The 263232-nt window shown below is 48.0% G+C and overlaps 12 protein-coding genes and 1 long non-coding RNA gene across 37 annotated transcripts; 7 read left to right on the top strand and 6 right to left on the bottom strand.

Moving 5' to 3' along the window:
* The first annotated feature begins 8888 nt into the window (after positions 1-8888).
* Positions 8889-11705, top strand: LOC142604037 (uncharacterized). Its single transcript, XR_012837932.1, has 3 exons — positions 8889-9019; positions 10378-10508; positions 11475-11705. It is a non-coding gene; the product is annotated as an uncharacterized LOC142604037 (long non-coding RNA).
* Positions 11706-13598: 1893 nt separating this feature from the next.
* LOC104635486 (uncharacterized) lies at positions 13599-28120 on the top strand. Of its 2 annotated transcripts, none has more exons than XM_075767475.1 (20): positions 13599-13722; positions 14106-14435; positions 14858-14987; positions 15157-15250; positions 15993-16143; positions 16530-16692; positions 17203-17328; positions 18535-18597; positions 20005-20127; positions 20491-20646; positions 21300-21353; positions 21628-21845; positions 22666-22742; positions 22915-23025; positions 23652-23738; positions 24583-24690; positions 24889-25010; positions 25232-25354; positions 26780-26822; positions 27011-28120. In XM_075767475.1, exons 2-20 carry the CDS (start codon positions 14330-14332, stop codon positions 27086-27088), a joined length of 2133 nt encoding a protein of 710 aa, XP_075623590.1. In that variant the 5' UTR covers positions 13599-13722; positions 14106-14329; the 3' UTR covers positions 27089-28120. The 2 variants fall into 2 exon arrangements, with proteins under 2 accessions (XP_075623590.1, XP_075623589.1); XM_075767474.1 differs by having other exon boundaries at positions 13599-13736; positions 27011-27519.
* Positions 28121-32545: 4425 nt separating this feature from the next.
* On the top strand, positions 32546-35157 carry GNG13 (G protein subunit gamma 13). Its single transcript, XM_075767554.1, has 3 exons — positions 32546-32752; positions 33911-34033; positions 35040-35157. Exons 2-3 carry the CDS (start codon positions 33936-33938, stop codon positions 35143-35145), a joined length of 204 nt encoding a protein of 67 aa, XP_075623669.1. The 5' UTR covers positions 32546-32752; positions 33911-33935; the 3' UTR covers positions 35146-35157.
* A 399-nt stretch (positions 35158-35556) lies between these two features.
* CHTF18 (chromosome transmission fidelity factor 18) lies at positions 35557-47815 on the bottom strand. The gene is made up of 22 exons (XM_075767553.1): positions 47670-47815; positions 47326-47505; positions 47027-47168; positions 46731-46905; positions 46508-46597; positions 46323-46375; positions 45966-46107; positions 45012-45224; positions 44174-44271; positions 43968-44091; positions 43679-43812; positions 43189-43282; positions 43016-43114; positions 42606-42736; positions 42152-42314; positions 41681-41905; positions 41432-41581; positions 40733-40863; positions 38332-38476; positions 37246-37362; positions 36305-36362; positions 35557-35865 (listed from the first exon to the last, which is right to left on the bottom strand). The coding sequence occupies exons 1-22, from the start codon at positions 47749-47751 to the stop codon at positions 35729-35731; spliced, it is 2883 nt and encodes a 960-aa protein (XP_075623668.1). The 5' UTR covers positions 47752-47815; the 3' UTR covers positions 35557-35728.
* A 170-nt stretch (positions 47816-47985) lies between these two features.
* On the top strand, positions 47986-52938 carry RPUSD1 (RNA pseudouridine synthase domain containing 1). Of its 2 annotated transcripts, none has more exons than XM_075767434.1 (6): positions 47986-48083; positions 48791-48982; positions 49093-49216; positions 49353-49455; positions 49544-49645; positions 49961-52938. In XM_075767434.1, exons 2-6 carry the CDS (start codon positions 48801-48803, stop codon positions 50359-50361), a joined length of 912 nt encoding a protein of 303 aa, XP_075623549.1. In that variant the 5' UTR covers positions 47986-48083; positions 48791-48800; the 3' UTR covers positions 50362-52938. The 2 variants fall into 2 exon arrangements, with proteins under 2 accessions (XP_075623549.1, XP_075623548.1); XM_075767433.1 differs by lacking the exon at positions 47986-48083 and adding an exon at positions 48513-48647.
* Positions 52939-55502: 2564 nt separating this feature from the next.
* On the top strand, positions 55503-63429 carry LOC142604064 (mesothelin-like protein). Its single transcript, XM_075768194.1, has 16 exons — positions 55503-55542; positions 56009-56040; positions 56539-56585; positions 57154-57274; positions 57396-57481; positions 57926-58052; positions 58139-58329; positions 58428-58518; positions 58609-58753; positions 59386-59570; positions 59770-59925; positions 60118-60251; positions 60528-60661; positions 60832-60932; positions 61166-62210; positions 62945-63429. The coding sequence occupies exons 1-16, from the start codon at positions 55503-55505 to the stop codon at positions 63025-63027; spliced, it is 2718 nt and encodes a 905-aa protein (XP_075624309.1). The 3' UTR covers positions 63028-63429.
* A 930-nt stretch (positions 63430-64359) lies between these two features.
* Positions 64360-142149, bottom strand: MSLN (mesothelin). Of its 13 annotated transcripts, XM_075768177.1 has the most exons (37): positions 142041-142149; positions 139505-139618; positions 126257-126413; positions 97763-98011; positions 96865-96970; positions 95366-95445; positions 88693-88924; positions 86591-86764; positions 86122-86227; positions 85714-85799; positions 81619-81659; positions 81004-81025; positions 80865-80892; positions 79997-80081; positions 78755-78916; positions 78110-78312; positions 77591-77682; positions 76769-76899; positions 76012-76133; positions 75421-75592; positions 74886-75101; positions 74607-74777; positions 73443-73589; positions 73240-73289; positions 72267-72387; positions 71846-71931; positions 71111-71240; positions 70807-70997; positions 69949-70039; positions 69344-69455; positions 68927-69111; positions 68208-68354; positions 67842-67975; positions 67153-67280; positions 66458-66552; positions 65658-65847; positions 64360-64924 (listed from the first exon to the last, which is right to left on the bottom strand). In XM_075768177.1, the coding sequence occupies exons 10-37, from the start codon at positions 85754-85756 to the stop codon at positions 64830-64832; spliced, it is 3390 nt and encodes a 1129-aa protein (XP_075624292.1). In that variant the 5' UTR covers positions 85757-85799; positions 86122-86227; positions 86591-86764; positions 88693-88924; positions 95366-95445; positions 96865-96970; positions 97763-98011; positions 126257-126413; positions 139505-139618; positions 142041-142149; the 3' UTR covers positions 64360-64829. The 13 variants fall into 13 exon arrangements, with proteins under 13 accessions (XP_075624292.1, XP_075624294.1, XP_075624288.1 ...); XM_075768179.1 differs by lacking the exon at positions 96865-96970 and having other exon boundaries at positions 86122-86264; positions 95366-95448; XM_075768173.1 differs by lacking the exon at positions 96865-96970 and having other exon boundaries at positions 95366-95448.
* Positions 142150-142252: 103 nt separating this feature from the next.
* Positions 142253-157282, top strand: CIAO3 (cytosolic iron-sulfur assembly component 3). Of its 5 annotated transcripts, none has more exons than XR_012837961.1 (12): positions 142253-142421; positions 144038-144133; positions 145701-145844; positions 146178-146310; positions 146715-146849; positions 147197-147315; positions 148452-148581; positions 148827-148899; positions 152110-152247; positions 153312-153469; positions 154508-154887; positions 156136-157282. XR_012837961.1 is itself a non-coding variant. In XM_075768195.1 (11 exons), exons 1-11 carry the CDS (start codon positions 142269-142271, stop codon positions 154744-154746), a joined length of 1518 nt encoding a protein of 505 aa, XP_075624310.1. In that variant the 5' UTR covers positions 142253-142268; the 3' UTR covers positions 154747-157282. The 5 variants fall into 5 exon arrangements, 2 of the variants coding, with proteins under 2 accessions (XP_075624310.1, XP_010309986.1); XR_012837960.1 differs by having other exon boundaries at positions 155593-157282; XR_012837959.1 differs by having other exon boundaries at positions 154508-155742.
* Positions 157283-157902: 620 nt separating this feature from the next.
* Positions 157903-163482, bottom strand: LOC104631091 (hydroxyacylglutathione hydrolase like). 3 transcript variants are annotated; one of them, XM_075768204.1, is made up of 8 exons: positions 162214-163482; positions 161044-161108; positions 160840-160957; positions 160250-160358; positions 159951-160054; positions 159661-159762; positions 159496-159575; positions 157903-159114 (listed from the first exon to the last, which is right to left on the bottom strand). In XM_075768204.1, the coding sequence occupies exons 1-8, from the start codon at positions 162316-162318 to the stop codon at positions 158949-158951; spliced, it is 849 nt and encodes a 282-aa protein (XP_075624319.1). In that variant the 5' UTR covers positions 162319-163482; the 3' UTR covers positions 157903-158948. The 3 variants fall into 3 exon arrangements, with proteins under 3 accessions (XP_075624319.1, XP_075624320.1, XP_075624321.1); XM_075768205.1 differs by having other exon boundaries at positions 159496-159572; XM_075768206.1 differs by having other exon boundaries at positions 160864-160957.
* Positions 163483-163621: 139 nt separating this feature from the next.
* HAGH (hydroxyacylglutathione hydrolase) lies at positions 163622-175064 on the bottom strand. Of its 5 annotated transcripts, XM_075768201.1 has the most exons (11): positions 174939-175059; positions 174398-174439; positions 171375-171456; positions 170902-171083; positions 170358-170422; positions 169358-169475; positions 168162-168270; positions 167104-167207; positions 166536-166637; positions 165997-166076; positions 163622-165470 (listed from the first exon to the last, which is right to left on the bottom strand). In XM_075768201.1, the coding sequence occupies exons 4-11, from the start codon at positions 171004-171006 to the stop codon at positions 165371-165373; spliced, it is 783 nt and encodes a 260-aa protein (XP_075624316.1). In that variant the 5' UTR covers positions 171007-171083; positions 171375-171456; positions 174398-174439; positions 174939-175059; the 3' UTR covers positions 163622-165370. The 5 variants fall into 5 exon arrangements, with proteins under 5 accessions (XP_075624316.1, XP_075624314.1, XP_075624315.1 ...); XM_075768199.1 differs by lacking the exon at positions 171375-171456 and having other exon boundaries at positions 174939-175063; XM_075768200.1 differs by lacking the exons at positions 171375-171456; positions 174939-175059 and adding an exon at positions 174823-174924.
* Positions 175065-175069: 5 nt separating this feature from the next.
* Positions 175070-176495, top strand: FAHD1 (fumarylacetoacetate hydrolase domain containing 1). Its single transcript, XM_010312848.2, has one exon. The coding sequence runs from the start codon at positions 175268-175270 to the stop codon at positions 175937-175939; it is 672 nt and encodes a 223-aa protein (XP_010311150.1). The 5' UTR covers positions 175070-175267; the 3' UTR covers positions 175940-176495.
* A 2433-nt stretch (positions 176496-178928) lies between these two features.
* On the bottom strand, positions 178929-192096 carry MEIOB (meiosis specific with OB-fold). The gene is made up of 13 exons (XM_010312849.2): positions 192028-192096; positions 188610-188667; positions 187086-187217; positions 186296-186368; positions 184734-184929; positions 184130-184230; positions 182355-182407; positions 182171-182266; positions 181696-181797; positions 181038-181191; positions 180480-180663; positions 179904-179990; positions 178929-179063 (listed from the first exon to the last, which is right to left on the bottom strand). Exons 1-13 carry the CDS (start codon positions 192094-192096, stop codon positions 178929-178931), a joined length of 1440 nt encoding a protein of 479 aa, XP_010311151.2.
* A 21603-nt stretch (positions 192097-213699) lies between these two features.
* HS3ST6 (heparan sulfate-glucosamine 3-sulfotransferase 6) lies at positions 213700-254549 on the bottom strand. Its single transcript, XM_075767432.1, has 2 exons — positions 254182-254549; positions 213700-214501 (listed from the first exon to the last, which is right to left on the bottom strand). The coding sequence occupies exons 1-2, from the start codon at positions 254547-254549 to the stop codon at positions 213883-213885; spliced, it is 987 nt and encodes a 328-aa protein (XP_075623547.1). The 3' UTR covers positions 213700-213882.
* Positions 254550-263232: the final 8683 nt, after the last annotated feature.

Below are 263232 nucleotides of genomic sequence, written 5' to 3'. Positions count from 1 at the left end.
AATCTCTCCTCTCTAATCCTTTCCTTTCTTCTATTTGCAAACTGGGGGAGGAGGGGGTGGACTGGATTAGGCAGGCCAAAGCTTTAACCCTTTGTGCTTTGGGGGATCTTCTTCTGAGCAGAAGAAGATGGTGCATGGAAGGAGGGCCATTTCACGGCAGCCTTTTAGAAGCAGGTAGTTATATTCGGCAATTAAACCCCAAATGACAGCTTAAAGAGCTCCTTTGGAAGTTTAATAAGTCCACTACTGTATATAAGAAATAAATCTGCCTGCACTACAATCACTTCAAACTACTTAAGCAATAAATGCAGAACTCTGCTCTTATTCATCCCTTACGTGGGTAATGTTGCTTCACTCCTTGCTTGGTTTCCAGGGCTGGGACACCAGAGGAGGACCCAGCCCAGCATTTGGAGCCAAATCAACACTGTGGAGATCACAGATCCATGGTAGGGAGGTGGGGTGCTCCAGTGCTTCCGTTTGGGGCCACCTTGAGTCTGAGGCCAAAACTAAACACTTGTGGGCTCTGTGGAGGTGAAGAAACCACCTGAGTCCAATGCCAAAATCTCCTTTTGCTCTGTGGCTGGTGATGTGTCAGGCTCTTGAAAGAGGTGGCTGGCTGCCCGAAGGCTGATCTCAGATGCAGAGGTGATGGGGGAACGAGGTCAAGAACAAGAGGCAAGATGGTGATTTTGGTCTTCAGGTGTTTGTGCAAACACCTTTGTCAAAGCCAGGTTTTGATAGACCAGACTGATGCTGTCCATGTTGTGACACCAAACCATTTCTCGGTTGTGAGTGTATGTTTATCCTCCCAGTGCCCGCTGGAGGTCTGGAACAGGTATGAGGTCTCCACCAGTGGTCACCTGAGGTTCACACAGAGAATCTGGGAGCAGACTTTGTGTGGCATTCAATGTGCTAAACCCCTCCTGGCTCCATTACCCTAAACCTGCCCACTCTGGGATACCTCCATGCCAAAGAGAGACAGGAGCAAGCCCAGGGTGGGATCTGGCCGGCAATGGGCTGCCTCCTTCCCCCTCCGCCTGCACACATCTCCATTTTTTCAGCATTGCAATGGTTGAAAAATGAACTTTGTGTCCATTTTATCATAAAAGATCCCGGGCTTTTTAAGCTCAGCTTTATAAACAGTGATGAAAGGTCCTGCAACGGGCAGAGGTCTGCTTTTGAAATTGAACAAATTGTCGTTTTATGGTTCCCGTGTGTGGGGGGTGCTGTAAATCTCCGAGCATTTAGCGCATCTGTTCTTTTCCAACCACGCTACCAGCATCTCAAGGAGGAGAGGGAGAAATATCTGACATTTCCTGACATCGGCTGCTCTCGCGGCCCCCGGGAGTTCCTCAGGAAAGTTTTTAAAGTAATATTTATGGATGATCATGGTGAATCAGGCCCTAAAAGGTACAGAGGAAGGACTGTTGTTCATTAACATTTGGAAACTGTGCACTGAGGATTTCCCTGTGGAGGGGCAAAAGAAATGGAGTGAAAGTGAAATAGCTTTCGAGTTAATCCAGATCTTTTTTAACATTATTGTTGTTGGTAAAAATCAGAACCTTATTTTGGATGAAAGAAAAAAAAATTAGAAGTACATTTTTGGGATGGTTTTCCTCAAAATGGTTTTCTTTCCAAAATTCCATAGCGAGTTCCCTAGCAAAGATATTTGTTCTTACTGATATATGGATAAGTGGTTCAGTTTTGGTCTTTGTTCATACGCATCTCCGTACTAAAACAACAATATATCTGCTCTAGCTAATAACCTAGGAATAACTTCAATTTGGTGTTTTTTCCTGAAGATATCTTCCTTATTGCCACAAACCATTTAGTTTCAATTTGATAAAAATGTTCTTAAAGCTTTGCACTCACAACAGCTTTCACGTGATGTTCTCCAAGTTAAACTTCCCCATTCAGTAAATAACAGATCTTTCACTGAGACTTGTAAAATCCCTCAGCAGTTACTCAGTATTAATTACTCGAGTTTTATGAATAGAAAAACTGAGCACAGGAGGAGGGATGGTTTGGTAGAGTGCGAGCGGAACAGCATCCTGGGGTTTCGACTTTCGGTGCCCTTGTGAGTCAGTTAAAAGCTTCCTATAGACTTCATTGATAACATAAACTCCCTAGAGGTGAGCCAGGGTTTGTCCTTCAACGTGTTTATGTAAAGTACCTTTGGAACAGATTTATTCAAATGAATGCAGGGAGAAGATAAAGCCACACGTGTGCTTTGAGCTGGCTGTTTCTTTCAGTGTAATGTCTTGAGGCTTATCTGAGTGTGCCTGAGGTTAGAATTAGCCAGAGAAAGAGAAGATTAGGGTATATTGGCAAAACAACATACAGATCCCACCATAATCCCCAGGGTTTGAATTTCTTGGGACTTTTGCTGTGACTCTTACGTCCTGCTCCCAGGAGGGACCAGCAGTCTCCTGCGGCTCCCAGAACCTCCCCATGTAGGGACTGCATTTCTTTGGGGTCTTCTAGCCGTGCTGTTGTGTGGGTGGGCCCAAGATGATGATGAATGGGATGCACGGGGTACACAGAGCCTCTGGGTCCAGCGCTGCAACAACAGGGTCAACAGCAGCCACAGCTTATTGATGTTGGTGAACCTACACCATGCTGGGCTGCCATCCTGATGGTCCAGGTGTTAGGATCAGTGGACAGAGCTTGCTTCCAAAACTGTTGGTCTCTTTCCATAAGCATCCATCAGTTTCAGAGTGAGCCTCTGCATGAGGCAGTTTTGAAGTGCAGGGCCACCTGGATGCACAGGTATGCATACCCACACGGACTCCAGTAATGATTTCCAGGGAGCAGCAGCTAGTGCACTCCTCTTTTTAAGAGGTGATGTGCCTAATAAATGCAAAACGCCGGGAACAACCAGAGAGTAAAAAGAAAGTGCTTTCTTCTTATCGTAAGACATACCATCTTCACAGTGCACACCAGAGCTGTGGTACCTCTGGATTTCCTACGTGGGGGTGATCAGCAGCCAGAAGAACCCGTTTGCACACATTCATCCACAAGCAAAATCCTCCAGCGAGGAACCGCTCTCGACTCGGCTCCTCTGCTCAACTCTGTGTGTACTTGGCACAAGGCAAGAGGTGACGAGCTCAGCCTGGGCAGAGCAAACCTCTCTGAACGCCTGCGATATCAGGGCTCCAGAGAGGCCGCAGGCAAGAAGACAATGATTTTCTGCCTGATGCGCTAAGCTACAGCTGCTCTACCCCATCCTCTCGGGAGCGGGACAAGGAGGGAGGCACAAAGCCACGATGACTTCACCAGCAGCGCGAGGGTAGGATGGCGTCCAGCTGATCCTTGTGAAACACCCTGCCGAGCGTGCTGGCCGGCGGGCACGCTTCCCAGCTCTGAGCGTGCCCTGCCATCGCACGGTCCTCGCTTGAGTCACTTATAACCCAATACTGGATTGTTACCACAGGCATCGAAAAACGGGTTTGTTTTTTTGCTTTTCAGTGACTTCATGAATCCAAGATACCGCCAATTTTCTATCATTCATGGCATTTAAAATGTCAACACCTCCCTCCCAAATGAAAATGGAGTTAAAGGTCCTGTGCTTCCCTGTGCCCCTTGCTCTCCCCCATCCCAAGCAGGGCCATAGAGATCGGCCTTTTAGGAAGTGGCCAAAGCAATCCTGCCTCTTTCTCTGCTCAGCTAAATTATATTTGCAGTTTAGGACCATGGTCTTGTGATCCTGCACCCAGCACGTGCAGTGGGAACCAGGGCAGGACCTTGGGACATGTCTGGTGTGGAGCCTGGTTTAGCTGTTCCTCAGATTTCTCACTGCAGCTCAGGAGCTACTGGGGGACAGTTGTGTTTGGTCTGTCCCTGGTCTGTCCAGCCCAGAGGTATTCACCCCCAGAGTAGGTGCTCTAACTCTTTGCTCATGACTCCTATGTCCTCCCAACATCTCTGTTAAAAAGAAACCTCCATCTCTCCCCCTCGCTTCCTTTTCGCTGAGACTCTGCTTGGAACTTGCATAAATCTTGCCCAAAAATAACACTGGCCGCTCTCCCAGCTGTGGGCGTCGTGACTTCTGCGCAGGGAAGGGAAGGCTGCGATCTGATTCGTTTCATGGCAGATTTCGGTCAGCTTTGGCACCCCTCCATCCTTGCTGGTACCAAATTTACAAGGTTCCTCTTTCCAGCTTTTCACTCTTCTCCTGGGCTTACCTCTGCCTCTCCAAGGCCTCGTCTCTGGAAAGCCGCGGTGTTTTCTTGGCACAGCCGACTGCGAAACGTGGCACAGACAAGCCAATAAAAGTAGCCAATAAACTCGGCGAGTTTTCTTTCCTTTGCTGCAAGTGGCCAAGGCAGCGCTGCTTCCTTTGGGATGACATTAAAACGCAGCAGAGAGGATGAGACTCGGATCCTTTGCTGTTTGTTTCCCAGCCATGTATGATTTTTCCACCGGTGTGAGAAGAGTTCTGAGATTTTTTTTTTAGAAAGGAAAATAGATATAGAGACAACTGCCACGGGATGCCAGCAGGCTCAGCCTGGGTCTCGTCTCTGTTAGCCAGCCCTCAGGTCAGTGGTGGCTAATCAAAACTGGAGTGAAAACCAAGGGCCTGATGCCCACCTGGTGCAAATTAGTCAAACTCTTATGATTTTAATGAGCTTGACATCCACAGATCACCTGTGCTGATAGCTCCCTTGCATGCTCCTGGCAGGAGGCATTATAAGGAGAAGAAGGGCAAGTTGTTCCCCTTGGAAATCCTTCCACCTTCTCCGTGCAGAGAGGAAGGACATCAAGGGAGCTGAGCCCTGGCTGATCCATGTGGGTTGGAGGACCTTTGAGACAAGGAACTGGCTTGGCTCTCAGGTAGTGTGGATCATCTTCCTATCCAAGCAGGGTAAATCAGGAAGAAAATGTACTGAAATGGTGGGAACGATCCATCATCCCATCAAAACAGCCTGTGCCATAGTTTTATGTCAGCAGAGAAACTGCTTTTCTCTCTCCCCTGGGTATGGCTGTTGATGCCCTGTGCTCATGGTTGGAAGTCGGGACCTTTGCCTCCATTTGGGAGCCCCGAAAGCTCCTCTCTCGGCCATCCCTTTGTCCTGGTACAGTCCTGGCCTTTCTGCACTGCATTAATTTAAGATGCTGTGAAGTGAGAGGTGTGGGGGTGGGGGATGCTGTCTAAAACTTGTTCAGAGCCTTTGCTGGATAAATCCCCATGGAATTTAATTTAAACGAGCTGACACCAGTATGAATCATGCCAGCATTACCAGCTCTTCAACATTTCCTACCAACTGTCTGCAGGGTTCTTGCTTTCCTTAAAGTGAAGACTAAAAGCATCTAAAACTTTTTAGGACCTCTGTCCTAAAAGAATACTTTTTATTTTATTTCTCCTTTTCACTGTAGGAAGAAACAACATCTGCTATAAAAATCTGCTGGCCGGGGGCAGTGGGAGCGGATACCACTTATCACGGTTTGGCTTTTGGAGGCAGCGGCTGGTTCCCAGCAGAAAGTGCCTCAGCCAGGGCCCCGTGATCGCAGCACCGAGCGGTGTCTCCTCTGTCTGCAAGCTGGACAGATTAGTTGTATGCAGAGAGGACGGAGAACTAGGGAAAAAAGAAAGGGCAGAGGGAGTTGGATGGGAAGGAGGAAGGATATGAAAGAAAGACTTCCAGGAAAGGGAAGGAGACAACACTGTATTTACAAATATGTACCTGGCCTTAAGCGAAGTCTACGTGCTGTTGGGACAGAAAGTCAGGCTGCTTTATAGTAAAGCAAAGTCTGTGAGGTAGCATGTCTGTTCCCGGGCTTTAACTGAAGAGTGACATCTCTGAAGAGGCCGGAAAGTGGTCAGGAGTAAGCATGAAACATGTAAGATTGCAGAATTCAAAAGGATAAACATTATTTGATACCTTATTTATAGGGCACCACAGGGGAAAGGTAAAGGTTTCAGAAAAGAAAGAAGCACTTTAATTTTATCTGGAGATTTTCCAACAATAAAATCTAATCCATCATTCTCTCTGTGTGACTGCTCTTAATGAAAATTTAGAGGCTGTGACTGAAATTTAGAATTCACAAGGGATACTATTAGGAAGATGTCTAGCAGCTATGCAAAACCTGTTATATCATAGCCCCTGCCAAAGGCCGGGGAAGAGTGGAGTGTGAAACGGACAGCTTTTAATTTGGCGTGCCGAGGCTCCGCAGCGCCGAGCCTTCCTCTCCTGGGTGGCGGCGGTGGGACTCCTCGGGACTCGCGATGGCCGTTCATCCAGTGGGCTCCCACCAGGGATCAGCTCACCGGGTGACAGCCGGGCTCCGGCAATGGCAGCTGTGGCGCTGACTTTAAAAGAGATGGGATTTGGCCCATTTACATTTACTTTTTACCCAAAGCACCTTGTTTACCCTATGTTAGTCCCTCAGTGGTGATGAGAGCCGTAGATCTCCTCTAATGCAATCTCTACATTTCTTGCCCAGATTTATTGATCACAGTTAAGAGCTTTCCAAAAAGAAAAGAACAAAACTATTTTCTGCATGGTGTTTTCTTCCAAGACTGAGTGGAGACCCTGCAGCGAGCCCAGGGCTGTCAGGCACCATCACGGGAAGGACACCCTGGCTACGTGACGGGCCTGGCAAAGGGACCAGCACCCATGCAGCTCTGCTGCACGCCGTCCGTGCGCCTTGCTCCCGCACCAACACCAGGACTGCACCACTCGGCCAGCAAAAAGGTATTGCCAGTGCTTGGTGGGGCGACAGGCGTATTTTCCTGTTGATCACTGTTGTGGTTACTTGGACAGAGACCGTCCAAATCCCTTGCACAGGGGCCATGCAGTCTGTTATTGCTGCTATTGAATGCGCACTTTGTCCGGGAACACCAGGAGCATCAGCCGGTGCTTGGTGCTGCACAGAGCCAAGTAGTGCCTTTCAGCTGAGGGTGACCTGGAGGGGAAGGCTGACCATCTCTAATCATTACCAATCCTCTGCACTTTATTTTTAATCAAAGCAGATCACTAGACTATTTCCAATGCTTTTTAATGGGCAAAGAGGGGCTTCAAATATAAAGACAATAATGTTAAATTATTTAAGGGCCTAGATGTACATCATGAATCAGTTTAATACCAAAGTCACTGCCAATTATTCAACTGATTCAAAATGAGACTCCATCACAAAATGTTAAATCACAGGATAAATCTGTCCTGGGAAGGGCTTTAGTAATCAAAATTCTCTCAAAGCAGAAAAAGCTTTTCTAAAAGCAGGAGGGGAAAAAAAGGTTACAGCTTAAGCCAGACATTATATAGTAATGCCAGATGTTAAACAGTTGACTTAAATTATTGGCAACTATCAAATGCAAGATACTAATACTACTGGTTGCAGAGCTATGCCACCAAGTTTGTAATCTGTGGAATGGGCTTAAATATTCCTTTAATTTTCTGCCTATGGATAACAGGCAATTTGGATTAGCTTCCGCAGAATAATAACCTCCTAATTCTGAGCAGATGAGTATAAGCCTTCTGCAACATCAAAAAACCAAGACCATACTTAATATGTAACCTTTAATGGCATATGTTTTTAAATTATATGACTCCATTGGACCTGTGTAATTAAGCTCAAGAAATGCTTGAAACCACTTTGCCTGCCTTGCGGACAGCAGAAGGCACCTAGAGAGTTTCCTGCTCCCAAATGCAGAACAAAACAAAAAAGTGTTCACAGATTTGCACATCAATCTTCTCTACCCCAAAATTTGCCTTTTAAAAATGTTGCCATGAATCCCCGTGGTTGGAGAATGCCGTCGTCACTTGGAGCTGGGGCTCAGCCCGTACCCATCTGCCCATTTGGATTTTCAGTTTCTCGCAACGGCTCTGCCTTTTTCCCCCTCCTCCATGTACTCCTCCTATCCTGCATCACCCATCATGTCAGTTTGCCCAGCAGGATTTGGGGGCCAGGACTGACACCTATTTATTTATTTGTGCAGCACCCAGCCTGGCATGTGTAATCCTTTATAACTCCAGCCAGGTGTCCTGCAACAACCCTCCTGCATGGCGTCAGTGACTGCTTACCATTCAGGGCTAAAGAAAATGGGATCTGGGCACCTCCTGACTCAGCCCAGGGCACTCGACCATCTCTAATCGTTACCAGTCCTCCTCCCCAAGCCCCTTATAAGCTCCTCCTCCCCCAAGCGCAATGTCATATGGTATGGAATATCCCTTTGGCCATTGGGGTCAGCTGTCCTGTCTGTGTCCCCTCCCAACTCCTTGCGCACCCCCAGCCATCCCACTGGTGGGGTGGGGTGAGAAGCAGAAAAGGCCTTGACTCTGCGTAAGCACTGCTGGACAACAACAAAAACATCTCTATAGAACAAAAAATCTCTATCATCAACACTGTTCTCAGCACAAATCCAAAACACAGCCCTGTGGTAGCTACTATGAAGAAAATTAACTCTATCTCAGCTGAAACCAGGACATCTTTCCTGCTGGCCTTGCAGCATGACCACAAGACCCAGCACCTTGTGCCTTGCAGGATGAGATCTGTTTTCTCTGTGCTGAGCTTGGGACAGGGCAGAGTCACAGCTTGGCCTGTTCTCCAGCTGACTGCTCGTCAGCATGTGTGCTGGGGTGGTTTATCATTTGCACAGCACAGCCGCAAACCTAGAGGGCCTGTGAGTTCCCCGGAGGCACAAGGACAGCCCCCAGCCTGTCCCACTTGCTGCAAACTGTAATAAAATGTCCTGCAAGTCTGGGCTCAGGCTGAAGTAACAAAACTCAGCTGTTCAGATGAGCCAAAGCCCACATTTGCTTTTGTTTTTAATTTCCCCCCCCTTCCCTTGATACAGAGCTGCAAGCGTTTGAGAGCGTGGACAGCAGGGCTGGGTTTGTTCCTGCCTCTGCATTGGGGGAGGATGTCCTTGCTCAAGGGCTGCAAGATGGGTGAAACGGCGGTGAGGAAAGGGTCAAAACACATCCCCCCGACTGCGAGCAAAAGAAAAATGTTGGCAGAGCAAACCTTGCCACAGGAATAAAAGGTTGTCCTGACTGTTCATATTACTCCACATGGGGTGAGTAAAACTGTCGGTTGGACTGAAGCGTCTGATATACAAAGGGGAATAAAAACTCATTAAAGGTCTAAAAGGAAACCCTATTAAAATACCAAATATAAAATGGAGGAGACTTGATCAGCCTAGTGCTAGAGAAGTGTCAGGGTTTGAATGAACCTGACTTTTTTTTTTTTTTTTCCCCTGAAAGCAGAGGAAATGTGTTTTGTGGAAAGCCAGGTGGGATGAAGGGCAGGTAGAGTGTCAAAGAGCACTGATAATATTTCAGGGTCTCACTAGGAGCCTGAAATACGAAGGGGATTTATTCGGCTTTCGGCAGGGAGGAGAGTGCTAGCAGATTTTTGAAGGCATTCCAACGAGGTTCATATTCATCTGTTTCTTAAATTGAGAGCTCTTGGCTGCCGCTGTGCCGAGGTAGGGAGCATCTCCACTTCTCTTCTCTCCCGCCCGGGACGCAGGCTGGCTCATAGCCGAAGGCGAATTAGCGCTGGTGGGTCCTTATGATTCGCCTGGCCTGGCCTGGCTGTTGTCCCCCTGAAAAGCCAACAAACCAGACCACTTTTACAGGGCCTGAAATACCCTGAGAACAGTCTTTCTCACGGCATCTCATTTCTACTTTATTTGGTCTAGGGGAAGGAAAGAAATTACGAGGGGAAAGAGCTAAGCAAACCATTTTCTTTCAAGCATTAAGAAACCACGTTGTCCTGTAAGCACTGGAAGTAATGAAGCCTGGTTTCCAATGGATTCGTGCCTCGTGGCTGATGGACTTTTAACCAAATTGTACTGGGGCTGCAGCAGGCTTTCACCCTTTCTTAGACACCAGAGAAGCCATGTGGGAAAAAAGACATGATGAACACCTCACCCAGAGCAATTCCTGCCTGATCAGGTACCCCACAGTCCCCCCCTTAGGCATTTTGTCCTGTGTGGACTCTCTGGTGTCTCAGAGGCATGAATGCTGCCAAGACTTTTCCATGGCATGGGAATTTTTGTCCCATTCTCTTCCTGGATTTGTAGTTTTCTGATCGTGGTTGAACTCAGAGAAGACAGAAATGGAGGGTTTCTCTCTCTCACGTAAACACACATGCACGTCTTATCACAACACTTTTAGGAACTTGTTACCTTTGGGACTTCTACCTGCAGTCCATTTGGTCGAAATTGGCACCAGAATTCAGTAATTACCAAGGGCTGGTGCTGTGGGGGAAACATGCACTCATACATGGGCTATCACCACATAAATCTCATTTCCTCACAAAACCAGGGTTCAAGTAAAAGCTTGTTTCTTATTTAGACAGAGGTAGAGAGGCAGGCCCTGAGCTAACCCATTTTCCTTGCTCTGCTACCATTTTTTTCTCTTCCCGCAGTGAAGCATGTGTTTTTTTCTCAACCGCTCTTGGATCCTGGATTTTGGAGAACAAGGATGGTTTCCTCCCATCTCAGCAACATCAGGATATAAACAGGGCCCATCATTGACTCATATGCATGTTGTAATCACGTAAGTCCTGTTTCCTGATGAAACCTGAGCAGAGCTGATTCCATACAGCAGACACCACTTCATCAGCCCACTGCAATGCACTAGGAGGCACTTCAAAGATTAAAGAGGGGGGGAACTGCCTTCATGTCGCCATGGAAAGTCTGCCCCTCAAGAGAGGCAATGAATCTGCGGAGATGCTGAAGGTAGCTAGAAAAGACCACAACTCTTTTCCCAGAAGCTCAGTTATAAGAATCTCCTTTACAGTTCCAGCACTGAACATCCTTTTCTGGGCCAAAAAAAGTACAAAAGCCAGGAGAGAAGTCAGCTCCGAGTGTCTGGAAAGACCTGCGGCACCTTGCTTGGACTCAGCAGACTGATGGATTAGCACTTGTCTGTGTGGAATTGTAGATTTCAATCCTCAGAGCCTTTTCCAGCCAATTGATCTATCCCAAGCCTTTCATCAGGTACAAATAGGCCTTTGACTTTCAACAGAATGAAGCAGCAGTAAATATAAATGGGACGTGAAAATTTTTTTGAACGGACATTTTAATGGTCTGTTCGCTCTACAGCTCTGCTGCTGCGGTCAGAGAGACATTCCACTTGTGGAGAGAAACCCATTCCTCCAGCCCTCGGCTGTTCATTCCCAGGGAGTAGAAGTCTTCTGCATCTTCAGTTAGTGCCCTGACCTGGTCCAGGCTGCTCCTTGTCAGGCCTCCTGGAAGCCCCGATGTGGGTCTAGTCTGGGACCCTTCCACACCTCCTCTGTAAAATAAACCGAGCGCAGCAGGGCTCTGTGGGGAAGTGACGGGCACAGCCCCAACGCCCAGTAGCAGCTTTACTGATGCATGGCATTGCATGTTCCTTCCTTAATGTTTCACTTTCCAGCCTGCAGCTAATTATTATCTATATTGCATTATTTCAAGCTAACTAGATATCCCCAAATATACCCTCATCATCTTTATTCCCAAATCTCTACTCCCGTTTCAGGCAGCTGACAAAAACAACCCTATGCTGGGTCAAGCCCCAAGCAGCGCAAAGCTCCCGCTTCCTTTGCACAGTGATGGGAAAGCTGTTGCTCTGAAACAGTAGGAGAAGAATCTGTTTGCATTCCCAGGTGTGTTTTGAGACATTTCTAGCACTTTATGGACTGGCTCTTGCTGGCCATTGAAATGGATTGATCGCCAGCCTAATCACTGGTCCTCTCACTGTGACCGTGCAGGTTCACTGGAAGCTGTTTCCTCTCTTTTATTTACTTCACGGAGCTTGTGGCTCAGGATGGGGCGTTGCATTTGACTTCTGGGCTCAAGGAGCAGGAGAGCTCTCTCTTCACCCCAAGTGCAAATGATGCTGTCCTACAAGACAAAGACCATGAAGCACGAGCCTATGATGTCAGTCCCAGACCTTGAGCTTTGTTAGGTCTAGGCACAAAACCCGACATGGCAGAGCAGACTGAGCTCAGGCGATGTGAAATTTAACCAACATATTTTACACCCACATCACTAAAAATAGGATGCCGACGCCGACTCTTCATCTGGAAAGAGAGGAAACACCACTGTTGCTGTGTTTTGGATGAGGCGCAGCACTGAAGTCCTGACCATATTTAGCCATAAGATCATCTTGTAGGACTTCTGCATGAGTGGAGTTTTAGAAAAATTATTCTGGCCAAGTGCCAGTTCTGCTTTTATTATTTCTCCCTGCTATCTCAATACTTCATTTCATCACCTAAATTGCTGCGTTGAGTTACTCTAGGCTGTTAAAATGCTGTCACGCTACAGAGGCAACTATGTGAAGGAAATGATGTCTCTGCTGAAAGTGCTCCATACAGCTGAAACCAGGCCACCTATTTAGGTGTCAGGTTTAGATTTTTCATTGTAAGCGCAGAAACTTGAAACATTTTGCCCAAATGTGTTGAAAGCTACAAAGACATTAAAGATTATTCATGGAATAAATATTCATTTGCAGGAAGACTTTTTTTTTTTAACACATGAATATTTCAGGCAGCACGTTGCAATGTGTGCAGGCGCTTACAGAAAATGGTGATCACATTCTGAGTGCTGTTTCAATAGTTTGTAATACTAATGATGCCCAGAACCTACCTCATTTTTATGATTTAATGGCAGTTTCTGCTTAAGTTAAAATACTTCCTAGATTTTCCTTAACTATTAGCTAATTACTAGTAATGAAAAATTCCCTGAAAATCAGTCTTCAAACGCTTCCCTATCAAGTACTGTTAATACCTTCACTTTGCTCATAATTTTTAACTGCAAATACTATGTTACACTTGTTGCCCTGAACACCAGAAAAATGTCCTTGTTTTATTTGCAACTCCCCTGTCCGCTTTTTCCCATAGAAAAAGCAAATCCTTTGCCAACATCATATTAACATATTGCAGCTTTACATCTCCAGCTTTCCATGTTTCAGAATTTCCATTTTCAAGGTACTTTCTGTCCGGCTGGGTCCTGTCTGAGCCTGTGTGGAGCTCTGGTACCATCTAGTGTTACTGGGGAAATTCTCAGCTGCTGGACGTGGCCTTTTCCTCACTGATCTCCTGCTGGGTTTGCAGCAGGGAAAGCCTGTCGTGACAGAACGTGGCGATTAGGGATGACCGCATGCAATGAAAACACCTCCTCCCCCAGCAGCTGCTGTCCCGGCCATGGTGGCTCGGCACGGGCACGTCCCAGACTGACTGGAAGAGAAGCAACTCCCCCGGCTGTGGGGAGGCGTCTGGGGCCGCACAGCCAGGAGTGCGTCACCTGTGGGGCCACCAAGACGCCCCCCAAAAGGCTACAGGAGACTCAATGGGGCTCCACCGCCTCCTTCTTCCCCTCCTGCAGGTCCTCTTGATGTGTGAGGCCCTGAACTGATGCCGATCTCCGTCTCCTATAGCCTGTGGAGGATGAAGGGTGCATTTAATCACTGCGGCAGCCCCGCCACTCAGGGAGCGTGGCCCGCTCCAGGCCCTGCGCCCCGCAGGCGTGAGGCGCACCGCCCCCGCCCTCACCAAATATGGCAGCCGCACCGCAGCTCTCCCACTCCCCTGCCAGGGCGGAAGTAGCGGGGGGTAGCGTCACCGCGCGGACGCTTTCCGGGGTCGCCACCTCGGAAGCACTTATTTGTTCAAAGAGTGGCGGGGTTGAGCAGGTCGGCGGTGGCGGGAGCGGCTGGGGCCCACCGGGGCGGTGGCGGGGCTGGGGGCCCTGCGGTGAGGGGAGCGCCCGGCGAGGATGGGCAGGTCGTGATGGGAGGGGGGTGCGGGGCAAGGGGGAGCGGGGGGAGCGGAGTTGGTTGGGGAGGGGGTTGGGGCGGCCTGGGAGGCGGTTGGGGGGGGAGGGAAGGGAGCTACGTGGGGCTTGGAGTGGGGAGGGGGCAGGAAGGTGCTGTTGAGGGGCGGGGGGGGAGGTGGGTTTGCTTGAGGTTGGGGAACCGGGAGTGAGGGGAGGGAGCGGGCAGGTCTGTGCTGGGCCTCGCTGGTGCCTCCGCTCTACACGCGATAGCTAAGCTGTTGTGAACACTAGTTGTTATCGTTAGGTGGTTCTTTCAAAGGTGGTGCCACCAAACCCACCGAAGGAATAGCAGATCTCATTTATTTTTTCTTTCCTCTCGCCTTCTTGTTTTTAGGGTTCTCTCGGCTCTGAATGGACACTGCAATGTTTTTTGAGCTGCTGACTGCAGTAAGGGTTGAATGTTTCTGTCCCTAGTGTAACTTAATCAACATAGATGAAGAGTCTGGGTCTTAGAGAAGTCTTTTTCTTCCCTTCTTGAGGAAAGGACCTTCAAAGTGTGAACTATCTTTGTGTCCTATTTGCTGCCAAATAGTTTCTTTCCTTTGGAGTTCAGTAACCATGGGGCCATCAAAAAGAGAAGAGGAAGAGCCGAGTATAATCCTGATCAGTGATGATGAAGCTGAGAGCACGCTTGGGAATTCAGTTCTCCTAGTAGACCCATTGGGTAAGTACTGTACTCTTGTTGTCAATGAAGTTCTGTCAAGAATTTTTGAAATAACCAAGGTAAATTATTGCCATATGCTTGAAATGTCTCTTTCTGCTACTAGGAAGACAAAGTACTTCAAAAATAAATAAAACCAGGAGGAACTGCCATTATTTCATAACTTCTGGGGTTTCTTTCATGGCGCTCCTTAATCTAAAGGATACTGCTTTGTAGTCTCAAAATATTACAAACTTAGCTGAGACCAAGCCTTTTCAATTTCAATTGGATCCTTTTTAATTACGTTTCCTCTGTTTTGATAGTGTGTGGAAGCTATTTGTGCCTTAAAGTGTTTTTAAAAAGTAAATGTCAGTAGCTGTTTGAATCTGTAATGAAGTTGTAGTTACCTTTATACTGAATTACACTGCATATTCTCTTTTCTACAGAGAAGTCTGTCCTGGAAGAGGAGAAATCTGAAGAAGTTGTGGATGAGGAATGTGAACTAATGGTTACTTTCTGTAAACAAGCAAATGTGATGCCTCATGCAAGATATGACTGTACAACACACCCATTTGAGTATGTTCAGTGATATGGAGGTTAATATGGGGGGGGGGGCGTTCATTTTCCACATTTAGTCTATCTTGTCAAGTAACCTTGTTAGCTTTTTAACAGCTGAAAGCAGAAGTAGAGTTGGAGAAACATGTAATGTGTTCTGTAAATAACATTCTGTTTTTCAACTCTGTAGGCGAATGGAATGCGATACGTGCTCACCCCTTGGACAAAATGCTGATATTTGTAATCAGTGCTACTGCTACATATGTGATAAACTAGCTTCTGAGGTAAGCAGAGCTGTAATCCAGAAATGCACAACTTGAGTAAACTAAATTACTCAACAGTCTTTTTAAAAGAAATCGCTCTTAAGCACACTAAAAGAATAAATGATAGATGAAACACTATTATTTCAACAGTTCCTCTCCTAAATGTTGATATCTGTCTGCTTCACAATCCTACTAAAATGTGATTGCTGTCTGGGTTTCTTTCTAGTCGTCCAGCAACTAGCTGCTCCAGCTGGACTACTGGATTGATAAATCGGACTGCTTCTCGCTGCACTGGAAAAATGTCAAACTTTTAGATTGTCCTAACCTAAAGTGAGGGAGTGGATGAGTCAGGGGAATTGGGTGGGGGGGGTTTGTTTGGGTTTTTACTAGAATTCAGAAAACTTTGAACTGTGAACAAAGTTGGGGTGAATGTGCAATGGCAGTGCTCTGGTACCGGTTTACAGCAGGGAGGGTGTCTACCCTAAGTGTCTCTGTAAGGTATTCAGGAATGATTGTAAACTATTATGGGCACTTTTTTAAGTTAGCTATGATATTGAGTTATTGCCATATTGGTTTCTTGCCCTGACTGTCAAAAGGCTTCACTGTGGCTTTGCCTAGATGTGTAAAGGATGAAATAAACTGTAGTCCTTAACTCAGAGAAAATAACTTCTGATTTGCTCAACTGGAGGGGGGGGGGGAGGAACCAAAACAGACCAAAAAAACCCTCCAAACTTTTCTCTGTTTTTCACATTTTATGAAATAGTGCCAGAATTGGACAACCCCTTCCCTCTGTCACTGCAATGCCCACAACAAAAGCAAATTCTGGAAGGACCAGCGTGACTTTGCCTTGGCTGGTGTTCTTGTAATGTTCAATTTGGAGATGACAGATATAGATGCAGACCTTCGGCATGGTGGTAAGCATTATGCACTCACACTGTCCTGGGAGAGCTGTGGCTCACTGGGGTTACTCAGTCTGTGGCTTGATGACATTTGTAATCTACAAGGACACCTTGTCTAGTCTCCTTGAGAAGGATTGCTGATTCTTTTCTTTTTTTAAGGTAGCAGCTTACTGTTGCTACTCTCTGGGCACAGTCAGACCAGACACAGGTCTGCAGGTCCAGGGTTTTTTTGCTTCCCTGTTTTCCTTCCCCTGGAAGAAACAACAAAGCTTTGCTGGCCAATAAGATTGAGTGTGAGTAACTTGCTGAATATTTTACATGGGGTACTTGTGATTGTCTCTCTGTTACTTTTAGTGTTGAAAAAAATGCATTAACAGTTTCACATCTGTTTGCTCTCTTAGGAAGTCTTTTAATAAAATTTATCCAGGAACTTTCTGTGGAATATAATAAGTATCTGATTGGAGAAAGAATGCCTCCCACACAACATGAGTGCTTTTGCCTCCCAAAATTGCCTCCTGGGCAATGCAATATCTGCAGATCACGCAACATGGAGGTTGTATACAAGTAAGTGACAACAGAACTCAACTACTAGCAGTACATACTGGTCAGTGCAGGTTTGCTTTCCTTTAGTCAAGTGATAATTAGAATCATGGCACCTGATATAGAAGAAACATAGTTGAGAGAGCTTACTTGGCCAGTGAGCTATTAAATTGCACTTGGATGTAGTTTAAACAGCCCCTTGAATGCATCTTTAAATCTTAAATACAACTTTAAATGCATCTCTTGTGCTATACTAAGACACTTGATAATATCCCTCATTATTATAAACTGGGAAAGCATGAAAGCAAAGTCTGTATCTTTACAAATTTGTTTTTTAGGATGGGGTTCAGCTTTTACTTGATGATATATGCCTTTAAAATGCTTGAAGTAACAGTTGTGTCACTATCTTACAGATGCTTTTCAAGGAAAGGCAAGTCAATTTGCTCTCAAACTGTAGAATGGTCATAATTGCAATTTGTTTACGAAGTACATTATTGCAGACGCTTTATCTTATGGACTACTTCACTTTCTTAGGTATTCTGGAGTTTTTGCGCTGGTAACAAGATTTTTAAATCAGGCAGAAAGAGAGAGTCCTAGAGCTGCTGCTGTCATGTTTCTGGGAGCAGCTAAAGAGATAGCACTTCATAAAGACCCTGCTTTGTAAGTATCCAGTTCGACATCTGGTGTGTAATCCTCATTTGCCTCTCAAAAGGAGGAGACTAAGTGAGAGAGTTCCGCTTTTCCATTTATTAAGCATAAGGACAGTGTAAGCATCACAGTCCTGCCGGCAGCGCAAGGAGAGGGAAAGGAGTATACCTGAGGGAGAACTGAGACTGGTTATGGGAGGAGTTTGGGGGAAAAGAGAAAGTTAAAGTTCGGATGTGAGAGGAAGAAGTTAAGTGGGATTGAGTTATGAGGAGGGGAGATAATCTCCAAGGAGGGGAAGGAATTTGATATGGGAACTGAGAGGAGGGAGGGTGACAGACAGCAGATAATGGCGGGTGGAGTCAATTCCCCAAGAGAAGGTTCAGGGCAAGGGAGCGTTCCTGAGTGGAGAATGCACAAGATGCATTGTGTGAAGAAACATCTACTTCTGAACTGGAAGTAAGGGAAGGTGTGATGTTCCTTGGGTAGTAAGTTTTAGGTGCCTCCCTTAAGTCTGGAGACTGACCTATCAGCTGGGAGGACTGCATGATAAATAAAACCAGACTTTAAATACTTCAGTCTTTACTACTTGTGCTGGTTATTTTCTTGTCTATATCATGGCTGTTTCATGCTTGATTACAGTCTAGCTTGAGCTTTGCTTTGCAAAACCTAAATATTTGGGGGCTTAAATTCAAGGCTTTTTACAAAGGAGAAGTAAATGTGATCTGGGTTCAACAGGCCAGAAACAATTCTGAGGAACTGTCAAGATTCGCAAAGAGCGGGATGGATACGTTATTTGTGAGGTTTTTCTTCGTGTGCTTATTATGAGTCCCACAGCATTCACTGCAGTTACATGGGGTGTGGTTGGCCCTCTCATGGGATGGCGAGGTACAGCCCTTCAGAGGCCCTGCAAGAGCAAAGATGTGCCCACAATGGTCTAATGTGGCAGGTTAAAAGATTTGGTACTGCTTTACTCTGTTTGGGTCAGTGCAGGGAACATGTGCTTCAGTAGGTTAGGTACTGCTGTAAAACAGTGTTAATTCTAGAACATGTTTTATACTTTGACCACTTGTTTTCTTCTGTTTGGAATAACTTATTAGCATGATAGTTCCCAATGTTTTTTAAGAAAAAAGTGTTTTCTGAAACAGTTGAGTGTAGAGAAGGCGTAACAGCAGGAAAACCAGCCACACATTAATTACTGCTTTTTTCCTCCCCTCATAGAAGCTGGCAGAACCTTGGTCATACTGCTTCATTAAAGATTGCTGTCCCTTGTCTGTTTCAAAGGTAAGACTTGTCTTATCATATGATGTTGAGACAGCAATGAAATGTTTGCTAGCTGCAAATGCTGCTGGACATTTAAAATGACTTCTGTTAAAAGACATGAAGGAAAAAAAGTGAATGCTTTAGCTCTTAAAAGCCAAAAGTCAACTTGTACAGGTGTACAATCTTATGGTTTTGTAGCGTCAGGAAGCCCTTATCAGGGAACACAACCCCACTGTACTGTCTTAGACACTGTGTGAGCAGAGCAAGAATGGCATGCTGCTCTCTGCACGCAGACCGCAGATGGGTAGCGACGGGCAGAAGAATATAAACAACAACATGCACTGGTCAGCCTAATGAGCAGGGACTTCAGCATGCTATCAGGTTCTACAGTTGTACCTACAAATCAGGATTTTTAGAAGCTCTCTTTAATATTAGTCCCTTTCTGTGAGGGACAAGGGTAATACCTGCCTTACTTAGAGCCACATAAACACTCAAACCCTTCTTTGTTTCCTCAGAAGAGAATAACTCAATGGGGAGCTCAAAGCCAAGAAGATAGATTACTTTTTGACTGTAGTCTAGGGAGTGCTCTGTAAGGCCAGACCGGAAGGTGGTGTCAGGTAGCTACTTGTGGTTGTTAAGCCAAAGAGTAAATAGTGTCTGTTAAAGATCAAAACAGCAGCCTTGTAGTAATCCACTGGGATGGAGTAGCCAGGGATGTAACATAGTAAAGTTCCCCCAGAGGCCCATGAATGAGGACATCTAGCTCCCTTGGCATAATTCATTTCTCATTTTAGCTTTGTATTTCACCTTTAACCCCAAATTCACTTGCAATGGAAGGTTAATGAATTAAGAATTAACTTTTTTCAGGAGCACTCAAAAACAATTATATATTCTCACTTCTTATTTGAAACTAATGACAGGTATAACCTAAATCCTATATCAGTTTTCATTTTAAATTGCTATTCTTGAATTTTTTAATTTCTTACTTGAAAAGGAATTTTTTTGCGTCCCTCCCCCAATTTTAAGAGTAAACTCTGTGTCAGTATTATCTCCAAGTTTCAGTTAAGATAAGGGTAATTTCACTAGCTTTGAAGCTGCCAGGAACTCAGATTGATCAGATTGCTTATCAGGCTCATCATATATTTCTGCAGTGTTTCTCACATATACTCACTGGGGATCTTTGTTTTAAAACTTAAGACCACAGAACCTTAGTTTCACTGGTGTTTAGTAACAAAGCAATACCGTTATTCACTACAAATCTTAAAGCACAAATGTAAATATAGATCCAAACTGTGTACCTGACATCTAACAAAAAAACCCCAAACTCCTGTAGAATAATTTCCCGTAGGATTAAAAAAACCCCCAACTTAATAGTAATTCATCTGATTTTAAGAGATTTTGATTTTTTTTTTTCTTTTCAAAACATAGGATCACAACACAACTTCAGAGGATGCTGGTGTTGTGTGACTTCCCAAAAAGTCTGTATGAAAAATTTGTTAATTTTTTTCAGTCCATCTCACTTCCATGTCACTGTTTTGGCTTCTCAAACAGGTATGTTCTTTGGTTTTTGTCTACAGGATATACTTTTTTTATACAGTTGCTTGATCAGTTTCACTGATAGTATTAGGTGTGAGCATTTTATAGGAAGATTTCCGTATTAGCTGCTTTGTATTTGTCCTGTCCTTACAGGAAAAGTTGTTGTTGTTGTTTGATGCTATGCTTAAATTGTCTATGTAGCTTTTTTCTTTCTTCTCCCCCTATTCGCGCCCCCCCCCCCCCCCCCCCCCCCCCCCCCAAAGTGAGCTGTAAACCTCAAAATGCTTTATTGGTAAATCTTCACGTTACTTAAAGGGAAATAAATTGTAGTGCGCAAACAAAATGTGGTTAAGAATGACTTTATTTTTGTACTTCCAGCTTGAATGTTGTGCCATGGGACCATGTATTACTGACCACTGTTTTAAAAGGCCAGAACATCACTGGTCAAAGAACACAGAAAGGAAGAAAAGTATTTCTGTGGGAAGCGCTCCCTGTTATAGAGGCTCGAGTGGAGAAATTGGTAGACAAAATGAAGTAAGGTTTGGTTTGATCTTGTTTTGGATTTTTCATTTTATGAACTTGACTTTTACATTTTTGCATGGTATTTACTGAAGACGTTAGGAAAACACTATACTGCAGGAGTTTTGTGTGATGGAGAGACATACAAAACAAAGATATGTTTGAAGCTGTTTGTGCCCATTGCTTCTTATCAACAAGGCTAGTAGCTTTTTGAAGTTTTTCAAAGCAGAATTGAGCCCTTTGAACACTTCAAGACCAGAAACTAATGTTAAAGTAGATAATTTCTTTGTTTCCATAACCTCAGTAGGTTTCAGATGTAGATGTTTAAAACAAATTCTGGTTGTCAAAGGCTAAATAGGTGAAAGATAGCAAAAGATGTGTTCTGGTCTCTGAGTCTTCAGATGTCTGCATTCAAAAGAATACAGTCCACTTAAAGACTTAAATTGAAAGGCAACCTCCTGTTTTACTTTGCCAGAGATGGTCTGAATAGCTTTTTGGAACTTATTTCCAACTATCTCTTTCTACCAGTTGTGTTTTCTATCCTATTGTGTAATGGCTCTTCTGTGGGAAGATCTACTGTTTTGCTGCTTTAATTGTAGTAAATATTTGATCGACCTGTATATAACTGTGCTTCCTTCCTCTTCCTACTCTCTCTTTTTTCTCTCCAGCTATAAAGAAGTTGTTCGCTACCTGAGAGCTGTGAAATGCAACGATACCAAAGGGTAAATGGTTTTTTCCTTTTTTAATCCCAGTTATGTCTTTGCCTTAAGATTGTGTCCCAGTGTGTGTGTTTTTTAATGTGTAATAAACTGGCAGAATGAAAAGCAGTAGGATTTTGGCAGCTGTTTGCTAAATGAAAGCAATGCCGCATTGCAACTAACTTCTGCCTTATCGGATGTAACTTACTAGTGGTCAAGCATAATCAGATCAATACATACATATTGTAAAACTTTCATATTAATGAAAATCAAATATTCATTTCTTTCTTCTTTCCAGGTTAAGAGACCTTCGAGATAAAATCCCATTCTATTTGTGTAAAACCGGAGACTTCCTTGATGCTGCACATTCGCTGTTGTTTCCTGTCAACAGCCTTGCGTGCTGTACTGCCTGCCGGATAACACCGTTCCAGTTTGAGGTCTACCTGAAGATGTTCAGAACAGGCAGTGTGCCCACTGGAAAGGATATGCTAGACTCTGGGCCCTGGATTACAGTTGGCAAGTGTGATTTCTTGCTTACATATGTTTAGAACCTTAATTACAGCTTTTACTTTTTCATTAAATCCAGTAACGTTCTGAGGGGCTCTGAACCCAACTATAAATTGACTGGACAAAAGCATAGTACATAACACTAGGCAGGAAGAATGTCTTTATATTTGAGCTTGAATTTGTTTAGCATTCTGTGTGGAGTGTACTTGTTTTGTCAGCTGTGAAGTTGTTTTGCTGAAAGCAACCTATTAAAAGAAAATACAAAGCGGTCTATTACATCATGGCATTACCCATGGCAGTGTGTAACTTAGCATTATGGTATGTCTCAGCCTTGACCTTGAGAGTAAAAGCTTCCTGATGGAAAGGGTTTCACAATATATGTATTACATTCTGTCATTAATTTAGCCACTGATAACTGTGATCACCTGTCTTGGTGCATACTACTTGTCAAGGTATATTCTGAAATCAAAGATTTATTTTGGAGATGTTCAGCTGCAAGTAGAATTCTTAGACATATGAGACACTGGCAGCGTGTATCGCACTGTACTGTGGTGTGATGTACATAATGAGGACTTTGTTCTGTGATGGTTTAGTCAAAATTGTATTCTGTTCTCTGCAGCTTTCCAGAATAGTATTTTACAGTTGATGTTTTTTTTTTTCTATACAGAACCTACAAAATATTGATAAAATAGCTGTAGACACTCATTTGTTTCTTTTTGTTAGGTTTCTGTAGAAATATGTCTGTAACTATGTCAATATCTTGTTTGTGCTCACACCCTATAGTTATTCAGGGAATATAAGATAAGCTTTGGATTTTTTCTTCTTGCAGGGTCTCCCTTGAAAGATGGTGTTCTAATTAAGCAGGCGCTCAAACTCCTTTACAGCAATGTGTCACTATACAGGAATGTGAGTCTATTAAAACTGCGTTTCTGCAGCCCATCGAGTGTTTCTGTGTTACCTGTTTTGTCCAGTTGCTTCTCTAATGCAAGGATTTACTATCAGAACCCTTTTCTCTCTGAATAGTTCACACCTCTGAACGGATTTGACTTTCTAAAACAGATCTTCTGCTGTGTTTCAGCCTAAATGCTGGAGTTCCCTCATCATGATTTTGGGTAGTAGCAGTTTGCTGGAAAAAAGTGGGCACCTACATCCCCTATCCCTGAAAGAGCCACCACTTGACTTCCAAAAGGTAACTGAAATGGTACTGTGAAATGGGAGAATCTGTTGTCTTGGTTTTATACAAGACTTCACTTGATGTGGGCATTGGCTCGTTCTAAATACTAAGGTTAACTTTACGGTGCCTCATCAAATACCGTTGTGGTATGTGCCAAATATAACGCTTTGCAAAATGTTGTGATTCAGGAGTGTTAAATGCAACAGTAAATGGATTAACTCTGCTTGCAGCTCAATGCCTAATGCTGATTCTATATATTTTAATGTTGAGATGAATCAGATAACAAAATGGATAGGAAAGCGGTTTAAGAAAAATGTGTTCAGGTAGTCCTAAAGCATCGGTATCTGGGTATTTCCTTCCCAGGAACAGAAATAGCTGTCTGCTCAGCATAGTAGGCTCAAATGAAGAGATTACATGATATAGTTTGGTTAGTGCTGTAGACCCTCAACTTTCTTTGAGTACGATGTTGAACAGTCAACCTCATCTGTAAAAAAAAAAAAAAAAAAAAAAAAAAAAAAAAAAAAACCAACCTGAAAAAATAAGTACAAGTGCATGAAAGACCCATCTTGGGCACTGTTTGATGTTTATAGGGTCTCTGGACATCCTTTCCATTTACTAGTGACTCATTACTTTTATTCCAGGGGGTGCTCGCTGCCAGTGGTGGCCTTTTGGAGGAACTGAAGGCAAAAATTAATGTTTCTTTACCATCTGCTATTTTCTCTCCTCATGTAAGTGTGCACACGGCAATCGGGAAATTTATCATTTGTCTTGTGCTCGAAGACACAGCAGTATTGAAAACAGTTGGATTACTATGAAAAGCTTTTAAGAGGGGGCTTGAAGATTTTTGGGGGGAATCAGCGTAAGACTGTGTTTAGCACAGTCTGAAGTCTAGAGCAGATATCTGAAGGTAAGAAAACTATTGGGATCTGTTCTGGTCTGATACCATCTTCAACCTAAGACAAGTCTTACTTCATCACTGTTCAAATTTATGCATTTATAAAGTGGGAAGGTTGGTAATAATTGATTCTGTCTAAACTTCTCACAGAGTGATCTTGTGGTGTTTGACTCAAACTGAAGACTATCCTTTAAGACTTGACAATGTGTTTGTCTCAAAAAAATTTGAAGACCCCAGAATTTCTAAACTTGTTCTGAATGATGGCTTCAAGTGTAGTGGAACGTGTTTGATACAGAATACATTTCAAGCCATCTTTAAAGACAGTCAACACATCTAAGGAGCTATCTTATTCTTTTTTTACTTCTTTTGAGGAAATTACATTTAGCTTACTCTCTGAATATGTGACTCCTGGGCCAGAAATTTTTTCCCCTTAATTCTACTTCTGTGATGGTGTGAGACTTCATGTCTATGCGAGGACTTTGAGAGCACCAGGTGAAACATGCTATATAAATAGAAGTATCTGTTCTATTCCCACTCTTTTGGTCTTCATAAGATTCTTGTGGATGTCATGCCTGGAATGGTAGTAACTTAGTGCTGATTTGACTGGATGCAATATTCAAGTAGTGAGAAAGTGGACTTTTAAATATATGTCGTCTTGTTGATATTTCTTCCCATAGTTGCACCATGAGGCTTGTCTTATTCTCGCAGTGCAAGCAATACAGCAGATGCTTTTTTGTGATCTTCCATACTTGACTTCCTTCTTAGAGATAGCGCTGGCTTTTGGGGTGAGTCCTAGATACTGATTTCTGTTCTAAGAGATTAAAGCAAATTATATTTAAAATCTTTGTAATACCAACTTGGTGATTTTAGACACATCTAACTTGGCTTTGTTCCCCTTTAGCTTTGACTTTTAATTTATTCTGTTCTTTAAGATATGATTTGCAATTAGATTAAATCACTGGTCTTATTTTGTTTCTTCCCAGAATAACTTCTGGGCTCTGAGACTGTTATTGGACCATCTTTCCTATGAAGAACATGTTCTCCACGGCACCGTCAACCTGATTTTGAGAGATCTAAATCGTCAGAAAGCAACAATGCTAAAATTGTGAGTAACCGCTTGCTCCCTGAAGTCTGTCTGTTTGCTTATGGAAGCAGTAAGAGCAGTCCTGCAGCAGTAATGTTTAGCAGAGATGTAATCCGTAGCTCTTTGAAACCAGCCAGCCCAGTGCTTTGGGTAAGTCAAGAATGCAAATAAGATGCTAGGAATCAATAGGAAAGTTCTCTGTTGAACAGCTGTGTTGTGTTTCCTGGTTTTATATTGCTTAGGTGGCAAAACCTTGGTCCCCAGTACGTGGGTGAATTCCTTTGCCTGTTCCTGACATGCAGACATAAGAAGATGCAATCCATTGGCCTGTTCACTCTGAATATTATTACAGAGAACCTGCATATGTAAGTGTGACTCTTCATCATAGCCAAATAGAACATCATTATGTGTTTTAACACTGATGGTAGCTTTCTCCCAATTAACAGTCTTAACTCACAATTCATTCTTGGTTTTTATTCTTCCCTGTTATTAGCAGTGGTAAAGATACCGAATGTGGTGTTTTGGGTAGATTTGAAGTTGTTGTATGTTACCTTTTGCAACCAAATGGCCTTCTTGCTTCCCAGTGCCCGTTGTTATGAAAAACATGTTACCTGCTCTTGGCAACCCTGACCTGTCATCAAGATTACATATAGTACAGTCTAGTTCTATTACTTAAATATCACTGTCATCACAACCACCAAAAAACCTTAATCAGGACTTACCGCAAATTAGTTATTGGACTCTAAGGAGGCATAATACTGTGTAAAACTTTAGAGAAAATAGATGAAAGTAGCTCAAAATGTAAATTATTGTGTATCCACAAGAATACAGTGGGTGTACAGATGCCAACATTTCTTTTAAACTTTAAGAAATACTTCACATAGTGATGAGGGAGTGGATCCCTGCCAAAAACTAAGGATTTTAGGAACATCTGTGGACTGTCAGGCAAACTGAGGACAGCATTAGGTTTGTGCCTGTCATTCCTATTCTCTTTTAAAAGAAGAGGAGAGACCATTTGCTCTGCAGCAGCACAAAGCTTCAGCGGGTGGGGAAAATAGAGTTCTGAAAAAGTCCAAGTTCTTTATTCAGATTACAAATGACAATAAAACATTGCTGTGTTACTTTTGAAACCCCTGTATGTTTACAAGTGTAATCCTAGCTCTCCTGTGTTACGCAGTAAAGCATTACAGCCTTTAGAGTGATAGTCTCTAATCTATTGACGTAATAGTTTTAAAATGAATTGACTCTGTGGTTGTATACCAGAAGGCAGAGTGATTGCTTGCTCTGGCACTTTTAATTCACACGTAGCTGGTGGCAGCAGAGCAATGTTAAGAATTCACCTCTTAGTAACTGTCTTAAGTGGAAATCATGGGCATGTAAGCTGACCTCCTTTGTGAAATGCTTCTGACTGTTTCTTCTCTCCAGCCTTTGCTCTGTGTAGCTGAGAAAATAAAATACCTAACTTCACTCAGTTGTGTATGAGCTAAGCTGTATTTAACAAATTTGAGATTCCATTAACTGTCATCTTTTGATTTTTTTTGAGACTTTGCAGTGTGCTCTAACAGTGATCCAAGAGAATCTGATGAAATCATGTTTCTTATGCTCTATCCTTTGTTTTAATGATTTTACTGTACATCTGATGCTGAAATCATCTCCATTTGGAAATTGAAATGAATTTTGGATTAGCCTTTTTATAAAGCTTTGAGTAGTGCAAAAGGCAGAGTGGCTGAGACTGGGGGTGGGTCTGTCCCTGTGAGAAAATGGATTAAGAATCTATATCTGTTTTTCAGGTGTCCGTGGGCAAAGCATCTTTGTAACTTTTTTCACAATGTCGTAAGTATCTCTCTATTTTAGAATTTGACAACAAAGCCTATCAATGACAAATACATCACTTACCAAAATATATAAATATATAACTGGTATATCATGCATCAAATATACTTCAGTAATTTTTATATTAATGTCATTTTTATAATAAGTGCCATTGACATATATTAACCAATTTTTTTTATTCTGCCCAGGGATTAAGGCACCTGCCCCTTGGCACCACAGCTCATCATGAAGTCTCGAAGTTCATAAACATTTTTGAAAAACTTTAATTTAGTAAAATCTTCAAGAACATTTTCCAATTTGTCTTAATCTGAGAACTCTTTTCCTGGAGTCCCTTGTATTCTGCTTTGGTTGTCACCTCATAAACATTCAGCTAAAAACTGACTTCAGACAAAATCCAAAAATGAAATCCTAGATTAAGTTGGTGAACAGTGGCTGTATTTCAGCAGATGTGTTTTGAAATTTTCCTTTCTTGCAGGTCCACATATTACACAGTTGTTTAAAGAGGTAGCAGGTTTAAGTTTGTAAAAAAAAAAAAAAAAAGTCAGTCTACAGAGCGCTGCTGATCAAGGGGGAATGAGGGGAAACACAGACGAAGTAGAAAGCACCACAAGTCTTTACTTCTGTTGTGTCGCACAGATGTGCTGTGGGTGAGATGTCTGCAGCAGAATGACTGCTGAGAAAGCAAAAGTTTAAAAAAGGAAAACTGCCTCTCCACAGGTGTATGACGGTATGCATTAAAATGCTGTTTGCACACCTCTTTTGTTTAGTGTATAATTATAACAAATAAACCACTCCATGCTGAAGGACATTAACTGAAGCTTTCTCACGTGCTTCAGGCAACCAAATTCAGGAAGGCCCAATGCAGTAAATAGCTTGTTTTGTTTGTAAATAAATAAAATAATTTCCAGCGTTTTCCAATTGTGGGGCTTTGTTTTTATTTTCTACAATAGGTGACTGCTAGACTGGTGCTGATGGCTCTCTGGGTTTTTCAAATCCTTATTATAGTGGTAAGTTTAAGTGTTAACTCTTGAACTGTGGAGGTAGAAATAGAGACGTATTTCTAGCCTGGTTTATATTCTTCTTTTGCCCCACTATGATACCTGTCTGCATTGGTTTGCCAGTCAGGGGGGGAAAAAAAATCTTTAATATGTGATGAACTGTATTTTGCACATCTAAGGCTTCCAGTGACTTTTGCAGCTTTTGTTACCCTAAGTAAGCTACGCTATTATTTGAATTTTCTCCAAAAATGAACATGTATCTAAATCAACACAATGTTAAGTAAAACTCTTTAGAAATTCTGTTATGTTGTCAGTTCTCTTTTGGGGTTTTTGTGGAGGGGGGTTTTCTTAATGGTTGCTCTACCTTTATCTCATGCTGTCCAAGTTCAGCCAGGAGAAGCAGAGGTCAGTGAAGTCCCCCGATACTGGGAATCTGGTTCTGCTGGCTGGCAGCAGGGCTGGCCACGTGGTGTCTCGTTCTGGTCTGTGCTCCTAGAGATGTGCTGTGGCGTTTCATCCCAGATTCCAAGAGAGGGGTTTCTTGCATGTTCCTAATAATGTGATCTTTCTCGCCTCATCTGCCTGAACAGTAGAAGGTCCCTGTTCCTGTTATGGCTGAGGGGGGAAAAAATAGAGGAGGAAGGAGGCTGCAAACATTAACCTTCTTGGTAGGTGCTGGATCTGTGTTCTCTGCTTTGCCTTGATGTCAGAGCTTTCCTTTCTCGACCTGCAGTCTGGCCGGTAACGTGCTGTGGGTGCTGTCCCAGCCCTGCAGAGAGATTGGGCACCTGGCTGCCCTGAAGGCTCATGCTCTGAGCTCTCCAGCCTTTGTTAGTCTGTGGGCACGCTAACACTAGGGTGTTGAATCGTGCTTTGTCATTTCCCTGGGGTGTAAAAAGACAACAGCCGTAATATCAGACTGAACTTGAACTGGGCAAACTGCCCTGTTTGGTGCTGTGAGAGGGAGCAAGTGAGGGCAGGTGTTTTGTTTGAGCCTGCATTTAGCATCACAAAGAAAGGCTAAAATAATAAATTATATCAGCCCCTATAGTAAGGATTATACTATAGATAATGATATAATCTTTTATATGTGAGAAAAAGATTTTTCTCTGAAGATCTGCACTTCACTTGGGGAAGGGTTTGGATAGGCAGGTATAGTCATTGCAATCAACTACAGTGGAAAACATCTTCCCCCTACCCTGAGACTCTGACGGGTATAACCCCCATGGTAAATTGAAGGCTGATGTCATCTGCTTTGCTCCAGGTATAATTGAGAGGAACAGAGCTCATTAAAAATTGAAATGCATAGTTTGGAGAGGAAAATGGGCACCTAGAGCTCTCTCATCCAAATACTCTATTTTAGCAAACAGCACTCTGCTGTTTTAGCAAGTGTGTGTGTACAGCTGATATTGCCAAACAATAAATAGAACATTTGCAAATAAGTGTCCATATTGAAAATAAAAATTTATCTGAAAAGAGTGAAATTGTCCTCTGTTCTTAAACTGTGGGATGGGAATGCCATCACCTACCCCAGGAGTGTAATGTACCTGTGCACCTAGGAGCTGTGTGGTTGTGGTCAGCAGTTAGCGGACCCGTTCTGAGGGTGTGCAGTGCCATTGATTATGGATAAGGTTTCTGAACTACATTGCTAATAAACAAATTGTTTACAAGCCAGAGCTGGGAGTTCTCAGTATAATATTTAAGAACAAATAAATTCCGCCCCCCGGCTCTAGTGCTACCAGTAAACCTGCATGATTCTTCCAGCTCTGCTCTAAGGGGCGAAGGGTGATGCACATCCCAACAGGGTAAGCTTGGACCGTGAGCCTGAGGTCTTTCCTGATCCAAACAGAGACAGCGAAGGGGGCAGCTTGGGTGGATTTGTGCAATAAAAGTGTCTAGGGGCTGAGCTTGTAGCCACAGTGCCAGTGGAGCTGGGGGCAATGCACAGGGCCATCCCCAAACACGCTGCCTCTGCCTGTGTTACGCTTTCCACCCTCATCTGCCAAGTGGGCGGGAGAGTGCTGATACTGTTCCTACCAAGGACACTAATTAACCTGCTAAATGAGTTTATCCCTTTGGAGTGTGCACCAGAGAACTGAGTTATCTAAAATACCATCCCAAAGAGAGCCATAATTAGCAGCTGGCACTGAGGGCAGACCCCATACTTCCCAGGGATGGCTTTGCGAGGTGGTGGGGGCTGTTGGCTGGTTGTTGGTGCAGTCCCTCACCCCTAGACACCATCCCTGGGGCGTGCACAGCGTAGCACCAGGCTGTGTTTGTCGCACACAGCATCCATTTCCCTGCCCGTGGGCCAGCTCTTGCCCGGGGAGCTCCTGTCCCCCTGCTCGTGGACCCGCTCCCATGCTGCACCTAAATACCACAGGGACAGCAATAAGGAACGGGATGCAAGTCATCGCACAGCTACCCTGGGACATAAAGGAGTCGTGCTCCTCCAGCTGCTGCCAAGCAAAAATACTCAGTTTTAATAACTAGACTGAGCAAAGTAAAAACCAGCTCGTTGCTGGCTGCCAGATTAACAGATGGCTACAATCATTAATATTGCAAAACTTCAGGAGTTCATAATTCTTTAATCTACAAAGCTGGTGGGGGTAGCTAATACGAGCCCTGCAATCTGCCGTGCTGGGGGCTGCCGTCTGCCCACCCACCGCGGCTGGGTCCCTCCCAGACCCCCCGAGGGCTGGGCAGACATTGCCTTGGTCCTGCCTGCCTGCATCGGGGGAGCCTGCTGCTGGGCAGCTGCTGCCTGCAGGAGGGATGAATTTGATGAACCCCCTGGACTCAGGGCTGGTGTCGATGGCGGCTCCTAAATTCGCTGGATGCTGCCCTGCACCCGCGCAGCTCTGCCGGCCCCGCTCAGCCCTCGCTGCTGTCAGATTGCAGAAAATCCACGGAAAGCCAATAACCCATCTCCAGTGTCATTTTATCGTTAAACCCAAGCCTTTCCCATAATTGTTTGGAGGCAGCGCAGGGAGATTACGGTTGATGTCAACAGCCAGATAATCTGCAGTTCAGCATTTGGTATCGCTGACCTCGTTAATAGGCACTGGTGGCGTTTGGAGCGTGGGGAGCGTGCCCTGAGCCACGGCCGCCCCAAAGGAGCCCCGCTCCACGCAGCTGTTTGCAACGAAGAAAAGCCCAGCATTGGTGTTGCAATAAAAGTACATATTTATTATTTCCTTTGGGTGAAAGACCTCATGCTGCGGCTGCAGTGGGCTCAGGGTTTGGCCCCAAACAGCTCCATCGATCCCTGGCCGAGCCCCAGACTCCAGCATCCTCTCAGCGAAGGTCCAGCGGCTCCATGAGGCTACCGGGGAGGCTCTTACGGCTATCGATCGCCCGCGGAGGCTGAGGGCTGCCGGGGAGCCTGGCTCGGCCCTGGCCCCACATCCTCATTGCTGGCCTCGTGGCGTGTTCACCGTGCAGAGGCTGGTGTGGCTGCTTCGCCCAAGCTGGGGTTGCAGGGCATCGGCCTCCTGCTTGGTAGAAATTGCTCTGGTGGTTTAATGCTAAAAAGGCTTCTGCCTACTGGAAGAGGCAGCTTAGGTATAGGTATATATACACACACACCCCCTGTATGTATTTACATATTATATGTGTATATATGTGTTATATTTATGTATGTTAGATAATAAATTGATATGATATAATATGGTATGATAGGATAGGATATAATATAGATACACACATATATATACTATGAATACATATCTATTCAGCTTCCATATATACGAGAGATATATATATGCGTGTGTGTATATGTGTAAACATACATGTGTATATACACTTTTTTTTTTTAATGTATGTGTATATTGGACATTTGTATTTGTTCATATAATTGGACATATCTGGCCCAGGTGTGTTACAGAGAGGACACACAGTCACTCGCACGGACACAGGCCCTGCATCCCTACAGATGGGTGTGAAGGAGTGGTTTGTGGGGCAGGATTTGGGCAGTTTTTTTCCTTTGTAGAAAACTTGGGGTTTGTTTTGTTTTGGTTTGGTTTTTAGTGTAAAGCTGCTATCACCATAATTACCTGAAGGTTTTTAATTGCTTGTTTAATGAAGGATAAGGGTGGGATTTTTTTTTTTCTTCTCTTCCCTCACTTCATGTTTTTTGCTTTTGCATCAACTACATATTGTCTTTAATCAGCTAACAACTCTTAGTGGGCTTTTTCCCCTTCCTGTAAGTAAGTCACACTGTTTTTTTTTTTTAAAGAAGTGTTGCACTTTTCTGCTTGTGCTGAGCCTGCCCTTTCACCCACCTTATGTTTGGTCTCCAACTGCTCACTTTTTGCTTTGTTTTGGTTTTTTTTTTTTTTTTCCCCTTTTTTTTAACTAACCCTTCCCCAGCTGCACCCCTGGTGCTCCCTGCCCCCCCCCCCCCCCCCCCCCCCCCCGCTCTGCCAGCACCAGGGAAGCGGGAGGAAACAGGGAAGCCGGGGGGGGGGGGGGGGGGGGGAGGGCTGGCTTTCTCAGGGATGCAGGCAGGGATGCAGGCAGGGATGCAGGCAGGAGCAGGCCCTCCCTGGGGTGCAGCTGTGTCCCATCACACGTTAAACCCCCCCTTTCCTTGGGGCCCTTCTGTCCCTTAGCGCTGCGGGGGAGGCTGGGGTAACCCCGTTTCGGGTACCAGGACGGTGCCTCCATCCCGGCGCTTCACGTTCGGCGGAGCCAAATCCCCCGGGAGCAGCGGGAGGGGGGGTGGGGGGGTGGGGGGGGGAGGACGCTCCCATTATCCGGCTCCCGCCGTGCCGGACCGGCCGTGCATTAATAGATTCCACGGAGGATTTGGGCTCGCCGGCAGCGAGGGCAGCGCTCACGGGAGGCAGCGCGGGCAAGGCCGGGGCGGCTCGGCCAGCCGGCGGGGACGGACGCAGCCCCCGCTCCCCACTGACACCTTTTCCAGCCGAGGTAGGTGGAGGGATCGGCCGCGGATGCTGTTGGAACGGGGATGGGGCTGCTGATCCCCGTCTGCCTCCGGGAGAGCCGCCGGCGGGGACCGGGAGCCCCGGGGAGGCCGGACCGCGGGTGCGGGGGGGGGGGTGGGGGGGTGCTGGGCTCCGGGCGCTCACCGTCCTCCCGTGCCTGGCTGGATTTTCCGGGGGATGCTCCGTGGAGGAGCCGGGCTGGGGCAGCCTGTGCAGCTGCTGGGCTGTGCCTCTGCGTGGCTGGATTTCGTGCCCCAGCGTGCAGCGTCCCCCCAGCCCTTGCCTGCCCTTGCACTGGGGGCTGCAGCCCGGGCTGGGGTGCGTGGGCAGCCCTGGGGTTCAGGTTCTGCACTGCTGGGTGCTGCCCTGTGCCTCTGCGTGCTGGAGAGTCTGGGGTCACGGCAGGCCACGGGCAGGGGGGGAGATCCCCTTGTGCCACTGATTCTTGGGGTGGCACAGGGAGCCAGGTGCTTGCAGAAGGTCTCATGCAACTATGGGCACAACTCGTGCCCCATCAGCTGTCATGCCTCAGTTTCCCCATCATGCACGTCCCCACCACCAGCCAGCACTCAGGGCCACTGCTGCGGCGGGGGTGGAAGGGGGCTGGGGGTGGACTTACTCCCCAAATCAGCTCTGACTCTCCATGTGAGCTGTTTCCCGGGCTGTGTACACAGCCATGCAGATACCCAAAAAATCCCTCCAGGCCCTGCTCGGGGCTGTGGCTGGGCAAGAGACGGGGCAGACCACCCCCACCTCCCCAAACAGCAGCTGTTTGCTATTTGCTGCTCTCCACCCCACATAATGCTACCATCCAAATTGCAGTCAAATCTGGCCAGGTCCTTGGGTTTTGCATGTGCCCGTGGGCACGGTGCAGCTAGAAGAGGGCAGTGCCAGGCACCCCCCCATGCTGTGCTGGCCGCGTGCCCCGGCAGGTAAGTGCAGCCTCTGCCTTTTGAGAACAACCCTGAAGGCTCCCAGACCCACAGGCTGCTCCGCCATGGGGTTGGAAACCTCCCCCGGAGCATGGCGGTATGCTGTCCCCATCCTGGGGGGGGGGGGCTGCCTTTTTGGGGGTGCAGAGCTGTGGGAGGCTGGGACAGGCTGCGGCCGTGGGAAACGGCACCAACGTCGTCGTTTGCAGCCCCACAGAGCCCCCGGCTGCCACCATGGACGAGTGGGACCTCCCGCAGTGGAAGAAGGAGGTGGAAAGCCTGAAGTACCAGCTGGCCTACAAGAGGGAGATGTCCTCCAAGACAATACCTGAGTGAGTGGGTGCACACCCTCCCCTCCCATCCCTCCCCACGCCCCCAGCCCAGCCCAGCAGCCAGACACGGCTTTGCACAGCTGGGAGCAGAGTCCAGCTCTTTTCCACCTGCATGGCCAGCACCAACACCCCCCCCCCCCCCCCCCCCCGCCAAATCACTGGGGGCTCCCAAACCATATCTTTAGTCCCTCTTCAAAGAGACTTTTAGCCCCCACCTCAAGCCCTCCAAGCCCCAGTGGCAGAAACCACGCCAGCCCCAGCACCAGCTCCTGCAACCCGTCCATCCCCCCACTCCCCCGTGCTCCTTTCTGCAAATCCGCCCTGTGCCAGCTCCTTCTTTCCAGCTGCCCAGGCTCTGGTGGTGGCCGGGATGTGGCAGCAGCCTTGGGACCCCCTGACCATCCAGGTGCCCCCTGTGATCCCCCAGTGCTCCGGGCTTAGCCAGGTGAGCGTGCAGATCCCCTCCTGCAGAGCTCAAAAGGCTTTTAAACCTGTAAAACAAAGTCACGGAAAGGTATTTCCCCTCCCTGGGTTGTACCTCACTCCACAGTGAAGAGTTGCGGAGTGCCACCGGTTAACCCAGCCCGCAGCTCCCCTCGCTCACTGTCCTCTTAGAAGGAGGGGACAGAAAAAGAGCAACTTTAGCAAGTAAGTTTTAAAACATAACGCAAAGATGCTGGGGACAACATGCTTTTATTAAACTTGTCTTGCACTTAGTTTCCCCATTTTAGAAACAGCCGTGTGCACAGGTGCTCGTGCCCTGTGTGCTGTCACGAGAGCAGGGTGCACCCCAGCATCACTCCCCACCAGAGCAGGATTTACCCCGGGTACTGCAGCTCCCTCCCCCAGCTCCCCCCACTTTGCTGCTGCACAGACACTGCCGCACAGCCCCTGCCCCGATTCCAGCATCCCCCACAGAGGGTGACAGGTTCGCAAAATGCTTCGGTGCGACGCAAACCTGCTCCGGGCAGGGTCTGTGCCCACCCCTCCGCTCCCCTCTCCGCAGGTTTGTGAAGTGGATCGAGGACGGCATTCCAGAAGATCCCTTCCTCAACCCGGAGCTGATGAAAAACAACCCCTGGGTGGAGAAAGGCAAATGCACCGTCCTCTGAGAGGGCAGCCCCGCTGCCCCTCGCTTCCCCACACTGAATGTACACTTTTTTATTAGCTAGCATCCTAATATGACTGCCTGAACAAAAACCCTACCCTCATTGTGTCTTGTTATTTTTAGTAGTAAGTGTTGTTGGTTTTTTTTTTTAAACAGGGGAGACAGGGAAAGCGCAGGGGGGTGGGCAGCGTGGGGGGAAAGGAGCAGCAAAGGTTTCTCTGGGTTCACTCTGCACTTTCCAGTCGCATTGACATCAAGCTGGCAGCTTTTTCAACTTACGAAGGAACAAAATTTTTAAAACACATTTTCAGTGATTTTAAATATTCTTGTGTATATTGTAGGATATAATTTTGCAGAGCAAAACAGGCAAAATATGACAACTAAGGGTTTATAAATGAAATAAACAGAACAATACTTCATGATTAATTTTTATATATATTTTTATTTTTTTTAAACAAAACAAGTAAGTACTAAAAAAACCAAATCAGGATCATCTACACACGCCCCATCCATGGGTTAGAAAGTCAAAAGCCAGCTTTTCCCTTCAGTTCCATCCAAATAATTTCCTGGGTTTCGCCTCTGCCCTGCTAGAGCAGGTCCTTGATGTAGATATTCCTCCTGACGGCGTTGGAAACCCCTTCGTTAAACCGGAACCAGACGTCGCTCTTCCCCACGGCCTTTCCCATCTGGCTCTCGATTGACTCTTCCTCAGAGGCCTGAGGGGCTGCGGGGGGGGAAGACCGATGTCAAGAACTCACAGAAACTCTTAAGCTGTGATGGTAGAGCCTGCGCCCAGGCTGCACGGGGCGGGGGGGGGCCCCGAGGGCCGGGGAGCTGCGCCCAGGCACGGGGTAGGGGGTTTGCAAGGGCAGAGCTGATGCTCCCATGTCCCGGATCCTGCGAACCCTTACAGCACCCACAGCCCTGCCCCCCCGCTCAGTGTATTTGCCGGCCCTTTGGACGCTGCCAGAATCCATCCACCTGCCCGCGGGCAACCCCTGCCTGCTGCGTCGGGGGCAGTTCTCTCTGTACCCCCGCCCCACTGCTGTCACCCAGGGCATGGAGCAGGGCTTAGGGACAGAGCCCTTGTTTGGGATCCAGGCATCGCAAATGCAGGGAGCCCCCGGCAGCACCCATAGCCACCCCGTCCCTGTGCCACCCACCTGGGGCCGCAGTCACTTGCCGCCGACGGAGCGGTCGCCCGAAGAAATCGGTCTCAGGCTGTGAAAAGCAAAAAGCAGGTGAGTTTGGCTCTATCAGCGCCTGCATTTACTGCTCACATCTGGAGACAGCCAAAAGCAAACCGGGTTTCCCTCCAGCAGCTCGGTGCAAGGCTGGAGCCCCGTGACACCACTCAGCTCTACTCAGTTTTAAGCTAAGTCAGGCCTAGATAGCTTCTAAGGCAGTTCAGAGGAGCCCCTCGCTGGGGGTCTTGCACGGGGCCATCACCCCACGCTCAGGGCTGCGCCAGCCCCTTCCCCCTTCAAGCACCCAGCGCAGGAGGAAGCCCCCGGAGCAAGAGCCAGATGCAAATTCTGCAAAAAGGGCCAGCAGCCTCAGTAAAATGCAAACAGCATTCAAAATCGGGTTGGGAAGACAAACTTTAAGGCTCTTCATGCTAAAGCAGGGGTTTAGGGACAGCCAAGGTCTCAAAGCTGAGCCCATGGAGAGGGGCGGTGGCAGGGGACAACCTCCTGCTCCTCTTGGTTGCTATCGGGATGCCTGGGGTCGGACCAGCCCAGCTCACCTGCTGACATCCCCAAAGCCCCCCAAGCTGTGTGCGTACCTCCCCACCCTGCGAGCAGCTCTCCCACAGACCCCTTGGTTTCCACTTAGCCAAAATTCAGCTATTTGAGCTCAAACACCCACATCTCTTTCTTTCCCCACCCCTGAAAGCTTTGCAGGGCACGTCCATAATTGTCACCCAGATCTAATTCATCCCCACGCTATAAACCCAGCGATGCATTTACGGGACACGTGATGTCAAAGTATTCTATTAAAAGAAACTGTACTAAAAATAAATAAATACCAATGGAGACAGCCAGTCTCTAGCAGCTAAGGTACACGTAGACAGAAAATGAGGTAGAAATGGCAGCCCCCTCACCTTGTCCTCCACCGCCGCCCTCCGGATGATGTGCTCCAGGCGCTGCTGGTGGTTGGGGGGCACCGCCGGCCCCGTGTCCTCTCGCTCCTCTGCCTCGCCGAGGCCGTTCCTGGGCTCCTGTGGGGAAGAGAGCTCTGAGCGAGGGTCCCCTAGGAGCCAGCTGAGCTCAAGGTTTGGGCAGCCCCCCCGTGTGATGCACAGCCTGAGGGCAGGACAGTGCCAGGTCACCTGTCCCACACACCCCCTCTACTTGCTGCTGGGTTTGGTTACAATATCCAGACGACCTGGCAAGTACGTTTTCATCCTTTTCTGCCTCACAGCAGCAGGCAGGATCAGCCCCAGCAGCGCTTCGGGCACGGGGGTGTTTGCGGCCCCTTTCCCTGGGACTTCACGGTCAGCACTGTGTAAACAAGGGGCCTTCGGAGATGTTTTTGCAGATTCTCTTTGCCTCACACGTCTGCCGACAAAGCCCTTCTGCTGCAAGAAGGGGCTCTCAGGGATTAATTATCCCTGTGGCATCAGGGCAGAGCAGGCACCAACTACACCCAAGCCGTTTCTCAGTCTCCACATTTGCCCATTTCCACCTTCTCCTGCCTCCTGCCCGCTGCTCCACCGAGGGTATCGGTGGCGGGCAGAGTAACTCTGCTCCTCCCAGGGGCTCTGGGACCTTTGGGAGGATCAAAGTGAAGCAGCAAGGGAACGTGCAGGCAGGAGAGAGCAGGTCAGCTCCCCCATGGACACGTACAAATCACAGCCAGATGAACTAAAATTCCCATCTTGCCGCAACCTTCATTAGACAGCTGAAAGCTTTAAAGCTTTAAATCACAGTGAGCGTTTCTTTCCAGAATTCCTGCAAAAAGATGAGCCCTTTGGGCACATCAGCCCAGCACGGATGTGCTATCCCGAAGGCAGATGTGCAGGCAGACAGCTGCGACTGGGGGAGTTTAATCCTGGATTTTCATTTGCAGAGCGAAAGCCACTGGCTGCTTTGGAAAGACCACGTCCCCACACCAGCCCTAAGGACTTTATCCCTGTCGACAGACCCACCACCCCCTGAAACCACAGGACACCGTGAGCCCTTCCTACCTTGCCCAGGTTTCGTGCCTGCAGCAAAGCCTCTGTCCTCCTCATCTTCTCCAGCTCGATCTCCCTGGCGATGAGCTGCTTGGCCTGGTAGGTCAGCTGCCTGCGAGCCGGCAGGTCCGGGAACCGGCAGACATCCTCCACGTTCCTGCATCACAGAGCAGGGGAAGCAGAAAAAATAAATCAGTACTGAAAATAAAAAAGCATTATGCAAACTGCAGCCTGACACAGGCACAGGGAGACCCACCAGACTCCCAGCCCCGTCCCCCCCAGCCTCTCAGTATGATCCTGGCCACGGTGCCTCAGTTTCCCCATCGCTGCCCTCTCCGAGTCTGCGTGTGCGACGGCAGTGCTAGGAGATGCCCAGCGAGCAGTGCTGGCCGTGCGGAGCCAGGTTGCTGCAGGACATCTCAGCTGAATGGGAACTCAGGAGAGATTACGTGTTTTTTAATCTCGGTTTTAATGCAAGAAGAGGAAATTGCAGGTGGGTCTGTGCCGAACAGATTGCCCTGAAAGAAACACAGTCACATCACAGCCCAGGCACAAGCAGCACCACGACCCTTTGCATGAACCTTGATGTGCCTGCAGGGAGTCGTTTAATTAAGATATGGCCATGAACAGTAATTTTAGCTAATCAGAGCAGTTTTATTCTTAACAGAGTTGGTGCACCAGATCTGGAGTTAGGCCTGTTTCAGTACAGCAAAAGTGCAGTCCCAGCACCAAGAAGCCAGCTGGGCTGGTTCCCCTGCCAACTGTAAGTATTTCACTTGTAATTCACATTCGATATTATTCCCCTTAAAATAAAGGGAACAAAGTAATCTGTCCAATGGCTTTGCAGTCATTTAGAAATTAGCTGTCAAATCTGTGATTTAAAAAGTCTTAAAGAAAAAACACAGGTTTCAACTGTTGACTCTCTTTGCCAGAGAGATGCTGGGACGTGACTCACAGGTGCCACTGGGACGTGACACCCCCACAGTCCCCATCATCACTGCACATGGCCCAGAAATAGGCTCAGAATTCACAAAAAAAGCAAAGCAACACAACAACACGCCTGCTTGCACCACATGGCTCCCAACATCCCATGGTTTCCCCACGGCCACGTTTAGGCGGCACAGCCCGGCGTGGGGAGGGCAGGGGAGGACGGCTCCCTACAGCCGCTGCAGCTCCCGCAGGCCTTTCCTCAGGAAAAAAAAAAAAAAAAATATAAACCACTTCACTGTAATTAGATACAGCTGCTTGATTTAACAGAGGCTAATTTTTGTAATTAACTTTGCACCAGGAAGACATTAGCATTGCTCCTAGCTGTGGTCGGGTCTGTATTACTTCACCAAAGCCTCGAGAGCATTTAGGGCTCTGTATATACTTAAAGCACAGTGAGATTCAAGTCCAGCAATGCTGGCTAGTAATACACAAATTCAGCAATTAAAACCAAGAGAGATCACTCATTATCTCATCCTGATGCACTCTCATCCAGCATGGGTGGTTGGGTACACTGGGCAAGTGTACGGGAACAAGGACATTGCTCACAGCACACCAGCAGCCCCTCCACAAGCTTTTCAACAAGAAGAACGTCTCCACACGTCGCTCTGCTTCACCACGGCAGGAGGCACCGGCCATAGCTCCAGCCTTGGCACGTGCCGGCCATGCCGCGCTGTGACCACCCCGCTCTGCCCTGGCCGGGTGAGCGGCAGTGCACGGAGGGGAGATGCTGCATCGCTCGTTGTTAACACGTGAGCCCGCAAAAACCCCTTGTGTCTGCAGTCCTGACTGCCCTGTCACTAACTGAAACCAGCCCTAAGGTTGGACAGATCCCCAGCATCTAACGCGCTACAGAAAGCCGACAGCAGAAGTCCTTGGAGAGCTTCTCGCTTTGCAAAGAGGGGCAACACAGCCCGGCTGCTCCCTTCCTCCCCTTCCTGCTTTCTCCTGACGAGGCACAAACCTGCCTCAGACAACATGCTCCAACTGTGGCTACAAACACTCCTGTGGTCACCTCCTGCGTGCAACACACCCGGACAGACCTGCTGCCCCTGCTGCTGCCACCAGCCCCCAGCAGCTTCAGTCCCTCCTCTGCTGTCTCTGCTAACAGGGAAAAGCCAGCCGCTTCCTTTCATTAATCCCATTAAAACAAAACCAGCCCTGCTTCAGGCTCCCAGGCTCCTCCTCTAAAAAAAAAAAAAGGTAAATAAGCAGATAATACCCACAGAGCCGTCCTCGGAGAAAGTGGGCTCCCTGCAACCGTCCCAGCAGCACACAGCTCGCACCAACCCAGCTGCATCACCAGAGAAACCTCTGGCTGCAAGAAACCAACTCAACACCACGATGCCTTCAGGCTCAAACTCCTTCCTGAACTCTCTACAGTTATTTTGGATCTGTACATCTCCTCCCCGCCCTCAGGACTTACGGATCGAGCTTGTAGACGTACTGGCCCTCGGGCAGGCGCTCCTGGTGGTAGGTGAGGTTGTAGGCCAGCATGGTGCTGATGAGGTCTGCCAGCTGCTGCTTCTCCTTCACGCTGTAGAGCTGCGTGTTCACCTGGGGAGGAGAGCGGAGCCCAGCAAGGGGAGAGCATCACTAATCCACAACGACTTCTAAACATAAAACCAACCTGAAGCACGAGGTTTGTCTCTATATGAGAACGGACAGTTAATACCCGCGAGGTTCAGACCAAGTTTAGTTTCCGATTAGGGAGACACGTACTTCGCAGAGAAGGGACAGACCGCTCTGATGGCCCGAAGGGTAAATGCACCCAACGCAACCGTGCGTGCAGGTGAACCAGCTGCTGGAAGGAGACTGCAACAGCCCCCCAAAACCGCTGCTCAGGCCAAGCCCACCCCCCGGTGCAGGGGTCCTGGAGGTGCAGGACACCCCCTGCACACCCAGCGTTGGGGATCTCAGCGCTGCATCCCCGGCTTCCCTCCGGCCTCTGCATCAGCTGCAATGTCAAACTGACCCTGAATTTGGGATGGAGGTCTGGGATAGCTCAGCCTGGGTGATGCAGTGTAGGGGACGTGTCCCAGCACTCACGGGGGGTTGCAGAGGGGACATGTCACCCGGGCAGGACTCTGGCCACCGCAGTGAGAGGGGGCTGGTGGGCACTCACCGGTCGGAGCTTCGGGGAGATGATGTCCAGCAGCAGACACAGCACCTCCAAGACAAGAGACTGCAGCCCCGCACGGCTGCGGGCGCTGGGCGTTATCCCTGACACCATGGACATGACGAGGTTCTGCATGTGGTTCAGCTTGGCCAGGGCCTGGGTGGAGAGGGCAGGGACGGCTCAGCCACGGCTGCAACCACAGGTGTCCCCACGGGGCTGGAGCCACGTGGCCACCATGCCCTCCTTGGTACTTGCCTCATGCTGGCTGCTGGGATAAGCAAGCCGGGGGATGCTGGTGGCCGCGAAGAGCAGGTGGAAAGCCACGGGCAGGAAGGGCAGGTACCGCATCAGCTGGAAGCTCTGCCCGTGCAGGACAGCCCGGCTCAGCAAGTCAGAGAAGCCCAGCCACTCCAGGGCCAAGCACACCGAGCTGAAACTGGAGTCCCGCAGCTTCATGTTCAGGAAATTGTCGTACAGACCCTGGAAGCGGACGCAGGATTAGAGATGGCATGAGGCTGGGCAGACGGTCCCATCAGAGCATCCCCGTGAGCTCAGCTCCAGCACAACATCCTAACGCTCCATCCAAAACTAGCACAATCCTACTGCAGGGAGGAATTTCCCGAGGCACCCACCAGCCACGACACCCCAGATCAGGAGCTGCCCTTGCTCCAGCCGGCGTGGCAGAGGAAGGGGCCCAGCTCTTCTCCCCCACCTCGGCTGCTCTACCTGGGCCAGCTTCTCCTGCTCCCCCGAGGAGATGGCGAGGTGCAGGATGTAGTGGAAGCGGTGGGAGGATGCGTTGAAGCCAGCCGTCCCCCCGAGGTGTGACAGGTCCTCATCACCCACCAGGAGCTGGGTTGGCAAAGCGGGGTCCATTCCTATCCTGTGCCTGGGGGGAGCCCAAAGGGAAGAGCTCAGGGTGCCCCTGAGCTGAACAGACCAGCAAGGAATATTTGGACCCTTGCAAACTGGACTGAAGACAATAGTGATGCCAATAATTAGGCACTAAAGAGAGCGGCCAAAGAGCATCTGGACACACAAATCCGCTGATGAAGCCCGGTCTGCTGCAGGGCAGACCAGCTCTCCAGGACCCTTCAGGTTTCCCCACTGCAGGTCTTGGGATACCACAAAGCTGCATACCCCAAGCAGAGAGCAGACCTAATAAATCTCCCCCTTTTACCTTTGGACCTTTGGGAGCTGGAAGATCTCTTGCCAGATGGAGAACAACCCCTTGTTTTGGTCCTTCAAGCCAATCTTCATTGTCTGCACCATCTGTACGCTCAGCTCCTTCTGGCCTCGGCCGTGCAGGAACTGCAACACAAGCGAGGGGCTGGGGGGGACAGGCACTGCGGGGAGGGGGGGATGCCCACAGCCGCTAGCTGGTGCTGGGGAAAGCTGGAGACGGAGGCACCTCGCTCTTCCTCACATTGTTGGGGAATCGAGGTTAAAAATAACACAGGGGACAGGGTGGACATTTTAGGCATCTGCCTTGGACACAGTTTTTTTCCCTCCATCCCCATCTGACATCAGATCAAGCGAAGGGACGCAGCAAGCCCACGTCCCCCAGAGACCTCCCGGTGACACCAGTACCTGCAGGGTGTTTATGCAGGAGCGGATGTCATTCTCCGTCTTCTCGCACAGCGCCAGCAGCGCGCCCGTGTCCGCCCGCATGCCCTGCTGCAGGGCGATCTGCGGGAGAGGGGGGGTCAGCAGGGAGGACTCGCCAACCGGGGGGGCCAGAGGAGCCCTCGGCCGCACCGCACCTCGCAGAGCCGCTGGGCGAGCCGGGACGGCGCCGTCCGAGGGAAGTTTAGCAGGAACGATTGCTGCCGCAGCGGCCGGAGGGCAGGGACGTACCTGGCAAAGGGAAGCACAGGGGTCTCTGAGCAACCCTAGCAAAGGAAGAAATCCAGCTATTAATGCTCCGCTCAAAGAGAGACGGGTTATTTAGCAGCTGCTTGCAGACCACTGCACGTTTGGGTGCGCGTGCGCAAACGTGACCGTACGTTCACATCTAGCTACAAGTCGCCCCAGCAGATACAAAACCTGAGGGGTTTCAGGAAAGCTGAACGTGTTGTAGATTTACTGATCATGCGGTAATTCTAAGCCGCAGGTCTGACAGCAGGTAACTCAGCACAGGAAGGCTTTGGCTGGAGGCAACAGCAGCCGCCTCCTCACTTGGGGCAGGGATCTCAGCTCTCCATCCCTCCCCACACACGCAGACAATACTAACTGGTTGCAGACAATACTAACTGGTCATTGCAGATGCAGATGATGGGCCTGAGCAGCAGCCCGCCCTCACGCCGTCTCCTCCGGCCCATGCCAGCCGCTGCCTCGCCCTCCCCATCCTTCCGGTGGATGATGTCTAGCAGCACGTTGATAGATGCCTTGGAGGGGGGGGAAATAATCAAGGACAGAAAGGATCAATTCTTGCTGTTCAGAGGCAAGAAAGTGCTCCTAAAATGGAGTGGAGGATGAGCTGCTAAGAGGGCAATAATTAAGCGGTTAACGCAAAAGGTGGCCAGATCTAGGCTGGGCATACCGAAGGCGCACCGTCTATCTCATCGATGATCAGGCAGTTGGGCTTCTCGTTGGCGCCCAGCACAGACTTCATCTGGGTGGCAGCTTCGATGCGGGTTTTGAAAACATCGGGGCTGCGGTCATCACTACAAGACAAGGAGGTGCCAGGCTGCTGTGACACAGCACCACCTCCGGCACAGCACCACCGGGCAGCCGGCGCAGACTCACCTGGCGTTCATCTCCACAGCGTTGTACCCCGCGTGCTTCGCGATGACGTGGGCCAGCGTGGTCTTTCCCAAGCCAGGTGGGCCACAGAGCAGGGCTACCTATAGCAGAGAGGTAACGTCAGCCCAGCAGACAGCGAGGCAGGGCTTCTTCCAGCACCGACCAAGGCTGCCATGCGAGGGGACAAGGCTCTGCAGCCTGCAAACCAGTCTTGGGAGCTGCTGCACTGGTTTGTACACACATGGGGAAAAGGGAAAGTCACTGGAGGAAAGAAAACACAACAGAAACTCTCAGAGGCAAGGGTGTCATCCTGGCAGCATCTCCCATGCATATATTTAAGTTTCCAGGGCATAGATAGAAATGGCTGAACAAAACCCCTTCCAGAATTACACTCCTGAGAAGCGATGCTGTTAGTATCTGGTTTTCTTTCCCCTTTTGTATATCCTCTCACTGGACAGGTTGAGGCTGGTAAGCTGGCCTGGGTATGTTTTCTCTGCTCCCTTTAGCATTTGAGCATAATTTCTCTTTTCTGGATGCAGAAACTCTCGCTCTAAGGCATGTCACATCTGCCCCTACCATAAAGGCCAACCTCTGCTAAAAAGAGTATGTCTTTCCTCAACTGGCCCAGTTAATTTGGCTGGATGAAGTCTGCTCCCCTCCCCTTGTTATCATATTACCCAAGCCAAAACAGAAGAGATGAGAAAACCCCACATTCTCTAAGGAGAAACAAGGAATCCAATTTTTCCTGGATCTGTACTAGAAGACCCTGCTCCTCACCATGGTGGTGAGATGAAGGAGATAGGAGAGCAGACCCACCGCAGCAACGTCCTCTCCTGCTCACCTTGTATTTGGGTCTCTTGTACTGGTCCAGCTCAGCCTCCAGAATCTCCTCTGTGAGCTGAACCTTTGTTTTCCACTTATTCTGCTGCTCCTTGGGCTGGTTGAATGGAGGTTGAGCCTCAGCACTGGGCTTAGCCTTCTTCACAGCCTTCTCCTTCCCAAACACCACTGTGTCCCAGAGCTTGAGCCACTTCAGAAGGCAGCGGTTCGTGTACTGCATTGTCAGGCAAGAAAGCAAGCAAACCCTGTTGAACCTCAGAAGGATCCAGCCGAGGACAGAGGATCCTTCGTGGCTTAAAAACCAGTGTGGCCTGCAGAGGAAGGAGCCGAGCCCAGGGAGGCAGGGCAGAGTGTGTCTGCCCAGACAGACCTCAAGTGTGTGGCACGTCACCCCCCCGCCACGGGACAGGCTACCCAGGTGTCGTGGTTTAGCCCAGGACACCAGGTTACTGCCTGGCATCTCTGTGGGACAGCATGGGAACGCAGCTTCCCTTCCTGCTTGGCCACCATCCCACAGGGCAACCAAGGCCGAGTCACATCAGCCCCATCCCTGCTGTCCCTCATCTGTCTCGGCTCAACCCAGCACTTCTCAGCCTCTTCCATAATCTCCAATTCCCTACAAAACTTCTTACTTTAAAAAAAAAAAATATCATCAAAACAGCCAACAATTCCTGGCTAAAGCCCACCTAATCTTTTTTGTCTTATTTTACTCATCTTTCATAGTCTCTTTTGTCAGAAGGTCCACAGCCTACAGCTGAAAAACCCCCACCCCAAGCTCTTTGCAGCAGACCTGCTCCCAGGCAGGGCTAGCATGGACAGAGCCCCCCAGCCAGGGCTTCCAAAAGTCCCATGAGCAAAGGCAGCACCGTAAAACCATGATCCCACAGCATTAAGGAGAGTTATAAATGTGGTAAACCCACCCAAACCCCAATCCCCTGCTTATCCTAGAACTCACATCATCGCTGAGCAGCTCCACGTAGCGCCGGGGAGTGAACTTGTCCACCCAGAGGCAATGAAGCGCAGACTCCTCCTCGTCAGCCGGCTCCGCTTCCCCACTGGGCTCCGGGCTCTCAGCACTGGTCTCGCTCTCAAGGCAACTGCAAGAAAGAATTAACTTGCCCCAAACCACCCAGGGAGTCAGGGCAGGGCTGGGAATCACATCCAGACTTCCCAAGCTGGGGATGCTGAGGGTGAAGAGGCTCCTCTGCTCACAGGTCCCCAAAACTAGGGATCCCACCAGAGCATCTTGGGTGCATCTCCACATCTAACAGTACGGCAGGGATAGGAATGGGATTTCATCCCAACATCTCACCTGTTTATTATCTCTGTCAGCTGCTGCGATGCCTCCAGAACACACCTTCGACGCTTGAGCACAAAGAGGATGAGAGGGGGGTCAGAGACACCCTGCTAACCCGTGGCCGGGAGGAGCAGGGACTCGGGAGCCAACGCTGTGGCTATTCAGGGGTGGCAGGGGAAGATGGGTATACGACATGATACCTCTTCAGCCACTTGTTCCTTCAGGTAGGAGAAAGGCACCCCCAGCAAGTGGAGCGGCCTGCGTGCGTTCCAGCCCAAGGAATCGGGAAGCTGCGAGGAGTAGAGGACACACACTGATGTTCGTATCGATGCTCAGCACAGACATTTCATGCTTTATCAAAGGTCCCCTCCTGAACTGGATAGAGGACACAGGGAAGCAAACCCAGCCTTGAGATCTCCTTACCTCCACCCCTGTCCTGAAGGAATCATCTCTCACAACCATGAAGACCCTGGTGCCCTCGGTAGACGTCACGTTGATGTAGTCCTCCAGGATGGGTGGCCGTTTGAGGACCCGCTTCTTCTCAGAGGGCGGCGTGGTCTGCAGCGGGGCCATGCCACTGATCTCCGGGTGGTCTGAGCTGGAGCATACCAGGTTTCTTTAGCAGGGGCGAGGGAAAAGAGCCCTCGAACCCCACCAAAGTGGGGTTCGAGGGCTCTTTTCCCTCGCCCCTGCTAAAAGTAGGGTTCAAGGTGGCCAACCTGGCAGTCTGGGGAGTAGAAGGTGCCTCTGGGCCAGGCGCGAGCAAGCCAGCATCCTGGAGGACATCAGGAGCCAACTCATCATCTGTGCCAAAGCTGAGCTTCTTAACAGCTTCCAGGCGCTGTCGTTTCGGTTTCGGGGCTGCACGAGACACCGGGGTGGGAGGAAGAAGAGGAAAAGCATCGTTGACCAAAGGACGGTACCCGGCTGCCTGGGCAGGTGGGGAAAGGGGTCAGCAGCACCCGGGAACCCTCGGGGGTGCAAAAGCTCTAACAAACCCGGCTTGAGCCAAACCTACTGCGGGCTGCGGGCGGTGGCGGGGAGTCGGGTGGGACGCAGCCCCGGTCTCTCTTCCTGGGGTTGGTGCCCCCCGGGCCGCTGCCCCCGACGGGGTCCCCGGTGGGGTCGGGCTCCTCTGGCGGCTGCCTCCTGCCCCGGAACTGGGAGATTTTGGGGCCAGCGGGTGGAGATGGATCATCTGCAAGAGGCGTTACACGACGCTGCCGGTCACCGGAGGGGACTCACGGTGGAGCGGGCACACGCAGCTCCGCGTCCGGCCGCGCAAAGCCCGGTCCCTGCCCGCTCCCTCCCTCCTTCCGCCACCGCCTCCGGTACCGGACACGGCGCCGCAGCAGCGCCTACCTCCCAGCTCGGCCAGCACCTCCAGCTCGGCCGCGAACCGCTGGTAGAAGCCCTCCTCGGGGTCGTCCTCCGCGCCCGCCATGGACCGCCCCGGCACCGCGCCCGCCCGCCCCGTGCTTCCGGCCGCCGCGCTGCAGCGGAGCCACCGCTGATTGGACGCTGCGCTCCGGCCGGAAGCGGCGGCGGCGCTGATTGGACACGACGCGCGGCTGGACGCGGCGGCGGTGGCGCTGATTGGGCGCGACGCGCGGCTGGACGCGGCGGCGGCGGCGCTGATTGGACACGACGCGCGGCTGGACGCGGCGGCGGTGGCGCTGATTGGGCGCGACGCGCGGCAGGGGCCCGGCGCCGCCGGTGGATACAATGTAGCCGCTCTCCGCCCCGCCCGGCCCGGCCCGGGGACGGCGCTGCAGGGTCGGTCCGGGGGATCGGGGGTCGGGGGTCGGGGTGGGGGGGGGGTGGGCGCCGTCCCCTCCGCCGTGCGTGTCACCTACGCCGTGTCCCGGGTCCCTTCCGCCGTGTCGCGTGTCTCGTGTCCCCTGCGGGGCGCCACGGCGTGCGGTCCCGGCCGGAGCCGCCGAGATCGCGACCCGGCCCCGGCTGGCAGCGGGCGGGGCGGGGGGACCGGGGCTGGGGGGGGGGGGGGGGGGGGGGGGAGCAGGGGGGGGGCCGAGCCCCGCCGTCGGGCTGGATCGGCCCGGCACCGTGCGGCTGCGGGGCCTCCACGCGTGACACCGGGACGGGGACGAGGCCTCCACGCGTGACACCGGGGCAGTGGCGGGGCTGTACAGTGTGACATCGGGAGGGCTGCGGGACCTGTACAGCGTGGCACGGGTGTGGCTGTGGCGCTGCTGTCACACCAGCACGGTGACGGCACGGGTACTGCTGTGGGACCTGCACAGCGTGACACCGGTGGGGCTGGGGGACCTGTGCAGCGCGACATCGGTGTCACCCTGGGGCCCGTGCAGCGTGACACTGGTACGGCTGGGCACCCCACCTGCTCCCTGCCTGCTCTCCCTGGGTCCCTTCGCGTCCCCGTGCCTGTCCCTGGGGATGAACAGGCTGCGGCTGGAGCCTCTTCCCGCCCCGCTCACCCCAATTCCCTCTCACGCTCCCCACAGGGCGCCGGCCATGGAGCCGGGCACCATCGACAACCTGTCCATCCTGTACCAGAGCTCCGACTTCATCGTGGTCAACAAGCACTGGGACATCCGCATCGACAGCAAGATGTGGTACGAGACGCTGACCCTGCAGAGCCAGCTCAAGTACCGCTTCCCCGAGCTGGCTGACCCCGACACCTACTACGGCTTCAGGTGAGCGGCCAGGGACCAAACCAGACTCTGCCCTGCCTCCGAGCCGCCCTCGGCCGGGCACACTGCCCGAGTGCCTGGGGTTGCTCCTCCGCCTCCCATCTCCTCCCCAGGTTCTGCCACCAGCTCGACTTCTCCACCAGCGGGGCCCTGTGCGTGGCACTCAACAAAGCGGCGGCGGGAAGCGCCTACAAGTGTTTTAAGGACCGGCTGGTGACCAAAGCCTATCTCGCCCTGGTAAGCCTGCCCCACCAAGTCCTGCTTCTGGATGTATCTTCTGAGCTTGCAGTTTGGTCTCTGCTCCTTGTTGCCATCGCATCGGTGAGGAGCGAGTGCTGCGGCTGGGTTTGCAAACCGGCTTTGTGCCCTGCAGGTCAGGGGCCACGTCAGCCAGAGCCGAATGACGATCCGCTACGCCATAGGGAAGAACACCACCGAGGGCATGACCCACATGATGTGCATCGACGGGACGGAGGGTGAGCGGCTCCCGCTCCCTGCCTGCACTGCCCGGCCCTCCTGGGCTGCGCTGCGGGGAGCTGACCCCCACTACGGATCTTATTGCAGGCTGTGAAAATCCCAAGCCTTGCCAGTCAGAGCTGGTCGTGCTCGAGCACGGGTCCTACAGCGGAGACCCTGTAACCAAAGTTCTGCTGCAGCCGCTGACAGGTGGGAGCTGGGGGCCGGGGCAGCGGGGGCACGGGGGGGCTGCTGAGCCTGGACAGACAGGCAGCAGAGGTGCTGCAGCGCGACCTGTGCTTGCAGCCCTAATCCTTGGTTGGGGCATGGTGGAATAGTGAAAAACAAAGCCTAGAAAGGGCTGAGCGGAGCCAAGAGCTGCACTCAGCTCACAGAGCACTCAGGTTCTTAGACTGGGGGGACAAATGCCATGTAGTGCGTTGTCACCTCACACCACTACGCCCTCAAGGAGGGATTCAGGGATAACCTGTGTCCCTGATTCCTCCGCTCCCGCTGTCCCCCTAGGGCGGACTCACCAGCTCCGGGTTCACTGCAGCGCCATTGGCCACCCCATCGTGGGGGACTTCACCTACAGCCACAAGAAGGACAGCACTCCCTATAGAATGATGCTCCACGCCTATTACCTGCGCATCCCCACTGGCAAGGAGCTCATCGAGGTCTGCGCGCCCGACCCCTTCGTCACCACAATGGACAGCAACTGGGTGCCCCACCACGTCACTCACCGGCTGGATGAGACCATCCAAGAGCTGAAGGACAAGATGATGCAGAAGGGAGAAGAGGAGGAGAGCCAGGAAGCCGTGCTTGGTGGCAGAGAGGAGGAGGCACAGTACAAAGCCAAGAGCCTGGAGATGGAGGAGCAGCGAGCCCGGTGTGAGCAGTGGTTGGCCGAGTGGGCTTTGGAGTGAGCACAAACCACATCTCTGCATTTCCAGCCCAATGCTCCATTTTTGTCCCAGTGGGTCCCCGCGGAGCCCAGCGCTGACTCCACATCGGCACTTTCTGTATGGCGTGGCTTCCCTCACTTCTGGGGCTGGGATTAGACAGATTTTAGCAGCGATTAGGATGGGTTTATTTTTTAACGTACACATCATCCATCTGGCCACTGGATGCCCCTTTCCTAATTCTGAGCCTCAGCAGCAGAGTCAGTGTGTCACATACTAGCTTAGAGTGACCCCCCAAAAGCTTTATGTCCCTGTCCTGGGGCTCAGGCACAGCCGGGGCAGCACGGACGCTGCCTTTGCCATGAGCATGGTGGAGGTACCTGCAAACCCTCAGTGCTAGGATGCTAAAACGCTGCCCAGCAAAGAGAAGGAAAAACATGCTGGGTGCAGCTTCGGTGTCCGTGTCCCCTGTTCCCATTCCCTTCGCTCCAGGCTGCTGCGCTCACTGGTACACGTGCTGTGCGAGAGGTGGGAGATGAGGAGGCTGAAGTGCAGCCTGGGGGCACTGACGGCCCCCCTGGTCCCGGGGCGGCCCCGAGTGTTTTGCTCGCAGGGCTGGGCTGTGCGACGGGTGCAGGGGAGGTCCCTGCCTGCTGCGGAGGACGCGCCGCCTGCCCGTCCCTGTCCCTGCCCTCGCGCTTTCCTTCCTGCCTCAGCCCACATGTGGTTTTTTTTTTTAAAGGTTTGTTAAAGGTGAGTTGATACAAATGGATTTTAAACTTTTTTCAAATTTCTATGAGAAGAATCTAGTCTTTTAGCGGTTCTGAAATACGGGTGGTCTCAGAAATGCGTGTATTTTTAGTACTTCTGTGGTCAGAATAGCCAGCAGCCCAAAGCTTTTTTAATAGATCTTACTGTTCTTTCTAGTAGCGTTGCCTTTTCCTGGCGCCCACTTTTATCCTGGGTGTGGATGTAATCCTGGCTGAGATGGGTCGGAAGACACAAGCCCCTTTCTGCTTTACCCAGACAAGAGGTAATAAGTATCGTGCTTTTGTCCCATCCCGTGACTCCTCGCCGGCAGGTTGCTGCAGGGGTGTCAGCACCGGAGAGTGCAAAAGCAGGTCTTTCGGGTGGGCAGTTCAGGAGGGCTCTGGAGCGGCGAGAGCCACAGGGAAAAGGTTGAAGCCGAAAGAAAGGCTGAGGACTGATGCGAAAAGCAGGAAGGAGCTCGTCTCTCATGCTGGCGCTCAGCTTTGCAAGGTGCCAAGAGGAGTTTCTCTGGAAATGCCCTTGATTTGCCAGTTGCCGCTTTGCTTTCTCCTTCCCACCCCGCTTGTCTTCTGCAGCCCTTAGAGGATGTTTTGCAAATGAAGAGAGCAGGGCAGCTGGTGTGGGCTGGCGAGGGGCAGAGGTGCTGGAGCCCCTTGCATACAGAGCACCGATCCCCGGGGTATTCGGCACCAAGCCACCACCTCAGCTTGTGCCCAGAGTTATCCTCACCCCATTTAAAATGCACCTGACAGTGGTTCCCTGTAATTCATGTTCCTACCCTGAGGGGAAATAAAATGGCACAGCCCTCTCCTCGTGGGTGAACACACCATGTGGGTCACCGAAACCCCGCAGGGTTTTGCATCGCCCGTCCCTCGCGTCCCCGGGCGCTGGTGGGTTCAAGCTCGCCCTGCTGCGGCGCGTGGCTGGGGACGAGGTGACCGCCGCCTTGCTTTCGTGGCTGCCGTCTGCTGCGGGGTGAGGGCATGCACACGGCTCACGGCTCTGCAGGCGCCAGCCCTGGGCACCGAGCGGGGACTTGTGGGCTTATGAACTGGTGGCAGAGGGCTCAGGGGGGTTTTGGAGGAGCAGGAGATCCGTCTCCTTCTTCCCAGGCCCTGTCCCTGCCCAACCCATCTCCCGAGAGTGGCCAGGGAGGGGAGAGGCAGCCACAGGCCGGTCCTGAAGCTGTAAATTAATGCCGTGAACCTGTTTGCCAAAGAATGAACGTGGGTGACGTGCACAGGAGGCCCAGAAAAGTTAGGGTGAGATTTGCAGCATCAGAGGTGGGAGGCAACCTTCCCTTCCTGCGGGCCCCGGCGTGGGAATGGTCCCTGCTGCGTGATGGGGGACGCGTCCTGCAGCCGCACGCCGGGGACGAGGCTGCCCTTGGCCAAGTATGTGGGGACACACCGGTGACCACGCACAAGGGGACGGTGATGGACTGTCAGTGCTGGGGGGCTGGCACCCAGTGCTCACCCCACCATCTGCACTGAGGAGCCCCTGCACCCTGCACCACCCGTCAGCCTTCAAGCACTGCACTTTTACTTGACGTTGCAGGAAGCAGAGAGAAATATTTATTTTCCTTACCCCGCAGAGAGGTGTTTTCCAGGCGCCCTTTCCCAGCTCCCTTCCTGCGCCGTGCGCAGTCCTGCTCCCTTCTTCCTGCCGTCACTGCCACGGGGCCATTTGCTGCGTCGTGTGTGAATCCCCTCGTGCATTCGTACCGGGGGGTCGTGATCGGGTGTGTGTTTCGTGACGTTCTGTACAGCTTGCAATAACTGTTATTTCTTGTTGCACGTTACTGTAGTAAACCATTACCTATACACCCTGCAGCTCACCCTCTGGTCTCTCAATCCACGGCGCGTTGCACAGGACGGGGCGTTGCTGCAGCGTGGCCGGTGCGGTGCCGGGGGCTTCCAGGAATGAGCCCGGACCGGCACAGCAGGACCAGACCAGGGCTCCAACCCGGCCAACCTGTTGTGTGAGCACTGGTGCTCATCCTCACCCTGCTGAAATCCCCCTGGCCGAAACCACCAGGGTTACCTACCCGAAAGTCCTTCTGGATTTAGTAACTGACACAGATGACCAAGGATGCCCGAGGTGGCTGGGGCACATGCCACTGCCCCGGCCCTCCCCCTGCCCATCCCTGTCCGCTGCCCACACTGGCCAACACCAGCTGCTGGGACTGTCCCAAACCAAACAGCAGAGGTGGAAGAAAAACTCCTCATTTTGAAACTCCGCAGCTCTCCCTGGCAGGGAAATGGGGAGCAGCCCTGGGGCTGCCAGTGTTTAGGGGGTGCACAAGGAAAGCTGCCGCCGCATATGATTTATATATCTCTTGCCCATCAATGGTCTTTCGTTGGGTTGGAAGAGCTGGAAAAGTGAGTGAAGAGCCAAAGGAATTATTTACAGTGTTCAGGTTGTGAGATTTTTAAGATCATAAACCTGGCAAGGATGGAGAAGCAGCTGGTTAAGAGGGCGGAGATGCAGTCAGAGCTTCCTTGCGTCGGGCAGCAGCAGTGCCCTCCACCGACCCGCCAAGCCCCAGGGGGAAGGGGCTTCGGCAGATGCTTCCTGGCACATTCGGGTTTGGGGTGGATGCTCCTGTGCCTGCTCCTCCACAGCCCCTGGGGTTGTTTTGGGGCCGGTTTTAAGCTCTGCGGGGACATGGTGGACGTGGTGACCCACAAAGGGGCCCCGATGGGCCCTTGTCCTCCTGCTCCAGCCACCTCTGGCCAGCAAGCCCGGGGCAGGGGCTGTGTCCCACCAGCAGCCTCGTAGCAAACAAGTTTCTGTAATTTTACCACTCCAACAAGAGCTATTTTTACAGTAGATCCTTCCAAAATAGAAACCAGAAACACTCATGGGCGTTGACCAAGCCCTGGTGCTGCAGGACCAGTTGCTCGGTGAGGGACGGGGATGGGGACACCAGCTGGGAGCACCGGGGGATGGCAAGCCCCACTCAGCGCTGTGCCGACAGGTCCAGGGACCCTTTGCAAAGGCTGATGCCCCCAAACCTGGCCAAGCGGGTGGTGCAGCCAGGTGACCAGCCCAGCTGACCACTGCTGACTGCTCTCACTTTTCCCTTTTCCCAGGATAAATGCTCAGATACCATGTTTGCTGCTGCACAGCATCGGGCTCCTCTGGGTTTTCATCAAACAGCCTCAGAAAGGCTTTGCTTCCTTTCCTTTTGGGCTCCCGCTTCATGGCACGTGCTGGATGGCATTTCAGAGCAGGATCAGAAATTCCAGGGAGAAAGATGTAAAAAGGGGAATGGGATTGTCCGTGGCCAAGGCAAAAAGGACAGGAGTGAGGGAAGCACCTCCCAGAGGGGTGCTGAGCCCATCACTGAGGACTCGTCCGTTCTGCACCCTGTCTGTCCTATAAAATATACCCCTGAGTAGCTCAAAGGTTTTTCACTAACTGGGAGGACCTTTGTCTCCATCAAGAGCACAGAAATTACCAAACCAGAGAATTTAACTCATTTGCCCCAAAGTTCAAAGTGACCCTTTACAAAGGGAAAAAAAACCAAAACCACAAACCAAAACCAGAAGAGAAAGCAGCTTTACAAAACACTATTGAGAAACTGCCCTGTCACACCCCGTTTCAGAGCAACATACCCACCCCGCAGCAGATAAGTGCCGAGCTGTCCCCGTCACTGCCCATCCCTGGCCGCCGCAGGTGGGTGAGCACCTTCCCCAGCTGAGCAGCGTCGAATCCTCATCGCGGAGCCAAATCCCCCCTCCCCGGACGGACAGCGACTCGGCAAGGCCACTGGTGGGATTTAGGGAACATAATAAGACTTAGCGGAAAAATTACCCGCGTCTGGTTCAAAGGGCAGTAAGCTAATTGCTCCGGGCAGCGCTAAGCAGCCCGTCGATGGCATTTCTGGAGCGGGGGTTTCTTTTCTGTCAGAGGTTTCTAGCTGAGGGGTATGGAATCAGGGAGGGCAATGCCTGCTGGTGCTCCTCCACTGGGTTGCACTGGGTTTCTCCCAGTCTGTGCTGCTGTGGTCCCGTGTGGAGCCAGGGGATGGAGGGGGACCCTGTCCCTGCAGGGTCCAGGTGGGATCAGAGCTCTGGGTGTCGGAGAGGACAATTTATTGTGGAAGTTCTTTTAATAACCGATAGAGAATGAAATTCTGTTTTCTGTTATATAGGATTTAAAATCTCTCCCTTGGTTGTGGGGGGTTTGTGTGGGCACTCACAGAGCACGGGTGGGCACACTGACCCACTGCACTCCCACAGCTCCAGCCTCAGCGTCGGACAAGGGAATTCGGCTGCGGGACCATTCGCAGCCCAGCCGGCAGCCAGCACCATCCTGGGGTGCAGGACACGGCTCCCCGTGTGTGCTCGCCTGACCTGTACTGAGGACGAAGCCCCCGCACAGGCAGCATGGTGTGGGCAGCCCCGGCCCCAGCAGCCATCGCTCTCTGCCTCCGTGAGTTACGTCTTGTTCCCCTAAAGCCGACCCTGCCCCCGGACCCCCTTCCACTCCCAGGCACTGGGGATGCTCCAGCCCACGGTGCTTTTTATTCCCAACTCACCTGGCTTTGCTCTGCCTCATCCTCCCAGTGGCATCTACGGGTAGTGGTTTTACCCAGCCGCAGCTGGCACCGCACTAGAAATCTGCACAAACAGATTTCCAGGGGCAGATTTATCAATTTTGTCTTCTAAACCCATCCCAAGACACCCCAGGTTGCCCGGGCTGGTGCAGGCTGCACGGTGATACGGGGGCTGCTCTCTGCATAGTGTTCACCAGCATTTACTAAATATTACTAAATTGACAAAGAAAAGGCCCTTCCCACACTGTAAACCTGGCGCTGATTTAGACCAGCCCCCGCCTGCCTGTACGTACAACCCCGTACAACCCCATGTAACCTGCTCCTGCTTCGTTGCAGGTTTCTCCGCAGACCTGGTGAAAGCGGCAGTGGTGAGTCACCGCCGGCTGCTCCTGTGGCTCTGAATACGCCAGGGCTTTGCCGAAACCTCGCAGCTGGTGCTGGGACCGGCAGAGCTGCCAGGGTTCCCCCAGTCCTTGGCTCCAGGGAGGCAAAGCCATCACCTCCCCCCTAGCCCCCTGTGCAGCCCCTGGCCCTGTCCCATCCTGTCCCTCCCTCACCCGCCGCCCAGATCCCAACCCGAGGGCTGGGACCCTAAAGCTGAGGGGCACGCAGCACCCCCAGCTCCAGGGAAGCAGGGGCAGTCCCGCTGTTGAAGGGTCCCCACTCCTGTGAGCGGCTGTGGTGGGTTTTGCCCCTGCACAAGCCCGGGGCAGCCTCGGGGCTGCTGCAGTTCTCAGCTGCCAGCGGTGCCACCGGGCTGGGCACACCGGCCGGGTCAGATCCCATTCCCCATTTGGTCCCCACGTTTAAAACCCCTTTGTCCCCATTCCTCGCTGCGGCTGAGCGTCCCCCATCCTCCTCCCCAGGCTGCCCTGATCGTCGGAGCCGTCCTGTCTGCCACCGAGCAACACGAGTAAGTCCGGCCCCAGCCGGGGTCTCTGACATGTGGGGGTGTCGGGGGGCACGGGTGGCAGGGCAGGCATGGGTGGATGGTGCATTTCTCCCCACAGCCGTGTCACAGCCGCTGTGACAGGTCACTTGGGCTGGGGAGGATTTAGAGCCCTGTGTAGCCAGTTCTGGTGCCAGCACCTGGGCTGGGATTTCAGCTGCATCGGCTTTTGTTGTAGCGCAAACACACCAAGAATTTCCTCCCTTTATGGGGCTGGCACAGATGCAACGGGAGCCTCCCCCGAGCTGAAATCCAGGCTCCGCTAGTTCCTCCTTCACCCAAAGCCCGGGGTATGGCAGGCACCTCTGCCACCGGCCATGGGGATGGGCACCCACACGGCTGCAGGGCAGCCCCTTCGGCACCACCACAGCACCAGGGTTGGGGGACGTTTTCATGACACCCCATGTTATTCCCACTTACCCCGTGGTCAGGGCGAAGGGGGATTTCCCAAGGGAACAAGCAGGTTCGTTGTCCATGGGGTGTTGGGGAGCTGAAGTGGATGGTGAAATGCAACCGTGCCTCCCCACCGCAGCCTCTCGGCCTCGGTCCTGCAAGGTTTCCAGTGCATCCCGGCCAGCGACCTGCCCGCTGCTGACATCCTCGCGTTTGCCCAGGGACTGCAAAATGAAACAGCGGAGCTGAGCAGTGCCCAGGTGGGCAGGGGTGGGGACGCAGACCCCCCAGAGCCCGACGGGGCACGGGGAGCCGGGGGGTGCCGAGGAAAAGGGGCTCTCACCACCTCAGTGTTGTCAAGAAAAGCTTCTCTCTGCCCAGCTGTCCTGCCTGGCCAGGCTGCTTGCTGCCAAGAACCTGACGGCTGATTTCAGCAGGTACCCGCCAGACCTGCTGCTCTTCTTTGAGTGAGTATCCAGGGCAGCACACAGCTGTGGTTTTGGTGCTGAATCACGCCATCCAGCCCTTGCCAGCATGGCCCTGGCACACCCCAGGGCACACGGGAGATCTGGGTGGGAGAAGAGGATTAGGAAAATAACCTGCGTCTGCGGGCACCTTCAGAGCCACACAGGGCATTTCCAGCCCTGCAGCCCCCCCCCTGGTTCTCTTCTCACCCCACCCCTCTCTGAGATGGGGTAGCCCCCATCCCATGCCCAAAACCTCCTGCCCAGGGTGAGAGGAGACCCCCCTGCAGCCCCATCAACTCAGCAGCTCATTGCTCAGAAGAGAGCGACCATTTAAAATGACTCTCCCCATGCCCCCCCAAAAAGCAATGTTAAAAATCTCCTGCCCAGACACGAGGAGCCCTTCGCCCCGTTCCTCCCCGCCACGCTGACTCTTGCTCCCCGCAGCTTGACCAAGGTGCCCCGTGGGACCTGCGAAGCGTTTTACACCCGGGCTTCCCGCGGGAACCTGGACCTGCTGCCCAGAGGCTCAGCCCGGCGGACGGGGCTGCTGCGTGGGGCACTGACCTGCCTGGTGAGTGGGGGCTGAGCCAGGGTGCAGCCAGGGTCCCCCACACCCCTCACCAGGCGTTTGTACGAGAGCTGGGTTGTCTCTCCCAGGGGGTGAGGAGCAGCCACCTGCGCCCTGAGCAGCTCGGCAGCCTCGGGGCGCTGGTGTGCGACATGGAGGCTGAGACCATCACAGCCTCAGACCCTGGCATCCTGGAGAACCTGAAGCTCTGCCCAGCACTGACGGGGGCCCAGCAGGATGCCCTCAATGCTGTGGTCCTCAGCGGGGGCACAGCGTATGGGTAAGGAGCCTCCTCCTGCTCTTATGGGGCGGGCGATGAGCAGGTGGGATGGTGTACCTGCGAGGATGCTGAGCTAGTCCTTCTCCTGATGGCCACAGGGATCCTTTGAGCTGGGATTTACAGACTCTGCAAAATTTGGGGCCACTCCTGCTGGCTTTGAACCAGACCACGCTGAGCCTGGTGGCCAAGGTAAGCCCCCTCCTCGAGAGCTCGGGGTGAGCTGCCCATCAGCCAGGCCAGCCCTGAGGCTGCGGGACCCAGCACCCTCTGCCCCGGCAGGCAGTGCGGGAGGCTTTCGGCAGGAGCATCGCGGCCGCGTACAGCAGCCAGGGACGTTCCCAGCGGGAGAAGTCCTTGACCCTCCTCAGGGCCTTCGTGGCAGCATCAGCTTCGTCTCATCCCAGGCTGAAGCGGAGCGCAGACCGTGAGCATTTCCCTTCACTGTGGCCAGTCCAGAGTTCAGAACTTTTGGGAAAAAAATTCCCCTGGGCTGGTCAGCATCTGGGTCCCTCCTGGGAGGAGGACGGGACCAGGCAGAAAGCTGTGGGATTCCCATAAAGTACCTGGGGAGATGGGGGAAATGTCCTTACAGCACGCTGGGTGTTTGCTCTTACCTGGGAACAGGAATGTGGCAGCAGCAGCCAGGAAGGAGCCGGGAGGGGGGCAGAGAAAACTCCATGGCAGGGGCAGAGCCAGGGGAAGATGCTGCAAGACCAGATGCTCGTGTGGGTGATGTGGGAAAGGGTTCACCTCACCAGGGCATTTTTAGTTGCCTTTAACAGGACAAAGCACACATGGTCTGCAGAAACATCACCAGGTTCTTCAGGAATAACTTTAAGGAATAAAAGCGAATAAGGCACCTTCATGGGTTGGGGATCCAGGGAACGGGAGGATGATTCACAGTCCCGCCTGGCAGGACGGCTTGAGCCACGTTATTGTGATTCCCTGTTCATTCACCGGGGCTCTTTTGCGGGGCTCTGGGGCCCCGTGGCAGGACCAGGACCAGGTGGGAAGGAAGGAAAAGCCATCGGCCTGACGCACCCTCTCTGCCTGCAGGCTGCCTGTCCGCACCCATCACGGCCAGCACCATCTCCGACCCCCTCTTACTCATCAGCTACGACACCAGTGAGCAGTTTGACCTGTGCCTAAGCAATGAAGTTTTAAAAGCAAACCTGGAGGCTCTGCTGGAACAGCCGCTCACCGTGGACTACCTCCGGGTCATGAAAAAAAAGCTGGAGCAGGTGATGGGTGACACAGGGCAGGAGCCCCCGTGCAGTCCCTTGTTAGTGTAGGCACGCTCCGGGACGGGCAAGACCCACTGCGGGAAAAGTCACTGCTGGCCATGGGGATGAAGGTGCCTGAGTGGGTCCTTTGTGCCCATTTCTGCCTTCTTTTTCCTTCCCTGACCCCCTTTTCCACCCTGCTGGCCTGGTCCTGCAGATTTACCCATCAGGGATCCCAGAGGAGCAGCTGAAGCTGTTCAGGTCGCTGTCCCGCCAGTACACGGCAGAGGAGATCAGCCTGTGGCCGGTGACGTCCAGCGACACGCTCTCGGCCCTGCTCAACCCCTTGGATGGCAAGTGGGAGGCTCCCCAGGTAAACCCACGGCAGGGCAGCAGCGGGGATGGGTGCTGGAGAACCCAAACGGGCACTGCTCAGTGCCCGAGCCCAGCTCGGGGTGAAGGCATTGCCCGAGGGCAGCACGGCGGTTTTGTCACCCTCGCGTGTTTCTACCGGGAGCATCTTCCCTCCCTGCCTGCGTGCAACCACGTGAACTGTGCTTCCCAGGTCCAGCAGCTGCTCAGCAGGTACCTGGCCCTGGGGGGCACCTTGACAGGGCCCTTGCTTCAGAAAATCGGTGGAAGACACCTGTGTAATCTGCAGGAGGAGCAGATCAAGCAAATACCTCCAGAAGCGATCAGGTAAACCACTTTTTAGGGATCTGCTTTTCAGTCCCGCAAGGCCCCTGGGACCGCGGGGGAAGCGGGTGGTGGGATGGCAGACTCCCACCTCTGTTTCGGCTCTGCCCACTCGCAGGCAGCATGGCAGGATGGCTACATCCCGCTCCCAGCTCCTGCCCGAGCCACTGGCACCACGAATGAAGACAGACCACTCATCTGCCCTGGCCAACAAAAGGGCTTTAGCTGCAGTTTGGGGTGGTGTCCCCAGCTCTAAGCTGTGACCTTCCCTCTCCCCAGGACTGCGGGACAATTAAACATTTCTTCTTGCTCTCAAACCAAGAAGGACCAGCTCTACAAAAAAGCCCAGGAGGCCTTTGCTGGCCAGCCTGGCATCACCAGAGACTATTACTGCCGGATTTGGCCATACCTGGGTAGGTGTTTCAGCCTTCGCCCTCCTTCCCACGGCGTCTGAGGTTGGGTATCTCTTCCTGGGCCAGGGGGATTTAGACACACTAGAGGCACATTTAGTAGTCTCCAAAACCTCTCTGAAAGCGTCGGAAGCGTTTGCACATCTCTAGGCGCCCCATACGCTTTCTTTAAGGTGGAGCTCCAGCAGAGGACCTGAAAGACTTGGCTGAAGCTGGCATTGCCATAGACATGGACATGGACACCTTTCTTGCCCTAAATCCCAATGAACTGCAGGTACGGCCTCGATACGCTGCTGCTCGTTTCCCCGCTGAAGGGCAGGGCTAGTCGAGGGCCAAGCAGTGAGGTTCGAGGCTGGAGCCCCCTGATATCAGCAATTCTCTGATTTTTTTACCTTTTTAAATTTTCTTTTGGAAGCTATTGCTTGCTCTGCAGTCCCATTAGAAGAGCACTTTGTGGCAATACCAGGTGTGAGGATGAACAAAGATGATGTTCTATGTATATTGCAGAAACTCAGCGTCACGGATGTGAAAAACTTGCTTGGGGAAAACCTCCCTTACCTGAAGGACGCTGAAAATGAGACCTCGGTGATGTGCTGGGTGAAGAGACAATCCCAGCGGGAACTGGACTGTGTCCTGGCAATCGGCCTGCAAGGGGGGATGGAGGAACCTGGCCCCACGGGGACAGCCACCCCTCCTCACCCCACCGCCTCGGCCAGTGCTGCCCCCACAGCCACCATGCCCGCACCCAGCCCCGTCCCCGCTGTTCTCACCCCTATTGCCATCAGCAGCCCCGCTACCACTAATTCCACTACCGGCCCCCCCAAGGCCCCCACCCCCAGCACCATCAGCCTGTCCCCCCCCAACAGCACTCCCCCACGCGCTTACACCGCTGCCCCCAGTGCTGCGGTGAGTTCCACTGCCGCCTCCACCACCCGACCTGCTCCGACCACCGGCTCCATCGTCCCATGCTCCATCCACCAGTCTGCCCCCTCAAATAAGGCCACCCCCCCCATTGTCACCCTCCTCACCACCACCCTTGCTGCTGTCAACACCAACGCCACCACTCCCAGCTCCGTCCCACCCCCTGCTCTCACACGTGAGGCCACTACCAGCACTAGAGCCGTTACTAACCCGGCTGTTACCACCCACAACACCAGCACCCCGCTGGTGTCCATGAACCCCCCAGCACCTGGGGGAAGTGCCCATCCCGCTCCTGCCACCCATAACACCATCACTCCAAGCACCCAGACTGCTCCCAACACCCTTGTCCCTAACTCTACCTCTGCATCCACTGCCACCACAGCCACAGAAATGAACCTCCCTCCCCACAAGCCCACCCCGATTCCCAACTCCACCGTCTCCACCCAAAATAGTGCTGTCTCCTCAACGGCCAAGACTACAACATTGGCTTGCAAGACCGGTGCCCCTCCAGCATTTCTTGGCCCCTCTTCCACCACCACCAGCAGTGAGACCACTAAAAAGACACCCGCAGGTGTGCCAGAGCCACCGAGACCAACACCTGGTGGATACATCAACCTGCAACCTGAAGCTGGTAAGGTCTGAATGTTCAGAATTGGGAAAGGCTTAGGAGCTGACAGCGAGGCAGATGTCTTCACGAACCAGCAGTAGCTGATCCACCTTTTTCCTGGCCAGTCAGGAAACTGGTGTGATGCTGCCCGCAAGAAGCCCCAGGTAGTCACCGACTAGACAGGCAGGGGTGACTCTACTGGGCGTTACAGCCCCTGGATCTGCAGCATACTGCCTTCAGAGCCTGCGCGCTCTCAAGCCCAGCAAGGTGCACCATAAGATGTCTCATCATCTTCTGAGCACGCAGCACAGCTTAACTGCTCTGCAGAAAGCTGGAGGAACTCCATCAATGCCAATGCACGATTTTTCACAAGGCAAGGGTATGGCCTTTGTATTTTAGTTGCGCGTAGTGTTTCTGATTAGGCATCACTGTAAAAGCCCTAAAATCTGAAGTCCTCTATCCTGACAGAGCCACATCCGTAGCTTTATGACTCAGATAGATTTACTCCTGCTTTACGCTGGTGAAAGTAAGGAAGGACTCAGCCCTGCTGACTATTCACGGCCAGGTGACATTTATAACAAGGTGCGGGTCAGTGCCTGACGGTGCAGCTACGGGCAGTGTCACAAAGGCAGAAGAGTGTTGTCCTGACACATGCGATCCTCTGCGTACCCAAATCCCAAAGCAACCCTGCTGCCCTGACAGCTCATACGTGCTGCTTATCTGGACAATTCAATTCTTTCTCATCTGTCTCCACCTAGGATCAGGATCCAGACTCTCCTCCTGCCTGGTGCACATACTGATGACAGCCGTGGGAAGCTCACTGCTACGAGGGCTTCTCTGACACCGCCGCCTCCAGCACCCTACTCACCAGATCCCTCCTTTAATTTTCACCGTCCTGCAAAATAAGGGTGCTGGCAAATTCCCTACTGAAAAGCAGAAACCCAGGAAAGGAACAGAGTTTGTCCATTTGATACCAGCACAGAATTTATTTTTGAGGCTGGACAGTAAAAGGAGGACAGATATTTTTCCAGCCCAAAGAAGCCCGATGGGTACTAACCAGCTAGTTGCTCTATATAATACAATCATCAGCAATATTAACTAGTTTGGCAATGCATTATTGCTGACAGCAGACCCAGTTCTGCCAGATTTACTCACACTGAGTGGTTCGTCTGTTGAAACAGTGGGACAACTCAGGGATTTGAGTTACTGGCCATTGCAAGAGAAGCAGAATATGGCCCACCAACACAGTCTGAAAGCTGAGAGTCCACTAAATTGCATTTAACTTGTTTCATGAACTTAAAAGATTTTTTGATCAAGATTTGTCCAAACTATGCCAAGCCTAGTTAGAGGGATGATTAACTGAAGATAGTTTATCTTGATTATTGTTGCAATGCTATATAATAAACATGAACTTTTTTCCTAATCAAACGTGTTCTTTGATGGGTTTAGTGCTTTATATTTTAGTTTTTCCAGCTAGCTTACCTCTAAACAGTTCCCACTTCTTTTGCTCTTTCTTCATTATCTAGTGTCTCCTCCTACAAGACAGTGTTTCTCCCTCCAACTTGTAGATCTCCCACTTACTAGTTTCATTCCCCGTAGGCTGAGGAAATTCTTGCATGTCATTTGTTGAGAGTGAGTCAAGGCATGAAGAAACAAATCAAGATTTCTATTGGGGGATCAATGCTGTTAAAAATGCAAACTGTCTTACTTCCATTGGGCTCTCTCCCACCCTAGCTAGTGCCCCAGCACCACGGGATGCAGGCAGTGGGGAAGTGTCTCTTGTCACCCAGAAGTCTGCAGTGAAGGACAGACCAGGTTGTCCTGTTCTTTCTGTAAAGCATGGACAATGAACATCTACGTCTTTGCAGGCAGGCTCTCCTCATGGGGGAAAAGGGGAGTTCAGGGGCTGGGGACAGGTTGCAACGAGGCTTTTCTGGACAGAAATTCCCAATGAGTGGGGAAAAAAAAAAAGTGTTGAAAAATCTTACACAAAGTTCTTATACCCTCCCCATGAGGAGGTCCAGAACAGTCCCAACCCTTACAGTTGAGTAGTCAACACCAAAGAAAAGTAACAGGCACATCTGGGTTTCCTGACCACTTAATTTGGACCAATACCTGCAGACATAAAGGTGTGGGCAGTCTGAATGAAATCAAGACAATAGCAACTAATCAATTTGCTTCTGGCATTTTTTACTTAGTTCCATTATTTATTTAGAATCAGCCGTAACACTTCATTCCCACTCAGAGGTCTTGGCAGCTTCAAGAGATCAGGCTCTGAGAAATATAATTGTTAACATGCAGAACAGCCAATTTGCTCACCCTTAAACCGACCAGGGTTGTGCAGTAAAATACCAACATTGATTATGTTGCAGTAATATGGCTGGGCCTTACCTGGGCTTGGTCTGTACAAAAGGCAAGGATCCTACTCTGAAGAGTCTGAAACCTTCCCTTCAGACAGAACACTGGGGGTTTTTTTGAGTGATTTGAAAGAGAAAAGCACCTAACAGTGAACCCTGGGCTGCACGGCAGTTGTTTGCTAACACTGAGCACCCCCTCACCCCCCAGGCGTGGCTGTCCCTGACGGGCCTCAGAGCAGGTCACAGGCTGGTCCCCCTCATTTTGCTTTCAGATGAGGGAATATTTTCAAGACAGGACTGATGTCATCAGGAAACTGATAAGCAGAGCAGGCAGGAGGTGGAGCATCATGGCCACAGTACCCAGAGAGGCTGAGGATGGTGCTAGAAGAAAAAGAGGGGACATCAGTGCAAAGAAATCAACAATTGAACCATTCCCCCATGAAGGGAAACATCTCTTTAGGCCACGTCCAGGGAAGATCTTTGGCTTTCTGACTAGGGATTTCTAACCGGTAAATAGCCACCCCTAATAGGACCACCAAGTCACAGCCCAAATCCAACACAGAGCAGAGGAGGAAGCTCTGGAAGTGCTCACTCAGCTGAAATGTTCAGCCAGTGAGGATGCTCTCAGTGGGATTACAGGATTGCTTCTCATCTTGGACCCGGAATTTGCTCTGCAAGGCTTAAGGCTCCTTGGCAGAACTGACTGTGCTGCCCCTTGATGCCAGGACGTGAAGGGAGGAGGTGAGCGCTGCCCAATGCATTTTATTGGGGCTGGGTGGATGGGTAGTGACAAGTGCCGCTGAAGGGGCCTGCAGTAGCCCAGATCAACACTCTCTGCTCCCTCGGCACAAAAGCAGCCAGCAGGACTTGCCAGGGCCTTGCCACAAGCACTGCTGAGAGCAGGAGCAGAGCTGTTTGGCAGCAGTGCCCAAGGCCACCACTTGCTTCAGCAAGGCCCTGACTTAGGGTCCCAGAAACTACATCAGCTTGGTGCACTCACTTCTTCACAGACAACTGAAAGCACCTTGCTTTCATAAGGTGGTAGTTCTCCTTGCTGTAACCCCCCCAAAAATATTTAAAGCACAACAGTCAGAGATCCTAACATACTACGTACGCTGAAATTTGGGCGTGACGATGTTGATGTAGCCTTCTTGTGTTCCCCCAGTGAGCCCAACATGCAGCTTATCTAGTTCTGATTGTTTCTGCATTTGGACCCACTCCCGGACGACAGACTCATTCTGCCATTTATGCAGATCTCCAAGATTCATCCCCAGCAAGCCCTGAACCTCAGAAAGCGTCAGGTTCTAGGAGAAATCAAAGAGTCAAAAATTACAGATATAAAAGCAGGAATGGAAACAACACCTCTGACCAAGGAACCGATGAGGTTTCTATCAGCAGAAGTGTGAAGAACAAGGAAGACAAATGTCTGGTGAGTGGTTTCAATTGGGACAATCTGTCCTTAGGTTAGGGGAATGAACATGATGGTTCCTCAAAGAGTATTTCTGTTATCCTCTGATGACAAGTCTCCTACACTCAAAGTGGGAGCCCCAGTCCCTGCCCAAAACACTGGGCTTTCTTCCAAAATTGATATTACTGCTAACACTCTTGTTAGAAGATTTGTCACATAGCTGTGGACTTTATTCTAGTGGACACCTGTCCCCTGCTCCTGCCACTACTGCTATGAGAGCCTGCTCTAAAGAAACTCCCTTGTAAGACTGGCTTAGCATCCATATATGACTTCAAATTACTTTTTTAAAAGAAATTTCAGGTCAGTTCTCCACTTTCTACTGGTCTAGTGTCATTCTGAATTTGATGGAGTGACTCCTGATTTACACCGACAGACAATGCAACCAAAACCAACTACTTAGCATAATATGAATGCAAGCAGTCAAACAATTTCAAGATTCAGCTCACCATCAAAGAGTCTCTTCTCAACTTCACAAATGTACTAAGTTTCATGTTCACGTTGTCCTTGCCTAGTGCTCTGAGATCCACAGCAGGAGCACCCCCTGGGAACAAAAAGAGAAAGTATATCAATGCATGGAGGACAGCCCTCAAATGAGCAGTGCTGTGTATAAGCTAGAGCTATAATGATGTCTCTAGAATTTATTAGGCTGCGGCTGCTAACAGAGTGAGTTCCAACTGCAAAATATATGGATGCTACTTCATTTTCCCCAGAGGTATTATTGTATTGGCCATTAAACCAACCTGTGACAATGCCAGATGCTAGACAGAGGGGTATAAAAAGTTTGCTCAGGCTGTGAATAAATTCTTGGCTTAACAGGGAAAAATCTATGTTTTGTGACATGGAGAAGCGCTGTGAGATAAGCATTAAACATTAGCAGCTGGATTTCTCATGGATCTAGCAGATCTTATCCATCCCAGAAGTCATGAGTTTGATCTTCCCTGTGATAGTCTGACAATTGATTTGGGCAACTATAAGTTGGGTGTAGAATCTTTCAAGAATATTTTATGCCGTGTACAAGTTGGAAAAGACTGAAACTTTTAACAACTTAGCTTTGAAAATTCCCAAATCTTAGATGGTATTTGATAGCCATTCAGCTTCTGGCTAAGACTCTTTCCCCATAACATACTGTTCTTTTACATACCTAGATATGGTTCAATAAGCTCATAGTAAGCAGGTAAATAGTGCTGGTCTGAGAAAGCACGTTTTGCTTTATCATATAAGATCTCTTTTGTAAGCTGTGAACAGGCTGAAGGATTCAGAGATACTAGTCTGAAAAAAATGAAGATTTAGGGAGAAAAATATTTTTATTATCTTCAACCTAAACAAATTTTGAATTATTCCAAATATCTCTCTGGGATCCTCTACACAGGACAGGTGACCCCCTCTTCCCAGTAGAGATAGAAGAGGAGAATCTAAGAGAAAAAAATAATGGCTCAGTCTCCTCAAAATGATGTCTTATAAGTTATGATGGCTCTGATGGTGCATGATAAGTTTTTTTATGTATTTGCAAAGATGTAGTTAATTAATTTCATTTAGCAGTCTTTCAAAGGAATTTAAGTTAGATTTAATTAACTCTCTTTTGCCTCTAGATAAAAGCATGCATGCAGACTATATCTGTTGTCAGCTGAGGTGCAATAAAGAGAGTTTGATTGCAAATCTGAATCTTTCCTGCCAGGATGGAGAACAGCAGGCTTTTAAACTTGGACACAGAGCAGTTACTAAGTTGCTTCCTAGACTTTCCTTTCACTGAATACAGAGAAAAGGAAAATGCACTTGCTGATGGGAAAGTGCTTTTCCAAGAAGCCAAGACCATCACAATATTTGACTCACTTCAAGGTGTTGGAGTTTATCATATTCAACTCGGTCTCGTTTAGAAGGCACACGTATTTCGTACCAATTGCGTTCAGTGCAGTGGTATTCAAGGCATTTCCCAAGCCAATATATCGTTTAATAATTGCAGAAGCCTAGAAACACATGTAATTTTTTCAAAAGTTAACGTGAATCAGAATTTATGTTTTCATCCTCAAAAGAAAAACAAATGCAATAATTACAAAAACAAAATTGAATCATTTCAAATCTATTTGTTTGGATCTCAAGGATGGGCCGATCATCTCTGAACCCACTAACCTAGTCCTAAACCAGCAGCTCCCAAACTAGGAAGCAAACATGGGCAGGAAAGCAAACCCAAATCCTCACCTGCTCATTAGGGGGCTGATTTTTCAGCAAGGCAGCCAGTGAGTCAGCTGAAGTTATATTCCATCTGGAAACATCCTCAGGGGTGATGAAAGAAATGAGGGAGCCCAGTTTGGGGAGCAGACTTTCAGGATACCCATGAGGATATGTCTGTGGAAAGACCGTTGTTACTGCTATGAACACTCATTATCATGCCTGTGCTTATGAATTTATGCTCTTTGCAAAATTAATGTGGAAAAGCCCAAAAAGTCTGCAAGAAATAAAACAAAGCCAGTGAGATTCCATGAGCACATCTGTCTTTTTTCTGTTCGATAGCTAGCTCAGGGAAGTAGGCCCTGGGGGAAGGAACAAAACCTGAAGCACTGTGAACTCACTCAATACAAAGTGGGGCAGTGGGACTGAGGAAGCTGGGTTTTTCAATCTGGAGAAGACTAGGCAAGGATTTTATTACTGTCTTCGACGGTCTAATGGGAGATTATAGGGAAGATGGAGCCACACTCTTCTCAGAGGTGCACAGTGAAAGGACAAGGGCCAATAGGCAATGAAAAAACTGATAAGATATTAAGAAATACTTATTTTCACAGTAAAGGTGGTCAAACATTGGAAGAGGAGCCCAGAGAGGTGGTGAAGTCTCAGTCCTTGGAGACTACTTAAACTCAACTGGGCAAGTCCCTGAGCAATCTCATCAGTAGATAATTTGACATTCTTCAGCCTGGCATTACCTCGTCCAGATTCCTCCTCAGCACAGCTAATTGCTGAATACTGAAGGGGTAGGTCAGTATCTGAGAGAGGTGATTCTCCAGAGAGACGTTCTTCAGGCAAGCATGTAACTCCTCAGGTGTGTAGTAAATAGGCATCAAGTCACTGTTAAGAACCTTCTCTGTTATCTGCTTGTCAGGTGAGCAACCTGTTGAAGCAATTATCAAACATGCTCAGTGCTAAATCCTTTCGCTTCAAACTTTGAATGATCCCTTGCTGAGGATGGACAAGTATGCAACCCTGGTTCCACCCTCCTCCTGGATGACCAATCACCAAATGTTTCATAGTTCAACTCAGACATACTCAGGGAGACACACAAGCACTAGGATCAACCCCGATACTAGAGTGCTACCATTATGGATCAGAGAAAGCTCCCATACCATCAGCACGCTTATGCCTAGTAGGCAGGACTTCTTCGACAATGGTGGCCAGCTGTTCCCGTGACAGATGTGAATCATGTGCAAAGTTTTTCAGCCAAAGAATTAAAGCATTCTGGAAAGAAAATGTTTCATCAGGGGGATATTGCAATTTTGGGCATATCACCAGCATAACAGGTTGCTACTCACACAGACAAGAAACTTCATTGTTAAAGTACTACGGGCAGCAGATCTGCTGCTATAAGCCTAGAGACCTTTCCTTGGTGAGCCAAAGGCAAATTTCTAAAGGCTTAAACTCTACCATGTCCCACGCCCCATAAATGATTTTACCTCCTCACAGAGAACTGTATATAGTTACTTCTGCTTTCCACCTCTGGTACTCTTCTGACAGTTACAGAAGATGATGACAGTGATCTAGATTTGCAGTTCCAGGCTGTCAGCTTGATCAGCCCTCACTTCTCCTGGACCATTCATCCTCTTTGGCACGACACTTTTAAATGAAGACGCTACTGAAAACATACCGGCTGAACAACCCCCATCATACTTCTTCCACACTGCAGGACCTAGGAGTACCTCCCAAACTCCCCAAACCTCTATGAACAACCCACCTTGGGGATCTTCTGAAAGACACTGTGATCAAATACAGGAATCAATCCACTGAGCTCATTCAAGGTAAAAGCTGACCATGCCACAGGAGGCCTGCATACAAAAATTAGCAGGAATCAACTTTCAAGGAAGAACAAAACAAAAAAATCCCACCTTAAAGGCTGCCAGGATTACGTCCTTGTAAGATTTAAAGTTAAGAAAATACAAGATTCGAATCCTCGAACTTCTTGATCACTTCCTGTTACACAAAACTTCATTCCAACAGAGTAGGAGCAATTGCTAGTAACGTGAATAAGGGCAGCTGGATGGGAAAACGGTATTTAACAAATACTTGTTTTCTTAAGCATGAAAACCAAAGAATAGCTATTGCTTACTATTGCCCAATTCAGTACCAAGATCTCAGTGCACTTGACACAGGAAGGGAAAATATTTTGCCTCCCTGGACAATGTCTCTTGTTAGATACAGCCAGGATTTATCAAACATCTGTCAGTTTGACAGGTAGAAACAGAATGTTTTCTGAAAGTCAGTGGCTGACAAACAGCTAGAGCCTATCTGTGTTCACCAGGACAGTCTCAGAGAAGTTTGGTTAATGAAAAATAGAACAGAGGAAAGGTTTTTATAACTACAGCAAGTGAAAGACAGAAGTGACAATGTATTTATCAGTGGAATTTCAGCCAAACTTTTCAGCTGAAAGACATTCAAATAAAACAATGTAAAAGGCCCAATGTGAAATTCAAAAGCAAAGAATTATTCAAGTTTTTGATCAAGCTGGTTGGCTGAAGTTCACTCAGGTCTTAATAGGACAATGGTTTGGTTTAAGGGAACTGTTTTGCTGATGCCCAGAAGAAAAAAATCATACCCAAATGTAGTGTTACCACTGCTGATGACACTTCTAATAGCCTCTTCTTGATCAGGCAGGAAAGATTCACACTGGCTTAATTGCTTCAGCAAATTCCCACCAGAACTTCTAATGTACTCTCCACCCAGGTCACAGACCAGACGTCCCAGAACCTCTGCATTTTCCTTATTTACTTGTGTGCCAGGAATGTTCTGAAGTAATACAAGACAGAGGCAGTAAACAGAACTGGATGCCACTGTAGAAGAGCACTCTTGAATGCCAAGCTCTCCCCAGCCTTGCACAGAGTTGTTCGCTCACCACATACCAAACATGCTAATGCTTCCAAGAGCAATTGTTTCCGCTGAGGTGACTCTCTTTGCAGAACATGAAGATTTGCTTTCCCAATATTAGCGAAGTACTGCCTACAGCTTCCTGTTGCTGCATAGTCTGAAGGACTAGAAGACAAATACTGCATGAATTCTAGTGAATGATATCAAATAGTTGGTCAGGTTCAAAGCTGTTCAACATATACTCTGTCCAATATAACATCTTCCACATCCGCAGACTAAACTAACGCAGTTGTTCTTCCCAAAGATACTAGTCCACATATTTTAAAAATTCATCTTCACCTTAAGGAATCTATTGTGAGACTCATCTTAAAATTGTTCAAGATTTGGATACAAAACCACAGTGGGTAGCTACTGGAACAAAGAAATCCACTCTACTGTCTGTTGTCTTTGATGTTGTAAGGGAAAAGCACATTCACAGAGGCCAGAAAGTACTAAAACCATATACTGGATTCATATCCAAACAGACATATTTAAAAAGAGCTTCATAATGTTTATATTAATATGATGGATGGTTGAATCTGAAAGGGCTTTAAAAACCCTTTTGAAGGCTTTCTGCCATCTGATTATTTTTTTTTCCCCTGTGAGGAAGCCTGAACAAGTTTGAAATATACATCAAACATGAACTAGTCACTACCAGCTAGGTTATAAAGTAATACTACTTTGTCCCACTAAGTGCTAAGGCAACAACATGAAAACTATAGCACAGTTACCTTAAAAACAGCAACAGATCTTTAGGATAGCTATCTAAATCCTTGGGAATCCCATGCAGCGTCACCATCTTCACTAAACAACTCAGCTGAAAGGACACCACAGTTTACAACAATGAAAGAAAAAGGCATGAAAATCTAAGAAGAAAAAAACCCAAACAACCAAATATAAAGATTTTACTCTGCTCCAAAGTAAGAAAAATAAAAGACAGAAACCAGAGGGTTTGGTTCCTGAGAAATCTAGCCAAGTGGGTTTTGACTTCTCCTCTCTTCAGGGAAATTCAGAACTGTGGGATGAAGAACCAGGACTAGTTACATTTGTTCTAGTCCCTTAAGCTGAAAGTGGTTTTGTTCTTGCTGAACAACCCTCATTGCTATCTTCATGACAACATCAAAAATGGTATTTCTAAATACAGGAACTGACCTGGTCTTCTCCTAGCTTGACGTCCTTATTCTTCATGACTTTGGCCAGTTCCTGAAATCTTTCTGCTTCCATCTCATTGGCAGCTGCACATGTGAAGCCTTGGAGGACTGACTGGGAAAGCCTGAACATTTGCAGAAAGCAAATCAGAGGGGCAAGGACTTCAGGAGAAAATTCAGTGCATACGTAATGACAAATACAGCAAACATAAACCTCCCCCATTCTCAAAGCTCAATGCTCTCCAACCTCCAGCCCGTCAAAACTACTAGTCTTGACCTATGTGGGAGATCAAGAAGCCATCACTGGTCAAATAAACATAATCTAGAGTCTTGTACTGGAAGTAGAAATGCAGGGACCTCCACCCCAAGTAGTATTGCTGTATCCTGATTTACAATATTAGTCTTCCTCCCTGTGTTTTCAGCACATACTGCACACTGAAAGTGAAATGGAGTTGTGGAGATCCTCATCACTGAACATAGTTTGCACAGCCTGGGAGAGCTCAGGGAGAAGTCCCTAAACTTTAATTACTTTCTATATGGAAAAGCTTCTATTGTGAAAGCAGGACACTGATGTCAACTCCATTGTTTTTCCAGATATATATCATCATTTTCATAATTTTTCATCTCAGATATGAGAGCTGACAGAAGTCATATAGGAGCCCCATTAAATCTAATCCCTGTGTAAGGCTGCCATAATCTCTGATTAGAAACACCTTCCACAGAGGCAGTCAGAAGCAAGGTTCCAGGCGCAGTCTGAGCCAGCAGCACCATCTTAGAAAGCAAGTATGGCTTTCGGGTATATTTTGCAGCTGACACCCTGGTAAATCTTGGTGCTACACTCCTGTGTTTGGGTTTGCATAATATTTCCCATCTGTTGCTATGGATTGAATACAGTGAGTCTGCCATATGTACCAGGAAACATGGAAATTGCAATCAAAGCAAACATGGAAAATGGAAGGAGAGAAGAAAAATGCTACCTGCTGAAGTCAGGCTCTGTCTTTATCACATCGTTGAAAAACATGGCAGCCTGTAAAGCAAAGCCAGAGTGTCAATGGTTTACCATGCTCTTCTGCAACATTCACCTGTATTTTCAGACAGATTTGGAGAGCAGACTCGTAGCTCTGTAGAGTCCAAGGCTGACACTGAGGGGTAAGAAGGACACAAGCTGCTAGCATATTACCTGTTCTCGGGTCCACATTTTACTGTTGAGATCCTGAACATTGGGCTTCTCTTCCCCAAAAACAAGCAATGATTTTGGAATGTAACTGGCCAGAGCATCAGGAATATATTTAACCAGGTCAGCAGGGTGGCCTACACTGGAGGAAATCTTTAAAAAAAAATAACCATATAATCCAAACACTGTGGCTAAAATAAACAATTGCTAGAGAAGAAATAGGAAAGAAGCCAGGCAAATTCCCCTGCTGATCACCTGGGCATTTCTCAGAGACCTAACACTATGAAATATTTCCTGTTTGACATATTCATCAGACTAAGAGAGCTGCTTGGACCTAATACCTGGGCTCCTAACGTATGGGAACGGCTCAGTCTTTTATCAGTTTCCTGCCTCCTGGCTTTATGACCTAAAAATGTTTAACCATCCAGAAAGGAGGGACACATCCTTCCTCTCTGCCAACTCAAACAATGTCTCAAGTTGCCAAAGGCACGTTGCAGTTGCAGAACAATCCTGTGGTGAATGAGACGTTATTTCCCTAATGTTTCATACAGAGCCCTGGCAGCCCATTGCCCCAGGACAGGCTATAGGCAGGGCCTTTGGTGCCAAACACAGGTCAGAGTCTTTCCTACCAGAGGGAGGATGAGTAACAACAAACTTGAATGCTACACATGCAACATGAAGACTAAAGTCACAGGAAGAAAAAAGGCAAAGAGGTGTCCAAATCCTACACAATCACATGGGGAGATGAAATAAAAGTGCATTGCTGAAGGATCAGTCTACACTAAAAGGGACTTTCTAAGCCGCCTTCACTTCTCACACACTCTCACCCCAAACCATGACAATATCCTTTCTCTGAGAGCATCTTTTCACGTCAGTGGGGAGTAGTTTCTAGGGTCAACCCATGAAACACCTTTCTTTTCTGCCCTCATCCCTAAGAGGCACAGCAGGACACGCTGGCTGGCAGCCAAGGACATCTACACAGGCACAGTGATAGGTATTTGAGATGGTTGTCCTGCTGCACACTGCTTAGCAATGATAAATACCCCCAAGGGAATGCTGTCTGGGTGTGAAGGTGTGTGTCAATACCTGGCCCCAGGTAACCACTGTTCTTAGCTATGAGTCACTAGAGCTTTGCTAATTTATGACGCCTGAAAAGAAAAACAACTTCACCTTTTCCACAAATGTCATTTTCAGAGCAGAGGGCAGGGTCATCACTTGCTGAACAAACTCAGGCAACTTAATGGCTTCCAAGATCACTTTTGGAGACAGACTTTGAAGTGTGCTGCTGTTGAGGCCAGTCACCAAGCTCCCTAGCTTTGCCAGGCTCTGCCCATCCAGGATCTGAAAGGGTATGCACACAGACATGAGTACATGAAGCGGCAAAACATCATTTTCTGGCAGCTAGCTGTACCAGGTGTGAAATGCATTTATGGACCTTATCCTTTGTACCTGATAGCCAGAGCTGAGCAGTTTGTTGATAATAGTGCTGGACTGCTCAGTGTTCCAGCCACGAACTTTGCCCAGCGCAGGAATAGATGCTTTGAGGTCTTTATCACTGATGCCATTTTCAATGTTGGATGTGGACAGCCCAACTGCAGTCTGGCCCAATGCACACAGGACTGCAGGAGAGAAATGCTCAAACTTTCTCACCAAAGAGGATGCAACCTGAAAAGGTCCCACACAGACAGAAAATAAAGTCAGAGGAGCAATAACGTTAGCTTATTGGATCCTACAGTCTTTGCATGTCTTAAATCACTGGACTTTCTGCTTCAAACTTGTGTGATGAAGCCTGTTGACGGACTACCTCCACCCAATGAGAATTTTCAGATTATGAAACACCAAGCAGACCTCACAATAAAAAAAAAAAAGCAAGACGACCTACAGCAATGTACACAAGAGGAGGCATGAGAGTTGAATCCTCAACCCTCTCAAATTTTGTCTAGGTGAATGAAGAACTGAGTCACAGACCTGGACAGGAGATTACCTGCAGTTCCTCTGTTGTCAGGGAGGAGGGAGCTCTCTCTCTAGTTATTCCTCTGTGTGTCAGGTTCAATGGGCAGTTCTTACTGATCCTCTGGGCCAAGCTCAAAGTGTCATCGCTGCTCAGGTTGCTCACTGCCGAAGGGCTCAGGTAGCAAACAAATCTGTCTGGAAGACTGCAGGTGGGAGACAAGGAGGAGAGGTTGCCAGTACAACAGACAGTGGCTCTGTCAGATCTTTCCTCTTTTTCCAAAGGATGCTCTGTTCCAGTGCATGTTTCCCCAATTGATTTTAGCTCTGACAATGCTGATGCTCCTTTTCACAGGCAGCACTGCTGTGTCATGCAAAACTGCAAAGACATGCAAGATGAACTGCTGGTCATTAGTTGGTGGCTGGCACTGCACGACAGTCGTTTCCCAAAATTGTGGTCTGGCCCTCCCCAAGATCAAGTGCAATGCAATTATTTGAGGAACAGAAAAATGCTTTAAAGGTTTCATGGAAGCAGCCATCAGAATCACTACTCAGCAAATGTTTGCTAAGTCATGGTACCATGCTAAACCATAAGTCAGGAAGGAAGTCAGGTCAGGTCCCGTACCTCGATAAGCGAAAACCAGGTCCAGAGGTCAGTAGTGAGGTATAGTACACAGCCGTCTCCCGGAGCAAGGTGAGGTTGCTGATCATCTCTACATTGACTGGATCTCTGGCAAATTTTTGAAGCTGAGGGTGTTGACATGGGAAAAAAACCCCAAACAAAATTAATTTAGATGGATACTTCAACCCTGACAGTCACTTGGGACAATTTGAACAAACTTCACTTCAAGCAATAAAGGGTTTTTTTCACCTGGCTTTAAAGTTGTGAGGAAATTTTATTTTTGCTTTCAAATAATACACTGGGACCTTGTTTGATTTATCTTTGCACTCCAAGGGCATGGTAAGCCTCTCACTCTATGACCGCTGTAAGGCACAAAGGTGAGAGAGCTGCTGAAGGACGTGGCCCAGCCCCTAGGGCACCACTCACACATGCAGGCCTGGTACAATCATTCACTAAACTAGGCCCAGACATCAGTCCAGTCTTGAGATAAAGTTTGGGTTTGCTCCTCTTATAGACTCCAGTTCGCTTTCTGCAGAATTACCTACGTGAAACCAATTTCTGTGCAAGTGCCTCTTATCACAAGAAATCATGATGGGGGATAAATAAGAACTGAAGTGACTGTTCACCATACATAAACAAGAGAAATGTTCCTGCTAGCAGCATCTCCATAAATTTTGGTAAAGGCAGGGAAATGACCTCCCAGGCACAGAGTATTTTGCACACTGCAGGTTCCTCATCACCATGAGGAGTCTGCACTTACTGTTGGTTCATCACCAAAAAGCTGCAGATCTCCAACAGTAGCATGCTCCAAGAAGGATCCAAGATAATTTTCAAACCAAGCAGTGGAATTCAGACCTGGAACGGCTGCACTGTAGCATTTCTGGTTTGATCCTGCAAAATAGACAGAGACCAAAAAACTACAGACTTGCACTGTATGAGGAAATCAGTGGTGACTGGAGATTTCCAAATGCAGAACAGGTTTCAGTCTATCAGAGAACTCAGTCAGCAGAGAGCTCCCTAAGAGCCTCTGATCACACATTTTCTCAAATCCACGTGTTTGTGCATTCAGATTACAAATGCACATTAGACAGGACAGATGCCTCATTCTTTCACAGCCCTCTAAATATTTCATCACCAGTCTCTTTCTTCCTCCCTTCAAATCTGCCAAAAACTTTTTGCAGGACATCAAATTTTTGCATGCAAGCTACTGCCTGGAGACAGGGGAGTGTCTCACCCAGGTCCCCTTTCTGAGCTAACTTCTGAGTTCTTTAGCTCTCAGAACCAAACCCTGCACCATTCTTTCACAACAGTAAATGCCATTTGCACATGATGTAAGTCAGCATAGGATTGACTGTGTTGATTTATAAAAATTGTGGATTAATAAAGCCTTCCAGCAGGGAAATGATTCCTGATACCACTTATCACTGTCATATTCTCAGCCTATTTCCATTGAAGAGAGAATAAAAATTGAAAAAAAAAAAATCTGGGAAGTCTCAGCCCTGCAACAGATCACAGTTAATGTTTGTACATACATCAGTGGCTTAAAGCACTGTTTTTTCTTAAAGAAAATCAAGTCATTTACCATCGTGGAGGAGATAGTGTTTAATCCCAATGTAAAGATTCCTCTGTTCTTCCACTGGAAGGTCAGAATATATGCCATTCAGGGCAGCGACTCTAAAGATGGATAAGAAAGGCAGACATCTCAAACACAGATGAAGTCAAACCTGGCAGGGTTGTATTGTCACAGAAATGGTTGTTACTTGAAGACTGATATTATCAAGCACATCGCTTTTCAAAGTGACCAATGCGACTTCCCCTCACAACAGCCCCCACGATCATCTGGGGGCTGTACTGCCAATCCTGCAACACTGCTTTGGAAATGCAGTGCTAGCAGGTCATTACACGCACACTGACTGATGCAGAGGACTGGTTACAGGGTCAGTAGGTGTGTTATGAAGCCTTGGAGAGAGCCTCTCAGAGACCCCACCTGGGCCTCCATCAGTTCACAGCGCTTACAGGATTTAGCCCTTTGTTTTGGAGGAAGGGCCACATTCCTGTCTCAGCAACACGGGACAGAACAATGGTTGTGTTCAGCACTTACATCTTCTGAAACGCCTCACACAACACATTTTTGGCATGGAGGCAAGCAAAGACCTTGGGCTCAACCAGGAATGGCTGAAGCCCCTCATGGACCCACTGAGACAAAACGGGTGGGCTGTCAATGTCAGGTACTTGCAACATCTTCTCCCACAGGCCGTTAATGAAGATCATGTTCCACTCAAGAGAAAGAGGCACGTGAGAAAACTGAAGGCAAGAGATGAGAAGAAACACATGAATTCAAGTGAATACGGACTTCTAAACAAACATTAACATAACTCCATGTGATTCTGAACACTATGAACAGGATCACCCCTAGCAATAATCTCTCCTCTGGATAGCAACTCTCACCATAGCAATATTTGTGCAATTCAAGCACAGTCAGTCTGTAAGTCACATAGGAGCCCCAGTTTGGTGTTGCCACTGCAATCAGCAACAGCTAACCTACATGAACTCATGGTTGTTATTCCTGTCTTCCCAGCTATTTTTAACAGCACAGAACTCTACTGTGGTGGAGATCTGTTGATTGAAATGGTGTCCTTTTTAAAATAAGGTAATGTTAAGGTAAAAAAATAAGGTAACGTTAATTAAAGCCTTCCACTGGCATTAATGTTACAGGTGAACAAATAGTTGGATACGCGATACCCACCCGCTGGCTGAACACAGTCAGAGCAGCTACAAGTTTCTTGGCATCATGTTTGGAAAAGAACAGAATGGAGTATTCCGGATCCATAGCACTGGCAGGTTTAGGGATCAGGCAAGAATATAAGGATATGAGGAAATCATCCTGAAGGACCTGGAGCCAAGCACTCTGAAAAAGAAAAGAGAAATCCATACAGAGAAATCCATATAGAGATAATAAAAAGTGTGTCATATTTAGAGAGGCTGCAGTATGCAATCTCCTACAGGTCTGCTTCACTAGCTCACCTACATGTGAGCATTCAGCACTGAAACCTGTTGACAGAAGATTTAGAAGAATGTCCAACTTACACTGACTTGAAGCAAGTCTAAACTTATCCAGTTCCAAATGCTGGATCATTCTGTTACCTAATCTGTACTCCCCCCCCCCAAAAAAAAAGGATGGCTTTAAAAAACTTTATTCAAAATGGTTTCTCACCAAAAAGAAAAAAAAGGCCATTTGATCAAAATGGAAACTTCCATAGGGAACTTTTTCATTCCAGGAATGTTTTTCAGTGGGGAAAAAAAACCAAACCCAAAACAAACAAAACCCCCACCAACAAATATTTGAAGAAATGACATTTTTTTGTTAGAAACATTTATGGGAAAATACAAATCATTGTCAATTCAATTGCATTTACTGGCAGCATAGCAACTTAGAGGTAATGACAAAAGTAGGAAAGGAAATAAACCTGAAATATTCCAGATGACACCTTCCACACTGCAACCACTTTTTATTGTGCTTTTATCAGCTTTTATTGTGGTTTACTCTGATGGACCAAGGTTACTCTCATGCAGAGACTTGTTTCAATGCTATGATGCCAGTTTCCAAGAGCCAATTTGTTTTGGAAATCTCCCTTGTCCCACCTCACTTGAGAGGTTTGGAAAAGACAGCATCCCCCACTTCCACAAACAGCCCCAGAAAGGCCTCCATGGTGGTGCAGCCGTTCCTGAGCTTCATGACGTAGAGCACGTGCTGCCTGGGAAGGTGGCATTGCCACAGCTCAGTGCTCTGGATGGTCCCTGTGTGTTTGACCCGATCCTTTCTCTCAGTCTTGTGAGGGAAACCTTGACAACCCAGACACCAAGCCTGCACAAGCCTTTGGCCACTCCATCCACAGCTGACAGTGGGACTGCTTTTAAGATAGAAATGGCACTATTGTCAAGGAAAACAAAATGCACTGGCCTATGAAAAGAAGGGGACTGCCATTACCTGTGCACAGGCGTATTGACCAAAAGTGAGGCTGCAGGGGGAGGCTTGGCCACGGGCTATCTCAAGAAGCATCTCTTGGCTGACACTGGTGGGAAAAAAGCAAAGGCATCACCTCCACAGCAGCTGCCCCAGACCTGAAGCAGCTGAGGGCAGAACTGGCTGGGAGCTGGCATGCTGTCAGCAATACATCTGCAAACGCAGGCGAGAAGAGCTGCCTGAGCCCCAAACCCAGGTGGTCAGTGAAAGGCACGTGAATGCCCCTGATCACACACTTTTATTCATTGAAGTTTTGTTCATCTGCAGCAGGGACAGCTATTAGCTACACTCGTGTAAAGGGTCCAGCCCACCCATTAAAAACAAGAGCAATGCCAAGCAGCCGTGACAACAAAGCACAGCCCACACAACAAATACAGAAGAACAAACAAACAAACACAGATGATGAGAATTATTTGCTGGCACCATTTGGGAGCAGGGAGAGGGTACTTGTAAATTGTTGACCCTTAGGCAGAAATCAAGCTTGATGAAGGCTGGAGACAGACCTGTTTGAGTTTTAGGCCCCGACCACTAGCCAAGTGAAGCTCAGTGCCCATGTCAAGGCTCTGAGAGCAGTAAATCCCCACCGCGTCAGGCTGGCTGACATGCCCTGCCTTTCTTTGTCCTGCACAGACACAGAGCCCCAGGATGGCATTTTCCCTTTGCTGTTGCAACTAGAGCCCTCCCTGCCCACAGGCAACCCTGGGACTTTGCAGGGAGAAAGATGCTACACCTGGTTTCAGAGGCTTCCTGCTATCCGAAGTGACATCCCCAACAAACCAGTATCACTCCCAAGGAAAATGCTGCCAAGATAATTTGCTGATGGTTCACATACCTTTCCACTGAAGCACACACGGCAGATTCTGATTTCCCCAAAAAAAGAGAGAGACAAAGATAAAGGAACTGTGACAGGCATATGTATACAGAGGCATGTTTGAATATTCCTCATGCAGATTACTTGGTAAGAAACTCACCATTGACAGGCGAGCTGGAGCACTGCGCCAGGAGAAAGAGAGAAAAGAGAGAATCTTATCATGTGGTTATAATGGTAGCATAACATTATTTGTGATCATTGCATACAGACAAGTATATTAGCTGCAACCATTTGTACTTGGATCTGGCCTGAAAACACACAAGTGCTCAGTTCCAGAGCTCCCATCTTGCCCTGCTTAGGTAGTTGTCATCTGCAAAATTTCTATCGCTACTGGCCTTGCACTCCAAACAGCTGGAAAGCTCAGGGTTATGTGAGTCCTCCCATCACTTAACCATGAGGGCCAATGGGATGGACTGTTCCTCTGATGATCTGAGTGTGGTCGACGGGTGTCATCTGCATTGCACTGTCTGGTAATGTGCTTGCACTGAAGCTCTGCAAAGACCTGGAGAAGCCATCCCCACTCCACTCACTGCTTGGGAGACAGGAAGGGCACTTATCAACCACCTCCATGCTCAGTGCACTGAATTTGGTCTGTACCTATTGATTCCCATCAATGTACTGCTATCAGGAAGGAGTCCACACTGACAACCAACCCACACACGCTTTGCAAGTAAAGACATGGATGACATATTTTAAACATGTGAGTTTGCCTTACCAGATATGTCCCAGCAGAAGCTGCAGCAGCTACCTGCCAACCTGGAAGACAATGTGCCATGATTTTAGCAGCAAATCCAGGACAAAGCTTATTCCCGCAGTCCAGCCCCTGTCTGGCTTAACAGATCCTGAACATCAATCATCTCACCACATTATTTTATTCCTCATTCTTGATAGTATTTCACAGAATCATTTCTGCTGTTTTCTCTTTGACTTTGTGACAGCTGACTGGGTGAGCAGACACGAGGTACTCCTCTATCTACTCTGGATCAGTCTGGTGGAGGACAGAAACAGTCTTAGATGACATGAAGGATTGCATGTATCTCTGTCCCCAAAGAGCAAAAGGCAAGGAAAGAGGCAGAAACAACACTCTGGGGACTGTCCTTCTCTCCAGTACTCCCTTGCCCAGTATCCCTTGTGCACCATAGCCAGCCTATGGTCACCAACCAGCCCGGGAGGGCAGGCTCACCATGCTTATACTTCCATGATGCTTTTAGCTTTGCAGCTTCTACTTGTTTCATACAGTGTCCCCATCAGCATGTCAATTGTAGCCAAGCCGGTATTGTATTTCATACATTTTTCCTGCTAAGTCCTCATGTGGATTAAAATCATCCTATGCTGCAGAGCTGAACACAATGCAGGTAAGACCAATGAATGACAGCCCTCACACCAGTCCTGCCTGAAAGCTTGACAGGGATTTACTGAAAGAAGTCAACCTGTCACTGCTGGCTCTTGGCAGGTCTATGCAAGCCCTGCATTTGTCTAATCCTTGTTTCCCAACTTCTACATCGTTCATGATGGCAACTTGCTTCTCCCCTGCCAATGCCATGCATCTGGAAAGGTGGCGAAATGCAAGCCTGGGAAACCAGGAACAACATAGACAGACTCAGACCTCCCTTGCATTAGTATTATTTACTTTGGATTAGGAGTCTGCCAAGCTCAGCATCCCCTGTATACAGAAAAAAAAGATGAAGGTAGAGACTTCCTACTAGTTTCTGACAGGACAGAACAAGTGAATGTAACAAGTACTCCGTGAAATGAGACACAGGAAGAAGGCAATGGTTAGAGGATTCTGAGGTTATGCTGACAGGCTGACTGTCACAATTTGCTAGCACTGGATCACTGCACAGTTGTTTTTGTCAGTGTGTTCCTCTAACAGCGGACTTGGGACTCAGTTGGCCAGCGCTATCACCTTCACCCATCTCCTGGGAAATCTGTGCCTGATCTCAGCCCACAGTGAAGCAGCAGGGCCCTGCAGAGCTGTCTGCCACAGCCATCCCTCACCACACAGCCTGCCCGTTCTCCTCCCACCTCTTCAGCTACATCCTCTGACCCATCTCAGTGCGTGGCAAACCACAGCAAGCGTGGCTGCCTTGCAGTCCAGAGTACTCCTGCTTCTCTGCAAGCCTTGTTCATCTGCTCAAGGAACAACACAGCACTGAAAGTTTGGCAGTTATCTCTCAGCAGGGAAAACCACACCAACTTAATGACTTCGGATCAGGTACTACAGCTGACAGGAGGCTGAAGTGGCTACAGAGATCACCCCCACCCATGCCTCATCTCCTGGACCCATGGACCAGCTAGCTCAGGGCCAGCTGCATAGCACCCAGCAAGCACATAGAGGTGTGGCAGAGGTCAGGTTCAGCATGATTGCTCCATGACTCTAAAGCATCAGTGACTCTCAGCCCTCATACCCGCCCTAGGGAAAGCATGGTCAAGATTGGCGTTATTCCACAAATATTTGGTCAGGAGTAACTCATGGGAGGAATGTGGAGGAGCTGAGCCCCAAAACCAAAACACAGAAGCAATGTCCTGTGGTTCCTCCACATCATATGGCTAAAAGATGAGGTTAAGCTGGCCCAAGGCAGTGTCAGTCAAATCCATGGTGATATTTGGGCACAGAAATCAATAGGATAGGAGACCCTTATCACTGAACTATGATGGGAAAGAAGAGGAGGCAGAAGGCAGCAGCATTCCTGGGTATGGATGTGTTCACCAACCCAATGACCTGCATTAGGAAAGGGATTAAAAAATAGCTTGTAAGGATGGATGAGAGGACTCCTTAATTAGTATAACAGCTTTTTTGATTACCAGCTGCTACACCTTTTTAATAATTTAATTAATGGAGAACTGCCACTAAGTAACAGGCAAAGGAAACATACCCATAGCTGGGTAAATGCAGTGCTTTTGCCTCCAGCCCTAATGCACATTATCTTTACTCCTAGAGAAAGTCCCGAAAGAGTTACCGAAATCATAACCAAGAGTTCAGTGCCAGAGGCTGGCCCTGAGGCCATGCTTCCCTGCTTGCAGACAAAGCTGGGCTGTTTCCACTGTGAAAATCACTTCCTGCTCACCTCAGGACTGGACCTTAGAAACACACAGCCAAGCCCTTTGGCCCCACTCTTGGAAAGCTCTTAAGCATGCAAATTGTTCCATTGACTCAAAAAAGAAGTGTTCAGAAACACCCACGCAGGGAGAAGGAGGAAGCAGATGGGTGGGCTCTCACTCTGTAAGATCAAAGAGGACCCCAACCTACTATCACAAAAATCTTTGTTGTATGACAATAAAACCTTCATCTCACAACATCACAACAAAGGCTACGAACTCAGCTCGTGTCATGAACCACCTAAGATATGTGCACATCAGTCTGGGAGCAATACCTTTCTAAAACATTGCTTTCACTACCATGCTTTGTTAGTGCACAGGCATGTCAGCCTGCAGTGAAGCCTTCCACAATGGAAGAGACTGTCTCCTTCACCCACGTATGCTGTGCTGTTCAAGCTCAACTGCTCTCCACAGTCCCTCCTCCACGAGGGCACTCCTGTGTCAGGAGGTTTCTGAGCACTGCCCGGTCTCCCCACTGCTTCTTTACAACAAGGCCATTCACCTCGATAGTGTGGCACCACTACGCTCAGATCCACTGTCCTCCCTTTTCAGAAACCTGTTTAGGGACCTTCAGAAACTTGTGTTTTCTGTTTTCTTTCCTCTCTTTTTGATCCATTCCCAAAAGGGCAGGGCATGCAAGCTGTTGGATGCAAATTCTCTACAAGCTCAGCACATTTCTGATATTTTGACTTTCCTCCATCTCCAGGAGGATGGATGGATGGATGGATGGATGGAGGCAAGCATGGCCCAAAGAAATGGAATGATTTCCCATGGCTGCATGCTGAGCCAGTGGCCAACATGAGAACACGCCACCAAAATTACCAACCTGCCAAACTTAATAACAATTGCATTAAGAGCCATTAACTTTTACAAGCAACCTGTGTACTTCTGCTGGACAAAAACATTCCTCTTTGTACTGTATGCTAATAGAAAATTGGAAAGTCACATTGTTTTCAGGGTGTCCACAATACATTGTTCAGTTTTGAACAGCAACAATGGCTTAAATAAATAAAGTTATCTGTTTATTTGTTTTCCTTCCTATAGTACTGATAACTAAGCCTACTGCAGAGAAAATGACGGTCCCTTTACGTAGCTATTGGCCAGCTGATGGTTCATTAGCTTATTCGTAATGTTACAAGTTCACGTTTTATTATTAACATTCATTGCAAACACGACCTCAGTCTGATAAGGAACGAAAAATAAAGTGCTGACACTTTCAGAAAGAAACAAAGATCCTGCTCTGGAATACCTTACTACAAAAAAAACCCCAAAAACACCAAACCCAAAAAACCCAAACCAACCAAACAAACAAAACAAAAACCCAAAACCAAACACCCCCCCCCAAAAAAAAAAAAAAAACAGAAGGAGGGAAAGCAGGGGAATATAGAGAATATAGACATAATCAGATTCAGCTAAGATTATTCCTTTAGTGCTTTCCCAGAGACACCTGGATACTCCAACAAAAGAAGCACTGAGCAGACGGCTCTGCAATGACAAGAGAAGAATGAATTCCAGTTTTGCCTTTCCTTTAATATATTTTGGTTTACAGATACCATAATAAGCATAACTAAAGACTTGGGATTTAGAGCAACCACCAAAGTAATGTTCAATGGTCTTTCAGCATAATTTTCCCTTTTGAGCATTATCTCAGCTACAGCTGCTCGTAAGGCAAATCCCCCCGGACACCCATCACCCTCACAGTAATACTCACCAACCAAAAGGAGGAAGCTCAGCCCTGGGAGTAAAGGCGGCATTTCTGCAAAGGTCTTCAGAGCACCCACACATGCAAGGAATCGCCTTATTTCAGCCAACAAAAATCAAACATGAATTATACTTAATTGCAAAACCAAACTCAGAGTAAGAAAGTTTGAACATGACTGCCTTGCAAACAAACTTACACATGCCAACACCCTTCATAAAACCTATCTGAAACTAGACCCGAAGCACATGAAAAACTATTGAGGGTCTGCTATGCCTGGGAAAGCACAGAGTTGCATGCAGAGAACGCAGAGTTAAGCTAGATTCACTGCTATAGACACTCTGAAGTCAGCAGGCTCCCCTCTGGCAAAGGACGATAAGAGGTTGCACAACATTGCTCAGATGGTTAACTGGCACTTACCTCCAAGCCGCTAGTCGCTGGGCACTTAGTGTGCAGGGCTATGATGGTAGAGGGCTGCTTTTCACTGGACAAACCAGGGTGTGTCTTTGGCTTCTCAAAACTGCATCTGAAATTACAGGATGGATTTGGAGCACTGGACACACCTATAAGTTTTTGAGAATACAAATGTTTAGCAATACAAATAAATCTGTGTTATTTGTTAATGCTTGTCATTCCTAGGATACAGTAGGAAACACTGAGCCAAAAGCAAGGCTGCATGGAGCGAGCAGGACGACAGCAGTGAATAGGTGCACTCCCTTCCTGCCCCGTGCAGGACACGTTTGCCATGTATGGGAAGCAATATGCACTCCCAGGACAGAGCTACTCTAGGACCACCTTCTTCTAGTTATTAAAGAAATGTTTGTCATCAGGAAATTTTGCTCCAGTGGAGCTTGAAATGTTTGGCCCTCTTCTTGAAATTTCTGCTTACCCCAGTTGTCTCCAGCTGGGAAACTCAAAGAGAAATACATGGCAGCTCCTGTGCTGGCCAGACAGGCCATTTTCACATCACAGGTGTGTTGAAATGGGAACTCTGCTCCAGGCTCAGCGAGGTCAATCAACTGAAACACAGAGCTCTCCACTCAGGACAGAGGAATCAGGATGGCTGAAATAAAAAAATGCAGCCCTGCATTAGGATAAAAGGCTAGGATTAGTGCAGGCAAATCCCACGGCACGGCCATCTGTCTTATTTCCTTGATGAACCAAAGCTTGCTGAGGTGCTCAGGGGTGCTCACAGCACGCTGGCCTCATGCCAAGGTGCCCAGCATCTGCAACCAAGTGCCACATGGGCTCTTGCATCAGCAGTCACTGCAGCAGCTCGTCAGCACTCACAAGCACCACAGCAATGAGACCACTGAGCAGGGAGGTTATTATCCAATGGCTCCAGAACTGTAATCCCAGAGATCCCTGTCTCCCTATCACCAGAAGTGGCCTTTCCCTCAACAAACCTTCATTTATTTCATTTATTGCTGCAAAGTTACTAGGACATAACTTTATGGGCTTTCCAATTCCTGCAGGCTGCTCTATTTCAAAAACTCAACAATGATCTTATTAAAGAGATCACATTTAAGTTTAGGAGGTCTTTATGCAGTAATTGCATGCTGCAGGAGCAGAAGAATGGGTTTGCCCTGCTCCTTCCTCAGCTGAATCACACATGGTGTTCCCCATGATCTCCCCAGACCTGTGCATCGGGGGGATCTGATTTTGACTGACCTTATGTTTTCCCCAAGCCAATGGTCAGTCTTTAAGCACTTCAGCAAGGAAAATTTGGCAAGCATAATCCACAAGAATAAAACTGAGACCTGTTGCAGATTCTGATGAGAAATGGATATTAAATTATCTTCCACCCATTTCAGACTTCTTTTCCCATTGGATCTGAGCCCCCAAGTCACTAAGAAATTGCCCATAGTAACTATCGCAGTTTCTCTGGATGCAGCAGAGTTATTTTGCATCCTCAGATTTGAAAATCTTTGTTTTGTCACTTTATGATGCTTTTCAAGAGACGCTTTTTCCATAAGCCAGTTATGTCCCAGGCTTAGGCTTGCCCCATCATGCCCACCTAGAATTCATGTGTTGGTGGCAACACCAAGAAAAGCCAGTGATGACTCATAACATCACCATGTACCCAAACCCCATCTCTCCCACACTCCCAGTTTTCTTACCACACTTAACATGTTTTTATCAGCTATTTTGGAACAAGTGCAACACTGATTCATAAATGTAGTTTTTCAGAAGTGCAGAGGATGCCCAATGTGTAAATGACTCTCATCAACACCCATCCTAAGTTACCCAAATCTATATAAGCTTGAAATGCATAATTTTGTAAATAGTCAGATTCATGGACTCCTAGTTCAAAGCAAGAAGCCTCTTTTCCAGGAAATCCAAATGAAGTATTGTGCTGATTTTAGCTGGGATAGAGTTAATTTTCTTCATAGTAGCTGGTACGGGGCTGTGTTTTGGATTTGCGCTGAAAACAATGTCAATAGGGATGTTTTAGTTCCTGCTGAGCAGTGCCTACACACAGCCAAGGCCTTTCCTGCTCCTCACCCCAACCCACCAGTGAGTAGCTGGGGGTGCACAAAGAGTTGGGAGGGGACACAGCCGGGACAGCTGACCCCAATGGCCAAAGGGATATTCCATACCATATGATGTCATGCTCGCATATAAAGTGGGAGGAAGAAGGAGGAAGGGGGGAACGTTTGGAGAGATGGCATTTGTCTTCCTAAGTCACCATTATGTGTGAGGGAGCCCTGCTTTCCTGGAGATGGCTGAACACCTGCCTGCCCACGGGAAGCAGGGAATGAATTCCTTGGTTTGCTTTGCTTGCGTGCATGGCTTTTGCTTTACCTATTAAACTGTCTTTATCTCAACCCACAAATTTTCTCACTTTTACTGTTCTGATTCTCTACCCCATCCCACTGGGGTGAAGTGAGCAAGCGACTGTGTGGTGCTTAATTGTCAGCTGAGGTTAAACCATGACAGGTATCCTTGAGAAGGATGGGAGATCCTTCAATCAGGTTTCAAATACCAAACCTTTCAGTGTCTTGCACCTTTTGGTGCAAGCAGGCAGTCCACAATGGAGGGTCAGACAGGCATGTGTTGCTGAGGAGCCCTGGACATGCTGCTGGACGAACTGTAGGTCCACATAAGAGTCAACCAAGAAAGCAACGAAGACCGTATGGCATAGCAGGCTTCTACCATCTGCAGTCAGATGTATGGCTTTTCTGCAGAGCATTGGGAGGTGAAATGCAAGAACGGGAGAGATCTGAAAAGCAGAAAAACCAACACTGAGCCTTGGCCATGGATGAGGAAACAAGGGGAGGGGGCAAGCAGAGTATCAGGATTTTCTGCTTTTGTCAGCCAGGAAGTCACGCATACCTAAAGGGTGTGCAAGAGCATCCCCCTTATAGGGAGAGAAACCAGAGCTCACAAAGGCAAGGAGGAACTTTCATCTGTAAACAAACTGATACTTTTCTTAGTTCTGTTCACAGGGTGGCTGAACAGAAGCATCCAGTACCTGCCATTTGCGTTCAACCTTTACCAGCTATGAGCCATGAGCACAGATCCAAGAGTGCTAGCTGTGGTGCGAACAAGGAGGTCTTTTTGATTCAAAGAGCATACAGTTGAGGAGATGAAGACAGACAGAGGAGCTCAAAGAACAGAGGACAGACAATGATTTCAACACAGTAAGAGGTGAACCACTATCACATATTTTGCAAGCTTCATACCAAAGCAAAATTCTGATTATTACATAGAATAAGGCTGGAGCTGATTTGTGGTATGGCATCTGCTTGAGTAAGCCTAAGTGAAAGTTACAGCTCCCTGAAACAGGCCTCCAGCTGGAGGATTTCTAGCTTTCGGATGAGATGCCACATCTAGCTTCACTTTGTAGCACTGAAAGCTGGGAACAGCAGTTTGGCCTATTGCAGGTTTTCCTGCAGTTTCCAGATCCCAGCCTGGCCCAGCCCAGGGACGCAGCCACGTTACCGCAGGAGGCTCAGCACTGCTTAGCATGTCAGTGCAGTTTTCAGAGCAGAGTAAGATCACGTCCGTCACAGGTGGATGGCCAGAAAGAACATCACAGTCTCGCACAAAGTGACACAACTCCAGAAAAGCAGGTTTTATGCCCATAATTCAGCAATAACCTTCATGCTAACCAGAAAGGATGTGGTCTAGGAACTTTATTCCCATTATCTGAATATCCTTAGCAGCATGCAGTGATCCAGGTGGCAACTGTGACTAAGCAAGAACGAGATATTCACAGCCCACACCTGGGCAGACAAGTCTTTCAGGGGACAGAGCCTAGTATGCCCTCAGCTACCACCTCCCCAGAAGGAGAGCCATTCCTGTCATTAGTCTCATCTGCACTGTGTTCTCTTCCTAACAACTGCTGTCCCCACCCTTTATGAACTTTTCTAATTTTGCAGCATCAGGCTTCTCAGCTGCAGAAAAATGGGAACAAAGAGCATGTAACAGGAATGCTGGTAAAACTTGCTCTCAGTGTGAGACAACTAGAGATCTTCTCTTATCCAAGGAGCACAGAGCTGGGAGGGGTCTCAGACTGCCTAGTCCACCCCTTGCACCATGGTGCAAGAGTATACACATAGGCTGACAGAGGTGTAGCCAGCCTGCCCTTGCATAGGCCTGTGAGGGAGATTTTGGAACTCACCTGTAATAACAGTCGCTTCTAGTTCAACACAATTACGCGGGAGACCTCTCTCTGCCTCCCTTCCCTCTCGCATTCCTCCCTCTTTGCAAGCTTCCTTTTCCCTAAACTGAAAAAAAAAAAATCCAATGCTTTGACATCACCTCTCCCTCTTCTCAAATGCATGAATTTCCCACTGATAGCAAGTGGAGAGTGAAGCCCAATTCTGCATCACGATCTCCAACGCACACATCAAGAGGTGAGAGGATGCAATGAAATCTGCAGTGGGTGTGCAGGAGTGGGCCAGGTCTGAGATGTGGTTTGTACCACAGAAAAATGAGTCAGTGCCTTAATAACCCTCTTCTCAACCGACCTGACTGTGCATGTGTAGCATCAAGTATGGCTCAAGTGCTCTTCAGTAACACTAAACTGTACAATTGATCGCCAAGGTGTTGCTGCCATGTTAAGCCAGGTGTGGCAAGAGACAATAAATCCTTCCTGATCCCATATCCACCACGCAGACCACACGCCCTGCTCAGCTCAAACTCATTGCACTTCCCCATGGTTTTCATCCAGAACAAAAGGGGCTTTGTGCATTCTTAGAAAAGTCAGGATTCCCATTAGCTCAGGAGACCACCCTGAGCACAGGATGAGGCTCAGGCTTTTACTAATGAAGTCAGACCACAGTCGAGCTCCTCTGCAACCTTGCAAGGGCCATTGCGACTCACTGGGTCCAGACAGCCCTACCAGTGCGCTCCTTTTCATCAACCCTAAGCACAGTGCATGACCCAGAATTGGAAGGAGCGGTTTAAGAACAGGAACAACAGAACACAAAATAAGAAAGCTTGCTGAAGAGGAACCAAAAGGGTAAGTTAAAAGGCTAAAATGTTGCAGGTGCTGCGGAAATTATATAAAAACATACTGAAGGCTGAAAGCCAACACATACCACCTGGCGGAGAAAATCAAACTGTCATAACTGAACAGAAAGGCAAAAGAAGCTAATGGAAGTAAGAAGGTATCTATCTTTCAAAAACTTGACATTATTGTTCTGTTTCTTAGAGAATCACAGACTCATTAGTTGCCTCATGAAGAAGAAATCTGTCAGGGCCCTGCTGGGACAATATGATCCAGTCACAAAAAGAGGATCTGGAGACATACAGCTCTAAAAGGGAAACTAAATTCATTCTTTGTATCCATGTCCATCACACTAGATCCCTTCATTACATGAGTGCATCTAAGAATGAACCTCCCATGTAGATGCTGACAGAAGTTACAGAACAAAATCACACCAAAATGCTCAGACAAGGTAGCCTACTCCAAAGAGTCCTGGAGGAGCACAACGTGAGACAGCTGCAGTGTCCAACCCTTTGCTTGAATTACCCTTTGGACCACAGGTCAGAAGGTGATAGACACAACAACAGCTTTTAGAAGGATCTCCAAAGCAGACTGGGCAGAGAACCAGAAGGAAAGAGAGAGACATGAAGGTCAAGTCTCAGCCTACAGCAAATCTGTTCTCTTTGGTGGGGCAAGAAACAGACAGGCTTGCGGTTAGTCAAGTGAGCCGTGTGAGCCCCCTGCAAAGGGCTGTGTCTAGAGCTGACAGAAGGGGATAAAGACAGAAGTGATGCAAAGCCTGTGATTTAAGGTATAAACAGCTCCAAGCTCACAAAAAATGGTGTTATGATACAGTCATCACTTGCACTCAGCTCTTCCTTTTATCCTCCCTGTACAGATCTCAGGCTTACTGGGACTTGGCACACAAAGGAAGCCTCTCCAATAACTGAAGCAAGTCTCTCTGAAACCTCTCCCCTCCTTATCTCTCCAAAAATACAAACAAGGAAACACTGCTAACAAAACATGCACATATGGGAACTATGATTTTAGTGGCAGTGAACCAACTAGCATTGCCCCATGGCTCACTGCCTCCTCTGCACAGCAGAGCCCTTGCTCCTGCTACTCTGGACCAAAACTGCTGTCACCTACCTGCAGAATCACAGAAGAGAAAGTCAGGAGGGCTCTCCAGGCATTCATCAGAACATCTCCTGGCTTAAGAGTGGATCAGTCTTAGAACTACTTTGCCTGGAGCAATGCTCTGGGTTAAGGCAGAAGATGCATTTTTGGAAAGCCTCATCTTGCAAGTAACCTATAAATAAGGTTTTCTTCTTGAACATACTGCTGTGGTCAGTGTTGGTAAGAAGAGAGCTTTATCATGAACAGGCAACTGTGATGTTTGCAGCATGGAGCGTTTTGGCATGTTTCAGTTGTGGCCACCTTTCTCTGCAAACCAATGGATTCACAGGACCAGAAGGATAGTTCAGACTAGAAAAGGAGCTGACGCTCCACACAAGCAATTAAATTGCACAGGTCTGCCTCAAGGAGTGGCAGATACTAGAAGTGGACATTGGTTCAGAAAGTGACTGAGCAATAATTATACCCTCAGATTTATTATCAATGCAAGTATAGTTTCAAATTGACAGGACTGATTCTTATCTAAGCGTAGATCTTTAAAAGAATGCGTAAGCGCACAGGTCACATCCAGCTATGTGACTGCGTGGTCTTACGTGCCTGCTTATTAAATGTCAGCTAGAGATATTTTTATAAACCAGGCAATATTTGGTTCAATAAGCAGCTGGTATCACCTGTTTGTTTAAGCATTCAATTACAAGCAGGGAGTATGTGAAAAGAAACATTTGTCTGGAGATGTTAGCGCACTCACACCTACAAATACCAGTGGGGTCACCACAACTTAACACTGAAGGCTTGTGTTTTACTGCTCATGCAAGACTATATATCCTCACCTGCCTGCATGAGCAGGCCTTCGCTTGAGGCTACTTCTAAGTTGCAAAGGAGGAGAGAGGAAAGCCAAGGGTCTCAGAGACCTACCTACCACCAAACAAGCCGAATCCTCGGTTACCTTAGGACTAAAACCCAATCCTGATTTATCCTCTGTTGTAGTAACTCCAGAGCAAACCCTGCTCTGGCCACATGACACTCCCAGAGCTATTCTCTGCATGCTGGCAAAGGAAGTAACAGGGAGACTAATACAAAGGCAGCGGAAAGGATTAACATGGGATAAAAAGAGCAAATAGCATCAAATATCAGTTTATAGCTGGAAGTAAAATGCAACCACCACAATACACCTTCCCAGAGGTTTACACAAAAGATTCTGGTTGCTTTCTACTACTCTCTCTCCTCTGATCTCCTCTGTAATGTTTGTGTTGCACAAAGTCAAAAACCACCAACCTCTAACACTCAAACCTTGTCCTTAATTATAAGCCCAACCGAGCTCAAAAAAAAAAAAAAAGTATTTACGCTGATGTCTGATTTTCCTCTCTCAAGAAAGTTTCTATTCAAGCTGGTGACCAACTGGCTGCACTAGAGAGCAGAAGCATTGTTTAATAATGCCCTAACCCTACCCATTTAGATACCCCTCAGGGCAGGGTCTTGACGCTATGCCTGTTGGAGGCACTCCTGACTCATCAGTAGTCAGGAGTAAGAAGCATGACCAGTTTTAAGGTCACTTACATCATTGGAAGACCAGTTTTCAGCAGGAGGAGGCTCAGAGCTGACACATGCTCCCAGAAACCCAGCCTAGCCTTGAAAGACTGCTCTAGAAGAACCAGGCTATCATGACACTGTCCCCTCAGTCATTAGTTCTGGCTGTACCATGGTGCTCACAGCATTACAAGTATTTGGCACCCAGCACTCCAGGAACAGCACTACTGATGTCAGCTGCTGTGCCATGTTCTCACAACTGCCATGTCCTTTGGCTGAGCGGGTCCTCCCAAAGCACACACTCACCTTCCAGAGGGCCAGGCAAGAAAGGGTGAGGTACTGTGGGCACCCAGCAATGCTCCCACCCCCTCTGGCTCTGTTGCGAGCATCATCAGCACTTGGACATCTCTACCATACACTGACGTGCAGCAAAATATAACTATAACTGACAAGCATTCCTTTTTCTCAAGTACAAAGAAGCTCTGCCTCTATTTCATAGCTTCAAGAAAATGATCTCCTGTATGAGTTAGCCACCTGCTAAGAAACTTGGCATGTTCTCAGTTGTTTCTCCTTACAGCAAAGCTGACACCTTGTGAGACAACAGAGCAGTCTAATCTGCCCTCTCCTTTATATATAAATATATAGATATATATGCGTGTCTGTGTGCACAGTCACTTATAGTGGCTGATAGGTCATACACAGCCCTAAGAAAGAAGAGGAAAAAGCCCACATTATTAAAGTCAGAGATCCAGCTCATGAGCTGGAAAGCCCAACTCAATTTCTAGCATGACTAAACCTCTCACTCTCCCTTAACCCCCATCAGCCAAAGGCTGCCAGCCCTAAACCCTCATCTTAAGTGCCTTCTCCCCACACTCACATAGCACCTTGCTACGCCGAGCACCTGCAAGGGATTTACTTCAGCTCACAGGATCCAGCCTTGTCCTGCCCCTTGCAGTGACCTGCTCTGCAGGGTAAGATAAGGAAGGTTTAACCCCTTCCTGCTGCATGTATGTGTCTGAGGAAAAGTAAACATGTACCAAGCAGGACGATCAACGAACCTGGCTGAACATCACATTCAAAATAGCACATGGAGCCCCAGGCAGGCATTTTACCTGGCAATGTCCTTATTTTCCAGGACAGGAAAGGCAATAGAAATATAGGATATTAAGCAACATGTCAAAAATTACATGGCAAGGTCAGAGCTGTAGAGAGAAATGGGGAGAGGGAAAGCAAGAAAAGCACTGCAGGGTCAGTTCTTGTTCCTGCCTCCTGCAACCTGCCAGACCTCCAGGTACCCATCCATATGGTTCACTGCACTAAGCCAGGGGAGCTGTGCACAGCTCTGCCATCTCCACAGCACCTCTGTAGAGCAGGCAAAGCAGAGAAGCAAAGCGTCCCCTACTTTTTGGGCTCAGGATATCCATCTGCCAGCACGTCCCTGGGACCAGGCTTCGACAAGGAGCACACAAGCACCAGAGGGCACCAGGAGCTCAGCCCTGCTAACTCACCAGCTCTCTCCTGGGATTTTCTCCTGCTGCCACTGGAGGTCTCTGCTAAGTCACTCACCTGGAGAAAAAGCCATGGGGAAGAAGCTGTTCTAACTAAGCTGGAGAGTTCACAAAACAGTATCCATTCTTGTGGAAACTCTACTGGAAAATATGCAAGACAAATGTTAGTAATTTCTGTTATTTTTTTCAGTCATACATTCTTGTACTTCTGATTTCATTTCAATCCGGAACAAAAACACATGTTGAATTGTGGCTCTTTCTCAGACAAAAATGTGTACCCATCACAACAGATGACCACATGGCCACAATTCCTGTATCTCAGTCCCTGACCATGTATGATCCAGCAAGTTCATTCCTTCTGTACGAGTATCTGCTGGTGACTTGTCACAAGAACAAAAGTAAAAACCTGCCTCCACAGCTCTGCCATCATGCTAGACAAATAGCTTATATGAAACTAAGTGGGATGGACTGATGTTATTGTCAAAGCTGCCTTAAGCCTACACATGGAAACTGAGTAATGTCTGCAACAGCTATTTCCAAAAAGATTTAATTGCTATTGGAAAAAAAAGAAAAAGAAGAAAAAAGGTCTTTAATTATTGCTGATTTAGTCTCCTTAGCACTATTATTTTTCAGCCTGTACTGTAAATCTTTCCATGGTGCTTGTTTATCCTCTACATCTTACGTTATACATCTAACAATACATTGCCCTTTGACTTGCCAAGGAAAAGTCCTTCTCTATCCCTAGAATAAAACATTGCCTGGCAAGAGTCTCTGAGTGTCTTGAGAACATGGTTCAAGAAAAAGTCACAGTTAGCAGGTCAGACATTGATTGAGAACTCAAAAACTTAGGAATCAGCCCAGATCAGACAAATTCATAAAAAACTGAGCAAATGAGGGCTTTCCAAAATTGGCCACTCAGGGCCACCTTCAGCCAATCCTTGTTGAAAATGGAAAACTGCTTCTCAGCGGATTTGATCCAGATTTGAGTCATCAATTGATTTTCAATTCTGGGCAGGGTGTTATATCACACCCTTCTAACACTGATGCCTTTGCAGGGCAGGAACTCATTCAGGCCTCCCACACCCAATGGTGGCTTCACAAGCATGCAGCACCTTCACAGCAGAGTAACTTCGCTGTAGTGCAATAATCCACTGCAAACCAGGAAAGAGACCACCCATGTCCCAAACCTGCAATCCAACGGCTACATGTCTGCACTAAGGGTCAGGGCTGGACTCTGTAATGCAGATGTCACTATACTAAATGCCAAATCTCAAATGCTTTTGTTGTAATCTCCAGCAATGTAAAGGAAACACCTCTCTATGTAATGGGCTATCGCTATGTAACAGAGCTATGTGAAATATTTTCCAAGGGTTGTCTTACTACTTTAGCTTTATCAATTACATAAATTCAATGGGCTCTGGGGTTATGATGTGGGATTTGGCCACTTTGGCCATCTTATTTGCTAACCTCAAGGGAACATAATTTGAAAATACCACATTCTACAAAATATGGACTGCACAGTCACTGTTCCCCACAGCCTGGGCAGAAAGCCCTGACCTGGGCACCAGTCCTTTGTGGAGAGCCTCTGTGTACAATATAATACACCATCTTTTTGGAGACAGAAGAGCTAGGCTTTGCTCCAGCTGATGTTGGGGAGTTTGACCTGAGATCAAAGAGGAATATATGGGTCTCACTCAAATGGAAGGTGAATTTTGCTCTGCTCTAGTTTCATAACCTGTGAATGGCAGCAAGGCTTAAGATCAAGAAGTGCCAAAAATTGTTTCTGTAGTACTGAACCCCCCCCAATTTGTGAAATGGTTACAGGCCTTTAAAGCTAGCAAAGGCCTCTCCCAAACATCCCTCAAACTTTGCCTGGAACAAAAGCTGGAGAACCAAGATATGCCTTGTTGGGATGCTGTGGGTCCAAGAGCCATCAAAAGGCAAGAGTGAATAAGAATAAATATCAATAAATGCAAAACTCAGCTCCATCACTAGGGAATTTCCTCTTGCTCAGAGTGAAACACAGAGGATCCTAGAATAAGGCTACATTATGCTGGACGTCACCCAACAAGCAATGATATGAGCCAAAGTCAGCCTCTAGCATCTCTGTGCTGAGGGCAATTAGGGAGTGGTGGCAAGTAACTAGATTTATCCATCCAAAGGTATCACTACAGTGCCTGTGACCATGCTCTCTACAAACAGTTGCTTTTTTCACTTCCAGCTGCTACATCTGGAGGTTTTCACCTCCACAGTTAAGCACCAAGTTAAGAAATGGCCTGTTCCAGGGTCTTGTTCACTCCTGAAGTGATTTAGAGCATTCCTGAGATGGGCAAGGACATGAAACCCAGATGTCATCTCAGCAGCACAATAATTCTGAAGCCACTTAATGCTCTTTTATGTTATGGTTCATTGAGATTCCGCCATGTGCTAAGGTACATCAGGAAACTGAGCTCACCTTTAGGCACAGAATTACATTCAAAGTGTGAGGAGAATAACATGCCAGGAGACAAATCCAAAATGGAAAGAGCCTCTGAAGAAAAGAGCTGGTTAACACACTGATGTTGCTGAGACCTGGGCTATGTCTGACAGCAGTACTGCAGAAAACAGTCGTGAGATCTAGCTTAACTTCCCAGATGAGGCACACGGCATCTCATGGCTGAAGAAGGAAATGAAGGACGTGTGATAGATTCTGCTCCAGGCCACACTGTGGAGACACAATGTCGAAGTCACTGAAGTGAGTAAATGACAATGGGAGTCAGATCCTTTATTTTTTTAACCAGTTCCACTGGCACCACAAAAGACTCACAAAGGAGGACAATTTTGTCACAGTCTTGTTATTGATAAAAAAGGGCAAGGCAGACAGATGGCATAGCAGCATTGAGGCTCACAAAGCTTTGGGAGATGAAGCATAGCAAAATATCTCAGCAATGAGGTATTTCTGAAAGACATTTTTCCCAGGTCATTCATTCTTGAGAAATAAATAAGCAAAAATTAACTCCAACTGTGCTGTTATTTATGTTCACCTTCCTTTCAGTTCCCTGATCCCATCAGATGGTCTGTGACACACTGTAACTCTCTTTCCCTGAGACTGTTGTTTGACACAATCCCTCTCAGACATATGGTGGTGGCTAAATCCTGGAGATAAAGGATTAGCTGGATGAGAAAGATTGTGCCAGCTTAGGGCAAAGTGAGAATTTCAAGCGGTCTTGTTTTACTGCAGCATATCCGTATGAAGACATCACCTGAAGAGTGATTTGCCTTTGCTACTGGTTTTAATATCAAGTTTAAGTTAAGCCCTGAGTAGATATGCAATAGGGTGTAATCCCCATCCCATTACAGTCCCTTCCCACTGGGTAGGGGGACCCCTATGAAGCAGTAAGTCAACAGAGTGGTTGTACTTTCACATTTGCTTGCCCCAGGAGCAGCTATCTCCCAACTACATCCCAGAACTGACCCCCTAATGCAGTAATTGTAATGGGCCACTGATAACAGAGTTAGTAATTTGTTACCAGCCTCTTCCTCATTGCAGAATTGCCCAGGGACTCTCAACTGGGTGGCTATGGGCCCCATACCTTGAGAGCTGCTACCACTGAGGACGGCACCGGTCCTCATTTCCATACAAAAGCCACCAGCAAGCTGATGGCACTCACCTGTGTGCTGCTTGGGGTGCAGAACACGACCTGGGGTGCAGGCACATCCTGCAGCACCCTTTCCAGATAACCAATGTGCCTGTAGACATCGGGTTATCTGGCAGGGTGCACTGCAGGAGAGACATGAAAACACCCCCAGCTCTGCTGAGCCCCTGTGACATTTGGACAGGGCTACCCACAAATGTCCATCGAGAACAGCGATGGTCATGGTGGGCACTCAGAGCTCTGAGCACCAGCTTGCTACACACAGAATTCCACAAAAAATGCATGCTGATTCATTTCAGGGATGTGATGGTTAAACTCAGGTTCATGTTCATATTTACAGATAGTTTTAATGGGCAGGAGGAAACAAACAGGTATGTTATTCCAAGCCTCTCACATGCATCTAAGATGGTATGTGTGAAGCAAAATACAGAACATAGTCTGGAAAAAACAAAAGAAATACCTGCCCCCAACAAAAAATTGCTGTAAAGGGCAAGATTTGTGGATTTAATTTAAAAATTCCTTTCACCAACAGAGAAGGAGGAGGTAAATCACACTGACAAATATTAAACATGAAGGAAAGCAACAAATAAAATCTATGTAGTTTACCTTAAAGCAACTAAAAATATAAAAGCTCTCTGGTTTATTGCTGTAGTTATAGAACATGTTTGTGCCCTGAAGTAATGCATGAGACACAACTCAGTGCCTGCGGAGTCAAATGTGGGATTGATTCCACATTTAAAGAAAGTTCATATCCTTGACCTCATGTAGGAAAACTGCAGCCCTAATACCTGATGCTACCTCTCACAATGCCCCAGAGAAAGCAGGAGTATGCAGACCATCCGCCAGGTTCCTGTTACGGGTAAATCTCAGTCCATGCTCATCACTCAGAACACCCTTCCCTACAGGGCAGCCTGCCCTGACGATATAAAGGTCCCTTCCAACCCAAAACATTCCATGATTCTATGATATATTTCCCCCAGGTATTTCCAAGGGGAGGATTTCCTGCTGAATAGGAACGTGTGAAGTCCTTAAGCCTAACCCCAGGGCCTTACAGTCACACCTTCCTGCTGTACTCATGCCGAGATCTTGCATGAGCAAAATGCTGCTATTCCTGCAATATAACAATGGGGGAAGGTGAGGTCTTTCAGCACATTAAGTAAGTTTGGGGTATGTGCTGTGCTTACAGATCAATAGGGAAGTAAGTAGGATTAAAAGCAAGCACACAAAAGCCCACACCCTCCCCCCCAAATTAAACTGTTTGCAGCCACAAGCAGACATATCACAAGGGATATCTTCTGGCATGGCACAAGGTCTGCCTTGCTCCTTGTGAGAGTCCTAGAGGAATGTAAAACCTCCTGGAGCTGGAGTGAGTGGCTTGGAAGAGAATGCATAGAGACCAGCTTTGAAAGATATAGGTGATAATAAATCAACTGTGTTCATATTAACATGAGCTTGGCACAGTCCTTACAAATGGCAACGATTAAAGGAACGATCGTGTATGATAAAGGATTCATGATTCACCTCCCCTGAAGCTAAATAGTCACCTTCCTTTCACTATTGAAACGAAACCGATCACATTGCAGAACTACATCAAGGACAAAGACAGAAACAAAGGACTTCCTCTTCCAAAACTGTCTTCTTGACATTAAGCCATGACCCAGAAAACTTCTTTAAATCAGAGATATCCAAGACGACAAACAGGTCTCACACCCATCAGCTTTCATCACTGTTTCTTAAAATCTCCCTTAGCACTCTGACCTCAAGCACAGGCCTGACTGCCCAAGGTTCAAATGGCTCTGGCTGTTCAGGTGGCTGCTATCTTCCCCCACCTTCCTGTATTGCCCAGCGGAGCAGCAGTCCAGCCCCTAGCAAACCCCTCTGATACTTCCGAGGTATTGACCTACCTCCTCTGAAGCAAAATCCCATCAAATCTTTCTGTTACTGAGCAGAAGCTGCCAAAGAAGCAGAAGGAAGCATCTTTCCACACATTAGGAGCTCAGGGATGGAATTTGTTGACGCAGGATATTAGAAATGCCAAAATGCAATCGAATTCATGGAAGACAAGTCCACCATGGGCCCTTAAACACAAAGATGCATCTCCATCCCCTGGCTTAGGAATTCCTCTGGCACAGACAGTTGAAACCAGGGATTCACAGGTCTAATTCAGAGGAGTCTGTTTGTAAGCTTCAAAGTTTTTACTATACAGAAGCACTTTTCCAAACCAAAAAAGAGATAGTTGAAGAAATAGCTAAGAAAAATCACATGAAAATGTAATGACTGTGAGCTTATTCAAACAATCCTTTTGGGTTCAGAAGTACAACATAACAGATTAGCCCATCCCATCACTTCAGAAGGCTCCAAACAAGTCTGCAAGAAAACTGTCCTTCCAGCTAACACAGGTTTAACACTTTTCTTTACACCATTACTGAGGAAATGTTTCCTGTACCAAATAGCAGAGTAAGTGCCTAACAACCAGTAATTGCTGCAGCAGTTAATTAAAACAGTGTTATGTGATGCCTCTTTATTGGCTAGTCATAACTTCAATAGCATGAGGCTACAGAGGGCTCTAATTCTGCCAAGTTCTGAGCTTTCCAAGGGATGCTAAACTGCCACCCACAAACCTACTTGGGAAAATAATACAGAAATTTTGTCTATGCAATTGCACTATCAAGTCTTCATCAATTCTTTGACCCTTCCCACTTAAAAGTTGTTCTCACTTTAAGGCAGCTCATTTCCATGCTGAATGGGTGGAGAAGGACAGAGACTACTACTGGAGTTCAATTTTTTTAACAAGTGACACAAGTTATGTGACACCAGAGGATACCTCAGGAAGGGCTGGGCCTTTGCTCCTTGGAACAGAGTCAAAGAAGTCACCTGGCATCACTCACCATGTCCCCTGTGATCAGCTGGATATCACCATATAAAAAGGTGACACTGGAGAAAGAGCTACTCCTGCAGTCAGTCACTGGACTACGTGCTGCTTTCTAGGATTCACGGGGTTCTGGAAGGACAAAAAGTAAGTTTTGGGAGGTATGACTGCTTTCTCTTCCAGCTAAATGATCAAGTTAATGATTATTTATGAGCAAATTGGTACTCGATGTAGGAATGTATGTGTTGCTGCTCTTCCACGTAATTTGGCAGAGCAACTGATCTCCAGTTGAACTGGATGTTGTTCTTGGCCAATTCCAGCCATTCCATTATCACTCTCAAGGTTTTTTTAAATAGCAAAGCAAAGTGCTCAGAGAAAAGATAGAGGCGGAAAGGCACAGTGAAAAAGATGGGTAAAATATTACACAATTTCAAAACAGTGATTGGTCAGTGGTTGTGGCTGTTCTAGGACAGGATACTTGAAACTTTGCCATATCCAGGCAAAGTATTACTACACTGAAACAATGGAGGGATCTGTGGCACAGACTATGTGCTGTGTTGCAGTGAGATATGTTACAGAGAAAAAAATATATTTGTATTTGAGAATTTCTAATATAAACAAGATCTGACTGTCTCTGGTCATCAAGCAAAATATGACAGCTGACAAAAAGTACATCAGGCAAAAAATGTAACAACTTAAGAAGAAAGATATTCTTATGAAAAACTACAATCAAATTTTAGGAGTCTCTTTTAGTGCTGGATGAACATTTCTGTTCACTGGCGATTAATACCAGCTCTGATTATTTGTACAAGGCACCCATCCCTCAGCCTGTTTCCTTTCACAAATGTTGAGGCCACTGAAATTTCCCTGGCACTAACAATGACGCCAGAAACAAGGTGAACCCAGGTCATCAACGCCATAATGCAGCTGCTGTTGGTTCCAAGGGATGTGAGCAGAGATGCCAGGAGAATCCTTTGCCCCGGAGTTTCACTTTCCAACCTGCAGCATGCACAGACCCAGCGCAGCTTTCCAATACAGCCACAGAGACAACTTACAGAGGTACATCCACTGTCAGAGAGCTTCCATTCACTCTGCAGGCACCCACACCTGCCCTTGGAGTGCACCTCAGGAAAGGCTGAAAGCCCTTACAGCGATTAAGGAGAGAGCTGGTTCCAGTGAGCAGTAAGGAAATCCACAGCCAGGCTGTGGATGTGCTCAGAGCACTCCATGGTTCTCCAGCTCCATTTGCAGAGTGCTGGTTCTGACAATCTGGGCAGTCAGGAGAATTTCCGCAGAATTTCAGGAGAGTATCTGTACTCAAAAGAGACAATTCACAGATCATTTATGCTTTTTTAGGCTTGAAAAGGCAATCCGCTCAAGAAAAGAAGAACAATGAAGGGAAAAGAAAGGCCACCGCTTTTAATTGCATTTATAACTTTAGTCATTGTAGGTAAGTCAATTCATCTCTACAACCATACTGAGCGCTGATTTCCACACAGTTGAATATACAGATTAAAGTGTATATTTGCACTTTAACAGAGCAAAGTGTCCCTGGTGTTGTCAAGACTCTGCAGTGTGGTTTGGGCTCCAGCACTGAACACACAGTGCTACATAACAAAAATAGCATGAATCATTAGGATGTATGCTCAGTATTAGTATATAATGGAGTACTTAAGAAAGATGAGCATAAACCAGTGAAGGATGAAAAATGAGCTTCATTTTACACTCCCCTGGTTTCTGTTCTTGCATTTCTGTGGGGGGTCTATGATAGAAGAAAACCAGTTTATTTCCATACATCTACCTATTTCACTTGTGGTTGTTTTTTTTGGTTTTTTTTTAGGACCATGTGTAAAAAGTTTAAATCAGGTATGTGTGTGACATCACTGAATGCTGTAAAAAGTTTGTTTCTGGGTTATTGGTCATAAAGCAGGTACTTAAAAGTAACATCAGTTTCCTGCAATAGCCACTTACAATAGGCAAAATCCAATTCTATTCACTCAACAACAGCCACTTAAGAGCAATCTAGCGCAAAGGAACCTCCATGAGGTTACTAACAAACACCTGCGATACCTCCCAGAGCTCCACAAACCCACGGGCTGATCTATTGGCTGAAATAAGAGTGCAGCTCCACCAGGACACTGACCTGCACCAGCCAAGCATCTTGTCAGTCTGTCCTGAACCAGGAGTGACCAGTCTGTTCTAACCAGCGGATACATGGTGGTACTGGACATGTTTCAACCCATCCCTATGGTCTGTCTGACGCAAACAGGGCAAGGCAATACAGGAATCATTGCTTCATAGCTAGCACCCTGAGTACACTACATCCTATTTCATGTCATGAATACTCTGTCCTAATTACTGCTTTCTCTCCTTTCTTTCCCCAGTGTCCAGCATTCCTCATGTGTAAGTAAAATTTTATTTGTATCTAAGGTACCATTTGTACACTTGAGATGTTGGACAGGGTCTAGGCACACAAAAGAGTAGAATGGAAGTATTGGCAAAGTTGATGCCCCTAGGAAATGTCCCTGAAGAGAATCCATGTAAAATTTCTGCATCACTTAAGGGCTGTCTAAAATATTAGTGTCATACATTTCTTTCTTCTTTTACAGCTCCAACATACTGCTCCTCTGAAAGCAGGTAGGCACCCTGGGAACAGGTATCCATACTGCCTGGGAGAGATTATGCTGGTGCTAAAATACCATCTCCCAGAAGCTTCACCAAGAGAATCTGAGCCCTCTGCAGTCCACCGAGCCCTTTCCTCATCAGACATTTAATGGAAAATGTTCAATGTTTCCTGCTTCCTTTCCAGTTCAAATCTAAGCTCCATCCTGAAGAGTGGTGACTGGTGCAGCCCTTCCCTCCAACAGTATGCCTGTGCTTCGGTAAGTCACTTCCAACAGGTCTCACCTACCAACTCCTCAGATATTCCTTTCTTGCTATTTTAAGACATTCACAGTCAAATCTGCCTTCACCTCCTTGAGCACATAAGATGGACTTGCTCTGAAATCACTCCCATCAGGCAAAAGGCAGCAAGCCTGGCCACTCCTCTTTCCCTAGAGGTTGTCTGTAGGAACAAGGAGAGCAAGAGAACTGCCAACTCTGACCCTGGACTTGTAGATCTTTACCCTTTTTCTGATGTAATGTGCTTGTGTCTGTCTCAGGGCATCAAGCTGACATCAAGGCAACTCTCCTCCATCCTCACATGCTACATCACAGACCCTACTGCTCTCCTGGACCAAGGGGCTTTCCTGCTCTTGTTTCAACAAGTCAACAGTGAAGTGCTGCAAACTGCTCTGAATGAAATCAGTGTGCAGGTAATATTAGCATCAGAGGGAAGGACCATCAGCAGGTCCCTCTTCAGACCATACACGGGCTCTTTAGCTTGGGCTGCATCCATAGTTGCTTGAGTATTTAACTGGTTTTTACCCCCGTGCTGCTGTGTGAGCAGAAACTATTCAATAGTTACCTGGGGAGTCTGCAGCCCCAGGTCTCTACTATATTGTTACTACAATTACACAAAAACGTGAGCACAAGTTTCAGTACAAACCAGCCTTCTCTTCCCTTCTTCCCCTCCAAATCCTCCTCAAAATTCTATTTTCCCATTCTTCTTAATGAGAACAGGAGAGGAGTCTGGCTACTGAAACGATCAATCTACTTCTTACTCAGCTGAACGCTTCCTCCTTCTCCTTCTCTAACTGCATTTACTTGTTCTCTCTGTTGAAGAGAGCACAGCCTACCTGAAACAAGTTACTACCTTTCAGCCCTGACATAGCTCTTGCCATTTCCATGCTCCTAGTACAGTGTCAGCACCAAGGAAAATAGGTTTGCTCAAGCCACCCTCAGGAGTAGTTTTTGAGGCAGCGAAGATGAACTCATTTGAGTTTACATATGGGGATTAAAAGCACAAAGGCAATTTCTGTATCTGCTCAGGAAGAGCCAAGTCGCTTACAGTTGGACAAGCACGGCAAGAACCAACCTGAAGACCTTGGGAAAAGGATGGCATTCTTGTCCCAGTGTTTGTGTAGAATCTACTACAAAAAGTTTCTGGTCTTGGCACTACACCTAAGCACTGAAATAATACCCATAATGAACTAGCAATACTTTCAGCACTTTCTGTCTTGCTTTCAGGTCTGCAGTGACCAGATTGCATCAGCCACCAAAGCCTTCATGTTAAACGCAGCATGGGAAGTTGTGAAGTCTGATCCTAAAGTCGCAAATGCAGGTTTCCTGGCCTCCTGGTTCCAGGAGACCCTGCATGCCTACCTTCCCTCCATCGGCACCAGCATCCTGGACTGCATGGCACAACTTCCAGTCACTTGCGATGGCCTGGCCACAGTGTATGTCTGGTCTAAGCTCAGGGTCTAATCATGGTATGCACAAGCCTGGGGTTTGATAGAACCAGGAAATACATTGCATTGCCAAATGATATTTTTTAAGACTTGAATTTTTATGTTTATTTTCCTGCCAGTTATATCTGTTCCTAATTTGTCTTATAAAGATCAATCCACAGAAAAGTTAAGATAGGGCTAGAAAAAAAATGAAAGACAGAACAAGATCCCAGGGCCCAGTGTGTGAAAGCTGCCCACAAAAAACAAGACAAATGCAGCACACTGTCCAGACGGTGCAGTGTGCTCACTGGAATCAGTGTCACATGATTGTATAGGATACAACCATATGTAATACTCACCTATGCCTCACACACCTTCACTGCTGTTCAGGAGGTACCTGTAGGCAGGTTTCTCTTCCAGCCATAAGAAAGCAGCATATATTTATTAGATATAAAAAACATTTTTTACTATTATATTCTGTGTCTCTTGGGAACCTCTCCCAGAGAGAGGAGCTGGTGGAAGAGGTAAGTGGAGACAGGTAGAAACTTGGAAGATGATGTGAAGCAGGATGGAGATGTGAAGAAATTAGCTGGGATATGAACAGGGCTCTACAAATTCACCTTAGAACATGAAGGGTTATCTCAGTTTCTATCATGCACCCAAAGAGAATTTCTAATGTTCAACTTAGAGAAGGAAGTGAAGGGAAATATGAGCTAACAAGTTGTTATTCATACCAGGAACTTGCAACAAGTTTTGTTTCATCTCTCCCTTCCAAATTCTAGGGTTCAAGCTCTGGACACTGTTTATTCTGAGATGGACAATAGCACAAGGCAACTGGTAGCTGACTGGATTAGAAGATTCCTTACCACACATGGTTAGTGATCAGTATTTACAGTCCAAATTTTCCTGGTGTAATTGCAAAAGATTCAACAGAGATCCTCATATAAACTACTAACATCTATTGTCTGCAAAATGAGAATTAGCTGTTAAGAAGATCAGATGATAAAGAACTCTAACTAAAATTATTCAGCAACGTGCCCATGCTTTCAGCAGCACAATGAGATCATTTAAATAGCTTTTCTGAACTCAGGTCAAACTATTATGTTAGAGGAGAGGAGATCAGTGACAGTGATGTTCTTCAGGTCAAATTCATCTTCATTTTTCCCAGTACCCTCCCTTCAAGCCTTTTCCATCTCCATGGTCTCAAAGGAGACTCGTCCTTATTTGTCTATCAAGAAATAACAAGTTATTTTGTGTTTTTAGTCTGTGAAAAAAAATCAGCAAAAGAGTGGCTACTGACCAACTGGAAGAGTTTCCAAAGTTATGCATCATATAATGATCTCACTTCTTGCTGGAGCAGCTTTGATGGGGTAAGAAATCACTTTGAAAACAGGGCTTCCTTCAGCTGTGAAGCCTCAAGCAATAGAGGAGCAGGGGGATAAACTGACTGAAACTTTCACATGCCTGTGGATTGTAGTATTGGTGGTTAGAGCTACAGGTCAGTGAACAGTCAGACTTCAGCAGTCCACACCCACATGGCACCTACTAAACTTACATCCTATATTCAACAATCTGGTAACTACAGGGCTGTATAGAAGAATTTATCTCACGTGGCTACTTGTTCAGTAGTTTAACCCTGGCACCCGGTCTTTAGTCACGCCTATCTATTCCCAGTTTACAGCTCTCGAGGTCCTCACAGCCAGCCAGCTAGCTCAGCTTACAGCCCTCAGCAATGTGCTCTCCAACAGCAGCCTAGCTGCTGCCGTCACACGTGTCCTCAGCACCAATAACGTCCTGTACCTTGAAGACTACTTGACCGAGTTATCAACTTTAAGACTGACTCCTCCACGTGACCACAATGTGATGTACTCAATGCTGGAGACCATTTTAACCAAAGTCAGAGAGAACTTCCTGGATCTGTGCTCACCCTCCTTGAAAGACTTGTTTCAGGTGAAACTGAAAAGGATGCTGGCTGTTACTGATGCAAATATATTAAGGCTCTTTCCAACGAAAATAGGCTGCACTGATTTCCAAGATATGTGAGTATACCTGTCATCTGCAGTTACTGAGATACAAAGTTAACAGAGATAATACATAAACATGGCTCCTCACTGCAAACTTTGTGACTGTTTTTATCACCTGTCACTGCTAAGACTACTATGAAAACGAACCTGCAGCACTCTCTTAGCATATTGTCAAATGTTGCCCTGAAGATTTTGAAATTATCATTTTTAGATTATGACCACAAGATAAACAATGTTATGTCTCTCTAGAAAAAGCAGTACAGCACAATGAAAATAACTATTAGCAATTACTCAACTTGCACAAATGATATACGAACAAAGCACCTGAACACTTAAGTGAACGTTAATATTCGCCAAGGTTCAAAGCCATTTTACTTTTCTCTCACTGGCTAAAGTCATCTTAGGTTTAAAAAATTATTTTTTTGGTACAGCATAGCTCATAAATACTGTGATATGAAACACTGAAATCACATTTCATTTTTATCAATATACAGCTACAAAGGACTGAATTCTGTGCACCATGAGTTAGATCCTGACACGCAGAGAGCTGTATACCAGGCCAGAATGGATTTTCTCAATGGGCAAACAGCAAAAGAAGGTAACAGATTACTGCATATTATTTTCTCTTACAATACTATAAGCACTTTAATACTAAAACCTTACACTACTTTTGAGCAACACATGAGCAATAATACTCATAACTTCAGGATTACAACAAAATTCACAAAACCAAGGAGACCCCCGCCTTCCCTTGGGTGAACTATGCCAGGAGCACCCTGTGGTACAGCATGGTCAAGCTGAACTGCAGAAGGGTGGGGTGATTCTAGTATCTGAAATTCGGAAGAAACTTTAGCCTCTTTATTTGCACTCCTGAGCACCACTTTGTACTTCCTACAGCCACTCTGAGCTTTTTCAAGGTCCAACTGTGGCTACAGCACCATTTCTACCTCACCAACAGAGAGGTATTTTTCCAACAGTACATGCATATTTGGCTGTCTTGCACAGATGAGTGTCTGACCATCCAACATACTATCTCTTGCAGGAGTAGCTTGTACATTCACCGCTTCTAACAGCCGAGATTGGTTAGAGGACAACTTTGGATTATCTAGTATCTACGCTGACTACAGTGATTTCCTCCGCCTCAATCCCAGCTTCAATGGAGTAGGTACCACACTGAGCAAAGCTCCCATTGTGTTTCCACAAGGCTGCTCCATTGTGTCACTCTGCAATGGCAGTAGGGCACTGTCCTTGGCCTGGGGTTACTTGTAAGCTTCTGAGTGGCCACTCACCTGCAGAAAGACAAGAGCTGGGGGGAGCATTCAACTGCCCCTAGGATGACATTCTTTTCTGTTCCTTTTTAGTTTGCGGTGACAGATTTGCTAACTTCAGTGCAGCTAGGAAAGCTACTCGTCACCTCCCGTATCCTAACCGACAACACGAGGGCCAGTGCAGAGTCAGATGTTACAGAGATTATGAAAACCCTCCAAGCCCGGAATGTCTCTGAACTACACACCTTTCTGCATGAAGTTAATTCTCTTGTAGCACAGGTAAAAGAGTCCCTCCAGTTGCAGACTGTATTTTCTATGGACACCATCCTTCCTCTTGTTGGGTCTCATTTTCATTTGCTCTTGCTCCTGACCGCACAATCATCTATAGCTTTTTCCAAAGCCAATTTCTATAAAACAATATAATGGCATGATTCCAAACAAGCAGAATTATCAAGTCTCTCAGATTAAGTGGCAGGGGGAAAAAAAAAAAAAGAAAAGAAAAAAAAACCCAGCACGTTTTCATGTACACTGCCCAGCCCTGTATCATGAAATCTGCTGTTCATTCCTGCAAGAACAAAGCCGCACTAATACACATAATGACTGAGACCCAAAGATAAGCATCTCCATCACACTCTAGTAGTGCATCACTTCCCATTTATTCTTCTCCCCAGCTGCACATGGAGAATATAACAAGCACTGGAGTTCGTGACATAATGCTCAAAGGCATTTTCCAGATCCTGAAGCCACATTTTGCCTCAATGACAAGAACAGACTTGGAATCCCTCTTCAATGGGACACTGACCTTGTATCTAGGCTCCATCACTCATGATGAATTAATCACACTGCCTGCTATCAGTGATTGCCCACTCTTACAAGCGATGTGAGTATAAGTCCAGCTCAGTTTCTCTCATCTGTGTGCACTGTAAAGCAGAATGTCACTGTGGCTACAGGGAGGGATCTGACTAACAAGTGAGAGGAAGGGCTATTCATCTCTCCCATCAGAGAGGACATTTCTGGCTGTCTGTGCTAAAAACGTTATTAGCTTGGATCCATGAAAGCCACAGCAAATAACTGATGCTGATGTGTCTTCTCTCTCCTTGCCTTGCAGAGTGAGAGGTTTGGACTATGCACTTAATGACATGACAACAGAGACAAAGACTGACATAACCCAATGGATTGTCCAAACTCTTCCTCACTTAGGTGAGTCTTTTCTTTCCACTGAGTTTATTCAGGCCCCTGGTGTCCCTCAGACCTCACTGACACTGAAGGAGTTTTCAGTAATCTGGAGCCAGGGTTTTTGTAGACTGTAAATGCTGCACTCCAGTTATGCCTCAATGAGCCAGTTCCACCTTACTGCAGCTCTGCCAATATGAAATGCAGAACAGCCTCTGTCCCTGTAAAGGAGCAACACCAGATTTCCTTGTTGACTGAAGAGAGGGGCAATTTAAAAAAATAATAATTAATTGTGCCCTTATTACAAGCACAAACTGTTTTTAGGACTTACTGAACCACTGAATTATGTTTCCTTTTCAACATCCTTGTCTTACAATGTTTGTAAAGAATAAAAGTTGAAAAGTAACCAAACAGCAGTGTTCCAATTTCCATGAAATTACTAGACACCACTTTGTGACAGTCTTCCAGGAACTGCACTGACAGGAGCCAACCTGGTTAAAACCAGGTTGATTCCCTGCTTAGATGCATGATAATTGGAAATATTTCCTCTATCATTTCCATAAATACCCTGGAGTGAGCTTAGATTTTGCGAGTCTTAAATTGAAACATAAATAATTTGTTATTGCTGCATTTTAGATTGTCAGATGGATGAAAACTGGATGACACTTAACTTTCAGAGATTCAGATCCATAGCTAACATCACAGACTTTGTTGCTGCCTATGAAAACTTTACTGGGGTAAGACTACTGATTTAGACTTTGTGACATTTTACTACCATAGAGCAAAACTATTTCTATTTCCTTTTTAGACAGTCACACAATTCATATTGGGATTTATACACTGAGGACTGAGAGTATTACAAAATAGTCTGAACAACAAACATGAAATGAAAACATGTTGCCCTTTCCTCCTTAATTAGAAACAATGGAAATTTTTCCACCCTTCTCAGGAGAGCCAGGATTTTCCCCTCTGCTACAGGAAGAGTTCAACTACAGTTTCTGATTACTCCCCTGCATTTCAGTTCCAGCAATCTCTATGTAGTTAGTTCATTTTGCCATAATATAACATCCAGCAGAAAGGATGGGTGCACAGCTAGAGCACCAGCATGGGAGCGAAAGGATCTCCGTATCTAATCCGGATTCTCTGTCTTTGAAGAGTTTAGAGCTGGTTATCAGACAATTCAGTTTGCTTTCCACAGGGTACTGAAGGGATGTCTCTATGGAATGTATCAGAGAAGCTTAAACCGGGACCTGCCTTACTCTCCTCAACAAGAGAAGGAGCTCTGAGAGCTCACCTAGGTCAAGCAAACACCCATAATCTCTCAGTAGCCTTTTAAAAATGAATCTTTTCCATTAAAATGTAAGAGTTCTGGTGCAAAATAGTTCTGGTGCAAAGACTACAAAAAATAGAAGGTAGTCTGTCTCAGTCTCACACCATTGCTCCATCATGAACATTAAATATCATAACCTGCATCTGCCAGAGGAGAGAGTCGTCATCCTTGAGGACAAGGTGTGCAGAAAAGCTGCACAAATACATGCCAACGGTGTCAGTTCAGGAAAATACAAATATATATTTATAATTAATTCTCTCTGCTCCAGATGGCGCTCCTGGAGGACCTGACTGCTGTTCAGCTTGCCCAGTTAACGCTGTCTGAAGACGTGTTCAGCTCTGTTGCTAACATTGAACGAATCTTTGACAGATTAAGCAAGCTGCAGGGTCTCCGTGAGTTGGCTGCTTACTGGGATGAGCTTAACTCTGCTTTAGAGCAGGTAACTGCAGACATCTTGTTAATGGGGTTCAGTGGGAGAGGTCTGCGAGGGCAGAAGTCTCCCCATGGTAAATGTGCAGTAACTTAGAGTAAAAGGAAGGTGATACAACAGGTTTGCCAGGGAACCTTGCAGCAGGTTCAAGGCCAGATAGGGATCATGCCATTGCATGTTGCATTCCTCACACGCTCAGTCTGTGCTTGAGTTCAACACAGCTGCCACCAGCCCTTTCCCACCTCAGACTGCCTGAAAGACACAGGCCAGATCTCCAGCCTGTGTAAAACAATAAGGCTTAGAAGAGGTCCCTAAAACGCCATTAATTTACATCATATCAATTCACACAAATTTACTATTTGTCCTTGGCTCAAGCTGTAGCAATTTCTCTCCCACATACACAGTTCTGACTGCACCCAGTGCCAATTATTTGCTGAGGCTCCTCTAATACAATAATTAGCTAAGGGTCCTTTTTGGCTCCTTGTAAATACAATACTTTTCATCAGGCCAACAGAAGATATGCAAAGTCTCAGTCTGCAAGACTCAGACCCCACAGGTCTCTCTCTCAGGTAAGATCTGATCACAGAGAGAACACTTCCTACTGGGTTATGGCATCACAACTAACTCAGCTTTTCCCAGGATGACGAAAGCTAGCTTTGTACCAGAACAACTGTCTTTAAGTCTCCACATTCATCCAGAAGATGAAGCACATGTCTAGAATGGTTTAAAGCTAGCCTCTGGCTTGCAGAAATCACCATTGTTACTCTTAATAATTTTTTTTTTTTTTTGCTTAAAATAGCAAACAATGAAACTCTTTAGAACCCAGCTGCTCCCACCTTGTTTGATGAGAAAGCAGGAGTCTAGTGTGGACGTAGAGTATCATCTGTATTGCATTCACAGAGACACCACAAGCACCTCCAGGAGGCAGCAGGCACTTCAGACACAGCAGCTTTGTCACATCAGCTGAGTCCTTCAGTGCTTCCCGGGGGGCCTGGCTTTGCAGGGTGCTCAGCGTTCTCTGAGAGGCAACAAAGCTCAACCAGAGCTGAAAGCAAGTGGTATTTGAAATCCCTGTTCAAGGCTCTGCAGCAGAGATGACAGAAAGGACTGTAAGCCTGTTTCTCAGGTGTTGCACTTTCTAGCCCAGTGTATCCACTTAAACTGCCATTACTGGCCACTGACAGCCTACACCAAGATACAAGGTGCAGTAGCCACGAGGTGACAGCTGGAAGAGTAGCAAAGGGGTGAGAGTTGGGCCTGTAGTTCTCCCTTAAACAATAATGGCATGAAATGAGAAAAGAAAATGATCCTGACAGGGAAAATAACACAGCCGGCTAAGAAAGCAGCTGACCAAACCATTTCTTGAGACTCAGTAGGAACTGAATTATAAAATAGCTATATATAGCATATATTTTGTGCTATAAATTACAGGAATTATGCATAGAGCCTGAGGTGTCAGAGAATGTATTTAGTATCACAAATCAAAAGTAACTCAGAATACCTCTTCTATCTTGTACAAGCATCAGGAGCTATACCAGCTTGGCTGCCTCAAAAAACTCCTAAATACAAAACAGTGACATCCCTGAAAACGGAAGGTCTAGAGGAGAACACACAAGTTTGTTTCTCCTACTGTGCTAAATTAGTTCCAAAACATTTCTCCGCTGCAGAAGATCAAGGTGGGAATATCAAAAAAATCTCTGTTCTACTATGCTGATTTTGCTGGAAATTTTACCTGAGTGTAACTTGATGCTTCACAGTAATTTAGTCAGGTCTCAGCTGGACTGTTACAATGCTGTAAAATCCTTATGGATGTTGCATGATTTGCTATTACTGTTGGGTTAGAAATAGAAGCCACATCACCCAGAAATATTCTTCTCTTAGTTTTCAAATATTCTCCCAGAGCCTTACAGTTGCATTTTGTGTTCCTGCTACAGCCTTTTGCTAACACCTTCAATATCTCCATGGCGGTGAAGCACACCATGTTAGCAAGAACAGTGGAGCAGCTCCATTCTGCACTCCCCACCTTCACGAACGACGATTACCACCTTTGGTTTCAGAAGAGGCTCACGGCTGTTCTGCCAGGCATTGATGCCACCATCCTTCAGGACATCCCCAACACCATGTCCTGCAGTTCCTACAAGTCTCTGTGAGTCACAGTCACCCTGTCTGAGGCTGCTCCACGTTGCTTGAGATTTAAACCATTGAGTACAAGAATAATCCAGTGCAGTGGATGAACTACAAAAGGAGGGAACATGGTGCTATGGTTACAGGAAAAGTCCAGAAGACAGTTACTCCCACTCCTCTCATTTTTCTTGCATGTCTTGACAAGTCACCTTATTTGGCTTTTATGTACTTTATATATAAGCCCACACATTGCTAATACAGATATTAGTTGGACTCAGATGTTTTCTTGGGACAAAACACTTAGAAGACCTCAATTTGGACTCACTTTGCCTCCACTAAAACCAATGACAAACTCCCTGGGGCAACGATGAAGGCAAGGCTTTCAATACTTTGATTCTTCCGATATCTTTATTTTTAGGGCAGCCAGAGAGAACAATCCCAGAATATTTCATGACAACTGTTCAGCAATGGGTTGGCTCCCAAGAGTCCTTCATTTACTCCAGGTTTCTTTCCCTACAGAATTGCTGGGATCAATACAGTCTTCTCTGAAATCCCTGCGGCTGGCAAAATAGATGTATATAACTACGTTGTGGCATTCCTCACCCAGCAGTCTGAGCTCACTGGTAACCCCTTATCAGTTCAGCTAATTCTCTGCAAAAGCCCTGTCACTCTCTGCAAGTTGCGGGACAGAGCTAATCAATCTCTTGCTTTGCTCAATACCTTCCAAACTGCTCAATTAACTAACAAGTGTTTATTCTCAGAACTCATTCCTGTTCATAGCATGAAAATAAAAGAGGGTAGAGCATGCCACTGGAGGGCTGATGAAAAAGTCATCGAAGTCAGGGACTTCAAGACTTTTCTTTGTCTTCAAGGTGCTTTAGCAATCCTGGGTACTGATGTGTACTTGAATCTACTTTCCCATGTTATCTGTTTTTCTGTGCCCTCACCATAGGTCTTGCCTGCTCCACCCAAGCCACAACCAGAGACTGGTTATTACAGTTCTTTGGAAAATTCTGCACAGAAGCACCTTACACTCAATTGGTTTCACTCTACCACCAACCTTTCGATGCCGTAAGTCCATACATATCCAGGCTGCCTTTGCACTCAAGAAAGGATGTGCCAGAAATGATGGAAATTAAACTGACCAGGTATGGGGTGAGAGAATTCAACTCCTCTGTCTTTCTCTAGTATACGATTTTAGACCTCCTCACTCCGACTCAGATTGGTGACATGATGGTATACTCGGACACACTGACCCGTATGGATGCAGCAGTCCAGCTTGTCCAGTTCTTCCAGCAAAGCGAAGCTGAGGATGTTCAGATGATTCTGACGCAGTTCACCAAGGCTGCAAGCACGGTAGACACTACTCATGTTCTCTGCAATCTCCATCTCCCCTGCAGATACTTGCCATCTCAAGTTATTAGTTGAAAAAATGGCTTTGCAAATACTATAATTTTGAAAGTACACTGTTACAACAGTAATTTTCAAACATCTGTACACATCAGGTCCTTTCAGGACTGCACTCTTCAGAGTATTTTTCGCTTCCATTTTGCATTCACCAAAATTCTGGCCTAGAAAACCACTTAAAGAGCTCCCTCCCCAACTGTAGCACTGCAGTTCTGATTGCTCTAGCACCAACACGTTCATCACTTAATTTTGTTTCAGCGTAAGATCAGAGTCCTGCCAAATGATGACATTGCTCGGCTGCTCCTACTGCAATACCTGACCAGCATGTCCGAGCAAATGAAGACATACAGTGCTGCTGACTGGAACACCACCTTCCAAAGTGAGCTGTACTTCCTGAGTCCTGTCATCAACGAATCAACCCTGGTCCTCATTGTGCCACAGAATTATGACTCCTTAGTTGCTGTGTAAGTCTTCTGGGCATTGCTGGGATCTCTTTTCAGCCACCAAACAGCGCAACACTGCTCCTCATGGAGTCAGGTTGAAATGCGAGACAGCTGATGTGCTGTTGGCCTGGATGGCTCTAGTCTGAATACTTTTTCACAGCTCTTACCCACAAGTTAGTGATTTTCTCAAAAGTCTGAGGTGAATTTACAGAGCTGGGCCATATCAAATCTAGGCATTGGTCCACAGATGCTATTTGTACAATAGGGGTGGAGTATTAAGTCCCTCAGCAGAAATTTTCAGACGAAGGAACAGGCCACAATATTTTGGAGAAGAGACTGTTCTTCTTGTCCAAGGCTCCAATTAGAGGAAGTTACAAAGCGTCCATCATCCTGTGTATTTCACCTGGGTCCTTCTTCTTGTTCACCCAGTGTTACTGGACTTGATAACACTTCTGGATACATGACTGAGTCATCTAGAAGAGATGTAGCACTCTGGATTGCACAGAACCTCCAGATCTTGAAAGGTAACCCTGGGAAGCCACACATCCCAGATGGCTCTCCTAACAGATTCTTCCAGGAAAGCAAGAGCTCAGCTGGTAGACTTCTTCCAGAATGCATTAAACCACAGCAATATAGACTTGTACACAAAGGCAAGCACTAGTGCACTACAGGGCTGTCCAAGTGGAAAAATGCTATCTTTCCAATGCTACCTCACACCAGGATGCCTTGTTGATCTCTGGTGACTGTCCCAAGATATGATGTATATTCCTGGAAACTGTAAAAAAAAAGGATTAAGGGATATCTCTGGTATCTTGACCTGATCCGAGGATCCTCATTTTTCTTTCTTCTCTCTCTCTCTCTCGCTGTTTATTGCACGTTGATTTTACTTTCTCAAGGTACAAAGTTTCGTTTCCCTTTGAAAAAAACACAAATCCCATCCAGTCCAGCAACCTGTATCCAGCACTAGTCAGGAGCTGATGTCTAGGGAGCAGTAAAGGAACCCAACCAGCATGATCTGGCATTTCCCTTTTACTTTTCACTGTTTTCCAAGTGATCGGTGGCTCAGGCTTTTCTTGAGCTAGAAGTGACACTGCAATGCATCGGTAAATAGGCAGCTAGTCTTTCAGTCAATTGGGATCTGGGTTTTCCACTTTTCTGCAATAACTGTACTGTTTAAAAAGAAGGACATACTGTGGTGGGTAACTCCCTGAGAGTCACTGTGGCTTTTTCCCACTTAGATGGTCCAAATGAGTCCACTACTGCATGGATACAAGTCACCTGGAAATCCTTCTTCCACGATATAGCCCTCCAGGAAGTCATAGCAACCAACAACAACTTTGACCCTGTATGTATGATCTCTACACTAAGTGCACATGGGTAACTGGGGCTTTCAGAAATGTTTATCAAACACGGGAGAGCCTTAAAGGATTTAATGTCAAGATTTATAATAGAATATATTTCCACTTCATGCAGAAACTCTAAAACCAGAAATAATAGAAATATAAATTTCAACTAGCAGGACACTGAAAGAAGCTCCAGTTTTGAATGGACACCCTTAGATAGTCAAAACAAAAATACAGGCATATTCCCCGTGTTCAAATAGCTTTGCCTGGGATGTGAGAAATAACTTCGGGATATAAGCAAACCTCTACAAATCATCACACAATTTGCAAAAAGAAAAGTGTGAAAACTGTGGGGAAAAAAAATATTTCAGCTAGTTCTAGTGAAGAGGGATAAGCTCATCTTCAGTGACTGACATTAGTATTTCCTAGGCTAAAATCCTGGACGTGCTGAGCATTGAGCAGCTGGTGGAATATAGTCTGACTTCTGATGCACTGGTCAATGTGACCACAATGCAAGACATCCTGAATGCCCTGAGGGATGAAAATCCCCAAATCTCAGAGCCTAAAATGAGCGAATTCCTGATGAAGTTCAATCTGGCTCTGACACAGGTATTGTAACTTTCATTATAAACATTCTTCCCCTTTAAAAAGGCAGGGATTCTCAGGCACTTAATGTGTGAGAAAGTCCTGCTCATGGTGCCAGGTAAAACAAGGATGCTGATGAAAGGGAGTCATCATCACCCTCACCATGCTGCTACCAAACAGCTCACAAGTAACAGACATTTCCGCTCCCCACAGGAAGGCATTGCGGGCATCAGAAATGATGAAGTAAGGATGGAAATGCTGACAACGCTCTTCACAGACCTTTCCAAACACTTTTACAAATTTGCTGATCTTGACTATGAATTCTGGTTCCTGCAGAACCTAAGATTCCTCTTGCCCAGCATAAACACAGATCTGCTAGCGTTAATCCCAGGAGACCTCAGCTTCCCAGCCTACACAGCCATGTGAGTACCATCTGCTGGGGAGTGCTGCCTGCCAGACTCATACTGCAGGAAAGCTCTGGCAGGGGAAGCAGCACATATTTTAGGAACTTCTTTTCCAGCATAAGTAAATGCTAGCATTTCACGTGGATTTTAAAAAAAAAAGAAGTCTCAACTTGATTTTTGCAGTAAGGGAGATTCAGGCAGCATCTTCCACATATACATGTACTGTGTTGTGCTCTACCTAGTAATCTTCACATATCCTCCACCCCTTTTGTTCCCTGCTCCAGGACAGCATACTCTGAATGAGGTGGGTGTATGCCAACTCTCCCATGACTTTTAAAGCCCATACCTTTGCATTCTTATTACCATTATTGCTGTAATGCATTACAGTTGAGGCAAGACTTACACTACATATTATCATAAATAATGTTATATTATTTATTACAAGTGTCTACAATCTCAGGCTGATGAGATCTTATTTCTTGACCTTTGCAGAGTGCAAGGACTAGATAACGTCTTTTCAGAGCTTCCACAAAACACATCCCATGCTATCTACCTTTTCATCAAGAGGATCCTGGAATCTCAACTTACTTTTTCAGGTACTGGTCTGCTTTCAGGGATGCTCCATGGCATATTTGAATTGTCACATCTATGCTAAAATTTCTGCCAGCTGCCTGTCCCTCCTTGGTTCAGAGAGGAATTCACTCACAGAAGCAAGCACAACATGGGGAGGTTGCCCAGCAGCCTTTCAGTCATTTGGCTTCCCAGGGCAGAGTACTGTCTTTCCTCTGAAACATTTAACATTGATGGCAACTTATAATCAAGGAACCAAAACACTTGGGCCTGTGTTCTCTTCTGTGATGCCTCAGCACCATGGATTACACCCTACTAGGAACCCACTGGTAGCTGCCAGAACCGCATGGCAAACAGCGGCGCAGTGTGCCCAAACCAGCCCCACGACCATTGGGGATCGCCAGCCCTGCCTGTCACCCACAGCTCCCCAAAGCCCTCTACATGCTGAATCCCCACTGTCTGCAGCTGCTTGGGACTGAGGGAGAGCATAGGTCGCAGACCTGTTTTTCAGCTACACTGTGGAGCGCTGACAGAAAAGATCAATTACCATGGTGTACTGACAGACTTCTTGTACTTTCTCAGAAAAGGTATTTCCTGGCACATATGACAGCAGCCGAAGTTTCCTGGAACTTATCTTCTACAGATTTTTACATTTTGCTCCTTACAGTGACCTCACTGACTTCTACAAGGACTTTAATGGGGTAAGGACACGCATAGCTCTGACAGCACAAAATTTATAAACAGCCTGTGGAAAATTTGGGTCTGTCTTTCAGTCCTGATACCACTTCAGTGAGTCCAAAACATTGTCTGAATTTTTTTATTATAACTTTCGGATATAACCCTACAGTTTAGAATCCTCTTATCCTTGTTTCTGCCAACACTGACACTCCTAGGCTAGAAACCAAGACAAACTCATGACTGCTTTGGAATCTCACAAAGAGCCTTTTCTTGCAAGGTTTCCACACTCAGACAGCTCTGTAAAAGGTATCAAAAGTGTTGAAAGTTTTTCACAATTTGAACTTCCAGGAGGTATTATCCTCTTCCATAACTATCCCCAAGGGAAGATCCTCGCCAAAGAAACCAGGAGAACTTCTTCCAGGCTTTTAGTATTAAATGCAGTTCACGATTCTTCCAGGGATTTTATATAAGCGTAACAATCAAGTAGGGGCACTTCTTAACCCAACACTTTCCACTCCTCTGCAGAACCCACTGTCATACAGATTTTTAATACTGCAATAGAGTAAGTTATGTGATTAGCAATGAGAATAGAATGGCTATTACATCAGTTAGCTAGAACAGCTGATAATTAGCATTACCCTCATTCTTCTGTGTTAGGACATAACATGTTTTTTATCCACTCAAGCTAGGGAAGGCTCTCACTTGGTGCTGTGTAGCACAGTGGGGACATTCAGGTGGGTTTAGGGCTCTGATGAGCCATTATCAGTCAGAAACATAAACAATGAACTATGTACATGTCTGAGAACTGTAATTAGCGGACAACCAAACGGCTTTCTAAGTCTGTATTCTTTCTGCTGTGTTTTCCTCATTAGTATGAAGTTCTTGACCTTCTGACTGCCAGACAAATAGGAGAGATGACAGTTCTCACAAATGCTTTTAAGAGGGAACGCCTTACTGTCCAGATTTTGCTGGAGATGGAGAAACGTTCCTTTGAGGAGCTGACTGAATTCATAAAGGAGCTGAACATTGCAGCAGAAGAGGTACAGTAAAAGCTCCCACCCCAGAGAACAGCCTCCCGTTACACGTCTCAGAAACACTAAAAATGCCACAAATGAGACAAACTCTCCTTCTTACAGCAATGTAAACCCTGGGCTCTAGACCACTAGGTTAGAGCTCACATACCTGGGCTTCACAGAGGAGTATGCAAAGTGATTATTCTTATGGGCTACACTGCAGACACCTTACTTGTTTAAATGTGTTATTTTCTCTCACAATGTTTTCCTTCAACTCTCCTTGGTTTTCCTTCAATTCAGAACTCATCCCTTACAGAAGGGGTATAACAATCTTCATTAGCTAAGGCTGTGGTCAAATGGCTTTTCTACTGGAAAATGTAGAATACAGTTATTTTATTAATTTTCTACAACAGTAATCTCATTCAGTTCCAAAATTCATTACTCCAGTGTTGCACTGTATTGCACTCTGTGCATTCATGCTAAAATACTACTGGCTTTCCTAAAAACTGCATACCACACACGATGGGGAGATGAGGACACTTCTCTTGCCACTAGGTAATTTAATCTACCTGTGGAAAGCAGTAACTGCTAAAATCAATTTTTGTGTGCTGGTTGTGTTTCCAGAGGGATCTCACTATCCTTCCTGACCCCCGGATTCGTGAGCTGCTCTTCGATTTGCTTTTTAAATCTTTACCGCTCAGCACCTTTACAGCCAATGAATATGCCTTCTGGTTTGGTTCGGAGCTGCAGCTATTCCTGCCAGCTATGAATGACAACTATCTGCAGCTACTGCCTCTGGATATTGACTGCCAGTCTCATCAAATCCTGTGAGTCATGAGCAGCCAGTTTCTCTAAGGGTGACCAAACTCTTGCTACCTTGTCAAACCAACAGGGTCGCTTTCCCTGGAGTATCTGACATCTTACTGCTTTTAGCGTACTGAGCTTCACAACAGTTTTGCATCAGCCAAAACCATTCATCAGAATAACATAAAATGTCTGAGTATATCTTAATTTTATTTTTCAAGATGTTACCAAGGCAACACAGAGGAAAAGGAACAGTTTGATTTAGACCAAATTAAACATTTCAGTTTTACTACACTAGTACTTTCAGCTTATGCTTCCTATGGACCTGAATTTTTCCTCCAAAGGAAAAGTGCTCTCTGCAGATGTTTGGCTCATAGCCTGCTTCTGCTCTTGTGTCTATACAGCGTGCAAGCAATGAACAGAGTGTACGAGCATTACACAGACAAGCAGAGACTCTCCATCCATCACAGAATACACAGCTTTCTGCAGATGTACTGTACCACTCAAGGTAAACACATACACTATTCAAGAGCTTTTCTTTTTCTCCCAGTGTAAAATTTAATCTTTGTGCTTGGCAAATACTTCCTGCACTGCAATCTTCTAACCCAAAAACTACACACAAGCAGAGCATTTTAACTGCAAAAAGGGAATTGTGTAGACCCTCTATGAAGTCTACTAGGATCTTTTTATTGCTATTAATTTTACATGTAAAGTCCCTAGATGCTACAGTGATGGAGTCCTAACCCAAATTAGACAGGCAACAGACAAGAAAATGCTTTCTGATGTACTGTGCTTGCTCCCCTCAGTCTAACATCCTGTTGTACCCAGCTGAAGTGCATCTGAAGTTCCTCCCATCCCCATCACTAGACAGGTTTTGTTTCCACGCTAACCAACAGCTCAGGAAACTGCTGACTGGTTTACTGACTGTGGGCTTTTCTGCATTTCAGGTGTCACCTGTTCCCCAAATGCAAACAGTAGCACATGGATAGCTGCCAACTATGGCTCTTTCAGTGCCCACGCCACTCTGCATGAGTTCTCTTCACTCAATCCAAATTTCAATGAGGTAGGTCACATACTGAAGCTTGCTGTGTCTGAGCATTGTTGAACTCCTTTCTACATAAACATAGCTGATCCATAACTCCTTGCCACAGCATTGACAGTGATCCCTGTTATAAATATACAGGTGTTTCTGTGTTCCTTTTCAGATGTCAGCTCTGGAAAAGCTGTCACCAGCTCAGCTGGCACAACTAACCCTGGAAACAGGGGCTCTGGCTGATGAAACAAGTGTGATCACCATCATGGACTACCTACACACACCATCAGATCTTGCTAAGTTCTTTGCCACACTGAACAACATGGCATCGGTAACTTCCCCTACTGTGCTCCAAAGCTCCTCCACCCAAAAACTGCAGCTAGTTGCATCAATACCCGCTGACGTCTGATACTCAAACCCCAGTCCTGACTGTAGAAAAGGGCTCATCCTACAGCCTCACTCAGTCAGAGGGAAACCTGCCTGAGATGAGGCTACAGGTCAAATTGTTGGATAGGTGATCCTTAAAGGCTTGGGGTTGTAGCAATCTTCTGGTTTTCTGTCCAGACACCAAGCTATCCTTCCTCCAAGGGTCTATACTGACCCACAGCAGGATGTGATGGGAAGAGATCCGGGTATAGCTCAGGGAAAACAGACCTATTCAAGAACAAGCACTATGCACTTTTTCCAAGAGCTCCCTGCTTGGGTCCTTCACTTAATGCCACCTTTACAGTGGCTTCCCATGTGCGAAGGGAGAGATATGAAATAATCCTGAACAATATCTTAAATTGGGGAAGGCTTAACATGATAAATTACACATCAACTATACTGAAAAGGTGTTGTGTGATTGCAGGTGGAGCTTCAGAACAGCGATGTTGCCCATCTTCTACTAAGCAGTGCCTTGCATAAAATAGCTCCTAGCCTTCCCAAAATGAAACCTGCTGGCTTTGCTGACTGGTTTCAAGATACTCTACAAAATGTGCTGCATGCAGTGAATGAGATGAGTGTTGCAGAGATACCTGTCAATATTTCATGTGACTCCTATCAGCAAATGTGAGTCATCCATCTCATCCCATATACATTTATCTTAATTGAGCATTTCTATTTACTTATGCTGTATATGACTTTCTGGCAATACATTCACATATTGCTAAAGCAGAGTGTAATGCTCCTCCTGAAAAGCAGAAGTAACCACAGTGAAATGCTCAGTGTTTTCAGGCTTGCATGCAAAATACACTGAAATTCACTAAGTTTTAAATTAAAAAGTAGCTTTAGCAATTCTGTGACTGTTATCTTAAACTATTGCATCAAGTAGAAAGCAAATGTTTTTAATGATAAAAATTACCTTATCACACAGGTAAGTTATGTTCAGTTTCATCTGAAGATACTTCACAGTTACTTGTTAAGAACCTTGCTGATAAGATCTTGCAATAATTAATAATGATGAAAGCTGTTGTAATTTTTCTAATGGAAAAGTTTTTATTATTAGAAAATTCTGATTTGATTAAATTAAAATACTTCCCATGACCATCCCAACATTCCCTCCTGCAGGTTGAAGGGTTTCAACAAAATCTACGCTGGCATCCCCACAGAAAACACTCTCTACGTTTTTGGATTCTGTAAAACCTTCTTGAGAACAAAAGTGAAATCAGGTAATGGCATAAAAAGCCCTAATTTGGGAATGTCCTCTGAAAGTTTTCCAGCACACTCTGCGCTTGAGAAGCAGCAGGGATTCCTGTAGTAATGTCTGAGATGCTCTTAATGACAAGAAAGGGAAAAGAAGCATAAACTTACATTGTTGCTCCAACATTATGGCCTTTTCCTTTTACTGATGGAATTCTCACAGCTCCTCCTGTATTTTGGACGGCTCACTAGTAAGTTTAACCATTGCCAGCCGCAATATTAGGTTGCCCAACACAATTAAAGATAAGCAAGCCAAATTTAGACAACAGCACAAGAATGTTATTGCTTAATAATGAAGATTCTGGTCTCTCTCATACAAATGTGAAATCAAAGTATTCTGCTATGTACAAAGGTTTAATGGGAATTTGCAAGAGTGACTAAGGTTTCTAGCCAGAAGTCAGGGAGGAACATGCAATCCACAGCATTCCCAGTGTCATTATTTTTCCAGGTGTTGCATGTGGCAGTGCAACCCAAACTACTCAGAACTGGCTGGAAGTAAATCTTGGAAATTTTAGCAAATATGCTGAGTATCAGGACTTAATCACTTGGAACAAACGCTTTGTGGGAGTAAGTATTTTTAATTATTTTTTTTTCCACTAGCATTCACTGTGAGAACATGGTGGTATTCCACCATGAAACACACTACTTTGCCAACATTTGCAATGCCTTTATGGTCCATGCAGCATGGGAGGTGATGGGTCATATTCCTTAAAAAATACTCTGGTATTAGTGTCCAACTATCACAAACATATTTACTGCTTTTCACTGGCTAGTGACACTTGCAGAGCTACAATAATATTCAGAAATAGGATATTACACATCCTGATGGAAAAAGGACAAGTTCTGTGGATATTCCAGACTTGCAGATTTGTCCTGAGTCTTCTTGGAAGCACTAGCATTTACAAATCACTCTCACATGCTTAAAAAGGTTGTCGTCTGCTTTGTGTCCCTTTCTACAGATGGATGTCTTGGACAAGTTATCCCCACCACAACTAGCATCCCTGACGCTTTCATCTGATGCCATTAATGAGGAAGAGGACATGTGTCAGATCCTTGCAAAACTACACAAGAAACCATCAGAGGAAATCTACCAGTATTTAGACCAGTTCAACAGAGAGGCAGCCCAGGTAGGGGGTATACTGACACTGCAAGTCCAGCATAAACCCATGCAGTGTAAGCTTCAGCTATCCAGAATCTTAAAGACAAGCTCAAAAGACAGTTTCTGTGCTTTTGTCTCAAAGTATGAACAACTGCAACAAAGCATATCACGTACAACCTCTCATCATAGCTGTTTGGCCCAAAGTATTTAAATACCAATGCCCAAGACTTAGCTGACACTTAAGTGCATGCTCATGGCAACACTGAGGTTGTGCCAAGCAGAACTACTGAACCTCATGATCTGTGCTCTGTGGCCTTGTGGAGGAAGCTGATCCTCACAGCCACTTCTCACCCGAGACACGCATCTGCCTGTGCTTGAGTGGTCACAAGAGGCCAGCGTGCAGTTACTATGCAGTGCTTTCAGTGAGCCCTGGAGTGGCAGAGTGTCCCTGTACCATTCAGGGACACCTGTGGAGACTGACAGCTATCCCTTGGAGTTGGCTGACTATATTGCAGGTTCACAGGACATCCCTAAAATGCATCTTCCTGTCACTGGGACTTGCTCAGAATCATTTCCTACAATGCTACTACCTGTGGTTTTGCACTGGGTCCCTTTTTAATCCCGCCTTCTCACTGATGCTCATTACCACTCTCTTTCAGCTGGCCATAATCACTATTAAGAATAATGATGTGAGGAAAAAGATGCTCACCCAGTTCACAGGAGACATTGAGGCAGAATTTCCAGCTTTCAACCCTGCTGAATGGACTCGTTTGCTTGCAAGACTTGCTCTGCTACTGCCAAGTGCTGGAAAGGAGGACATCAAACTCTTCCTATCCCACATTTCTGGTTGCGACAGTTTCAGAGCTCTGTAAGTAAACAAGGGAAGCATCCTCTTTACTGTGTGCAAAGTACTTTACTGGGTTGTCAGGAAAGAGCAAGGAATCACCAAAGCAGCACTGTGCTAAAGATCATCTGTGCAAGAGATTATCATTTACAGAAATGCTCCATCAGGTAAAGAAAACAGGCAGGGTCAGACCTTTGCTCCTTTGAGTAAAACTGTGCAAAAGCAAATAAAACATTTTCTAATACAGTACAAAGTCATTTATGATTTATATTAAATAGATTTTACTTGTTTGTGAAATAGTGCAACTAGGAGCAGTAAGATGAAAAAATATCAGGAAGAGATAAGAGGAAATATCCTGGCTAATGAAGTAGATTAAGCTGAGAAATAAACTCCAAAGGGCAGCAGTGGAAGGAAACCGCACAGACAGTCACGTCTGGGCTACACAAAGCATGGAAGACCATGCTGCCAACAACAGTCCTGCTTCGACCCAGGAAAGACACGGGAAAAAAACAGCAGGGTTGGGCCCAGAACAGACAACAGATACTTCCAAACTTGTCTTGAATTTCCCTTTTCTGGCACACTTTATTCTCACAGGCTGGCATGACACAGCTCTGCCTTTTGCATCTGTAACTATAGCAAATGGTTTAGGTCTAGCAGTTTATATTGGCTGTTCAGAAAACACTCTGAAATTAATTTGGCAACACAGTGAGTGAGGCTAATTACCCACTTAATGAGCTGTTCAGGGGGTTAAGGGATTCATGAAGCACACAAAAAGATCACTAGGGGTGGCTGTACCATCACAGTCTCTAAGGACTTTTGACAACAGCCTAGACAAACATCTGCACAGAGCTAATCCTGCCCTGAGGCACAGATCTCTCAAATGCCCTTGGCAGTCCAATCTTTCACATGGAGATCACAGCCAGTAAGAAATGAAGCAATGTGCCATTTCATAACAAGCTTTCCCTTTCTCTTCCTCTCTTTCCTTTTGTGAAACTCTGTTCATGCTGGAGCAACATCTCTCCCATCTATAGTATCATGGCACCAGCTGGAAAGCAGGAACTAAATATTTCCCATGTGATTTGCCTCCACAGTGTATCCTCCTTGAGCCAGGCATACATGTCCCTGTTGCCCATGAATCAGCAAGGCATCTGTAGCGCTTTGCTGACCTTCCTTGAAAGCCAATACACCACAACAGGTAACATGAGCCAAAATCTAAAATGAGTTTTCAGCATTTCCGTGCATTCTAGCAAACCACGAGGGAAGGCGAGTGACACTGTCTTGTTCTCCCATGCTGTAGGTTCTGCCTGTGCTTCAGGACAAGAAACAAGTCTGGATTGGCTGCAAAAGAACTTGGGGGCATTTGCAGCAAACGCTCATTATGAAGATTTCACCAGATTAATGACCGATTTCAGTGGGGTTAGTTTGTTTTCTGACTCAGATCTGAGAGCTTTGCCTTTGCTCAGGTTTGGCATCCTACTCTGCTACAGCTCCTTGCATGCATAAGGCCAAGCACACTCCTAGATGATCTGATTCAGTAAACAGACATTGTTCCAGCCATAGCAGAACTCTTCTTCCCAACACGGGGAATCCAGCCAACAATATGGGTTAGGTGTCCACCTGTTAGCAATATTTTACTTCTCTCTGATCATGTCCCATTGGTTTTACAGTTTGATGTAAGGGACAATCTCACCATTACCCAGCTTGCCCATGTATTTTTTGACCCTGGAGTCCTGGATGATACCAGCATGGTTGAAACCCTCTTGGCCTCCCTGGAGAGCAGGCCAGCACTGGACATCTCTGCCTTTGTTACTGAATTTGTGGCCACTGCTTCTCAGGTGAGCTACCAACCCTTGCTCTGGATTTGCAGGGAAACACAACCTGGTCATGGGGACGTTGTTTTAGTACACAGTGTCTGCAGAAACTACTGGGTTTCAGCCCATACGGAACTAGAGAATATCTTTCCAGAGCTGGTTCCCATGTCAAATGCTTTATTACACCCAGATATACACACTTGCTATGACAAGAGCTGGGAAACAGCTTCTGCTTATACCTGACTTGTGTTCTTACTTGCTTTGTTTTGCAGCAAGGCTTACAATCTCTGGCAAACCTGCAAGTCCGGGATGCCATGTTCAGTGCAATCTTTCACAAACTGCGAGGTCACCTCACTACTTTTAGCATCTCCCAGTATAAGGACTGGTTCCAGAACAAGCTCAGCTTCTGGCTGGGCAGCATAAATGCGTCTGCCCTTGCAGCTATCCCAAGGAACATACCTTGTAGAATATACCAAGTTATGTGAGTACTCCATTGCCTGCATTCACTTCGACTTTTCACTTCAGCTTTTGCACATAGCCAGAGAATTCCCATTGCCCTGCTTCATCCTGTCTGAATACAGAAACAAAATTATGTGGTGGCTCTTAAAATCCCAGGCTCACCCTTCCTTCCCATTTTCACTCCCAGCAGCTACATTGTCCCACAGCTCCAGTTTCTGACCAGTGCTGTGCCATCTTTATCCAACTATAATTTTGGCATAATGACGCTTGTTTAACAACGTAAATGCATCTAAAGAAAGAAGTTTGATTACCATTCAGAAAACAGGCCATAGATTGCAGACTTCTTATGTGCAAACACGTTACAAACTTTTGGTGACTTCAGTCACCAAAACCAAGGCTTTACTGCTATACTGAACCTCCTGCTTTCCCTTCTCTCACAGAATGAGTGGCTTAGAAGGCAGCTTTCAACAGATGTCCCCCACTAGCCAACAGGATGTTTACAGCTTTGCAAAGAGTTACCTGTCTGCTAAGGCTTCTCAAGGAGGTATGCTGAAGATGTCCCACACTCTCTCTCTCCTGTCGTTTCCCTGCATCTCTGTCAGAGGCAGTAAGATACTCACAAAATTACGGGATGCTGACCGTATCATACCCATGAAAAAGAAAATCCAATTAAATTTGGAAGATGTCAACTGCTTTTTGCCCTATAACTTATCACAGTGAGCAGAGGAACAAAAGTGTGTGCAGAAGCAGCTGTGTTTCTCCTTAAGGCTAGGACAAGCCCTGGTGTTAATCATTGCCCCTCACTGTAGTGGCAGCTCACCAGCTGAAAACTGGACTGTCACTGGTACGTCTCTGACTGCCATTACCACAATACCTGAGAATCTCCCAAATTTAACATTCTGATCCCTACGGCTTTGCCAAAAGGTATGGGAACACTATTTCCTTACCAGGTATACTTACAGGTCTAAAGGTACACATTGGGCTTTTGTTACTTCAGTGCTGCCAATATCACCGAGAGATTTAGGCACCCAGACATTTTGGGCAACTCCTGTATCAACACAGTCACGCTATTCCCACAGGAGAACCAGGGGACTAAACTGCTGGTTATATCACCCTTGAATTATGCTTTGTTTAAAAGGTGGCCCATGCATTGAGAACACCTGGGGAAGCTTGGGTTGGCTACGAACAAATTTGGGCTCCTTCAGCTCCTTGGCTACATACAGAGACCTGACTGACATGAATGCAGATTTCAGTATTGTAAGTAACTCTGCAAGACAGAGCCCAGTGCGAGCCCCAAATCCTGCCTGACAGCCTTTCACAGCTAGTGAATACTTGTTGCCATAAGGCAAGGCCAGTAATTTTAACATTTGATTTCACAGGTTGATGCTGTGGCAGGACTCAGCCCAGAGCAACTGGCAGCTTACACACTGACTAGCGATGTCCTGCGTGACGTGGACAAAGCAGGCAAAGTCTTCAGCTCTCTGAACTCTCACAACATTGGGGATTTCATGGATGCATTCAATGCAGCTGCAAAGCAGGTAGCAACTCCACCTCCTGTTTGAGAGGCTGAAATAAAACAGTTTACACATGAAGTGCATTCTGATATGGGAGCTGAGGTTCCAGGTGTAGGAAGAGACCACAACTTTTAATTAGTCTGGCTCCCATCCTAGAAGGGAAACAGATTCTTGCAACACAGCCACTCTTTAACCCTGCATGAACTTCAGTGTTGTCACAAAGGCTAACAAGTCTCAGGAAAAGAATGAAGGAGTCATTGTGCAGGCATCGTATTATGGTCTCCCTGATCAAACAATAAGAGCCCTGTAACCTTCACTACCTATAGCCATGAGCATCCTCAGAGGATCCCCAGGAGCCCGTACCCATAGGCCACATGCTGGAGATCAGCAAGATACACGGGCGGTTTGTGCACATGCACCCTTAACTGCCCAGGAAGAGGTGAGCCTGGACACACAGTCACTGCAGCCACACATGCAAGTGAGCAGACAAACCACCAAAACTTCACACACAGCAGCAATCTTCGCATTTGCAAATTAAATTAATTAAACCATCTTGTCTTAAGACTCCAGTAGCGTTATCTCAGAACTGCTGTGTACTTCTTGGCCCTCAGTTTGATTCCTTTTTACCAGTCCCACCTGCATCCTTTAATACTAGCTACAATGTACACTTTTAATGATGTTTTTTCTTTTTGTTTGAAGCATAATCTCTCTCAGCTTCCTCACGGTGAAGTGAGACAATTCATCCTGGGGCAGATCTTTTGTCACTTAAGCACAGTATTTGAGCTCTTCTCTACTAAGGACTACATTGCCTGGTTTCAAGGAAGGCTTGGCCTCTTCCTAAGCAGCCTCAATGCACAGAATCTCGGCTTCTTACCCAGTGACATGACATGCAACTCTCTTGCAGCCATGTAAGTATCAAGGCCACAATCATTTCAGCGACACTCTTCTTATGTCCCTCTTTGCCTGTAAAGATGAGAGCCTAACTGCTGGGTGAGGAGAGCAGCTTCCACTATCTCAAACACCCAGTGCCCAACCTGAGATTCTCGTTTGGTGAATACCATCATGATCTTACTTGGTTGCCACTGCAGTGTCACATTTCAGGCCACAGACGACCCTAAGCAGACACTCTGATTCACTCCCATACACCTGCAAATCCACATAAAACCAGAGAGCCCAGTGCCCTGAACAAGCAGTTCTGGTCACACTCCAATTGAAGTGTCTGTTCCCTGCCATCAAGGGAGTAGAAACATCCCCTGAATGCAGTCCTAACGCCTCTCCACTCACTGACAGAGAGCTCTGCGGATTCTGTCCCAGTGGCTGTGGATTACTTGGTTGCAGCTGGCTTACCCTGACTATTCATGTCCTGCAGAGTGAAGATCCTGAACGAACACAAAGCCCAGGGGCCCTATGAGAATCCAGAGCACATCTACTCCTTCATAAAGAGAGTTCTTCAGTTCCAGCTGCAGAACTCAGGTAACAAATGTCTGGGCCTGCTTGTTTCCAGGTATACAGGAACATGGAAAGGTAGAAAGATTCAGCCACCTCATAAAACATCCTTGATTTCCAGTGACATGCAGACCTGTTCTTTCTCTGAGAAAGAGTCATTTTATCATTTTAGCAATCGGACAGTTAAAAGCCTAACCAATGCGAGGCCTTTAGGGTCCCCTGAAGTCAGACAGAGAAGTGTCTCTACCTTTGGATAAGCTGCTTCCCTGGAGGATAAATGTGCTGAATCTCCTGCTAATTCCTAACAGAGTCCTCCCTCGCTCCTCAGCCTGCTGCTTAGCCCTTCAGCTCACATTGGTCAGACAAAGATACCTCCCTCCTCCTTGGAGGCCTGAAACCTCTCTCAGATGGCACAGACAGCTGAGGTCAAAAAGCAAAAGCTGTATCAAGAATGAGACTAGAACATGCTGACATTGCAGGAATCTGGCAACCCCAGTACGCTCAAAGGCTAAATGACCCCCTCAGTCCCTGTCAGCTAGGATATGAATCCCCCAGGGAGCTTGCAACATGAACTATATCTTTCGCTGCCAGTGGGGACTCGCAGTATTACATGCCTCAGTGATTCAGTGAAAGAAATTAGGTATCTTCTGAGCTTCGCTTTTCCTTTTGTAGGCTCCGCCTGCACACAGGGCACTGCAGCAGACAGAGAATGGCTGATACAGTATTTTGGTTTTTTCACTGCTTTTGGATCATACTCAGATTTTGCAACACTGAAGAGCAATTTCCATGGGGTAAGGGCTAGATACAAAATATCTGGCATTTTATTCTTAGCTGTGAAACAAGCTGACAGGAGCAGAGTTCAGCTGGATTAGTTCATTATCTGTGTTAGTCATTGTCTCCTATGTGCTTCCATTTTTTTCCTCATGAAGTTTCTTCTTGTTAAGTTTTAATGCTAAAATAGTGTCAAAAGCACAGCCTCTAGGAGATAACCACCTCATCAGGAGGATATAAATTCCACAGGAAGACAAGGATTTCAATGACAAACTCAAAACAGCAGTGGCCAATAAGATGCAGAAAGAACAGATATTAAATTACAGACAGTCTGTTGAGAACATTCTCACAAATCACCTGCCTAGCAGCAGAGAACAACTATTTTTAAATTTAACCCCAGTAAACACTGTGCACTGCTTGTTGTCTAAAACCCTGTCCAGAGAGAAGTTAATGTTCCTTATATGTCAAAGTTCAGGTGGGCTGAGAGAGATGAGCAGGGGAGAATGCTGTGCCTTGGTCTCCAGGCCTCACTCTATGCTCTGTCTTCTGCAGCATGACTCCCTAGACCTTTTCTCAGCTGGGGCACTGGCCCAGCTGACTGTTCACAGCAAGACCATCTACAGCCCCTCAGCCATCCAGACAGTCCTGGAGGTAATTGGGAACAAGGAGGAGCCTCTCCAGTCCCTCAGTGCCTTCCTAGAGGACTTCAACACTTTCATCCTGAAGGTAAGTAACCCAAGTGCCTGTGCTAACTGAGTCCTGGGGAGGAGAACAGATCACAGGTGAACTTTCAGACTTCCCACTCTGGGATTCTTATGGCCATATACAAAGTAAGTCTGGAAGATGAGCCAGAAAGGAGTTCCTCCTGCTCCAGTATGATATTGATCTCAGTCCAGCCTTTAATCTGGCCTAACCTCTGTGCCTAGACCAGCGTAAAAAGTTCCTCCTCTGAGGAAGTCTGGGAAGCACATCCACCACTCCGACCTAAAGCCAGGATGTAAACAGCAAGGGCTTCTCTACTGCTGATCTGTGGTAGTCTAATGACTTATGAAAGGTTCTGGACCACGCCCCTAAAATTGTTAGCTTCCATTAAAACAACTACTTAGGAGTGAGCAAGAGAGAGACTCTGCTGCTTGCCCTGGTCCTGCTGGGCTGAGGCTGTTCATACAAGTTAACAATAAGCCAAGCTGAGAAGCCTGAGCATGCCCCAGCCTTGCTTTATACACAGTGTGACCACTCTGCTGACTGCCATAACAAAAGCAGTGGCTGTGGGAGTGTAAACGAAAGGAAATTCAAGCACCTGGCTTGCTTTGCTGTCCAACTCTGCTGACAAAAGAAAACCTGAATTGCCAAGGTCAACTTCCCAACAAGGACACAGTCAGGTCATAGTTCCAACTTTTATTGTTAAACAGGAGAGGAAGGAAGGGGAGGAGAGCAGCAAAGAAGAGAAATTGTGGTTATTTTGCCAATTTTTCCTTCACCACTTTTCCTGCTTAGCTTAAATATTCAAGGCTTTCTAACAGCTCTGCTCATCACCTGCTTCAATTTCTTCCTCCTTCCTCAGAGCTCTGATTTCCTAGGAAGCACTAAAGTTCGAGAAACGATGCTAATGATGTCAGCTGAGATCATCTTCCCACAAATTACTGACATGTCCCTAGAAGACACATCTACATGGCTGCATAGACTGCACATCCTGCTCCCCTATGTGAACGCGACAGTGCTGGAGCTGCTGCCCCTCAGCATGCCGTGCCCACACTACCAAGCTGTGTAAGTGCCTGCCTGCCAGGTTGCAGCTGCTTTAGCTTTGTATTGCTACAAGGGGAGTCACTCTTGCATCACTAATTATTGATCAGGCAAGAGCTGCTTTTTACCTTCATGTTTATCATTGGGTATAACCAAATCAGTGAATGACTCTGCTCTAAAGGGGACATTTTCTTGTAGACAGATACCAAATATTAATCCTTATTCTCGAGCACACCATTCATTATACGGCCCAGCAGAAAACAAAACTGATTACCCACTGCTATAAGCCAACTACTATCACCTGGCACCTTTGGTTTGTCAGTATTAAGAAGTTCTCCTCATCCTACTACACTCATCTCTGCTGCTTTACTCACATGGAAGTCACCTGTTATATGGTTTGTTCCCCAGCATTGCAGCAATTGATGGAGTCTACCCAATGTTGTCAGCAAGGAAGAAACACGATGTGTATGAGTTTCAGAAGGACTATTTGACAGCCCAGTTCACAGACTCAGGTAAGGTGCCTACATGTAAGTTCCCAGTAAAGCACTAGTATTTGCATGAAGCATCTTTCATATTCCAAACATTGAAGATTTTTACGCCTAACAATCACACAACTTCCCAACACTGAGATTCAGTCACTCCTGTTGTTCATTACAACCCTGGGAAGCTCATGACAACCCTGTGAAAGAGGAAGGGAAATCAGTTCTCCTTTTGAAGCTACAGGGAATATTGGTGTAAGGAGGTATGATATTACAAAATTAATATGATATAAGCAGAGAAATAGAATTTCCATTTGGTGTAACCATTTCCCCAGTCTGGAAGTGAATCAGAGTGCAGAAGACCAGACCCTGCACTTGCAATAGGAAGAAGATTAGCCATTCTTCTGTTAGCAGACATTTAGTCATTCACATGAAGGCTGCCTAGATGCTTCCTTCAGTATACATTGTGGCTTTTAACTCTTGGGATTCATTTTGGTTACAGGATCAGCATGCCAGGATGGAACAACTGGGACCAAAGACTGGTTGCAAAAGAATCTGGGAGAGATCTGTTCAGTAGCTAAACTAAATGAACTTCAAACCTTTTACCCAGACATCGCTGGAGTAAGTTTTACTAGTCTATGCACTGAACAACAGTAAAATTAGCGCCAGCTTCCAAGCAAAAAAAAGATAGATAGGGCTTTGCATTTACAATAATCAGTAAGGGCAAGATGCAGGTGATTGCTCACAGTGTCTGCATTTCTTAAAGCAGGGATCAGCTTGGGTTTCTATGGGAGAGATTACTAGATATGACCCATGTGCAGCAGCAGGGGTTGAAATACACGTTCCAGCTGCTTGCCTCTCTCTTCACAGCCTCTCTTCGATGAAAGATATTGATTGTTGTTGCTGGTTATCAGAACCAATGCTAAGAGCCAGGGATATGTCTGAAATATAGAGGCATATTCCACTATGAGTGGTGAGGGGAACTTCTTTTAAATCATCTTTAAAATCAAATTGCCTTTCCTAATTCCTCCAGACAGTGACTCTTCAAATTCCACTTTGTCTTCAAAAATACTAGAAGTTATTTGCTCAGGTCTACTAAGATACCAGATACATTCTAGTATTCCGAGTTTAGTCTAATCAGTAGCAATGAGTTGCACACCCTGAGGACATAGTGAATTAATCTTTCAAGCTGCCTGCATTATGATACCAAGCTGTAACTACAACAATGTAAATAATGCATTAAGAAAACAACAGCAGTAAGACCAACAGGAATCAAATCCTACTAGACGAATATTTGATTGGGATGTACATATCTAAATGTTAGTATAATATTGGTTTCACAGTAAAGACAGGAATTGAAATAATTCAAGTACAACTTGAAAAAAACTTTTCATGTGAAAAAGAAGATTTTCTCTTCATATGATGTTCTAAAAAAAAAAAATCCTGTACAGCTATAAAACATGCCTTGGACAATGTTTTAACTTCATGCACTCTGTAAGCCAGTCTAGTATTTATTAAAATGCTGATTTTGTTTAAAGAATGTGTGACACTACCCATCCAATCATTAATAAAAGTAACATTGAACAACCCACTTGGTATGTTTCATATTGTTTCAGACAGTCTTATTGATGATACTTAAACTAAACTGATAAAGTAGGTACAAATATACTAGTTGCTACTGATTGAACTAAACTAAAAAGTCTGTAATCTCAAAACACAAACAAGTTTATTAACTCCTTGCAGAGATATTGAAACCACACCCCATGAAAATATACCAGGCAGACACAGAGTGTGTAAGGGAGTTACATTGAAAAAGAAAACTTCCCATTCTAACACTGAGACTAAATCTTAAGCACCAACATTATGAAAATTCACAACAATTTCCCTATTTACTTGAAGTTAAGTCAAAAGATAAACATAGTGTTCTATACCAAACATCTTAGCCTACCACATCCAACTTCCAGCAGAATCTTGAACAATACAACTTGTCTGTGTTAACGTTTGCCATCTGCACCAGAGCAGCTCAATCAAATATCCCCATTCATTCTGCAGCTGAAGGTCTGGAAGGAAAAATGCTGATGTGCATGTCTTGCAGACATTCACTCTGCTTAGCAAGTTCCCTGCCAAATGCTGCCATATTAAAAATCCTTCATTTTCATCACTGAAAGTGACCTTTCCCTGTCTTTGAACATACACTCTAGCAAACAAGAAACTTCTTTCCAAGCCACAGTGAGAGACTTCTGCTCTATGAACACCACCTCAAAAAGGCTTGCAAACTGGAGACTCTACCATTGCTCTGATGTCATTTCCTATTCTCTTACAATCTACCTCACTCTGTGAGGAATGACGCTGTATCAGAACACATGATCTGAAACCCATAAGGGTTTGGGGAAAGCCTTGATTCATCTAACTTCCTCAGCATGGTGCGCTCTATAACTTTTTAGCAATGACTGTTTTCGCTCTCGAATACAGTGCTGAAAGTCTTTAGGTGTGAATTTTTCAGAGCAGCTAGACAAAAGCACCTTTCCCCCCTCAGCAAAATAAACAGTTTTATACGAGGAGAAAGAGAACACAGTAGTGTTACTTCAATATCACTTTTACAGATTCACATTTCAGAACAAGGTTGCCTTTTAACTGGGTAGACAACTGCCCACAAACACATTCAGTCTGGTAATGTCCCACATCTTTACCTTGCTAAAGCAGATATTGCATTTACACCAGCATGACACAGCTCAGCTTCCTGCTTTTTACTTAAACTCCCAGAGAGCAGACAGTACTGTCTGGGCTGATACAAGGGGTCAGAATCCCTGGAACAAAAACCTAGTATGACAGGTAGAGAGACATATAAACTCAGCATACATTCAATTTTACAAACAATTGAGCTAAGCACTAATTACAAGCCAGCCTTAGCTAAAGCCCTTTAACCTGATAATCATTATTTGGCAGTTTGATTTAGAGTCTTAAAGACTGGAGCAGGTAATGGTCTATGAACAGTCTCAGCCAAATCATCCCTGCCAAAGGGATTAGTGTGGAAAAAAAGGCAGTAAGAAAATGGTCAAGACAGAGCAGGGAAAGGTGGGAGGAAAAAGGAAATGGAAGTGATGAGGTGGAAGAGAAAAGGCTATTGCAGATGGAAGCTGCACACAGGAGACAATGGAAGCTGAAGATCCAAAAAAATATTCCTTGGCAGATCAAATCAACAAATGTTAACCAACTACAGGTTTTCAGGCAGTTTTATTATATTCTCCTTAAAGCTTAAAAGGTACAGATTATACTTAAGCTAATTAACTAACTAACTACTTCACAGGCAAGGAACTCCTGCTGATACGTAACAGCCCATTTCCAGGGGGATACTTGACATTCTCCCCTGGTAGGTTCTTTACACAAAACTGAAGGGTTTTTCACCCTCACCCTCCTAACAGATGTGGCACCAGCCTATTCCCACCTCACTGTTCCATAAGGAAATATGGATCTGCCCTGGCATAGCCTACTTTTTATCTGCTTCTCAAAGAGCACTGCCCACAAACATCTGCAGTACCCCAAAAACACTCCCTCTCCCTGACTGTCTGGTGGAGGACTTCACTTTAGAGCCACTTGCCAGCCACAGCCTTAACATAACAGCAAACATGGCTCTTGGACAACTCTTTTTACATGTGTTTCTTTTTAGTTTAAAGTTCCTGATCTCAATACCCCAGAAGAGATGGCACAGTTGACTGTTAACTCAACACTGACCAGCCTGGAAGATACACTCTCAATCCTAGCAATACTTGAGTGTGGATCCTGTAACACAGTTGACAGATACATGAGACAGTTTAACGTGTGTGCTCGCCAGGTCAGTCCTAACGGATCCCAGGTATTCTCCAACTCCCACATCACTGTACTGGGGGAAGGTCTATGCCATGATTAACTGCCTTGGCTGTACAGCTGACATTGCTCTCTGAATTTAATGGCAGCTGTCTACATCTAACAGAGCTGAAAGGCAGAGAGGAGCTGTGGTAAATATTAGACAACTTTATAAGGAGAGGTCTCAGCAAGGGGCAAGCTAGTGACCAAGAAGATAGACTTAAACTCTGGATAGGGATGGGCAACTAAAATTATTTAATTTTGTTACAATAATGCTGCAGATGTTCCCTTAATAGCCTCTTCTGATTTAAATGCTTACCTAGAACCTCAAGCCATATTGATGGTTTTGCTCTTCTTCATACCACAGGTAAATCTGACCTCATTACCCAGCATGCCAGTTAGAGATGCAATACTGAAGACAGTACTACTGAAGCTAAGACCTGAACTCCAAAACTTCTCCAGTGAAAGATGGGCAACCTGGTTCCAGCAGCAGCTGCCCTTATTGCTGTCTGGTATGAACAAAACCTACCTGGGATGGCTGGGGACCAACATCTCTTGTGATTCCTATCAAGCAATGTGAGTTTACCATGACTCTTAGGGTTATGACAGCATTGCCGTTAAAAACTAGCATTTCAGCTGAAACTCCATTTTGGATTTCTAAGACAGAAGGACTGAGGTCTGACTCCCTTACTGTTCTATGAGCTGAAACGAAACAGAACCACTAGGCAGGAATTGCATACAGATCTTCCAGGTCAATTCATTTACTTGTCACTGTTGGGAAGTTGTGAGCAAGTCCCATCTATTCTAGTTCCTTTCTGAAAATGTCCTCTTTTATTTCCCAGAGTCAAAGGATTTAACAGTGCTTATGAGTCCCTTTCACCTTCCAACAAAATCGACATATATAACAGCTACATTAAAACCTACCTGAGCCAACAATCACATTTAACAGGTAACAGCATCAAAACAGAAAAATTCTAAAGCCCAAAGGATACAGAGTGATCACAGAGTTTGTTTCCAGGCTACAAAGTATCAGTCATGGGTGGCTACCTTCACTCAGCTGTCCATGTGGCTGGAGCTGACTTCACTGAGCACGAATAGAGCAGGTCCAGACTTGATTTAAAGTCTCCCTGGAGCTGGTCCTGTCTGTGGGTCCCACTTTCACTGCATGGGGATATTTCCCAGAGTTAGAATCGGCTCCAATATAATCCCTTAATTCAACAAATAATCTAAAACAGTCGACACCCACAGGAATGGTGTCCTGTTTCTGTGCCTTTCATTAGCATCATCATGGCTGCCCTGAAAGTACATAGGTTGTCTTAGTTTGTAGCTCTGCCTTTGTCAATAGACCTGTAGGTTTTTTCCTCTTTCTAGGGATTGCCTGTGATATCCAAAGAGGAATGAGAAACTGGATCGACATAAATCTCGGAAAATTCATACAACAATCCTCCAGGCAAGATCTTGTTTGCTTCAATGCCAAATTTAAGGTACTGAGCTGAAAATCTGTACAGAGTGATCAGCAATGCCATAGGTCATTCTTGGTAGCAATGTGTTGCACTGAGCTTCAGAGGAATTAATATTTCCTACATAAAGGCCAAATCACAGCCCAAGATGTCATCAAATTTGCCTCCAACTACCCCATCATGGTCACTAATGCACTCATAGGCCTTAATCCAGATGAAATGAATGTAACACATAGTAAAATTGAGCACTGCTGCTAGCTCTTCCTTGTAGACACCACCAATCTCTGTATAGAGCAGGGCCAGGTTCTTGCACAATCCCACCTGCACTTTACCTGGGAACAGCTAACATGATCCAAGTGCTGCAGTACAGCTTAAAAGTTTCTATTATGTAACTACTCAATGAGCAACTCCACAAAATTTTGTATGAATGTACCTAATTCTTGTATTATTATTTTTCCTCTGCAGGAACTAAGTGCTCAGAGCCTGGAAGATTTGCTGGGACCTAATTTTGGGTTTCACCTTGACACAGGATATCCACAACAGCCATCAGCAGGTGAGTGAAAGAGGACTTAGGAGTAACCATCAAGTTTTTCCTAGTACTGACACCCTTATATTTGCTTAGAATGCAAACAAATTCCAAAGGCTTGTATCTTCATAGCAACAATACACAAAAAGGTTATTCCTTGTCTGCCCAACGGCAGATTCTCTCCCACTGTATATAGTAATCAGATGAAAGAAAAGATGTGCCAGATTTTGCAGTGGGATCTCCTGGAACATACTCTGCTGTGAGCTCAGCATCACTGCCCAGAATACCACATGTAGGGTCAACAGGAAAGTCACGCTGGGTCACACTTAGTTCACCATGAAGGAGCAGCAGGACTGTTGCACACCACATGTTCCCCAGTGCTTTGCACAACCTAGTTGTGACTGATTTTACAGATTACTTTCACTCCTTCCCTTGGGAGTCTACTCCACCAGTAAAACATTTCTAAATGAGTTCATGGGAAAGCTATCAGGAGGTGGAATGGTTATTCCAGACCCTTGAACAGATCATTGTCTCTGTGGACAATCTCTGTGGATTCAGAACTGATTAGGTGCCTTAATATTTATTTCAGCACCTCCTGTAACTGGAAGAGCAACAACATATATGAAAAACCACACGTTTCAGATTTTTTTCTGTGTTTTCCCCCTCTGGCTCCTAAACACTGTTTTGTAAGATTATATCCTACCTCTAACTGATAAGGTATTCTAGCACAGAGAAAGCTACATAAGTCTTCAATCAACAATGGCATTTACTTTCTTCAGAGCTCATCACTTCTTAACAAGAATCTAGAGGTGCAATTGCAGAATGTTAAAGTCATAAAAATCTGCAGAGTCTGGTATATTTATTGGTAAAGTATGTTGTCTAAAGCCCCATCCTCACACCTTAACCACTGCTTTTGAAACTGCAAGGACAAAACTCAACAGTGCTTTCAGGATCAGGCCCTAGATGCAACATTTCTTACATTCTGCCTACAGCTATGCTTGGAAATGACGTGCAGCTCTGCTTATTAACAGCACACTGCACTTAGCACCTTCCATCTAGGTACGTCAGGGTACTTCTACAAACGGTGCAAATGGGGTTTTTTGTTAAATAAAGCTCCTGTTCGTATGTATTAGGTGGCATTATGTAAGAGTCCAATTTACAAGGCTTTCCTTGAAACACTACTGACATAAGAAAATCTCCAAGCAGGGTCTGCAAACAAGAAGATGTCGAGTTCTCAACCAGACAGCACTACAGCCTTAACAGCAACCTTAAGTTGTTACACCACTTTCTCCACTGCTGCTCATGTAAATAAAATTGTTTCCTTCAAAGAACTAATCATTTCTCACAGAGCTTTGAACCCCTAACACCCAAAACATCATGCATTTGCATGAACACAGCAAGCTGTTCAGGGAGGACTTACAGCTTTAAATCCCCATGCCATATAGGCAGGAACCTCATCAGCTGCCACCTTGATGGGAAAGCAGTCTCAAGAAGGGTGACAGATATCCAGGCCATCCCCACAAGCTCAGCACAGACCCCACACTGCTTGTAAGGCCAAGGGCACGATACCTCCCTCTCTATAGTCTCTATATCTTACCTCAACCTAATACACTTTCCACCGTAGCCTATAAACCAACAAATGCAGTGCAGGGAGCCTGCCTACGGGACACCCTGCCCTCTCGGCAGCAGAGCCGAGCTGAGCCCCCTCAGCCTCTCCCCCGCCATTCCAGCCCGCCCCCCCGCCCCCCCCCCCCAGCCCGCCTGGCGCATGCGCGCTCACCTCCCCCCCGCGCAGCGGCAGGAAGCCACCCCGCTGGACCCGCACATGCGCATCTGCGGCCCCTGCCTTCCTTTCCGGCAGTGTGGCGTTTCCCCTTTTACGACAGTGTGGCAGCCCCCGCCCCCGGCCGGGATGGCGTCTCCCTTCAGCGGGGTGCTGCAGCTGACCGACCTGGACGATTACATCGGGCCCTCCCAGGTGGGTGCGGGCCAGGGGCGGCCAGGGCCAGGGCCAGGGAAGAGGCCGCGGCCCTGTGGCGGGGCGGCCCGGCCCGCCCCCCGCCTCGGGAGCCGCAGGATCGAGCCTGCCAGCGCCGCCTGGGGAGGGTGAGGAGATGGCGCTGAGGGGAGGTGGGTGACAGCCCTGGCCGGGGCAGCAGCTCTCGGCTCGGGCACGGCTCCTCGGCCTGGCAGCGTGAGGGAGGCGGCACAGCCGCGCTCGGGGCAAACGGGCCAAGGCCGGCCCTTTCAGACGTCCTTCGGGTGCTCTTGAATAAAATAGTAGAGGGAAAAAACCCCGGAGATCCCTCGCTGTCTTTTCCAGCCAGTGCGAAGGGAACAGAGGGGGCAGCAACGCTGATCGGTGCGACCTCTGTAAGCAGCTACGGAGAGAAATCTTGGCCCAGCAGCCGGTCGGTCGTTCCCACCCCGATCCATTAAATATTAATCCAGACACCACCACCCCCCCAAAAAAAAAATAATCCCCAAAACAAAATAACAAACAAATGACCCCCCCCCACCCCCTCCCCCCCAAACCGTAAGCACACGTTTCCTTGCACACTCCTCATCCACACAGATGCTGGTGCCAGTGTATAGGGGCAGGTGGCAGAGAGGTGGGAATCAGCCAGCAAGGACAGGTCAAGACTATTCCTTTCGGAGTCTTCAAGCACTAGCAAAAGTATGAAATAGTAATCCTGGTGGATGTATTTGCTGGCAAGTACAGCAGAAAACCTATCCTGAAATGAGATCAGTGGAATGGGGCATAGCAAACCCCATTAACTCTCCTTGCAGTACTTGGGTTTCCTAGTGAAATCTTTCACGTAAATAACGCAACCTGCTTTTCTGTTTCAAGTAGAGATCATTGTTTCTTTTACTCAGCATAACTGAAGAATCATAATGACTTGTTCCTTCCAGTCTCTGAATCTTGCAGAATGTGGTAAAGCTGCATTGATTTAGGGGGGAAACCTGAAGATATTGGCAGAGCAAGGATAGTAAAAGGCAAAGAGAATCCTAGCTGTAGAAGTAGAACAAGGGGTCATAAGATGCCTGAAAAATAAAAAAAATCGCACAAAATGCAAAAACACCCTTGAGACTTCATCACAGAACAATACAGAAAACTGGAAGCAGTCCATCTGAGGTCGTCAGAGTTCTTTTGACATTAAATGAAACTTCATTGGCACCCCCCACATGTTGGCTGTAGTGACCACGCCTCCATCGGTTAAAATTTGCAATGAAGAATGCACAATCATCTGTAAGATTTGAGAGAGGAGGATTGTGCAGGCAAGCTGCTGTTCCTTTCAAGGCTCCATAAAACACAGCTGTGTTCTTCAGAAAGAACAGCAAAATTGTCCTCTGTTTTTGGTATGATGCTGGAAAAGTGTTCCTTCTGTAAAAAAGGGGTAAGCAGTTTTTGCTTTTATGTTTTCCCTTGATGGTTATAGGCACTGTAAGTAAATCCAGCGTAGCTTAAGGGAGCGTAAGCATCATTCACTCTAGAACTAGTGTTTGGGCTTGATCATTCTACTTTCTATTAAATTTACCTCTTCCACACTTTGTTTATCATCTCCTCACTTTCGGGCTTTATTTCTTTTTCAGGAATGTATCAAACCTGTAAAAGTGGAAAAAAAGCCTGGAAAAGCAGCAGCTAAGATCAGAATTGAAGCAGATGGAAGCTATTTTCAGATCAATCAGGTATGTGTATTTTTTCTTCATTATTGTGTAAAATATCCAGAAAACATGAGTGTATTGTTAAGTATTTGAATAGTCTACAGCTATTTAATGCCTCAAAGAGGGCCAGGATGTTAGAAAAGTGTCGCTGTTGCTGTCAGCATTCTCGTATCTTTTTTCCAATGTCTAACTTTTTAATTACCTGGTTTTATAAGCAGTAATTCTGATTTTGTGTCAGTCTTTTATGCTCTGAAACACTAACATTAAGAAATTATGATTTTCAGTATAAGAGCAGATAAGATGAGGAGTCAATTTTGCTATCAATACTTAAGTATTAGCAATTCCTATATTATTTGTGACAATGTGTTTTCTTATTGCATTATGTCATACAGCAGAGCACTCACAGAGATTGAATAAGATGCTCTTAATTTTTGCTCTGATTTTTAATAGTATTTTAAATAATTTGAAATTTAATTATTTAAATAGCCTGCAGAATTCATAAGCCTCCTGCTTCTAAAATTAATGCTGAGTTTTGCAGAACAATTTTCCTGTTTTCACAGAAAAGGTTAGCATTTCTTAGTTAACCAAGCTGGGAATTCATCTAGAAATGGTACTTTTAACTTGAGGCAGATTATGACCTTTTGACTTAAAAAGGGGGATACTGCACTTCCAAAGGAGTCTGGTTTCTTATTTTAAAATTTTAATTTAATAGTACCTAATTGCTCAGTCTGTTTCTGACTTTACTGAGAAGTGACGTTTAAGCGGGGAGTCTCATGGGAAAACTGACTTATTCAGGTCAAATATTATGAAAAATATTTCTGTCCAGTTTCAAGCCACATACTGTCTTTGATATGCTGCCATACAGTTTTCCCATCAGCGTCCATGTAAGTTCTGCACACAGAAAGATTGCAGAACGCTCAGTATCAATTAAAAATGTTAGTGAGCTTGTAGTCTGGTCACACAATCTATTTAGAGTGAAATTCAAGTTCTTGTGAAGAAACAGCTCCAGTTCTATTCAATAACATGAGCAGCGTCTGACAGAGGTGACAAAGCTGGCGTGCTTTCTCCAGGTTAATTCTCAACACACACTGGAGATCGGTGCTTAAAGGCTTAGGATCTCTGTGGTCTACGAGTTTTATGGTTAAAATAGCAGCTGCAATCTGTAGCATATTAGCCATGCTAACCCAGTCTTCAGACACCCACAAGTGGAAAAACCAAGCAAGATAGAGCCTGTTTGCTTCTGGGATAGTATAATTTCAGTGTTTCAGAGTTGTGTTACCCCACAAATAATTGTGGCCTAAGCAACTCTTCTGTATTTGATGAAAGTTATGGTGTTGGTCTTGCTAAAATTTTCCTGAAGTTCCTTAGCATATTTGCATCTGTATGCTAAATAATCCTATTAAAGGCAGCAAACTTCAAAGATACTTGTCTTCCTCCTCATCTGACTAAAAAGAAAAGATACTTTTTTTTTAATGATAAACCAAGAGCATAAAAAGGGCAACATCTTTGTTATTAAATATAGTAAAGGTGGGGAAACTGCTACCTAATTCTGCACTGTGATCAGAACTGAGTCTAATCTGTTTCTTTATAGGATGGAGGAGCACAAAAACTGGAAAAGGCTAAAATTACTCTGAACGACTGTTTAGCTTGTAGTGGCTGCATTACGTCAGCAGAGAGTGTTTTAATCACCCAACAGAGCCACGAAGAGCTCTGCAAAATGCTAACTTTTAACAAGGTAGGTGACAAGTCACGGCTAGGTAGGCTGCAGAGTTTGAAAGTCTTAATAGATTGGTATGATGCATCTGCAGAAGCATGAGTGGAAAGAGCACACATAAGAATTATTTTCAGAGTTCTAAAGGGCCTGAGGACATTCTCTGTCCACTGTTTTGTTTTTTCCAATTTTTAAAAAGTAATCATAGGTTTGGAAAGGACCTTTAATGTATTAAGTTGCTTACTTTGGAGTTAAGCTGGGAGATACTTTCTGATGTTCTAGTGTGCTGAAAGTTCTGCATGTGCCGTATTAATATTGTCTGAACAGTGGGTTTGTTTGTTTGGTTTTTTTTGAAAGACTGCCGCTCCCAATGAACAGAAATTGGTGGTGGTTTCCGTGTCACCACAATCCAGAGCTTCACTAGCTGCAAGATGTAAAATGGGTGTTCTGGAAACAGCAAAGAAGTTGACCACGTTCTTAAAGAATTTAGGCAAGTGTGATACTGCGTTCTGTTAATCACAGAGGGGACCACAGGGGTGTATGTTAAGCACAACTGTTATGAGCGCACAAGGGTGATGTGTTTTAACCTCCCCGTGGACTCATAATGTTTCATAACTGGCATTAGCTAAAATGCAAACTGTCTACAACTACAGTCACATAATAAACTTGGAGGGATGAAGGAAGGAACTTTACGTTTTAGATTTGCAGTCCTCCTGTCACTTTTGCTTGTGTTACTGTGCTGATGTGCTAGGGACAAAGGTTCACTCTCAACTGCAGAGATTGATACCTGTAAATACAGTGTAAATGAGTTTGAATCCGGTTTGATTGGAGGTTTTTTGTTGTAGTTTGCCGTATCTTTCTTGCGAATTTTAACACAGATGCTGTACTGCCTAGGTGTGCACTATGTTTTTGATACAACTTTCTCAAGAAACTTCAGCCTATTGGAGAGCCAACAAGAGTTTGTAAAACGCTTTCGAAAGCAATCTGAAGACAAAAAGGCTTTGCCAATGCTAGCTTCTGCCTGTCCAGGTATAGTATTAAATTAGTTATGGAAATAATAAAATAGATACTAATAGCACACTAGATGAAAAATTCAGAAAGCTAGTCAGAAAAGTTTAAATAGTTAAATTCACTTAGAGGATTTCTCTCTTCACAACACAAAGACATCTTTGTGTTAATAGCAGTAATGATCTGTACAGTTACCTAATGAGTTCTTTAAATTGAATCTTAGCTTACACTTCCGTTGCTTTTTGTGCTGAAGTGAGACTGAAAGTGGTTATTAAAGGGTATTAACTCTGGGCTTGAGGGGAGGATGAGCAGAGTGCAAGGGGTGCTTGTTATTTTTTAATTTAATTTGCTAATTACACTCTTCTCAGGTTGGATTTGCTATGCAGAGAAAACCCACGGCAGTTTCATCATTCCTTATATCAGTACCACCAAGTCTCCACAGCAGGTCATGGGCTCCTTGATCAAGGGCCATTTTGCAGAACAGCAGGTAAGGGACTGGAGCATACTATGCTTAACAGCACACTGCTAAAATTGAACACTTTAAGCTGATTTTTTTTTTTTTTTAATTTTCCTACACATTGTACATTAGAGTTTAAAGGTAAAAATTATCTTGCAAAAGCCAGCAAAGGCAGCATCTTTCTCACTTCCATTTTACCTAATGAGAAGTTAGCAACTAGTTAGCACTAAGCACATGCTGCATGGACTGTCTAAAACCTCTGCATGTTATTTTGGAAGGCTAGAGAAGCTTATTTTTCAGTGTTCTTGTGTTCCCATCTTGTCTGTGTGTGGTATTTTCAGGTTGTTTAAAGTTGGTGAATAACTTAAAATAAATTATCCTAAGACAAAACTTCAGTCAGTGCATACGTGCAGATCATGTCTTGTCTAAAACTTGCTTGTTCCCAACTTAATGTTCTGTTTTCTCTTGACTTAGTTCTGTTCTCAGTCTTTAACCTTTGGAATCTTTCCAAATGTAAATTTGATACTTAAAGACTAGAGTTATACTAATAGCCTAGACTTGTCCAGTAAGAAACTTAATCACCAGTTCTGATTGTATGATTTATTGTCCATTAATGAGCAGTGGTTTAACACTTGCATTAAGTAAATAGTGACATCTGCATACTTGTTACAAAAATTGGCAGCTACTAAGAATATTTGGCAGAAGATACTGCAACAATGGCCTTGAGTCAATGACTTGTTTCCTTGGCCTGTGCTTATTTCTTGGATGATCATGAGGTTTTTGTCTGACTCCAGATCATTTCTTAGTTGCTGATGCAAGGGCTGGGTTTTAGTAGCATGGAGGAAGCATGTTCTCTAACTGCATAATTAGGAATTCACTTCACTGACTGACTCTGGATTGTGTGCACTAGCAAAAGGAGGTGCGGGGAAACCTGTAAAAGACCATCCTGCTGACACTTGCTGTGAACTAAAATTGGGTTCTATGAGAGAAATAATTTCATGCATATATAAAAACATATATATAATGTTCAGTAATGTTCAATGGAGAGTATTGCCAGAGGCATGGTGGCATTAGTTTCATCATTCTCATTTGTACTCAGAAAACATCTCCCTCAATACAGTTTTGATATTGGCCAATCCAACTGCCCAGCTTTGTGTTTGTTCCAGCACTTAACGCCTGACCGGATATACCATGTAACAGTGATGCCCTGTTATGACAAAAAGCTAGAGGCTTCAAGGCCAGACTTTTTCAACCAAGAATACCAAACGCGTGATGTGGACTGTGTAATCACCACAGGTAAGCAAAGCCAGAGGTAGTTCAGCTAATTTCTGGAAGCCTCAGAGGAAGGCGTTTGCTTATTTTAATAACCCTTTGTCTCTGATAGAGGATGTAGCATATGGATATTGCTGTATAATTACACTTTAATAATGGAAATCATGTCCTGGTAAAAATTGCAGATGCAGTCTTATGTACTCATCTGTGGGGTTTGTTTTCTTTTATGCCCAAAATAAGAACTTCTTATGTCTGTGGTTCTGTTTTAGGAGAAGTGCTTAAGCTGTTGGAACAAGAAGGAGTATCTCTATCAGAAGTAGATCCTGCTCCATTGGATACCATGTAAGAACAAAATTTCATTTGCATCTTCAGTCATGTTCTTTTTCATCCACTATTTATAGAGTTCTACCACAGAATTTACCTTTCCACTACTGTTCTACACAAGGCTGCATGTGTTTGCATTTGATTTGTTTTCTTATGTCACTTGAATCAGTACAATTGTGCATTAAAATACTTAATCTACCGAATGTGATGAATTTCTACTTTTGGAGAATCTGTAACTATTTGTTCTAGATTTTAGGAGTCCAGGATTAGCAGCTCTCACTGTAAATCAGCAGGATTGCCAGAATTAGCTCAGTAAGACTATAATGGCAAAATAATTGTGCAGAGAAACTAGCTACAAAATTTGAAAAGTGAAAGAATCTAGATGAGTGATAAAAGTTTGCTAAAACAACTCCTGTTATTGGACTGTACTTGGTTTGTTTGTCTCTGTTCCTAGTTATCAGAGATATTGAAAGGATTCCAGAATTAAAGCATAAGTAATATTTAGGTCACTCAGCTAATCTCTAGGAGTCTTTACTTGTTATAAAACAAACAAACAAACAAACCCCATCTAAAACACATGCAAACCAGATGAGACTTTAGTTGCTTCAACTGAAGAGTAACATCTTGTTAAGTGACAACTGCAGAGAGATCTAAGTGACTATGGAAGCATTAAAATCACATTTTACTCATTGAAATTGACATGTAGTGGTGGTTCTGCACTGAAAGCTAAACCAAAGCATTCTCCTCTTCAGTTTAAAAGAAATGTCTTTGTAGCACTTTGCACATTAATAAACAGAAAGGCTGCATGTGCAGCCACCTTTAAGAATTATAAAAGATGAGTAAGTATATGGTTCAAAAATTTACTGCTCAGGCTCCTTAAGTTTTTAGGAGAGATTTTGATACCACAGATAGGCAGCATCTAGCACATTAGACTGTGGCACTAGTCTATTTTCAGCCATACCCCTTACAGATGTGACACTCTTGAAGTTTGATTTATTTCTAAATAGGCTTCAAGTCTTTCTAGTACAGCCAAGTGCCATTGGCAGCCTTTACTCGAGAATTGTCTGATTCACACATGGATGTTGACAGAGCTATGAAGGGAAGTGTCTTTACATGAGGCCTATTTGCTAGATTAGTTTTAATTGTAATAAACATCGGTCACTCCTGTGCTTCTGAAAAGGAAAATGTGAGATGGAGATGGTCTGTTGCCATCCTATCCCCTTTCATTTAAGGGATACTGAATTTAAAAAAGAGCCTTGGTTTCCTTCTGCTGCATTTCAGTGGATTGGTAAATACAGGTTTCACACAACACATTTACTAGCACAGATCTGTTTATGCACACCTTTTCCAAGTTTAAGCGTCTTTTTCTGACATAGCGTATGCACAGGTTGCTTTCACATCAGAAAAGGAAAGTATCGTCAGCTGTAATACATGCCTACATAGTTGAGTCCCAAAAGTACAACTTCAGAAGTTGCCCATGTAAACAAGTATTTCTGTTGTACCTGCTTATTGTCACACCGCAAACAGAAAATTGAGGAGGAAAAAAAAAGATTCTCAAAAGTTTGGGCTCCCTTAGGAAATGACATTATGGAAGTGTCAGTTATAACATAGAACTGAATGTCTAATTACTTGATAAAAATCTTTGGCCAACTTCTTAGGAGTACATTCTGAGCACTAGGCCTCATGCCTGCGGTGATAAAGTGCCTCTATAACCTTTTGCTAGCTTTAACATACTCAGTAAATTGACTGGTTACAAACAGCACGTATTCCCCAGAACTTGGATCGTTCACATAAGCAGTCCAATGGCTGTTGTTCTGCTTTATCCTCCAGCACGTGGAAAAGCCCATTAAGAGGTTATTACTTTTGGCAGCAAGAATGAGATAAAGTGCCAGAAATCCCAGGACTTTGGCGGTACAACCGTTCGTTCCAGGCCAGCACTGAGGCTTACTGGCAGCCTCATTTTAAGAGAGTAGCAGTACGTGAGGCCAGACACACTGAAACATTTTGTTAATGAAGCTCAGTTCCTGTAAACAAGATCAAATTAAAAATAGTTTCAGAGGGTGATTGCAGGCTAAAGTGTTGCCTTCTGCAGTTCTTCCAAAGCTAAGATCTTATCTGCAAGAGGCAATGCCTTCGATTTGACTTGAAACTGTTTGGCCTGAATTCAAGTATTTTCCCTTCTGCAGCTGTTAGTAAGAGAATGCAAGTGTCACCGCCTGATGAGTACTTATGAGCAGATCCCTCATCTTGTTATTCTCTCATAACAAAAGCTATTGTTGTGGCTTCCATCTGGTGAGCTATTCTCAAGAAACATTATCTTGACCTCTGAATAGTTGGTTGCATTTCAGCATGTCAGTGAGATGAAATTATTTGCACAGAACTAGAATTGCAGAACTTATGTTAACATAGTTGTTCAACACCAAAAATGTGTTGAACTTGAATCAGGATCCCGCTGAGGACAGCCGTGTGTGGTGCAAATGTCCTGGCATCGTTAGGTTTGTTCACCTTTGTTACGTAACTTTAAGCACTTGAAACCACAGCAACAGAGATCTCATTTCTCTGTGCTTGTGATCATAGCACTGATACCTCCCAGAAGTGTTCTCTCACGTCCCAGCAACCACATCTGAAGTAGCTGGTTTCAAAAAATGTGTTGTAACACAGAACTAGAGCTTGCAATAATGAACTCTGCTTTTGTTGATGTTGCAGAAAAGCTTCAGCACTGATGAGATCTCTTGACTGAGACAGGACTTCTGCTAGGTTGTGTTCTCCGAGAGAAGTGTAGCTTGCACAGACCCATACCACCATCACTTCATTATTTCCCTCCTCCCATTTCTAAGTATAACCCAGGATGTTTGTAGAGTTATTAAACGGGAAGCTAACAAAATATGCATGTCAGGTAATTGCCTTTGTAACTCAAACATTCCCAAACATATTTCCGATACGTGAAGATTAAGTTGGCAGTGCCTGGGTCAGGCCTTGTTGTGGCACGTGACAGTATTTCCACTGAGCTTGACCCAAGGGATGCTAGGCAGCACAGGGTTAAATCTGCTGGGTTCTGAAGCTATAAATAGTTGGTTCCCAGGAGAAAGGGAAAAGCTAGGAGCTCGAAGGGGGCTGGTCTGTGGCTTGTTCTGTTGCTTCCGAGTCCCCTGGATCTTTGCATTTGTGCTGGCTGTTTTGTTTTATCAAAGATTCCCCTAAAACTGTTTCTTTTTCCCTTTGCCTGAGGTTTAGTAGTGCTGCAGAAGAGGAGCTCACTAGCCACTCTGGAGGTGGTTCTGGTGGCTATTTGGAGCACATATACAAGTATGCAGCCAAGGAACTCTTTGGAATTCAAGTGGATACAATTCAGTACAAACCTTTAAAGTAAGAAGTTTAAAGTCCTACCAGAAAGCACTTTTTATTGAAATTCTGTTCATGCTGTTGTTATCTTGCTGATGGGCTGAAACTTTCTTTGCAATGTTAAACATTTTACTTCAAGGCATGGGAATTGGCTTCTCACTCCCACAGTTGCTGAGCAATAAATCAGCCAGCACTCCATGCAGCCTTTCCCTGGGAGACTTCTAGCCCCTTCACCACCCACACACTTTATTTTGGCCTGATGGATTTTCCCAGTATCAAGTTGCAGACAATTTTTAGAGTAATTTAGAAAGAAGAGAGAGTTTGCATGGATCTGGGCTTCCTCACCTGCAATCAGACCAATAAGTAAATGTGTTACTAATATAGCTATCATAGAACAGAAACTCTTGTGTTGGGGCTCTGTTTTAACTATGTTGTGGTAAGACAGAAAACAAATCACTTCAGTGTGGGCATGGAGGCTCATTCAGCTGAGATTCCTGCTGGCTTCCCAGGTATAATATTAATGTACTATTTGTAATGAATTATATCCCTGATTGATTACCAATATTTAGGTTTAGGATTCTCTGTTCTAGCAACCAGAAGGAACAGTCCCCCAGAGGCTCAATATGAAATATTTGATAAAAATCAAATTACTTATTCTTTTATCAAGAACAGGTATTTCCACTAACCCTAGGAGTCTGGAAGCCTTCAATAATGGCTTGCTCCCTGGTTTTATGACCCACTACAATTTAAAAGTTTCCTCAGTGGCCTCACTAATGTATAAATTGGCTGAAGCCAACTCAGAAGGCCTATCACAATGAAACTTCTGTTTAGGCTCCATTTGCTTAGCTTTTAAGGATTTATTCAACACAGGTGTTCTTCAGCAAACTCAGTTCAGGTGGCAGGTCCTCAAACCAGACTGGAAAGGATCTGTAAGCTAGTTCCTTCATCTCTTTTGTTTGGATGGCAAAGAAGTAGGACAGCTTTCTTGAGTAAGATTTCCCAAAGAACTTTGTTTTAGCACAGGGCTCTTTGAAGTTTAAAATAGAAGTTAATTTGGATCAGACGTTTTCTCTGTTCTTGTTCCTCAGAAACAAGGACTTCCAGGAGGTGACACTGGAGAAGGATGGAGTAGTCCTGCTCCAGTTTGCTTTGGCATATGGGTTTCGAAACATACAGAACTTAGTGCAAAAACTGAAACGAGGGAAATCGCCCTATCACTACGTTGAAGTCATGGCCTGCCCATCAGGTAAGACTGCACAGGGATTTCACTGTTACAATCCATAGCTGTAAGAAGCTATGTCAAACTATAACTAAAATATAAGAACAACAGGCAATTTCTCACATCCTGAATATCATGGCAAAGCCTTCAAATTCTTGAGATGTGATAGTCACAGCATCAGAATTTCAGTTGTTTGTGTATTTTCCTACCTAGATGCTAGTAATTCAGGATTTAAGTAATTACAGTTAAATTCTATTGCACAAAATTTGCATAGTTAATGCTTTTATGGAGGTCCTCTTGGTTTTCTGAGCTCTTTGGTACATGAGGAGATTCTTCCTCTAAAATTGCACAAAATTGACATTATGCTTTTAGAGAATGCTTGCTATGGCTGGTGAAGAAAGTCTCTGTCTACCTATTGAATTCCTTTTTCTACTTTGTACGAGCTCTCCTTTTTCTCCTTCTTGGTTCTCTTTGCTAGCAGACAGCAGGGACAGCTTGAGCCCAGCCTGGAGTGATGCTGAGCTGCTACTCTTGGTACTCAGAGTAACCACTTTGTCCCTCAGGGTCTGTGCAACTCCCAGCCCAGAAGGCTGCTCAGCACGAGGACGCTGCTTTGGGCAACCACACGCTCAACTCACAGCACACCTCCACCCCCAACAGCAAACCCAGAACGTTCCCCAGGGATGTTTATCTTACCTTCAGTTGAGACTCCAAGGCTGTTCTCACCTGGATTGTGTTCTGACCCTTTTCTGGAGGCACAAGATGAGCCAGAGCTCCCTGCTGCTTCTTATCTCTGTCTCCTCGGCAGGTCCCAGCCTGCCTGGGCAGCCTGTTCACAGCTGCTTGCAGGCTGAATTAGTACCAGGGCACACCAGCACACTCTGCTGTCTGACACTGCTGGTGTTAGATAACTGGGGAGTAAACTGCAGTTATAATAGTGTTGTCATTTCTGTGACTGTTTGCAAGTGCAGAGTAAATTAACTGTAGTTGTTTGGTGGGTTTTTTTCTGATAAAACTGAAGTGCTTTCTAAACTTGGTGACGTTTTCTCACTTTGTTGCACATAGGCTGTTTAAATGGAGGTGGTCAGATCAAACCAGATGGTGAATCCAGCAAGGACCAGCTTCAGCAAGTTGAGAGGTTGTATGAGTCTCTTAAGACTGAAATTCCAGAGAAGAACCGGACTGTAAATGAACTGTATGAGCAGTGGCTGGATGGCATGGATTCAGAAAAGGCTGCGAAAGCTTTGCATACGGAGTACCACGCGGTGGAGAAAACGGGCACTGGATTTAACATCAAATGGTGAAGACTGCTGGCGGCAGATCTGTGAAGCCCAGATACACTCAATGCCTTTTTAATTCAATTATATTTAAGATTCCCAAAAGACAGCTAAAGTTCTGTGCCATCACTGGGAATTTGCAATTTCTGACTCGCTAGGGATGAGACGGTAACATGCACATAGGCAGGCAATATGAATTCCTACAGCTTTATAATTACTGAAGTGATGTAAATAAAACCCAAATGCTGACTTAAAATATATGTCAAAAGAAGGAGTAGTGCATCCTAGCCTCCACCCAGTCTTTAAGGACAAACCTGCACTCCCTTTACAACCCTGTTCCTACCAGAACTGATGAATTAAGGTACAGAAGGATTTGGCTTTGACTGTAGCCTCACCGAGATGAGCTCTATGCTGCACAACAGTATTACTCGTCCGGGCCTCGCTGTGTTTTCACAGCACTGTGTTTGATGGCTGTCTCTGTTGCAACATCCTCATTTAGTTATAAATGGACTAAATAGACCTTGGGTTCTGTTTTTCCATTCCACTGCCCTCGTGGTCCAGCTGCAGAATCTCTGCCCTGTCAGAGGGGGGTGGGTGCCAGCAGCCTGCCGTCACGGGAGAAGCAGCATCTCTGGAGCTGTGCTGTTGCCTGCTGAAACGTGACTGGAATGAATCTTCAAGAAGAAAAAGCTACAGTGATTATTTTTTTTTCTCTTTAATTATAACAATTGTCTATAACTGTGGGCAATTACATCGCTTTCTCTCTCTAAATATATAGTAGAGAAAGTCACAGAATTATCACATCTCCCCATCCTCAACAGCCAGTTACTGATGGATAATATCCTTAAATTCAGAGAAAACAATTTTTTACAGTGTTTCAAGGAAGAATTTATTACCAGCTTTCCTTTCAACAAAGGACAAAGTCCTTGGTGTTGCTGAAAGGTGTTACTTTACAAAAGTTACTAGGAGAAGACCGTGAAATGTAATCATTACAACAAGTAGATTACCAGAACAATCCAAGAGGTTAGTAAAAACACATCTGGTTTAGTGCAGCATATTACGATGCCTTGCCAGAAGCCAGGTGGATGCAAAACAGATTTGGTCTTTTGTTACTGGAGGTGACATGCGTTTGTCTTGCCATCTGTATTTTTACATACGGGTACTTTCAGAGCTATTTACAGAAAAACAACTGAGTGAATAACTTGGGTCTATTTAATCTGAATATCAGTTTTTCTGGAGTTACAATGCATATGGGGAGGGGACAGCAGCAGTGGGAGGATTTGCTGCTCTACCTGAGCTCGAGGGGAAGGGACACTGGCAGATGTGGAATCTCTCCTTGTGACTGCTGTAGCTGCAAGTGAACATGAACGTAAGAATCGCATTGTCGAATCACTTCAATATTTCTCCTTTTTCCAGTTACTGCTATGTGAGGAAGAAGGACTGTGCAGAAAGTAGAGTTAAGTGGACGAAAACTGAAAACAAAGCTGCCGCGTTGCTTTGTTCCTTCAGAGTAAATACAACCAGATGGAGCCGGTTGCTGCATCTAGCCCAGGCCAAAACCTTGCCCGGACCCTCTCCGGAGATAACCCTCACCCCGTTACTGCCGACCTTGAGCTTAGGGGCTTGCCAAAGAGCAAAGCTGTCAGTCCTTTGCCTGCCTCTTTAACGGCTTCTCTGGCAGTACTTGCTGTGTCCTTCTCAAAGCCTCCTCCAGTCTTTATTAAAAGTAAGCCAATAATGTAAAAGACATCTTTTAATGTTTTTAATTAAAAGCTTTACATTTTTCAGGTGTTGCTGATCAGTTAGTGAATTCACAGTGTTCACAAGGCAGGAATCTCCCACTGCCTCCCCCCTCCCCACCCTATTCATTTTACACGCAAGCTGGTAGTTCCGGCGAATGCCCCTTTCCATGCATAGATGTGTAACACAGTGTTCTGCTAAACCACAGCGTTTGTATCTGCAGCAAGAGATACTGCTGCTACTGCAAAGTCAGTCCAATATGCTGAAGTGCTGAGACCGTAAACTCTGTACATCAGTGCACAAGAAACACAGGCCGTTTCTGCTGAGAACATGCAGGTCAGCCCAGAAGTGCACAAATAAATAAAGCTAAATTAGCTGTACGTTAAACAATTGGGGGGTTTCTCTACATTTTGTCTCTTGTCCAGTTACCAACACGCACACTGCTAAAGCCATCAAAGGACTCCCCTCAGAACACACCAAGGCCTCGCCTCCTACTGATGCTCCCGGGTGTCTGTTCTTGCCGTGGCATCAAGAACAGCTTGAATTTCTCCCAGGCTTTGTGGTGCTGCTGTCAACGTGAGGAGACTTGGTGCTAGTTCAGGAACCCTCCCTGAACACACAGGTGTATCTCTGCTCCCACTAAAAACAAACTTCCGAGGAACGCCCAGGTAACGCCCACAGACAGTACCATTGCATTTAAACTAAGTAACTTTGAGGCAGTAGTACCAAAGCAACTTGTGCAGCAGGATTAATTCTTCCCCTCCTGCAGGGGAGAGTAAATTCTAATGCTATAACTTAAAAACAAACAAAAAAACCACCCACCTTAGCCTAGTTTCTAGCAAGGGAAGAAACAGCCACAAAGCAGGCTTCAGTGGGAACGGATGCAGTTCACAGCCCACACATGAGAGATCCTGAAGTCAACTCTATTCCAGTGTCAGGAAGGATACAATTTCTAATCAGCACTGCTTAACATGAAAACATACGTTAAAGAATTGTGGGACCATGTCCTGCACTCCTCTGTTTTCGTCTGAAGTATGCAGAATGAGTGTAAGCTCAACACCACTGAGACTCACACACACTTCGCACATGGAGGTAAAGAAGAAACCAGAGATGTGTGTGACTGTCCCACATGGAGCAGCCTGCCCAAGCCCAGCCCTTTGGAGGGATTTTCACAGCTATTTACAGAGCTACCATCAAGCCCTATTTTTTTTCCCCCCAAAAAAAAGAAAACTACTGTTTTGTAATGCACTTCCCCACCACCTGCAAATAACAACTTTGCACATTTCTCAGACTTAAAAATAAAATACAGTACTGATTTAGCGCAAGCTGAAGGCTGCAAGCTGAAGAGGCTTAAGAGACCCAGCTGCTCCCTAGCTCTTGTTCTAAAGACAAGGCAATGTAAATGTAGGTTTCAGCCAGGTTTTCCAGGTTTTCATCGGGGGGGGGGGGGGGGGAAGAAGCCATGGATGCCTAGCAGCACGTTGTTGTTTGCTACCTAAAAACTGTCATACCTTGAAAAGTATTTTATACAAAGCCAGTGGGTTAGAGCATGCTTTCCTCCAGGCCTGAACTCCACTTGAACGTGCTCTGCACGGTTTAAGGGGTTTGGATGGCTCCTGTAAGTCAGTGGTTGTGTTACAAATCCCTACGCGATGTTTCTATGTTGGCCTATTATAAAAACGTGGGGAAAAAAGGGGAAAAAAATACCCAAACCCCACTGCAACCAGAGCCTCGGTCTGGAGTCAAGTAGGTACTGCTGAACACCAGTGAAAACACCAGTCGCCTTCCCTACTTCCTCTCATGCATCCAAGTCTCTGCGCTGTGGAGCCGGGGCAGCTCCCTGCCTGCCCTCGGCCAGGGAAGGGCACAGGGGTGGCCGGAGGGGAGCAGGCAGGGCCAGGAGGGCTTCCCCACCAGCCCAGCCCCAGCACAGCGGCTTTGGAGCCAGACTGCTGCAAAGCTCTGCTCCAGCTCAGCCCCCGGGGAGAGCAATGCAGCACCCACGTCCAGCAGGACTGCAGGCAGGAGAGCCTTCCTTACAGCCCGATGGGTGCCGGCTGGTCCGTGGGGTGCAGCACCGCATCCCCCACGTGTCCCCACCTTTTCCATACTCTCCCCTGGCTCCTGCAGGACGGACGGCTGCTCCCGCACCCACCAACCTGAATGTTGTGAGCATGGGTGTCCTCTCCCCCAAAACACCTCCTGATTAGCAGCAGCCTGCGGGTGTAACTGCTGCCTGAGCTCGCTGAGGGCACCCACACGCACCCTTCCCCAAGGAACCGGGTGCTCAGCAAAGCTCCCACAGGCCAGGGGAGCCAGGCATGGCACTGGAGGGAGCAAAGCAGAGCAGCCTCAAAACGAGCAAGTTAAAGACAGAAACCACTTCCCAATTTCTTACGAGAATGAGTCAGAGGCGGACGGACACAGCCCAGGAGGAAGCCCCCACCACGACAGGGATGCTGTGTTTTGGGAGCCATCACCGCGGCTGCTTACTTCTTCTCAAAGAAGGGGCTGAAAAGTCCCCAGTCAAATGCGAGCATGGCCTGGGGATTGGGCCGCTCCTTGGGTTTCTTGAAGTTATCCTTCTCAGTGCGGAGGGTCCTTAGCACCTCCACTGGGTCTGTCTTGCCCGTGAACTTCTGCAAGGGCTCCTCCCTGCAAGGAGACCGGCTCTGCTGTGATGGGAAAGGATGGGATGGGGACCCCCCTCCCTGCTGGGATCCCAGTGCACGCCAGGATGGACAACAGGGGAGTCACATCCTTGTGCCGGGTGGCTGCTGGGGGCACATGGAGCCTGTCTGCAGGTACCCCATGCTGGGCAGGGCAGGCCACCATGTCCAGGCACCCTCCCTTTCCTCAGGGCTTTGATTTCCCACTAGCTAGTGAAGCCACTGGTAGAAGGGATGACGCTGGAGGAAAAAGGGAAGCTGAATTTGGGGACAGGACCAGCCAGCTGGGGCCCACCCACCCCCAGCTCAGTTCAGGGTCGACCCGCGGCGAGGCCCTTCGCACCCCCAAACCACCAGTGCTGCTTACGTGACCCGCAGGAAGGGGTTGTAGAGGAACTCCTCCTGCAGCGTGGAGGGCACTGTGGGCAAGTCCTCGTCATCCCGCTGCTGCCGAGGAACCAGAGATGTCTGAAAATCTGCTGACACCCAACACCCCCTCCACCCCTGCCCCGACAGGGGCACAGCCACTTACTTTGGCCCACGCAAGTTTCTTCTTCACTATTTCATTGTCTGGTTCCACTTTCAGGGCAAACTTGAGATTTCGGACAGTGCACTCGTGACCACAGAACACTTTCTGCAATGCCAGCGGGAAGCACCCAGTGTCAACACGTGCTCCCCGTGCCGGGTCTGACCCATCCTGGTCCTGCTGCAGCCCCAGCCCCAGGGACAGGTGCTGCAAGTCTCAAGCCCCCTCCTGATTTTGGGGTCCCTCCCGATTTTGGGGTCCCTCCCCAGGCTGGGGCTGAGATGCGAGGCACTCACCGTCTCCTTCGGCAAAGCCCCCAGGATTTGGGTGAGGTTGGTGTACATCTGCTCTGCTGTACCCTCGAAGAACTTCCCGCAGCCTCCCACGAACAGGGTGTCACCTGCAGGGAAAGGGGTCTGGGCACGGAAGGGACGCTGTCCCTGCTCCCAGGAACAGGGTGCCGGGTGGGAGCCCCCATGCACCGAGTGTGCTCCACTGCCCCGTGAGCACCGAGCGGCGGGGGACGACAAGCAGCATGCAGGCAGCACGCCCTGTCCCCGGTACCCATGGGGTGCACATCAGCAGGGTGGGATACCTGAGAAGAGAGCCGGAGCGTCTGGAGAGCCGTCCTCCCACATGAAGTAGCACATGTGGCCCGAGGTGTGGCAGGGGGTGAAGAGGCACCTCACCCGGATGGCCCCGAACTGTGGGGAGAGAGTGGTCAGGACCCCACTGGGGTCACCCTGGTGCTGATGGGCAGCCAGACACTCCCAGACCTCCCGAAGCCCCATAGCATTGCCGGCCCAGGGCTCAGCGGGTCGCAGACATGCCACGGGATGGTGGTTTGGGTGACTCCCAGGTTGCAGGTGTCTACTCCAACGGTGTTTAGCAGTGGGGCCCCCAGGAGAGGATTGAGTCCCCTGGTGCAATCCCACTGGGACAGGGTTTCTCCTCCAGTCCAGTGCTCCATCCCAGCCCAAACCCACGTTTCTATATCTGCAACTGCCCCAGGGCACAGGGAGCCCAGGCATGGCCCCAGCCAGGCGCCAACCTCGTTAGCTCCCAGCACAGTGTCGCACCATCACCCAGCTCCGCTGCCCACCAGCCCAGCACTGCGCTAGTGGGTGCAGATCTGTGCATGGGAACCAAGCCCCAGGGTGCTCCCGCGATCCTACGGCCACGCACCGTCAGCTCCTGGTTGTGGGTCACCTTGTGCGTCAGGGCCCCGATCCGCTCGTCAGCGCCGTACACCCGCAGGCCAGGGCAGAGCCTCGCCAGCTCTTCGTTGCCCCTTGCGTGGTCCCTGCACCGGCAGAGGAGGGAATGGGCGCCCGGTCCTGCACGGGGCATGGCCGACCCCAGCCCCCTGCTCGCACCAGTGGTGCTTACCAGTGGTGGTGGGTGGTGAGCACTGCTCTGAGCTCCACGTCCTCCTTCCTGATGATTTCCAGCAACTGAAACGGACCCGGAGCAGAGGAAAGTGAGGGCACAGAGAGGAGGCAACACATGTGCCATGGCTGCTACAGCCACACAGCGTGGCCGTGAACAGCCAGCACCTGCTGTGCCCGTCCCAGTGCAGGATCTGTCCCGCTCGGCACCACTCTGCAGGTGAGGGGCCCAGTGGACCATGGCAGAGGAAACAGTCAAAAACAACCACTGAACAGTGAGAGGATGAGGGTGAGACGAAGGCTCGGCTCCCCACACCCGACCCTGTCACGCAGAGTGGAGCAGGCAGACCGGAACATGCTGCTCCCACAAGGACGGCAGTGTTTTATGGCCGGTGCTTTCACAGCGTAAGCACGGAGGTGCGGCACAGGCCGCGCACTGGGTCACTGCCGTGGCAGGGAGACGGTGGCCGTGCAACCCATCCTGGCTTCTCTGCTATGGCGAGGGGCACACGCGGGGCTGCCAACCCCACGGCTCAGCTGCCAGGAGGCTTTTAACGCCAACTTAAAATCCACTGCTTACTAACAAACCCTCTGGCTGCTCCCGATTACGTTCCTCAAAGAGGAAGGAAACGTCCGAGTCAGCAACAAACGCTTAAAAACCGCGACAGCACTTGCACGATTTGCAGCAGTTGAGAGTGGCACAAGGGGGTCACCAGGCAGGGGAACCACAGAGGTCACGGCAGTGCGGGGCGACCCCGTGCCTCCAGCAGCACGGCCGCAGGCTGGCTCCCGGAAAACGGGACTTCAGGTGGGAGACACACTCCAGAGCCCAATTTCAAGTTATTCTGACTTGCTTTGGGGTCTGCACGGCTTCCAGCTGGGGCACGGGGAGGGCTGGGAGGTAACAGTTAAGGCGACACAGAAATCCCCCGGCAGCCCAGGGGTGGGTGAGATCTAGCACACGCACACCCACTCCGTGGGGGCTGAACAGGGGACCCCCACGGGTGGGATGCTCCACACGCACACGGGTGCACCCTGCTGCACGCGAAGACCCCACATACCAAAACCCCGCGTGGGGCTATCACCACGGGCGTGTCCTCCGAGTGGGACCCCGCAGCCCACCCAGGACGTGGCAGGGCTGCAGCCGCTCGGGGGGCAAAGCGCCTCTCACCCTTTTGGGGACGGCAGCGTCCACCGCAATGGCGTCCCGGGTGGTCTCCTCGATGACCAGGTACATGTAGTTGTCCTCCAGGACAGAAATCACCTTCACCTTCATGGTCCCTCACCGGTGCCGGCCGTGGGACACGGGGGGGATCCGGCCCCACGCAGCAAAACAGGGGGGCGGTGCCGGCCCCACGCAGCAAAACGGGGAGGGGGGGGAGAGCGGCCGCGGCCCCAGGCAGCCGCGGGGCGAAGACACGCGGGGGTGTGCGGTCCCCCCTCCCAGCCCCACCGCGTCGCCCCCAGAGCGGCCGTCGGCGGAACCCACGCGTGACGCTGCCGCTACCTGCGGGCGGCACCGCCCGGAGCCTCGGCGCGGCCCCTCCCCGCAGCGGGCGGGCGCGTCCCGCCCCCGCCGGTGCAGTGCGGGGCGGATCACGCTGCGTGGGGCGGGGTGACATCCCGCACGGTCGCCGGTGCGGTGCGTGGGGGCTTCCTTCCCTCCTTCCCCACCCCCGGGGCCCCGGTGCAATGCGGCTCCGCAGCTGCCGGTGCAAGGCGGGAGGAGCAAGACCCGCCGGTGGGAGCCAGAGGGATGAAACACCCCCGCGGTACTTCACTCTAGACCCCTACAGCCACACGCCCACTCACGGGGCACCACGGCTCACCCCGGCCACCCACCAGGTCGTGGTAGCCCACAGGCTCGAAAGGCTGAAGGTGCAGGGGAGCTCGGCAAGGAGGGAAGGGCTGGGGGCACACAGCGTTCCCCCTGAACCCCTAAACTGCAGCCTGGCCCCTCCCCACACCCCAGCCGTGCACTGCCCCCCCGAAGCAGCAAGTCACAGCCCAGCGCACAAACCAGCCCCTTCTCCCACCACCAACACACCGAAGTGAGGGACGAGGCTCTCCCGGCCCTGGGAGGGGTGGGGGTGCCAGCTCCCGCCAGGCACCGGGAACATCGGCAACTCCAGATGGCACAGACAAGTGCCGGACACGGGAGGGAGGTCGTGCATGACACAGCCAGAGCTCCAGGGACGGCCACACCGGCCCAAAGAGCACCAAAGGCACGGGGCAGGCAGAACAGAGCCATGCCCTGGCTCCTTTCCCAGCCAGGCATGAGTCCTGGTTCGGGGTTGACTGTGCTCCCCCAAATGCCACTTGTGAAGGAGGGAACGGCACTCGCAAACAGTAAACAAGTGCTGAACATGCTCTGTTCTTCTTTCAAAAAGAAAATGCAGTTGTTACAAGGCCTTGAATAAAGCCCCAGAGGATCCCAAATGCCACCCCTGCTCCCCCCAAGGACAGGAAAGAAAGAAGCTTCCAGTTGGTTGACTTCAATCGCTAGTATTAAAAAAAAAAAAAAAAAATAGAATTGTGAGATAAAGAAACCCCCTTCTTCCAGACCGCCCCACCATTGCTCGGTTTACAGCTGTTATTTATTTGTTCATTCGTCAAACAGCCATCAGTACAGTCATGCTCTGTTGTAGCAGCACAGCATTCAAGTTAAGGAGGCAGTAAGTTTTAGGTACCACTTTTCTTTCTGAACTACATAAAATTTACCTTTTTAAAGTAAATAAAGAAATAGTGCTAAACCAAATCCTGCTCATACGCTGCCACTCAGCGTGTTGGTTGGAACAGCAGACAAGAGTTACAGCAGTGACACCCAGGTGATTATGGACTCCATTGTGGCATTACTTACCAATGTGCACTGGGGAGAGGGGGAGAAACTGGAACCAAAATCGTTCGAATCTTTTGTTAGTTTCAGCTGCAAAACATTTGTTTGAAAATCTCTTGTCCTTGAGCAGATCTGCAGTATGCAGTCAAGACCAAGAAACAAGGAAGAAAATATAATTAGGAGGAAGATGCATTAAAGATGCAGATGCCAAGCCCACAAGGCTGGGTCCTACCACCCTTCACTCACATCTCTCATTTAAACAGACCGAGCTGGAGGGTGGGAAGTGCAGGAGTGGGGTGGCCCACTCACTGAAAATCTGGATTTATTTTCCCCCAAAGTTCACCCCATTCATCCACTTCAACACACTGTTCCACATTAGAAAAACAGCCCGAGGGGAAGTTCCCTCCCTGCAGTTTTCAAGCTGGCTGCAGACTGGGGTCACACAGCACTAGTCCAGGACCATGGACCAACCAAGAAAAAGAACTAACATGGTTTCTCAGGGGGTCTGGAGACCTGAGCCCTGTTTAATCTGGCAATACGTGCACACCCTCACCATTTATAACATCACCTCTGTGGCCTTTCTAGCAGAGAGGCTGGACAAGCAGAGGCTGCAGGGCGGGTGATCAATCCCAGCAGCACACAGCATCTGTCAGAGGAATCTCATTGCTGCTCAGCTGTTAGACATGCAGTTAGTCACTAGGCAAGTTCTCAGCATTTTGAGCCAGCAAATCCCTTCTTTGTTTGTGTGGTACTAATACAAGTAACATACAGATCACACTTAAGAGCAGTAAGCAGGTACATGCAAACAGGCTTAAGTTAAGAGTGAAAGGATATAAGCAACAGTGCAATCTCTAAGCCAGCATGCTGCCTGGAAAAGTTACTGCAAGTCCATGACAGGGAACGTCAGAGAGAAAAGCTGGACAGTCCCTGTGTGCCATTCCCAGAGACCACCCTGCGTACTTCACAAACCGAGCCTTGAAGTGGTGGTGGCAGAGCAGGTCTGTCACTGAGAGCTGGTTGTAGTGGAGCCAGATGCGACAGAAGTTTGTTTAAGTAGCAGCATGGAAGAAAAGTTCCTGGTAATGTATTTACTGCATTTTGTCTCTTTTAAATGAAGACATCTCAGGCCCTGGTCCCACTGTCTGAATTCACATCAGACTCCTACAAAAATAACAGGAGCTTCTTCCTAGACCTCAGGGTTTGACCCTTCCCCACCCCAGACTCTGAGCCACGTACCAACACTTGTAAAATGATCTGCATGTAACATGTGACAGTTTGAGAGCCAGCAATAGAAGGATAAATATTCTTCATCATAATATAAATATGCTGTAGAACATCTCAATAAGGGCAAAGTGCTTTTTTTCACCTTAATTAAAACAAAATAAAAACCTAAATACGACTGTCTCGACCACAACAGAAGGTTCAACTCCTAAAACATCTGAATAATCTAAATTACACTTAAACTGACATTAAAGTGATCCAGGCAGAGTGCTCAGTCCTTCGGGACTCGGAAGTTATCCTTCTCTTTTCTGATGGCCCCCATTGTTTGGATGGGGTCGGTCTCCCCAGCATGTTGCTGAACTGTCTTCTCCCTGCCAGGGGGGAACACCAGAGACAGCAAATGCAAAGACTGAAAGATGAAAATCTCATATATGAAGTCACTACTATCACATTTTGCCTGCGTCAAGGGGAAATGTTGCACTTAAATATCAAAGACTCAGGGCTTTGGCACAGGCTTATCAGCTCCCTCAGTTTAAATGTTCAATGGCAAAAGAAATTGCAAACACTCTTATGCCTTGAACAGCATCTTTTGCTGTGCCCGTCTGCCAAACTCTGCTTGATGAAGGAACATAATTGCACAATGAAGCTTGTTCTGTCTCCTGAGTCAGGGACTTCAGCACTGGCAGAGACGCTCACCACAACCCTTATAATTTCATTGCAGCAAGCTTCTGCCAGGACAGTGAGTATATTTTAAGGAGGGTCTTGAGGGCACCAGAACAGGAATACGCGAGGTAGGAGAGCAATTCCCACCTACAGCTCTTTCTTTGGAGACCTCCTCCTTCCCACATCCCCCCTCCAAACACAAGGACCATTCCCACACCCACATCTCCTCCATACCTCACTCGCATAAACGGGTTATACGTAAACTCTTCTGCAATGGTGGAGGGTATGGTTGGTTCACCACTGTCATATTTTGCCTGTAACAAGCGAGAGATTTCTGCTTAATGAGGAATGTGTTGGTGAACAAGAAAAGTCCCGTACACTAACCATGCAGGGTTAGTGCTGCACCTAACTGCCTGAGCTGCTCCTCAGGCCAGGCCCCTCCCAGGGCCATGCACACAGCCAGACAGACAAGCACAGAAGTACAGAGAGCTGACCTTCCCAGACAGATGTGGACATCAGCCTGTAATTATACCAAAAAGTTTCCAGGGAGGGTCACATCTCCACCAGACAGCAAACTGTCTTCTCTGGGCCACACACAAACCCTGTTCCCCAATACATCGCTCCCCTGGACACAACATACTGCAGCTCCCAGCTCTTAACTCTCTGCTCTCGGCCTCTATTTCTCCCCAACATTGTCTTCTCTCCTCTACCTCCTCAGAGGGGCTCTGCCTCCATGAAAGTATCAAGTCTAGGGAAAGGACGAACCAGCTTACCTTGGCCCAAGCAAGCTTTTCCTGGATAGCAACATTATTGGGTTCAACGTGCCGAGCAAACTTGAGATTGTTGATTGTGTATTCGTGACCGCAGTAAACTCTCTAGGAAGAGAAAGGAAGAGTGACACCAGGTAACTCTAAAGGTACAAAAGCAGAGTGCCATCAATGTTATGGTACAGCAGGAACAACAGAGTTAACCCTCCACACACGACACTCTCCACTGGAGACATGCACACAAGAAGCATCAGGAGTTATCAGCCAGTACTACCTGCTGATCTAACGGCAAGCCTGATGAAAGAGCCCATGCATCCCTGCTCGGTAGCCTTGGTTTTAATAAGCAGCCCCTACTCTTTCCCCACAAAGCACAAACGTATCTGGGGTAGGTATTTCCCTCCCAGAGGACTCCAGCTATTCAGCATCAAAGACAATTCCCAATGTAAGCATTCATTCCTTCAACACATCAGAAATTCTCTCTGTGAACAAAAGTATTATTAGGAAGACAGTTTCTCTGATGCCTGTAGTAGTTTCTGGCTGGTTAACTTACTAGCACAAAAGAAGACGTTCATACCGTTTTGGGGTCCAAGCTGCCCAAAATCTCAATCAGCGCTCTGTACATTTCCTCCGGGGTTCCCTCAAAGAATTTCCCACAACCAGCCACAAAGAGCGTGTCACCTGCAAGGGACGCATGACACGGCATCAGGACCAGACAAGGCTCCTCACACCAAAGCGTGAGCACACGGTCCCCGAGGGCTGTCTTGCCATTGCTGTCCTCACTGCAGATCAGCAGAAGGCACAGGGAGAGCCAGGCTACACTGCTGCCCCACACGGGCTCAGTGCTACATAAATCCATGCGGCAAACACAACTTCTACTGCAGGAAACCCTACAGCCTTGCCAGACAAACCATGCCAGCACTTCCCTACTGTGGGCAGTCAGCTGTCCCCTCTTGTCCTTTCTAGAGTGGACAAGAAACACTTGTTCTCTTTGCTATGAAGTTGAAAAAAGATGAGTCACCTCTGCATTTTCTCCCCAGTGCTCCCTAAAATCTTGCTTAAGCCGTTACTTCTTCCATGCAGGAGCTGGAGCAAGCTCTGGAGAACGCCCGTCAGGAGAGGGAAGACATGGCAGTCTGGGGAGACTGGGCAGCAGTCTCAGGGAAGGGGGAACACTACTCTCCAAAACAGGATCCAGAACCTGGCTACCAGAGATGGAGCACCAGCCCTTTCTTAATCCCCTACTTTCTCTTCTTTCACTTTTGTTACAGACATGAGTACACATATATGGAAAAGCAACAGGTTTTGGAATCAAGCCCCAGTTTGGCCTGAGACAGTAAAACAACAGCTCTTGTTTCAAGGAAGAAAATGCTAGATGTAGGACTCATCCAGGACTCGCTCTTGATGTTGCTTGCAGGGTGTCCAGCAACGGTTTAGAAACCCAGAGGGATTTCACCAGTTTCACCTACAATTACTACTTGGTAGCTCTTGGTAAGGGGGCAAGATGTGGAAGTTAACCAGCTGCATTGGCAGTAAGGGATGAAGGCACATCCAGAGTCAGGAGCACACAGGCAGAGGGGTAGCTTATTTCTTTGCAACACAGACTGCCGGCAATGTAACCTCCCAACTCCTCACCTGTAAAAACAGCAGGTGGCTCGGAGCTATTTGGCTTAGTCACATAATAACAGATGTGTCCAGAAGTGTGACACGGCGTACAGAGGCATTTCACATTAAGAGATCCCACCTGAGAAGAAGGCAGAAGACTAGAGCTTAAGCTACTGTTTGCTAGCATTTGTACGGTTAGAAAAGAATTGCAACTATTACAACGGTCTAGTAGTCCTACAGGCAAATTCTCACATAGCTGGCCAGTAAACATCAGCTTTGGTCCTGTGAGAGTCCAGCAAGAGAGTTTTATGGCAGGGACTTGGAAGGGAGCTGTTTCCTCCTAGCAGGTGTTGTGACAAAGAGAACTGCCAGATTCTTTCATTTACATGCAGAGTGACTCAGCGTCTGGTTGGCAGCAAGAGCAAACAGATCCAGAGCAACACAAAATCCTAAACAAAGTTAATCAAGTGTAAAAAGCTCCAAACAAAAATGAAGCTGAAGGGAAGAAGTGGATGACACTCACGAAAAGGGAAGGATTAACCACATTCATGAGGCCAAGGGGATGTTTCCCCCACAGCCCTAATTTGCACACCTTCCCATGTATTTCTGAGCTCCCTTTTTTGCTGCTGCCCTCCCGCAAAGGTACACTGCAAGACTAGCAGTGACATTCACGCCAGCCTGCACATTTCATAGCAGTCTGTGTCATCTGCCAGCTCGTCTGTAAACAAACAGCTAGGTTCCAACAAGGTTTGCTGCTTTAGCTCTGGAAAAGCAATGCAGGCAGCTAGCACTGCTGGCCCACTTTCTCTTCACCCTGTATTCCAGCCTTCGTTCAGAAAGGACCACTTGCATTTGGTGCTAACTAGGCTCTAAGCAGAGCACAAGCCCTGTCCTTTCACACTTCAGTCATAACCACCCCAGTTAAGGTGGCTGTCAAGGAACACACGGACACCCAGCATGCCCCAGGCACTGCAGGTGCCTGAGCCATGCCAATGTTCTCATCAATGAAGTATCACCAGCCAAAACAAGACAGAGGGGTTATGGTTCACAGGGCTGGAAAAGGGTGAAAGCTGTACTTAAACTATCAACTACATCCAAGAGATGCGAAAAGGTAAAAGAGCTGTGATCACAATATTAACTTAAGTTGGACCACACCGGTTCACTTCTAAAGCTGTGCCACAAATGGGAGATGCCCCCAACCAAGTCCTGCAGCTCACTCCCTTTACCTTGAGTGATGTAAGGTGAGACACTTTCTGTGTCAGTGCTCCGACTCTGCTGTCTCCCCCATACACACGCAACCCCGTCTCCATCTTTACGAGCTTCTCATTTCCTCCGGCATGGTCCCTGGAAGGTCAGAAAAATGGATTTGGGCAGGGATGAAGAAAAATTTATCTTAACTCATACTGCAATGGCAGCCCCCACGTGATCACTTCTGATCAACTATTCTCCCAGTATCTAACACTGTCCTCACATCAAAGGATATGCCACATCAACACGAGTGGAGATAATTTGTCCAATAAGTAGGGCAGTGAGAGGGGGGAACAACCCCCCACAAGTTCATACCTAGTTGGGAAACATCAGCCTTAGGGATTCACAGTCAACTCTTCAGTTACTAGGGCAGGAAGAGATTGGGATAACTGGGATATGTGTAATTCAGTGTCCCACAAGACACTGTGGAGCAGGCACACAGATGTCCAAACAGCTCAGCATTCGCTTGTGGTGCTGGTCCTGCCAGATCAGGGCTGGCTCTCCAGCCACAGAGGTGGTTCCACTATGACCCGTGGGAGAGGTTACTCAGTTTCAGCACTGCAAAACTGCTAAAGCAAAACATTAACTCTGCCAGGGACGCAAAGATAAATCTGCAACCCAGGTAATCCTCCCACAAGTGCTGACTGTGAGTAGCACACCTTACAGGCATGTCCTAGCACCTCAGTGTTAGCGTGCTCCCTCCCACACTCCACAGCTACCTTCACACACATTTACTTTCACGGGCTACCTGGAAGAAGTCAGCATTTTAAAGGTTAAAGGCACTGATGCACAGAGCTTGCAGTCTAGGCAGCGCATCTGGTCATAGCAAGCCCATGGGAACATTTCCTGGGCTCTGATCCTTCTCCTCACACCTAAGCTCCTGCTTAGAGAAGACCAACTCGACCCAGAAAAGCAGCAATTCTTGACTGCTTGTGTTTATGCAGAGGGAAGAGGGATCCCACTACAGCAGATAGTTACCAGTGATGATGTGTGGTCAGGACAGTGGTCAGCTTCACACCGTGCTTTTTGACTGCATCCAAAACCTGCAGGCACAGGGCACAGCAAGAGCATTACAACTCACATGAAATGACTTAACAGCACACCTGGAACCTGATGTAACCTGGACATAATTGCTCCAAGGTTTGAGCATGCCACACCAGCAACTCTTCAGAGAGCTCATCCCTCTCCCAGTTGCAGTCACAGATCAGGACACAAGGTCTCTGATGCAGGTAGCCATGACTAAGCCTGCAGCCTCATTTCCTCTTTTCTGCACTACATCAAACTAAGGGCAAAAAACCAAAATCAAGTCAATAACCCTTGAAGTCAGGGACAAGCTGCCTGAGCCCAGAAGAAGACTGCCTGTGAAGCCCTGTCCGTACCTATGCATGGCCAGTATTTCCTGCCTTTCCCCCATGCCTGAGTCAGCGTGTGACTAATTCTCTCGTGGATGTGGCAACCTGAAAGGATCTCCCAGACCTGCAGCGGTGAGCACCCTGCTCACAAGGGTAGCAGATTGCTTTACCTTCTGGGGCTGCACAGGATCAACTATTGCAGCTTCCTTCGTTTCCTCATCAATGAGAAGGTACATGTAGTTGTCTGTAAGGGCTGGGAGTAATTCCACCTTCATGTCGGCTTGTGTGACCGTCTTCGACTTCCTCTGCTCGTGCTCTGTGTGCAGGAAGACAGCTCGCAGCTGCACTGGACCTGGGGACCCCAAAACAGTCAAACCTCAGGTTAGCCCAGGGAGGGGAACAAGCAGGACAGAGCACAGCAGCTCCCCCAGCCCATGACCCCTGAGAAGGAAGGGTATGGACAGCCTCAACCTGCCTCCTTCAGAGGAGGAGGAGAGAGGCCACCATGGGACAAAGCCTTAGTGCCTGGCTGTGTGACCTTGTGCTCCACAGGGTGGGAGGCTCTTGGTGCCCTAGAGCTGCACCGAAGAGGGAGGGGACACTTTGCTTCCAGAGATGTGCTCATGCAGGGAAAGTGCTGTACCTCAATTGGAGAGAAGATTTCAAGGGGCAGGAAAGCAGAACGGAGAGGGAACAGCTGGACAAAGGTCACCCTGGGACAGTGACTTTGCAAAAAAAGCACAAAAAGCCATGTTACAGCCAAAAGACAAAAAGAGGAGGAAAAAAGGAAAAAAAAAGGAGTAGAAATACAGAAATACACACACTACTACAACAGAACTATCTGGTTGGTTACTTGGGGAAATCACATCCTGCACAGTGCACGGAGAGAAGACAGGCTCTCTGCATGGCTCCCCGCCTGGCCAGGTACCAAGCACACACTGCATGCAGGATTCTTGCTCACGGGCTACCTTGATGCAACAGCAGTGCTTCCCTATTTGCTTTTGGTTAAATGTTTAATCTGATCCAAGAAAGAAAAATCTAATTCCAGATGCAAATAACATGGGCTCCATTGTTCAACTCACAGATACGCAGTTCTTAAAGAAACAATCAAGCCCTAAGAGGCTCTGCCATTACAAAAAAGAAAAAAAAAAAGGGAAAGAAAGAGGACAAGGTCTTCCATTGCTGGGGCCCTACAATTCAGGCCTGGGTACGTATATACGCAGGGAAAGAGGCATCAGTCTCTGCAAGTCAGAAATCAGTTGTCTTAATGCCCAAGGCCCTCGCACACCACTGAAGGTGACTGCTTTGGTCTAAGCTGTGCTGGCTCAGCTGCTGTTTCATTTTGTACCACTGACTCTAGCCCTAAGGCTCCCGATGCTCCGTGCTTAGTCACCTCCATCAGTGCCAAAGGGAGGGGTCACCACGTTCCTAATCAACCTGCCCCACACTCCCAAAACAAGTCAGTCCTGCCCACCCCTGATAAGAGCCGGCTTTAGAGGGAAGAGGCCCCACAGACTGGCTGCAGCCAACACAGACCGACCCCTGGAGCTCCAGAGACCAACAGTACCAACAAGGCTGCAAAACCAAGATCCAAGTTCTGACTGGGACATGCAGCTGCTGCTGCAAACCCAGACCCAGAGGCAGCAGCAGCTGTCAGGCCCCTCTGGTACAACTGTCCTGCCCAGAACTTTTCCCCTTCTACTTCTACCATCTCATTTGCTTATAAGGGAAGGGAGGTAAGGAGGGGAGATGGTAGTAAAATTAAACATAGTGCTGCAAAGAAAACCCCAAGGCACAGTGTAGGCATGCACTGGGTATTCGACAGTGAAGGCATGGATTATTGAGAAAAGCATCCATACCTGCTGAGTGTTCCTCTGGAGCAGAAGAGTCCTTTCAAAAAAAAAAAAAAAAAAAAAAAACCACAAAAACCAAAACACAAAACAAACAAACAAAAATTCCTTACTATTCCTTGATACGAAAAAAAATAAAAATCAATTGCTCTTTAACTGCTTCCTAACATGAAGCACTTTTCTTTTGGATGCTATCAGTCACAAGGTCTATATACACTGCATGTTTGTTTGCATGCTAGGTGCTAACTAGAAAAAAAAACCACCACACCCTTAACTTCAAGTCAAAGGAATTATTCAGATGCTCAAAATGCTTTTATCCTATGAACCATTTCTAACCTTGGCCATGATCCCAAAGTTTCTTTGCATGTTTAATTCACAATTCTCGCAAAACAAACTACACCACATAAGGAAATGTTTTCTAAAATGTAATTTAAACAAAGGAATGAGAAAACATCCACAAAGTATGAAACTCATTCTGAATTCCCATCTGCAGCTAAGTTGCACCTTTCCAGCCTGCCCACTCGGCAAGCAGACCAGAAGCGCTTTCACACACACGCAGCGCTGCTCTTACGAGAGGGGTGTTGTCAGACCCCCTTCTGCTCAAGGAAGCTCCCCAAGCAATATACAACCCCTGCCCCAGCCCAGCACTAACACAAATCATTTCAGGATCGCTGTAATGCATGCAAGTCTGCTGGAAAATTAATGCCCAATGACTTCGTTTTCACTCAGTTTCGTAACATGTCCCTCCTGACTTCATGCCTGAAGCAGAGCGGACTGGAGAGAGTAGAACACCAGCAGCCTTTTGAATCGCACAGTTTGGCTTTCCGGAACGGTTTGTTAGTGCAGCTTGAGTCGCCAAGAGGAAAGGGTTTGCAGATGGGAAGCGTTAATGTTATCACATAAACACATACATGTTGGAGACTGAAGGCAAGCAGGCAATAGCACAGCTGAACAGTAGGTTCCCTCAGAAAAGGGATGCTTCATACATTTTCTCCACAGCATTTTGTTTTACTCTTTCTTGTTACAGAAAAGAGTGGAAAGTTCCTACTTCAAACATGGCTGTCACTCAAAAATGACTGCACGCACATACTCAGATGAACATTCTTGCATCGCCCTCATAAGAAGAAACGCTACATTCACTTTTTGCATACTCCACACACAGATATTTTTGGATACCCAGCAAGTTTGTGGCTCCACGTGACACCAAGTGAGGTGGCTCCACAAACCCAGGGCAACTCCCGTTGCCACTTGACTTGCCCACCTGCGACATGCTGCCAGCATCACAGCTGGATCCAGCCAGCGTGGGCAGGGCACGCACACACCCACTGGTGGAGCAAAGCCTGTGCAGCACCCACCCTTGCATGCTGGGGAACTCGGGAGCTGCTAGTTCCTTGGTTTGACATACTTGTTCCCAAGATAGCATCAGGGTTTCCAAGTCTGGCAGTTAACTCCAATGGATTCTTATTCGTTAAGGCCAGGTCTTAAAATTGGAGTGATGCAAAAGGTCTCTGGCAAGACTTCCCAGAGACGCGGTGAAGCTAAAGCCCAAGCTCTAGTTCAAGGAGATGCTTTCAGAATTTAGGCCTTAAATTTAAATATAGAGCTTACACAGTTTTGGTTTTCTTTTTTGTTTACATTGCAAATACAATTTGTCACCCATCACATTCAGTTTAAATGCCAGGCCCCGTTCCCCAAGCCCTCCTTCCAGAACGATAATGAGCACTTTGGCAGCCCAGAAACTTCGCAGGAGCCTCCCAGATGGGTTATCGATACAAAAAGCCACCGAGAGACAGGCTCCAGCTGAGCAGATACTGACCTACTTGGGGCCGTGAGTCAGCTTAAAAACCTCGGCGCACCCCTGAGCCGGGAAACGAAAAGAGAAAAACTACCGTCAAACTTCCGAGCTTGCCGGGGGACCCGCTGCCAGCCGGGCTGAACCCCATCGTCAGCCCCGCCGCCGGGTGCCTGCAGCCGCGCAGCTCCCTTCGGGTGCCGGCTGTACGGGGGCACAGCACGCCGCCCCCCCCCACCCCGGTCCCAGCTGCAAGGGAGGCATCGCACGCCCCCTCCGCCCCGGTAATGGCTGCAAGTAGGTCACTGCACAGATCCCACCGCGACCCACGCCCCGGCCCGGCCCCCCCGCGCCTCGGCCCGGCCGCAGAGGAGGCGCTGCCCGGCCCAGCGGGTCCTACCGGGGTGCATCCCCGGTGCCGGGGCAGCCGCGCCACCCGCCCCACGTACCGGCTCGGAGCAGGGCCCCAGCTCCAAGGGCCGCCAGGGCGGTGCCGAGGCCCCGCCAGCCCCCACCGAGCATGGTGCGGCGCGCCCCGCCCGATGCCCAGGCCCGGCCCGGTTACCTTTGCTCCCCGCCCTGCGGCCGGCCCCGGGGAGGCTGGCAGCGGCGGCCGGCAGGGCCAGGCCCCGGCCCGGCGCGCAGCGGGGGCGGTGCTGCGCTCACTCGGTCCCCTCCTTCCCTCCCCGCTGCTCTCGGCACGCCCGTGCCGGGCGATTTGCTAACCCGGGTAAGGAGGCGGGGGGGGGCAGACGGCTGCCCTGGGCAATCGGCGGCGGGCAGGAAGGAGAGCGGGGCGGGGGAGAGGCGGCGGCAGCAGCAGCGCGGCTCTGGGCCCGGCAAGGACGCCCCAAGGGCGCTCGCTGTCCCTGGGGAAAGAGACCCGCCGCGGCCATGGCCTCCTCCAAGCCCCTGTCCCGCTTTTGGGAGTGGGGCAGGAACATCGTCTGCGTGGGGCGCAACTACGCCGAGCATGCCAAGGAGATGGGGAATGCGCTGCCCCGGGAGCCCCTGTTCTTCCTCAAGCCTTCCTCGGCCTACGTGCGCGAAGGCTCGCCCATCCTCCGGCCCTACTACTGCAACAACCTGCACCATGAAGTGGAGCTGGGGGTGGTGATCGGGAAGAGAGCCCAGGCCGTGTCCCAGGAGGCCGCCATGGAACACGTGGGGGGCTATGCCCTCTGCTTGGACATGACAGCCAGGGACACCCAGGAGGAGTGCAAAAAGAAGGGTCTGCCTTGGACCTTGGCCAAAGGCTTCGATTCATCGTGCCCGGTCAGTGACTTTGTGCCCAAGGAGAAGATCCCAGACCCTCACAAGCTGAAGATCTGGCTCAAGGTGAACGGAGAGCTGAGGCAGGAGGGGGAGACCTCCACGATGATCTTCTCCGTCCCTTACCTAATCAGCTACATTAGTGAAATATTCACCCTGGAAGAAGGGGACTTGATTCTGACAGGGTCTCCCAAAGGAGTTGGGTCTGTGCAGGTCAACGATGAGATAGAGGCTGGGATAAGCGACGTCCTTTCCATGCGGTTTAAGGTGGCCCAGCAAACACGTGGATCCTAACCAGGAGCTGGGCTAGGACCCTGTCTGCATTGGAAGAGGCTCTTTTGGGAACATCTGGTGAACAAAGAGACGCACAAGCTGTCCTGTATGTTAAATGCTTACAGGGCCCAAGCATCTAATAGACTGTCACGCATCAAGGACACGTAACCCACGAGCTCAAAAGCCATTTCACTCAAACAGCCCCGTTTCCATGGAGGTATCAGCCTCCTCTGAGGCTGTGAACCTGGAGTCCAACCCAGCTTGGGGCAGATGGTTAACACCTGAACTGTACCTTGGAACTGTTGATGGAGACAGTGTGCTGGACAGCTGGGGAGGGGAGCTGGGATGGTTGTCCCTGTGTGTGCTCTTCCATTCTACTTGTGCTTTGAGCTTTGCCAATGTATTGCCTTAAAAGAAAAATTATAAATTAAACCATTAAAATGGTGATGTAGGAGCTAAAGCTCACCCATGCTATACAAAATCAAAGATGTATGTGTAACAGTAAATCAAGAATTACAGCTTCAGAAAGAATTTCTCTCCGTGGGGCATTCTACAATAAAAAGATGTTTGCTTTTTAGATTAGTTTCACAATTCCTCCGTGCATTTTTCAAAGGTACAAATTAAATGAGGATTGCTTTCCCTCCCACTCCAAGCGGGAAGTGTGCCAGATGCTTGGCAGATTTTTTTTTTCCTAAACTGAGCTTTAAATATGCTTCTAAAAATAAAATAATACAGAAGTTCAAGATTAAAGAAGCTCATTGGTTAAGCTCACCAGTAAATGTCTTTACTTTTACTGATTTAAATATATTTTTAATAATATTAAAAAAATCTAACTGCAACAATTACCATTACTTGTACAATACAGTGCAACAGTTGGAGTTTTTAAATGTTTCCAGCTGTAAAAAGCCACGCTGTGTAACTTTTCCTGTTTCCAAACTCACACTGATCTAACACTCTCTACCAGTTTGCATGACAGTGAGTTCTCTTTCAATTCAATGGAGTGACGAAGTTGTAAAATATAATTAAAAAAACCCTTCCCCCAAACATCAAAACTTATCATTTTCAAAGGTTGCACAGAACTGACTAATTTCTAACAAAAACAGATGGATTATTTTTTGACATACATGCAAGCACCAAAGTTAAATGCTTCCATTTATTGGAGCCAGATCTTAATAACCCCTTGGCTTTTAGAAGAGCATTTGGAGAGTCTTGCAGAGAAAATTACTGCAGCCTGAAGACAAGAACCTCTGTGAAAGAGCAGCATGGTCCAGGACACTGCAAATCACATGGTAAAAAGAAAGCAGAACACATTGCAGAAGAAAAATAGACATTTTCCTATCAACTTGCTTCTCCAGCTGCATACATTTGTAGCACACACTGCGCACCCGTACACCACCTGTACGAGGTATGGCCCTGCAAACACACCCACATTTCAGTTCCCTCTACTTCAACTTAAGCCAATGGCTTAAAGCACATGTAAAAGTTCTTTGTGTGATGAGGCCTAAATGCTGTGGACATAATTCAGATTTCATCTAAAGGAAGCCTAAGGAACTGTGGCCAACTGAAACAACCATTCAGCTATTGCATCTGAACAGAACCAGTCCCTGGCTCATAGAAGTCAAAATGCTCCTTGATTTAAGCCTGCCTCTGTCAGCGGGGAAGCTGTGCTCTTAATTTGTTGCAATTCGATGAGCTGGGCGAAGCAGAGAAGTCAGGCAACAGAGCTGGGCCAAGCAGGGAAGTTAGGGTGAATAATTCTGAAAGAGGAAGGATTAAATTCACTTTCTGTACTGTTAGCCTTTCTTTGTGCCCATCAAACAATACCATCTATGGCAACAGCAACAATGCATCATTTGTAGTTTGGTCTTAAGCACTGTATATTGATGGCTGAGCCGAGTTACGATTAAAACTAATGGAAACATTCACTTCAACGTTTTCCAGGCATAGCGGCTAATACGCTGAAGCTGTTTATTGCTGCAACAGAAGAAACGCAGTGACCCAACACTGGCAACATTTTTTTGTGCTTTAGTTCCTTGTTCCCACTCACATGAGTAGGGGGATGCAATGTTGGAGTATTGCTTGTCAAAATTCACCCTTTTCTGTAGGGGTTTTCTCTCTGCTGTGTTGCTTTAACGGGTAGGTAGTGAATGAGGGGTGATTAGAGTTCCTCAAAGCATTCCAGCCTAACAAATACTTTGCAAGAGAACAGCCACAATATCTTCCCTATTTGAAATAGGTCAACTCCTGATATGCTCGGAAGGTGAGGACTGGTGAATGTAGCAAATACACAGCTGCAGGGGAAGCTAAGGACAGAAACAGGTTTAAAAATAGGAAAAAATACACAGAGAAGGACAAAATACACATACTGGCGTTATTTGTGTTCAGCTAACAACAACTATTTTGGTGAAGAAGAGTCCTTTCTTCTCTACCGCTTGTACTCTTAGCTTGATTGGTTGTCAGAGGTCCCTGGTAATTGATTACTCCATTCTAATAAGACTGCCCTAAAGAAAAGCAGCCTACTAAGTCTGCACTAAAGAAAAGCAGCCTTGCAAACATCATGGCTCTTTTCAAGCCCCTGCAGTTGCCAGAAATTCCATGTTTGGACTCACCAATATACACTACAAACCCAGGCAGTATTTCAAAGTGGGTCTTTATTTTTTAAACTAACACAAAAGTAGCATGTAAGTAGCAAGGCAGTTAAAAACACAGAAGCTCAACAGATCTGTCTTGTACTATATGTTATTTCTGATTTTTAAAAATATATTCTAAACTGAGTGAAGAAAGGTTCCATCCTCCTTGTAAGGGGGGGTAAGAACTGACTTTTCTTAAGCTGAGGCCCTAGTACACTTTTTAAAGTACAATCACCTGAAAAAGATCAGCACAGAAGTCCACTTACAGGGATTAGTAATGCATATTCTTGATGCATACCATCAGAACATACTTAGCAAAATACATCAACAGCCTTCAACCTCTAAGAACAGTGAAGAAATAGTCTTTTTCCTAGCAGTTATCAAGACATATAATGTAATCTCTTATTTCCAAACTCTTTTCCCAACAAGCTCTGACTGGCCTCTATAGGGTCTGCAAGTTTGCATGAAAGAACATTGACCTTCAGTCCGGTTCTCCAGCTGGGTGACAAAGTAACCTGTAAAAATAGTTAATAATAATTTTTTTTTTACTGCTGTATAGCACTTTGAAATACTTTATTTTCAAATATCACACAGCATGTTTAATTGACAGATTGGTTATACATATTTAACATTATTTTATACATGAGTACACACATTTTATGCTATATACCTGTCAGTACTGAAGTAAAACACTTTGATTTTTTTCCTGGAAATAGGGCAAAGGGTGGAGGAGATAGGAGAGTAAGAACAGTTTTGCTAAGCAGGGCAAGTTTAAAAAAGGGAGTCAGTTTAGAGTTGTCCTAAACCAGGCAGTTCTGTGAAAGAGGATTCCAGTCCAGTATACAGCGTGCAATTAAAAAAGTAAAAGATATTGCAAATAATAGCAGATCTTTTAACAATTACTCCAGGTGTGTGAATCTAATATTGTTGTTGCTTTAAGGAGAATTGCAGATTTTAGACATACCTAATCACATTATTTCCAAAAATACAGGTAACTGAGAAATATACCCAGGTAATCCCATATACCATACAATCTATTACAACTATTGACTGGGCCTTATTCTTGCAAGCAGATACTGTTAACTTCATTCATTATAAACCTACAGCCATAGAAGTCACTGACTAAATCGTGTATACCGGTTTTTGAAATACCAGTATTGGCTAAGAGCAGTTTGTGTCTTTCATAGTTTGCCTCATGTTGAAATTATGACAAAGACTACTTGGAATATGCAGAATTTGTACAAAAATATTGCTTATTTTAAAAAGTTCAGCAGAACTGACATGGAATTTTTCAGTACTAAATATACTAGCAAATAGGAAACAGCTACTGTTTTAAATTGACATTAAATACTAACTTTAAAATAAATCTTGCTTCGTTCCAAAAGAAGTTGCCATTTCAATGCAGTCTTCTTGTCTTCTGTTAGAGTGAGGAACTCACGGACCTGTTAATAATAGGACATCATAGAAGACTTCTTCAGCATGTAGTTATTACAACATCTCCACAACAAAATGATGATGAAAAGAGCTTCTTACACATTTCTATACATTCCTAAGCTGTGTTTTTCTCTCTTAACATAATGTTTGGTGTAATATATGTACCAAGACAGTCAGATTAATCACAATAAATTGCAAGGTGTTTGAGAAAAAAAATTAGGAAATTCCAACCATGTTCTCAGAAAAGTGTAAATTAATTAAAATAAAGCAGTATTCTGAATAGGGGATTCACTGTTACATTTAACGCATTTCTTCTTAATAGCAGCTTCTGACTTCTAACTTTTAACTTGTTAAAAAGCCAAGAGTGTGTGTGTATATCCATATGCAATTTTTTTTTGTGTACACACGCACATGAAGTACATTTACATATATTTGTAATTTTCACCAGGCTTCACAGCTCAGATCAAATAAGAACAACCTAATTAATTTCTACTTACTGTGCAGCCTAATGTTTCCTCAGCTACACAGTCAGACAGGTAACAAGAATAAAGAGTGCCGGTGTGATCTGTCAGATCAACAAGTATGTCAAAGCTTGCAAAAGTTGACTTTGAATCTGAAGAGATGTCACTGCAGAAAGTGCATGCGTTTGACATTTCATTCACCAGAAAACGGCATATTGAACTGAAACATAAGAAGATAATTAATATATATATGCAATTCCTCCTTGTTTGAAACTTTTCTAGACAGAGATTTCCCAAGAGACTTTTCTTCTTTAAAAATAAATCTTCATCTTCTAAACTCTTAAGTCTGTCTGAGACAAAACGGCCTCTTTCTTCTTTGCTCCTCTAGGACCAGAAAAAGCAAATTCTTCATAAAGCCAACTCCTTTTCTTTGCTAATTCTGGAAGTCTACACACCAGACATTCACATGGCATCCTCCAGGAGGAGTTTTATTTCTTGTCCAGAACTGGACTAAAATGTTGTTCCATCTAATTTGGGTCAGAAGAAGAAGGATAAGGACTTTTTAATACAAATTTAAAACAGGCAGTTGCTTACCACCTGTTGCGAATAATTTTAGATGCATTATCATCAATGTCCAGTGTAGAAATGTAGCCATAAATAATGCCATAGACTGGTTCAAGTTTCCCATCACTCTGTAAAGCTTTTTCTTTCAGCTGTTCCACGGTATAAACATCAACTATAGTCTCCACTAAAAGTTTAAAAGACATGTTAAGTGTGTCTGAGACAGAAACAACACAGATGAATAATAACAAAAAAGGATCTTAAGGTGATAAAAAGGATTTAATCTAAAGCACCAGAAAAGCCCCCCACACCTTTATTTTGAAGCAGGCTTGTCATTTGGGGACCAAGAAAAAAAAAAAAAAGAGGAATAAAATGAGGAAAATACCTAATATTTAATCTTTGTATCTCTCAAAATGAGTTTTTGACAAAAAATTCCCCTCTCCATTTTCATACTTACTCAAGACAGAAGGAACATGCCAGACAGGCTGCAAGTTGGCATGGTCACCAACCCTGAAGACGCATAACTGATTTTATAAAGGATAGCCCCAGTAACAACACTCCAAACTAAGTATTCAGCTAGGCTATACCTTAGTTTTGTTTCTATGAACACACAGAGCAAGAACTTGGTATTTCCACTGCACTATGAAACGACAATAGTTAAATAAAACAAAGATTTTGGATCCATGCTTACAGTTAATGGATTCTTTTGACTGCTCCTCCATTTTATCATGCAAAGGTCCTGACTGTGCACTCTCTTTTATGAAACTGAAGAGAAGATTTGCTTCTGCTGTTTCTTGAAAACGTATTTTAAAAAGTTATTAAAATATGTAGCATGTAAAAATAACAGTATAATTATATTTTACAACTTTTTATTCTGGTAGCACCAACACGTTGTCTCTTGAAATTAGCCACGAGATGCTTTTCTCTTTTTTACTTTAACTGTTAGTCCTACATGGAATATATGAAGGCTGCTTAGATAAAATAAAATAATAATTAAAAAAAGACAAGAGTGGAAGCCAAAAGCATTAGTCACTACACAACAGACAAGAAGCAGGGAGCTTTCTGAGGCAAGCAGGCAGAAGAAATCTAGACCTCCAATAGATTCATTCATGTATTCTAGCCTATAATGATCACTAATACCAAAGCAATACTTCAATAGCTCTTACCTGGATTAGTTGTAATGATGGTTTTTGATATCACAGTTGCAGTCATACAGTTCCTAAATTTGTCAAAGTTTATTCTCACATCTGATGCAAATATTACTGTGCACAAAAAAACCCAATCCTGTTATTGTAGAATAAGTATCATGTTAAGAATTACAGTAAAAACATAAAAACCAGAGTATTATACCTGTTTCTCGTGGGATCCAACTCTGTGCAAGCTGGATAGATTCATTATCCCAACTAAATTTAAAAAAAAAGTTAATGTATAAAAACATTTTTGACACAACACTCAAATTGTTTAGTACTAACCTACTAAATAATATAGTTATAATTAAATTGGTCAAAGGGGACACAACTCCTTTATTGCATGCAAATGCAATGCCATGTGTATCCACAGGCATCTAGTTTGCAGCCAGCCAGGATGCTTTATGTATGGTCTAATACAGTCCCTTATTTTATCCCATGCCAAACAGGATAAAATAAAGGGCTAGTAGATTGTTCAAAATTATTAAATGCAGAATACACCTGCAAAAAATACTGTGTGTTTTTCAGAGCTTTGACAAACATAACTTCTAACCAAAGCAAATCACAGTTAAAATAACTGCTTATCAGCTGAGCCTTTTCTGTGGGAACAAGTCGATTGCTCACATCACTAGGCCAGATGTTCAGCTGGCTTTACAACACTGGAATCCTTGTAACTGTGTCTGAGGCTAGAGTGAGGTCAGTGGTATCCCTCAAAAATGATAATTTGATGGTTAGGTCCCTTGATAAAATCTCATTCAGTTCCTCATAAGTTTGGATGGCAAAAATACTGCCAAAGCACAGTTTTGTTCTGGTGGATTTTTTTCTTAAGCCTTGGAAAAAGATTTAAGATACTTAGTTTTCATCTAGCGTTGCTCAGCCACCTCTTCACCGATGGCCTCTGAAATACCTTCACTACAATGCTGTTGCTCAAGGATTTCCTGAATCTTTGCCTCTACCTATGGCTCCACGAAACCCCAAAAGACACTGTTTGGGTAACCACAGTACCACCACCTAGCCTCTGCTTCTAAGGACTCCTGAAGCATAGAGCTTTATATCACTATGCACCAGCACTGAAACAAGACTATCAGAGGTGCTGCTGCAAACTGACATCCGTGGCAGCTCAAGGTCTAGAAAACTTTACACTGTAGATGCTTATTACTCATGTTGTGTATCCATTAACTGTGTTAAACATTACACCGAATGGTAATACAGTTTCTAACTCAGAGCGCAATGCTATCTTGTTACTTCTATCTAGGGAACAAAGGTCATTTCAACCAACGGACAGCAAACCCAGCACAAACGAATATCCACATACCCTTGCATGTAGATAAGTCACAAGCTTATTGAACAAACTATGGGCAAAATATAAATGTTCCTGTGTAAAAAATTCACTATTTACATACATAAATAATATAGACATAGTTGTGTTTGTAAATGGGATAGTTTGAAAATATGGACAAAGTAGTATCAAAATGTGTCTGTGCTGTTTTAAACATTTAAAAACCGTTTCAGCCTATTTCCATTCCACTTATTAATTCTGCTTGGCTTTAAAAATGAAGCATGCTCCTCTTTTTTTTCCAACTAGTTTGTGGAACAAACGTACTGCCTTTGCAGCTGTTTTTAAATGCCATTTCCTGAATTACTTCAGATTTCCACATAAAACAATGTAAGTATTTGGAACTAAGTTTCATTTTGCCATTCATGAGCTAGCAGTCTGTCAGCAAGTCATAAAACTAGACAATATATATTAGGTCACTCTAATGAATCTTTTTTTTAAACCTCTGTTCAGTGTACATTGCCTCATCACAGTTGCTATCCAAATAACAATATATTTAAATTAAAATACAGTGTTATAACAGTGTGTATTATAGTTAATTTCTTTACCTACTCTTGCATTAATTTGTGTATTTTAGTGAATTTAAAAAAACCAAACTTTACCATACTATTGGAAAAGATATCTCTGTTTCATCATACAACTTTACTTCACACCTCTGACCTTTTCTTTTGTCTGAAGTCATAAAATACTTTGGCTCCCCAACCTTTAAGAAGAGAGAAAAGCAGTCACTTTTCCACTACTAAGTGTTTAGGAAAACAAAAGTGATAACCTAGAAAAAAGAGGAGCCAAAAAGGGGGGGAAAAACCTGTAGACTACTAAGTAAAAAAACAACTCCATGTACACCGCTAAAACTTTAACAGTATTTTTACTTCAAGATAAAAAGACACATTTTATTTTATAAAAATCTGCAGTTTAAAAATTTCAAGTTATCTACTGCTTGCATATGAGTGATTTCAAAAAGACTACTGATGTAGGACATTTCCATTCCCTTAATTTTCCCCCCTCATGTCCTTGATAAAAATCTCAAGTAGCTTCTATGGTTATTGTAACTTGGCTGAAGTGACTGCCAACCTAAACAAACAAACAAGACCAGTGATTCCGGTCCACTGTGTGTCCCAATATCCATATTCACACTTAAGTCAATTAAGTTACCCATGGTACAGTAAAAAAAAAAAACCACCTCTCTGTCGTGGCTCCTTGACTTACTGACATTACAGCTGCAAGCACATTAAGGATTCGTCCATCGAGGCTTTGTCCATTTGCAATGATATCACCCAGTGAATAATAATCCTGAGGGTCCTTGACTGGCAGATGCAACAGAGAAAGTAGTTTGGTGTCCATTTCATAACATGGAGATGTTTTGACCTTGGAATGATTTTCACTGAGCAATAATTTGTAGCAACTAGATAGTATGCACAAAACAAATCACATCAATCAACATTTCACTCTACCAATATATTAACAGTGTAAAATGTTAATTCAATTCACATGAGAAAATAATTGCTGATTTATTCCTCTGTTGTTTTCCCTAAAGATCTGGAAAAATTTGAATTAATTTGTTCTAAAATTATTTTTAAAAAATTATATACTTTACTCTCATGGAAGACTTATTTTTATATAGTTTATACTTATTTAGAATTTAAATGCTAGCAATGTACAATATATATTTGTAAATCTTTCACCCCTTATCAATCACTGAAAAATAAAGTAAATTCTGAAATGTCTGTAATCCAGGTAATTGAGAGGTTTTGGCATTGTGACATAATAAATCACATATGTGACAATCAATTCAGACTGGATTTGGTAAGGTGCTTTCAAAAGTAATAGCCCAGTGACCTCAGCAATATTTATAATGCACTGTCAGCCAGTGGAAATAAGATATATTCAACATACACTGGATAAATATATTTTACAAATGCTTACAAAATCTATAGATTTAAAGAGGAACTCTTCCTCAGTGAAGTTTCTACCTGACATTTGTTCTTTTACTACTTTCCATTTAGCCAGAAAGTAAATGGCAAGTCTAACTACTACAGCTATACATTTGCAATAAAGCTTAGAGGTGATCAGTAAGGAAGAGCATAAAACTTCTGACTTGCCAATTTAATGCACATATATGCAATACTCTTATGTCTGCCATATGATTAAAAATATTAGAACATGACCAATGAGGAAAGAAACCTTAATTAAGGAACAGGTGTATTAGTCTAACATCTGCATCTTAGATATCTAAGGTAAGTTAAAACATATCTAAATTACAACTTGCAATGTTAGTTAGTTTCATATACACTGAAAGACAACAGATGTACATTGCATGATACAAAAGAAATGGCAATGCCTTACCAAACAAGTAACAAGTAGCATTATTGTGTATTAAAATACCTTCTAGATAAACATGTCATGTGAATGGATTTCAATAAGGATATACTGTCTATAAAACAGTTATGGCTGATAAAACACTTTGGCAAAATCAAATCCATTTCAAATAATTTCAGTAGACTTTACTTAAAGAATGAAATTCACTCTGTTTAGTTACAAAGAGCACTACTTTATGACAAAACTCCAAAGACCATATACTGAGAAATATATTCTTTTGTGAGATTATTTGACCATACACAGTTGAACACAGGGAGGAAGGTACAGCTACACAAGAAGATTAACCCCAAATACTTCTACCAAGTGCGTGCTGCTGCAATCGGCTGGCAACTAAAGCAAGTATTAACTTTGATCTTTCTGAAAAGAGCTACCAGTCTATGCTTTAAATTTACCTAGGAGTTACAGGGTTGAATTTTTCTTCCCTTTCTGCTTCCTTTGACTGAACTAAAGGATTTTCAATTGTAACTAAAATAAAGCATAAGTAATGTTAGGAAACTGAATATATATAAAGAGAGATGGCTTTTAAAAATTATTGGTTTTGAGGTTGATATGGAAAGGAAAAGATACATGCAGTAACATATGAAAACCGTATCTGTCCAGACAGCTCACATTATAGCCAAAGTCCCACAGCAGTCCTCAAGACATTTAATGGAAACAAAATGAAACTGAGTCTTCTGCATGTACTCTTTATAATCACAAGTTTTATTCAAACACTCTGATCTAGCAACCATGGGCAACAAAGTTCTTCTGTTAACTTCACAAGATAAAAGCACATACTATAAATGAACATAAGATTTTTGTTGTGTTTTTATGAACAATCATAGACATATCTATAACTAAATTAATACAAAGAAAAATACCAAGCTACTTTTTTGTAATTTTTAAGAACTGGATATAATGTAAGAATTTAGATTGATTAACTATAGGTGAGTTTTGGGTGGCTGCATTCAGTGGGTTTGTATCTAGTATTTTTGTTGACATATTTACTGGCTTTGAATTTAAATCCTTGAAGTCTTATTCCTTTCCTCTTTATACTTAACATAACTGAACAATTTGTTTCCAATTAGACTGTTTTCTGAGTCCTCAGAGAAAAATATAGCAAAACCACAAATACATAACACTGATTTACTGGATAAAAACCACATTCAAATAAAAACATGTTAAGAATAAACTCCAGCTTACCACAGTCACCAACTCTAAAGCTTTCTGAAAGTGATCTAATATATTCTTCTCTGCCCCAGGAATTTACATTTATAAAATAAGTCGGTGAATCACGAATAGTAAAACTGAAGGTATATCTTTCGGACCCGATGTCTGCAAAAATAAACAGCACTATTACAATTCATTAGCACAGCTTGATTTCAATCTAGAATATATGTATAAAAACTATTATTTCAAAGTTTTCCTGGATTTTTGTCATGAATTTACTACTCGCAGTCTGGTGAGTACCACTAGAGGTCAGCAGACTGTTCAGTAAACACACTGGCCTTCATGAACGGGGATGGCTACAACTCACGCCTTGGTTGTGCCTGTACCATTCCGTCCACCACTTGACTTTAGGCAGCACCATATAAACTTACAGATCTAATGCAAGAGAAATAAAAGAACCATACGATGCTGCTTTCAAGGCATGAGCAAACACATAAACAGGGTTAACGCATGAAGCAACACAATGAATGAGTGTACATACTAGCCCAAATTTTGTAGTAGGTAGGCTGTCTTTAGATGGCTGTGTCCACGTACAAGAGCACTGCGATGACGCACAATGCTGCGGATCACAGGCAGTACCACTGTCCAGATAGTACCAAGGGGTTTAACTGAGTAAAGCAAAGTGTTTCCAGCTCTATGGAAAGTTTGTGGTCAAGAGGGTATCAGTCTCAGAAACACTGCACTCTCTTTTCTCTCAGAGCTAATTAACAAAGCTTTCCATGGATCATACAGCATTATGCAATATGTTATTTTCAAATTATCAATGAAAACTGCATAGTGATCTGCATAGAGTAAACATAGTCTGGCTGTAGTTCCACAGAGACATAAATATGAACACCACATTTTCAGACTATGTAGAATTGTTTCTGACGATAATGATGACTTCCTTCTAAAAATTCACCACTAGAGCAGCTCAGCATGGCGACAACGCCAACAGAATAGCTGAGCACTTCACACAGAGCTGAAATGGTGCTCTAGGACTGGAGATGCTTCCTAACAGTTTCTGTATCAACTCTAAGTTGTAGATATGTTATTTCGATTTCCAACTAAGGCTGTATTAACAATATATTATTCCCATTTTTTCTTTAGAAATGTACGATAAGATGAAGCTGGTGCTATTCAGACCAGAAATTACCTGTTTCACTCCTCAAAACATTTCCTTAAGATTTCTGGTTTAGGACAGAATTATTAGGAAGGGACCAAAATAAATTCCAGCAGTATTTACACAATAGTGGGTTCGACATTGGTACCATCTTCTTCAGACCCTGAAACACTGCCACAATACAGTTTTTCCAAACAAATTCTAATTGATAAGGTTTAGCCAAACTAATGATGCTCTTTCATCTTGGTTCTCAAACACACAATATTTTTTTTGCACATTTTTAGTCTATACATTTTACACTAAGTCTGTTTAGCATTTAGATATTGCTTTCAGTCATATATGCCAAATTATACTGTATAAGAAAATGAAGAAAAAACAGTTAAAAGGGACTGTACTTTTTCTGTCTGGAAAGCCTCTGACATCTGTTTTCCCAATAACCACACCGATTACATTCTAAAAAATAAAAAGATTAGAATACAAGTATTAAACACAGATGTATATGATGAATTTGATTTCATGGACTTGTACTCTACTGATGATAATAAACATATTTCTGAATGGTAATCATTTTAATCTATTTATTCCACAGTATCATATGAATGAAAGACTAAAACATAAACATACAATTTTACTTTAAGACTGACTAATAAAAATATTAAAAGAAATACATCTGTTTCTGTTTGTAAAGACAATGGGGGGACAAAAGTTCACCCAAAACATTCACAGTTTTGGCTATTCTACAGCAATGTCTCCTCAGGTAGGCAGCAATATTGTTGTTTCATGCTCTCTTCACAGATCTCAGATCCCCTTAAATGCACCATGAAAAGTCTGGACAGGATTTATTTTATGGTTAAGAGTCCAAAGTTTCCCCTGCTGTCAGCACAAAGATACACACACACATCCATCCACAGGAAGGGCCATTTATCCTATCCTCATCTAAGCAACATAAATTTCTACAGGTGTCTCTTTCTTGCTGTCTGTCTCTCAATCGAATACAAAGGGACCTTAGGCAATGAACTTTTTTGATGATTCAAAATAAAATTCATCTTATTCTGCTTTGCTAAAACTTTATTTATTATGCAAAAGCACCCCAGTCTAAATTGTCAGACAAAACTACTAGGCACAAACACACACAGGGAGATATATATATAAAATATATATTAATAATATATAGCTGTGTGGTGGTCTGGTTTTTTGTTTGTTTGTGCGGTTTTTTTAAAAGGTCCTTCTCAGTGTGAGAGAAGAGTATTGCAGGGCTAATTTGGGCACTTAAGATGTAAGCAATGAAAGTCAGTATGGTAACAAGGACTGAAAGAAAAGACCGACATTGCAATATTGCAAGGGTCCTTCCAAACATGAAGCATGCCACTTCTCTTCCACTTCACGTGCACTTCTTGCACTACTGCCTGACTTTCTCATTCAAGCAGGGGAACTACAGCCATCAGCTAGCAAGGACAGTGTAATGATTTAGGAATCCACACGGGCTGAATTTTGCAGCTATTCACAAAGCAAAACAACCTGACTTCACTGTAACAATATTGACATGTGCTCGAAAGTTTGGTCTCCCATTTCCAGTTTACTGTGAATCACTAGATGGAGCAAGGTAGCTGTCTTATCCTACAGTGATGGAAATGAACTCGTTAAGAGGACATATGTGTACAACAGTGTAATATCCTATTTCTTTCAATCTTTCTAACAGAACATTTTCTATCTGTCCACAACATGCAGCAATTTGGATTAGGATTTTATTTTTCTATTTTTGTTTCATAAAAAAACACATTTTAATTAAATCAGAGCACAACATACCCTGTATCTCACCACCAGTCAAAAGAACTGACATTTAGGATGACTCTCCACACAAATTAAGCAGACGTAAATCTGCTGTTTCCAAAAGAGATCTCCACTCTCCCTGCTGCGAATATATTCACCTCTCTCATGTTAGCACTAAGCCTGCACAGCAAGCGACAGAAGGAAGGAAGTGATCTGGCTGGAAACTATGGGGGGGGAGGCATGGGGAGAAAGAGGGTAGAAAAACTTCAGAGATCATTTCCTTGATCAGCTTATTGTGCAACCACACAGTCACTAGTTTCACCAAAAGAGGAGGAGTGGGACATGCCTGCAATGAGGAAGTGGGCTGTACTGCCTTTTTTGGCAGGGCACTGCTTAAGGCTGCTCAACCAAATCATGAGACTACAGCATTTACACATTGTAAGTTTCTTAGACTTTGATCTATTTCACTTTTAAAAACATAAACTGCAAAGTAAAAAGATAGGACATTTTGATACTTTAAATGATGCATGCTCAGCTGTCTCAACCTCCCAAGCACATATTGATCTTCTATCATGAGATATTACTGAATTACTTTTTTATAACAATACTTTCTTTACTATATGTTGCTAATTGCAATGCTCAAGATTAGTTTTATTTGTAAAATAAAAGCTTTGAACTGAGTTAGCAGATTGCTGTATTTGGGAGTAACCGTGAATGACAGATTAAATTAGTTTTGCTGGAGACGCCAAGTTTATAAAAAGTTGGAAAGAATATACAATACTGCTGTGAGGGCACATAAAACTCCCTCTCCTAGTTCATCCCTTTTCTGCAATTTATCTTTCATTTGTTTAAAATCAATGAGAAAAAAAAAGGGGGCTTAATTGTGCCCCTCCCAAATAAAAAGCTGTTGGAACAGGAAAACTACTTGTTTTCACTCTCTTCAAAAGGCATCAGGATTCCATGGGGCATACAGCTCTGTAGACAGCGCATCTACTTGAAGCTGCACGGGGAGATAGGGCTGTAACACCGCACCACAGCTCCCAGTGCAGCCATGTGGAAATGCTGCCTCTGTTTTATTCTCCAGGCTCCAACTCCCAGCAGCACTGAACACTCAGAAGACATGTTATTGCTGGTGGGCTACAGAGAGAAGGGTGGGAAATACTGCAACAGAGGGGATAACATAGCCTTTTCCCTCTCGTATTAAAACATGATCTTGGAGAGCAAAGAATGAAAAACTGTGCCCTCCCTTCCTATTTTTATTCAACCATCTAAAACCCAAAAGAGAAAAATACTGAGTTTTACAACACTCCTCTGTTCAGCTCTTACTGCAGTGATGGTAGTCCTCAATCATACCAGGACAACAAAAATCTTCATAGTCAAACGTCTGTATGAATCTACCAACTACAAAGCTTTGTTGTTTAAGTTTACTTTTTGGTTCATTCTACTCTCCTGCACTCCCACAAGAAAAATTCTTAGCTCCTTATAAACTGACAACCGCAAAACCTGCTTTTTGTTCTAAAAAAACAGAAACAATTCTATCTGACATGTAATTGTGAGATTTTTATCCAGTTAAAACACCATACCATCCAATGAGAGCTTTGTTTGAATAATTCAAGACTATGTTATTTAGCTCAGTGAGATTGAGCACACAAGTAAAGGCTGCAGGATTGGGCCTTACGTTCATAGCTTGCAGTGAAAGACTATTGTAGGTTACAGATGTATTGTGACTACATAATGCTGACTCTGTACACGTCTTTACTAATTCAGCATCCATTTAAAACATCACAAAGAAGCCTCTGATACTTTCAGACATTGAATTGTCCAGTCAATATCTACAGTAGTGGTATCCACATACTATGGACAACAGCAGCATCAATTTTCATTTTGCTGGTTTATACACAAAGAAGGTAAGGTACTTTATATCTAACAATTATACTAATGCTATTAGTATCTAAATACACGTCAATTACATAATTTTGCAGTAATATAATACAGTCATATACAATTCCATTTGAGAACAAAAGTACTATGTCTGAGACTTACAGGACGAGCAAGATTTGGATGCAGATCTGAAAGTGCAACGAAGTCCCGTTTTGAACTAGAATAAGCCATTCTTTATCTGTAACTTGAGAAAACTAATTTAGATTTAAAAATCTAAACAAATCATTTAAAACTATTCATAGTGAGAATAACAAGTTATTTTTTAACACAAATGTTTTGACCTAAATAGCATCTGTTTTCAATAAAAAGCATTTCAAGCCATCTGAAGTAGACAATTCCTTGTTGTTTTTATTTGGCAATGTAAGTTATGAATTTTACTGTAACTACCCTACCTACGCTTCTCAAGTAAAGGTCTGTAAATTTTATTTATTTATTTATTCGATAATTAAATTCCTCCATTAGCACCAGCCTCTGAAAAATATTTACCCTCCTTCTCCTGTCTGGGAAGTCTAACTGAATTTAATGAGACAGTTCATATATAAAAGGCCATTTACATGGGAGGAAAGAAAAGTGTTGGTTTGCAAACCACCTTAATCAAGGTTTTGCACTTTAAATATTCAGCTACTTCAAAACGTGAGTTCATTCCTTCCTCAAAGTAGAAAGGGTTTGAATTTATTAAAATATGTTTTTTTTTAAATCAGTTATTTTCAGGCTGCCAACATCGCATTACTGCCCATTCGTGTGAGATACTGCGCACTCAAGTCCTCTCTATTGATGCCAAAGTCGGGCCATGGACGCTTTGTTAGCCCATCTGAATGCCTCTTATTATTTCACGGCTACCCTCTGAGACATTATTGATATTTAGCAAATAGTTGTCAGATTCTTTTTTTTTTTTTTTTTGATAAAAGGAACCATCAAGTTGTCCAAATCTTAATAACCTTTAATATGAGAGAACTGCTGACATTTTTCAGAGGATGCCTGTTCAAGCTTTATAACAAAAGTCCTGAATGGCTTTCGCAGTCTTTATACCTGGCACCTTGTGTGAGAATTGTTAACCATTTCATCGTATAATGATCTGTTGAACACACTAGGAAAGAAAGTAAGTCTACACTTAAAAAAAAAAAAAAAAAAGCAGCTATCTGAGAACAAAGTGATTTTTCTGAGAGCATTTCAAACTAAACTCTCACAGAAAGATATCCCAAATTTACCTTACAAAACTATTGAACAGTGGGGCCCTCAAACCTATTCCCATCACATTATATAGAAGAATTCATATTCACTTATGTAGGAAAGTCACCTCAACTATCCCTCCAAGGCACGCTAATATTCTTGCCTCAAAAGAAGTTAAATATTGTTAAATGACATACCCCACACCACAGCTGAATCAGGTTAATGAAAAGAGCACTGGGAACACATGTATCAAAGGAAGATTAGAGAGGTAATTTAGGATTTAAAATGCTACAGACCCTGACAGGGAAGCTGCACCCCTCACTCACCCTCAGAGGCAGGGGCTGAGCGCCTGGGGACAGCCCAGGAAACTTTCTCTCACCACCACCCAGGATCAGACCTTCTTCTGAGAGAAAGGACAAGATGGAAATCACAATAAATACAAGTATGAAGCCTTTGGCACCACCATCCCATCCCAAACTGGTGTCTGGCACCAGATGAGCTTGCACCCCCAAAGGCAGGCTGGGCTCTACACTGCAAAGAGACTGTTTTTGCATGTGCCCATCATCATCCTCATTTCTCGCCCTGCCCAAGCAACACATGGCTGCCATCCCACACAGGCAGGGACAGCATCAGCTTGGAGGCTTGGCAGGCAGGAGCCTTTACCACAGATCCAGCTACCACCAAGGGGTCTCAGGGGAGTCACAGACCAGCCAGGACAGGAAGGGAGAGCCCTGAAAGGAAGGCATGAGGTGCTCAGGACAGGGAGACAAAATGGCGGCAAGCACTGTGGGTGGAAAAAGGACTTTGCGCCTTCTCACTGTGTGCAACCTTCCTTCAATGGCCTGCGCAGGCAGGAGCCTTTACCACAGATCCAGCTACCACCAAGGGGTCTCAGGGGAGTCACAGACCAGCCAGGACAGGAAGGGAGAGCCCTGAAAGGAAGGTGTGAGGTGCTCAGGACAGGGAGACAAAATGGCAGCAAGCACTGTGGGCGGGAAAAGGACTTCGCACCTTCTCACTGTGTGCAACCTTCCTTCAATGGCCTGCACAGGTGTGAGGGGGAGCGGTGTGAGGGCAGCAGTGGCTCCACACAGCAGGCACCAGCCACGGCCCTGGGGCTTGGAGGATAGCTGCCAAAAAAAAAAAAAAAAAACCCAACACAAAACAAAACAAAAAACCACCAGAAATTCAGGGTCCTGGGGCTTTCGTGTACCTGAGGAAGGGTGCTCAGCCCAGAGCACGGCACCATCAGCTTCAGTCAGCGAGCTCTGCATCAGGTCCAGAGCTTGGGTTTTCCCGTCACTCCCTCTGGGGCAGCAGCTTCACCCCGACATACACCAGGTTTCCCGGGTAGGATGTTAATTTGAGACACCTGATCATGTCTTTTGCTTGCTGTTCTAACAAAATTTCTGTATTTCCTTGCAGTGGATGATTTTTGCTTAAACAAGTGCACTCAGCAGGATCACTACCAGGTCTAAAGTCCCTGGGCTTAACAAAGCCAACGAAGCAGGAGCCAACTTTAGCCCAGGAGTCTAAAGTCAGGTTTATTCTGCTAGGCTTGTAAATGCACAACACACTAGCTAGACAAAGAAAATTTCAGAAAGCTTTGGAGGACCTATTCCCTAGTTCTATGGGTTTTTTTTCTGGTGGTAGCTCTAAGGAAAAAAATTGCAGCCTGTAGTTTATAAATGAATTAAAATTTATGGTTTAAGATACTATTTGTATTGATTCACACACAGAACTCCTGTGTTTTCAGGCCCTGCAAAAGACTGGAGTGAGCTATTTTGTCCATTTATATTGCATATAAAATTATTTTTTATAAAATCAATACTCTTCTGTATCATAAAAAATTTTACTCTTGATGAGTAATTTTATGACCTCAAGGTCATGGCTATTGAAGTTTTTAGTGTAGCCTGACAAATTCTTTGTGTTGACTCTGTATTACAGGATCTTTCATTTCTTCAATTAAACAACTGAAAATGGATACCACCTGTGCTCTCATATTTATTGTGTCACTAAAGTCCATGATAATTACACTGTGCTGATGACAAATGGCATGCCAGAGATCTGACAGCCTGGGTGCTGGTTTGTTTTTTTTTTTTAGGTCACCTTTTATACAGTATGATCCATGTATCTGACTGTTCCATAGGTTTGAAGTCTCCAGTAAACAGAATGAGATAATTAGAACTAACAAAAAAAAATTCTCAAGCTAATGAACGAGAAGATATAAAACGTGGCAATGGGATCCTAACTGAATGGGAAGGAGAATTTACACACTAGCTGGAAAATGCTGGCAAAGGTACAGGTCTCATTCTTACCACCATGACTGCAAGGTAAACCCAGGGGGGAAAAAACATGAAATGAGATCTGCAGGGCCTCCACCACTGCAGAGGGTGGTAAAAGCAGGATCACAGACCATGGGCTCGCGGGTGTTGAGCTTGTCTAGTATCTCAGCAAGGTTTTGGTGGGACGTAAGCACCGGCTTAAATGAAGCCTTGCTGAGCTGGGATCCTGCACAGCTGCCCAGAACAGTCACCATTTTCGTTAAATTTTGTCCAAGTTGAGCTGCTTTTTTCTCACAGGCACACAGGGCAGGTGAAACCTGACACTGCCACTGTCCCCGGCCCAGGGCTGCAGCCTTTGTTTTGTTTCAAAGCCACCAGAACAAGGATGCTGTTGTCCTGCTCCTCGGCATCTCTGTAGCCTCAGCAGACATCTAATGATCTGGTGGTTTTGCTCTGTGGTTTAGTTCCACTTCCATTTTTAATGCACCTACGTTTGGTAAAAAAGCTGCTTTTTACTTTCCCATGATAGCTCCCACTAGGAAGATGTTATCAGGGCCATCATGAAGGGATGCACTGATCTGGCCACAGGCACAAAGGCAGTGGACGTGAGACCAGAGTTATTTCCCCAGAAGACATTAGATGCTGAATTTCTGACTTGCAGGTACTGAGACGAGACTTAATTTGATCGACATACCTGTATCACAGTGATGCTGTGACTTCTGTCACTTGTACAGCACACGGCACAACCAGGGACAGTCAGCGATCTGGACTCCTGTAGGCTACTGTAAACAAATAACATCTTTATTGGTGTTTATAATAAACAAATGCCCAACCTGAATGTCTCCCACTAATTTACAATGTAAACTGATTCTCCAAGTTAGGAATTTTTAATACAAACATTGAAGGGAGCCTGCAAAAACAAGTTACTCAACTGGTACTCTGTTTTACTCAAGCTTTCCTCCTCAGTTGACCTCAAAGTGGTCTCTAAAAGAAATCAGCATTGTTATCTCCCTTTGACAACTGGAAAAACAGAAGGAAGAGAAAGACCAGAAGCAGTTTCCTGAGGGCCATTGCACCACATGTGGACCTGCTCCCCTCTCCAGTACTAGCACCACCCCTGCAAGAGTGCAGCAATACGAAATCAGTATTTTTCTGATTTAATGTTTGATCCCTGAAAGGTCTGAGTGTTTTTAACTCTTCAGCACTTCTGTGGCACTTAGCACTCTGCCAGATTCAATCTGTGATTAGCAGAGACTTCCCATACATGGCTGCAAATTGCACGGTCCCTGCTAATTAGGCCTTCATGAATGGATTTATTTAAATTACACTCGCTGGCATGGTCAAAGAGTGCAAATGCCATTTTGTAATTCACTTAGCAATTTGTTACATGATCATTAGTACCATTTGCATGCAGGGGAAGCTAGTCCCCAGCCAGCAATAGCAGGGACATTTCAGAAATCATCTTCAAAGCTAGAGCAGTATAAAAATATTTGCTCTGTGAGTTTTATGCTGCCCATAGCGTTTACTGAGTGGACTCATTGAATATTTATACATTATTAAGACCAAAAGAATCTGTAAAATGAAAAGGGCAGACCTGTAATTTTATGTAATTGGCCTGACTGAATGCATTAAAAGCAGCAAATTATTAAAGGTATTCACTCTTCAGTAGCTTTGGCTGATACCTGAACTGGCTGAGAATCGGGAGTGCTGATGGAATAATGATGGACATCTTTAACAGAAGTAATGCAGGTGCTGATGCAGCCACCAGGTGCTCAGTGCATTGAGGGATATTTAATCTAAATTTCTGCCCACCACCGCAGTCAATCATTGTTCATCTCTTGCTTTGCCCTGCATGTCCCCCATCCTGGTCCCCAGCACTGGAGTCATCCTGGTTCTATTTCAGCAGGATTTCCTTGCTCTGAGCAGCACCGCAACCTCCTGCAGCACAGGAAAACGCAGCAACCTGGAGGGATTTTTTTAAATTAAGATTAACATGAACCATAGTTGGTCCCCACCTAATCTGTGCTAATTCTGGCTTCTTTGGTCCAGGGAAGACATCAAGACCTGAGGCTGGTGCATCCAACATAAGCACATGAACAGTGCTTGTGTGCCTGCAGGCAGCTCAGACACCAAACACGTGCGTGAGCAAATGGGACCACGCATTGAGGGCTCAGGTGGGGACACCAACAGCTCTCTTCCACACAAGGAAAGTCCTATTGCTGGCAAAGAAGAAAAAAGCCTTCTTTCAGGTGTAAAGCTATGTAAGACATGGAAGCACTGCTCTTTCCAGCTGTCAAGGAATGACGTTGTTTTGAAACAACAGCTGCTCTCAAGACAACAGTCTCCCTGTTCTCTCTGATGAATTTAGATGAAACTGCTTAAAACTAGACCCAGACTTCCCCACGGGCAGTGAGTGAATGGCATCTGCAGGGCCCAAATGCAGCAAGCATGACATTTCTGCAGTGGTCCATGCTGGGGGAAGGCAGTGTCCTTGCTCTCCAAGGCAGGGCCTGGATGCCTGTTCATCAGCAAGCTCAATTCATAACTATTTCAACACTAATTAATCCCTTCTGCAACATTTGCGCAAGGGTGGAGCAGAAACGTCACGCAACGCAGGCAAGCCGGCACAACCCAGAGAAGAAAGCAAGCAGTCGGCGCCAGCCCATACGCTGAAATGAGCTCATGTCAGGTGGCCATCACAGAATTATAGCAAAAAATAAACACCACAATTGAAATCTAAGACCTTCTTGATAATAAAAATATACCAACTACTTAGTTGGTATATTTTCAGCAAATAGTTTGCAAATAAACATATCCTGGAACTAATCCTTCTGTGTCGTTTTAATAGCAAAAAGACATCCATATAGGAATTAACTGCTTGAAAACACTGACACAAGTCTTTTTTCTTCTATTCTCTTTGTCCACACAGTGATACTCTACCTTGCTTTTTTGAAAATCAGGCTTTGGTTGCCCAAGATTTTAAAGCCCTCAGCCTGCTGTTTAGCTTGCCTGAAACCACAGAGGTGGAAAGTGCTTCTTTTTGGAGCCTCCAAGTGCCATGAGAGAATTCAGGCTATAGAGAATAACTTCTCCCGCATATAATTCCAAAATAATTTAAGTGAGGTCAGTGAAATTACTTGGATTTTCATCACTTTCCCCAAGACCAGAATTTCCTCCTCCCCCTCTGAGCAAAAAAATGATGAATGTTTTCCAACAAACCATCATGAATTAAAAAATACAACAATTAAAAATAGTTTTAGTGACAGCTTCCTGACACTGGGGAAGAACGCTTTGCGGGGGGGGGGGGGGGGAGAGATATTTAGCATTGATTGGCTGTCATTCAAACATTTTCAGCTGTTCAAATCAATGAAACCAAAACCAGATAAATTATATCTGGATTTCAGTTTGAGACACACGATGCTGAACAGTACCAATTCGGACACACAGGATGAGCGTCTTCCAGCAACAAAACTGGGGGAAACCCTTCCAACCTTCAGTTGCTCCAGTTTCCAACCAAGCCTGAAACTCAATCCCTGCATGAGCAGTTCATAAGGAGCAAAACTTGGGACACAATTCTCAAAGACATATGGGGATGGCTATAAAAGAAAACTGGGATCTTAGAGTAAATAAAATTTTTTCCCCCACCACAGAATTCAGTGCACAGAGCAGCAGTGAAATCCAAACAACCCGTCCAAGCTAAACTTTCCAGCAAAAGTTTACCTTTGATCTCCTGGCTGAGCGCTTGGCCCCGGCACGACAGTGGCAAGACTCCCATTGCCTCTGAGAGCCAGGACCGCATCCAGCCCCTTCCTAGGTAATCATGTGTCAACATTTCCACCGTATGCCTGGCTCCCTGTCATCCAGCTCATTAGAAAACTCCCGCAGACTGACACTGACTTTAAAAGTTTTTATCCATTAGAAAAACAAAACCTCCCCCCAAAGCCTGTTCAGAGTGTAAAGGTATGAGACCTGATCGAAACAGGACTTTATCAAGAAATTTTCCCTTAAGAAAATGAACACTAGAGGTCAATCTAACAACTTGTGCCGGAAATATATATCCCTGGAATAAAATATTACAGACTTCTTCTGTGTACCGTACACCTCTAACTACATCCAGATTCACTGGCTTGGCAACGTACTTTGTATCTAACAAGAGTTTCTTCTATTCTTTTGAATTTGTTCTTGTCTTGCTATACATTAGTATTTCCTTTTCTGGACCTCACCCGTATGATCGCTGTCCCAATTCACGTGGCTCGCTAATGTACTTAACTGCCCATTTATGAACCAAAAGGGGAAACTGGCACTTGCGTGTAAATACTGGAGGCCAAACGTGTCCCTGATGTAACTCTGCTGCAATCAGTTGAGTTAAAGATGAGTGCAGAAACAGAGGAGCAGCCATTGCCACGCAGATGAAAGTCCATCTAACTCAGGATCTTGTGTCTCATGGATGAAAACATGGTTTCAAAGAGGCAGCAGGGAGCCAGCAGAGAACTGGGATGCGAGCGATGGGTTTGTGACTTCCAGCCTTCAAGTCTGATTCCCTTCCAAAGCATCTCCCATCTAATAGCAACGGGGATGACTTCATTACCTGAGCCTCATGCTTTCTTCATGTCATCTTCTGCGCTCAGATTCTGGAGGACCTTGTGGCTACAAACTCCCACAGACTATTTATGCATAACAAAAAAATTGGTTTTGGTTGGGGTTTTTTCTTTATTATTCTTAAACGTCCAGTCTTCCAATTTCAGTGAATTTCTTCTTCCCTGCTCTTCACAGAAATATGATTTAGCCCTGCCAGCCTGCTTCAGCCTCCCCATTGCAACCTTCTTTAGCAAATCCCCAAGTCCCCTTTTATAAGTCTCCTGTCTCAGCCAAACTCAATAGAGACGTGGAAGGAGCGCAGGCTTCACCAACACAGAGACTGCCTCCACTGGGAAAGCCAAGGGAGATTCAAGGCACAAAAGTGAGATGAAAGTGCAGATCCAGCAAAGAGTGCGTTTAAGCACAAAATTTCTCCCAGGGAGTCACCGGGACCACTCGTGTGCTTCGTACTGAGCACATATGTGAGTGCTTTGCTGAACCCAGGCCAAAATGCAGTTCTTCTTTATGAATGTGGGCCAGATCCTGTAGCACTGAGTAACGCCGATGAGCAACATTTATTCACACAAGTGGTCTCTGCGGAGAAGGGCTGCCAAGTCCTGGCCCTGTATGATTTTTTTCTTTAGCAAGCAGCCAGAGCAGAGCTCCATATGGCAACGCCGACTCCTCACTCAGCAGCTTGCCTGCTGCCAGCTCCTCAGTGGAAATGGCCCAGCAAGGCAGAAACGTTCCAACTCAACCTTCGTGTTACAATTACCTTTAAAAAACTGCCAGATAAATTCCTTAAAATTCTTCCAGGGAGTTTCTTCTTGCTGTGGCTGCCTGTATGACCCTGGTGGTCCTGGCTGTGGCTGGCGATGCTGTCCCAGGGCAGTTGCTCTCCTGGGGTAGCACCCAAGCCATTCCCAGGCAAAGGTGTCTCCCAGGGTATGTCCAAAGGGTGCCCAGCTCCCCAGAGGCATGACACATCCCAAGACTGCCACAGAGGTGATGGGCTAGCCAGAAAAGCCTCTTACGCTCCACTTCATACAACCTGACCCTGATGTGGAGCTTAAGCTCGTGCAAGGACATCTCTCTGATAGTCCTCCTCAGTTAATGCATGCACAGGAGAGATTTAGGACAGGTACAAGAGTGGTTGGATACAGAGATGGATGCCTTGTGCCACCACGCAGCTGTCATGCATTAACTCCCTTGCTCCGAGACAAAATTGGGCAGAGCTGGACAGACCTCCCTCCTCATCGACCTTCCTTGCAGCTTGCCCCCAGAAGCCAGGGGCTCTCAATGCTTCACTTTGGTAGTTTTTCTTCCATTCAAATGCACAAGGGAAGACACAATCCCCTTCAGCCGCAGGTGCTGCCATTCATCTCCATCCGCCTGGGAGTTAGTGCACCCAAAGCCTGGGTGCACCCGGAGGCTCTTCCTGAGGGCTGACAGCAGCGACCACAGCAAGAAACCCCTTGTCACAGCAGAGACATGGTGCAGGACCCTTGCCAGCCCAAATGCCAGCTGCACCAGCCACGAGGACCCTCCCAGCACTGCAGGGACCCTGCCTGAGACCCCAACACCACAGGGGCCCCACAGCAGAGAGCGGCAACTGCCCATCAGGGTCCCATACGCATCCCATGCTGTCTCCATCCTTCACCATCCCCTCTTCCGAGGGGTCATGCAAGCAATTCCTAGCAAAGAACTGTAGCAGGGGCTGACACTTTGCAAATGTCTCCAAAGATGCCAGGCACAGCTCTTAGAGATGCAGGTGCCAGCAAGAGTTGGCAGCAGTCAGTGGGGAGCATAGCCATCTTGCATCCCTCACCTCCAGGAGCTGCCCCCCATCACCTCCGGCACAGCCCTCAGTGCTGTCACCCTCCTCGTAGGGTCTGGGCATACAGCAAAGCCAGGGGTGACACCAGAGCAACAAAAGCCACAGCAGTACCAAATGTACTTTGGGCTTAACCCAGCCAGGGTCAGGCCTGCTGAGCACCTAGGCAGGATCAGGCCCAAACCAAGGCTAGCAGTGAGCCAGGTTGTGCTTATGGAGCCTTTCAGCATCCCCACAGCCTCAACCCTGCCGCGTGCGGTTACTGCCAAATCAATATGTGCGTCTTCCTGGTAAATAATTGTGTCAGTGGGATGTTAATAGTGCACAGTGCTCATGGTGTCGAGGCTTTGCTTTGTTTTTTTAAAAAAAAAAAAAAAAAAAAAAATCATTCATTTTCCTCCCTCTCCCCCCTCAAAACCTTCCCAAACACACAAAATGGGCTCCAGACCCACCTCCTACAAGGAAATGAGAACCAGCCCTGGAGGATCACCCAGCAAGAAGCCTCTGTTCAGAGATCTGACGCCTCTTCAAAGACGGTGGAGCAAATGTGCTCCTACCTCTGCTGATTTATGAAGAACGTCTGCGTCACCGATGCGGGGGAAATGCTTAAACGCTACCAGAGGGAAGAGGAATTGAGCACTCACTGCCTGTGCTTAGTGGGTTGCACTGAATAACCCCTCTATTTATTATAGTTTGTTTTCATATAATTAGATCTATATTGCATTTTGAAGGAAAACAAACAACCTAGTGACTGCAGCACATGTTGCTGGATTATATGCTCGCTAGCAAAATAAACGCTGGTGTGCCACCGCTGGGACCGGCCGATGGCAGGCGGGACATGCCAAAGGCAGCTCTTGAATTGCATGTGGCAGCAGCCAGCCTGGGACTGCGTCCCCACATGTGAGGGGATGTGGGGAAAGCAGGTGGCTTGTCCGTGCTGGCAGGAAACAGCCAATATCACCTCAACTGGAAGCAGGAGTAAAGCCAGAGCCATGGGCAGCCAACCTAGCACCCTAGGAAAAACAGGAGAAGGGCTTAAGTGAGGGGCACAGCCCAGGAGTGTTGTCTGAAGCTGTTGTTTCTTTCCTCCCTCCCTCCATTGAAAAATCCTGGGTGTAAATTGTTTTAAGTTATATCTGTTTGGTTTTAATTTCTGCTGATGCCCCAGTGTTATTTATGCTCTTGAAATATAGTAGTAGGCATGAGTATAACGTTGTGTTCATGAAATACAGCCCACTGCCTATAGTATTTATTGATCAGTGCAGTAAATAATTCCAACAAGCACAACTCATCCAAGCGAGCAGAGCACACGGCCGAAGGCTGCGCATCTGCCAGGGGCTAACACACATCCCTGCAGGGCTGGCAGGATTGTACCAGCAGCACAGGGCTCATGGAGCCACTCCTCACATGCTCTTTTTCATCCAAAACAAAGCCAAGAGAGCCAGTACAGCTCCCATGTGGGTCCCAGCGGCAGCTGTGCCCTGGACTGGCACAGGGCTTCTAGCCAGGATGGCTGTGGGGACATCCCTGGCCACACAAGATGAAGCCTTGTGCCCACCATGGGACGCTCCCAGTTATGCCAGAAGGGCAGTGACAAGCAAAAAGCAACTGCTCAACTGCATCCGAGCTGGAGCAGAGGCACCCAAGACACATGGTCACACTGTGAGCTGGATCCCCACAGCACCACGTGCTCCAGGAGAGCCAGGAGGCCACTGCTAGAGATCAGCAAGGATTTTTTTTTTTTGTTTGCTTTGACCACGCCTGGGGAGAAGAGGAAGGCAGTACATAACAGCCCTGTGTATAAACTGTTGCTTGATTAGCATAGTTAATATCTGTGGAATTTATTCAATGTCTGAATTCTTGCACTTTTTCCAGGGGAAAGGCAATAGGGACTCTGCACAATGCTGTCCATGCAGAACTGTTTCTCTCAGCTGTCCCAAGTATTTCCCTGGAAGCCCTCCCTGTCCTGCAGCGAGAAGAGACACCCAGGAAAGTCCAGCATTAGGCTGGATAGATTTAGTGTTGCTACACCGGGACTCATTTGTCTTAGCTCAAAGGTGAACAGACACCATCCTCAAGGACAGGAGCTTAACAAGCAAAGTAGGAAGATCTGAACCAGATCTTGACCTGGTCTCAATCACACAGCTGCACTGAGCCAAACAGGGTTGATTTATACCAGGAAGAAGCCAGTCGCTTGGGCTCAAATTCATGCCCAGCTCCTACGGCCACCAACATTGCTGGAGCTGCCTGTCCATGGCGGGCAGCGCTCACCCTGCTAATGCCAGCTCTCCCAGCAGCTCAGGGACAGCCAGCAGCCCCATGCAGAGCCACGACATGACATCAACACTCAGACTCCATGGGACATTCACACCAGGACACTGTACCATTGACCTCAGCATCCTACTTCATCATCAACCTTAAGAGTGTCAGGGTGAAATAAAGACACTCAGAAGGGGATGTGCTGCAGATGACACTCCTCTGGGTTTTAGACTGACCCAAAAGGTACTCACAGGCAATTCCTCTTGCCTTTGCTGCAAAAATATCACTTCCTGAAGGAGATAATCTTGCATCAAACTCATGTCTTCGCCATGAAGCCAGTCTCAGAAAGTTCCTGATCAGGGACTGGAGCAGGTTACAAGGGAACAGTGGAGTTGTGCAAACCTGCAGATCAGGAGTGGATTTTATGCACAGGACCCCTTGTGCTGCCTGCCTGGGTGACATTGCACACACAGCAGCTCCAGCACCATTGGTGGCACCTGCAGCATCCCCAGATCCCCTGCTAACACAGGGATCCCGCAACTTGCAGCATCACTCCACTGAGTGACAGGAGTGGCAGGGCTGTTGCAGTGACATCTCCAGCGATGTTGTGAGCTCTGGCTCTGCTGATCCCCATTCATCTCAGGGCAAGGTTTCTGAGCAGGGCAGTGCACAGCACAAAGGGGTGCTTTCATCAGCTCTGCTAATTTTCACCCTCGGGCGAGTGTGATACCCTGACAGCCTCTCACCAGGGGACAGCTCCTTCCAATTTAGTTGCTCACTGCTCCAAAGGGGCTGAGCACAGTCGGAGACACCCTGGAGACCAAAGTGGGATCCCTGACTCTGGGCAGCACAAGCCATCAGACAGCTCTTGTTCCAGCCAAGCACCCCCCCTTTGCACTGCTGCCTGTGGCTTTTGCCTTCCCAGGCTCCTCCTCCCCCCCCCCAAATATCCTCTCTTGCTCCATGGACACAAAAGGAGATGGCAGCAGGCACCCACTGGTCCCATTTCCCAAGCTGCCCTTGAGCTCAGCACCTACCCCTTTCCATCATCAAGGAACCTTTCACAGCTCCAAGGAGCTGCAGCATCTTCCACCTCCAGCAAAATATCCCAACTCACTTTCAGGGCTGCAGGCACAAGTCCCCACTGCTGGAGAGGTCACTGTGCCCCCAGCATTGGCAGGGTGGGGGAGACCAGCACCCACTGCACTCCCCAGCACCCCCAAACCCCACAGATACTGAGCAGAGCCACTTCACCTTGGCCTGCTCCCTGCGTAGGAGCTGTTTGCCAAGCTCAGACTTGGATCTAGTGATAGACTTTTGTGCTTTGGCTCACGGATCCTGAAAACAAGAGCTTTAATCATTGCTTGCTTTTATGCGCTGAGAGCCAAAATTGTCTTGTTAAATACAGTAAGCGATCAGTGCTTGCAGTGAAGAACATTTCAATGACTGCTTGTGTGGGTAATTATTTCAGGCTTGCCTCTCTTCCCCTCTTGAGAAAAATTACAGAATGTGGAAATTATTGCAAAGCCTCTCCGAACTTGGAGCGTTTTCTGCTGGTTACAGGCACTTGCTTTGGGCAGCGCTTCAGCCTGTGCCTACATTTTGCTGCCTGGTTGTGCACAGTCCCACTCGCCAACAAGCATCAGTCCCTGGGCAGACTCCACCAGGATTGCATCCTCTGTGAGCAGGTACATGACTGGCCTTTAGCTCAGACAGGTCTAAACCCCAATACCTGTCCGAAAGGTAATATGAGTCTCTGCTGTGCCAGCCCTGGGGTAAGCCTGTCCTTTCCCAGCCTGAGCATGGCACATTGGCACACATCAGCCAAGCCCAGAAAACATTGATTTTATGGGGTTTTTTTCCCCCCTCACTTCTGAGTCCCTGAGTAGCAGCCGTGGATCCATGGTTGGGAGCCCCAACTGTGCTGTGGCCCCAGCCCAGACCCCTCTTCTCCCAGTGCTTCTCTTCCAGCCCTGTCTAATATTACACTATTAAAGTTGCCTTTTAGCTTTTATTCTGATTTTTTCCAAAGATAAAAGAGCACTGTAGAAACGGAGGGAGCCCGAGCACTAACCACGTCATTGGAGTCGACAGAGTGGGAAGCCTCAAGCTGGGAGTGCTGCAGCAAGGCTGGAGAGTGCAGAGGAAGAGGAGGATGTTGCTCAGCCGTGCCATCACTCAGCCCCAACTTAGATGAAGGGACTAGGACAACAGACTGCAGTGATGCTGCCTGCTCCAGCAGCCAGGGGATGTTTTCCTGGAAAAGGGGGATTTTTTTTTTTTTTCCCTTTTGTGAGCAAAATGCCCTCAGTCTGCTTGCAGCTGGGTTTGCATCACCTCCTTTGCAGACACAGCTTCTGGCATGAGGAGGAAAAAACTCTGGACAGGGGATGACTGTCAGTTTGCACTCATTTTTAGAGAAAGGTTTAGCATTACAGCAAAATGCACAAAACTGGCTTTTAAACTCAGACAGCTCTGCACGCAGCATGCTCCACAGCAGGGTTTGACACCCACAGATTTGGCACTCTCAATCCTGCATTTGTGCTGGGTGCGAGACCACGCTGTCCCCTCCCAGCACCTGGTGATGCCACCAGCACCCTTCTCCCACGAACCGCTCTGGGTGCTGCAGAAGCTGCATTAAAGATACTTAGGCATTGCAACCAGGTCAGAGAAACAGACTACTTCTCTGCCTCGCCCCTGTGTGAGTGCAGAGGGCTTCCCATCCTCTCCACCCAGTCATGGCCCTGTTTTTCTCTGCCCCATTTTTTGGAAGGTATGGGGGACAGGGGCAGTGGGGTGGGGACCCGTCACCCACACACAAGGCCGACAGGAAGAGAGTCATTCCCAAGGAGCATTGCTTCTAAACCACTCCAATATGGCAAGGCAATGTTAACCAGCTGGGAAAACGCTTTAAAGACCCTTAATTAAAGGCTGGCTGTTGCACAAGACCCTTTCCCATCCCCACCAGAAGCATTTCTCAGTTTCCCGGCCTCTCCCCCGCTGCTCTCCATCCCTCGCACTTTCTTTCCCGCTGGCATCTGCCAGTGGCGTGCTGCGGCTGCCGCGGGGTGTCTCTCCAGCAATCAGCCCCTGCCATCAGATGGAAGTTTGCACTCACAGCAAAAGGAAAAAAGTGAAAAATTCTCTCCCTGTTGACTTTCAGGCATTGTTGGAGGCAGCAGCTGCTTGCGTGGACGCTGGCTTTGGGGCAAGGCTGGCATGACCGTGCCAGCCTGCTCCTGCCCAGGCACTGGAAGCATCAGCTTCATCATCTGGCCATAATCTGCACCACCCCTCCCCAGCCATAGTAAATCAGGAGAGATGGGTCTGAGTCAGGGTCTCCAGCACCATTGCTTGCCTCTAACATTGGCCCTCACATAATAAGCTGTGGCATCACTTGGTGCCCCACCACAAGCCAGCCCCAAAGGCTGCAGCCATCCTCCTCCCTGCTTTGCCTGTCTGTGGCCCCCAGGGCAGGAGCAGTGGTGGCAGTGCCCCGTCCCATGTGTCTCCCTCTACCCCATAGCCATGGGAAGCAATGGGGGGTACATGATTAAAACCTGGGGCTTGCCTCCCACCAGGGGAAAGCTTGCCAGAAAGTCACCAATTTATTCTTTCTATTGATATAAATTGATTATTTACATGAGGCAACGTGTTGCTGTTTCTAATCAAAGAAAAAAATTAGAGCTCTCACATTAGCCAAGGGAAGCGCTCAGCCTGTACGAGGGTGCACAGCCTGACGGGGCGGCTCTATGGGGCTGTGCGACCTCCGGCCAGGATCCAGCCCCCTCACACCACCATAATCTCAGCTCTTGAAGTAGGGAAAAAGGATACTGCAAGAAAAGAAGACATTCTTCTTCCTGACCACTTTTGTCACAAATCCCACACACCCGCTGCAGCCCCTTCCGCAGCACCAGCAGGATGGAGATGACCCTGAGCACCCAGCATAAACAGGGTGACCAGAGCATTTTGAAGTGCCCCTGGAACCGAGTTAAAATTGCACAGGAGAAAGATGAGACTGGCACCCCTCCTCCTTTGGAAACCACCTTTAAATGCACAGGCAAGACTTAAAATCCAAATGGAGAGCAGCTTGCATTTTCAAAATAGCTCAAAGAGTACTTTTTCTGCACCAAGAAATGCAAATAAACTTAGCAGAGCTGGTTTCCTCCCAGCAGCCACTCCACTTGCATGTCTTTCACATTTGCTCTCTGGAGTCACAGGGTTTGGAGGCAGCAGGGGGACCCTGGGGTGGTGGCAGGGGGGACCAGGGCTGGGGATCCAGCCCTCACCTGTGTCAGGACCCTCAGAGAGACCCTCACAGCAGGGACATGCCAGCAGTGTGCCCTGTCCTGATTCAGACAGACTAATTCCAGTAGGTTGCCCACAGATAAGTCATTTGGTTAATTATTTCAGTAAGCAACTACTATTTTCCTAAAAATAGCTCACTACCTGCTCACAAGCTTCCAGGAGGGCTGAGCACACAGGGTGTGTTCATTTCACCCCAGCTCCAGTTAATAACCTCACCCAACATCAGGACACAGCTGAACCAAGGCAGCCCAACTCACTCCTACACACAGGCACCACCTACTCTGTTTTCTTTGTTACATCCACGTACCCCAGAGCTGCCTACACCTGATGGTGCTTATTTGTGCCCACATGTGGGACCCAGCCCACACTCTACATGACTTGGAAGCCACTACCGGGCACCTGGTTGCAATTACAGCAGCCTCTCCCTCGGCATGGGCATTTTCTTGTCTATTGGGGAATACAGCATGGGTTTATTCTGTGTATTGAGATCACATCAAGATCAAAACCAGAGCAGAAGCCAGCAGAATTGGCAGCCCTGGATGCTGCTCAAGGGCCATGTGTGGTGCCAGCAGGGTTTGCAGGAAGGGACACTTTACACTGCAAGGGGACACGCACATCTCTCCCTGGAGCTATCCTCTGTGCCAGCTAGGAAGGGAGGCCACCACAGTGCACACTGTAGCAAGAAGCATCACAGCCCCAGACATCCTCAAGCATGGGACAAGGCAGAGGTTTGCAGGCAATGCTGTCCACACTGCATCTTGTTTCACTGGGAAGCCAGCTGCGTCCTGCAGGGACAGCCCAGCCATGCTTGCTGTCCCACTCCCACAGAGCCACTGAGCCCCCATCACACACTAAAGAAGAACCAGTGGCCCTAGGGTGAGCACTCAGGGAGATGCAGGACCGCACCACAGGACAGACAAAGCTCTTCTCAGAGACCCCAGGTGCACACACTGGAAACCTTGGAATGCATCAGCACCCACACTCCCTGAGCACTGCTACATTTGACCACAGTACTGCTCCATCCTCTAACACCATGTTGCCCCTAGAGCCCCCCCAAGCAGCACAGAGGATGCCCAACCTCCCCAGCAGCAGCCCCCCTCCCTTACCAGCCAGATCCTGCTCCCCATCTGGGACAGCCCTCTGCACCCTCCACAGCTGCAGCAGGCCCTGCAGGAATGACCCAGCTCCCCCCCTCCCCACATTTATAGCCCACAGGTGCCCCACACCCCTGGGAGCATGAGCCCCACCTGAGGACTGTGATGTGGGACTGGTGTGGTTGCAGATGCTGTAGCAGGCAGGGAATGGAGACGGATGGAGCATCTTCAGGGAGAAGCGTGGCTTTCCCTGTTACAGGTCATAAAACATTCCTAGGGAATGTCGAGATGAGAAGTGTAATTGCAAATCAGCTCTGCTGCTCTCCTGCATCTCCAGACCTATGCAAAGGCAGGGAAGTTTTAATTTCTTCCTTTTGGAGCTGCTTTTCTTTTCTTTCCGCCTATTTTTGTTCTTTCCCTTCTGTCCTCCTAAATTTGGTATAAAAGCAAAAGGAGTAAATAAAAATTTTGGAAAGCTCTTGCAACCCTGCTCTTCCTGGCTTATGCAGTGGTTGGGATGGAAGGGGAGGCCCAGAGCACAGGAACCACAACACTTTGGATAGCTGGATTTTGAAAACAAAAATGAGGTTAGAAATGGAAACTTTGGTTAACTGAGACTGGGATGAAAACTTCATTTCACGCTTGGCAGCAAAGCTGGATCTCCATCACCTTCTTGCTCTGGCACTTCCCCATTTAACCTGGTGCCCAAAGGCATTTCTGCAACTCTGGCAGTGCAGGGGATCTTGTCATCATCCTCTGAGTGAGCAGACATGGCCATACCACTGCCCAAATGTTCCTGGGAGTTCACCTTAAAACACTTCCCCCAGGAAGTGCCAGTGGTGTGCTGGGGAGCAGATAGACATCGGGTGCTCGCCTGAATTTTCATACCCATTCTCCCCAGTACCTGCTGTCCTGGGGGAAAACATCACCTTCCAGGTTTCTGGTTTTTCAGCAATTTGAGATAGACACAAAGAAAGGAAAAAGTCACGAAAGCAGCTATGTGGGACTATGTCCCCTCCCCAGCCCACCCCAGCAGTGCACGGTAGCAGGAACACAGAAGACATCAGCACAGCTCAGCATCGTCTTTATATAACTTTATTTCCAGAGGTCTTGTGCAGAATGATATAGTGGTGATGCTGGTCCCTGAGCCTCTGTGGGAGTTTTCTGTGGGCATTTCAGAACGATTCCTGACCCCACGGTTTCTGACCCCATGGCACCTCCTGTGCAGGGACCACAGTGCACCGGGATGAGTGGTCGGAGCCCACCACCCCGGCCGGCCAGCGGTCCCCAGCAGTGCCACTTCCCGGCAGCATCGCGGGGTCCCACTGGGTGAGACCCCCCTCCCGGCTCCTGCCTGAATCCAGCAGCAGTAGCCCTAAAGCCGAGGCCCTTGGGCTGATATCGATGATTACAAAGGGGGGTTTCAGCTTAGATTTCCCTAAGAGCCCACTGCCTGTTACAGGGGAGAGGGCTCCCAAATAAGCTCCACCAAAGCACCTATGATAGAGAGGCGGAGTTTCTTTTTCTCAGTAGTCCTCAGCTCTCGGCGAGATGGTACAGGAGGTGTGTTATGCCTCCACTGAGGTGTGAGCTGACACCTTCAGAAAATCACCTGCTGATTTTTCTTAAATATTCTTTTTTTAATTAGGGAACAAGGCAGTGATGACAAAGGCAGTTTCTGCTCTGGATAGACAGGAGAAACACATGTTGCAGTAGCATGTGATGGGATCCCTGTCTTGCCTGTGCAGGGAACCCACCCAACCCTGGGGAACGAAACATCACGGTGGAGAACTGCTCAGTGAGCACACTGAATTCCAAGCAACCACCGCTCGAGCGATGCCCACCCTTCCCACACCCCAGCCCTTCCCTTCCACACCAACTCGCTTCTCCAGCAGAAACCCTCATGACGCTGGGTGGACCTACACCACAGGACAGCACGAGTGGGATGTGAGCGCTGCAGGTGACCAGGGAGCAACTGAACACAGATCCCAGCAGAGCCACCAGCCCAGCGTTCTCCTGCACCGAGCAGCTTTGGTTGGAAGCTCATCACCCTGCTGGGGCTCTTTCACTTGAAAGCAACAGAAACGACCCAAAATGCTGCTGTGGTGGACGTAAGCCTGTGCTTATGCTCTGAGCAAGAGCCGGGAGATTTCATCCTGGGCACCTTCCCCCTTCCTACCCAAAGCTGCTTTTATTGTCTTGATCTAATGAAGTGCAGACTTCACCTGGACAGACCCATAAGTGGCTCCTCTCGGAGGCAATGAATACAAATACTTGACCTCATGAGCTGCGGGGCAGCAATTAGTTTAAGCAGGGGGTTTGTGTAACACTTCAAAAGTCTTAATCCGTGCGGTCAGCCCTGGCACGGTATTTGCCAGAACCTATTGAGTAGTCTTAATGAGTCTGCAAAGCAAGCTTTCAATACATTTTGGGTCGCTTCAGATGCTTTAAATGGCATAGTCTATATGGTATTGTGCGGCTTTAGAAAGGCCCGGGCTTTAAAAAAGTATGGCTCCCTTTCACAGGGCAGACAGAAACCATCTTTAGAGCCGGGACCCTTAACGTTTTGCATATCAATATGGCTGGGGCTGAATGCAGTCACTCAGCTGAGAAATAGGATCACTATCAGCGTTTCCAGGCTTTCACAGGCACTTGGGAAACTTTAAAGCCCTTCGTGGAGAATAATTTGGTCGAATATCGTGGCTGGAAACAAAACCTAAACAAGCAGAGCGCAGTCCATCATGCGGAGCTGCCAGCCAGGCTGACAACAGGCTCCAGCGGCTCCGACATCCAACCCCCAGCAGGTCGGCGGACGGGGCACTTGCAGTCCTGGGGGACCCCGCACTGGGCGCGGGGTGCTGAGCCCACCCTGGCAACGGCCGCGTCGCTCGGAGGGCCCTGGGCTTTTAACCAGCAGAAAACCAGTACCGATTTCATCTCTTCTTACTATTCTTTTACAATATCCTGGTTTCTTAATACAGACCATAAAGCCCCCAGGCTCTGGCACCACACCGGTGGCATCCACATCTGTCCCCAGCGCTGCTCACACACGCACAGCTGCTTCCTGCACAGAAACAGGCAACTGTTTGCATTTAAATCCAACATCATGTTAAGCCGGTCCTTGCACACGTCACTTGTCCCAGCAGCGACCAGACGCTGAACAGGGCAAATGTGCTGAACCTCAGCTACAGCCCAGAGCATCGGTACAGAAAATACGTGTCACCTCAAAGGGGCACAAAGGAGGTGCCAGTAACTGGGATGTGGGAGAGCTGCGCGGGGTAAAGCGCAACATGCTGGTGTAAAACTGCGTCAGAGCTGGGAGGAAAGGGGCCAGTGCCCAGTGTGCAACCCCCGAGAAGCAGGAGGGGAGCAGCAGCGAGGAAGGGAGGCGATGACATGCCTGGCAGGACAGTCAGCTTTGGGATGCTGTGCCATGGAAGAAACCACAGCCAAAGCATATTTGCAAACAATGCAGGGCCTGAGGGCCCTTGAAAACACATAATTAGCTCATTAAAGAGACAAATACAAATCACTAATAAGATACTAGAGGTTAATTAAATGTTTTCCCCATCTTTAATTAAGGGAAAACTAGTTAATTCAGATTAAACTAATTTCTGCAGCCTCCCATGATGGCCCTCTACAGCTGAGGATTTGAAAATCTATTAAGATTATTGAACTGAAAGGTCAGAGTTTGGGGCTTTTGTTTGCTCTGCTTGGGTGAATTTGGGGGAAGTGAGGATTTTCATCCTCAGGGTTAGAAATGCACTGCTTTATCATCTAGGTTACTCAAAGAACATAAGAAGGTATGTGATACACAACTCCCTCTCCCTAACCCCAGACCTGGCATTTATTCAGAACTACTGCCATTAATTGTTTTTCTTAACTAGGGAATTCCTGCAGACTATTTTCTGTCTGCAAAACATACCCCACGCTTGGACTCTGCTGCTCAGCCAGCCTCACCCAACGCTGCCGATGCCTGTGCTCAGCACCCGAATTTGATTTAGCAAAAACTCCCTGGCTGCATACCCCAGAGGCCGACTGGTTTCCAAAGCTTTTATTGTGGATGGCAGAGCCAGCATCCACACACTCGCACGCATCCACGCACTCGCACGCTCCCACTCGTGACCCAGAATAGTCACGGTTAATATAGATTCGCAAGGTTTATATGGAAGAATATTTAATCTGGTCAGGGAGGGGAGAGGGGTCATCTGTGTTTTTATTTCTTAAATATTTCTCTCTACTCCAGTGGGGTCCGTTTCTTGCCAGAAAAGGTCCGATATAAATTAGAACAAAGGGAGGAGGTTGCTGGTGGGGCAGCCACAGGCATCCCTGGACCATGGCAGCCATGAGCATCCCTGGACCGCGGTCCTGGCTCCGCACGCTGCTGAGCAGACCAGGTCCCAGCATGGCAGCGTGCCCTGTGGGTGACTCAGTCCCACCCAAAGTCCTGCCCTGTCATCTGATAAAACTTCATGTTGAAGGGTCTGTAAAACTCCTGCAGTCGCTGGACCACCTGCATGTCTATTTTGGGGTGCGGCCGCCCCTTGGATTTCCCCAGGCAGCGGGGCTTGCTGCCACCCTCCGGCTTCTTCAGGCAGGGAAAGCCCTTGGTCTCATTAAAATAGAAATGTTTGTCCGTCACCACTCTCTTGAGACCCAGAAAGTCCTGGACACGGCCCATCTCTCCAGCCGGGTCACTGACAAGCCTCTCCCCACTAACAAAGAGGAATTTGGAGAGGGGGAAGTACTGCAGCCAATTGTCCAGGTGCTTGGCGTAGATCCCAATCCTCACCGCACTCCAGCTCGTGTCGATCAGTCCCGTGCTGACATTTTTGAAGGCCAGGGCCTGGAAGCTGGGGATGGCAGGGTTTTTGGAGAGCGTCTGTGTGTAGTCCGAGATGGCACGGGTGACGGGGTTCCGCACCACCACGATCAGCTTCGTGTCCCGAGACATGTTGTAGATGCGCCGGGGAGCCTCCTTGGTGACGAAGTAGCTGGGGGTCTTCTCCATTGTGATCTGCCCCTCCAGTGTCCGTGGCATCAGGCTCCTGGGGAGAGAAAGGGACACAGTCAGGACTCCGACTTGATGCCACGACAGGAACAAGTGGCAGCAAACACCAAAACTTGGCCAGAAATGCCCAGGAGCTCCCCAACTACAACCACCTCTCTCCTTCCCCTCCTGCCAGCCGGGGACACTGCTTTGTCACACCCCGCTGGTCACCTCCTCATCTTCAAAAGCCTTCCTAGTTGCCCCCTGCCCAGGTCTCTCCTTTCCTCACCTCGTCTCAGTCTCCCTTTCACCCCCCCCGCCAGGGTCTGTCCCTGGGAAGGGATGCCCTGTCGCCCTGCGCTGCCAGCAGCACTGTCCAGACGGTACTTGCAGGCTGTCAGTACCCTTCAGAGGTCCCACACAACCCTCTTCCCAGTCCTGGAAATCCCTCCTGCCCCCTCCTCCTCCTCCTCCCCAGTGAGTTTCAGTGGCAGTGACCAGTGTCTTGGCACACGTGTTTTGGGACAGGGCTCTCACCAATTCCATTTACTGGAGGTGCTGACTGGCCGTGTAGGGTCGCAAAGAGGAAAGAGGTAAATGTCATCAGGGGTTGTGCGCCCAGTTTGGGCAGGCGGGGGGGGGACCAGGTTGTGCACGAGCACCTGGTGTCTACAAGAATCGCCAGGGTGATTCTTGCCCATATCACCGGGGATGCTGCTGCCCATGCATCATCCCTGAAAACACCTTTGCCTCTAGAGAGGGTGAATAGGAAAAAGTCCCCAGTGAGAATCATAAAGGAGAAAAGCGAGCGCATGGCCGGGCAGCAGGGACAGACCAACGCTGACCGCTCTGTCCATAGCCCCACGCAAGGAGCTCGCAAGGAGCTCGGCTGAGCCCATCCAGGAACATTCACAGATGAAAGCCAGCACTTCAATGCCTCTGCTAATTTGCCTCTTCCCTTTCTTGTTCCTTCTTTCCCTGATGAAGCACTTGCACCAGGGTGAGGGCCGGTCCCTGCCAAGCCTGTGGATGCTCATGGTGCTACAGCCAGTGGAGGTAAACTGGGTGGACTGGCCCAGCTGCAGACACCCATGGGTGCTAAGCGAGGTCATTTCGAACCCAGCCCAAGGAGCAGCTTGGGATGCAGATGCCCACCAAGACTCCTGCCTCCTCTGCCTCCAGACAGCAAGCAGTTAAGGCCAGAAAAAGACTGTTTCCTTTTTTCAAAAAAAAGGCAGAAAAACCTCTCAGGGCTCAGCCATTGTGCTGTGTAAATTTCACTGCCTTGATTGCTCCCTTGTGCACTTTAATGAGGCATTAATTGCCGGAGAAATTACCCAGGCACGTCACCCTATGGGCTGAGGAGAGTCAGGGGCTGCAGAACGGGTCCCCTCTGCCACCAGCACAGGCACCTGCCCTAGAGCCCCTCACATCCCCCAGAGCTCCTCATGTCCCCCTTCTCGGGGGTGGACACATCTCTGGCTGTCCTGGTGAAGATGGGACTTGGTTTCCCCAACGGCAGAGCCCCCCCTGAGCCGAGACTGCGGGGCCAGCCGGGAGGCAGCTCACAGGTCCCCGCTGGCATGACACCGGCGTGGCTCCCCAGCACGCAATGCCACCCCGAGCTGCTGCTGCTCCCCACAGATTCCCTCGCTGGCAGACAGTGCAGATGTGCCAGGGCATGACAGCTCTCGCTGCTGCATCCCAGCCAGATCCCACCAGCTCACTCCCCCAGCACCCCGCATGGGAGCCCTTGCCAACGGACCCCACACAGAGATGGGGCTCATCTGGGATTGAAACAGCTTCATTTCCTCCGTGCTGTCACAAGCCACGGTCCCCATCCCCTCCGAGTGCTTGGGGTGACATGCATGCTCCCCCTCCCTGGCCACGTAAAACAGAGGAGTCTCTAGCTGACTCCAGTGCTGGGCTGGAAACTCATTCTGCTCGGAGCACAGCAGCATTCTGCTCGGGTGCCAGGGCTCAGCCCTGCTGTCCACCCCACCTGGGCAGCTATCCTTGCACTGGGTCTGTCCCGAGCAACAGGCTGCTTTCCCGCAGGGAGGGGACATGAGGTTTTCAGAGGTTTGCTTAATACTTTGGGAAATGACCAAACCACTTCAATAGTTCTTCTGAAATAACAACTATGTGTCTGTGTGCACACAGAAATACATGTAACACATATAGAGAATAAGCATGTCCTTTCCTCCCTCCTAGGACTTTTCTTAGCAGATGGCAGAGCACCTAACCCAGCAGGCAAGCGCTGGTTTACAACGGGAAACCGAGGCACCAAGCAATGACACGGCTTGTGTAGGAGCTGCTGTGTAGATGCCTACATTCATCCAGCCAACAAACATCAGCCACCCCGACACAAAATCACTTGCTTGTGTCTCAGCAAACACCTGGGGATCCAGGCTGAGCTGCTCTGCACCCAGAGACATCCCAAGACAAGCTCCAGGGACCAGGAAGTCTCCTGGAAATAGTACCAATACCTGAATACTAGCTGTGATGAGGGATAACACAAAGTGAAAAAAATAAATCTAATCTAACAGAGACATTTCACTTAACTGAAATGAGAGAGTTGGGACCGGACAGACTCTTTTTCTTACAAGCACTTTCCATTTTGCCTGAACTTGGAAGAACTCTGGTTTTAAAACTCAAAGTTGCCTCTGGGGTCTCCCCTGCCCCCCAGGACATCTCCACCCCATGTCCCTTGCTGCGGCTGAGTCCTGCAGCAGGGCCGGGTCTTGGCAGCAGCACTTTGGGGCCGGAAGGGGCGTTTCAGGGATCCCCATCCCGCTGCTCGGAGTGGAGGCACCGGAGGGTTGTGCCTGGCAGGGGAGCTGGGTCCCCAGGGCGGGAGAGGACAGGACACGCAGCAGCGGGGGCTGTGCTGTGGGGAAGCCAGGGCTCTGCCCAGCAGCATCTGTTCCTTATGTAATGGGAAAAGGCTTGAGGTTTCTGGGTTTTTTTTCCCCTGGACGCAGGAAAGAACACTTTATTAAAAGCATTTGCGAGCGATGCTGGGCCCCACACAACTCCCTCCCCCAAACAAGAGGCAAAAGCCACTTTTTTTTTTTTTTTGACAGTGCCAGCATTTTCAGAGCCACTTCTCATCCCCAGCATCACGACCCAGCAACCCGGCCCCTCCATTTGGCACCAGTGGTGCCTGGGCAGGCGGGATGCCCTTGGGGGGTACACATGCACCCTGGGGGCAGTGATGGGTGGCTTCCCTAACCTTTTCAGCACCTTCCTCCCCTCAAATAACTGTGCTTACCAGAGGAGCTGACTGCCAGGGTTCCCACTGGGAAGTGCCTTCCCAAACCAGGATCAGGCCCTTGCACCCCACATCCCGGAGCCAAGCAAAAAACCAACCGCCCCACTCCAAACACCAGTCAGCTCACCTCCAACCTGCCGCTTGCGCTTCCCCCACCCCAAGCCGAGCCAGCAAAGCACATTTAACACTAATTACATTCAGAAACCTGCCATAGGGTTTGCCAGGCTGCACGAAGCAGCTTCTCTGGGCAACTTGTTGAGGCGTTTCTGCAGCACTTCCCCAGATGCCACTGGGATTTCTGCACAGCAAAACGGCTCCTTCCTCGTGCTGCTCACCCGCCCAAAACCTCCTCTCAGCAAACATGGGCTTAAGACCTAAAACAGTCCCTCTCCTCAACGGGCAATAAAATGTTTATTATCAAACAGTGATCACTTGGGATGACGTGATCTGAGATCCTGGAGAGCCCACATTAAACCAAAACATTGCTTTTCTCAGCCTGTGCTCCACAAACCAGCACCGACTTGACCAGAGCTCAGGAATTCATGGTTGTGCTCAGCTTTCATAAAACACGATGGTTTGGGTTTGCTGCAGTTGCCACCGCGGTGTTCCCGAGGACATAAACCAGAGAGGAAACCCATGAGCTACCCCTGCAACAGTGGTGCTCTCCAGGAGCGCTGACGCAGTGACCATGAAGAACGACGTGAGTCCAGATGCCCCAGCAAACATTTTGCTAAAATATTTTAATAAAAGCCATTTTACACCACCCCCCCTTCCTTTCTGCATGGCGACAGCAAGGACCAGGCTGAGCACCATGGTGCTGAGGCTGTCTGTCTGTAAAGGGGTCTGCGGGGAAGAGAGACCCCAGGACCCCCCGGGACCCCACTCACCACAGGCAGCCCAGGAGACCCACACCCAGCAGTACCATCACCTTCCCCACACTCATCCTGCTGACCAAGGGCTTCTCAGCACACAGGAGCAGCACCAACTTTAATTAAAGGCAAGCACACTATCCTAGACTTAATTAAAATTTAATTAAAATAGAATTTTTAATAAAAGTCCATGTTAGGGCAGGGATTCCCAACTCTGTTTGTACAGGTACCGCCGGAGCGGTGGCAACAAGCAGCTCCCATGCCTGTGGGCTGTGCGATGGGGTGCAGAGACCTTCCCCTGCCACCATGGCCACATACTTGGTCCCCGCACAAGAGACGTCCCATGCAAACCCCCCCCCCCAAAATCTGGTCCATCAGAGCCATAAGCTCTGCAAGCCAGCACTTCCACGGACCCTTGGACAGACTCCAACACATCTACAGTTTTGTTTCAGATAGGAACAAAAGGCACACAACCCCCCATGGGCTGGACACCACTGACTTGGTTTTAAACCCTCAATCCCACACTGGGTTAATGCGGAGCCGCCGTGTGCTGGGGTCAGGGTGGTGGCGGAGGAGCTGGGTCCCAACGTCATCCCAGGACTGCATCCAGAACACAGCAGCCTCTGAGCAGTTAATTGTGCAACACCTCCCCTTCCTCAGCAGCTCAATCACTCCCAACTACTTGCAAGATAATTACACTATTTCACATTTTCATTAACTCCCTAATACTTTCCCCTAAATTACCCCAGTTAATTATTGATAACCCCTGTCTCCCTCCAGATCTGGCTTAAACTGACAAAGAGCAGGCCAGGATTCTGTTATGCTCCACTTTAGCACAAGCATTGGAAACTTTAATTAAATTTACAGTTAATTCTTATTGACCTTAAGAAAACACCTCGGGAATGCTAGGCATCATCTACAAATAGGCGATACTGCAATGAGAGAGCACCTTGCAGCCTTGGAGGGAGTTTGTATTTCAAGAGGAGACCACATGCCCAGGAGGAGGGATAAAACTCTTTTACCTTTCTATTAAGGTGATAAATTCCAGTTTTTAATAAATAGTAAAATGACTGGCATTTGAGAGGCATCAGAAATAGGATTTCCAACATAGAGATATTCAACATGTGAAACTGCTAACATTTAAGGAAAATAGCAAAATCACAGAGAGGGATAGAAAATGCCACTGTCTACTTCAGAGCCTCCCAGGTGCCATTTAGCTCATCATTTCACCAAGTTTTTCATCCTACCCACCCTGCTGACCCATCCTCCTCTCACCCTCCAAGCTGTGGTACCTATTTGCTCAGAGGCTGTAATCACCGCTGTACCACCTCGTACTCCTCACAGGCAGCCACGACCCGGGGCTGCGGGTACCAGTCACTGAGGGCTGAGCTGACAAGCTCAGTCTGTAACATCCCCTAATTGCTCTCAGCCAAGGTGCATTTCCAAGAGCTGCTGGACCTCTCCAGGTCATTCCCTCTATTATAGTCAATGGGAAATTGCAGATTACGGCTGTGCTCCCAGGGGCCCTCGTTTAGATTAATTACCTCCTCTGTTGTGGTAGCAAGGTGCAATAACTTACAGCCCTGATAAAAATGCAGAAAGCTGCATTAAATACAGATTAACAGTCATAGCAGGCAGGTAATCAAAGCAGACTTCAAAAGCCTGGGCCGACATAACTTTCTAGGGTTAATTGGTTCATGATTCCTCGACTTTGGGATGATTTTGTTGCAGATGAAGGAGAACTCCTCCCAGTACTGAGCAGAGAGCATAAAGTAATGGATGTGCCTGTCAGAGGACAACCTCATTGATAAAATAAGTCTCCAGACCAAGAGCATTCCACATGTTGGGTCTGGGGGAGGAACATGTGTGTGAGCCGGGCTGGAGCCCACGCTGGCACCTTGCACCACGTCTAGCTGCTGAGCGGTGCCTGCCCGGGCACCTCTGCCGGGGCTGCACGGGGAGCAGCAGCCATCTCCCTGGGGGGCTTTAGAGAAATGCAGCGGCGCTCGCAGCCCGAGAGCATCCCTGTGTTAGAACCTGCACTGGTGGCTGCACGTGTGGGGTAGGCTCTGCCCACAATTCATTCCCCCCTCCAAAAATGCCAGGCGGTATCTTTAGTATGGATATAGGTCCAACCTGTGCCAGGAGCATAAAGGGAGGCCCCAAAACCCCAGAAAAACTGCAGATGTGGGTGACAGGTGTAGTCTGGATCAAAGTTCGCAGGTTCTATGTTATCACCAAAAGTGGAAGAGAAAAGAAGGAAAAAGCCTCTCTCCATTATTATTAAAAAAAAAAAAAAAGCACTGACAAAAAAAGTCCCTGACAAAAGCAAATGAAAGGCAAGGGGATTTCTGCCGGAGGGGATATGGTTGAGAGCTTTCTGCAGGGCCAAATAAAGTGACTCTTTCAAGGCGATAAGATGGGTGATGGCATGACGTGGGGGACAAAACCGACCGGGACAGCCCAGCTTAGCGCCAGTGACGGCTCCGCTCGCCCACCCCAACCCAGCCTTGTCTGGGCAGGGGGGCACCCAGTGGCGTCCGGCTGCAGTTCCAGGGGACCTCGTCTCTCAAAGGCAGGGTGACAGACTGCCCGGGACCGGGCTCAATGGGGGACAGAACCTTTTTTGTGTAAATGTAAAACAGTTTGGAACCAGGAGAGGGGGACAAGGCTTGGGACAGATTTATCCTCTCCCAGCAGACACCCAGTACCACCCGGATCTGCATATGAATCGCCCCAACAGGCTTATCTCACCCGGCGGGACAAGGCTGCCTTTGTGGCCATGCAGCAGCTATAAAGTTGTTAAACTGAAACCAGTTATGCAGACTTTAAGGTACTGGCTTTTTCCTTCAAAGCAGCTAGAACAGCAGCACCTTTGCTGGGAAGCAGGGTGTGAGAAAGCAGCTATGGGGTGGGATAGATCCAGCCTTGTGTCCCTGCTCCCAGCTCTGCCAAGGAGACCCCGGCTGCCAGGGGGCATGCTGGACCCCCCATTCCCCAAAGTGGGGTGGGGGGTACACGTGAGCAGCCGTGCTTACCCCCCACCCCAGTTTCCTCCATCACCTCCTCTTCCCAGAGGAAGCACTGGGGCATCTGTTGAACCTCAGTGCAAAGCACGGAAGGTTGAACTAGCCGTCAAGCCGCCCGGGAGCAAATTAGGCCATGTTCTTTTTTATTCCTAATTACTGTGATCTTCCCCCTTTCCTTCCCTGCTGCCCCTTCAGAGGAGGCGACGGGTCCTGCCAGCACCTCCCCGGAGCAGGCAGAGCCCCCCAGGCACTTTCCATCCCAGGCCTGCCTCCATTATTTTTGATTCTTTCACCGATTCAAAAATGTGCAAATGAGGCCATGGCTTCCCAATCAGCCCTGGCCAGGAGCTAATTGGCTTTAAGCAGGGAAACCTGAATATGCTAATGATGGCAGTAACAAGCCCGTGATGCGCCTGGAAGGGGAGCCAAGCCCTCGGCTCAACGATCGGCTGACTCTGAGACACGTCAATTAACAACAAGGAAGATAATTTATTAATGCTCCTTTGCACCACCCCCCCTGTCCTTTGCTCCTAATTACAGTTTGATACATGAAACATCGCAGAGGTTTGCCGGGTCCTGTCGCAGCTCTGATCCCAGCTGGAGCATCCCTGGGCAGCCCCGAGCGTCTCCTCCTGCCCCCGAGCAGCCTCTCAGGGGGCAATAGCCCAGGACCGTGACGGGAGGGTCTCCAGCCAACGCAAAGGATGCCAGAGCTCTGCCACCACTCGACCACAGGGGACGGGGTCCCTGGGCTGGGATTTAGCAAGGTCAGGCTGCAGAAGAGGCTCAGAGGAGAAGGGAGATGCAACGGGCTGGGTGGTGCTGTCGGCCAGGGCTGCTCCCCATGGACCCCCACATGGGGGTCTGAGCCCCGACAGACCCTTCCCGAGGGGCTCCGTCACCAGCTGCTTCGTCCTGTGAAGGGCAAGGGCTGCAAAGCAGGAGGCAGGCAGCAATGGGGTCTGTTGGGGGGCTCTGGGAAGGGCCAGGAAAGAAGGAGTTTTGCATTTGGTTTTCCAACCTATTTAGCATTAAGATCTGGGGGATGTAGAGCGCAGAAAGGGGAGAAGCCCATTAGCATTTCTAATGGAGTGGCTGCTTTTGCAAGTCACCTGACACCCAGTTATTAACCCTGATAAGAACTGGGGCCATTTAGGAAACCATGACTGCTTTGTCCACCTACCCAAACCTCCGTGCACCCCAAGACACCAGCCCTGGCAGAAAGGCAAGGAAAAGGCTGTTCCCTGCCCAACACCACAGGCAGCTGCAGCCCCCTGCTCCCGCTCCCACGCAGTCCCAGACTCCCTCCCCGCCACCACCCAGCATTTGCATCGCAATCGTGCTCATGTTTATGGCTGGGGGTTGCAATTATGGGCAGCTCAAGGCCCTGAAGGTTTTTTCTTTGCATGGTTATTCCAGCAGGGTCGTTAAGGCCAAAGGGCTCCCGGTGAATGCACATAACGGCATATGATTATGAAAAGCAGAAACCAGAGTTAATAAGGGCACAGCTCCTTCCCTGTTCAGGAGCGACAGCACTGGAGGAAGAGGCTGCTTGGCCTCTGTCAGCATCTAGGGGAGATTTTGGAGACGATCCCTCCTCCTCACCCTTCTCCCCTGTGGAGCTACAGTGCATGGAATCACCCCAAAAATGTCAAGCAGCTGAGCTCCCTGTTGACGTCTGCCAGGGACCCATCACAGCCAGCACCGCTCGGGTCCCCCCTCCTCCCATGCTCTTGCTGAAGGCACTGTCCCTTGGCCAAGGCACAAAGCCATGGCCACCCCAGGACTCCTACTTGCTGTTGGAGTCATCGCCCACAGCTACAGAAATGAGCACTGAGCGCCCCAGGGTTCACCCAGACACAGAATAACAGCAGGATGGTGCCGCCTGCACCCTCAACTACAAGAGGAGGACCTGAAGCAAAACCAACCTTGTGTTCCCAGGAGCAACATCTCGCCTGCAGCAAGTAAAGATGTTGAACAACTGTTAGTGAAAATGCAGCTGAAACTGCTGCTTGGGTTAAAACAGGTGAGAAACAGAATAGCTACATGAATCCCCAAAAACCCTACAGAAAGCATGGGCTGACACATGCCCAGCCTTGGTGGGATGCTGGATTGGGGCCGTGTAAGGCAAGGGCAGGGCTGCAGCGGGCACGCACAGCCCTCTCCATCTCTCTGGAATGAAGCGCGTCTGCACGGCAGCAATTAGAAATCCTCTTCTCTGAGCTCGCTCCCTGGTGTCCCTTTGATTCCCGAGTCCCAGCGGCCCCGGGGGCACGGGGACAGCCTGTGGCAGGTGTCTTGCCTGTGACCCGGGTCAATCGAGGGCTCTGATCTCCAAATGACCCTTCCCAGCAGTGAATATGTACCCACACTCAAACAGCTTGCAGATGAAGGAGCAACAGACTGGAGATGATTTATTCAGGAATTAAAGGTTCAGTACCCCTTTTAAAGGCTGCGCCTCGGCACTGTCAGCCTTCATTGCACACAATTAAAGGGGTTAGCTGCCCCAGCCCGCCGCGGCCCTCCTCCCTTCCAGAGGAATGAAATCAAACAAAACCGCCCCCCCGCACACCCTCGCCAACCCCCAGTCCAGTCCCTCCAGCGTATGGTTGGGGGTACTGCAGACGGACTTGCAAACTCAGTGCACGAGTGGCCCTGAGCTCCAGCCTAGGAATCTGCTCCAGCTCCGTTCTCTGCCAGGGACCAGCTCGGCTCTGCCCAGGATGGGGGGATGCAGATGCTTGGGTTTCCTCCCCACTCGCAGGAGGGGATGCTCAGGGTCAGGGTCTCTGCTCAGCTCATGGTGGAGGTAGCCCTAGTGCCACCCGTGCAAAGCCCATTCCTGCAGCTGGGGCTTGGCAAGATGCTCCTGGAGCCCTGGACCGGGCAGGATTTATTCTTCCTCCTGTTTATGCCTCCAGAGCAAGACCTGACCCCCCTCCACCAGCTCAGCACCTTCAGGCTCCAAACAAGGAAGATGCTGGTTGTGTGTAAGCTCACACCAGCATAATTCAAACACAGGCTTGAGTTTCCCTCGCACACCTGAGGGGAGATAAGGATAAAATTTGGCATTGTCAGGATTATTTTTTTCCCTTCCGAGTTGTGAGAACTGATGTGGTGGTTTGGCTGTGGGGAGGGAGCATCGCTCGTGGGCGCAAGCAGCAGGAATTCAATGAAAAGCTTCCTTCCTTCTATAAAAGAAAAAGAAGAAATCTGCTGGCAGCAGTGGCTGCTGATAATCTCTTTCCAAGGCTGTAAATTTTCCTGCAGCTACCCCGGCAAGTAATCCAGCAGATTATTACACCTTTCAGCAGAATCAGCCTTTTAAATACGCTCTCCCCTCGCCATGCATCTTGTGTTTTATGACCTGACTTGCTGTCTGAGCACAGGGAAACACAAATTATGCTCTTCTGCAACCAGAATACAGGCACCGGTGACAAATTTTATACCTCTGGTAACTGGGATCCTTGGGCGCTGCAATAAATAAGGAAAATTTGCTCTTAAAGCTGCATGGGGCTGCCAGGCTGGGGGCTCTGCATCACTGCAACACGACAGCCTGGGGAGGGGAAGGGACCCCCCGTCCGATGCTCTGGAGAGCACCCCGCTAACCCAGGCAATTGCGATGCCGTGCTGAGAAGGCACACGCCGCTCGGACGGGTATAACATGATTAACACATACTAATACAGTTCCCAAGGCCAGCTATTTTTTACGGACCAGTTGTCCCCAGCCTGAGCACTCCAGGCAGGCAGTACGCTTCTGGCAGGCCGTTCAGATGCAAAATTTATTGCTCTTTAAAAAAATTGAAAAAAATCCCTGAGATCACGGTAAGTATGTATAAGGTCTTTGTTTTCAATTACAAATAAAAAATACACATATTGGTTTTCACTAAATTATCCTCTTGCAGCAATGGGGTGATCATTCCCGGTTTCCTACCTAGACCAAGGAGAACACAGGAAGGACGTAAAAAGCCCACAAAATCTCTTTTTTTTTCAGGTTTAAAGTTACATGGCTAGCAGAAATAGGAATTCTTCCACTTCCAAATGCTCGAGAGGGTAAAAGGGAAACAACTCTAGTTAAAAAGCAGTTCCTAAAAGACAAACGAGAAAGCACAAAGACATTGAGGTCTCTCAGGTCATTGCGTGCGTGGTGCAACACCCATCCCTCTGACCACCTCCTCCCTCACCCTTGCAACTCCACCTCACCCCACACAGCCCAACGATGGCCAGATCCTGTCTGGATGCTCCAGGGATGGAAAAGCCACATCCCCACCACGCACCGAGCACCACAGCTGCGCTCGCCTCCGCCCCGGGAGCTCCTGGGCAGCCTCTGCAATGCACAGAGTTGTCCCAAGGACCTCTGTGCCCACGGGCAGATGGTGTTTTTCTCTCCCATGGCTTAACCCCATGCATGGCACAGCAGCATCTGCTTGCTTTTAGGAGGGGGCAGGAAGAGAAGAGAGAAGAGAGAGAAGAGAGAAGGAGTTATCTATAATTTTGCAGTTGGCTGCAGAGCCTTGGGCTGCAGCACACCAGCACCAGCCATGCCACGGAGCTGCAATACTCAAATTTGAGGCAAAATCCTCCAATATTTCGCGTGCATCCATCCCCTTGCTGCCCTGTGGTGCCACATCCTGGAGCACAGTGGCTGCAGGCGGTCCCAGCCCACAAGCAGTGCCAGCCTGCGCCACAAGCCCTCAGCTAATTAGCTGAGACTAATTAGCCAGGGTGCAGTGCCGGTGGCAGGACCTACACTGCCCTTCACGGTGATGGGTTCCTGGGATCCTTCCTTGCCTCGATCATGGGGTGCAGGCGCGGGGCACCCCCAGCAGCCGGGGCAGCCCTGCCCTGCCAGCTCTGGGGAGGGCGCGTGGGCAGGAGCCCCACATCGGACACCCCGGTCCCAGCCCCGTCGCAGGTGCAGGAGCAGCAGGAGCCCACGCAAGGGAGGAAGAAAGGAGGAATCCACACATGTCTGCCAGAGCGAGACCTTCCCGCTGGCTGGCGAATTGACAGCTGCTTTGATTTGATTAGCAGATGCTGACGAGGCATCGAGACAAGTCCCCAGAGCCATGAATAATTTCAGTGTATTTGTGTTTATTTGATCTCAGTATGAGGCTGGTCCCGCTGCCTCGCCCAGCCCTGGCCCGGACCCTCGCAGAGCGATGGGGAAGGGGCTGCCGGGCTGTCCAGATGGCCGCTCCGAGGCCACCGTCGGCAGGGCTGGTGGTCCCCCTCCGGTGCGTGCTCTGGGGAGGAGAGAGCCCTTTGCTGCACTCTTCACCCTCCTCCATCCGCACCTCCTGCACGGCCATCCCACTGGGCTGGGGGGTGAAGAAGGGACTCCCCCCAGCAGCTTTCAGGGAATAGAAAAGATGCCTTCCAGCCTCATGACTTTTAACGTAACTCATTCCAACATTTTCAAGTCTTTTTTTACAGTTCACCCTCTTCTAAATGAACAAAAATGGGAACTTTGCACTTTCTGATTCCCAGACCAGAGCTGGGATCGGAAGTCATGTGCCAGGGCCACCAGGTTCTGCTGCCATCACCAAGGATCAGATGCTCACTAGAAAGCAATTGATGTGTTTCAGAGTAATGAATTGGCCATAAAGCCCCATGGTCCAACACATAAACCTACCAGTGGTTTCCTCTGAACCAGTGTACTCCAGCACTGCACCAGGTATCGAGTCTCTGATCTCTCCCTCCTCCACTAGCCGGCCAGTTTGGAGCCGGGGCCAGCTCTCCCTTCCCCCCCGCAACCTGAAACTGGACAGCCAGCAGAAAATGCTACTAGCAGAAGAGATCAAGAAAAACTCCCTCCTTGTGATGCGCTGGGGATGCTCAGCTCCTCTGCCCCAGCACCATGGCACACAGATGGCACGCAGACCCGGCCAGGGCTGAAAAGAGGGAGCCTGAGGCCAGGGCGGGAGCTGAGATTCCTCTCGCAGCTCCTCCCGGGGTGGCTTTGGGAGAAGATGACCCAGGACCGCGCTCAGCAGGCACGGCCCTTGCCATGGTGCTGCTGGGGCTCTGCCTGCATCTTTAACAAATGCAAATTTCATGTAATTCTTCTGCCCACAGTGCCTTCCACATCCAGTTTAAAACTGCACTGGTTAGATCTGATGACTTAGAAATCAAAGATGCTCCGAGCGAGATGAGAGCCTGAACCCTGCCATCGGGGTAACGCCTCTCCCATCACTGTGTGCGGATCTAGCACATGGCGAGTCAACCGACTACATTTCATGGAGGCTTCTGCAAAAATGCCTTCCCAGTCTGGCTTTTCCCTGCTGAATGAGTCCCGCTCAAAGCTTCAGCTTCAAACCACGAGTCATTCTGAAACGCATCCAAAACTGTCTCATTTCTACCTAAGAAAACATAAATCAGTCCTTGCTCATGAACTGGAGCCAGGTCTGAGGTCTGCAACAAAGCCGTGGGGATCCATCAGCTCAGTTTCCAGTGACAGTTTTAAGCTCTCTTGGCCGGATCCACAAAGGTATTTGGGAACCTAACGCTCACCAAAATCACCAGGAACTGCACACCTCAATCCCCCTGTGAATGGGATCCCCTGCTCGCTGCCGTCCCAGCCCTCCGAAGGAGAACCGAGCTGGTGCCTCGCTCTGCCCCAGCTCCCTGACCCTCCATCCCAGCCTGCCGACACCTCGGCTTACCAGGAGCGTCCCCCCGTGCTGCCTCTGCACGGGGGTACCCTGTGCCCTGCAGCATCAAAACCCTCCAGCACCAGATACCCGTCGCCAGCAGCTGCCACCGGCACCGGGGTTTGAGCAGGAGGGTACCCCGGGGTGCCCGCAGTGAGGGGGGACAGGAGGGGGGTACAGGTGGGTGATGAGAGCCAGCAGCACCAGTCCTGCCCTCGCTGCGTGGTGCTGGACCAGCCCAGCTCTGCTCTAAGCAAGCAGCAGCTTCAACAAACAGCCCAAAAAGTGATGCATGAGCCCTAGGGCTTGGCCCGAGGGAGGAAAAGCACCATATTGGTGCAATTACCTGAGTTTAGATAAACCTCCACGGGTGCCTGGGCCAGGGTCAATAGCTGGCAGATGAGCGGCATCATCTGCAGCATCAGCTCTTGGCTGGTGCACGGGGACCCTCTGTGGGGCTCGGGGCAGGGAGCAGATGTCCCGCAGGCACACAGCCCTGCGAGCCGCTGCAGGTGTGGGGCGGGGGAAATGTGCTGAGGCAGCAGTGCTGCGATCGCAGACCCCCCCCAGTCTGCAGCCACGGCCAGACTACGGGCAGGATCTGGCCGCTCCCATCTCCCAACGCTGCTGTAATGCCTTTGACAGCTCGAGCTGGTGATCGCTGGGCTGCTGCCCACCTGGCCCTGGCAGGAGGCATGGCTGCACCTGCCTGCATGCTGCCTGATGGTCTGGAGCAGGCAGCAGCTCCACAGAGCAGCAGGTTACCCCCAGGTTAACCCATCTGAAGGCAACGGTTACCCCTGACCCCTCGAGACAGCTGCCTGCAAGGAGGCAGGGATGGAGCCAGGACTGCCCAGCCCTCCTCCTCACCACCTTCCCTGGCTGAGCAGGGCGAGGGAGCCATAACTGCGTCTGAGAGGAGAGGGGTTTCATCCTGCAGCTGGAGAGCAAAGCTCAGACGGTGCCTGACAGCCACCGGACAAGAGCAAACCATCCCCTTTTCTCCCCCTTCCTCGGAGCGGAGGTTGCGACAGCCTCCATCAGCCCAAACCCCTGTGTCCCCCCGGTTTCTGCAGCGGTGCTGCATTCTGCATCCTCTCTCCCTGGCTTTGGGGGTTGGTGGGGAAACTTCGAAGTAAAGCCCCCCTTGTAATGGTCACCATCCTTGGACCTGGCTGGTGTCCCCTCCGGAGCAGCTCCCGGCTCTCTGCAAAGCACGTGCTACATGTGCTAAGGCTCACGACAGCTCCAAGCTAGAGGAGCTTGTCTGCCCTCCCTGCCTCCATCAACGACAAAAACCAGAAAGACGGTTTGTTTGGTGTTTGTCTCGGGCTGAATGCTGTCATGCCGCTCTTGTTGGGATGGAAAATGCATCCAGTTTTCCACAGAAACAAAAAAGATTCCCCATCTGTGTCAAATTTGTAGTACAGCCTGGGGGAAGATGGGAAACAAATTTAGCTGGTTTTTTTTTTTGCTATCAGAAAAAGCCCCGTTTCCTGGCGAAGAGCAGAGCTTCGCTTCGCCCCGGAGTGCTGCGGTGACAAGAGCCACCACCACTCGTGGAGCCCAAGCTGCTCTGTGCCATCCCATCCTGTGGCATGTCCCAAAACGCCAGCAGGAGCTGGGCAAAGGGAATCGGGAGAGGAGCCCCAGCTCGCAGCCCTGGAGCAGCTGCCAAATGGTTCTTCTCTCCGACAACCTGCTCAGCCACTTCCATGCATGCGCAGGACTTCTCTCCCCAGTCCACAGCCCATCACATGGGAGATAATAACTGTTTCCTCTGCAGATAAGGGAGAAGACTCAGAAATCCAGCCAAGCCCAGACAACAAGATTCAGGATGCTGGGGATGCTGCTGGATGCCCAGCGGGGCAGCAGCCTGTTCCCCCCTCCACTCGCACGGTGATTCAGCTGGTCCCCAGGCGAAGGAAATCCCCCACTGAGGAGGGAGATGTGGGTGGATTACGCGTTTTGCTGAAAAAAAAATAAAAAATAAAAAAAATAGCTGTTTCTCCAGCTCTAGAGAAAGAGGCTGTGGAAGCATCAGGAAGGCGCAGAGGGTACGGGGGTTTCTCCAGCCCCGTGCCCAGGCTGAGCCGTTGGCAGCTCCCAGCTCCCCATCGCTCGTGCTGGATGAGGCCGAGGTGCCTGGGCGGAGATGGAGGGGCTCCATCCACAGCACAGCAGGTTCGGGTCTCTTGCCCCGGTATCGGTGCTCCCTCCTTCCCTCACTCCAGCAGGAACAACGGGGAGTTCTCTAACAAAACATTTCTTCACTGGAAAAGCATTGGTTTGTGGCAACCAGAGCTGTTTGTGGGAAAGGACTGGATTTTGATTATTTTTAGCCTGGCTTCCTAAGGAAATGTGGCTTAAGCAATCACACGGTCTGTCTGCCTGTCCGCCCAGCTGTCTGCCTGTCTTCCCCCAGCTACGTCTGATCCCACCGGCCGATTCCAGCCAGATTTGATGGAAGACAAGGATCAAAAATAGGAAGTTTGCACACTTCCATCAAAAGCTGCAGCTGAACAGCAGCTGGGACCCCGACCGCTGCCCTCGGCTCAGGGCAAAGCAACTCCAGCAGAGCCCGAAACCCAGCAGCCCCATCCACGCCAGCTTTGCTGGGCTTCAGGCTCCCCAGTCCCACTCAGTCCCAGGGTATCTGAGTGGCCAGCATTGCGGAGGAAGGAGAAATACACTCCTTGCGACTAAAACTCACTTGCAGAAGTTGGGAAGACTCTCGATAATCTTGCCATTAAGTAGCTCCCCAGGCAGAGCCACCTTTGGCAGGCGTCCCTCCCCGCCACACCGGGCAGAGATGCGCTCGCCAGCAGGAAAGTCCTTCCTGGAGCCAGGGGCTGGACTCTGCCAGGTCTTGGGCACCGCTTAATATCAGCAGCCAGGCCAGACATCCTAAGGGTCACAATCCTCACCCCACACCCCAGGGTAACACCAGCCTCCAGGGACAGCCTGCTGCTGGCTCGTCCCCAAATTGCCTTAATCATAAGGAAAAAAAAACAAAAAATGAGCAAGCATCCCAGCACGCCCCAGCCTCACTACATTAGTGTATCTTGCTGCCACAGCCTCTCTTCCCGATGGGGAAAAGACCCTCAGGTCCGGCAAAACGCCAGCTCCGCAGCAGGCAGGGCAGCGCAGGAGGGACGTACCCAGCCCCGGCAAAGCGGGACAGAGAAACCGCAGCAAAGAAAGGGCATTTCTGCAAAGCCCCAGGCTCAGGGCTTCAGAAAGAGGGAAGAGGAATTCAAAGGCTACTTTACTTGCTCCCAAGTTATTATGTGTCGTTGTATATATTCAAGATGGTCTTAAGTCCTCGGAAGCCAGCGGAGCAGCAGAGGTTGAAGCGCGGAGGCTGGCAGAAGCAGAAAGCTGCTCTTCATAGTGCCCCTGCCGTCTGTAGAGGAGGGGAGTAAATCTTGCACCGCCTTTTCCACTGATGCAGCGGTGATAATATCTACTTAATTTAATTTGTGCTGTTTCCAGTCATCAACTTTTATGCACTTCCAGGAAGTAATAGGTTGATTTTCATTTCTATGTTTGAAACTTGGGAAGCCAAGGACCAGCCAAGGCGGTGCTCCCCTGAGAGCTGTGCCAGCACGCCGCCACCTCCACAGCTCACAGCCGAGCCCCCCAGGCATCGCCCAGCCCTGCACGGTGGCAGAGCGAGGGGCACCCAGACCTTCAGCCCCTCTCCTGGCTCACAGCAAACAGAGCAATACCTCCATCAACAACCACGGACCAAACCAGGGCTGGGCATCAGAGACTGCAGGGCTGCTCTCCCAAACCTGCCGGGAAGTCCACGCCATCCCACCGGCGTTTGCCGAGGCAGCAGGACCACACAAGGTTCTGTCCCGTGGGGATGCTTGGGGCTCCATCGAGCTGCCCCCGTGAAGCCAGATGAGACCCTGCCTCGCTTTCACAAGAGCAGTGGCTCCTCAGGAGCCCGAGACCACCGCACCTCTGCCGCGACCACCAAGGCAGGGCAGGAGGAAATGCTTGTCTGCCCTCAAGCCGTGTTTTGCTGTGGGAGCAGGAGCCTCGGGCTGTAAACACCGGCACTTCCCAGCCGCTGCCCCTCCAAAAGTGACCGGCCCCCAAGTACCTCTGCCCCTCATCCCTGGGGACTGATTTAGGGCAAGAAGCACAGGCAGCCCTGCAGCACCCAACCCTCTGATGTGGGCTCTCTTGCGTCTCGTAATGTGGGTGAGCTCATACTGACACTGCCTGTGTGGATTCTCTGGTGTCTAATAACAGGACTGTGCTGCAGATGCAGCCCCTCCTGGGAGGGCATCTCCTTGGGACAGGACTGGAGAGGCATGGGTGCTAGCAGGGTGCCCCATGCGTCCCCCCATCCTGCCCTTGGCTGTTTACTCACAGCCTGTAGGTTTTGCCCCTAAATTGATCAGCAGTAAAATGTTTCCATAAGCACCAGAGGCCCTCCCATCTCGGAGCCTGGCAGAGCAGGGCGGGAGCAAGGCACAGCAAGTGATTCTGAGCAGAGACCATGCCTGGGACTGACACCATCTTCCCTGAGCTGTGTCCAGAAACAAACAGTAATTCCCAGGAGAGGTGAGAACCTAACTCATTTTTTAATCCAGCTCATTTTTTTAACCCAGCTCATTTTATCCCTGCAGCACCAGCAGCAGACAGGCTGGTGGCCACCTCAGCCGCCTCCATTAATGACTTGCAGGCCAATTGCTGCAGCACAAAACTCTCTTGGTCCAACGGGAGTCAGACCCTGCTGTGATACGTGGGAGGACCACAGCTGCCTGGCACTCTGGAGACATGAAAAAGCAAGAAACGTGTTCCCATGGGCTCCTCACTACCCCAGAGCTCAGCACAGGACCACACGGACACTCGTTTACCCACTTACACAGCACTAGGAACAGTTTGGTGTACCTGGGTTAGAAGGAAAGCAGTAGTTCCACCAGCCTGGAGATTGAATCTATTCCTCACCTCCTACAACATCACCACATTAGCATCCTTAACTAGGCATTTCAATATCTGGGTGATGATGGATAGGTGGAGGGATGATGGATGGGAGCATGCAGCTAGACAGACAGATCGATCCCCACGTCCCTGGCAGCTGGTCCCCATAACCCAGCCCAAGGCGGGGAGCAGCCGAGGTCTTTGCGAGAGCTGGGGTCTGCACCAGAGGTCTGGATGGTGAGTTTGGGCTGCAGAGCCTGAGGACACGTGGAGCCAAGCCCGCAGCAGGGCACGTAACCAGTAAGACAGGCTGAATTTAAAGGACTAGTAACATCAAGGCCTGCAGCAGCTGATGGTCCTGCTGCGAAAGAGCTTCATGAACATCCGCTGATAAGGAAAAGCACTGGAGACCGCAGCCGTGGACACGGTAAGCGTAGCAGCTCAACTTGGGTTGTTGTCTGCTAATACCCAGCCTAAGAAATCGTCAACAAGTGGCAGTCATGGAAACTCCATCCTACACAACTGATGGGGACACTGAGCACCAGGCACACAGACCAGAGCCCAGCTCTCCTGCTACCATCCCTGTCCTGTCAATCAGTAACTGCAGCCAAAGAGCTGGTCCATGATGAAGCCCAGCACCGCCGGCACCCAAGCATCCACAAAGGCAACAGCTTTGTGTGCTCCTGCAGAAGGGCTGCTCCAGCCCGGCGGGATGCAGCCTGGCCTCTCCGCAGCCATCTCTGCAACCGGGACAAGCTCCCAGGGAGAACGGAGGGAAGTGCTGAACTCCCGGGTGGTGCTGAAATAACCGTGGTGCGGCAGATCAGCCCACCGCTCACCACCACCAATGCACTGGTCCACTGGTGTCCCTTGGCCAGGTCCCTAGCCACCACACAGCTGAATCGACAGGTCTTTTATCCCCCAACACAGCTACACCTATGCCCACGCACACACAGAACTGCATCTCTTAAAAACAGTCATGAGCAGGGCAGAGCAAAGGCCAAATCCCAGAGCCAACATTACACCAGCCAGGAACAAGGCAACGATCCCATAGCTCCAGCAGGATCACTCACTTAGCAGGGACCCGGGGATCCGGCGTTCCCAGTAGCTGTGCCGGCAGAAAGCGAGCAGGACTCTGGCGTGGTCTGCGTGCCCTCGGGAGGTGCGGGGGAAGCTCCCCAGCCCGTGGCCCCGGCGGCTGCTGTGGGACCACAATTTTCTCTTTCTTCCCCTTTTTGAATGCAACAGAGGAAAAATCCAGGGCCGTTTGGAGCACATTGAGCAGTGGGAGGCCAAGAGGCGTTCCTCCCCAGGCATGTTCAGCCGACGGCCAGCACGCCTGGGAACTCCAGCTGCTCTGCAAAAGCAGGGAGGACACTGGGACCTTGTTTGCTGCTGGACTCACGCGGGGTGGGATGTTACGAGCTGACAGGAGCATTCTCCAGAGCCCCCCCACCCTCTGCTGACTCAGCCTCTGGGGTGCCACCATGGCCCCCCCACCCGTGGGACATCTCCCTCCAGCGTCCTTGTCCTCATGTCTGCAGCTGGCAATGCAGGGAAAAGGGGAGGCTGGAAATTGGGGAGCCGTGCTCTGGTGTAACGCGGCTCTAAAGCCAACCGAGGGTTGCTGGGGAGCACCGGCACGAACTGTCCAGCACTGGAGTGACTCAATGCTCCTCGTCACAGGCCACAGCTTGGGACGCGCCAGCTTACAAAGCCTCCAGGGATGCGGGGGATGTTGCGAGGAGGATGCTGGAAGATCTGGCCAGAAATTCCACCTGTAGAGCGGGGACCCAGGCACAGCAGGGCTCTGGGTGCGGGTGAGCGGCAGCAGGAGCTGCCCTGCTGCAGGGAGCCACGAGGTCCCCAGAATCAGTCAGATCACACCCCCATCGGGTACCCCCACTCCAGAAGAGCCACACGCAGAGGCACACCATCACCGTGAAGGTGCAAATGAACGTGCCCAAGCTGGCCGGCTTCACAAGCACACGTGAGCACACCGCACCGATGCATCCTGCTGAACCACCATGAGCTGCAGGGTCCTGGCCCCCATCTACAGGGTCCCACCAGCCCACAGACCACCAGGACACTGCAGCAATGACGAACACACGGCACGGCAGCAGCCGGTGTTATGATGGGACCTGCCCACTGGCAGAGGGATCAGGCCACCCCTCCTACAGTGCTGATTTTCCACCCCACTGTGTAAGGAGGAAATGCAGAGCACATGGCAAATTAACCCCGGGCTGTCAATGGCAAATTAACCCCCGGCTGTCAGCAGTGCTCACGGGGACGCCAAGGGGCACTTGGGCCCTCTGAGCTGCGGTGGGGGTAGAGCGACCCTGATGGGAAATGGCTTTTCAGCCAGGGCTGGGCTGTGCAGACAGGAATGGCTGTGACGGGGTCACCAGGCTGGGCTCACCCCCCCAGGCTGGGACACCCAGGGACGGCTGCAAATGTGAAAAATAAAAGCAAAATAAAGCAGAGGATGGAGAGACAGAGGTGCCGGCAGTGGGTGGGATGGCACTGAGCGGTGGCTGCCTGCACCCTCTCTGCCCGGTGGCCTCCCTGCCCACCCAGGTGCTCTGCGGGCCAAGGGGATGTCTGGGACACTGACAGCGATGCCGTGTTTATCCAGGCTCACGCCACTCGCTAAACTCATCTGTTCCACTCCCTGACACCACAACTCAAACTTCATTAGCAGATAAAACAGATTTATTTTTTTTTATCTGTCAGCAGAGGCAGGGCATCACCCAGCTCGAGTTCACCGAGCCTGTTTTCATGCTCACTAAAGTCAAAAAGACGCGGGAAAAGCACACGTAACCAAACGCCCTGTGAGCCGGGAGCCACGCGCAAGGAGAAGCCTGCAGGCAGGGGACTCGAGTGCCTCTGCCCGAGCTGGCAGCTGGAGGGGCTCAGCACGAGGAATGGGTTTCAGCGGGGGTTGCACAGGTCTACAGCACACACACAAAAAAAAAACAACCCATAAAAGAGCGATACACTGGCCGGAGCCGGGGCAGGACCACGCACGCGTTGCCCCGTGCCAAGAGAGGATAAAGCTCCCATTTTCTCCGCGGCATCTGACTGGATCGCAGCTTCCCCCAGTCAAACATCTCAATGGCGAGAGCAGCGCACGCTGTGAAAGTTTCCCAGCCGTCTTATGACAGAGCATCCGTAATTCGTGCGGGTTTGTGCCTGACTGGCAGGCAGCGCCCGGCCCCGGATGGGACCTCCCGCCTGCAGCCGCAGAGCCCTCAGGTTTCCCATCCCCATCCCGGGGACTGGTCCAGGAAAGCCTTGGGATCAGAGGGGCCAGTGCGGGGCGGGGGGGCAGGACAGGGCGTTAATGCCGCTTTGTGCTCCGTTTTTGAGGGCAGTGGGAATGAAAGGAGCCCGTTGCGGAGCCCCACCGCTCCTGAGGGCACCGCACGTCCCTGTGTCTGCTTGCGATTGAATCGGCCCCTCGGATGGACGGACAGACAGGTGGACGGACAGACAGCAAGGTAGCCCGGAAAGCACTGGTTGTTTCCGCTTCAGAAAGAAGCGACCACAGGGACAGTCTGTCCTGAGATTTGGGGGTCCCTCTGCACCCCGGCGAAGGACGCCCTGCCTCCTCGGAGCGCTTCTCCCAGGGGTGTCCACCCACGCACCCCCACCAGCGTGGGCTTTCTGCCCACAGAGGGGAGGACGGGGATCCCGGGGAGAGTGACACCGCAGCAGGGTCCCACAGAGCCCCCGGGCTGGTGCCAGGCACGGGACACACGCTGCCCCCCCGCCGGGGACACGGAGGATGCCACGCAGGGACACACGCTCACGGCCAGGATGAATTCTGCTTCTGGATGACATTTAACGTTGGGGGAAAAAAAAATAGTTCTGAAAAGTCACCTTACAGCAAATTGACTTTTTTTTCCCCTGCACATCAGTAGCTTTAAAGTAAAAAAAAAAAAAAACCACAAAAAGAAACCAAAACAAAAACTTCTTTAGGCATTTCAGAATAGTTTTTCCTAGTTATTGTGAAAATTTAGATCAGAAAACGTGTTGGGTAAAATATTCAATTCCCCACAGCCTGGAGAGCCTCATCAAAAATCCATTTGAAGTATTACTCTCAAATCCCTCATGGCAATGGGATATTTTAAGGTCAGTTAAACTTATTATTCACTCAAGATTTTCTTTCAGGTTCCTGCATATTTCAAACAGATTTTTCCCCATCTCTAGCCCAATTGTGTTACAAAAAGCCCTTTCCTTTTTTTTTTTTTCCTGAAAAGAAAAAAAAAGTTGTCAAAAGAAAAGATACTAATCAGAAACAGCTTCTGAAGTCTTAAAACCTGCTACGGTTTGTACTCGTTACCAAAAAAATTGACACTATCTCCAGATCCCTAAATCCCTTGACTTTTAAAACATTGAATGGAGCTGTGCTTTAAAAAGAAGAATTAACTCAAATTTGTTTTTCTTATTTGCAATTCAGTTTCCTTGAAACAGGGTATATACACAGATTTTTTTTTTCCCTTCCATTGTGCAACGAAAGAAAGCAACTTCAAAAAGTGCAACCTGCATTATTTTTGGATTATTTAGGATTTCCAACTTAATGTAACTGCAATTTCTGCTCCTACGATCCCCTTTCCCCCCAAGGACACTATTTAATTTATTTATTTTTTTAAAAAGATCACCCAAAGAATGCAATTTTTTAATTTCTGAAGTGTCCCCAGCTCTGTTTGGAGCACAACAGCTCTTCTGGCAGCACACACAACCCAAGAGGGGTCAGCTCTCAAATCAATGGTACCTGGACAGGGGTCAGCAGGATCTGTCCCTGAAGAGACCACACAACCATGAATGGAATTTGTCTAGTGCAAAACAACAAATATCTTAGAGCAAATATAACAATATCTATTTTTACAACCATCCACAGAGAAACTCGACAGCCTGTTACAAGGTTCTGAAGTACAAAAAGATCAGCCTTTCCCCTAAAACACAAATGTCTGTTTTCTGCTCAAAACCTCCCCAGTTTTGAAACAACAAACAAATTCAAGATTTCATCTGGAAGATCAACACTTTCTTCGTGTTTAAAAAAAAAAAAAAAAAGGCAAACTCCTGCTTCGAAGAATTTTAAACTTTTGACCACAACAAATAAAAGCTTGAACTCCCCACTGACCTGCAAAGGGCTTGTATTTGCATCTTCCCAAAGAGAGAAGCTTTTCTGGAGAAGAGATGAATCACTGACACAAAGCAGCTCCTCTAATTACCAGGGACCCTCAGGAAGGAGTGAGTTTGGGTCATTTGCAAAGCCAGCCGCACGCCTGCACAATCCCAACCTCCCACGCCTGGGAAGCTGGCTGGTGGTCATGGCAAAGCACAGCTCCTCTCAACGCTGCTAACCTCTCCTGGCCTGGCCAGTAATATTGCATGGTCAGCATTTTCCGTCTTATTTCGGCACTTCCAGATCTTCTTGGAAACTTAGGGAGAAAATCAGCTGCTAACCTCCTAAGAGGTTGAGCACCAGGATGGACCAGAGGACACAGGTTCCTGCCTGCTCCAGCCTGGCCCCTGTCCTTACGCCACCACCCTGATCATGCCCCGAGCCTGCAGCAACACCACCCCGTCCACCTCCGCCACTAATTCGTTCCACTGCGCTCACCAGCTCCGAGCATCCCTGTAATGAAGGCCAGATACTTGGCTGTAGAGATGTAGTATGGGGAAAATCAGGATACCTGATGAAGACTTGGGCTGTGAGGGTCCCCCCAGGGTCTCTGAGTCCTTCCCAGCTTCTAGGGAGGACAATGCAGCAGTGGATAATCACCAGAAAACTATCCCGAGGGTCCATCCCTAGGAGCATTTCAAGCACCTTCATCCCCAAAGCCCTTCAAACACATCCTCCCTCGTCCCTTGCCCCACGTAACACATGGTTCAGCCACTGCCAGGAGGAGGGTGGCACCTCGTAGGAGCCAGGTTCCAAAGTCTCTCCCAAGAAGGACGATTGCTGCAACACAAACAGCTTGAGCTCTGCTTCTCTGTTGAGTTATACGGTTTAATAGAAGCCAGAGGAGAGCCAGGACAAATCAGACCTCACTCTGCCCGAGCTCAGTGGCTGAAACACAATGTGCTTGTCCCATGGATCTACTTGTGCTCTGCTCCGGGGAGCTGTCAGTGATTTTCCTAGCATTTGGAACAGATACTCCTGTTTTCAAACTGACCCAGCCAGGTCAGTGTGAACTAGACCGAGAGACCAGCCTCCCCCAGGACGTACCCCAATTACTGCTGGGTTGTTGGGACCCTATAACATATACGGGGCTGGGACAGCCATAAAGGCGCTTCCAAAGCCCCACCTCCCTGGAATGGAGGGGTCATCCTTACAAATCACTGGCTGCTCTCTGAAAGATGTTCCATGTTTACACCCCAGATAATAATTTCACAGATTTATGAAGGTCACAAACAATATCAAGAGCTCTACCCGAAGCCAAGAGTAATGCAGCCAACACAGGAGGCAAATTGAACAGAGAGGAAAAAATTGCAAGTGCCCATAATCTTGCTCTAGAGAGCAAAGACTTTAGAAATTATTAAACAGTTCTTAGTATTTCCAGCCATCTGGCCTGCATTTCTCCATTTACTCAATCAGACATATGTTGCTTTTATCCCCACCACTGCCAGTTCCCCCCTGTTCTCTGAAAACACGTGCATCCTCCACTCCCTGCTCATTTTCAGCTCAGCACACAGCAGAGGCTCCGAGTTCGGCACAACGCAGATTTCTAACAAGTGAACACGCCTGCTACAGCCGCTTCCACCAACAGATTTCTCCCACTTGTACCTAAAAATCAATGTTTGCACAAAACAAGGCAGTTCTGGCAGACCGAGATGTAATTTCAAGTTGGGAACCCCACTGCTGCAAAGCAGCACTGCTCCACCAAAACCAACGGCACCCTGTCAATTCATGCCAGCCAGGGTCTGGAAGGAGACATCTCCTCCAGCTGTGAGGATGTGGGGGGACCAGAGTCCACAAAAAGAGTGTTTTCTCTGGCGTCCCACACTGCTCCTTCAACCCAACTACACACAGGCTCTGCTGTACACTAACACATCCAGGTCATCGTGGCCAAGATGTAGCACCACAAACCTTCCTTATTAGCCCACTCTTTGCACCTCTCATTTCCAGCTATGATTTCTTCCCTCTTAACAAGTAGAACGCCTGTCCAGGGGGACCAGAAGCCAGAACTGCAATTAACAGATAGAAAGGGAGAAGAGGAACACTGCACTGCTCCAGCAACGCAGGGTCCCACCACCCAAGCCAACAGCATTGCCCTGGACCTCTACAGTCCTCAGAGGGCAAGAGAACAAGGAGATCCAGCAGTCTGTCCAAGGGCTGGCAATGCTGTCGTGCTAGCGTTGGTCATGGGAAGAGACCTACGAGCCACAGAGGCTGTTTTGGAGCGGCAATCATCACTAGTAAGAGGATAGAGCTGTTGGTTCGGATCAGGCTTAGCTTCCACCAAGCACAAAAACTCCCAGTCCTGGCTCTTTTGCCACCTGGAGAGGACTACTTTCCCACAAAATGACTCTCATCCCCCAGCAGCCTGCAGCAAAGCACATCTTCATCTTCACATCAACTTTCAGTTGCCCGTTCCTCTTCCACGAGGCTCCTCCAAAAACTGCCCTTCAAGTAGGAACAGCCTCTTCAAGTCTGCAACAGGGCAAGGAGTGAATTACATTTAATTACATACTGTCCAGGGTCTTAAGTATCAGGCCAAGTGTTACCAGATGTGCAGGGATCTCTGTCAAAGCGATCCGCAGGCTTGAATGCCTGTTTGGATATTTAATATGTTGGTATCTGGGGTGTGAGGGTCAGAGACGGGGTTTTCGATGCAGATGTTACAAATCTTTTCTACTCTTACCATCACCTTTTAATAACTCCATAAATCATCAGGCACTTCTCAGGTGACCACATAATTGCCCATTTGTGTATCTGAGCAAGCTTATCTGGACTCTGACTCTTTCCTGCCAGCAAAGGAGACCTGCTGAGAGCAAACTCCAGGGTTTTGCGTGCCCCATCTCTCCTTCAACAAGTCATCTCTTGGCATATGTGTTTCAGATGCATTGTGGCAGCGCAAGAGAAAGACAAGTAACTGATACAGGAAGATTAAAAAAAGGTTGGATTAGTCTGTTCCTAATGCGAGCCTTGCTGCTCGCAGTCCTTTGATTGCAGCAGAAATAAAAGATGGAAATTCACTGGAGGCAAAGGAATTAATTAAAAGGAGAATAAAGGACCATCAGTCTGTTGGAGTCCTGGCATCAATTCTGAGACTAGTTTTGAAGTGGCAACAGTTTTACTTGTTCTTTAAAGTCGTTGTTCTACGTCCTGCATGGTGACTGAGGGAACTAACATGCAGCATGTGCGGAGCCTTATGCTAGCAGCTGTCCAGGACAAAGTGACCCAGACGGCACAGGACCTACCTGCCTCTGGGAGGGACACCCAACCACTGCCTTGGTATCCTTCCACCTTCTTCTGCTTCAAGGGTCCTCCTCCAGACCCTGGCGGAAAGATTTCTGCAGAAATCAGGTCTCTTCAGGACCTCACACCATCCTACACCAAACTGCTCTTAACTGCTTTCTCCTAATCTACTGAGATCCTCAAAGCATGGTGGAGCCACCATCCTTCACGAGGCAGCCAGTGCTCATTTTGGGCTTGTAAACTGTCTTCGGATAATTTCATAACTCTGCAAGAAATAACTGCTGAGGTTTTGCTGTAGGTGAGAAGAACGCTAACCAGCTCCAGCCAAATCATAGCTCAAATTGGGATTGTCTTCAAGTACAGCTATGAACGCACATACGGATCACAGTTCTTCATAGCTTTCTTCTGGTTCCTGGCCCTTAAGTTTGCTTTTCTTCAGGAAATACTTGCTTCAAGCAAGAATTGAGATTCCCCCCATCCCATGACTCCAGAAGCTACAGCTCCAAAAAAAAAAAAAAAGCCACCAAGTCTCTTGAGATTCATAATGAAATCAGAAGAGTTCCCAAACCCTGCCCTCCACACAGATTTTGCTTTAAAAATTTATGTTCAGCTGCCACGTGAAGAGCAGGATTTGTCACCGAGAGCATCCCAGCTGAGCTTGGGAGAGTATCACAGCCAGCTTTATCTCCAAAGGGCACTGGTTACCCCTCCTCTTCATCCAGGAACTTGGCTCCAACTTAACCCAAACAGCAGCATGGGGTTTGGGGACTGTTTTCAGGTGAGAGCTGGGTACATCGCGCACACACAACCTATTGTGTAATTCATGAGCCTATGATGTCATGCAACCAGAAACCCACAAGGTGTATGTTAACACTTACAGGCAACTTGCTGAGCTGTGATGGAAACGCTGACATGAGAATCCCACAGCTGGACACAGCTGGAGTTAGGTGGTCACCAAACCTTGGCAGGACCGGTACATAATTTAAGTCCAAATTTGTCTTTATTTTAAAGAATGTTTGCCCAGATTAAAAAAATGTTTAGAAGAGGTCTTGCACCATCAGAGTGATTAATGCTAAAAAGAAATCACTCATTCAAGGTTCCTGTTCAGTAATTCAAGTTTTATGAACCTTTTACTTGACAGAGACCTTATTGTGAACCCTAGTAAGTCCCGTGAATATAGCAAGCCCTCACACGCTTCCTGATACACTGTAAAGCAGAAGAATATTAATTTTTAATATACATAACAAGATCAGAACTGAACAAGGCTATCCCTCGTTATCTGCCTTGTAACAAGATCAGGATCAAACCGAGCACGCTCTCGGGGAGGACGCGGTGGCTGAGTTACACCAGCACTGCACGTCCCTCCCATCTGCGCAGCGGGTAATTAGCCGGCACGCCACGCTTGCAGCCCATGCCCCAGCTAATTACGGCGACCCGCTGGGACCCGTGCGGGCTGTACCAGGCTCAGCAGCCCCATCTCCTCCCCAAGGCTGATGGGCTCTGGTGCTGCCTCCGCTCCCCCGTGGGATGCGGCTGAAGCACGAGAGATGAGCTCCGACACCCAGCACAGGGCAATACCCACCCTGTCATTGCACCCCGAGGTCCAGGACAGGTTGGGGTGATCACAGAGGTGTTTGTCCCCGGTGGTCTCCTAAAACAGCCCAGGCATGCTGCAGAGAGGGACCTGCAGTAGAGCTGGGGAAGGGGGGGGGCAGGCTGGGGACACCCTTCATCACTGACTGGAAGAAAGTGAGGGACGTGGTACAGGTACCTGGAGAGCCCTGATGATGGAGCTGGAGCCCAGGAGTGACCTGGAGCCATCTGCTAGTGCTGCCACCAGGACAGCACCCTCCAACAAAACCATAACCTACTGTCCTCCCATCTAACCCACCCCACCTAAGATGAGATCTGAGCTTCAAGCCTGGGTGGGTGCAGAGCGCTGCCATCCTTTGAGCCAACCTCCCTCTCCACACAAACTCAAAATAAACACTAAAGCACGACTTCAGCTGCAGGAGCCAGCCAGACCCAGCCCGGACCCCAGGAAAACCTGGTGGGTGAGGGCAGGACGGTGCCCCGACTGCTCTGCACCACGCGCCGCTGCAGCAGGTTTGGTGCCATTCCTGCACACAGCCCTTTCCCCAGACCACGGCGCTGGGATGCTCCCACCATCCCAGCGAGACCCTCGTCTCCCGTGTGCGCACTGATCCGGCAGCAGCACACGCCCTCCCCGCGGGGCAGGATCAGGCCCTTGGGGACACCTTTCTCCCTTCTCTTTCCGGCAGCAGCCCGGCCCCTGCCCGACGGCTCCTTTGTGAAGGAGAGGCACCAGCGGCAGCTCCGCGCCACCCGGGTGGCGGCAGAGCGGATGCAGGTTGTCACGCTTGGGTCTCTGACGCCGCAGGGGGACGTTCAACTCCCTCCCTCCCCCCAAAATGGGCTTTTCATGGAGACAAACGATCCCTTCCCTCAACAAAACCTAAATTCTCATTCGAAAGTACTTGGCAGCGGCCCCTTGAAATTTTTCTCATGGCTTGTGTGGCTTAGGAACATGACTTTCTGAAATATGAAAGCAGCCAGAGGAAGCGACCGATGCTCGTTGAAGAAACACACACACACCCCCCAGCTATGTGCCCTGCTGGGCTGTCGCTTGCAGGGATGGAGCCAGCAGGTCCTGGCCAGCCAGGTCCGAGCAGCTGGGAAAAGCTCTGCCCAGCCATCAGTAACTCACCCGGCCCCGAAGCATCACTGCCATGACAGGGCTGTGTCAGCCGGGGACTGGAGGGGCAGCCAGCGGTCCCCTCCCACTCCCCAGCATCTATTGACAAGTGGCAGCGATGAAGGATTGCGCTGACGAGCTCCGGATCAATGGCACTTATTGACCCCCCCCTCTTTGCTCCCAGTAATTGGAGGATTTCTTTCGCTTCCACTCTTATTGATGTTTCCTCCCTGGCAGGGTGTCCGTGGGGGTGCGTTGTCACTTGGAATTACAGAGGAGCTTAGCGGCACAGGCAGGATCGGGAACACCGGCACAGCACAGCATGGCACGTGATGGGAGAGATCTGGCAGGAAGAAGCAGGGGAAACTTTCAAGGCATGATCAGCACCCACAAACAGCCTCAAGAAAGTAAAAAAAAAAAAAAAAAAGAAAAAAAAAAAGAAAAAATCTGATGTAGGAGTACAGAGGTTGCAGAGGCGTTTCAGGATCCTGCCCCCCTGGTGCAGAGAGGCAGAGCACGGCTCAGACACCACGCAGGCAGCTCTGCCTTCAGCTACGGCAGGGGGGCAGGACTCTGCTCCCGGGTCCCCACCTCGCTGTGCTGTGGTTTGCTTTGAGGGCTTAAGTTTACCTGCAGCAAGAAAGGAGTCTGCTTGCACTCACGGAGGAGCCATCCTGCCCTCGGCCAAGTGCTGGTGCAGGGAGCAGAGGGGGTCAGGCGACAGCCGCAGGCAGCCAGCCCTGCCCGCAGCCCCGGCCCCCCAGGACCGGGGTTTGGGATGCTGCGGGCTCCGGAGCAGCTGGGAAGTTGGGCGGTGCAGGAGGGCTCTGCCAGCCCCCACCGAGAGGCACCACGCAGCGCCAGGCAGGAGGCAGAAGCGTGATGTGGTCTCCGGGGACGGGATCTGTCACTTTTCTTGTCCCTTCCCATCAATCACTGGCAGGTCCTTTTTTTTTTTTTTATTTTGCACAATACGGTGACCACCGAAAGCGGCTGCTAATTCACCAGCTGAACTAGCCCAAATGGTGCAGGCAGGGCAGGTGAGGAGGTGGCCAATTCTTCATTCCAACTGCAAAAACACCTCCCGTGCACCCACGAGTGAGAGTGCACACAGACACGGCCACGCACACACGCACCGTTGAGGGGCTAAGTAATAAATCAATAGCAAAGTGGTCAACCTTTCCCTCAGCAAGGACGCTTAACAAGGTCACATCCTTATTCTCTCCAGACTAATGAGTGGAGATTACTAATAAGACCTCAGTGACAAGTGACTATATTAATGTAATTCTCTCCTGCTTGTAATCAATTTTGTGTGTTAAAATGCACAGCAATCTCGGCCGCCCGGGATGCTTGTGCCACCCCCAGCGCTGCAGAGCTGCTGGCGGGGAGAGAGGAGTTTTATTCCCCTTGTGTCCCTGCCCAGCTGCAGGGTTTCCTCGGCAGAGCACGTTCGGTCGTACAAAATCACTCCCAGGAGGAGCCCGACAGCACATCCCGCTCCCAAAGTGCTGCTGTTCCCCCAGGCCACCTAAAACATTTCTGTGTTTGTGCTTTAACAGCCCAAACAGGCAAAGTTTTCTGCAACTGCTTATGAGAAGCTAATTTCAACCATTTGACCCCTTATTTCCATCTCAAACGGTGCTGGTCCCTGCGCTCTGCGTGCTCCAGGTCAGGGTGGTTCATGTCACCAGCGGCCCCAAACCGAGCAGCACATGCCGGAACAGGGATGCTCCCTTTGGTCTGCGGCACTGGAGCGCCTCAGACGCGCAAAGCCTGGATCTCTGCAGGCAGAGTCATCCCTGCTGTCTGCACCTACCAGCAGCGCACCGGGTCGGGCACTTACAACCCCGTGCACTGGGATCACTTGCAGGTTCAAATTCGGTTAGCCGGGCACGCTGCCTCTGTGCCCTGGTTACTGCCCCAGCGGCCTGACTGACTGCAATATTCCCCATTTGCATTTCAAACGACTCTTCAGATCAAGAGTGACTCACTTAAGAGATGCATGAATAATTTTGAAGACGTTTAGACTTCTGTGATCTGCGAGCTGTCTCTGCGCAGAGGGAGAAGGAGGCAAAATCAAATGAGATGCTGTGAATTTTCCACCCAGGATCATTACCACAAAAGGTGAGCGTGCAAAACCTGAGCAGCCACGAGCACACTGTGCCCTGAGCACCGACACGTCGGGACCTCAGACCCTGCCAAGGGGAAAGCCCCCCAAACGAGACTCCCCCAGCCCAGGACACACGATGCCCATGGTAATGCCAGACACTCGGTGCCCAGGAGTTTAGGCAGAGACCTAGTAACTAACGGAGCGGCGCAGGATCAGACCTGCACTTTTCTGGACTCTCAACACATCTGTTTAAAGCTGCAATGTATTTTATTTGTGCAACCACTGCGTGTCTGTCATTTGTTACGGAGCAGAGCTGGCCCACCCCACTCAGGGCGACCGACATGGAGAAGCCCAGGGACTTCAGTCTGCTAGAGAGATCTGAGCTGGATCCTCCAAACCCTGACTCGTGAGAGCAACGCGTGGTGTCCCCCAGAGCCCTGGAAGCTGCTGGGGAGCAAGGGCCGTCCTTCACACCACCTATTCCCACATCCAGTCCGTACATCCTCTTGCAAGGAAAGACTCATCTCAAACCACCGCCCCGGCGGTGCCCAGGCTGGATCAGACCTGGCCAGCCTGCCTCCACCTCATGCCTCCTAGCCACAGGCCAGGCTTTTAACCAAGGGCTTTTCAAAGACCTGCAGAAGGCTACCCAGAACATCCCTCTGCTCCTCACTTTAATAAATTTCTAAACAAATGCCCCAGAAAAATATGGTGGGAGGCACAGAAGGAGATCCAAGAGCTCCGCTGGCTCCTCTGCTGTCCACCCCCAGGTAGATGACCTGATGATTTTTTAGCCTGATGGAGCAGGGCAAGGAGGGCATGGCTGGCAGAGATGCCTGGCACAGCTCTGCGCCGCAGGCAGGGCTCGCTGGCGGGGCCAGCTGGGCACGCCGCACCTCCTCAGTGCTGCGGGACTCGGAGCATCTCGGTCTCCACCACAGCGCGTGGCTTGGTCCTCGCTGAAGGGCTGGAATGTAGCATGAGAGCAAGGGCAGGAATAAACCAAGCCTTCTGAGATGCTCTGTGGAGGGGCGCAGCACCTCGCAAGACCTGGCTGAGGGCACAGCAGACCACCCTGAGGGGCTCCAGGCTGGCAGCCAGGCGATGCCAGCCTGCCCGAGCCCCTTCGGCCATCCCAAGAACTGGGGTGCAGGGAAGGAGTCGCCGGTCTCACCCGGCTCCTGGAGCCCCCACCAGCTCCAGGTCCTGCAGGACATGGGAGCATCCGTCTGACACCGGCCGGCTCCCTAAGCAGGCGGATTTCCAAAGCCCTTTGAAAAGCCATTTAGAGCTAAGTCCTGGTATTAAACCTGGCCTTTCATTAGTCAGGTTTTCAATCTCTGCCTGAGCCTGTTTCAGCAAAAAGTTTTTTAAAAGGTCAGGAAGAAGCTTTTAAGCATATTTGCCAATTAACTATTGTAACCCCCTCCTCGACTCCATGCGAGCTGCCCACTTCCTTCTCAGGGGATGGTAATTACTGTTTTATAAATAAGCTTTGAACTCTCTTAAGTAATAGTCTCTCCTTGCATAAAAGCACCCTCTAAATCCACTGGCCTTTTCCACCTTCTGTCACTGTCTGCATCTAAAAATAATCTAGGAAAAAAAACATAGTACTTTTAAGAAGAAACTCAGAAACTCTCTCTTACTCTGTGATGACTATTTCTCCAGACCCTCAATAATTCAACTAAGAGAAACCCTGCGGCTTTAACTGCTGTTTGTGAACTTTTCATGATATTTGACATCTTTTCGGAAGTTCTCTGGAGTTACATGAGGTGATAAAAAACCCCATCCATGGTTATATGTTCAAATTTCTAGCCCCTGAGGTAACAGAAGAGTAACCAGGGGAGCACAAGAAAAAGGGCATGAATGAAGAAGTCTTTTCCAAAGGTACTGATTCACATAATATTGATTTTTTTTTTTTTTTTTAAACCAGCCCCATGATTTCTAGGTGCCCAGCATTATGCATTTCTTTAAGCAGTCTGGGATAGCAGCACTGGCGGACTTGAAATCCTTTAGAAACTCAGGTTACTTCTGCACACCCCACTGCACAGCCTGTATATAAACCCACCATTTATTTAAGAGAGACAGCGACAGAGAAAGCATTCCTCAGTCAGGAAGACCACGACTCGTTCCACTCTGCAAGTCACAGCTTTTATCCGATAAATCGCAGCCAACACTAACATGCAGCTTTAATCACTTTAGCCTGACACTATCTACGTAACAACACATGGAATAACCCGACTTAATTTTTGCCTTGCAGCTGAGCCAGGCTAAAATTCAGACTCACAAACCTGCTTGTATCAGCAAGAAGCGCTTCATCGGCTTCGGCGGGCTTTGGATTGGGAGCAAAACTCGGGAGCTTCCATGTGAAAGCAAGGGAATAACGTCAGCGTGAAAGCGGGGGGCAGGAGGGCCAAGTCATGCTCCTTGCCCCATCGCCGAATCGCTGCCGGTGGGAAAGATCCCACTAAACAAGGCAGGCACAGCCCCTCTCGCCTGCCCTCAATAATATCTGCCTAGGATCCCTTTAAACGGTTTCAAATGTTAATTCCTCATCATGGCAGTAAAAGCTATTTTTAATCCCACGTGAAAGCAGTTTGCAGAAAACCAAACTTTGCACGTATTACAGATTGCTTCCCAAGCCCGGGCAGTGCTGTGTGTTAGGGAGCGGTAAAACGGGGCACACTATTGCGGGGAGACCTGGCTGGCTGGCACGGACACACACACAGCACTTAAGCCCTGTCCTAAGTCTAGAGCTGGGACTAAAACCTTGTATAAACAGTAAATGATATAAAAGGGATATAGACCCCCTCTACACATGGACACATTTTTTCTGTCTAAAAGCAAATCCAAAGTATTGTGCATTAAGTAAAAGCAGCAAAATATCTTCTTCATAGTTACAAAATTTTAGCTTTTTTCCCCCTCAGGTTGTCTGCATTTTTTTCTTTGTATTTTAGGATTGATTTTCTAAACACAGGGGTGAGCATAGGAGAAGCTTATACAGAAAGGCGCTATTTTTGTAATGAAAGTTGGTTTTTTTTTTTAAAAGAAAAGAAAACGAAGTAACAAACCCAAGAAGCATGCTGCAGGACTGAGTTTCTGCAAATGCACCAAGAAAAACAAGGGCCACTCTCAGCCACAGAGTGTTGAAACACGAGTCCATCAGGAGAACAGATTAGCTGGTGTCAATGAATAAAGATAATGTCCCTGAGCAGGTCTCAGTGCATCGCCATCTGACTCCTCGCAAGATCCTTTTGTCTGTTCCCACCTATGTATTTCTTAAATGCGCCTGTGAAAAGCTCTCCCTGGAAGGGGATACAAGCTCCATGCCAAAACGCAGTCTGGTGACTCCAGAGTAGCTGAAACGTCGGATTTTATTCAACAGCTTGTGCTATAGAGTGTCTTGATCTGTCTGTACAATCACAACACACACAAAAACCCCTGAAGGCATCTACTTAGCTCTACTTTTCAACTGCCAATAACACTCACAGCAAAAGTCAAAAGAGCAGCGCTGGAGCCGCGTCCTTTCCCTGCCGCTCAAAGGCTTCAGGGTTGCAAGGTTTGGAGATAACAAAGTCTGGCTCAAGAAATCCTGGATGCCTTTCAAGAACGTTATTAGCTCCCATGAATGGGTTTGAAGGAGAGGGGGGGAAAAAAAAACCCCAACCCACCCCACATCGCATGTAGCAGCTCTCTGCTAACCATCCCTCTCCCCTGGGCACACGCACGCGGTCCCAAGCTGGGACACCCCCAGCACTGTTTAACGCATGCACAGAAGCATGGTGTAATGCGTGACAAACCACACGAAAAGTTCCTCCCCCCACACGCAAACCTGCATGTGCTGCATCTGATCAAAAGGGGAAATGACAATAAAAAGCTAAATTCCGCCTCCAAGAGATTCAGAGCTCTGGGATGGCTCTGCAGCACCGGAGGATGCTTTGCGGGGATGCCTGCTTGCCGCGTGCCACCGCAGCTGGCTGCAGGGCTCCAGCCTGGCCACTCACCAGGAAGCATCGGCCAACTGTTAAAAGCCATCCCACAGCACTTTTTACTACTTCTGGCCCAAACTGTAAGAAAATAAGGAATTATGTACAATTCCTATGAAATCCAGTGTGCGCCATCACGCAGGGTGCAGTTTCGCAGAGCACACCACCAATGGCTGCTTTCTCGTGGTGTGCGGCACTGAGATGCGAAGGGCCGTTGGGAGGCCTGGCCCAGCCCCGTTCCTGTGTAACTCTTTCTTTGGCTATCGGGAAAAAGCAGGAAGAGGAGACAGAAAAGAGGGACTCGGATCATAGCGCAAAACTGTCGTATTGAGCTGACGCTGCAAAGTTTTGATGGACGGAGACAAGGAACCTGTTCTTTGTATAAGCTACATCAGGTTGAATTACCCTTGCTTTTAGGCAAGCCAGCATCTGCAAAGACCCTTCCCTGCTCTGCTCTCGTGCCCCAAAGCCGCTGTTATCCATCATGTCTCCTGCCCTTTTCCCCACAGCACCAGAACGGCCGAGGCTGCACCGAGTTATGGTGCAAGGCAGATGGAGCAGTCTGAACCTCTGAGCAACATCGGGCGGCTGCGTGGGAAACAAGCCCGGCTCTGGCAACCAAAAAGGGAACAACCCCGTGCAAAGAGCTCCGCTACGCCCCCAAAATGTCGCCAGCGGAGCAGAGCAGCATCCGCTGGAGAGCCCACTGGAGCATACAGCCCACAGCCCCACTCGCGCAGGCATCGTATGAAATACCCTGAGCGCCCCAAATGCCGCCTGTGACCCCGACTCTGCTCCTCCTCGCACAGAGAAGTCCCTGGGTTGAAAGCAAGCACTGTTCTGCAGGCACGGCCATTACACGCCGTAGCAACCCGGCCAAGTGCAGTTTTTCTTCAACTCACAAAATCAAGGGCAGGATTTGGCCCTATGACATCATGCTTAGCATCTCTCCAAATTTTTGCAATGAATTTCTAAATATCACGGGCGAACATCTCAGATTCAGTTAAGTCCTTAACGTTCGCCTTCGCCTATGCTCCCGTAAAGCAGACAGACAGACAGCAAGGTTCCCAGGTTCCCAAACAGGACACTCGCACTCCCCAAGCCGCTGCACGAGCGGAGGAGCAGACACGCTAACATCACTACTTCTTTTTATTTAGGTTTACTTTAAGCAGTACTAAGTGCCAAAAAAATTAAAATAGTGTTTTGCTTTAGGATAAAATGTCACGTCATGCTTGGATTATCCATTAGGTAATTTATGTTGCAGTCTAGAAAAGGTGTTTAATCTTCTTATAATTAGCTAAACCTCAAGGAATTTCATATGAGATGCTTGCTGCTTGTGCTGAACATTTTCTTTTCAATAGCAGAAAGAACTACTGCAAAAAAAGGGACTTTGGGCTATTTTAAATTTAAATAAAACAAAATGCTCCAGTAAGAACAAATGGTTTCTGCCAGTAACTTACATTGTAACGTAAACTACTCAGCACCCACAACCAGATACTCCTGCCACAGCAGTGAAATTGCTACGGGACTGAACTACCAAAAAAGAACAAAACAATTCTGTGGCAATATTTCCAAGGGAATTTTTTTTTTTTCCACATTTACTTAAGACAAGCAACGACCTACAGGTGCCTTCGGGCCAAATATCTTGGCATGAGAAGCAGTTGGTGTAATTTTGGTTTCCTAGCAAGTTCAAATATTTAAAAAATGTTTACACCACTTTGAGATATTCATTGGAAAAACCTGAACTTTTGTCCAACTTCTATTTTCCTCCACTCCAAACACACCCCAGCTTTAAACATTTAGCTCTGTCTGGCTTTCCTGGGGGAAAAAAAAAAACCACAACAACAAAAACCCAAAACCAAAAACCAACTCTCAGTGTAGCAAGGTCATGTAAGAAGACAAAACAAGAGTGGCAAAGAGAAGAGGAAACTAAGGAAAATAGTTGTGCGTGTGATTGAAAACACACTTGCTCTATACAGAGTTAAAGCAAAACATCTACTGATTTTTTTCTCACTAGAAAGGATGCAACTTCTTCCCAGCACAGCGTACACTTCCCTACGATGCCTCTGACTGTGCCGAAAACCTTCCTCGCTCTATTTCTCCAAATTTACCATAACCATATGCAGAATCATCTTAAAACATCGCTCTGGTATCAAGCCAGGCTCCCTGCAAGCACTTACAGCACTAAAAACTCACTACACAGCAATCCAAAACTAAGATTTATTTATTCTTCTCTCACTGTGGTCCATCCTGCAAACGTCTCGCTGGACTACGGCAAGCGATATGAAAGCGTTCGATCTTCCACACTTTAATTATGTGCTCGCAGTCATTAAACTCCCATTCTGCCAAGCGAGATCTATCTTGTAACCCTCATCCAAAAAGATTAGTTATCATCATTATTGTTTCTAGAGCAGCGTAGATACAAACGGAACTGAGAAATGAGCTAATAAATCACGGCAATATTAATACAGTCATAAAAATAAGTGCGCTACTTACTGCGTTTGAAGGTGTGTTAAGTCAGTAACTTTACAGTCCAGATGTGGTCTTACAGAGCTGAAACTCTGTGGGTAAAATTACCACTAAAATTACACTTTCCATTAAACACACTGATTTTCACAGGTTATTATTTTGGCGCGGATTGCTAAATTGCAACCTTCCCCAAAACATCAAGAAACATTAAGAGCACGTCAGAAATATAGTATTCCCGTGGGGCTTGGGGAGAATAGGATGGAGAAGCAGGAAGGACAAGGAGAGCTACTCCTTTTATTATTTTCAGATGTTTCCCCGAGAACACCGCAGTGCTTTTATAAAGCTACACATTTGGACTCTCTTCAAAATAACGGACCAGATTCTTTCACTGCCTTCAAGGGACTTAGCGCTCCGACTCCACTTGGCCCGGCCACTCCGGAGTTGGCCAGGAGACGGGAGTTTAATAGACACCACATGCACAGTAGCTGCTCTTCCGAATGCTTTATCGCCTGAAGAGTTCAATTCCATTGAAACCCTCAAAACTAAACAACTCCCTTGAATCAATACGGTTCTGCCCTTTGACACAAACCTACCGAGGAATTCAAGCGATACTGTTTTACTCTTCCCCTTCGGTCGCCGGTTCGCTGTTTCAGCGCACAGCCAGGATCAAGCCTGGTCCTGCAAGCCAAGGTCCTCGCTCCCTTTATTTTTATAAGCCACTCGAATAAAGTAATTTCTAAAGGAAGCCGGCGGGGAAACGGTGGGACAGCTGAGAATAATGCGTTAAAGGTTAAAATCGTGAAGCCTGGATAATTTAAAAAAGCACGTTTCTGCTGCCGGCCGTCCCGCTCCCGGCCACCTGTGCCCGGCCGGCTGGGCTGCGGGATGTGGCACACGGGGGGACACGCGGGAACACACACACACACACACGGGGGAGGACACACACACACGGGGACCGGCTCTCACGCTCCCACCGCTCCCGGCTTCAGCGGCGGCCCCACAAACGCGCCCCCCAGCCCCCAGGCAGGGCAGAGGGGCAGAGCCCCCCCCCGCCCCCCCGGCTCCCTTCGCATCCCGCCTGGGACTCGCGTCCTCTCCCCCCGCCCGCTCATTCACTCCTCTGTCCTCCCAGACCCCCGAACCCCCTTCATCTCCAGGGAGCCGCCGCGCTCGGACCAGCCTGTTGCAGAGCACGGGAGGCAATTAAACGCGACTCGGCGCTTAATTAGCGATTGCCGGGGCCAGCCCGCCCGCCGTTACCTGTACCAGCGCAGCCCCTTCTCGTAGCACCTGTCGAAGAAATGGGGCTCGGCGCCCACCGCTCGCACCCCGGGGTGCGCCCGCAGGAACTCCAGCAGCGCCCGCGTCCCGCCCTTCTTCACGCCCACGATGATGGCCTGCGGGAAACGCCGGCTGCCGCCGCCCGGCGGCCCCGCGCCCTCCGCCGCCGCCCCCGGCCCCGCACCGTCGGGGAGCGCGGCGGGCGGCGGCAGCAGCAGGGCGGGCGGCAGCGGCTCGCAGGGCCCCGGCAGGCAGTAGAAGAAGTAGGTGAAGAAGAGGATCATGGTGAGGAGCAGCGAGGCGCGGCGGCCCCCGACGGGTCCCAGCAGCCGCCCGCTACATCCCATCGGGGGCCGCTCCCGGCCCCGCCGGGCAGCGCATCCCGCACGGCCGCCGCGCCCCCCTCCGCGCTCCGCTCCGCGCACACCCGGCCCGACCCCTCCCCGCGCACACCCGGCCCGGCCCGGCCCGGCCCTCCCCTCGCGCGCCGCCCCCCACGCCCACCCGCGGGGCGGGGGAGGGCGCGCGACACGCGCGTGGGGGCGGCAACGTCCCGAGGGGGCGGCGGGGGGGCGCGGCACACGCGTGGGGCACCGCCGGGATACCCCCGGGGGAGCGGGGCACCCCCGGCACCCGCGGGCAGCCCCCGCGTGGGTACCACAGCCCGGCCCGGGGCAGCCCCGGTACCCTCCAGCCCCCTCCGAGGAGCCGCAGCCGCGGCGGAGGGAAACCCACTCGGGTCCGGTGCGCGGAAGGGGGGGGGGGATATGCGTTTTTCCATCCTTTTCCATCCGATTTTCTTTTCTTTTTTTTTTTTTTTTTAGAATTTCTGTGGCTGCAGCGGGCGGTTTTGGCCACTCGCCTCACGCAAAGGGCCGCGCAGGGGAGGTTGTGGCTCTGCAGTGGTGCGGGATCCCAGGCAAGCGCTGGGCTGGAAATAACGAGCCATAACCGCGATGGTAGCCCAGTGCCGCGCAATTAGCAAGCAGCACCCGGAGAGGCAGCGCTAATTAGGCTGCATGGGCTCCCACTGCAGGCGTGGAAAAACAGCCCCTGTGTGGGGGTATTTATTGTTTGGGATGGGAAGGATAGTCCTGGGTTTCCAGCCATTCCCCTGTACCTTCTGAAATAAGCCCAAAAGTAGCAGTTTAGGTGTTGTGATTTAAAATGGGTGTATGTAATGGATGGTGGGCTGAGATGAGGTGGTTTTCCTGCTGCTGCTGGGGAAACCCCATTCCCCAGGACCCAAAGCAACACGCATCTCGGGTGCTGAATAAATCCTGTGCGGTGCCTCAGCGTTGGTCGCACATTGGAGCTGGATCCCACAGCAAGCGGCTGCGTGGGCAGCACCCCTGGGTGCCGCGGGCCAGGCCTGGGCCTTGTGTGCAGCAATGGCACCGTTCCGGCTTGCTCCTGCCCTCCCAGCAGCATCTGCTGTTGCCAAACACAAAATAGCCGAGCCCCAGCCTGGGGGTACCCGTGCCTGGGGGCTCCCACGGGGCCATCACCCCTGGGACCCACTGCAGCTTCACTGAAATGCTCCCAGGGTTCACCCTGCCCCACGCCTCGAATCACTGGGGCTAATTTCCAGTCTCGTGCTAAAGCCTTCCTTTTTTGTATCTGAAATCAGCCGTGTCTTAATTAACTTTTTAATATAATTAGCTCTTTTTTATAATTAGATCTCCCAAGTCTTCCAAGAGCTAGAGCATGGCGGGGAGGGGGAGATCCATGGCCTGAGACCGGAGGGGGTGCAGACCTGTGCAAACACAGCTGCGTCGGGAGGCAGCGATGCTCCTGCGTGGTGCCACAGCTGCACCGTTGCACGCTTGTACAATGGCACGGCTGCAAGCCAGAAGAGTTGCAAGACCGCCCGGTTGTGTGACAGTTCAGCTGCAGGGTGGCAGGGCTGCAGGGTGGCACAGTTGAAAGGTGGCACGGCTGCATGACGGCAGGGCTGCGGGGTGGCAGGGCTGCGGGGCGGCAGGGCTGCGGGGTGGCAGGGCGGCAGGGCTGCGGGGTGGCAGGGCTGCAGGGTGGCAGGGCTGCGGGGCGGCAGGGCTGCGGGGTGGCAGGGCTGCAGAAGGATGGGGCTTTGTGCCCTCTCGTGGCTGGTGCTCGGAGGCTGCGCTGGGGCTGCCTGGCCCATCCTGCACGGTAGCTTTTCAACGAGAGGAAATAACTGCGCGAAATAAATGCGACTGGAGATCCCTTCCATTTCACAACGTGACGGTTCCCCAGGGAAAAACGAGGAGGAAAGATTATGACAAGGAAGTGAATCTGTTATCGGGAGCAGTTTGATAAATAAAAACGCATCCAAATTCTGCCGCGCGGCACTTGCCAGCTCTTGTTGGGTTTACGTAAGCGATTAGCGATAGAACTGTTTCACTTCGGGCGAGAGCGGGTGGGAACGGCTCCAGCTCCTGTTTGGGCTGGGGGGGGATGTTGTTGTTGGAAAATGCCAATTTGTCAAAATGGAAACGTTTGGCAGGAATGTATCCATTTTGACAAACTTCTGTCAAAACACAGCCAGGGAGGCTCTGGGAAGGCAAGGGGGGAGTGCAGCACAGCGCACCCACCCTCCTCATCCTCAGCGCAGGGGGATCCTGCAGCGGCTGGGGCTGCCGGTGGCCAGCTGGTGCAGCGGGGCCTTTCGGCACTGCCAGCTCCCCCCCTGCGCCGCCAGCGCTGCCGGGTCTCGGTGCTTGCCGCTGCTCGGGCACGGTTAGAGGAGCGGCACCTTTTCCTTTCTCGCCCTCAAAGTTGGGGAAAAAAGGCTTAAAATGTGAGCTTGGGGCTCACTGCTGGGGCCAGGCACCCTGTGGCGAGGAGGGGAAGCACGGAGCACCGCGGGCACTTGGGCTGTGCCTGAGGCTTCCCCAGCCCCGTGTTTGGACGAGCTGGTGAGCGGCCCTGCTGCAGCATCCCCGGCCTCAGCCGAGACCCCACCAGATGAGGACTGGCTCCCTGCCTTGCTGGCTGCTCAGGCAGTTAAGGATAACAAGCACTCAGGTGCAATTTTTTAAGCAAAATTACGACATTTTGTTTGAAAAAAAGGAGTTCTGAAATGAGTGGCTCTGATGTTCCCCATGCTTGGTGCCCTTGGCGGGCAGCGACCGCCCTCACCTCTCCGTGGCTGCCCAAGAAGGGCTGTGCGGGACGCGGGATGTGAATCCAGGCCAGCAGGGCCGGTGCCCAGCGCCTCTCTGATCCCCTGGCTGCATCATCTGCCATGTGTCTTCCCCCTCCGTTAGCACATCTTCACCTGCGGCTCTAGTAACACAACCTACCGCAGAGCGCAGCTTTATGAGGGTTTGGTGATCCTGTTGAAAGGTTTCCTGCTGCAGCCGCCCACCGGGCTGCCAGTGGTGTTGGTCTCTGTTGGGGGACGGGGCTGCCTTCCCCTGCAGGAGCAACGCCACTGCGATGGGCACCGATGTGTTTCCACCAAAGAAGCAAAGCCGGGTCGGCAGCGAGAGAAGCAGGGCACGGAGCCACCGCAGCCAGCATGCCGGCCGTGCCTTGCTGGCCCTTTGCAGTGCACGACCAGGAACAGCATTGGGAAGATTTATCCTCGCCCCTGGGGAGAGCAGGGACAGGCACTGCCATACCCTGTACCGCAGCTCCTCAGCCAGGCCCAGTTTGCTCCCAAGGCTGATGCACACCACGGTCACTGCCCTGGGTCACTGCATAAGCCCTGGCCGTGGGGCTCTGCACCCTTGGGTGGCACCCACAGCCCCAGGGAGGCTGGCAGCAGTGGCCCCACGGGCACCCCTGGGGCACAGTCAGTCCCCAGGGCCGCTCACAGCACGGAGGAGCCACCGGGCTGCTCTGGCAGAGGCAGACGAAAGTGTTTGGGGCTGTCACCAGCGTTATGGATGGGCTGTGAGCGCTGGCAGGGAGCGGCACGCAGATACTGCAGATGAGCAGGGAGCCTCTGCGTTTCTGACCCGATTGATGAGATGCAAGCGCTGTCTGTTTCACTTACTATATCACCATTACCTCAGCTCTCCAACTGGGGCGAGGGTGCTTTGAACCCTGGAAACAATTGTGTCCACTGAAGGATGAGAAGGATCATTTTTTGCCCTTGGGGTCCCAGCAGACGCGAGCGGATCCCCAGGAAGCCCCGTGACCTGGCTGATGGCTCGGCAGCTCCCCGAGGACTGGGGGACTCCAGCAGCCCGGGGTCAGCTGGGGAACTGCGGCCACCATGGAGGGGCTGGAGTGTGGCAAAAGGAGCGTGCGATGGCTGCCAGGGGGAAGAGGTGAGACACATCCCAGCTGGCTGGGAGCTCCCACGGCAGTGATGCCCGGTGCAGACAGGTGAGCAGCAAAAGGGGAAACCAAAGCAGCAGAAAAGCCTGAAACCAGACAGTGCCAGCGCTGCCAGGCTCACAGGAGGCACCAGGGAGCCACGAGCAGCGGCCCAGCCTGCGGGACACTCAGCGATGGCGGTGCTCCGTCCGTGCAAAGACCCACCACCAGATTTGCAGTTTGCCTCAGGACCGCCTTTTGTCAGCGACAAGCCGGGCTGGCGGGGTGCGGGGGTCCCTGTGCCGCTGGGGGCCACCCGCCCGTGTGCTCCCCAGGGCTGGGGATGGCTGCAGGCTGCCTCCTGCCCTACCCACCTTGGCTGGGTCGTGGTGACGTGAGCTCTCTCTCCAAACCAGGCTCTGCCACCGCAGCATCCGAGGGGGTGAGCAGGGGGCACGCAGGGAAGTGCCACTCCAGGGGCGCATCTCAGTCCCGCAGAGCCGGCTGCTGCGCCTGGTCTCTGCATCCTCTCCTCGCTGGTGCGGGGCACGCAGCCAGGGCTCCCCGGCCAGCCGTGGCAGGGCACAGCTTCCCAGCCGGGCTGCAGATGCCTCCTGCTGCACCGGGGGCTGGATCCTGCCTTAGCAGATCTCGTGGCATAGCATCAGTTGGAAATGTCTGGCGACTGTCTCAAAGGGCCGTCTGCGCGGCAGCAAGAGCCCAGTGCCAGACGTGGTTGCACACATACGTGTGGTTTGAATTGGGGTTTTTTGGGGGAGGGCTCCCTCCAGCCAGGTGCATTGCCCTCTCCTCTCCGAACGCAGGGCTGTACCTGCCAGCCTCCCTTGGGGTGGCTTAGCCCTGGAGGGAGGAGGCACTGGGACAGAGCAGACTCCCAAGGCAGCCGTCCCCAAAACTCCCCGTGCCCCATCCTGGGGCTCACCTGGAGAGGAGGGGTTAGCCAGCCCCACTGCGGGCTGAAACCCTGGTCCCAAAGCAGGTGAGGTTTGTACCTGACCTGGGACAGCCAAGTGATAAGCCCCACCAAGGGCCAAACAGAACAACATCAGTGTGACATCACATCAGCTCAATGTTCCCCTTGTCTGTCCTCTCCCCCACCCCAAAACCGGTGGGTCAGAGCAGGATGGGACCCCGGATAACCAACTGGTCACCCCAGCATCACAACCCAGCCTCTCCTCCAAAGAACTCCCCTCTGCCCGCTGCAGCAGGCAGGAGCCGCAGCATGGGTGCTCTGGGATTTCCCAAAGTTTGTTATTACAAAGAAAGAAAGAAAAGGGCTCAAGGGATCAGTGGGGATGAAAAATGCTTTAGAAACACAGGAGATCATTTAACAGGTCACCTCCACAGCAGAGTTTGCCAAGCTGATAAAGGCAAGCAAACTTATTAAGGCATGCACAGCTTGATTCGAAACGGCTGCTCCCAAACAGCCAATTACTCCAGGCCGTTCAAATCCAATTAGGAAGGCTGTTTCCCTGATTACGGCAGTGTGTTTTACAAATACAGCACAACTCCTTGGGTTCAAAGAGCAATCCATAAAAGGGAGCTCGGTAAGAGGCAAGCCAGCACCCGCAGCCAGGGGAGGCAAACCCCATCCCCGGGGATGTGGGTACCACAGGGGATGGGATGCTCAAGCCCCAGGCACAGTGACACTCACTAGAAAAGCAACTCTGTGACTGTCCCCAAAGCAACACAGCCCCACCAGCCAGGAAGACAGGATTTCCAAGCTGTGGTCCCCATGAGGAGTTGGGCTCTGGGGTCATCCAGATAAGGGATGCCACTGCAGTCTTTGCCAGTGCCACCACTCTGTAGTCCCTTCCAGGGTCTCAGCAAAGGCCACCCCTCATCACCCAGCTCAGCTGGCCTGTGACATTAGCAAGTCTTTCCACAGAGACCTGGCAAACTTTGAGATTTATCCACTGGATATTAAAAAAAAAAAAAAAAAACCCACAACAAAAAAACCCCCACATCCTCAATGTTATGTTGCAAGGGGATTTGCCCTGACCCCACCAGTGGTAAGAGACAGGTTTTAGAGGTAGAAACCCAGATCGGACATTTGGGGCTTTGCCCGAGCTCGCCATGGCCAGCCTAGCTGGGATGGATATGAGCACAAAGGGGGAGGAAAGAATCATGTCTCCCCTAATTGGGATTATGAGTGCTGCAGTACAGCAGACAGAACGAATCCTCTCCAGACCCCAGGGGCTTCCCATCACCTGCAGCAAAGGAGACACCAACAAACTCATCACCACGCTCACACAGAAGATGAAAAATTAACCCGCAAACTCCGTCCTCGGTCCAAGAGGCTGAGCCAGGCTTGGGGGGGGGGGACGGGGGACGGGGGGACAGGACGACAGGAAGGGCCAGGGCTGAGCCACGGCTCCAGCGCCTTTGTGGCTGTCCAAACCCTCACCACAACCGCTCCAATGGGTTCGCTTCAAAATCCTGGCGTGCGGCCACCTCTGGGGTGTAGCACAGCCCCTGTTATTAAAATGTGTGACAGCAGCTCAAGATGGAAAGTGAAGTTGTACATTCTCCATCTGAAACTCCAGGAGGAATTTCAAGCAGGGGAATGCAATTTCCAGCCTGGAGGAGAGCCAGCAGCACCAGGGTGAGATTTTTCTTAATATGGTTTTGCAAAACTTGAACACAGAAAATTGCCCGTAGCTATAGCAATACTAGCGAGCTGGAGACAGCCCGGTTGGGGAGGAGGTAGGGCATTTGCACAACAAAAACACCCACCAACTTCAACAAGCCTACTGCTGTCCCCCGCCACTATCGGGGAGTTCAGCCACCTTAGCTCCCTGCTCCAGCCTGGTCTCTGCTGGGATTTGAGGGCTGAGCCATGTGAAGGCTGTATGGACCAGGGCAAAGCAGCTCTCCTCCCAGCTCAGGAAGGGAGCACCATCCCAGGACCGAGGGTTTCGGCAGGGGAAGCAATGCCCCCAGCATCAGGTGCTGCAAGCTGCTGTCAAAACTCCCCACAGGACAGCAGGACATGGTTGCACAGCACGATGCACCTTCCCCGCAGCGGTGCAGGTGACACAGCATTTCACAGAAGGCAAAAACTGATGCCGGCAGAGCTGAAGGGAGGACGTGGCTCCTTCCAGACCCTCAGCGCTTGCAGGTCTCCACTCCTTCCATCAGCCCAGGAGAGATGCAGGTTCAACAGCTCCACCTTATTCTCATAATGGCATTTTGGGGCAGTGGCAGGGTCCCAGCGGGGCAGCAGCCTCCCCGGCCATGGGACCCCCAGCCACCCCTCCGCCAGCCTGGGGAACACTGCCTGCTCATGGCAGCGCAGACACAGCTGGCTCCTGGCCAGCTGGAGTTACAAAAGGAGCCTTCCCCCTATTTCTGCTTTTGATTTAAATAATCCCAATAAGGGGATAAAGCAGCCAAAACCCACTGATTTTTTTTTTAAAGCTTCAATTTAAAAAATAATATACATGAAATGTGCGATTTTTATTAGAGTAGGCAGAGCTGCAGACTATCAGAGACAGCCCTTCGCTAACCAAACCTCTGTCCACGGGACACCAGCTATTAACTCTGCCATCCAGAGTGCTCAGACATCTTCTGCACAGCGTCCCAGCTCTGCCTTGGCCCTGCTTTCCTTCTCATTTCCCATGCAAACACAAACTCAGGGCTGGCTGCAATTATTCCTTTATTGGTACCCTCCCGGGCGAAGACGCAAGAGTGACAATGTTTTCACATCATCCTGGGAGTGAACAATTACAAGGATGGGGAGGGAGGCACAAAAGCAAAGGTGCTTTTTTTGTGTTTAATTTGCTGTTACCCAGCATCTGACCACACAGGTCTGCGGAAGCAGAGGGATTTCTTCATCCTGTTTAGATGTATGGGGCAACAAGGCCATTTCCAGCTAAGAAAGTCCTCTTTTGAAGGAGCCAGGTGATGCCACGCAGCTGGATGGTGAAACATCGCTGTTTGCAGGCGGCTGATGGCTGCAGCTGAAGCGAACAGCATAGAGCCCACCCGGCTGCAGCCTGCAGATGGAGCGGGACTTTCAGTACACTGCCTGGTGCCCTGATGGCTGTTTCAGAGGATCTGCCACTCAAAAAGCCTAGGGACAAGATGGGTTCAGTGTTGTGGAGGTGACAAAGTCCCTGTGGATTTAGCAGAGCTACGACCCAAGGATGAGCCAGTGGCACCTCTCCCTTGCTCAGGCAGGGAGGTTACAAGGTCTCCCACCACCAGCTCCTCGTTATCAGCCTCTCCCACACCCCTCACACCCCTGCAGTTATTTCTGCCTGTCTGCTATGTCAATCTGCACCAGGAGCGGTTGACTGACCAGCCAGGGATATCTTGACAACTGCTTACCTGCTCTTTACAAGCTTAGTAACTTATAATTATGTGTTCATTGCTGATCTCATTTAGAGTTAATTACATGCCAAATAGATGTATCTCTAATGTGCTTGGAAGCATCCCAATAAAGGCTCTGAGCAGCCCATCAGTATGTCTGTGAACGTGGGTATTTGTTCTGCCGGGTGTTTAACCACCCAGTGCTTATTTGCAGGTCTAAATCAATAGCATCATCCTATTTGGGTCAAGGGGTGATGCAGCATCAGCTCAGCTCTGAGGGAGAAGGTGAATACAGGGGAACCTCTCCTGGCCACAGCAGGTGAGACCCAACCCATGGCAGCACCAGCACCGGAGTCGGCCCCAAACCCATCAGCTCTGGTAGCAACACGGCAGGGCTGGGGCCAGAATGGCAGATAATGCAGCATGCCACAGTGAAATTCCCCA

The sequence above is a fragment of the Balearica regulorum genome, chromosome 15 (genome assembly GCF_011004875.1).
Source record: "Balearica regulorum gibbericeps isolate bBalReg1 chromosome 15, bBalReg1.pri, whole genome shotgun sequence".
Taxonomy (NCBI): Eukaryota; Metazoa; Chordata; class Aves; order Gruiformes; family Gruidae; genus Balearica; species Balearica regulorum.
Note: the sequence above shows the minus strand (reverse complement) of the source record. Positions and strands in the feature narration are given on the sequence as shown.

Bases quoted from the DNA above. Each gene is read 5' to 3' on its own strand.
- LOC104635486 (XM_075767475.1), top strand. From the start codon at position 14,330: ATGGGGCCATCAAAAAGAGAAGAGGAAGAGCCGAGTATAATCCTGATC. The intron at 24,691-24,888 runs GTGAGTCCTAGA...GTTTCTTCCCAG, and splicing joins AGATAGCGCTGGCTTTTGGG to AATAACTTCTGGGCTCTGAG. The intron at 25,011-25,231 runs GTGAGTAACCGC...TATATTGCTTAG, and splicing joins AAAGCAACAATGCTAAAATT to GTGGCAAAACCTTGGTCCCC.
- GNG13 (XM_075767554.1), top strand. From the start codon at position 33,936: ATGGACGAGTGGGACCTCCCGCAGTGGAAGAAGGAGGTGGAAAGCCTG. The intron at 34,034-35,039 runs GTGAGTGGGTGC...CCCTCTCCGCAG, and splicing joins TCCTCCAAGACAATACCTGA to GTTTGTGAAGTGGATCGAGG.
- CHTF18 (XM_075767553.1), bottom strand. From the start codon at position 47,751: ATGGCGGGCGCGGAGGACGACCCCGAGGAGGGCTTCTACCAGCGGTTC. The intron at 47,169-47,325 runs GTAGGTTTGGCT...TGTCTCGTGCAG, and splicing joins GCCACCGCCCGCAGCCCGCA to CCCCGAAACCGAAACGACAG. The intron at 41,582-41,680 runs GCAAGTACCAAG...CTCTCCACCCAG, and splicing joins ATCCCAGCAGCCAGCATGAG to GCCCTGGCCAAGCTGAACCA.
- RPUSD1 (XM_075767434.1), top strand. From the start codon at position 48,801: ATGGAGCCGGGCACCATCGACAACCTGTCCATCCTGTACCAGAGCTCC. The intron at 49,217-49,352 runs GTAAGCCTGCCC...TGTGCCCTGCAG, and splicing joins CCAAAGCCTATCTCGCCCTG to GTCAGGGGCCACGTCAGCCA. The intron at 49,456-49,543 runs GTGAGCGGCTCC...ATCTTATTGCAG, and splicing joins GTGCATCGACGGGACGGAGG to GCTGTGAAAATCCCAAGCCT.
- LOC142604064 (XM_075768194.1), top strand. From the start codon at position 55,503: ATGGTGTGGGCAGCCCCGGCCCCAGCAGCCATCGCTCTCT. The intron at 58,519-58,608 runs GTAAGCCCCCTC...CTGCCCCGGCAG, and splicing joins CGCTGAGCCTGGTGGCCAAG to GCAGTGCGGGAGGCTTTCGG. The intron at 60,662-60,831 runs GTAGGTGTTTCA...GCTTTCTTTAAG, and splicing joins CCGGATTTGGCCATACCTGG to GTGGAGCTCCAGCAGAGGAC.
- MSLN (XM_075768177.1), bottom strand. From the start codon at position 85,756: ATGCCGCCTTTACTCCCAGGGCTGAGCTTCCTCCTTTTGGTTG. The intron at 78,313-78,754 runs GTGGGTATCGCG...TCTTGCCTTCAG, and splicing joins TGACTGTGTTCAGCCAGCGG to TTTTCTCACGTGCCTCTTTC. The intron at 66,553-67,152 runs GTATGTAAAAGA...TTTTGTTCCCAG, and splicing joins GCTTATTGAACCATATCTAG to GGGGTGCTCCTGCTGTGGAT.
- CIAO3 (XM_075768195.1), top strand. From the start codon at position 142,269: ATGCGCATCTGCGGCCCCTGCCTTCCTTTCCGGCAGTGTGGCGTTTCC. The intron at 147,316-148,451 runs GTAAGGGACTGG...TGTTTGTTCCAG, and splicing joins GCCATTTTGCAGAACAGCAG to CACTTAACGCCTGACCGGAT. The intron at 148,582-148,826 runs GTAAGCAAAGCC...GTTCTGTTTTAG, and splicing joins GGACTGTGTAATCACCACAG to GAGAAGTGCTTAAGCTGTTG.
- LOC104631091 (XM_075768204.1), bottom strand. From the start codon at position 162,318: ATGAAGGTGAAGGTGATTTCTGTCCTGGAGGACAACTACATGTACCTG. The intron at 159,763-159,950 runs GTGAGTGCCTCG...CTGGCATTGCAG, and splicing joins GGGCTTTGCCGAAGGAGACG to AAAGTGTTCTGTGGTCACGA. The intron at 159,115-159,495 runs GTAAGCAGCACT...GTCTCCTTGCAG, and splicing joins AACCCCTTCCTGCGGGTCAC to GGAGGAGCCCTTGCAGAAGT.
- HAGH (XM_075768197.1), bottom strand. From the start codon at position 174,895: ATGCTCGGTGGGGGCTGGCGGGGCCTCGGCACCGCCCTGGCGGCCCTT. The intron at 171,084-174,822 runs GTACGTGGGGCG...TGGGGTCCCCAG, and splicing joins TGGGGCCCTGCTCCGAGCCG to GTCCAGTGCAGCTGCGAGCT. The intron at 166,638-167,103 runs GTATGAACGTCT...TTCTCTTCCTAG, and splicing joins GCAGCTTGGACCCCAAAACG to AGAGTTTACTGCGGTCACGA.
- FAHD1 (XM_010312848.2), top strand. From the start codon at position 175,268: ATGGCCTCCTCCAAGCCCCTGTCCCGCTTTTGGGAGTGGGGCAGGAAC.
- MEIOB (XM_010312849.2), bottom strand. From the start codon at position 192,096: ATGGCTTATTCTAGTTCAAAACGGGACTTCGTTGCACTTTCAGATCTG. The intron at 181,798-182,170 runs GTAAGAGCTATT...TACGTTTTCAAG, and splicing joins CATCATTACAACTAATCCAG to AAACAGCAGAAGCAAATCTT. The intron at 180,664-181,037 runs GTAAGCAACTGC...CTTATGTTTCAG, and splicing joins AAAATTATTCGCAACAGGTG to TTCAATATGCCGTTTTCTGG.
- HS3ST6 (XM_075767432.1), bottom strand. From the start codon at position 254,549: ATGGGATGTAGCGGGCGGCTGCTGGGACCCGTCGGGGGCCGCCGCGCC. The intron at 214,502-254,181 runs GTAACGGCGGGC...TTCTCTCCCCAG, and splicing joins AAGGGGCTGCGCTGGTACAG to GAGCCTGATGCCACGGACAC.